Source organism: Cheilinus undulatus, linkage group 16 (genome assembly GCF_018320785.1).
Source record: "Cheilinus undulatus linkage group 16, ASM1832078v1, whole genome shotgun sequence".
Classification (NCBI taxonomy): Eukaryota; Metazoa; Chordata; class Actinopteri; order Labriformes; family Labridae; genus Cheilinus; species Cheilinus undulatus.
This window is the reverse complement of record NC_054880.1, coordinates 29,729,810-30,018,167: the sequence shown is the minus strand read 5'-3', so window position 1 is coordinate 30,018,167 and position 288,358 is coordinate 29,729,810. Positions and strand designations below refer to the sequence as shown.

Genomic DNA, 288,358 nt, shown 5'->3' with positions numbered 1-288,358 from the left:
GAATGATCATCTGAAATGCTGCATATATCAGGAAGGAAATACACACTAAAACAATCAAATTAAAATCAGATTAAACTTTCATTTAGGGGAAGGTTTACAGTTCGGATACTAAAAAAGTTAAAAGTGAAGAACCTGACCTGCCAAAACCAGAATACGAAACCTTTAATAAGCAGAGTAAACAGTCTGCTCGCAGGAGAAAAGCTCATCCTCCATAATAACATTCCAACGCAGCAAATGTAGCTTACATTGCTTGATAGAGCTACGTAGCTAACAGAGCTGGAGCGAATCTCAAAAAGCAGCTACGTAAGCTACGTATCTACATTCTCTGTGTAGCTAGTTTAGCTTTCACTTCATTTGCCAATACTCACATTGCTAATGCTAATGATGCTATGGATAATCGAGCTAATGTTGCTAAAGCTAAGCTCACAAAGCAGTTATATAAGATATGCAGGTACGTTATCTACATTTCTATGTTAGCTTTAGCTAAGATTGCTAACGCTCACATTGCTAAAACTAATTTAGCTACGCTGCTTAATGTAGTAACATAAGCTAGTGTAGCTTTGTTAGCTTTAGCTAAAGCTAAAAGAGCAAAAGTGAGACCATTCCTGTAATTGCTTCTAAAACTGATCTATACATTTTTAATGGCACCTCCTCTCTGGGATATACAGTGTCTCTAATTATCGATCTAGATGCTTGTCTCCCATCACTTGTCTAAATAATGACACCACAAGGTCTGCAGGACTGAGCAATGATGTTGATCATCTCCACACCAGGCTAATCAGTTAAACCAAGGGAAAAATCCCTTTTTCGTAAAGTGTAGGGAGCGTACTCAATGTATGTAAAGATTTTCTGATGATTACTGTAGTGCACAGGTCCATTTAGAGCTGTAACATATCAACTGTCCTCAATTCCCATTTGTTGCTTACAGCTTCATTTCCTGTCCCCCACACTGCTTAGTACTGCTCAGCTCTGCCCAGCTCCACAACTTACATTTTGTTTTGAATTAGGGACTCTGTTCATTGAAACAAACTCTAGATACGGTTTATTAAGAAAACTCTCTGGTCTGTGGTCATCAGTGCACATCCAGGCCTCATAAGAATACAGTAAAACTGGAATGACCAAGGACCAAAAGACTTTTGTCTGCATGCTGGGACACCATGAGCACCACACCGCCTTGCCCAGATAACCTATCACTCCATGTGGCAAAGTCTGTGGTTGATCTCAGCCTTTCAGTTAGCAGATTAACTGACTACACTGCCAAGGTGGGTGGACTGTTCCACAACTTCCATGCTCTCACCATTCACAGATGCAGAATCAATGGCAGCATCCAAGGCATTCCCCCTGGAGCTTTGTTTTGATCCAGGAGACACACAACATCCCAATGGTTCAGCCTCTCCTCGCTCAGCAAGATAGGAGAACCTGTGAGGAGATCCACAGTCTCCGTAAGGATGAAGGAATCCTCACACTGTGCATTTCAGTTGTTGCATTGCTTCTTTGGAGGTTTTTGTACTGCTCCATTGAACAAAGGAAGAAAAAGCATGTTATGGAGTGAATAAGGATCATTTTTGTGCTCCTTTTATCAGGTTATGCTCCCACCAGGCAGTAGAGTCAAATTTCATTGGTATCACTGTTAGTATTGGCTGATGTCACTCACAGATGAATGTCACTGAAATTATATCAATCTTTGGGCCCTTTAAGTCCCCATGACACATTATTACACAGTATTTACAAAACCATTGTTTTTGCTTGTTCAGCTACAGATCATCAATGATGCAGTCAGTCAATGTGAGTGATCTCCTGTTGCAGCCTTCTCAAATCTACTCTTAACCAAAAAAAGTTGAACTCTCATCTGTTACTTGGGTCTGAAAAATGACAAATTGCAGCATCTTCCAGCTTAGACGGACATCGGACGAGGGCCTACATCCTTTTCATTTGCTGCATCTGCATCCCCTTTGTCATTAGAGAACAGAAAGCGGAAACATACCCCGCTCTTATTTATTTTTAGTGCTGGCTTCAAATGGGAATGAGGCCGATTATACATCCAAGATTGACAATTTTATGCTGCCAAATTAAAAGAACCCTCTGAATTAGCGAGATAATTGCATGCAATCTCCCTTTAATGGGGCTGTCAGTGATTACTGGCTGCCTCAACCGGCCCGATCAGTGGCAGGGGAGGGGGGAGCGCTGAAAATGAAATGTCAATCATATTAGAATAAATGAGTAAATTAGTGCGAGTGGCTCATTGTCAGAGCAAATCAGTCCTAACGTGCCACCTTCTTATCCAGGGTGGTGACTGACACCGTGAGGAAGGAGGGATGAAGATGAAGAAAACAGAGAGAGGGAGGAGTAAGAGAGACAGAGAAATTACATTCAAGCGCATGGTGCTGACAGTTTATGAGATGTACAATTATAATCTTCAACTGGTGAAGCACAGCGCTGTGGCAAAGAGCAGTCGACAGTAATTTCTCTTCATCTGCTCCTGTGTTCATTTAGTCAATGTTGTCGGCTGCCAGCTGCAGGCTGGGCTGCTGCACACAAAGCTTTTAGAGGCAGCACCGGAGAGGAGGAAATCCAAGGAAGTTGTTTAAAGGCTTTTAGGTACAGCTCCCAAGTATTTGTTTAAGATTAGCCTCCCCTCTTAAAGAGCTTTCTTTGTTCCCCACAGAGGAGCTTTAAACACGGATCATCCTACAATCACAGTGTAAACATGAATGAGAGAGGGACTTTCCTCCTGACCAGAGCCAAAGGTCTTTAATGTATAGAGCTATAGAATAACATATCATTTACTTCAATGCACAGTCTCAAAGAATTACAAGTGCTGCAAGCTTCCAAGGAAGGAAGTCCACTTTTAACAGCTTTTCTCCCTCATCATGTGAGATTCATCCATGAAACAAAAATGGTAGTTTGTTGTTTGGTAAATACACTTTTTACTGCAGTGATGTAGTTTATGGTTAATAGATTAATTTAGAGCAAATGTGCATGTATAAGGTGAGGCATTTTACCACAGTAAAATGCAAACAAAAGTCTAGTCTGAAACAGGCTTTAAGGGGTGGAGATGGTTCTTGATGAGTAGTGCATTTTTGCTCAAACTGGAAATGTCTAGTGGGGAAACATTTTTACAGGGGTCAGAAGGAGTCTTGGAGTCATCTATTATGGGGGAGTTTGGAAAATAGATTGTACAGCTGATGTTGGGGAAAAATCATGGTCTATCTCAAGTAAGCGGCACAAAATGAGATCCGGAGGCAGTTCAAGATTTCTGATGTAGCATCCTTTGACATAATACTCCCAAAGCATTCTGGGGATTACTTGCAGCATACACTATTATGGGTCGGAGACTATGGAAGAGACTCATCATGGTCCCAAAAAACAGAAGTAGGCAGCAAAGCATGTATGAGATACAGCAACAGAACAGTTGCTTCCGGTTGCAGTTATCATTTTCTAGGCAATGCAAGCAAACTTATTTGTATTGCACATTTCAGCAACAAAGCAATCCAAAGTGCTTCACACAAGACACAAGCTTCAGCAGCAGAGATGGGAGAGATTCTGTATACAACGACTGTTGCCTGATCTCCCTAGAGTTGGCCAAAAGGCATATGGGGAGACTCCATGATCAAATGGAAGAAAGTTTTTTGGTCTGATGAGACTAATATATAGCTTTTTGGCCATCAGACAGGATACTATGTTTGGCGGACACCAAACACTACACAAACACACCATAAACACCACGAACACACCAGAAATGGTTTGAAGACAACAAGTTGGTTGTTCTGGAGTGGCTTAGTCAAAGCCCAGACCTCAATCCAGTAGAGAATTTGTGGCTGAACTTGAAAAGGGCTGAGTATATACTTCCAAATTACAAGTTTATTTCAATATAAAAATGCTCTTTTTTATTCATATGATTTTTTCTGAGGTGCATACTAAAATTTCAAAGAGGAATCATAATGCTCCTTTTTGGCAAAACATCAAACATGGGGCACAAACAAAGACAGGCCAAACCTCACAAAGTTATCTAGGATGGCTGTTGTGTCACCTGTCAGGGTGGAAGACATCAGATGGTGAGGTTACTTTTAGATGACGCTACCTAGGGGCAGGACAGATGTGCAGGATACTGCATGAGTAATGGTGGTACCACTTAGTTTTCCTTATGATTTTAGCAGAATACCTAAAAATATCCCAACTATTAAATTACTAATTAAATTGAACCAGCGATAAGGCTCATGTTCAAAATGAAATCTAATATGTGCCATGAAAGTGTAATAAAACTGTTATAAGGTCATAAAACTGACCAGAAATGAAAAGGAAAACTTGGATATGTCTAACATTTCTTACCAGGTTACTCTTTAATTTTTTTGAATATTTTTGGGATTTTTATGCCTTTATTTACAGAAGAGGACAGAACTGGAAACAGGGATGAGAGAGCTGGGGAGAGACATGCCAAAGGCCGGATTCGAACCCAGGCCGACTGCATACATACAGCTTGCCTTAAACTACTATGCCACCTGTGCCCCACAGATTACTCTGTAATGTTTAACATACTGGTGGTAACATCTGATGTATCACAGTACTATAATCCAACATTATAATGGGTAATTGGTTAAGAGGATAGCATTAGTATGGCTGACTAGATGTATTGGGCGTCTGCCAAAACCAGCCTTTGCTGCGGCCCAGTTTGAAACCTGAAAATCTTCTGTGGCCCCCCCTCATGCAACCATAACATGAGACTAAAAGTATTTACTTTCAGATTTTTATTCCATAAACAGAGAATTACAGTGCCAACATTTGACATTAAAATTACTCAGTATTGTTTGTGGGTTCACAAAGTACAATTAATGAGGCACCTCAGTTTATTTTGTTTTGATCTGGCATTTGCAAAGTCATTTAAATTTCCTTTTCTAATATTCATATCAAACATAATTTGTTGCCAAGCAAACTCTTTTCTAGTCACATTAATGTCTCCCAAGGCAGTAATAAAGTCTTAAAAATGGCAAGCAAGCAGCACAGTTGAGTGTTTAAGTGGAAGTATCACCAGTTAGTCCAACACCAGTTAAATCATGATTAGAACTATATACATGAGACAAAATAAATGATAAAGACGTGATGTGAGTAAAAACTTCTGGCTAGTTTTCTTTCACTTTTGAAATGTATTTTATTCAATTAAGAAATAATCATTTCTGTTATTTAGTTACTGTAAATTACCCTTTCACAGCCCACCTGCAGTACCTCTGAGGCCCAACAAAGTGTGGGGCCCCAGTCAACACTCAAGGAAAGACTGGTCTATAAATAGGAATCATTTCACACCCCTGAATTACGATGATCAAATATGGTTTAACTATCATTTATTCTGCTGAGACTGCAGTTACTTCTAGAAATCCTACACAAATGACAGTGTTCAGCCCCCTTGGATGTTAAACGCTTTTATTTACTCTAAAAATCAATCATGCTTGATATAATTTGGCTTCTTTGACAAAAAATAACTCTTTAATGACAAAGTTAATACTTTGAATGATGCAAGCACAGCACTGAGTCTGTGTGGATAGTTTTCTATCAGGCTTGCACATCTGGACAATGCAATTTTACTCCATTTTTCATTGCAAAACAGCTCATGCTCTGTCAGGTTGTACAGGGATCAGGAGTGAACAGCCCTTTTCAAGTCTAGCCGTAAATTGGATTGAGGTCCTGGCTTTGACTCCAGAACATTCACCTTGTTGTCTTTAAACAAAGCTTTTTCTGTGAACTTCAGGTCATTGTCTTCCTGGAAATTAACCCTTTTTAAATAAATACATAAAATAAAATAAATGTCCTAAGCCGTAGTTCTCTTGCAGTATGGGCAACAGTTGTTGTATGCCGTCTCCCCTAACTCCGCTGCCGAAGTTTGTAACTCCTTCAGAGTAGTCAGTTTCTAGTCTCCTTCTTGCACGGTTGCTCATTTTGTGAGCATGGTCTGACCTAGGTAGATTAACCCCTGTGTCATATTCCTTCCATTACTGGATGATGGATTTAACTGAACTCTGGGGGATGTTCAGTGCCTTGGAAATTATTTTGTATCCATCCCCTGTCTTCCACTTTTCAGTAACATTTTCACTGAGCTGTTTGGAGTGTTCTTTTGTCTTCATGGTGTAATGGTAGCCAGGAATAATGAAAAACCAGTGACTGGAGCTTCCAGACACAGGTGTCTTTATACAACTGAGACACATTCACTGCACTCTGCTGACCCCCATTTCACTAATTGTGAGACAACTAGCACCAATTGTCTGGACCTCTGTTAGATTAGGTCAGTCACTTTAAAGGGGGTGAATAGTTTATGCAGTCAATTTTATCTAACATATTTTGTTTAAGTGACATTACTTTGAAGAAATCTCTTTGGCAGCCAAATTACATTGACCATGATTGATTTATAAAATCAATGAAAGGGTAACACATCCAAGGGGGGTTAATACTTTTTAGAGGCACTATATTTTGACATTTAGCTCTACTATTCACCTGTATAATGTGTGAGAATTATCAACTTATAGTTAGTTATGGTGTGAGGGCCATCAGTGTGGGACTGAAAGCGATGTCAAACAGCATTTCACAAGTTCTAGAGAAGACAGGAAGTATGAGACACTCTGAGAGACTGCTGATTGGTCACTTTCTGGAACCTTGGCTGATCTCCGCTGAATAGCTAAGAAAATTCATACTGGTTCCTCAAATAAAGGAAAGGGGAACCATGACCTTGGCTGATCTTTGCTGATCAGCAGAGAAAAAATGATGGTAAAACTGCATCAAAGAAAGGAAGTGGGGTCATGAAGGAAGTCAGCCAAAGTGCCCATACATGGTTTCTTGCTAACCTGTCACACCAGATGGATGTCAAACACATCCATCTGGAAAACCACTCATTGACAGCGTTTGGGAAAGGGCAGAGCCTTTGGAAAAAAAAAACTTGTAGGGTGAGTGGATGAACGTCCTGTCTGTCACATCTTTACGGGGCTTTAGCAGCATCTACACTAATCTCTTCCGCCATTATAGCACCGGCCTCTTGTTGCAGCTTGCTTACGTCACGACTCCGCTGCGCCCAAAAGTACTGCCCCTCAACGCTGATCGGTCCTGTCACTTTCTAACCAGGCCCAAACAGTTCAGATGGGAGTTTTGCAAGATGGATTCACCAGTGAGAAACACGGTAACGGGCGGATCCATCTACTTTGCAAGGTTAGTTCCTTGCCCTATAAAGGGGAAAACTTTGCTCTACTTAAGACCACTCTCTTCTTGTTCTTGCACTAACTTCATGCTCCTACTTTGTTGCATAAACCATTTTGAAATAAATTTCTCATTTCCAAGCACAACTTGAGCTTGCTCTGATGATATAATCAGGATATGTTTTCTCAGATTTGATGAAGCCCCTCTAAAGAAACAGATGACATTATAAAGCTGCACACGCAGACTGAGCAGCGCTCCACTCAGCATGCAAATGGTGCAAAACTGGAGCAGCTCTCTTTTAAGACTTTTCTTTAAATAAAATTTTTATTGAAAGAACACTTAATTATCTAAGAAGTTTTGTATTTTTTATTTCTGGTGAACAAATTATCTATGACCCCCGACTTCTGTCACCCTTCTTGCAAGTTTCTTTTCTTCCTCTCAGCTCCTTCCCACAGGCACAGGGAGCCGAGTGTAAATCAAGGCGAAATTCCTCCGGTTCGACAATTCATTTGTCCACAGGCTTGTTAGGCAGGAAGAAGGAGGAGAGGGAGCACGTGTCAATAAATCATCTGACGCCTGGCTATATTTATGCCCACAGCAATGAGTTTAACAAGGAGAGCGGTCCTTGAAGCAATATCCTAAGTGGCACTTCATCCCTGTCTCCTTCTTCTAAGCCCCCTTTCTCCCCCTCCCCTCACCCCCCACCCCTCAGGAGGCTTCTGATTGTGGAGTGGCAGAAGATGCTTCAGCTACAGCATGCAGACAGAGAGTAGACGGACTGAGACACCCGCTGCCGTCTCTGGGCTAAAATTATCCCACGAGCCAGAGATTTGGAGAACTTCATTTCCTTGTTCATAATTAAACTCCTCAACCTTAATCTGACCCAGTCTTTCTCCTGCAGGAGCCGAGCCGGGGCTTCCTGCAGCGCTTATTGAGCCCTACTTATTACAGGGATCAGAATCCATCCTCCACTTCAGCTGCCAAGTGTGGGTCACCCTATTCAATTATTTTTGCCATTCATAGCAGAAGGAGATGATAGATTGTGGAGATTCTGCCAGTGGCTGCTTTCACACTCCAGTGAAGAGCGAGCGCAGGGTTCAGGAAAGGTGACTGGGATTTCTTACTCCACTGTGCACAAAACCAGTGCACAATCCTTCTTAATGCATTTTGTAACCACAGATGAAGCTAAAACAAAGCATACCTTATCCTGCATTGTGCTTATCCCCCCACTAGGTGGCAATCCTGAACCAGCACTTGTCCACTCTCCTCTTCTTTCCCACACTCTTCCACCCACTGCTGCTTTAATTACTGGCATAAAAGAGGGAGCTGTTTGTTCTGTTCGCTCTTCTCACACCATCATCACTCCTCTGCCTGAGATAGACACTCTTGTTTTTCTGTCAAAGCAGTTTGCAAATCAAGAATAGCCCAGCTGAATAATTTAAAAAATGGAAGCTTATTTGCGGTAAATCAACACTGAAAATAGCAGATGCCCCTTTTCTCCTGACCTTCTGTGCCAATTATCTCTTCCTTCAGATTGATCTTACTCTGAAGAATGAATGAAAATGAGCAAATCAAACACATCTTTTCTGCTTTTCTCATCAGAATATAACAGCTCTCGATTAGCACCACATAAAGAGATGGTGCTTTTAGTCGTTGTTATTAATTCTGCAGGTTAACCAAAGGTGTCATAGCCGCTGCTGCACCTTGTGACCTGCGTGAGCACCAGACAACATCAGAGACGAAAGGGGAGCAGGCGGGTTATCAGGTCCTCTCAGCAGCTGTGACAGAGAGATAGCCTGGAAATGTGTCTGACACCGTGGCAGCATTGGTAGATTTGTCAGTGTCGGCCCAACTCACGCACCTTCATGCAACTCTATACGTTTACCTGCAGTTAGAAAAAGCAAAGTTATCAGTTAGTGCAACTTAAACTTTTAAAATGCATGTAAACATGCCAGTTCTGCTGAAATCATACTTAACCGAATTTTCAGATTTGGACTTTACACCTAGTTAAGCAGCTGGAGATCGAGCCATCAGAACCAAACTGAAGTAGGTGTTCTACACATGCTCCATACTTTATAAGGTAGGCCTTAGGCTGGAGGCCCACGTGCATAAATGGTAAGCATGGCAGAAGCTGCGTTGTTGTCTGCCTTTAGATATCAGTATGAAATGCATAAAGCTGTAAAATTTGCCTATGTTTTCATCTTGTTTATACAGTGTATGTATGCAGAAAGAATGTCAATAGTAACTAGCCAAAAGAGGGCATATTGTTCCATCTACTGTAGCAAAGGTGGACATGTAGCCATCAATACATTGGTTCTTTCACACATACACAGTAAGAAGCAATAAGTGCCCAATGTAAAATAGTCAAGTAACACGTTTTTAGTGTTGAGGGGTCCAACTTAATAATTCATGTTGCCATTTAGTTAACTTACCATGCTCATAGCTAAAAATCTCAAGTTGGCAGATTTTTTGGAGCAAGCTCCATCATATGTTTGTACTAAATGCATGAATGAGAAAGGTTCTCTGATCCATCATTTGTGGGAATGTCCCAAAATTCAAAAGTTCTTGAAGGATGTTATAAAATGTTTGTCAGAAATGTTTAATATTCTGGTCCCTTTTAAAGCAAAATTATGTGAGCTTGGAATATCCGAAAGACTTCGTACAAACATCAAAACAGATCAAACTTCTGGACTTCGGTCTTCTCCTAGCTAGGAGAGCTATTGCACTATGCTGGAACGGTACAGTAGCTTCATCTTTGAATCTGTGGATACAGGAACTCTCATATTGTATTGGTCTGGAAAGATTAACCTACATTGTCAAGGCCAAACAGGAAGATTTTGCTCAGCTCTGGGACCATATATGAAGATAATAAAAGATGGAGATGTAAACTCTTTATGATACCGCATTGTGAACAAGGATAAAGAAATTATTATTATGTATTATTTATCATTATTAGTATTATTATTATATTTTACTTATTTATTTACTTATCTATTTATTTAATTATATATTTATTTATTTATTTTGTATCTGTTTATTCATTTATTTATTCTTTTTTTGAATGAATTATATTCTGTATAATAATGATGCAGTGTACTGGTGTGTATATGTGTGCATATATGTGCCCCGGCAATGTATGTATGTTTTTGTTTGTTCTCTTTTTCTGATCCTGAGCAGTTACTTTGCTACAACATGCTATTTTGATTGGATGTGAAAATGTAAGAACACGACAATAAAAAGTATTTGGCCAAAAAAAGTTGGCAGTTTTTTTTTTTATTAGCAAGAGTCAGCATTCATGAGATGAGCAGCAGAGTTGAGTATGTGGGCATGAAAAATTTGGCAAATCTCTGCCAATGCCAAACAGCTTATTCTGACTCTTGTTTGGTGTTGTCTTTTGGGTTGGATGATTGAAGTCTGAAGAAACAATACATACTGGCAAATTAACATTTAACTTATCTATCAAACAGGAGATTGGTGGCATGTGGAAGAATCATACACAGCTACACCAGCCTGGTCACACACTGCTGTTGGATGGCATCCCATTCTTCAACCAGCATTTGTCACAGAGTCATCCAATGTGGTTGTGTTGGTCACTGGCACAAACAGGACACCCAAGCTGATCTAACAAGTGTTCAATGGGGTTAAGGTCAGGACTGCTGGTAGGACATTCTATCCTCTCCACTCCCAAATTCTGGAGGAAGTCTCTGAAATGTCACCGAGTTCGGCTCCAGACTGTGAAGGTGCTGGATTATCACTGATTGTGGGGTCTCTTCTTGATATCTCTCTGCATTAAAATTGCCACCAATGATGACAAGCTTTATTTTTTCCAGTGAGCAAGATGCTGCCCCACACCATCACACTGCCTCCACTGAAAGATTTACTCTAGCACTGCAGCAATCAGCACAGCACTTTCTGCACCTTCTCCAACTTTGACCCTATGATCCAACTGCCGTAGGTAGAATCTGGACTCATCGCTGAACATAACAAGCTTCCACATGTTCAGGTTCCAGTGCACGTGTTGCCAACACCAGCACAAACAGGCCTGATAGTGAAGGGCAGTTATGATAGGCCTCCTGGCAGCCCGGTGAGACCAGAGATTGGCTGCATGCAGTCTTTTCCAGATTGTCTGTGCAGCGAGCCTTCAGCCATATGGTCTTGCAAACTTTGACTGTAAACCTGTGGAAGACAGCCTACTGTTCCTCAGTGATGTCAGGGTGAGGAGATTGTCTTTTTGGTGTGTCATCTTCAGTGTTGGGTGGCGTTACTTTTGAAACTGGCTCGTTAGATTATTGCGTTACATACTGAGAAAAGTAATTTGTTACATTACTGCGTTACCTAGTTCTAAAACTAACGCGTTAGAGTACTTTTGTGTTACTAAATATTAAAACCCTTCAGCCACTCGTTCCACTCTGCGGTTGTAAAGACGACAGATAACAACCGCGTTTCTGCATTTGAATGTGCAGACTCTAATGCCAATGTACAGCTTAATTTACAGACCTGTATCTGTGCAGCCTGAAAACACCACCTACAGACAGGAAAACATTTACAGCTCTTTAACAAGTTCACAATCTGACAACAAGCTGAGCAGAGGCAGACAGAATCACTTCAACGCTGTGCATTAATAACCTCTCCTCTCTGTAATCTTGCTGGTTCAACAAGCTAACAAATACGTGCGAACTGGCACAGAATGTTTACCTTCCGCTGGCACGTGCCAGCGTGACTACAGGAAGAGAGAAGGACAAACAGAGCAGATGCTTCAAGGAGCGTCCTTTTTTTTCTTTCTCTCTTTTTGAAGCCAAGGAAGAGAGAGGAAATTTGGGATTTTTCTGTCAGTAACAGATTACTTTTATGAAAATTTAACTAATAACGGGATTACTTGAATTGTAAAACTAATGCGTTACGTTACCCCCAACACTGGTCATCTTCTTGGGGCGCCCACTTCCTGGTCTGTCTCTGACATCCCCCAGTATATGGAACTTGGCCTTCAGTTTGGAGATGGTACTAGGACTGGAAAGTTTAAAGTTGCCCTATCAGGGTCCTGTCCAGATCAGTCATATGTGGCATACCAATACCAGACACCTACTGAGCACTGTAGGAGGGCCCATGCTCACAGGTACCAGAAGCTCAAAACAAGAGTCAAAACCAAAAGCAGAATAAGCTTTTGGCATTGGCAGAGAAGATTGGCAACTTTTTTATGAGCGCAACCAACATACTTAGCACTGCTGCTCATCACACCAATGCATACTCCTTATAAACGTGGCTTAAATGTTACTTAGTTTTTAGGCTAAGTTTATCAAAAGTGCACCCAATAATTCAGAATTTGTTCACTCACCATTACTCAAGTTTGATTTTTTACAGTGTATGCTGGGACAAAGACAGCAGTCCAACTATCCAAATATCTCAAATCAAGCTATAATTGAAGCCCAACATAAATTACACATGTATCAAGTATCTTGGAGGAGTAAGGTAGGCTAGTGCCACTCTCTCTTGAGCATTAAGGCTATCACATGACACTTTGTCTTTTGATTTAAATGAGCAAGTCTAAAGAGAGTCAAAATGATTTTGGAGCTGAACGTGTCTCCTTATGGTGGCTGGTTGTGAGTTCAATAGGCCAGGCTTACCAAAACAACCCCTCTGCCCAGCCCCTAACGTGCTCTAGCTATTTCCAGGTTGAGTAGAGACCAGGCCTGCTGCTCAGCGTGCTAACCTCCGCAGTATACTTCTTATTTAGAAATGAAGACTGTTCATTAAACTCCATAAGATGTATTTACTAAAAATAAACTGATGTTTCAGTTTCATCATGATGAAGACGAAACAAGGTTCATCCAGGTTATCCCTTCTCCGCTGTGCGAAGAGAAAAACAGGGTGATCAGCTCTGCTTCTATTGTTGCTGCATCCTTTATGAAGCTGATTTAGTGTGAGCCCAGAAGTGTGTCTTGTGCTCAGCTACATGATTTGAGCCGGGGTGGAGAATGGGATACAAGCTTGGCTCCATACAAAAGCCCCACGCTCGGGTCGCAGTGCTGAGCCTCTGACCTCTCCCTCTCAATGGGTATTGTGTGGCCCCCTTGGATCTGAGGGTAAAACAATCCATATAGGTTTAACAGGCATGGAGTAGGAAGGATAAAGCTGGGGGACACTAGAAGGAGAGGTTGTCGTCCAACCCAAAGGGCCTTGCCCTCAGTGTGCCGTGGGTCAAGGGTAATCTGCAGGGGAAAAGGTCACTGCAATATAGACAGGAAGCCAATTCATCTGCCGTTATCATCACATGTTCATATTCCTTTGAATTTTTTTCTTTCATAAAGTTTTCTAGCTTTGTTTTCTATGTGGATGCAAGGAACCACTGTGTAATGGTTCAGACAAGAGGATTAGTATGCTCTGACCTGCTTAACAGAGAACACAAACAATACCCTCTCCTTTGTTTTCCATTCATCGCCCATCCTATCTCTGTAAGTGTTTTTCAGCAACATATGAGCACAGAGAAAACAGCTTCATATCAAGTCTCACCTTGTTTACTTCATTCTTTTACGTAATCCACTTTTTTTGGTGACTCTGGTCTAAAAAAAAAAAAGAATCCAGTGCTGAATTCCAGGATTAGACCCTGTGTTAAATTAATTCAGTTTTACCGGGCTATGGAACAGATGGCTGTTTTATTCCAGACTCAGAGTAGTTTTTGTTGCCTGGCAGTCTTCAACCAAACCAAATCAAAGACCATAAACTCTCACTCAGGGGGGCAGTGGAATCTGGTTTTGCACGCGAGCAGATTTTGAAAGCATCAGCCATCATTGAATCACATCATGCTGGCAAGAAAAAATGGTTGGTTTGGATGCAGAGCTGTTGAGGAGATTATTCTATTGGTAAAGCTTTCAAGAAAACCTCCATAGTAAGGCTATGACTATTTCTACGATATGGCAGCTCAACCTGTCTATTATAGGAACAATTACATGATACGTAAGGTCATGACATGTAAGATAAAGGCCCTGCATATGTCCCATTTTATTGTTTTCACTCGCCACAGTTTGCACCAAATGTGCTACTTTGATTGTTTCAATGCTGTTCGTAATTTGTACCTATGTGTTTCCACTTAGACTTGTGCAGTAGCACCCTCTTCTGTCCCTGCAGACATGATTGGTGCAGCCTTTGTATTGTTGTCAGCCTGCACTATACCAGATCCCTGGCAATGTAGTAGAAAGCTCTGCTAAAGCTCTGCTTTGTATTTTGGAGCTTCTTATTATAAGTATGGCTGTGAGGTACCGAATGCGGCTCTGTTGCTGTCAGAATAAACAGCAGGTTGTTGCTAAAAGTGAAGGTTCATGCCGGTTCATCGCAAAAAGAGATACAGCGCACACAACTGTGACGCAAATACATGTAAATATTTATGGCATCATTTAAGAGCTTTGTTTAAGTACTCCACTCACAGCTCCCAGTCATGTGACTATGCAGAGTTCTAGAGGACAAAAAGAGCTTAGGGTGGTATAGCAGCTACCATTGAACACTACGCGGAGATGCAGCACTAGGCATTTTATTCTCCATCTCTTCAAAATGACATGTTCACATTACTTCACAACTGTAGAAAAGCTGAGCTGTAATTCAAAGAGTAACCTTTTCTCATGTTGGACCCTTAGCCAACACCTGGGGTACTACTTCAGTCAATGAACCAGAAAATTTCCCAGTCAGAGGTTTACTTTGGGTATGTTTACATACCGGTATATCCACAGTAGAGGAGAATCCTTCTCCTTTCACCACCTCCATAATTACAGTTTACTTGAACACGGACAGTTTTATGATTTTTTTTTTTTTGGGTGTGTTTAGGTGAGTAAAGCTGTTGTTTGGTAAGTGAAAGGCAAACAAATCCTCATTAAAGAATAGGTGAGTGCTGATTGGCTTACGTTATCTAACAGTCATACTGGGATTGATCACTGTAAGCTGTCAGTCAGTGTTCAGGCACTGTTATGTTACTTTAAAGGACTTGTGAACGAGCCAGCTCTTTGAACCGACATGTTCACGGACAACCCAACACCACTGTGTTAAAGCACGATTGCATCCCTCCTCATTCCCCCATATTGACCTGCACTCAAATGTTTGCAGGACAAACCAGGCCTGTGCATGGTTACCAGATTTTAAGTAAACACTCAGCCTCTGCATCAGACCAGCGTAAACTCTTTTCTGTCATTGATTGTCGAGAGGATAGGTTGCGATTATATCATGTCCATGCTGGATATCTTTGCTTGTGCTTGCACATGAGCAACTGTACCAAAGCCTTCCTCTTTAAACAATGCAAGGGTCAAGAAAGTGTGTCATACTTGAGCATGGCACAGAGCCTTCACACTAGTCAGACAAACTGAGTTTGGGTGGTCCCTAGGCCTTCTTTCCCACTAGTCAAAAGAAATGAAAATATTATTAAAGCCATTACAATGTCATTTTATGTCAGGCTGACATAAAACACAAAGTAGTTTTATTGTTCCATTGTATGACAGGAGATATTCAGTAATGAACAGTCTCTAACTCAAAAGATGAGCTTTCTTATGACACTTTAATATTTAGAGAAGTACATTCAGGGTTTTGTTTATCATAATAGAGCTAATGTTTTAGATGTATGATTTAAGCAACAACTCACACTGTTTTCATTGCTGAAGGGAATGTTGAATGTGTTAAAAGACAACATGGATTAAAATTTCTTTGATAGTTACTGTATTTTACTTTGTTTGTTGTGTAGAGCCATGAAGTTCCTGTTAATATTTAGGGAATAAATTCAACAGTATGAAGTAGCAACTCATTTGTTGTCACTCGGTGTAGTGAACAATGAGTCCTGAGTAATTTGTTTTTGGCAATTTCATTCTGTAAATTGATATAATCCCACTCTGATATGTGTGAGTCATTATTTTATTATGTGATTACCGTGTTCATTACACCCAGCAAACTTGCTCTATAATGGAATAGGAACTCAGCGTGGTTGCTGTGGGACTGGATGTTTTATAGGGCTTTTCCACTCACTCTCTGCTCTCTCTGTATGTGTCTCTCTGCCTCTCTCGCTCATTTAGTCAAGGCGGGAGTTTACAGGAACAGCAGGCAGGCAGGGCCTTGTCACACCGCGGAACAACACAGGAATGTATTGTATGCGTTAGAAAGACAGGACAGCTGGGTCAAAATAGTCCACCAAGTTCCTCTAACAAGGACCGTTGGTGCTGAAACGCATTATATTAACTATCCAGTGAAAAGTCATCCACAATGAACTAAAAGAGTTCATTCTACGCGGCGAAACATTCAACATAACGAGTCGTTTTATGCTGTAAAACAAGAGTCACACACACGCACACACAAGTGAACCGCGGAGGGATCCTTAAGGTTGCCAGTGAGTGCTGCGGCACTGAAAGCACACACAGTAAATTGAGGCTCTGGCTTCGCGGAAAACCCGGACTGGAGTTTGATTTTAATCTGACGCTAAAAACACATTTTAAAAGTGAAAAAAGAGATGAAAAGAGTACTACAGTGTTTTACAATGACTACAGCACGTATTACACCAACGAGTGGCTTTTAAACGGTCCACATTTTGTCAAAATTGTCTGCTTTTAGCCTATTTGTGCAAATGAAATGCCTGTGTATTGGAGGGAGCGGTTTCTGTACTATGACCTCTATCTAGACTTGACAATCTCTGGCTCAACTGTGAGAGCGCCAGACACCAGCTATACAGAGACAGAAACTGGTTGTACTGGTGGTCAGTTAACTAGGACAACCTTGGGGTAAATATCTGGTAGAAGGCACTTGCAGTCCACAAAATTAGACATTTTTACTTGTCTGAATCGATCTTTTAACACAGCCATTAAGCCTCTGCAATAGAGGAGGCATGTTGAATGTGTAAGAAAAGTTAGCAAAGCTTTAACCAGCCCCATTCAGTCTAAACTTTGAATGCTTTTGGTTTGGCACAGGGAAATTCATGATTTTGAGTGTAGTAATTTCCATTTTTCTGAACTATTATTGCCAAATACACCTTGAAAATGTGTTTCAGTTCTCCAAACTAGCTGTGTTGTACATTGAATTGTGTCAGTCTGCTTTTGGAATAGTCATAATTCAAAGCTAACATAAGCCCCCTGTAGTAAATGCAGGAAATTCTGCAGAAAAATAGCATTGTACTTTGAATGTGAGATAAACCTTATACAGTAGACCCATGGTACCCAATACTTTTAAGACAAAAAAGTGTGTCAAAAGTCAGAGGCTGAATAAAAGCTGTCTCAGTATTTTGAACGATGTAGCAATATGTCAGTAGACCATATAAGCAAAGCAAACAGGTGTAACTTTATACTGTATTTTGTACCTTTCCTTTGGAGTTGCGAGGGACTGAAATGCAGCACTGAAATTAGCCTTGTTATTCGGTACAGTAGGTATCAGATGTGTTTGTGCCGGTACTATATTGGTACCAGATTTTGATGCACAACCCTAGTTTTAGCATAGACTTTGACTTTCTATCCTATTTTATACTGGTTGTGGAGTATTCAATCCATACCCTTAAGTCATGTGACCAGCACAAAGGCCTGCTGGGCAAAAAAGAGCTGAGGAAAGTAGCAGCCAGCATTCACAGTATGGAGCTGCAGCATGGGCTTTTAATTTTCCAGGTCTTTATAATGATTCACATTACTATCTTATAACAACAGCAGAAAAACAGAAATATTTAGATAAACTGTAAGTTCTAGGCATTCACCAAGCACTGCACCTAGGGCACCATTTAAGCTGCTAAAAAGTCTGCTAGAACCTAACTTTAGTCATGTTTACATACCAGTACATCTAGCTGGGAATCTGTCTCCTTGTGTTGCCCCCAGGATGAAAATCAAGATCGCCGACAACTTTTTGTGTTTATGATGTGGCCTGGTCAACAGCATCGCCTTTCTAGTGGTGTAGGATATGAAGTTTGTCATCAATGGTATAATATGGTGAGTGCATATAAGTTAACTAGTTAACATTAGCTAGTGTGCAAATCAGGATTGCTGTCTGCTGTCACTTTTAGTCAGAGTTCTGCCAAGTAATGTTATGTAAGTGGCAGTCATATTAAACCATATTCAAATTAATCCTATATTATAACAGGATAAGCAGAAGTCATTTTGGCACCATGGTCTATTGCCAACTAAAGGGACAATGTAGCATCTAACTGTATCAATCCACTATTTGCTCATTTCATCCCGCTGTTTGTTTCCTTTCTTTCTTTGATAGTTTTCTGTTTTAGATGTGTAACCCAAGCTTGTCTCCTCATTAGCTAGAGCGTCCAACTGAACAATAACTGTATTTTATTGAAAAAAAAAAAAAGTTATGACATGTAGGTGATAACCAAGACTGTCAACTTCTCTGCAGCATACAACAAAAAGTAAGTTTTTTACCCACCAAAGGGCGGTTCCAAAGGCATGTAATGTCATGCAACATATACAAATATTTGGCTTTGCCTATTGAATTGAGCTGTTGAATGATTCAATTTTTAACCGCTATAAATCCCTGAATTTTTGTAGTTATTCATAATCAATCTCCCCTTTTAATGGCAATTTGAAATTCCATTATTTGCATTTTGAAAAACTTTTTTGTTTCATTTTGGATTTTATACAATCTTAAACTGAGGATAACTGAGCTCTGATTTGGGCACAGACATGCCTTTACTTTAAAAGAAAATTAGGAACTCCATATAGATCAAAGATTATGACAACTCAACTAGGGACAAAAGGGACTTGTAATGGGTTGAAAAAGAAATTGCTGAACAGTAAAAAGGTAAATCTTGTATTACACAAGATATCGATGACTCTGCCTTGGAATATTTTTAAAGTGAAATAAGTAGGGCTGTCAAAAGATTGATTTTTTAAATCCAGGTTAATCTCAGAATTCCTGTAGCTAAATAATTAATTGCATCCTTTTTTTTAACAGATTTTAAAATTCCACTGTTCCATAGTCAGAACTATTTTTGTCTCATTTATGATTCTTGTACTGTCTTGAACTTAAGTTATTTGACTTCCTGTTTGTTCACAGACATGCTTTTACTGGTAGATCGGAGTATATAATGTGAACTTAACCATGGAAAAGAGATCTTGTACTGGATTGAAAAGGAATTAAGGGAAAAGTAAAAAGGTAAAAGTTTGATAACACAAGGTGCGGATGACTTTTGACTTGTCCACAGGACTGTCTGTGATTTTTTTTAAAGTGAAATGAGAAGGGGTGTAATGGTTTATAATTCTAGATTTCCCTCACTTATAATTATACTTTTTTCTTTTACTAATGTTAGTGCAGCCAACACTTTATTTAAATGTTCAAAATATAAATTTGAATTAATCGATCAATACTTTATTCCGTCTACTGTTCTTAAGAACTATCAGCGATAGTTGGTACATCCTGTGAGATATTAAACACGAGACAAAAAAGAGGAAAACAAAAAAATATGCAAACCAGAAAACTACCTTATATCTCCTGGTTTACAAAAGTAAAATAAATACACATTTGCAAATTAAAAAATCCTGACTTGTGTCAGTGAGGGATTCCAGACTAGCCCATGTAAATACACGATGGGACGTTACAACAGAGTCTGAGCAGAGCACCTAAATACACATTTGCAGTTGCAGTGGGGCTGTGTGTCTAGCTGCTCTGCTGCTCTTGCAGCAGAAGTCAGGAGCGGACTTTTCTTCTTCTTGTGTTTTAATACGCCGGCTGCTTCCTTTTCTTAGCAACCACTCTCATCAGCATTACTGCCACCAAGATTGGCAGATTAATACTGTCACATTTGTTTTCTTTAATTTTTATAATGGTTTGGACGTTTTTGTCGTGTGACTACCTACACCAAACTGTGACCCCCGAACTGTGATGGTTCACAGTGACATTTAGGAGCATAGGTGGACTTATTTTACATCACTGTGGCTGCTGGGAGATGCTGCACTGGCATCACCAAAGTGTGCAGAAAGGTACAATAAATCACGCAGTTAACTGCTATTAAAAGCATTAATGCACTAGTTATGGACCTTAATCACATTATGATTAATGCATCAATGCTGACAGCCCTACTTTTGAATGTATGCAATGTCATTCTGTTTCTGCAGCAGCTTTATTTCATATGAACTGCAGTATTATGGATAAATAGCAGTGTCATCTGCTAACTTGGCCTGCTGTAAAGATGTTTATATGAATGCCAGGCTGTTTAGGGACACAGATGAAAAAAACACTGTTCCCATTTGGCCAAGGAGCATGCTGAAGGTCAGGTCTGTGTGACCACAGACATGTTTAGATCTAATGTATCTAGATGGCGGCCCTCATCCTGTACAATCTCTCCAGTCTGTCTGCCCTGGAATGCCGCCACTGACAGCGACTCTTCCCTGGAACAACAGGGAATTATTTGGAAAGGGTGGCAAAATCAACACACCGTCTGTCGATTATCCCCTTGCTATTTTGGGTCCTTTGGCTCGGCTGTCTGTTCACAGCATCAAAGACCTGTCGGAGACGTCGGCCTAAAGGGAAGCGATGCACAGTTTAATCAAACATTTGAGTGCCTCAGTGTTCGGTGTCATGTGCCACTGTTTCAAAGACTGTACATGATAGGAAAAACAATGGGGAAAAATCACCCCCTTTGGAGTGAGGAATCTATGCACATGTGCCCATTCCTATTTTTTAAAAACAGTGGAATCTGCATTAAAGTGCATTCAGTTGACAAGCAACCAAGAACATTTTTTGGCACCATTAAAAGAGATAGCATCCTTTTATCCATTTCTGCACAACTCCTGTTACCCCTGGGATGATTTATGACACTCTAGCTTGTATTTTTGTTTATATTTTCCATATTGGAGGCTGCAAATGGCCAAGCACTTATCAAGTGTCACAGGCACGGCATGTGACGTGACATTTGATAAAAAAAAAAAAAAAAATCAGGAGGAAATGTTAGTGTCTTTTCTGCGCTGCTGTTTTGATTTGGACTCTATCAGTTAGAGCGTTTGTAATAGGACTGTATGCCTCTGCCTGGCCTAATAATACCCTTTCTCTACTCAGGCCTTTTCTCGACTGTCACGTCTGGTTGACACAAAGTGCTGCCACACGGATGGGGGTTCACCCATCCCTTGAAAGCCCAGCTGTCAGTGGTTACATAATAGCAGAGCCTTGTTGGGCTCGCCGGACGGCTTTGTGCGCTTGTCACTGAATGTGATTGTGGGTAAGATTAAGCGGCGGGTGAGAAGCCACAGCTAAGGGGTTCCTACCTGGTCTCCAGCTGAGACGACAGAACAAACAGAATCAGAGGTTTAGGAGAGAGCTTTAATGTGGCTCAGCAAGAATCACAGCCCTTTTTCACTGCATGTATTGTGTTGATGAAGAGTGTTTCTTGCTTACATGCTTGATGTTTGTTGAAGATCTGCAAGTGAAAAGCTCAGCTGCATGGATGGCTGAGCACCCAGAAGTGATATATTTGAACAAATGACATTATCCAAATGATATTTTCCATGGATTTGAGGCTGCAGTGCAACAAAAATCAAAGGCTCTGCTGAAATTTTGTGGCCCACAGCTACAATCAATAAGTGCTTATGAAATATCATGTAATGTAATGAATTCCCCCAAAAGGAAAGAAGGTGCATTTGAATCCCTACCCCATAGCTATAGAGCTAGGACAAGGACATGCCCGTGGTTCCTGTAAACATGATTTAATAATAAATGCGTTATTGAGCTTGAAACCATAAAAATCATGGATAGTGTGTGGTGGGTGGGGTGTAAGGGAGGGGGTTACCAATTTATTGTAGAGAGACCTGATTTCCCCAGGGCTTGTGTTGTTAATTCAGTGTATTATAGCACTGTTTATCCAAAGAGGGGGCGGGAGCTGCTTGAATAGGGAAGCTGTCCTTTGGAGGAGTCGCTTCCAGAGACATGGTCAGCTCTGGTTGGCCCAAATCCAATGATATCTGCCGGTCTGAATCTCTCTGAGCGCTACCCTGATGGGACTCTGCCCCTCTCCTCCGTCTTCCTCATCCTGTCAGTCCAGACCAGCTTTTTCCTCCCTCCGCTGCTTATAAGAGAGCCAAGCCTTACATTAAATCTGTGTTTCTGCATAACCGGCCTTGTATGTGTTTTTTTCCCTCAGTCTGCTGGGCCCTCTTCTGTCTCTCTTCTCTTTCCTTTGCAGTGGAAATAGCACAAGCCAAGCCTCCCAGTGCCTCACTATCAGTGCATTCTGCACAGCCTGAATTCTTCCAACACAACAGCAAACAAACAGTGTTGCAAAAGGGGGGTGGGGGGTACTGTGTACAGCACGACACTGCCATTTAAAACTGTGGCTATGGAAACCCCTCTGTCTTCCCCCTTAATATGTGTTTACGTTGCTGGGTTTGAGTGACAGATAAAGGCACACTGGGGGAAGAGCCTCTTTTAAAATGCATTGTCTTCAGCTCCTCCTCCCATCTTTTTTATTTTCTCTTAAAATAGGGCCTCTCTGGCAGCTTAAAATGAAACAGAATAAATTACTTTAGCTATATTTTGCCCTTCTTTCCTTATTGTCTTGATTTGTTCAGTTGCAGGACAGAAATGGCTCTCCTCGGTGTCTGAAATTAAACATTGCTGTTGTCCCTGACCATGTTCCTAGAGCCCTTTTTATTGTAACAGCCTCTGTGAGGATTGCGTATGTGGCGCCTGCTGCTATCAAACAAGGGATATCAAAATCTCTTGGAGAGGCATGCGGCCAAGTCCTTCTGTATGAAGGTTCAAAGTGAAGACGGGGAAGATATTGTGTGTTTAGTTAAGTTTCCCTCAAGAGTAACAGTGAGTACACAAGTAAATAAAGAAAATATGTAAGGGATACTTGTGTTTTTTCAATGTAAAAAAAGGATTTACCTTTCTTTTTAACTGTACACATTAGGAAAAACACACCCTCTTTGGATTTGTGCATACATATTTGGGTATCTTAAGTATCTTGAAAGTGAAGTAAGCCAACCCTGTCTTTTGTTTGTGGTACCCCTATGTCTGACAACACAAAATCTGATTGTCTTTTCAAGATCTGCTCTCTTTTTGGCCTCACATTGAGTATCATTTTGATAATACTTGCCTACTGTCCTGTTCATTCATTGGTTTTCATGCAAGTTTGGGCTGTTAGAATAATCTCACTGTTAGAGTTCAATACAGAAGCTTCTCTTTGGTTGGCTGCAAAAACCAACTTGTGTAATAACATCACAGTGTAGGAACATAAAACCATATCTGTACCTTGTTTTTATGTGAAAATTTCCCGTCCTCAATTTGGATAAAACTCATTAGTTTATGCCATTCATTTTACTTTGGACTGCTTTGTCAACCTCGGGCAGTACAATGCAGGACAGTCCTCGAAATTTCCCCTGATAGACCGTACAGTACAAACTGTCCAGAGCAAAACTACTGACGAAGGAAGCTCAGGTATTATAAAATACCAACACCTCGTGTTTCTTCGGTTGGTACATACAAGCTAATGACATTAGCCCTGTTTGCAGAAGGCCTGTATGCAAACTTGTGCCATTTACGTGAGCAACCTTTGGTCTCCATACAGGGTTAAAGTTGTTTTATTCATGTAGTGGGGTATGTGACACTAACCTGGCACACAAGATGGATGTGTTTCACACATCCATCTGGAAAACCACTCATAGACAGTGTTTGGGAAAGGGCAGAGCCTTTAAAAAAAGACCCGGAGAGTGATTGGAGGAACGTTCTGTCTGTCACATCTTTACAAGCCAATCAGAGCAACAAACACGTGACATATCTGCTACCGCGCTACGCCCCTACCGAAGGAGTTAACTCCATACAGAACTGCTTAATGCAAACCATGGTGACTGTAGAGACATATCAGTAAATGACTTTTGTGATTTTTGAAAAGAAAACAACTCACTGCTGTTCTTTGTTCTTCTTTTAACAAAGAAATGTCAACAAATACTGATAAAATTGGCGCTTTAGCAGCATCCACGTTAATGTCTTCTGCCACCATTATTGCACCAGCCTCTTGTTGCTGCTTGCTTACGCCACGACTCCGCCGCGCCCAAAAGCACTGCCTCTTGATGCTGATTGGTCCTGTCACTTTCTAACTGGGCCCAAACGGTTCAGATGGGAGCTTTGCAAGATAGATTCGCCAGTGAGAAACACGGAAACGGGCATGTCCATCTGCTTTGCAGGGTTAATGTGACACTGTTTGAAAAATATTCTACATTTGTCTTTATGTTAGACTGCTGTGTGCTGCATTAAGCTCATCCTTTCTCCAAAGGATGATCTGCCATGGAAGCACACAACTGTATTTGTGATGGCACACTCAATGGGAGAGATGGGTGGAGTAAGAAGGCTCTAATATGCATTTAAAGAGACACAAACCATAAGCAAGGCTGTTTAGAGTTAGTCAATACAGGGTCAAAAACCTCCACTTTTGCTTGATCTATATTATATTTTGACCAAGGCATGAGACAGATGTTTCATGTAGAAAACAGAGGACTGCTTTGTAAGAGGAAAAAGGGGTTTTATATCTAAGGATCAAGATCAAACCTGGTTCCATAAGGATTAGCATTTTTAAAAAGCCAAAAATCTAAAATGTTTTGTAACATTCTTCAGTTCTTGCAAAAGGGAACATGAGCTCAATGCACATCATCATTGTGCATGAAATTAGACCTAAAATACTGTACTTTGATTGACCACATGTGGGGAAAAAGGAGAGAAAACCCCTGGCTGCACTGGGAGTAGCATACACTCCTCAGTCTGGCTTTGGCTGCTGCAAGACAGTTATCCTCCTCATCTGCCCAGATTGGGAGTGTAAAGCAACGTCCAAACTTTTCACAATGTCCTTTAAGTAAAGAATATCAACCCAATGTTGAAAACCATGTTGGGATCGTCAGAAAAAAGTAGCTGACTAAACAAGATACAGCAGTCACTGCGCACATACTTACATCTGTTTGGTAATCTGTTGTCTCACACAGACTCCCACAACTCCTTTGCTGCTCATATCTATTCTGTTGTAGTTTTCTCTGTGTCCAGGTGAGCTAACATCACATTTACAGGTGCATCTAAAAAACAGAATATCATGAAAGTCTTTTCTGCGATTTAATTCATGATTAGATTCTGGGCCTCTCAGACCCTCCTCCAGACTCTGGGACCTTGATTTTCAAATTAAATGTAGAATGTACTTTTATCTGAAAACAGGACTTTTGACCACTGAGCAACCAGTGGTTCTTGATCTACTGACTCTAGCCTCAGTCCACTTCTTGTGAAGCTCCCTTAAGTTCTTGAATCTGCTTTGTTTGACAGTCCTCTGAATGCTGAGCTCATTCCTGCTGCTTGCACACCTTTTCACCACTCCTTTCATTTTTTATTCAATTTTCAGTGAATAAGCTTTGATACAGCCTCTGAGAAGAGCCTGCCCTTTCAGCAATGACCCTCTGTGGCTTACCTTCCTTGTTAAGGATGTCTGTGAATGTCCTCTGGATATTTGTTAGGTCGGCAGTCTTCTAACCTTGCAGAGCAGATGGATCCGCCCATTTCCTTGTTTCTCACTGGCGAATCTATCTTGCAAAGCTCCTGTCTGAACCGTTTGGGCCTGGTTAGAAAGTGACAGGACCAATCAGCCATGAGGGGCATTACTTTGGGGCGCGGTGGAGTCGTGATGTAAGCAAGCAGAAACAAGAGGCCGGTGCAATAATGGTGGAAGACGACAGCGTCGGCTAAAGTGGCTAAAGTGCCAGTTTTATCAGAACTTGATGACATTACTTCGTTAAAAGAAGAGCAAAGAACAGCAGTGAGTTGTTTTCTTTCCAAAAATGACAAAAGTCGGGTACTTACATGTCTATAGTTGCCATGTTTCACGTTAGTCCTTAGTAGCTGCGCACGTGCAGCTCGATAGCAGCTGCGTCACGTGTTTCGTTGCTCTGATTGGCCCATGGAGATGTGACAGAACGCTGATCCAATCACACTCTGAGGTTTTTTTTTCAAAGGCTCTGCCCTTTCCCAAATGTTGTCTATGAGTGGTTTTCCAGATGTGTGAAACAAATCCATCTGGCGTGTGAGGTTAGCAGTCTTTCCCATGATTGTGGTTTTGTGTACTGAACCAGAGTAAGAGAGTGAAGGCTAAAGAAACCTTTGTCAATTTGAGTTTTCCACAATATTCTAATATTTTGAGAAAGTTCATTTTTGAATTTTGTGAGATGTTGGAAACTAAAATCTTGTAATATTTTACTTTCTATGAGATGAATCTAGAATTTATAAAAAGTTCATATTTGAAGAAAATCAGGAAAAATAACCTTTTCATGATATTCAAATTTTTGAGATGTTTGTAGTTTAAAGCAACTCCCACAATATTTGGTAACATTTCCTCAAAAGAGCAAGTAAACTTCAACTAATTTTGAAATGATTCTTCTTCATTGTGTTTTGCTTCACTGGCACATTGCTCCACACTGCCCCCACAATAACTGGTGGTATTGCAACATTGTTATCTGTATCTTTAAGCTTTGAGATTATGGAGAAATACACATCATATTTGTATGCTTTTCAAACGTGCAACCTTAAGACGAATGTAAATAAAATTTCAAAGTGTATAAATGTTAACAAGAAGAAAAAAATTCAGTTTCTGACAAAAACAGTTAACTAAGAACATCTGTTAGGATAAGAAATGTGTATTTTCAGCAGTAGAAAAATAAATATAACAGATGGAAACATGACCTTTGTAACAGTTTAATTCAAGGTCTTCTCAGCTTATACCTCTTCTTTTAAAAATGAATTATTGCTTTGTTTTTCCACCTAACAATTTAAAAGAATCCACTGGAGTATCTGTAAGGACTTGAATCCATGAGGAATATCAACAAGGCCACCATATCAATAAAAATAAACGATCCCAGTCCTTAATTATTTGTCACCCTTAAATCCAATCTCTCATGACGCAGAGTCTCAAGAGGTCTACCACACAATATTTTGCATCTTTACTGTACATGTTTCTACTGATCATCATTTTTTTTCACTTCTCATCTCAGGCAGAGACTGAGAGCTTTTTAATGAATCATTTTCAGTTTGTAATGCTTCTGTAACCTAATGCTAAGTTGTGTTTGGGCCAGTTGTCTGGAGGAGACAAGCCATACTACAGAGACACATGCCAAACAAAACCCTTGGTTGGCACTATGATGTGGGCATCATGCCTTTGCCAGCCTTCACTCTGTAGGGTCTGTGCCAACCTTTATAAATGCCCTATTTGGCAAGAGCTGTGCCCAGCAGTGTCTCTTAAGGTTCTGGTTCAAATACCCTCTTCAAATGTGAACCTGATCCAAATCCTAAACGATCCAAATGATGCGTTCCAAATTGTAAGCTCTCATATCATATTCAGAGGAAACCGTGGATTATGTTTTATCAACTCGACTGGCAACAGATGGAGGAAAACTGGAAAGTCATATGCACAGCCTCGTTTTTCTTTATTGTCACACATTATAGTAGATTTTGTTCGTTAATCTTCAACATCCTCCACCCTCTCCATGCATGGAGAAAAAGGTGGCAGCTGCAGCACATCAGCGTTCATGGTTTGTTTTCTTGGTATTCAGCTTGGAGGTGTGTCATCCAGAATTACAGCAAAAGAGCAATTACTGCTGAATGTCCTCTCTTTCATCAGCATTTCAATGCAGAGATTTGAGATCTGACCCCCAGCCGGTAACACCCCTATCTGCAACCTTTACCCGCAGCCCCTCAGGCCAACAATCAGCTCTAAAGAGCAGCTCCTACCCTCAAAAGCCTTGTAGTCCCCTATCTCCCAGCCTCCCCACAGAGTCAAGATAAAGTTTTGTTTTCACAGTTGACTGGTGGGTGGTGCTGCAGCCCCTTCCACCCCGCCTGTTGTCCTAGCATGGATGCAAAAGGTCATTCCTGAAGTGTGCCGCCACACATGGAGACAATTGCCAAGGGACGTTCATAGGTGCCAATAACTGGAAGCCTTAAAACCCTTCCTGCCCTGGTGTTGTCTCTATGCTAAAAGTTGCTGATTTCACACATATTCAAGAGAATTTCTAGAAAATTGAAAGGCAGATATTTTCCATAGATGATACAGTGCCGATAAAGAAAAATTACCCACTTGGTTGTTTTACCCTTTCATTGATTTAAGAAATCAATCTTGGTCAATTTCATTTGGCCTTTTAGAGAAAAAAACAAATTACAAATAAACCTCTTTGATGTCAAAGTGAAAACAGATTTCTGCAAATTAATGCCAATTTAACAAAAATATGTAATGTAAGATGAGTGCATAAACATTCACCCCTTTAAAGTGACTGACCTAATTCATCAGAGGTCCAGCCAGTTGGAGCCAGTAGTCTCACGATTAGTGAAATGGAGATCATCTGAGTACAGTGAATGTGTCTCAAGTGATTGTAGTATAATGACACATGTACCTGGAAGGTCCAGTCACTGGTAATCAGTATTTCTGGCTACCATTACACCATGAAGACAAAAGAACACTTCTCAGAGAAAAGGTTATTGAGAAGTATAAGTCAGAGTGGATACAGAATAAAAATCCAAGGCACTGAACATACCCTAGAGTTCAGTTAAATCCATAAAGAAATGGAAGGAATGGCAAATGTGTTAAACTGCCTGGATAAGCTTCCTCACAAACTGAGTGACCATGCAAGAAGGAGACTAGTGAGAGAGGCCATCAAGACATCAATGACTACTCTGAAGGAGTTACAAGCTTCAGAAGCTGAGATGGGAGAGACTCTGAATACAAATGTTACCTGGGTTCTTCACCAGCCAAAGCTTTATGGGAGAGTGACAAAGAGAAAGACACTGTTGAAGAAAACTCACATTAAATCTCCACTAGAGTTCACCAAAAGGCATGTGGGAGATTCCATGCTCAAATGGAAGAAAGTTTTTTGGTCAAATTAGACCAAAATGGGTTTTTTTGGCCATCAGACAGATGCTATGTTTGGTAAACACCAAACACTACACATCACCAAAACATACCATCCCAACTGTGAAGCACTGTGGTGGCAGTTTCATGCTGTGAGGATGCTTCTCGCCAGAAGACCTGGAAGGCTTGTAAAGGCAGAGGGTAAAATAAATACGGCAAAATATAGGAATATCTTGGAGAACAATCTTATTCAGTCCACAAGAGATCTACGACTTTGGAGAAGATTTATTTTCCAGGAAGACAATGACCCGAAGCATACAGTGGAAGCTACACAGAAATTGTTTAAAGATAAGGTGAATGTTCTGGAGTGGCCAAGTCAAAGCTCAGATCTCAATTCAATAGAGAATTTGTGACTGGACTTGAAAAGGGCTGGTTATGTTCAATACCCTATGCAACCTGACAGAGCTTGAGCTGTTTTGCAAATAAGAATGGAGTAAAATTGCAGTGTCCAGATGTGCAAGCCTGATTGAGACCTGTCCACACAGACTCTGTGCTGTGATTGCAGCCAAAGGTGACTTTACTAAATACTGACTTAAATGGGGTGAAAAGTTACAGTATACAGTCACTAATTTTAAATCACATCCTTGTCATTTAATTGACATAACTTAGTAGAAATCTGTTTTCACTTTGACATGAATCAGGGGTTTTTTTTTGTCAAAGAAGTCAAATTACATCGACCATGTTTGATTCATAAAGTCAATGAAAGGGTAATACATCCAAGTGGGTGAATACTTTTTCTAGGCACTGTATATGTCTCTAACAGCATGAAGATTTCTCTGTTGGATGACATTTACTTAAATTGCTTTAACAATGCAGCTTTTGGGTATTTTTAGAACTGTGCCATTTTACTTGTAATACACAATGAATGGGCATGGATTTACAATCACATTAGGTCCTGTGCAGTGTGTGCTGGTGGCAGCTGCACACCTTTGCGGTCATGATGTTGCATGTCTTAGTACTTTATACTGGTATGTACTGTAAGTCATCACGGTAGATGAGCAGCAGCTGACTTTCAGATTAAAAAATAGGTGTTAAAAGTCTGGCTTTTACACCAGATTTTATGATACTTTACCTCATTATTTTGAACAGTTTCATAGCCAGAGAAATCCTTCATCTTTATGATTGTGATAGGGCTTACCTGGTCCGCTATGACGTTTATTGTAGCTGAGGAAACGTCAGATGTTAAACCAAAGGTAAGGAAGCTACAAGGTGCCAGTCTGTTACTGTACCTCATTCATGTTTTTTGCTGCTTACCTATGATGGACCACAGTTACCTTTTCCCATTGGCTGTCCATTCTGTTGTCCAGATTCCCCGGTCATCATGACTGTGGAGTTATTTGGCATATTTTCATTAGGGCCACTCCTATAATTCGCCAGTACCTTTAGTGCTATCTCATGTTGTTGTTTTGATTGAAATACCCTTTGTAGCAGAATTGACATACTGTGCTTTTAGGGCCTGTAGCCGGCTTTTGTATCGCTGCTTCTTACCAGCGTTCGTTGTTGCTAAGTTACAAAAAAGGAGTCCCACTTTCCTCAGCAGCTAGAATCTGCAACAGTGTTTTAAATTGGCGCTATTTGTTTCATACTTATATATTTTAAGAAATTTCACAGAGAAGACATGCAAGAAAAATCCTGTCTTGACACAGGCAGCTGCTGCAGGCCTGAAAACTATCCTCGAATAAAGACAAAAGCCGTTTTTACACAGAGATTCCGCAATAAAAGCGAAAAGGAATGCCCGTCTCCATTCCGCAATGAGCAATTCACACAAAAGTGTAACAGAGCCGTGCACGCCCGAGCCTACACACACACCCCGGCGTCCCATAATCAGATGTGTGAAACAAATCCATCTGGCGTGTCAGGTTAGGGAAAATAACATAAACATTCATTTTGATCGATTAGATCGAATAGACATTTTTTCCTCCATGTTTCTGAGTTGGAGGTCCGACTTTAAGCAGTGTCACAGGGCACGTATTTACGTCAGAGGTCGGAAACTTCAGAGTACCGAGCTCACTTGAACACACACTCATAGAACTAGTCAGATGCTGCTGTGAGCAGAGATGTGTCTGCTCTCTCCTCTCCTGTACAGAGTGTGATCAGCACACTCGCTGTTGCGGAATGCCGTGACGTCCTTTCACACTGGTTGCGTAACAGGCGTAACAGACACGGAAAAGAGAGGCAGTGTGAAAGTCGCTAAAGAAAGACAAGTCAGATTTGTTTCTCTTCTGCTGTTGTTGAAAGTTCCACCCCTTCTTGATTTTGATTGGCAGGTGAGGGAAAAGTGATATAGAAGAGCACAGAGCTGTTCCAAAAGTTGGTACTAAGTGCTCAGAACGCTGGACTACATTACATTTTTTTTAAAAATTGAAAATAAGCACTGCCAGTGCTAAAAAAGCCAGCTATGGACACAGGCCCTTAAAAAGTACAGAATGAATGGCTGCACGGGTCTCTAATGGTCTCTGATTTAGCTCTTTTCACATTTGCACTAAGGGTGTACTCACACTAGGCCATCCATACAGTGTCGTATTCTAACCATGCTGAACCTCATTTCACCCCCTCCCCGTCCCCCCTTTGGCCTGCACTCACACTGCTCAATGCATTCAGGCCTGGGCACGGATACATCACGCGCCGACGTCATTACACGAAGAATCCATCGTTGATGACTCAGTATGCATAAGTGTTGTTTTTCCGGCTGTAAAATAGTTAGAGATTTATACGATATCTGATCTGACACCAGAAGGATTTCCCCTGACCTGGAATCAGCTACATTAACTACAAAGAGCCCAGTGAGGAGAGAGAGAGGAAAAAGTGGTTCATGGCAGAGAGTTATCGCTAACAGCATATATAATCTGGAGCCTTCTCATAGTTCCAAGCACTTCTGCTGAATAAAACCTGACTTTTTAACTCGTATGAGCCCCTACAGTCATTCCTCTGTGTGTCCTTATACTATCTGAATCCCCTTGACATTCCTTTATGCGCCACAAACTGTGCCTTTTCTCAGCGTAATCCTGGATGCCTGATGCACCAAACAAGCTCTCGTGTCCAGAACAGGATTAAATGTTCAGTTAAAAGTTTTTTTTTTAGCATGACAAGCAATTTTAACCATCTGATGAGAGCTGGAGGTGAAAACGCCACAGAATTAATTAACGATGCTCCGTTCAAACCTCAGCGATCAAGATCCCACTTTCACTTCTTGGTAACATGAAATAGAATTAGAGGTAAGTTATTTCAGTGGATGATAGTTTGGCATTATAATTTTTTAATAAGAGAGGTTAAATCAGCCGTGTGATTAACCCCAACACACACTTGTCCGCGTATTTGGCACTCTCCTTTACGCACGAAGGATGAAAGGTGTTCCTGTGAGCTGCTGTTTGTGACTAAAACAAGGGAAGAAGCTTTATTTTACAAACCAAAAATCCTCTTACAGTCGTTAAAGCCTGACTTTGCCAGAAACTGGTCAGAAATGTGGACTGGACTGGGATCCTGCTGTCTCTAGCATGCAGCTGCTGCCTGGTGGGCTCTCTGAGGTGGGTCTTCTTGTTGTTACTTCACGCTATGTCACATTCCCGCACTTGTGCTAGGTCCTAGGCCCACCTTGTCCATCCGTGCCGGGGTCGCGAAGCGTGCCGCACCGAAGCACGGAATGATTGCACTCACACTGGCCAAACGTACCAGACTTAAGGCTAAAAACGGGGCCCAGGCATGGTACGGATGGCCTAGTGTGAATACATCCTAAAATTCTGAAAAGTTCATGCATTTGCCTGGCTGGGCTGCATGTGTGAATGCAGAGTGTTAACTTAACTTTGAAATTGCTCCTCTTACCCCCAGTTTGCTTGCAAGAAAAAGGCTTTTTCCTAAGTTGCTTGGTCAAACTCATCTTTCACAACAAGAAATTTTGGTGCAGCTTGCTTTTCAGTCAATGGAGGGTTGATAAAGTAGAAAAATACTAGGGTGCTTGCAGGAAAATGGCAAGGTAAAATCTGCTACACTCAGTGAAATCAGGACATTTTCAGGAGTTTTGTGCAAGTGACAGGCAAACTGTTGGAAAATACCTAAGTGTAACAGGTAAGTATGAACAAATTAAGTAGGTTTGGGAAATTTTAGATTTGCTTTCCCTTACATTTTATGGTAATTTTATGGGTTTACCTGCTGGTTTTGTGTATCATTTCTCCCCAACTTCACCTAGCTGTTTTACTTGTGACTGACAGAGAAAATTCCAGTTCAAATTGTGGGGAAAAATTCAGCCATTTGGTGTCTTGCATGCAGCTCTTCCCAGACATTTTGGTTTTGTGCATCCTTGAAAGCAGACATTATCTTTTGAATGCCATTGCCAAGGTTTGTGTTTCACTTTATCCTCCTTTAAAAAAGATGAACTGCCTTTCTGTTTCAACACTTTCTCCACTGCCTATTTCATTTGAAACTGCTATGCTAATGTTTTCTTTTATTTTTTTTCTATTTTGTTCTCTTGTTGCCCTTTGTAAGTTAAGGCACTCATGCTTGAAACAGCACAAACATCAGCCCCCATAAGAGGGAAGAGTTCAGGCACAACAGAAGGCGCATCTGTAAACAATAGGCTAAAAGAGAGGGACAAGAAAATGATTCAGCTGGTAACAGCTGAAAAACATCCAATTTCAATATATGAGAAGATTGGTCTCTTGAGCATCCCAGGCCCAGGGAGTGCATTACACAGGCTGTTTTTCACTATAATGCCCTGTATCAACATACTGATATTACACACTGAAAATGGTTTCTCCATAAAATGCTCCTCTGGTTTCTACATAGAATCTATTTTCTGTGCTGGATAAGTACAGCTGCTTGCAATTCTTTTTTTCCCCACCTCTGTTCATTCGAGTCCAATTCATCTTCTCAGCCTGCCACAGTTCATATTGATATATGCTCAGGGGCTGTTCTGTAACAGGTAACTTAATCACTCCGTCTTCAACGTGTCAATTTCGTCCATCTTTCTGCCAGCTCACTGTGCTGTTCATCACGTCTGCATTACAGTTCGCTATTTCACCTCAAAACAAACGCAGGTCCTCTGACTGCCACCATTGATTGAAACCCATGGCTTTTGAATCACTAATTCAAAATGCATATTTGGTTCAATTATAGCTTTAAATATTCATTACCCAGTCTATCTTTCTATCTCCAGTGTGCTGCATGAGCAGAATCTAAATACCTAATCTATCATACACGCGTAAAAGAACACAGCACCAAAACTTAATTTTTTTCTCCCTATTTTTGACCTTATTTAAAAATAGTGCAATCTTTGTTGTTTCAATTGAACACCTATAAAGTCATACATCTCTCTTACTCATAGTGTTTTTGAACAATTAGAATATTTGTCTTGAAAAATAACTTGAATTAATGCAGATCAAACACATTATACTTTTAAATAATAGCGTGATTGAAGCCCATTTTTATGTCAGTCCACTAGTTTGTATTTCAATCTTTATCCATATAGTTACATTTTACAATGTCAATATTCCTGATATTTGTAATATAGTGTAACAACAACTACAGGATCTGTTTAAAGATAGACCACAACTGTGTCTTTTTTGACAAACAGCCCTTATCAGGGCCACAGACTTGCTTTCAAATTCAGGGTTTTTTGCAGTATGAGCACACACAATACACATCTTGCACAAACCTGAATTCATTGTAAAATGAATTAGAAAAACTTTTTCTGCAATGCTTACTCACTCGGTGTGTGTACAATTAAACTGCTGAATGGTGGTCTCAGCATAATAGCCATTACTTTCACTATCATGATAAAGTCAGGTGAAGGTCAACCTAGCTACTAGGTAATTGCTTAAAATTCTGTGCTGCAAAAAAAGATGTTTTACTTCTTTTAGCTAAGGAGAAAATTATAAGAAAAGGAGCATCAGATTAACGTAGAAACTGGGGTTATATGCATTCTTCTGTATATTATGGGTGGCTGTGGTTCAGTGGTAGAGTCAAAGGTCGGGGGCTTAATCATCAGCTCCTGCAGTGACACGTCATAGTGTACTTGATCAGTGGTGTGTGAATGTGTATGAATGGGGTTAACTACTGCTGATGGACATTTTACAGAGCAGTCTCCACCATCAGTGTGTGAATGGGAGAGTGTGACCTCTGACGCTGTGATTCGTTTGCAGTTTTGCACATATCTGGCCTCGCACTACATAAATGATGGAATGCTTGCACCCCTCTTAATGCCTTGCCAGCCAAGTGCAACAAATGGAAGAAGCAATTCCAGGCTAAGTTCCTTGGCCCCTGATCTGCCAGCAGAGTTGACGATAGAGGCATAACTGGGGAACAGGCTGACAAATTGTAATATCAGAGCCAGGGAGGCAGAATAATGCTGAGTTGTGTATGTATGTGAAGCTCTTGTTGTGTGCTTCAGTAGCACTGTAACACATTGTGAATTGTTACAGGGATGTGCTGATGCCACATTTTTCCAGGCCAAGTATGAATACAATTGCTTACGTTTGGGTACTCCTCGATATCAAGTACTAATATGAGTACCCAGTAGTACCATAACTTTCCTTAAAATTATTTTGAAAGTTCATTTCATTTTGCCATCATCCCTTAAACTGACAGTTTGTTAGTTTGTAGTCTGCTCTACATTGGTCTTCCTCATTTATGGTGAAATATCACCAAACTACATGGTTCCAACTTTGACCACATTCTCATTCGTAATCAGAGGCTAACATCATACCTAAAAATGATACTGAGTACAGTATTTGCAATGTTTTATGAGTACAAGTACTCAGGCTTAGCATCAGCACTGATGCCCAATACTGGTATCGTTTTCAGTGATGCAATGCAAACACATAATGATAGAGAAACATCATTACAGCCTTGTTGCAGAAAGCAATCAAGTTGAATGCATGCTAAAGAAAAATAAGGCAGACATTTTGAAAGAAATTAGATAGGTGAATTTATAGAGAACTTATTTTAAATATGTATAATAATTTTTTTATTCATCTTTATTTTTAAACTTCTTGTTTCATTATTTTACTCTAAAAAACCGGTGCAAAGGTATGCTAGACTAGGATAGCCTCAGTAAATCCAAACTAATCCTCATTCTATGAAGGACTAACCTGACAGGCCAGATGGATTTGTTTCACACATCCATCTGGGAAAGCTTCAATAGGAAACGTTTGAGAAAAGTCAGAGGGTTTGAAAAAAACTCGGAGGGTGTTTTGGTGAATGTTCTGTCCGTCACATCTCTACGGGCCAATCAGAGCAACAAAACAAGTGACGTAGCCGCTATCGAGCTGCGCGTGCGCAGCTACTGAGGAATAACGCGAAACATGGTGACTATAGACATGTAAGTACTCGACTTTTGTCGTTTTTGAAAACAACTCACTGCTGTTCTTTGTTCTTTTAACAAAGAAATGCTGTCAAGTTCTGATAAAACTGGCGCTTTAGCAGCATCCACTCTAATCTCTTCCTCCATAACTGCACCAGCAGTTATGCTCCTGAAAGTACTGCCCCTCGTCGCTGATTGGTCCTGTCACTTTCTTTTTGCAAGATGGATTCGCCGGTGAAAAACAAGGAAACTGGCATATCCATCTGCTCTGCAAGGTTAATTAAGGACAATATTAGTATGCAAAATGTTAGCATGAGCCAGTAAAACTGCCTGTGTCATGAAAGTACAGATGTTAAAGATTTCAAGATGAAGCAAGCACACAGTAAATTTACCTGAGTAAATTTTACTCAAATTGAGTAAAACTTTACTCTGAAAAATATAACATTTGGTCCCAGTCTATTTGGAGTAAAATTAACTCTGCTTGCAGAGTAATGTTTTTTAGAGTTTTTTTTTACTCTAAACAGTGTTTTTATTTAACTCTAAATGATGATTTTGTACACCACAATGAACATAATAACAACAACTCTACAGCAATTGTACTCACTACAGAGTAATTCAGACCATAGTTTATTCATTATAGAGCTGTTTTTTCTCAATACAGTGTTTCATTTAGTTCTTTCAGAACTGTTTTTTATTCCTTATAGAAATGTTTCTATTCATTAGGGAACATTTTCTGCTCCATATAGAATTGGGTAATGGTTATGTAGAGCAGTATCTTACTCTAAAGAGACTGATCTTCCTCTTTATATAGAGCCACATTTCCCTCTTAATAGATAACTCTGTCTTTCCACCTATAAAGGGCATGACAACAAAATAGGTGTTTTTGCCTATACGTATTAGACTGTGTTCTAATATTACAGAAACAATTGTGATGAAAATATGACCGAACTCAGGAGCAGAGCATGAGACAAGGTGGTAAAGTTAAATAAGTTTATTTGACAACAATAGTGCAAATGATGGTGAGTGTACTGGCTGGTGGTTGGAAATAGCGCCGGCAGAGAGACGGAGACACTGCAAAAAAAAAAAAAAAGAGGACAAATGGAGTTAGACAAGGCAAAAAAAACTCACTGAAAAACCACGAGATTATCAAAGGTTGAAGAGGAGTTCCCTGACAAGAAGCTGAAGTACAAAGGTGTCTGAGGGTTCATCACCAGGTGAGGAGATCTTGATTGCCAAGGATTATCTGCAGCTGGGACACCTAATGAGCTGCAGCTGTGACTGTCCATGAGTGATGCCAGCTGAGTTGAAACTTAAGTGGGTGTGGTTAAAAGTTTGACTCCAGCAGAATTTACTCTGTGTTTTTACTCCAACTCTGGCAGTGGCTGGTAATAAATACACTCAATAAAGAGTAAATTTTACTATTTTTGAGTAAAATACTTTTTCCTCTGGAAAAATTAATCTCCAGATTTTCCTCTGCAGTAAACTAAAACTACTAAGCTGCATCTAGTGCACTGACAAAAAGTAATATCTTCTTTGCTGAAAAAAGAACTTCCAAATATTGCCCAAATTGTTTGTTTTGAAGCACATTATCTACAGGCTCCACCGTTCTGAAAATGTCATCAAACACAGCTCCTGAACTTGGGGTGTTCAGAAAAAAATGGACTTAAGTTGTTCTAAATACCATAAGGGGAGCGTGTTGTTCATATGGTCTCTTATTGTAAACACAGTAACATGACCCTATGTTTAGCAACTGAGTCAGCTAGTTGGTTATTAGCAAGCAAGCTACCTAAGAGAACTTCCCTTTTTAGTAGCTCCTTATACAATGAAATAATATATAAACCTGTACACAAAATGGCTTTTAGGTTTAACAGCAATAAACAAATAACAGTTCAGAAAGATGGAGAAACTTGTAGAGCCATGAACAAGCATGCTCCCACATTTTAAAGTTGCACTGACACCACTTTCAAATACACAACCGTCTTTTCCAGTGCAGTTGCTCCTAAATACTAAATTAATTATCCCTATGTATTTCCATCAATAGTCAATAAAACAAAGATTTCTGCCTGTAAAATCTGAAAAGAACATTTTCTGGAGGAGGCCTGGTTGCAATTTTCCTTGAGCAGTCTTTTTCTCCTCTTTATTTTGGCTCTATCTTGCAGCTGAAATGCTGACAAGTCTCTCTGTGATTTATAGGGATGGGACTGTTTGTCAGTCGAGTAGAAGCTCACACACTGGGCTCTGTGACCCATAGTGGAGCGGTTCCCAGTATGTTCACAGTGATGAGTTCCCTTACTACAGATGATTCTCTGCACGGTGTCTTTTCATCCCCATTGAAAAGAGAGTGAGCACTTCTCTGTCCTTGCAGGGTGGACACCGTAATTTTGAGTGCTCTTAACCTTGCCTGGCTTTGCTGAGATCGGGGGTCCTTCCTTCACACACTGAGAAAATGTAGCGTTTAGAATTCAAGCAGCCGTGACTGTGTGGACTTCATGTGTTCTGAGAATTAAAAAAAAATGCCCCATAGAAAAGTATCAGTCCCTACACACAAAAAAGGGAAGATAAACTGCCCTGGCGTAACCTGAATATGTCCTATCAGCTTTGATTTGAAAGCCTGTCATGGGGCATTGAGGTCCCCCTGGTCTATTTTCACCTGAGGAACAGAAAGGATTTCACTTCTTGGGAGAGAATAATACGAGCAGAGGGGAGCAACTGATTGAATGTCTGCTAAGCAGTTCTGTTGAACTGTGGCTCCTGAAAAGTTTGATCCCATTTGTCCAAATCAGGTAAGAACAATGGATGAAAGATTAATCTGAAATATGCCCACATGAAGCAGCAGGCTTCTCCTCCAGGGATTTTTAATATCTGTTACATCAAGGCTGCAAGTCTGGATTAAATGTACACTAAAATGCTCACTGTAAAGCCCATAAACCATTTTTCTATTTAAACAAAGTGATGGCACGTTTGGGGACAGAGACTTACTGGTGGCAGAAAGTTAGCTAAAGAAGCTTAAGGTAAATTCACACCAGAGCATTATAATCTAGAAAATCACTCGGAGAGTTCAGACCTCCGCCATTAGCCCTATCTCCCAATAGAAAAGAATCCTTTAAAAAAATTCCTGGATCCAGAAAGTGATCCGGATCAGTCCCAAAATCAAATCAGTTCTTCCTTATGCCATTTCTGACATTTCCTTAAAAAATTTCATCAAAATCCGCCTATAACTTTTTGAGTTATGTTGCTAACAAACAAACTAACAAACCATGCTGATCACATAACCTCCTTGGCCGAGGTAACTATCTGGACACCTTCTCCGGTTATGCTATTTTGGCAGCAGACAATAAGTTGTCTTACAGTGACAAGTCCCTTATGATGGTCGCTGTGTCTGATTAGGTGATCTTAGAGCTGTGAATTTGTTCCCTTGCTTGGTCAGCAGACATGATAGACTTCACTGTGGCACCTGACCAATCATCACTAACAGTGCTATGATGTTTGGAGGAACAGGCCTGGGCTAACAGAAGACCATAAACAAACATTCTGTAACATATTGTTGATGAATTATACAGCGCCTGAAACTATTCAGCCCCCCTTTTTTTAATTCCTGTTTCATTGATTTTAAAACTCAATCATGTCTGGTATAATATGTCTTTCTGACAAAAAAAAAATCTGCTAATGTCAAAGTGAAAACAGATTTCTATGACATCATGTCAGTTAGATAAAAATATGTAAGATAAAATAAGGTCCAACAACAGCAACAGTTGTATTCAGAGTCCTGATTTAGGCAGATTTACACACGTGCCATATTCCTTCCATTTCTTCATGATGAATTTAACTGACCTCTGGGGGATGTTTGGTGCCTTGGAATTTTTTCTATCCATCCCCTGACTTATACTTTTCAGTAACACAGGATGATATGATCTCTCTTTTCCTGAAAGGTCCTGAAATCTTAGGACAGGCTGATCCTGCTATAAACTTGTTGAAAACATTTAGTCTGACCTCAGCTTACCCTTTAGCAATGGGCTGAAGTTTCCTAAGACGTACTCACTGTTGGCTTAGTCAATAATATAACTGAACAGACAAAGCTACAGTGGATGGACATCTTTGTATACTTCCACTACCTGGAGCAGCAGTACCAGGCATGTGATCCTTGATCTCTTTGAAACAGCACATGTCCACCTCACCTGACAAATGCAGAAAATGGAATATATCAATTTAAACTCAGTTGTTGTCACTTTGGACTATTACGTGACACACTGGACACTATTTGAATTATTAAAACCTGAAAAGTCCAAGCCAGAACTCAGCTTTGGTGATGTTTACATACCTGTTTATTTGGGGAGGAGAGTCCTTCTCCTTACACAGCTGACAGGAAGAAAGTTTATAAAAGCAAGGAAACTTTTATTTATTCATGATGTGTTTGGGTTCAGATGCTGAACTGCATTTATTAGGCTGGGTTGGAAAATACTATTTCTTCATCATTTCATAATTTTTAAAATGTATGTTGCCATAACCATAAAGTCTGTGTTACGCTTCAAAGGGTGCCTTCGACAAGGTTATTCTGTAAACGCGTGCTCTACTAGTTCCAGGGTGCTCCAAAGCAGCACAAATACACAGACTTTAAAAAGTGTAGTTTAACTTTATGTGTGGACCAATGTAGACACTTCTAAAGTGTTAAACTTAACTCTATATGAGTTTAATTAACAATGCTGATTTTTTTGTGTATTTAAATTTATCATAGAGGTGTGACTTTACCTGAACAGCCTGATCGGAGATCTATTTTCTGGTTATTCTAGCCAATAAGGAAAGATTATATTTTATTGTACAACTCCTCAATAGCTACTCAAAACTTAAAGTAAACTTTGAATTATTTTTTTTTCTTTAACTTGAGTAAATTTAAAGAACAGTTCTTTTATTTGAATAAGATTTAACCAGAATAAATATGATTTTACTTGTGTACAAGAGTTGTGTATTTTCTCCACCTTTGGTCCTAAAACAGATTTGGATGCAATGGATTATCATCTGACAGTTCTCCTGTTTTATCAGTGTGGTTAATCAGCCCTTGATCAGTGCTCTTTGTGAAAACCATTACATTCAAATAATGTTTCTTTTACCTGCTAGCTGTTTGAAGTATAGATCCCTGGCCGTTCTAGTGTTAGAGAGGACATATGCAGAAATCACTTTTCAGGCTTTTATTATAAAATTATGTGACCTTGGCCCCTCCACAATCCCCTGATGTACCAGAAAAATCCATTCCCTTCCCCTCTCTCTTTCTCCACCTTTCAGAAAATGTGTGCTGAAACAAGCTGTTCTCAGATTTTCCCCTCATGATGTCATGGGGGGAGTTAACACCGCCCCCAGGTTGGGTTGGCCCTCCCCACTTGGAAGAAAGTTCTGCCCTCCTGGCAGCTGAGAGGGGGATCAGGAGAGCCACATCCATTAAGCAACATTCATTTCCTGAGAAGGGTGTGGTCAGGGGCGGAGTCAGACAGCTCGTTAACTTTTAAAGCCAGAGACACAGAAACGGCTCATTCTGAGCAGGGCTGAAATAGAGGGCTTTTTAGACATACAAAAAAAACAATACTGGAGTGTTTTTTTTTTCAGCAACAAACTTCAGGCATGTTTTGGGGACCTCTGAGACCAATATAAACGTGTATTAAAGGGGTAAAATATGTCCCCTTTAAAGCCAAATGTTGGTTATTGTGGATGTGGGTCAGCTGCCAATGAATTGCCCTTTTAGGATCATTTAAGTTGTCTCAATCTGACTCTGAATGCATGTAGCTTATACTTTATCTGTTCCTATTCTGACATCCAGCAGCATAACAAGAAACTTTACCATTAAATAAGGGCTTTGGTCTGATTACCCATGTTTTTGTCCACTTTCTTCCACTATTTTTCTTCCACCATTACTCAAGCACAACTGCTGTGGTGTAATGGTGACGTCTACTCCATATGAAACTGTCCTCATTTATCAAGTAGCCCTGTGGGAAACCATGCTGGGGTTTTATTGCACGTGCCTCACCTCTGCTCTGTGTACAGAATGATGACTGTGCGAGTTTGTCAGGTGTAAGTTTAAGCGGCAGGTTCCACACTCTCACGGCGTCTAGGAAGGGAAGGAGCCGGATGCACTGCTCTCCGCAAAGTGGGACTTCCTTCCTCTACACACTCCAGACTACACGTTGAACTGCTGCCTGGCAACTGTCTGAACACGGCCCAACTGTTGTGTTTCTGTTGTTTTAGGGAGCGTGTGTGGCCAGGACAGCGTCACTGTGGGATCACTGCTGATCTTTGGTGCAGGTATGCATTAACTGCAGATGCTTGACCGCCATAAATTTGGCATTATTGTCAGGTGTGAGCTGTGTTTGGCTGCTGCACACGTGGGGGTGTGTATGAGTGAGTCTGTGTGTCCATTCAACCCCACTCTTGTTAGGAAATTCCACGCCACATTATTGGGTTGTCCTGGTGATTGTATGGCTCCTTTCCCAGACTGGATCCCAAGGGATTAAAATAAAAGAAAAACTCCTGAATGATCCGTCATCAGTTAACCCGCTCAACAAGAGTGACACTTTGTTCAAAGCCCAGATTAATAGAAGAAAGTTAATACATTAAATATGCATATTTAAGAATATCAAAGGCATTCATAAATTAACAGAAATAGAATATTTTGGCTTAGTTAAGTTAGTAAAATATTTATGACTCCAGCCTGTCCACTGAAATTTGTTTTGCATTTATAACTAGAATCGATGACATGAATAATGAACTCCCTCTCACTGTTTGCATCTTCAAATGCAGGCTTTCACCACAGCTTTCCCTCTCTTTCCCTTCCTACTAATCAACCCCAGTTATCAATTTAATAATGATTACCAGAGAAAAGAGCGGCTGGATGAAGTCCAAGCTGCTGCCTTGGTGACGGCTGGGGAAGCCGCAGCGTCGGGCCGAAGGTGATGCATCATGGTCATCCTCGCAGGGAGGCGGCGATGGGGCCCAAGTAAACACTCTTAAATCATCATCCTGGGGCAGATGGGGGGTGTCAGATGACCCCGCAACCCCACCATCTCCTCTGCCTCTCCCTCACCATCAACAGGCACAGCATAGAGACAAATGTGACACAGTCCAGACTGCATTTGTGCAACAACCTGGAAATAAGTTCTCAGCTTTTGTTTGAGTGACTCTCAGTGAGGCTGGCTACACACTAGAGGATTTTCAGATCTGAACAGATTTAAAACGTGGGAGAACACAGGCACAAGGGCTATTTCAACTGATTTTTCATCTTACAGTTCTGAATGCACACAATGTGATTCAAGTTTGAAAGACTGAACACCTGCTGTTTGCGGTGGTGAATCCACACACAAGATCAGAATGGCTGTTTCAGACCGGGGTGCATGGTGGTTGTGTAACTGCTGCGTCATGGCTTGATTTTTTTACTTATTTGTGCAAGGTCTTGAGAATAGGTCTGCCTTTTTTTTACCCCAAGCCACATGATCTTTCAACCAGAAGAGAGAAAAAAATTATAAACAGAGAGCCATATTTGCCTTCATTTAGCAGGTACATGCATACACATTGCTAGAATATGTGTATGATGTGTTTCCTGATGAAGACACAACACAGGCTGAACTTAATAAAGCTGTTCTGAACACTTAAAGTGTTGCTGGTGCCCTCTATTTCTACATTCATAGAATATATCACAGGGAAGATAAACACAGTAAGGATTACACTTCCAGTTTGTGGAGAGACTCAATTTCAACTTCAATTTAGCTTTATAATGAATCAAGTCACTTGTAGAGAGATTTACTGAGGTAAAACTTCAGGGCTGTGACAGCAGGGAGACACAGGCAGTATGCAGCAATAACATCCCTGGTATGAAACGTCTGGTACAGAGCGATCAAAAAAGACTTGAGAGGAAAAAAGATAACATGGAGGACGATTGACGTCGCCAGCTGGCTGTCCTGGCTTGTGTTCTGCTTTGCCCCCAAAAATACGATATATTTTTCCCATTTAATAAAAAACAACTGTAACAAGTGAACAAAATATTTTAAAGCATCTCTTTAAGGGTAAAAAGCAAGAAGACTGCAGGACATACTCAGATCTGAAATATAAACACAGGAATACAGTACTTCATCAGCCCTTAGTGTAGCATCATAGCTCATACTTACCACATAATATTTTAAGAGCTCCTTTCCACAGCTGGTGTTTTAAGCGCTGGCAGCACTTATTTTCAGTACAAACCCAATGTAGTGAAGCGCTCAGCACCTTAAGTAGAAAAATAATGCCGTCAGTGTCAGCTGTTTTTGTTGCCGTGCTCGTGGCACTCTTATTTAAAATGGTTTGACTTTTGGGACAGCGTGATGCCTGTCAATAGCTGCGGTTACATGAGAACATTTTTTTTCACAATCCGATTTAATTCTGATCGGAGATTTAATTTTCTCTGTTCACATGAACGCTAAAAGATGTGATCTGATTTAGCGGTGCATGATCAAGCATCATACATTTGAGCTGAATAGAAAATAATCTGACATGCACAGTATCGTCCCGCCATCAAATCTACCGAAATTTGCCAAAGAAGAAGAAAAAATTCCTCGCCTGTATTGTAAACAAACTGCCTTCAATTACTTGTTTTTTCAATTTGTCCCCCCACAAAAATATTGGATTGTTCTACTCTGCCATGTCTGTACCTTATATTACCAGATCAACAATTCTGAGCTCTTACACCCCAAACAGAGATTGATAGGGACGACCAGATTCTGTGTTTTTATGGACGCAAATCGAACAACTATCGGCATAAACCACCCCTTGTGATTGGAATTGAATTTCTTAGCAAATGACTGGAAAATTTCACTCCAAATGAAGTATGTATATGAAGCATTATTATTCAGATCAGGCATTTATTCAAATTATAAGTGGTCCCTGTAAACACATCTACTGCCACTTCTCGATCAGGCCAGTAGAAACCAAGAAGGGACAGGACTTCTGGTGATAGAGAGAAACCAACCTTACTCATCTTTCCGGGGTTAAACTTTTCAGCTTACAAAAGGTGGGTATTTTTTTTTTTTTTTAGGTTAAAGTTGATTTCATGTTTCCTTGTTGATATTTCCTTGAAAAATGTAAATATCACCAAGAAATATGGATACAGGGGAAAGCAGAAGTCAGTTATGTATGGGGGGGGGGTACACAACTTTTTTACTCAAGTAAAAGTAAAGTAAGGCAGAAGTACAGTTACTGTGGTCAAAATTGACTAATGTAAAAGTACTGGTCTATAAATATACTCAAGTAAAAGTAACTTAATTTTATTTTAAGTTTACTTTAATTACTAAGAACTGAGAAGCTACTGAGGAGTTGTGAAAATCAGTCAAATCTTATCTTTCCTTACTGGCAAGAACAACAAGAAAATAGATCTCCAACCCTGTTGTTCAGGTAAAGTCACATCTCACATATATAGTTAAATCTAACACTTTTAAAGTATCTATATTGGTCCACACTGCATCTAGTTAAACTTCGCTTTTGAAGTGTTGAATATTTCCCAGTTTGGAAGAGCTGCAGAAACTCTTGAAAATCTGTGGCAAGGTGGATCTACTCAGGCAAGAACAATGCAGAGAGTCAACCTCATTGCAAGACGATACATACTGATGAAGAATATTCACTATGTCTCATTTAGAAACACTCATAATCACAGACCACAATTCTAACTCAATGGAAAACTTCGCTCATGGTGCAAATGGGTCTCACATCAAAAACAGTCCTCCACAAACATGAGCAAAGGAACCCCAGCGGGGATCACTACACAACAGGAAACATCCAAACACAACTAAGCACTGATTTTAAATGTTCTCAAATAAGTAGAAGTACCCCAAAACACTTCTTAATTACAGTAATTAGAGTAAATGTAATTAGTTACTTCCCATCCCTGATAGCATAGCCTAATAACTTTAAATGCTGGAGAGAAACCCTCTGAAACTGGGGTTGTCAGTGCTGCCAGCACTAAGACACAGCTGTGGACACAGGCACAGCTACAGGCCAGGTGTAGCTTATAAGAATAGAAATATATGCTCATTACTAGAAAAATATCAGCAAAAAAATCACACATTTCTATCTATTGCATGCCATACCACACAGAAATCCTCCAGCTGAGTGTTTTAGAATCTCTGCAGGGATCTACCTAACAATAATTTGCTTGGTATGAAGACATTTTGGGCTTTTTGAGTGGCCTGAACCTTGCTGTTGGGGCCAGGGGTCCTCCCTTGGCACATGTTTGGATAATGAAATTCTATTTAAAGCTGTTTTTTTCACTCTTGGGCCCTTATTTACATAAAAAATGCACATTTTAATTATTGAAGGTAATTTTAAACATATATTTAATGCACACCTATTATGACTATATCCTGAGGCCCTGTGGAGCACGAGACCCCAGGTGATTGCATTCCTTTGCTAAATGGTAAAACCGCCTATGATTGTGGGTATTCTATTGCAGGAAGCTTGATCCGCAACAGAGAGATTTGATTGGGAGCAGAAATAATCATATTCACTCCACACTCTTAAGATCACTTGGACAAATAAATGGTTTTGATAAGCCTTGAATCAGGCCAAAGCCCCCAGATCATTTGATAGGGCACATCATGCCCAATATCAGGCTTTAAATTGTCTAGTGTGTAGAGTCAGTCTTTGATAGAGGTACACACATGGCACATAATAATATGAGACCATGTGGGAGGTGTGAATCTTTTTCTATAAGAGCCAGACTGCATGATGACGGAGAATTTCTTTGACAGGTTTTCATGGTAACACCTTTTCGTCAAGTCATTCTTTGTTATAGTAAAATGACTACATATGAAGTTGCAATAAAGAATATAAGCTACTGGAGAGGTTTTACCTTCAGCTCACAATTTATCAGAATAAAACAGGCCTGTATCACTTTCCACAATAAATGTGCCCTTATTTCTTCTGTGTTAAGGTGGTCCTCATGCTCGCTGTTAGGCTTGTCTGAGCAGGCAGCATGGCATTTTAGAGAACACCATATCCTTGTAAAACAAGAGTCACATAAATAAATGCATGATACTCTTAGCTGCACAGGAGGTCTTTAGCATCATGTTGTTCCTCTCCCACAGAGATTTAACATACCATATGATCTTAGTGCTTTAAAGTCACTTTGCAGCTCCACAGAAGCCATGCAGGCGCCTCAACAACAGATAAATATTTTCAAGGTGAGAGCTGAAAACATTCTGAAGCTACTTCTAAAATAAGACCAGGGAGAAACAGTGCATAGAAAGCAGATTATAGTGGTGTTTTGAAAAATATGAAAGAGTAAGGAGGAGAGAGTGCACCCCTTGATAATAAACATCAAGTTTATGCTAAAAAGAAAAAGAAGCTCCCTACCCCCTCCTCCCTTACAGCCTAGTCTCTGCGCTTTCTGCTTACACACACTCCTCCCTTAGCCTATATAAGCAGACAGCAGCTGAGCTGACCCCCTCCACCCTGCATACTCTCCTTTATTAAACATACAAAAGATGTTTGTGCATCTTTAAAATACACGTGGATATTTGTGTTGGCTTCTAAGTTAAACTTTAAGCAAAAGAAAATCTCTTTTCCACGCACAGAGTGAGCAATGAGAGCAGAAAGCCCCGCATTGTAGAGAGAAAGGGCTGAGCAGAGCAGAGAGCTGGTGCTACCCATCCCCCACATTCACATAGCAAAGTTCTGCTGCTTTTGCAAGCGGTGATGCTGCTTTCACGTGCTCCTGCCGAGGCTCGTTAACGCACGATGTCGCAGCACTCAAGTGCTTTCTGCTCGAGTATAAAACCCTTAAATCTTAATCACACGTTGAATTTAGTGTCTTCAAGTTGTTGCTTATTTCACTGTATATCCCTTAGCAACTCCTGAACACAGAAACTACATACCAAACCATTCCTCAATATAAATAAAGGAAAAATGTGTTTTACATCGATATTTTTCTATGTATTCATCATATTCATAACAACACGTGTTAAACTGTCGTCTTTCAGAAACTTTGAGTTAGTATAACACTTTTCAATACTTTCGTGAACCTTTATTACCCTGTATAGCACATAGGTTTTGCATATCTTGCACAGTTTTACCAATCCCGTTTAAACGCTCGTGCTATTACGGTAAAACAAATACCTCATAATCTTTGGTATTCCATAACAGCCTAATGCTGAAGGATACTATGCCCCCACACTCTCTGTTAAACACTAAAATCGTGCCTCTTACCATATTATTCTCTCATGTGGTAAGTCTATTTGTATTTTTTGAAGAATAAACCAGTTTTGCACCCTAAATTTTCTCACAGTGTTACATTCACGCCTGTAATGTAATGCGTTTTGGTACATTTAAGACTTTCCTTCGTTGTTTATTCTTTAAGTTTTAAGCTAAATGAATGCTTCGTTCTCGACCCAAAGCCCGATTCTGAAAAATCCGACGACTTAAAAAGCAGCACAAAGGCTGCTGCTGCTAGGAGAGCGCGAGGCAGGCAGGCAGAGAGCACGAAGAAAGGGGGTGGGGAGAGAGAGGCGGTAGAGAGACATAGGCTGTCTGTAGCAATGAATTGTATGGAGGGACTTTATGCTTTCTCCAAATCTTTCTCGTTTGTTTGCGTGAGACTTGACTTTTAACAGATAATGTGATGTGGCCTATTCAGTGTCACTTTTCTACAATCAATGTTTCTTGTTTTTTTGTATCTTCACTTCCTGCTCTGTGACTGAGCTAGTCCATCCCCCATCCTTCTTCCTTTTCTGTCCTCTCTCTCTCACTAACACACACACTGCACAGACATGTACAGGTTGTGATTTCATGCTTCCCTCTGCTGTACTTTCTCCTTTCATTTGCTTTTTTTCGACACATGGAGGCAGTCACTTTTACCCATTAGGCCACTCTGACAGAAAGAGCCTATTTTGTTCCAGTCCTTTAACAAGCTAATAAGATAAAGTGCAAACATGAATGTTACAAAGAGGAGCACACAGCTCATGCATGAAGCAATTTTTGTAATCAGAATGGATGAATAGTTTTGGATGACTTCAAGGCAGAGTGGTATGGTAAAGGAAGAGACATTTTAATTGTTTAATACTGCAAGACTTGAAACACCAAATATGTGGTGCTAAGAAGTATGAGACAGAAGCCTTGTATGTGACTTAAATGTACTTAAAATAATGTTAAAATGTATTTGTTGTCGTTAAAGCCAAATCATTGCACATTATAAGCTGTATAATAACACAAGACATTAGTTGACAACTTGAAAAGGTCCATAGAGGGTAACTAATGTAAATACTTTTGATGCAAATAGAATATGAATATCTAGGACAAGAAATTGTTTAAAGTTTTTGATATAAAACACATATTTTTAAATATATAGGTATAGGGTGGACAGTATTGTTCATTTCAATATCATTTATGTTCATTTTGATTTAAAAATAGTTGCCTGGCCTAATGCTGAGTAATAGTTTCAGTAAGAATTACAGACATTTAGATGCTTATTCACCACAAGATATTTCATTCTAAATATTTAATCTACATGAGAAGGTATGATTTAAATTATTATTTTTTTTTACCTAAGGGGCATCTTTATTTACATTATAAGATGTAGAAATGCAAAATTATTGAAATAAGTGGACAATTTAAAAGGTCCAATGAATTGTGTTTAACTTTTTGAATATACAACTAGACCATTAATATCTAGGGCTTGGAAAATATATAACTTTTTAATGTAATAGGGATATTTTTAAATATAAAGGGTTGTGTAAAGACAGTATAGTTTATTAATATAAATTATAACAAATATGATTGTTATATATATATGTATGATTATTGACATTAGTGGAAAACTTTCAAAGGTCCAAAGAGGGTAACTAAATTTAACAAATAATAAATAATAACTAAAAGCTTTTAAAAAGGTACAAACAGAATATGAACATCTGGGGCTAGGAAATAAAGAGTTTTTAATGTAAATTAACATATTTTAAAATTTATAGGTATATGGTGGGACAATAAAGTTTGTTTCTGTAAGTTAATGTCACTTTCAGTTGAAAAAATAAGTGTCAGACCTAGTACTCAGTAAAAAATGCTTTCAGCAAGAACCTTTTTGGTGCTTATTCACGACTTGATAATTGATTTTAATTTTTCTATCTTCAAGAGGTTTGATTTTTTTTTATTCTATTTTACCTAAAGGGGCATTTTAATTTACAAAATAAGATGTATGAAAGGTCCAGAGTGGCTCAATGATAAACTGTTTTAGTGTTGTTGTTTGTTTGTTTTAAGAATACAAACAGACAATGAATATCCAGGGCTGGAAAATACATAAAGGTTTTTAATGTAATTGAGATATTTTAAAATATAAAGGTATAGTAGATGGTAAATACCATTTTGATTCAAAAAAATAATTTCAGGCCTCATGCACTGTTAAAAAAAAAATGCTTTCGGTGAGAACCACTCACAGTAAGATACTTGTTCTTTATAAGATAATTGCTTTGAAAGGGCCCAAATTACCAAGTGGTTCGCTTGTGCCCCAAGCATGTGCGCGGACCAGGTTCAAATCCAGCCCGTGGCTCCTTTCCAACATGTTCCTCCCCTAATCATCCCTGTTTCCAGCTCTTTCAACTGTCCTACTCTGGTTTTCAATCAATGGTTTTCAGCCTTTTTTTTTTTGACAAAGGCACACCTCAAACCAAACCATAATCACAGGGCACACCATATCCATGTCATTAAAAATACAGCCTCTTACAAACCTGTGAAAGTAACTTATGGTTTTTGTATAGTTGAAGTAAAACATAATGTTGTACAAATTCACACAGCACACCAAGGGCCTTGCCACACCATTTGAGAAACACTGCTCTGAAAGCCCAAAAAATAAATCTTAATAGATAAACATTTAAAAATCATAGTTTTATTTATCTTTTTTTCGAAGAAGAATTTCTCATACAATATTTTTCTAAACTGTAACAAATATTTCTTCACTTTTGTATGATTTACCATGTAGACATTAACCTTGTAAATCTGGTTGTTTGTAGAAGTGCATTTGTGTCGATTGGCTTTAAGCCCATGAGATTTTTGACTTAGAAGTTACTTGATTTTTGCATAGGAAAAAAAAAGTATGGAGCTATATTGAGTATCATGTAACGCCATTATGCTAAAAAAAAAAAAAAAAAATGCTTATTCAGATATGATTTTTGGTCCACATTGCCCAGCCCTACTTGTACGTATAAAATTATGTTAAACGTCTCCATTTCTGTTACATATAATGTTTTTAAGATACAAGGGATCAGCAGATGTGATATGCAACTCTTAGGATGAAAAAAGAAAGTAAATGTTGAATTTTTATACAGATAGAGTATGCACATATTTTAACTTTATTAGCGCACACTTAAGTCAGAAAACCCATTGCTGTATTTCCTCATTTGCATAAGCTTTTTTTCTATGCACCAATTAATTAGTCTTAAAATGGCCAGTACTTTACGCTTAAAAACAAAGCTTTTAGTATACGTCGACATTTTTATGTCTAAGCCAGCATTAGAGCGCATTAAAGCTGAAATAATGGCTCCTCATGAGTATAAACAATGTTGTTATTAGACACCCAGAGCAGTCCGGATCCAGTGTTCACTGAGAAATCCGCTCCGGGTTTTCATTTTCTCGCGATAGCTCAGTAAGATGGCTGTGTCTCGCGGAGCCTCGTGCTGGTTTGGTTGATTTCTAGCTCGCGCTCTCGTTCTGTAACAGAAGCCCCCCCTCCAACACACGCACACACTCACTAGTGTCGGTGAAATTCATTTCCCTGGCTCTGTATTTATATATTTCTGCTTTTACAAACTTTCCTCTCCTTGTTTTAACTTTAAACCGAGTCGCGGTGGATTACCGGATACCGGTCCGGGCGGAGGGCAGCGGGGGGAATGAACCGGGACGTCGGGTACGTTGTTCTAAATTTAATTGTATTTATATTCAATGGTTTTTAGTTTGACTGTGAGTGAGTCTCCGTGCTGAGAGAGCGAGGCAGAGAAAGAGTGGAGGAGAGAGAGAGAGAGGGATATCATGGCCGCTCAGGTTGCCAGCGTCGCCTCTCTCAACACCAGCCCGCCATCCGAACTCAAAAAGCCGGATCGGGACCCCCAGGAGGAGTCGGTACCGGGAGAGAAACAGCATGAAAATAAGGAAGCGGGAGCTGACGGCGGATCTCCTGGACAGAAGGAGCTGCAGGACGGGACCGATGCTGGAAATGCTGGGGGAGGAGGGGATCCTGATATGAAGAACGGCAACGGGAATTTGCCCAGGGTAAATAATAATAACCAGAATGATACAGGCGGGCCCGAGGGGAATAACCATCCCGGGATGGGACACCACCACCAGGGTCCCTTTCCTCCTCCTCCTTACGGTTACAACCAGCACTACAGCCGGGCCCCTTTTCATCAACATGGCGGACAACAAAGCCCTGGCATGGCAGCTGCATCGGGGCCGGGCATGATGGACCCTTACCCCCCTAATTCACACGAACACGGCTACCCAAACCATTATAACAACTACTTTCAGAACAGGACTCCTTATCAGGGCCAAGGATATGGGGCCATGAATTCCCCTCGTAACAACAGCCAGCCTCCAACACAGCCAGGCAAGCAACAGCCAGCAGGAGGAACCACAGCTATGGCTGCTTCTTACAATAATCAGAGGTATAACATGGGAAACCAACAACCTACACCTACGCCTACTTTAAATCAGCTTTTGACATCCCCAAGCTCTGCCAGGAGCTACCCGAATTACCCCCAAGGAGACTATAACAATCAGGAAGGGGCCAATAAGGGACCAGGAGATATGGGTAGCAGTCAGTATGGTGGGGTCCATCCGGGTTGGCAACAAAGGATCCACCATCCGCCTCCCATGAGCCCGGGAAACACTGGACAAGCTCCAAACAGAAACCAGGTAAACTTCCCTTGCACTGACATACTTTGACTGACTTAAACTCAGCCAGTAGCTCAGAAAAAGCTCTGTAGAGCTGCATATTGCATTGGACCAGCCATTGTCTATGTAGCAAGAGCTCTAAAATGGCTGCCTCTCTCTTTCTCCCAATACCACCCCCTGCAACAGTCTTAACACAGAGAAAGAAGCTTCATATTCTGTTAGAAACAACTTTCAGAGCTGTGGGTGCAAGCATGAGTCTCATGTAGGTGCAAGGCAGGAGTTACACTAAGTAGAGCAAGAGTTTGTGAGGAGAAAGTGAGTATGTGCTCATTCCTTGTGTGCTTCTTCAGCCTCATTGTAGAATGAAGCAGTGCTATTTCTGCAAGAATCTGCAGCTCCTTTCTGCTGTTGTGCTCCCAGCAGTGCTATCAAAGTTGTGTCAAAGGCTGTCAAGGCAATAAACAAGATGCAAATGACAGCGATAGCCGTTAAATAACATTTGCATAATGATTAAGAAAAGACCCCAATGTCGGTTAAAAAGCTGCATGCACAGTGAAGTGGAGATGCGTCTCACAGTCCAGTGAATGGCAACAATTACATCCACTAAGTGTTTACTCGGATCAAAGTGTGATTGTGACCGCGATTGATTCATCTTGACGGAAGGGTTTTCATTCATTGTGGCTCGGTTCGCCTCTTTTTTTTTTTCTCCTCCCCTCCTCTGCGTTTCTTTTCCTCCATGTGCCGCCTTGTAAACACGGCCCCGCTGGTTGGAGTTGGCAAAGTGCAGATTGCCTTTGCTTTGGGATTTGAATTATGGAGGTAAAATCCTGCTGTCAGAGCCAGGAGACAGTTGGTCTTAGGTTGACATGCGAGCCGAGATCTGATTGGCTCCCCATCCCTCCGCTCTCGGCCATTTATAATTGCATCTAATGGAAAGGCTGCAGAAAAACAGCCCCCTCTGTCCGTTTATTTCCCCCGTAGAGTCGAGAAATCAAATTCCAAGTGTTTTTTCTTTGATTTTAATCGTTTTTTAACACTTTTGCATGAATCTCTGAGCCATTAAAATATCTTTATCTATTATTTTAATTATAATATCTGATTATCCTCTTGCATGGATGAAAATATGAAGAATTAACTTCCTTTTTATAATTAATAAGAATTCCACTATCTAAAAGGCTTTATTTATTGAAACCAGTTTAAGAACACATTATGTTCCCCCGCTGCAGTAATTTGCATGATGACTGTACACATGCAACACCACCTCTGTTTTTATATTTTTTCATCAACCTTAACTTCACCTGTGCTGAGTCACATCCTTATACTCATTTTTAGTTGCTGACCTCTCACATGCACCTGAAGTTTTCCCTTTTTTTTTTTTTTTTTTTTACTCTCCTGGTACACTCTGCACTGCTCACTCAAGTCAGGCTGACTCTAGTACAGCACATAGAGTAGGTGTGGTCATGTAGCCCCGTTGTACAACTGTGCTTTCCACTGTTTCCAGATCAGGACTTGAAGAGACTTGTGTGCCAGAGTGTCTCGTGGCCACGTGAGTGAGTTGGACTGGCTGCTGTTTATGTTTACAAGCAACTAAGGTGTCAGCCTGGTGTCACAGCCGCTTTTTTTCAGCAGGTTTATAATGGCCTAATTTACTTCCTCATGCAGAGAGAGTAACCATGTCAACAGAACTACATCTCTCTTCCTCTCCCTCTCTCACTGTGATAACAGCCACATGTTTAGTGTTTTTACTCCACAGGTCATTATCATAGAAATTAAAAGAAGCATGCCACAAATATGAAAATGCATGTAACCTCCTTTTACTCTGAAGAGCACATCTCGAGGACTTACCTTTTATAGTCTGAAATAAATACTATTTACATGGATATTGATCCCAGAAAAAATATGAATTATCAATCTGCTGAGTGATTGATTTTAAAAAGGGAATCAAAATGGTGACTTCTAAGGATATTTTGCACCAATTAGGGACCAATCTGACCATTTCCAGATGGTTGTTTTGGAAACAGAAAACTTAATATTAGAAAAAGTTGCACAAATATTAACAACATTAACAGTTTTAGTGTGCTCTACTGGATAAACTAGGTGATTTCCCTACTCTAAATACTGATACTATTTAGGGATTTTTCTTTAAATTGGGATGTATAAAAGGAATTTTCTGAGAAGACTCTGCAGGAATTTTGCACAAATATGTCCAAAACAAGATGCTCGGATGGCTGTTTTGTAAAAATAAATTATATTTAATTAAACTATAATTATATTATGGACAATTAAGGATGGCAGCATTTTCAAAACTGATAACGGATTGGAAAATCAGTAGACCATCAACATATTGACTAATGTGGTGATTTCTTCTTTCAAAACTGGGATTTAAAATTTGGTATTTTAAGGGGATTGTGCACCAGTTTTGTACTGATATGACAAAGTTAAAGTGCTCAGTTACCTGCTTTGGATGCAAAACTTTATTTTGGGAAAGAAGCATCATAATAAATAATTTTCAATCAGTTTTAGTGTGTGCTTCCAGAGAAACTAAGTGATCACTTAATTTGAAATACTGACACTAGATAGGAAAACGAATGTATCATAAACATATTGGGTAATGTAATGTTTTTTTTTAAAAATGGAATCAAGAAAGTCTTTTTTCTAAGAGGAATTTTCTGCAATTTTTGAACTTCCATGTTCATGTTAAGTTGCTCAGATGGGCGATTTGGATATACGACTTTATTCAAGAAACAGTAACTTTATTCTGACTAATTTTCAACCAGTTCTAAGGTGCAAGGCTTTGTAAACTAAATAACTAAATTCAGTATACTGACACTAGATGGGAAAGTCAAAAGATCATTGATATAATGGCTGATGTAGTGATGTTACAAAGTGCTTTAACAGACATGGCAAAAGAATGAACTCTGGGATTAATGACATTAACGATTAGCAATGAACCAAACGGAGAATGTCTTGAAATCAAAAAGTCAAAATAAACTGAGGCACAAAGTTTACTTAAATTAACAAAATTGAAAGGAATAGAAATGACACAACAGTCTTGAAAGGCAGTTAAAACAGTAAATGATGAAAATGTCTCGGCAAAGACGATATGATGTGATATAACTGAAAAAAATCATACACATATAAGAAGACAACATAAAACAAGGATAGAAGGATTAGAGGCAGATAAAAAAGAGGACAAGTAAGTGAATTAAAAACAGGGTGTTAAGATGGCAACAGAAGGCAATGGCATGGACAAATAGAGTAAGAGCAGCAGAACGAAAAAAAGAGCGATACAAATAAATAGATTAAGTGAGACATCACATAAAAGCAAGTTTATTTGAGTTTCAAGGAGGAATTAACAGATGTCTGTGAGCCTTACTCTGGCAGATCGTTCCAAAGCTGAGGGGCTCTGACAGCAAATGCACAGTCTCCTTTGGATTTGAATCTTGACTTTAGAACGACCAGGAGGCCCCTGTCTAAGGATCTAAGGCTGTGTGATGGCTCATAAGGTGGTAGCATCTCAGAAAAACAACCCTGGAGCTAGATCCATAAGAGCTTCGAAAGTGATCAGTAAAATCTTAAACTCAATCCTAAAGGTGACAGAGCCAGTGGAGGGATGCAAGGAAAGGGGTGATGTTATGTTGGTTGTTAAAATTAAGCCTACTCTGCCAGATTAACTAAGTGATGACTTAATTTAAATACTGACACTAGATGGGAAAATCAAAGGATCGTCAACATATTGGCTGATGTAGGGGCTTTCCTCTTTTTGTAGTTTGAGGAACAAGAAAATCATGTTTGTTGAGGGAATTTAGCACCAATTTTGGAGCAGTTTGACCATGCTAGTGTTCTCGGATGGATATTTTGGAAACAATACCTTATTTAAGGTAGCATTATTATGATTAATCATTTAGCTTGTTTTATGGTTCTCTGTCAAACAAACCAAGCAGTGTATGGTCTTTGAAAATACTGGTATAATATAATTCACTAGAAAATACAGGGGTTACAGATACCTGATATGTTTACATGAAATAGTTGATTTATTATGTTAGTTCAAATGAAATGAAATTTTTTATATGCATGTCAACATGTGAGCCCAGCTGAAATCATTTTTGGTCAAATTTCTCGAGGTCAGTGTACTCTTGCTATACTCTCACTCTTATACGCCCCTATCAGACTCAAACCGGACAAAGTTTTCAGAGCGTGCTCCACAGTTTCTGCGCCAGGCTTTGATCTGAGAGGTGACAAACATAACTGCATAGCATAGCATAGCAGATGTCTCGTTGTTGTCTTTGGTTGTCTCCATAAGCTGAAAGGATAGTGTGCATCATATTTGTACCAAAAGTAAAGTATGATGTGTTAAAAAACCAGCTGGAGTTGGACAAACTTATGTCATTCTTCTCAGGGACAAGGGCAGCAGTCCTATTAAATGGTCTAACTGAGCTATAACTGTAGCTAGACCGTGTAAACAAACTGACTGGTACATTATAGAAGGTAAATAAAAGTCCAACTAAACTGACCATTCAACCTGTTAAAGGTGCTCTGATTTTAGATTTATTCGCTCCAAATAATCAAACATTGCTCAGAATTTTCTAGCTTAATTAAGGGGACAGTTGTCCTGTGGATGGATGGCTGATTTTTTGTCAGTTAAGTGTTTATCATGTTGGTTTATTCCATTAAGAAAGCAGATGCTCTGTGTTACATGTCTTTGTTTCCATCCAGGTCATTAAGGACAAACTGTTCATTTCTAGAAGCGATTCCACCACTTGTTGCCTGACAGTTTAAGGTGCAAGTCTTCACACATTTTGATTGCCACTTTGGTGCATCACAGCGGGGTAAATTGCTTCACAGCACAACTTGGCACATTCATAGCTCCATGTAGATGTGAGGAAGAAGGATCAGATGGAAAACATCGAACACAAATGTACAGATATGTCTCATCTCGACATGAGCAGCGAGGGTAAACTGTGTGATTTTATACATCAGTCATACCGATCATGTTGTTCTTTATCGCAGAAATGATGAGAAACGTCTAATTTTTGGGATTCCTGCCTCACCCTTTTTGTTTCAATCTGTCTGTTTCTGTGTGCTGCGAAGTGTTGAACCCAAGGGCAGCTTCAACTTTTGGCAAACGGGGTGAATTGACAACATCTCAGTCAGTGTGGATGGGGAGCTTTTCACAGTTTTAGCTCACTATTGGCTTTCAAGACGGGCATATTTTTACAGTCAAGTGTTCAGTCAAGCTGCAAACTTGTATTTTAATCCTTTTAGCATCCCTTCAGTCAAATTTAGGGAGCTATTCCGCAGATCTTTGAATACATGATTTAGTGGTACTTTCTGAATAACCTTTTATTCTTGTTTCTTGATACTGAATGTAGTGTTTACTGCAATTTTGAAAGGAATGTTTCAGTCATTTTCCATTTGATTCCTCTCATCCTGAGACTTAAGTAATGTTTAGATCCAGGCATTTTGTTTTGCTTCAGTGTTTGATTTCTTTACTGCCAGTTCTGACTTTGTCAAAGTTCAGTAGCACCTTTCTTTGTAAAGTTCTTCAGCTTTCACTCATTTTTTCTTGTTGCTTTGAGAGCAAAAAGAGAAGTGAAATGTTTCTTTGTAGTTGGAGTGTCAAATTAAAGGTGTCAACTTTGAATAGGTGTCTTATCTCTGATTGTCTCAGCATACAAAGAAATCTGCTGCCTCTTTCTTTGAATTTATGGCTGTAGAAGCTGCCGTAGATGACAGCTAGATTGTGCTAGTGACAGCATTGTTTTACCTTTGACACACACGAGGCAATGTGAAATGGCACTGTGAACAGTTTGTTTGGGCGCATATCTTAAAACTGGATCCTATTTGTGTGCCTATCAGAAAGTTAGACTTCTATCTCAACACTCCAACATGAATGATTACAAGAAACAACTCCATGCTGCTTTTCATACTGGTGAAGAGCTTTGGAGAAGTCTTATTTTCATTGTGCAGGTGTAAGAAGAGGATCTGGGAAGGGAATTGAGCATTTTTCTTTTTTAAGCACTCTAATAGCTAGAGGAAACTTTATTTTTTGCAGAAGGCAAACACGCTGTGTCAAAGTCTCATTAGCGTTGCCAGTTTGAGGGGAATTAGAATAATTTTACACTTGTGCAGGAGTTTTTTTTGTATCTTTTTCAGTGGTGCAGGTGCAGAGAATGCATTATCTTAATGGATATAATCCCAGACATGGTACCTGGAGGACAGGAGCTCTCACAAGGGGAAAAGGACAGAAAGATGACCTGAATGGTTTCCTTTTATGGAACCTAAAGAGACAAAGCCACCAATAAGTGCTTATTATGTTCAGTCAGAAACAGGAGGTGGAATATAATGATGAAAACATGTCCATTTTATGTCCAGTTTTTGATTTCTCCAAAACATTAAGATTTTAATTAACACTTTATACTACAAGATGTTATTTTCATACTCATAAGTAGTAAATGGACTTGTGCTTTAGAGCTCTTCTTGTCTTCAAACTACTCAAAGTGCTTTTATCACAGGTCACACTTCAGCATTCACACACTGATGCAGGAGTCTGCCATGGAAAGTGTCCATCAGTATTCGCTAATCCTATTCATACTCATTCACACACCACTGCTGTAGCATAAGGATCAATTTAGAGTTCAGTGTCTTTGCCAGTGACACATCAACTTTGACCTTGACCACAGGGGGTGGAGATCACATCCTAATCATGGCTGTACCACTGAAAGTCACTAAGGATGCACCACTGCATTGGTTTGACATCAGTATTGGCTGATGTTGGGTCCAGTTTAAAAACATCGGCCATCAGCCAGATGATGGGGAATAACCTGATATCAGTTACTGATATTTATCTGTTGTTTCCTATCAATTTCATGCTGACATCTGGTAAGCCTAGATGCTAAATCATTTTTTTTTACATAGTAGAAGAATTGACCAGTCAGACAAAATCAGATCTATTTTCGTGGTCAAACATGAGAGGTGATGGTCTGCTAGGAGCTGTACACCAAATGAAGCGATGCATAAACACCTGTTTCAAAATTGGCATTGGCTAGATTCCTGTCTTAAACATTGGTATCGATACTGACCCCTTTTTAATTTTACAACCAATGCATTTCTGATCCCCATAGCCTGTCGTATAGGGAAATACAAAATTCTTTACTCAGACTAAACAAAAAGTAACGCTTTAAAGGTGGATGATACAGGAGCTGCGTCAGACTTGGTGTTGCAAAATGAAGCCGATATGGAAGTGCAAATAAGTGCAGTTCCTCAAGTGTCCACTTGAGGCTGGCTGTAGAAAATGTAGAAGTCACATACACACCCCATATTAAAATGCTGTTTTTTACAGCATTTGTAAGCATGTTCACTTGCGTGAACAGTCATGGGTACACCCTGTTCAAAGGTTGGATTTTCTCATAACTTTTTCCTTTTGATTCTAAGAATTTTACAAGTTAAACATAGCTGGCGGCATGGCTGTTATGATTGGAGGCCAGCGTGTTGTAGCTGTTTGTTTAGAGGCATAAGACCTGGCTCAGCATTGCCTCTTTGTCGTTTAGGTCAGCTTGAAATTAGTTTGAGACAGCCTTTTTCTGTATCTTAACCACAGTGGATGGGCTTCAAAAGACAGCTTTAGTAACCAGTACGGCAGGGTATTGCCACATTCAATCCGATCTGATTAGATACATTATTCATGTAGTAATGCTTTAGTTACTAATCCTATTTTGATTCAACATTTAATTGCTACCAGAGAACAAAAGCTCATATTGAAAACGCACCTAGATATCTCAAATAAAATGATAAGGTGTAAGATTCGAACCTCGAATAAGAGTTTAAAAAGTTTTAGAGGAGGACTCAAGTCCCAAGCTGCATGAGCAACCAAAGCCTGAGACTAGTCAAACAGGGAGCCAACAGGAAACAGAGCAGACCTATGTATGTAAAGATCAGGCTCCTGATTATATGAATCAGTATTTGTTATTAAAAAATGAGAATCAATTTTTTTAACCCAGAGTCCTAGTAACCAAATGGATGACATCACCCAGACTTTTTGCAACACTTTCTACGGTCTGACTGTGCACCAAACAACACTGTTATCCCTCAAATATGCATATCTCACATAAAATAACACTTTACTTGGACAGTAAGGATGGCCATCTAGCCCAGCCTCATTTTGTAGGTTTTAATTTTTGCTTGTTTGACTGTAATTATCTACACTGAGTTGTGTAATCACACCTAAATAACAAAGCTCCCCTTTTGAAATGTTTCACTTGATATTTGGTCATCATAGCAGGTGAGCTGCATGTGTGAGGGCCTGTTGTTGTTAAGTAGCGTACCACCACCATCAACCTTGAGAGCAGGAAAACAAGATAATATGAGCAGCGAGAAGCTGCAACAAAACATACTGAAACAGCTGCATAGATAGCTCCATTTTAACATGAGGCATTGCACCTTGACCAGTGCATTTACTGGAGGGACATGGAATTTCTTGTGTGTGCAGATAGTGACTGTATTTAAATTGTATTAAAGCTCTGCAAATATACTTGGGTGACCAACTTAAACATTGTATGTGTGTGGGAAACACTGCATATAGTTGTTGTTTCTTTGTTTTTTTGGCAGTTGTACCAAAGTTGGATTAACATATTGAGACACAACATATTGCCGTATGGATTGTGTTGCAGTTGAGATTTTTGTTGCTTTTTTGAAACCAGGTGTTTTAGAAAATGATTGATTTTATCAAAAAATAAAGAAAATTTAAAGATCTTTATCTCATTTTTAGGACGGACTCATAGATCAGGGATAAATCCATTAAAAATGGCAAAAAAATACTATCCCACTGTCAAAACTGTAAATACAACTCTTCGTAAGTTTGTGTGATTTGAAAGTATTCATGAGCTTGTTTGCAAATTTTGTAAATCAAATACTAGAAATTGCCAGAAACTTGACACCAAGGACTTGTATTTCTGTTGTTGTGCTGTTGAAAAAAAGCATGAATATGTGGTTTGATTTTTACTTATACTAATAGAATTTAACATCTGTGGTGTTGCAGTGTTTTGACTGAAACCCTTCTCATCTTGATACTTATCGTCTTGTTGGATTCACATAATCTGTCATACAGCTTGTGTGGTTCTCCTGTGATTGAAGTTCAGGTGATGATTTTGTCCCTCTGCATCAAAGCGGCCCATGGCGAGTGTTGTTTTCTGTGTTTAAAGCAGACTTTATTAACTGTTTTGGCTCTCTGTTCATTAAGAGTGGCACCACTGGCCTTTTAATTCTAGGATATGTTTCCAGTAATGTTTTCAATAGAGGAATTTGTTCAGGGGCTGATCACCTGCATTGGCCACCTGCTGACGATGAATTAATGTGATAACTGAGTGTTGATCGAGGGCTAATATTATGGGTTTTCCTAATGCCTCGCACACAAACAAACACTCTGAGGTGGATTGTAGCGCGGTTGTTCTGGATGCGGTAACACCAGGTGTTTCCCTCCACCTCACACATGGGAACGAGCCATCGGGGATGCCCTCTCAGCTCTGCAAGGCTGACTTCCCAAATTGAGTTTGAATGAAACCATAATCGAAGACACTTTGTAAATATTTAGTTTGTTGAGGAAGTCCCACAGTAGAAAACATAATGAAGAACAGCAAAGCAGGGCTGTTAAATTGACTGCTGCTAATAGACGCTCAGCTCCGTGGCTGATGTACGAGGGACGCCCCTCTGCAAATTAGGAAGAAGTGTACAAATAAACAGTTTCACAGCAGCTTCGCTGTGTCACAAACTCTCACATGGAATGAAGATAAAAAACATTTAATATTAAACAGAGAAAATGTTTTGCAGCGCTCAAGTTTGCTTCTCAAAAGTCAGTCTAACTAGAGCAGTTTTCTCTTATTTAGCACGTAAAAGCAAAGTAAAGGGTCTTTCCTTTGTGGGTCTACTGGAGATTTGATTTGTAATGATGATGGACATTTAAGGCATACTTGAAAAGCAAAGAGGTACTCCCTCCGTCTGAAACAGGAGATGCAAACTTACACTTGCAACAAGTACATTTGCAGTTTTCTGTTATCTGAGCAATAAATGATAGGAATATTTTCTCAAATAATGTTAGAAAATTTGAGCAAAGTTGCTTCTGAAATCAAATGAAGTCTGGTTTTATTTGTTGAAAGCTGTTTTTGACAAATGTTTGTTGGAAATGAATCAAGACATTTTCTGTTAAACTGAGGATTTATGATTAAGAGTTCATAATGTGGTTTGATCTGATATTTGTTTTTAAACATAAGTTTATTGTTTATGTAGATGAGATGCTCCCTCTTGTCTGTCTGTTGGCTAAAGAGAAAAGTTTAAACCGTTTTGATTCATCATTAGTGAACGTCTTCATTAGAGGTTTTAATTTCCAGGTGTAAAGATAGAAGAAATATGCCTGTAGTCTTTGTTAACATTTAAAGAGTAGGGCTGTGCTTTTCTCCTGGCCTCAAAGTTTGATTCAATTCTGACCAAAACAAACAAATAGTATACAGCTGTGGTCTGAGAAAACTACAAGCCATGTCAACATGCAGTATTAGATGTTCTATCACAGCAACAGAGCAGAATAGCCCACACTCACATCATGATGCATCTTAGAAAATGTTAATTTTAAAACCCGATAAGAGTTATCATGCTCTCTGCGGTTTCATATTCATTTATCTTCATCAGTGGTTCTAAAGTAGTGTTGAGGCAAGTTTAGCTGTGCCTTAGGAAGTTGTACAACCTTATATTATTGCTACAACTATACAAGAACTAAATAAACTCTAACATGTGTTACAGTTGCTATTATGCATAGATATGAACAGGGCTTAACCTGAACTTTTCTTGCTTACCAGCCACTGTCTAGTAGTTTTCAAAGTCACTAGCCACTCTGAACTTGCACTAACCTCAATTTTCTTGTTGGAAATAACGTGCAGTATAATTGAAGGCCTTTGCACACCGAGCCAGTTTTTTCATCCAAATTTTTTGCATGTTAAAAAAGAAAATCTATCTCATGTTATTGTTATCATCTTAGCAGACTGATGCTGAAACTCTTGTCAGTCATTATTTTTTTGGTGAAGGGCTCGATTTTTTTTCAGATTTTCACATCAAATTCATTACCTCTGCCAAGGAGATAATGGGATCGGGAGGGTTTGTTTGTTAGCTGCATAACTCCAAAAGTTATGGACAGATTTTGATGAAATTTTCAGTAAATGTCAGAAATGGCATAAGGAAGAACTGATTAGATTTTGGGAGTGATCGGGATCACCGTCTGGATCCAGGAATCTTTTAAAGGATTCTTCACTATTGTGAGATAGGGCTAATGGCGGAGGTCTGTGCTCTCCAAGTGTTTTTCTAGTTTATTTAGTGATTAATGATTCAGAGCAGCGCCCACTGTTTCCTTCTTGCTTGCTCACCCCTTTCTCTCTCTCTACCTCTCTCACACCGAAACCTCATTTTAAACAGTGAGGGCAGATAAACATGCAACAGACTCTGAGCAGGGTTTGAGTGTGTGATGACACATTTTTTTCAGAACCCCCCCCCCCGCCAAAAAAAAACATCAGAAAATAGCAGACCTAGTTTTTGAAGACCTTGAGGTCGACTATGGCAGGCTAAAATTTACTTGAACTACATTTGCAATCCTTTGAAATGTGAATAAACACTACCTCCAACTACAATTTTGTCTCATCTACCCTGGAGAAAACACAAATTGACCATAAAATCAAGCAGGCACAGATCTAGCACTTTGCATCTATTTTGGGGAAAACCTGCCTCCAAAATGTGCAAAACAGCTTATTTACAATAAGCATGTTCATGCTAACAGCCAGGCCTAGTTATAAAGCACAGGATGTGTCACTGATAAATTCAGCTGCACTACCTGCCACGGCTCAAGTCTACCTGCATTTGGCTGGTTGGTGGGTGTTAATGACAAGCCCTGGGTATAACTATGGTATGCCTTGAGATTTGGGCTTGATACCAGGTGTGCATTTGGCTAAAAAGTTTTGAATCACTGATCTAGATAAATGACTGTTTAAAGGTGACTAGTGGGGTTTTGTTGTAGAGAAATGTAGTGTTTTTTTAGTGATCAGCCAGAAAGCATTCTTTGTATTCTCTTAGTGTAACACACTTCACTAAAGCTTTTATTCTCTTGCAGTATTGCAAAGCTATTTTTCCTTAATGCTGTAAATTGTCCATTTTTTTCTTTCTCGCCATACTCGTTAATTTACTGTTTCTTTTTATCTTACCTCTGCAAGCTATAGACCATTCAGCTGTTCTGGCACAGTGCTCAAAGTTAAAAGCTCAAATATTGCTTTAATGATGTACTGCTGGGTTAACTTTCAAAAGCATAAAAATTCTGGCTACCTGTTGTTGTTTTTTCACCTCTGGACAATTCAACAAAGAAAGTGGGCCATGTTAGAAGCTGAAGTAGTATGGACTGAAATACATATTTCAAGTGTATGTTTCAATAACAACCAAAAATACAGGCAGAAAGCCCTCACACTTTGGTGCCATGATAAGAGTTTAAAAATGATATAACTGCAGTAAGGAAAGTTTTCTTCAAGGTTGTGTCGTTGTTCAGTCTTACAAAGGCACATCTATTTCAAGGATGCACAAGATTGTTGGCTTGATATCAGAATCAGCAGATATAAACATTTCTGATGATATTTCCAACTTGTATATAGACTGTGGCTACATTCACACTGCCTCTCTTTTCTGTGTCTGTTACGCCTTGGTTTCGCAATGGCGTTCCGTATGAAAGCGACTGTTCCGCTATGGGGGGTAGATCTCGCCCCACCTCTGATCCGGATCGAGAGGCAGTATCAGAGCCGTAACAGACTTTTCTGCAACAAGTGTGAAAGGATGTCACGGCATTCCGCAACAGCGAGCGTGTGCTGCTGTCTTCATAAACAGGAAATTTAAAAACCAGCGCGGTTTAATCGAGTGGCATTTCATCAGAGAAAACAACAGGGGGATAAAACAAATAATAATGTGGATTAACTGGAGAGACTGCTAGGTTAGAGAGCTGAAGAAAAGTTCCATGATGTGTTCAAATGAGCTCGGTATTCTGAAGTTTCCAACCTCCAACATAAATACATGCCCTGTGACACTGCTTGAAGTTGGACCTCCAACTCAGAAACATGGAGGAAAAGTCTATTCGATCTAATCGATCAGAATGAATGTTCATGTTGTTTTCCCTGTATTTCATTTAGAAAATACAAAGTTTTGAACTGAGAAATCCAGAGTTTTGATTTTCATTGTATAAACGGCTTGTAAATATCGGCCTAAATCAATTCTAAATATTATCCATGCGTCCCAAGTTTTTTGGCCAGCAGACCTAAGTCTACTCAGGTCTTTTTCTTTGTTCACCCTCATTCCTTAAACTTTAAAGTCAGTCTGAACTCCATATTTAAATTGGCATTTGCTAGTGTGAGAGAATGCGTAAATCAGCAACACATCAGTGTTGTGCATCCCCATCTATTTCTTGAGACATGGGAATGAAATAAATCCTGTCAAAACTGCAAGAAAATACTTTGACTCTGTTTAAATTTTACTAAAATATGCAGCATTTCAGTGCAGACATGTTGCCAGTGTATTTGAACAATTTGGACAGTCTTCACGATCTTGTTTGCCATTTTTGAGAACAAACAAGAAAAAATGCACCTAAATTGTGAGTCTAGGACTTGTACTTTTGTTGTCAGTATCAAACAGGTGTTTGTATTGTTTTTGATTTTTACTGTTGCTGACTATATTCTTTGCAAACACTTAGAAATAATTCAGGGTGAATCTAGATTGTGCAACAGGATGATTTGCTTTCATTTAGTTCATCACAGAGAGTGAATTACTGATATGATTCTTTAAATGTCGACTCTACACTCTGTGAATTGTTCTGTAAGCATGGACACAAGTTTCTAAGAAAACATCCGAACGACTTCCAGCTTCTGTTGGGTTTGTGTTTCTTTGTGGGGGTTGGTGCCGTGGAGAAGAGGAAGCCCGAGCATTCAAAAAGGAAGTTGACTCTCAGCTCTTTAGTGTGCACTGCTGAGTAATGATTCTCCACAGGCCACATGGACAGCATGCTGCCTCCCGGCTACTCTGTCTGTGTGTGTGAGAGAGAGAGAGGGGATGGTTTGTGTGTATGAGGGAGAAACGGTGTCAGTGATACCCAGGGGAGGGGGGGGGTGGGTGTTTTGTGAATGATCTTCGTCTGCCCCTGACAGCTGTGTGTATTTGTGTATAAAGTGCAGCAGTTACTTGGTGGTCGTTGGGAGTGTGTATTTGTGTGTGAGTGTGTATTTTAGTGTGCGTATCACTGCCTCAGGAGCCTCTCTGACCTGCTCTTACTCCTTGTGTCACCAGCCACCCGTCGTTATGTAGTAACATCATCCCGCTCACAGCCACAGACAGGGTTACTGTTTACAACTCAGTCTTTTTCTAGAGGAAAGTTTTATTTATTTACTCACAAATATTACCTGGAGAAACCCTCTGATTATCCTCATGTAGACAAAATGAGAGAAAATGAAGCTGGCCACAAGGCATGATTATGAAACAGTGTTGGTGTGGGCTGACATTTATGTAGAAATAAACTCTGGACATTATGTAGTTGATATGAAATTGCCTATTTTCTTTAAATGCTTTTTTGAAGGCTGTTTCAAACCTTGTAATTCAACCAGATAAAAGATTTTAGCCTCAGACGTCTTCAAGTTAAGAAAGAAAGAAGGAAAGGTTTGGCAGCTCACCTTGCCAAGGTTAGTTAGTTAGGGCGCACTCACACTAGGCCATCTGTATCGTGCCATATTCTAACCGTGCTAAAGCCCATTTCACCCCCTCCCCTGTCCCCACGTGTGCCCACACTCGCACTGCTCAACGCATCCAGACCTGAGCATGGATATGCCACGCGCCGGCGTCATCATATGAAGCCTCCACTGTTGATGAACTTCTACATGTTGATGACTCAGTATACATAAGTGTTGTTTTTTGGCTGTAAAATAGCAACAGATTTATACGTTATCTGATCTGACACCAGAGTTATTTCACCTGACCTGGAATCAGTAGGCTACCTTAACTATACTGAGCCCAGTGAAGAGAGAGAGATAAAGTGGTTCATAGCGGAGAGTTATCGCTCACAGCATATAATCTGGAGCCTGATTGGAGCTCCAAGCACTTCTGCTGAATAAAACCCTGACTTTTGAACTTGAATGAGCCCCTACAGCTGTAATTCTGTGTGTCCTTATGCTATCTGAATCCCCCTGGAATTCTTTTACTGCCATGAACTGTGCCATTTGTCTGCTTTTGGATGCCTTTCAGTGCTGCACCAAACAAGCTTCATGTCACAGGACAGCCTGTGTCCAGAGCAGGATTTAATGTTAAGTTAGAAGTTTTGTTTTTTTTCTTTTGTACCGTGACTAGAGCAATTTTAATCCTCCGATGAGAGCTGGAAGTGAAAATGCCACAGGAATAATAAACGATGCTCCATTCAAACATCAGTGATCAAGACCACAATTTCACTTCTTGATAACATGAAATAGAATAAAAGGTAAATTAATTCAGTAAATGATAGTTTGGCATTATAATTTTATAATTAGAGAGGTTAAATCAGCCGTGTGATTAACCCCGGCACACACTTGTCTGCTGTTTGGCACTTTCCTTTACGCACGGAGGATGAAAGGTGTTTGTTATCCTGTGAGCTGCTGTTTGTGACTAAAACAAGGGAAGAAGCTTTATTTCACAAACTAAAAAAACCTCTCACAGTTTAAAGCCTGACTTTGCTAGAAACTGGTCAGAAATGCGGACTGGACTGGGATCCATTAGAATGACATCGTAGTGGAGCTTTGTGAAGTCAAATTTTTCAGCTCTTATAAAATCTGTTCAAGTTGTTGAAATACAGTGAGACGGAATACATATTTCTCTTTCTCTCTAGAAAAATCCTGCTGTCTCTAGTGTGCAGCTGCTGCCTGGTGTGCCCTCGTTGCTCTGAGGCAGGTCCTTTTGTTGTTACTTCACGCTACGTCACATTCCCGCGCTTGTGCCCCTTAATTTGCATCCGTGCCGTGCCTAGGCCCACCTCGTCCTTCCGTGCCAGGGCCGCGAAGCATGCAGCGCTGAAGCATGGAACGATTGCACTCACACTGGCCAAACGTACCAGACTTTAGGCTCAAACGGGCCTAGGCACGGTACAGATGGCCTAGTGTGAGTGCGCCCTTAGATGTTTGCAGCTTGGAAACATGCTGAAGGAATCAGTCTTTAAAACAACCTAAAAAAGTTTGTGTACATGCAAAGTCAAGTCATGTATTTATTACTGGATAAGGCCATTAGACTGGGGTTTGGTCCTCATCTTAGTGTAGAAGAATTTGGAGCGAAACCTGAAGTTGACAAGCCACCTTAGTGGATCTCACTGTAACATTTTTAATAAAGAAAGAAGTGAGCATTTTTCTTGTTCAACATTACTTTCTATGCTGCTCTAGTTTAGATACCAATATAAATGACATCAAGAGAATCCTGTGGAGATCTCAGCTGATCTAACAGTCGTGACAAAGTTTAATTTTAAGATAAAAAGAACAGGAAGTGCACAGTCAACAAGCTTTCACTTCATAAAGAGCCCCCTTGTATTAGAGTGGACAGAGTCACAGACTGCATCAAAGTTAAATCAAGATGATATGATTTTTCCTGGCTTCTCTAAATGAGTCATGGAGGAATTTTATTATTCATCATTTTTAAAATAAACTCATGTAATGCTGCTCTGCTAACTAGCTGTCATAGTCAAATAAGAGCTGCACGCATTCATTAAAGACTAGCTGCATTAGCAAATAATAACTAGCATCATGGACATTTATTAAAAATGTTTTTGCCAGTGCTACTCGTCTGTGATGATTAAATGTAGCTGTTAAATAATAACCTAACTATCCAGGAGAATAACATTTCATTTAACTGCCTTTTAATCACAAACATGTTGAAGACAGCTACGTCTTCTTCTGTCAAATATGTAAAGTGAATTAAAGATAATCTGATTAAGGTACCTTATCCAACTATCCACACTGCTGTCACAGTCAGCAGGAAGCAGCAGAGGCTGAGCTAACAAGGCGGTTTTGGTAGTTACCACAAAATGGAAGCACCCATGAATAGAGCAAAGGAGTGATCCAAACAAGAATCAGAGGGGAATCAATTTTTTGTTAGAAGTATACCCGGCCTTGCTGCAGTAAGAAGGGATATAACCCTGTTATAGCAGGCTCTTACAAGACCTTAGTCTTGTTTGGCAGATTAGTAGTACATTGATGGGTGAAAACATGGACAAATTTTACAGCTCTGTACATTGTTGGTTGTCTACGCTTTTCTTTTGGTACGAAAAATGCTCTATTCGCACAGGACCAGTATTACTTTGAGACCTCTGGTAATTTGTAATAGTGCGCTGGACGTTTATCTCAGGTGATCCAGACTCCAGGACGTCCAATAACAGACCATGTCTGTTATACAGAGTGAAAATACTAGTACTAGCCCCGTGCGAATTGTACTTTAGATGCATGCCCTGTCTGCTTAAAGGAATATATCCTAAAGGCACAACAGCATGTTTTTTAGGGATGCACACTATAATTATTGGCAAGATATCGGCATAAAAAGTTAATTTTTCGGTATCGGCAGAGATGAAATATCTCCTGAAATTTACATCTTTAAATTTGTGGAGTTTTAGGCAAGACCTACAGATGTTCATCGGCTGAAGTCTTTTTCTTTGTGTTTTTAAGGACTGAATCTTTAAGTCTAGACAACATTTATGTATGGGTATCTATCAGAATTAGATAAAAAGAATTTAATATAGGCATCTGAGATACTGGCAAAAATCCAGTATCTTTTCCCCTTTTTCTGATGTTATTTTGTCTGATAGAAGCCCAAGTCCATGTGAAAACTGTGAAGCATGCTTAGAATATAAAGGCCATTTTTTTGTCCAATTAAGGCATTTCTATGAAAGAGATCAAGATTCTTTGTCATTGTAGAAATAGACAAGATTAAGCTGCACTTCCAGAAAGATATAAAAGTGTAGAAATGTTTTATTAAACTGTTCAGATTGCCATATGTGTGATAGCTCAACTATCAAGTAATTATTTTCTGTTCACTCTGAAATCAGTCTATTTTCACTTCTTAAAATAAGAATTATTAACCCAAGTAACTGCTCACACATCGTTGCACATTTTAAAAATGAGCAGGTTTAAAAAAAGTTCCTCTGTGGACAAATGTCAAAGTTTGGCTCATGCATCAGGGCACGCTGCAATGTAAAGGTAATTCATTTCTTTTGACATTTGCCTTCTAAAATGCTCCAGATTAGCATAGTAATATCCTCCTGTGAGTCTGTGTGAGACTACAGACTTCATTTACATGACGTATGGGCTGTGTGTTTTTATGGAATAAAGAGGTTAACCTTTAAATTGGTGCAGTTGTTGATGCTAGGAGCCTGTAGAGAATGATGCTTCCACCCAGCTCGCAGCTTTCACCTTTGCTCTCTGCAGGGAAAAAGCCAGTGGCTCATAAATAAAGAGGAAATGGGGAACACAATTGTACGAGGAACTGTTGTTTTTTCTTTTTGTATCTTTTGTGGAACTCAATCATGACGTCTGTTTTCGTAGATTGTGCCTTCTGGTCATACTTGTACTTTTTGTTTTGCCTAATGTTGCATGCACTGTTTCTGCCTTTTGTGAGAAAACCAACACTGTGGAGAGCAGTTAGGGTTAGCGGGAGCAGGAGAAAAGCCTGTGCAGATTCCAGATTGATGAATAAATAAGAAAATACTGAATCTGGTTTAAGCCTCATGTCTCAGATCTTTATACCCTTCTGAAAATCATATACATGCCTAGTAGGCTTTTAGAGAAAGTATCTGAGGAAGATAAATTATGGATGTCCAGAGAGAGACAACTTTTCTTCTTTGTGTGTTTTGATATTCCAGCCACTTCCTCTTCTTCGTTGATGGTTTCATAACCATTAGCAAACATTTGCCAGCATTACTGCCACCGAAGCTGGAGGATAAAAAACGTGTCACATTTGTTTTCCTTTATGTTTTTAATAGATTGGACATTTTGGTGACTACATGCACCGAACCGTCACAAATACAAAAACCGCTACACCCCTAGTAAGAAAATACTTAATGATACACAGCTGTCTTGTATATATATACCAGGTATGTAAGTGGTGCTGTAACACTGCCACAGAAATACACCAAAAACAGAGAAGAAGATTGTGGAGCACGTGCATCCAAAACTTTCTCCTGGCTTCCCTTCTATTTGCACTCCACGGTGAATCTAAGAACATGTGGCGTATGTTGTTCTCCATGACCATTTGTTGCTCACAGTGGCTGTAGAGGAGCAGAAGATTTTGCTGTCAGATCCACAATAAGCTCTATAGCTTCTGCTGCAAGAATACAACCTGTAATGTGACATTGTTGTTGTTGGCGGAGTTAGCTGCATGCAGGTTAAGGAGGCTATGTTGTGATCGTTTCAGAAAAGATGAGCTTGGTTGTACATCAGAGATACAAGGGGTGGCCTATACAGATTTGCCCACTAAGGACCTGCTTTCAAAACGTAGGGTTCTTTGAATTTCTGTTTATATTTGGTTAAAAGTATGGTATTTGGGGACTTTTATTTTGAAGGGTGAAAGCAGAAGTGCTGTGGAGATGATGGCAATGGCCGAATGGCATTTGGGCCGTCTCGTCCATACTTCCCTGCCCGGTGTCTGTGTTTTTATATTTATAGGGTTTAGGTGCCACGAGCAGGTGTGTGCCTCTATATTTAATTTTTTTTTTTTTTTTTTTTTTACAGTTAAAGTTAATACGCAAATATTTAAGTTCTGAAATTACGGTAAATGCCCATCCCTATTTGCTAAATCATCATTAACAAGCCTCCCTGCATGAGGCTCACCTGTTTCCTTGACAGAATCACTAGTAAACTTCTAATCCAGTCAATAAGTATTGGCAACTTTATGGTGTGTAGTTTGTCTGCAGCTGCTAGAGATGCACTGATTGTCAAATTAGGGCCAATACTGATACTTGTGTTTGTTTCATCACTTTCTGTGATGTAAGACTCCTAGTATGTCAACATTTTTCTCACATTTGACCATGAAAACAGATCTGAGTTTGTCCAACTGATCATTCTTGTGCCCTGTAATGAATCTATTTTTGATTTAGCAGCTAGATAAACCAGATTCTAGCTTAAAATTGATAGGACACACCAGATGAATACTGGAAACTGATTTCCGTTCCTGCCAGATCATTTGACCATTGGCTGATACCGATGTTAAACTGATGCATCGGTGCACTTAGGGCCCTATGAAATCCGGTTTATTTTTTTGCCAAATTCCGTTTTTTTCCATTTTAATTTTTTGTAATTAGTAAGTAAATAAAAATAACCTTAAATTTATTGAAAAAGGGCCACAGGTGGCCATGGAGCTGTTATTTGGATAACCCTGATAAAAATAATTATAACCAGTGAAACAGTCAGATATTTCCAACATTTTAACGCACATCCACATGTATAATCACATCCTTACTGATGTTTATAATGTAAATGTTCTCTCAAACAGAAAGTGATATTAACTTAATAAGGAAGTAACATTAAAGTTTAATGGTTAAAAGTAAACCTGTTATCTAAACTTTTCTTTACTCTCACAGTCTGTAACAGTCCATGCAGTGTGACGCTGCGTTGTTCTACTCCTAACTGTGATGGTTCTCTCCTCCTCTCTCTCCGTACATTGCTGTCTGCCTCATATCAGACGGGTATGTCTGATTCGGACATGAGTTGGCTTGTTTAGCAACAAAAGGGAACAACAGTATCTACCGAAGGAATTATTAAACTAATTGATACTCAAATGTAACATCATGTAGACTACGGGACTTCATAAAATCAAGTTTGAAGCCCTCGAGGGGTGAGCAGGTCTTACAGTTGTAGCTTCAGCTCTGTGCCTCACGCACAAACACACCTCTCTCTCCTTGACTCTGATGTGGTGAGGTAAAATAACTCGCACAAGCACAGATGAGTTTTCTTGTAGGTGCAACATCATGTCGCCCTGTACTGCCCCATGTTGAACTACGCGATGTTGGCCAGTGTTTCGTTCAGTTGCTTTGACATGCTGTTATTGTTTAGGAGGGGGCGGGGTGAGTGTTTGTGAAGTGAGACACAAGTTGTGACCTGCTTTTGTGACTCCCTGGAACATATTCCCCTAATATACGTTCCTCTTTCTAAAAAACACAGCATTTCAGTCAAATTCATTCAATTTCCATGTTTTCTGTGTTAAATAGTAGATTCCGTGTTTATTTGCCAATTCCGTGATTCTGTCCACGATTCCGTTAACGCGGAAATCATATGGCCCTATGCACCCTTAATAGCCACAACTTAAAAGGTGTAGTAGAAAAAATATGACCTTTTCAAGTCCACATGTTTGAAACAATTCTTAAGTGATTGAATATTCAGAACTTGTTTGATCAGCTGTAGTTGAAACAGCTTTAAATGATTGTTCTCCACACCATGAACCCATCAAAGAGAGTTGAGTGTCATCAAAACGCTCTAATGTATAGTCCAAATGATCTTTCCAGCCCTTTAAAAAATGTACACGTCACATCTCTCATTTTAACTGGCCTAAATAATTACTGTACATTATTTCAAAGAGCCAGGCCTGTGTTTACACAGGTTTAAATGCCACCTCTCTGTGTACAGCAGTGTACCAGGCGGCCCGTCAGCAGCAGCCTGTTTGATACGGAGCCATTGTTTTGTTTTGATTTGATCGGCTCATGGTTTAAAAAAAGAGCAGGCCGTGGTCAGCAGGGACAAAGTTACACAGACAAAAGCCACATCAAAAAGGCTGTTTAGCGTCATTGTTTCTGGCTCATGGGGCAGGTGACAGTGATTTATGCACCACAGACGTATTTGAACAGTGCTCGGTGCCTGGCTGATGCAAAGTTTGGACCAGTTTTGTGATGCCTGAAAGTGTGGCAGTAGAGAAAGCAGTAACTGTTGTTGGCATGTTCCTCTCTGTCCTCTCCTGATGATTTGCATGGACAGGCTCCAGTTCACCTGTTTAGTCTGTTAGAGCGCACAAATTAACAATCCCAACGGTCTCTCCAGTCCGGTTCAATCCGTCGCTCATTTGTTCCTCAGTGAAGCCTGAAACATCTTGGAATAAGAGCCAATTCCTCCCCACTGTAGTTAGGATTTAAGTGGACAGCCCTTCCACAAAGCACCATCCCAATACTCTGATTAAACCACAAGCCCATGATTCAGATTATGACCAAGCATGTTTTCCTCTGGCTGTGTGTGCACAGCAGCGTGTCTGACGCAAGTGTCGGAGTTGTGACTCGAACCATGAGGCACGCAGTGACCCAGCCAGGTCCTTAAGTGGCTTCGCCTCACTCAGTAGCCAGGGTATTTTTGGCATAGTAGTGAGTGACACACTTATCGTAATGGGTCGTCCAGGGTGCCAATGGTCAGCCTGAATAAGCATCCTTCCCGGCAGCTCGGCCCGAGCCTCGGCAACGTGATGTAACCCATCACTGTCTTAGCTCCAACGCTGACTGAGGAGTCGGTGCTCGCTCACACATCAAGTGGCTTATCTCTGAGCAGGAGTGCAAGGCACACACCGCTCCTTTTACCTGAGCAGCCAGGTGAAGTGCTCATGTAATCTGAGCTACACGGCCTTCCTCACACTGTACTCCAAGTGTGGCCTTAAATAATCCACGCTGCTCAGTTTTATAAAAAGATGTCAGCTGACTGTGACTGTAAACACTCAGCGGCAGTGAGGTGATGCTTTTCAACAATGATCATTGAAGCACTGCTGCGTTTTGATTATTAATCTCAGAAAAGTTAAAGAAATGAAGTGTTCAACATGAAGGACAAGTCAGACAGTGGAAACTGTCATTCATAATGCTGACAGAGTTTAATTTTTACATCTTTAAAACTCATCCTCACCTTCTTGTCACCATGTAACTAGGGCTGCCTGGTTATGGCAAAACACATCATGATCTAGACTGATATTAAGATCAGGATTACAAAGTGTTCTCACAACATCTTCATTGCATGCGTTTATCAAACTTCAACACACTTTACACTGAAAATCAAACAAAAATGAATGTAAATGAGTGAAAAACACAAATGTGTAACATAACGACATACAGCAACAATGAATGATCAGAAAAGATTTCCCTTCATGACCAAAATATCACAGCAAACATCCTCTTTAAAGTTTAAATCCACACTAGTAACTAGTGATTTGCAGAAGGTCAGTGAGGGATGATACTGGTGGTAGACTGATGCTTTGGTGCATTTACTTTGAAAAGCAAATGAGTCACCAGATTCCATATCTGTTATCAGGAGGATCCATCTTACAAAGTTTCAAGCTGCAACTCTAAAAATGAAGGGACCAATCAGTGTTGCCATGCTTTTGATGTACTGCAAGCTTCTTAACAATGGCTGCCTCTGAAGAGATCAGTGGAATGCAGCTATAGTGTCAGTTTTATCAAAACTTTTTTTTTTGTAAAAGAAGAGCAAAGAAGATCGCTGAAAGCTTGTCTTGGTGGAAAAGATATTTTCACTCTTCTCCTGACTGGCTTTGGCCATAGTTTAATTTACCAACTGCTTCCACTGATACTTAATAATAGCAACTGCCTGTCAGGCTTGTGTAAGGTTGTTTAGTTCCAGAGGTGGCACATGCCTACTCAGTCAAATGTTTTGTTGCTCTGACTGGCTCATTATGAGTGTGACAGATGAAACCTTCATCCAATCACCCTCTGAGATTTTTCAAAAAATGATCTGCCCTTCTCAAACACCATCTTTGGACTGTTGCTCAGTAAGATGCAAAATATATCCCATGGATATGTGAAACGATGTTTGCATCCCTAAGGTTTTTTTTTTGTTGATTTACTAACTTGTATGGCAATTTTATGTATCTACTGCAGCCTTAATGGCATTACATTATGTTAGCGTTCACAAAATGCCTAAAAGAGAGGAAAATTGAGGTATGCAAGTTCAAGGAAATTTAGGTTTGAGATGAAAATACAAGGATTGTTTGGCAGTGGCATACAGTTATTATGAGGTGAGTTGCTGGACATGCATTGAAGCTTTTAAACTTTAGAAATAAAAGCTTTTGAGGCCTGCGTGCAATCAGAAGAGCGCAAACATTACATGGTGCAAAAAAATTAATCATTTTTTCCTTGTACAGATCTTAGAGAAATTGACTTTAAAGAGTGTGCTGCAACCCTGCAGAGGACTACTGCTGCATTTAGTAAGTTAATTCCTTTCAGCAGACATACCACTCATCAAATTTTCTGAAGGTAGGATTAGTCATGTAAAAGCACTCCAAAAGCAGAATTACCACAAACAAATGGACCTAGTGGTTAAAACAGTCGAAGAAAACTGAATTAAACATTTTCACCAGAAAGATTATATTGCCCTGAAGCTATTTGGCTCAAGACTTCTGTTGACAGGAGAATTAAATAACATTTTTAAAATGACTAAATATTTAAAGCAATGATGACACAAAGATTTAAGTTACCTTAGAATATTTAAAAAAAAGTGTCATGGTTTTTGTAATAATCATCCTTTGGGAATATAGGGGAAATTACGCTATTGTGCTAATTTTTACATATTGATTAATTTAGCCAATAGTATATATTGATTTATGTGCCTTATCCTGACTGCTAAAAGAACAAATAGTGTGAATTTAATTATATGGTTACTGCCAAGTACAACTGTTTGGTCTTCTAAAATGCTCAAACCACTGAAAAAGGCTGAACACCTGCAACAGAAGGTATAAAATTAGTCCAGCTTTCTCCTGGACTATGTTGAAACAAGGAAAAATCTTGACAAACATCCTGTTCATGCTCTCATTTTAGTACCTATAAAGTGTGTGGGTTTCATATCCAGCTGTAGTCGTCACCTTGATAGTATTATAATTGGTTATTTTTTATTATTATTTTAGTGCCAGACTCTTTATTTTTACCATAATGAGAGAAGATAAAACCTTCCAGTCTGTGTTGTGTCTTCAGGTGCAGTACACAATATTTTGGGTTTACTATGACTCCACCATCAAACGATGAACATCTGCTTCGTGCTCGACCACTTCTCGCCACAATGTGCACCGTGCCCGCTGGCCATGCTGCCTCGTCTCACTGCTGGGAATCAGCCTCTGTCACCTGGAAATATAAGTTTGTCCTGACAGGTTGACAGCCGGCAGTCAGGGTGAATGTTCACTCTCATGTAGCTCCAACCTCAACATCACGCTGACAGGCTGGGCAGCAGGCAGCCCTCCATTTTTTTATCAGGCAATAACCGGACAGCCTCAGTGAGATGCTCTGATCTTCCAAACGGGAGATTTTTTTTTTTTTTCCACAGAGCACAGTTGGCCTGTCAGTAATATTTGGGAACCAGTTAACAACCAGCAGCTATGCTGTTATTCATCAGTTAACATCCCTCCATGAGCTAATAAAATGTACTAAATGTGTTAGTTAAGTTTGATCTTATGAGGGAGTGATTTGTCTGATTCAATTTGAACATACAGACCGTAGGTACTGTATTTCTTTCAAATTTCAACAGTTTGGTCCTTTCAGTAATTGACCTTTTGTGTAGCCCTGCCACCCATACCTGGTATTACTAGTTTAGATAGGCACCAGGTGCCTTCCTTTTAGAAACAATTGAAAATACCACGCAATTTGACCAACTTCTATTCCTATTTAATTGTTTAGATTCTATTATAAACTTACCTCACTGACCGAGATGCAGCAGGAGTTATGAGGATAACTCAACATCTCTTAACACTTGTTAAACTATTACAGATGTCTGATGCTAGAGGTGTCTGTTTAAAGGCAGTTTGTCTGGTGTGTCTGGAGATAGCGTGTTATAAATTGATGCTAAAAAAAATAAAGATTGGCTGATTGAAGCCCTGATCAGAAAACAAGAAACTAGAAGCCTTCTGTCCAATACAGTTCATGATCTGATAAAATTTAGACTAAATCTTGAGTTTAATTGAGAGTACGTAAATCTGCTGTTAGTGGTTAGAACAATAACAAAACATAGGATGTTGTGAAGTAGTACAGGATTATTGGTGTCTCATCAATTCTCCAACTAAGTGTAAAAAAAGAAAAAAGATCCACCCCTTCTCTTCATCCTCTTCATCAGCAGCATGTTTGAGACACTCTAGTGACATAACCCACATCTTGAGATCTTTCACCCAATATCTCCTTATCAAATGGGGTAATTCCCATTTGTTGATATTGAAATTTTTTAACAAAGATCTTCTTAATCGAGCACAGACAAGCATCGGCAGCAAGTGCCCGCAGAAAACTATGATAACAAAAGAGCAAGGAGCTTCAGTTTATCATGAGACGTCTCACCCCAATCATTGCATTCACAATTTGCCAGTTGAAATCACACTCATGATCGCATGCAATGGTTATCATACACAGATTTTAGAAAAGGATGGTTGCATGATATAGGATTTTTGCTGAGATCCGATGTTGTAAAACTCATATTACCTGCTACAGATACTGTTTGAATTAAACACACCTTTTTATTGTAAGAACATCATGTGCAAAAAGAGGTGGAGTCAAGCAGAGATGAGAGAGAAGCAGAGATGTAGATGGTTTGGTAGCTGTTTAATGTTAGAGGCTCAAATCAAAATGTTAAGGGCTCACGATTGGCCTCTTTGAGGTTGTAGTGCCCTAGGCAGACAGTTAAACCTGACATACATTTTTGCTGATTTATTTAATTTATTATGCCAATATGTCAGTAATTATTGGATTTTTTATTTAGCTAATATATACTGATACTGATATCATGCCAAAATATTGTGTAGCTCTTAAAAAGGGTCACCAAATAAACTTGGGGAGCAGTGAATATTAAGGTTCAACTGATTATCAGCCTGGCCATTTTTTGGGTGCGATATCAAGCATTTGACAGATTATCTGCATTGGCGTTTTTTTTTTTACTGATTACTGATAAAGTTAATTAAAGATGTGCTTTTTTGGCTCAAGTCTTATCTAATGTCATGTTTACTAACACTGTCTCATTGGCTAGATGCCTAACAAGTACTAGCCAATCAACACTGTGTCCTGGGTGCCACTGACACAGTGAGCAAATGGCATCACTTCCTGTTTTCCTTCTGCTACTGCGTTGCTTTGTGCCATTTCTCATGTCGACAGAGCTGGTGCAGTTTTACCTCTGTTAGTTAAAGAACATTTGGTTGGCCATAATAAATGCATATTTGTTCCAAATATTTGTTACTGGTCTCTTGAACTACTTAATCATTGTCCTTGCCCTAAAAAATCAGTATCGCTAAACCCCTTAGTGAATAAACTTTGGAGGCCTACCCCAGTGTCTCCTACATGCAGGAACCACTGACAGAATCCCCCTGTCTAATAAACTTTGAAATATCATCTGCTATCAAATTAAACTAATCTTTATCTTTTGTCTGGCACATCTACCTTTGGCAACTCAAAACTGCAAGGCACAGTTTAATCTCCACTCTTTTCTGTCTCTAAATATTGCGTGTAAAGAGATTCCCTTTTTAAGTTCTTTTTGGTTTCAGTTTTGCTTGTTGTTCACATCGACCTCAGATAGCCTTGAAAAAACTGATATTTTGCTGCACATCTGGAGAGATATGAGAGCTGATTTTGTCATCAGAGTGTGTGCGCTCCCCTCCTCCTCCCCAAACATCTTTTGAATTCTTTGGAACAGCTGGGTGAACATCTGGGTGAGTAGGGTGCTGTTTCCTCTGCTGGGTGAGGAAGATAGCACCGGCAGGTGCAGGCTGCCGCTCCCTCTACCCAACCCAAGTCCTCATGCTTTTATCCAGAGTCAGTCGGCGGTCAGCTCTGAGTTTGAACTTCTCAGGTTGATTCAGAGGGAAGGCAGACTAATTGTTTAATTAGGAGAACATGTCCTTTTTGGTGTTTTTTTCTTCTTAGCTTCTTATTTACTCTAGCTCTCAGGTACAGATCTGGCTGCACTTTAGCTTCTCCCAAAAGCTTATTTGAAAAAGTAATCTGGATTGTTTTAATGCCGCACGCTTGCAGTCATAGTGCCTCGCTGCTGGTGGTCAAAGGGGAAGTTTTTTTTTATCATTAAACATATGACCTTTTGGTTTAATTTATTTATTAAACAAATTTTGGAGTCTAAATGTCCCATCAAGCCCCTAAAAACTTTGAATTGTGGATTGATTTCTTCAGCCGACAGCCTTGATGGGGCTTTGAAGCTTTCAATGTAATCCCTGTTGGCAAATGCGCCTGATCAAAGTATGCCCTCTCAAAGTAATTTTTATAGCAATCAACAAGCTTAGATTGTTATAAAAATGGACTAATTGTATAACAGAAAGGGTCAACTGAAATCAGAAATGGAAGCTGTGCTGCTATTTAAAATGCAGTCTGGTTTTAGGGGGTGATAGTTTTGGCAGTAATAGCTGGTAACAGCTCCTAAATCACACTGCCCACCTCCTCTGGTCACTTTCTGTCTTTAAATGAGGAGTCTTTTCCATCAAACCAGTACTCCATAAGGGTTATTTGCTAACAGCAGGGGTTTCCATACATAGACAATACTTGCGTCGGCCACCCAGGTATATTTAGAGCCACCTAGGTATATTTGCCAACCATTTTTTCCTATTTTGAATCCATATACCAGTGCATCTCAATGAATTAGAATACTGTGAAAAATATCACTTTCTTCTGGTACTTCATTTTGAAAAGCTAAACTTCTATGTTTTTTAAGATTCATTACACACAAAAATGAAATTTTTCAAAAAAATTTTCTTTTAGTATTGATGATTACAGCTTACAGCTCATGAAAATAATTTAAAAACATCTCAGAATATCAGAATATTATCCAGAAGACAATCACTGACACACTTAACAAGGAGGGTAAGCCACAGATTGTCATTGCTTGAATGGGCAGGCTGTTCTCAGAGTGCTGTATCAAAGCATGTTCATGGGAAGTTTACTTGAAGACACTCACACGAATTGATCAAGGCAGCAGTTGACAAGCAGCTCCAATGTTCTGAAGGAGAAAATGAATATAATCTGAAAGCTTTCAGATGAATTTGTAAAGTGTAATGTGCTGACTTTCTACCTTTAAGTATCTTGCTTGATGCATGTTTTCTACATGCAAACACTCTCAGACTACAGGTGATGCTGCTGCCATCACAGATACACCAGCATGACTCTCAAGGCAGACACTGAATAACATCATCAATTTGTGTGAAATCACCCATCTTTTATCAGAGAACTGAGCCCATTGCATGCACAGTCTGGATGTTTCTGGCTTGCAAACACATTCAGACTACAGGTGATGCTGTTGCTGTCACAGATACACTCCTGTGGCAGATGCTGAATTAGGTAACGTGGATTGTCAGTAAGAGTATTCCTGTTAATAGCAGCACCTCATCTCAGTGTTCATCTATGAGGCCCTTATAAGCTTCACTAACAGCACAGATGTGCTACTGATTGTTTATTTTGAGGCTGTAAGTGTTGTGCAGGCTGCTCAACACAATGAGCTTTTTTTCAGTCAGAGATTACACTCACTGGGCTGATCATGTAGGCTACTAACTTTGAATGTGATGAGTAACAACTGATGATTAAGTAAGCAGTTAAAGCAGCAAGTTTATTTGTTCAGTTAATCCTATTAAGAAACCTATCACTCCACCCGCTCTCTCTACTTTTTCTCTTCTTCCCATGGGTATGTCTGAGTCACTGTCAGAGGTGGTGACAGAGGAAGAAGTTTAATGATTTGATTGAAAACTTTGTTTTTGTACATAATAATAAATAGCAGTTATGTGGGATAATTTCCGTTATTTGTGTTAAAGAAACCCCAGGGTCCATTGCAGACAGAAAATACATTGCAGAATGAGTTTTTTTCCTACATTGTTCAGCCTTATTTTGAAGCATGCTCTCTGCCACAGGGATAACAGGGGGGCCATTTCAGCATTATAAGGTTTAAAGTCTTTCACGACAAAGGTCAGGCTTTGGCCAAAAGAGAACCAGAGCTGATCTCATTTATATGTTTATGTTTGTGATTTATACCAGTTGTTAAATTACAGTGTACATATTAATTATGTATGTGGTTGTGGTGTATGTTACTGAATGTTAGATTGGTGAACAACTATGTGTTTACTCAAAGACCCAACTTGGAAATTAACAATAGCTTTAACCTCTCTGTGCATGCTCTGGTACCAAAATCTACTGAGCTACTAACTGAAACACTGTTAAACTGCTTTGTCTCTAAAATGAAAGCATTTAATTCCAATTTTGTCCTGAAAACTTTTTAAAAAAGAGCCAGAAGTAGAACACAAATCAGCCTTTTGTGATGGTCAGTTTCAGAACACTTGGAGGTTGTAGTCATCTTTTTTTAAGTAGTTTCTTGTTGAAATTTCTCTGATTTGTGGTTTAAGAACACATTTATATGCCTAAACTAGGGAGAAAAATACATACAAATCTTTATATTTATTAATCAAAACACCATAGTCGTTCCTTTTTTTGTCTTGACATTGGACATCATCTTGGTTTAAAGATTCCCCCTCTTTTCACCAGATGCGGAGGTTTAATATCCATTCTCTAGCTGTTTTTATCTCACAGGACCATCTCCCTCACTTGAACGTCAGTCTGTTTTATTGTCTGTGGAGAAAGTTGACGAGGAACCCTGTTGATCCATGTGGAGCAGACTACTTAACCCTTCTCCTCTGCAGTGGAAGTGCTCAGTGCTTAAACAGCGAGAGGCGGCTCATACTGGGCAGCTTTCTCTAGGACGTGAAAGTGCATAGATTCACCTCGTAAAGTTGACATTGGAGGTAGTGGGTAGGTTATCCTGCATCTCTTTGGCATGGGATGTTTGAGACTCCATCACCATATGAGGGCGGCCTTAGCCAGCGTGTGAGCCGCGCTGCGTTGCGTGTCGAAGGGCTTTAACGCAGAACAATAGTGTGTGTGCCGAGCCGAGGCCATGTGGCCGTGTGGCGGATTAAATTAGCAGCAGTTGTTTATCGTCTGTCCCCTCGGTCCATCTGCTCCGCTCGGCCCTGTAGACTCCAGCTCTGCTCTCAGGCACTGCTCCAGATCCCCCCCTACCAATCCCACCCTCCCTTACCCCTTACAAATCCCTATCCCCATCCCTACGTCACACACAAACACACACTCTTGAATAGCTACAATATCCACCAGCAGCCAGTCATGACACAATATACTCAGAGCAACCTCTTCTGCCAAGAGTGCTCTGGCTTTCCTCTATGCAGATTAGCCATGTGCTAATTGTAGTTATTTATTTATTTTTTATGGAAGAGAGGCAAAAGGGAGGGGAAGAGTTTCCTTCAGAAATTGATTCAATGACTGAGCAACAAAAAAAGAGAGACAGTGCTGTGTTGATTGTGCATTATTGGGTCTTTGTTGTCGAGTGTAGTAAACTTGTTCATATTTAGGCTTTGTCCTGATAGGAGAAGGCACACCAGGAGCACATTAGCCTAAGTAAACCCAGGATGTTGGCATGCTGGCCTTAAACTGACTTTTTGGTCGATCATCTACATCCTCGGTTTGAATAAGTTTTATAAATCTAGCTAATGTGTATGGATGAGTAGAAATTAGAAAATACCCATGACCAGTTATCCTTAACAATCTCTGCCATCAGTGTGTAAAGGGGGAGGAAAGGGATGTGAAAGCTAGGCAGATGGGTAGAAAAGCATACAAGCTGAAGTCTATTTAACATCTTTATGTGTTCTTTTATTAGAGGAATACTGATTTAAAATGAAGATATAAAGCAAACTCTCCTCAGATATGTTTAACTTATTTGCATCTCTGTTGACCATAATATCCATATTTATCTAATCCAGGTAGAGAGAGGGACACAGAGCCACAAACACAGCGGTTTTCAGATTGTTTAACAGCAGTTGCACTCTAAATAACTTCAACAGACATCTTTAGGTTGACACAAAGGTGCAGGAAAACACAGCATCTACTCCCACTGGCTGTTCTATTAATCAGTCAGCAAATATGCTGTATTAAGTCCCTTTATCATCTTGCTAAAATACACACATTATCACTAGGGTCTGTTAGAGACAGATAGAGAGCAGAAGAGAGAGACAGCAATGTTTCTTGGCACGTTAAAGTCTGGAGTAATTATATTTGAGTTTTTTTTTTGTAGTTATCGTGCTGTGATCAAAGGAATTATAGCCCATGATTATAGTTAGGTGCACGCTGCTCAGCTCAAAGTCAATTGTTGTATCAGTACATAGTTATGAAGTAACTAATAAATAATAATTAATTCCTCACAAAGCTTGTTATGTACATTTTGGGTTCAGGAAGGTTCAGTGAGGACCCTGTCATGGATTAAAGATAACTTGCATGTTTTTTTTTTTTTTTTTCCCTATTTTAATAACATGCAGGATTTTTGTTGTTTACTTTACCCCAGCGACCAATCAATTGGTCGTTGTGTGGGTGTAATTTCAGTAGACCAATTTGGTTGATAACAGACTAGAGCAAGGAAATTAATCAAAAATTAGATCAGATTGCAGTATGGCCTGCTGCAGTTTTGAGATCACAGAAAGTGCAATGTTTCTTAAACCTGAAATTTGTCAAAATAACATTTCAGTACGTTTTTTTAACAGAGATGTTATGCTCCATGCATTATGCAAACACTGAAGGTTCCTTTATTGCTGAATAATTTCCAAACATCCTTTGTTTTTTTCTTAATCAAAACAAGAATGACGTAAAAATGATAATCCCCTTCAATTTAGCAATTGATATCAAATTTGTGTATGAAGCAAGTTAATCACAGTTTGATAATTTTTTAACTGTTCATCCCAAGTTAGTGCTGGTTATAGTATACATAAGGTGCAGAACCTAAATATTCAAATTTTAAAGTCCCTTTAAAGTGAGAATAAGTCTTTATTTTAGGTTTATTGTATGACAGGCCTTTTTTATAAACCACCAGGCCAAATTTTTAGTCCTACTACACACCATGTTTTAAAACAGTTTACATTTTGAAAATTGCCGGCTTAGAGGATTTGATAAACGGAAAAAATCAAAGCAGTACATCAGAGTTAATATATCAACTTGAAGTCTCTATGAGTACTCTATTTTTAAATATTTTTAAGATAATTTTTGTTTCTAAGAAAAGATGAAGTATCTCAAAACCCTGAACCACCACACTGAAGTGTCCCAGTGTTTTCCAAACCTTCTCCATCTTTAAACCTCTGTGCTTCTTTTATTTATAAGTTTTAATTTTGATCTTGACACACACCCTTCTTCATAACCCTATAGAACCCAGCGTAGCGCTGGCGCTACGATTAGCATATTCATTTTTGATTGGCGGTAGATTTGAAACCGGATAAGATAGCTCGATAATTCTTTTTGCATATAAAATCTGAGGAGTTACATTAACATTTCACACATTCACCATGTTTCAGAGCACTTTGTCGTTGCAGTGATGGGTTTGTGAAAAAACACAGAGCGCACACAACAAAAATCTTTATAAACAAGACCATGGGTGTTTGCAGCACTTCCTACATTGAAATAAACATCATCACGTTGTGGGCATGACCTGTCACAGGATTCTTACATGTGTCTACCTGATAGCCCCCCCCAAAACGCCAAAACCTGGTCGCACCAAACAGTTTTACAGCTGGTGCAAAGCTTTCGAACTAAGTACAGCGTCAGATGAAGAGTCCAGCTGCTCATCTGGCTCGGTTTTTTTTACAGGTTACAAAATTGACTGTATCTCAAAAAGCAAGTTATGTACGGACTCCAAATAAATTTCTTGTGGTGCCAAGGGATATTGTGCAACTTTTTTACATTTACAAATTTGAGGGATACAGCTATGCATTTCTGTATTTTGAAATACATGTGTAAAAACAAAAATCAATTTTCATTTTTTTAGGTTTATTGCACTTTTAAGCAATTTGTTGTAGTAGTTAAGACATAAGTCAATACATATTATTAAAACTTGGGATATAAGTGTTATGTTGATGTAAAGCAAATAAAAATACTCTCAAAAATTGCACTATGGTATGTAAAAATGAAAGAATATGCCCTGGCGGACTTGCACAGTGGTAGGTTTTAAAGTTACTTCATAAACAAACATATATAGTGGGTGTCATTTGCTTAGTTCCAAATAATCTGATGCTTATTTAAACATACTCTTCTTCTCTTTATAATTTCATCGGCTAATTAGTTACAAACTCATCTCACCTTGTAGGAGAGTAGATTCAGAAGCTGGAGGTCTTTATTGAAAGAGCTCCGGCCTTGGCTCCACCGTCATAAAGAGCCTCTCGTTCTCTAGCTAAGAGAAAGAGGAATGGAGCCTTCCGTGGCAGATCCTGACCTCTAAACACAGACTCACACTCACAGAGGCCTCAGCCAAAGCTCTCTGGGATCTCGTTGGATGTGTAATGATGTGTCAGATGTGAACAACTTAAGCAATGTAAGGGGAAAATGCTTGTAAACAGATCAATGAAGGCTGGAGCAGCCCAGCAGACTGTTTGAGTGTGCAGAGAACAGACGCGTTAACGTGATCGAATGAGGTAGAGGAGTAAAAAAAATGAAGACATCTGGAGAAGGTTTCACAGCCTGGATTCCCCACATTTAGACTTGGCAGCAGAATACATACTTTTAAAGCCATTATGACATGTTTTGAATGCTCTTACATAATATTGAGCATGTTTTGGCAGGATTTGCACCAGTTTATTATGCACATATTGGCATTTTGTATACTGGATTTATTCCACGGTAATTTAGTGGGGATTTCAGTAAAATGAGTGATGAAGCATAAACAAACAGGAGCAGCAGTTTACACACCTGAATGGATAAATCCTAATTAAAGAAATATTTACCAATGACTGATGAGGGACATTCTTACACTGATACCATGATGCTATTGCCAAGACAATGAAATTGCCTGCAGCTAATGATTAAACCAGTTTTTGATTCATCTGGTTGCCTTGTTTTTCTTTTTAATGTTTTTTTTTCTTAAACCCATATCATTGCATTTAAATAAACTTCAGCCAAACTGATTTATATAAACTTGGAGTCCAGAAGCTGAAACATTTGCTAAGTATTGATATTAAAGGAAAAGTGTCAAATCTATTAAACCACATCTTTAAATTATATGATTTTAAAAAGTTGTCTTAGTTCTCCTTTTACCTCCTGGGCATTTTAAATATTTGAATTATTACAAATCACTCAAATCAGAATTGATACAAAATAGAAGATGGCTATGAATAAAAGATTTTAAGCCCTGAAAGTAGTGATTTCTGTTAAGCACATATTGGTCTAACACCTGTAATCACACTTCTTCTGCAGAGTTAGGGGGCTGAGAGCTGTCACTGGTATTTATAGCTCACTTGCTGACTAAACCGTACACCTACTTCAGTGATACAACTGAAAACAATATGAAAGTGACTGCAAGAAGTTGGTTCTTAATGGAAACTCTAATATCAAGAGGCTGTCAGATAAAGCACAAGACTGTGGTTGTTATAAGTTTTGACATTTGCATATATTTTTGATAGTGTGTTTATTTAAATGCTACAGTCTGTTAATTTTGTAATGATAAATAGTATTGGAAAAAAAACAAAACTTAGTGACAAAAAAATCCCTGAACTCTGATGTGTTAGACACACTCTGAATCCATTTTCCCATTTAAAACGTGCTCTGCATCCCATACCACTATTAAAACTTTGTCACCATTCATTGTGAATTGCAAGCAGCTAACCATCCAAGGCAGGATGGTTCCATCTTTGAAAGATTCGGGCTAATGCACTTGTTCCCAGTCAGAGGATGACTAGACAAATTCAGGAGGAGGTGGCGGTAGCAGACGTGGTTTAGTTGAAGTGACTGCAAGCTGATAAACAATGGTTGCCTGTCAAGAGCTTAGCAGCTATGAGGACAGTTTTATCATACCATGACAATATTTCTTGAAAGAAGAGCAAAGAAATATGCTGAAAGCTTTTCTTGGTGGAAAAGATATTTTTGCTCTTCTCATGATCAGCTTCAGCAGGTCTAATTTACCAACTAGCTCCATTTATAATTATCAGTTGTCTGTCAAGCTTACATTTTGTAGTTTTTTTTTCCTGCTGAGTTTATGCCTGCTAGTTCATATATTTTGTTGCACTGATTACTCTGTAATGAATGTGACCGACAGAACGTTAATCCAATCATCCACCCAAGTTTTATGTTTCTGTTTTTTAGGTTCTGCCCTTCCCTAACACCATCGATTGGTTGTTGCCCTGACAAATGTGAAATATACCTCAGGCATGGATATGTGAAATCGTCTATCTTGCTTGTGAGGGTAGACGGCCACTTCTGATTAAAAAGTGATTGCAGACTAGGCTGATGGCGGCACATTTTAACCGCTTTTCTCCCTTGTTAGGTTATGATAATGCATTTAAAGAAAACAAAATGATGCCTAGAGGTAAAAAAAACTCTTTAAGAGTAATGGGTTGATTGAGAAGACCTAAATTAAAGACAGAAAGTGAGCAGTGTAGGTGGGCAGTGCTGCTAGCAGGCTGTGAGTCAGTACTTGACTACTATCATTGTAGGCTGAGAGCTTAAATACCATTCTGTTAGCTTGCAGGATTGTAAACTCCACATGCAAATAACTGATAGAACTAAAAGAGCTGAACAGTTGCACAGAAACTGTATATTGTGGACTTTTCATATAGACAGTGGAAATAATCATGTAGGAAGGAAGTTTAAGCTCCTTCATAAAAATCTGCCTGTGTATTGTTAAATAGCTTGTGCAACTTATATTCTCAGATTTACGGTAGAAAATGTTTTGATACCATGTGTCTTAAACACAATCCTTGTTATTTAGATAAGTATCTATAAGCTTTTAAAAAGAATATAGTTTCATAAGAAAGATCAAAGAGAATAAAGGGAACTTCAGCTCTTTGACTATATTGGAAACTTTTGATACACAAATGTTCCTAATGTTTAGCTTGCATTTTTTGATGTGGTATGGAAACAGGCAGTGATTCTGCTTGATTTGACTAGTACCATGTTGAAATTAAAACTTCTGGTGTTGTGACAACCCTATATAGGACTCTTGATAGAGTTAGACTTCACCAAATGAAAGCAAAGGTACTTAAGTAGTCATAATGAACAGGCAAATCTTATGACATTGACAAATTCTGAGTCAGGTGCAGCCGTTCAATGGCATGATTTAGACAAAGATTACTCACTGCTGTAACATTTCTAATGAGTGGTTGTTAAATGAGACACAACAGATAAAGAGAAGGATCTTTGTTTTGTTTTGCATCGACACTGACTCTTCACGTGGCTCAGGGAGCTCAATACCCTGAATGTGGCCCTCCCTCACTGCTGAGCCCAGAACCGAGCTGTCAGACTTCTTAATGGAAAAGCGGGTGTAGATATATTCTCACCGCCAGCGATATATCGACCCAAAATGGTAAGGAAAAAAAGGCTGATTGTTTTATGGCCTCGGTCATCGCTGGGAGATTTTGTCTAAATGAGAAATAGATTTTATCTTTTAGTGTAGCTGCTCTGTAGTTTGTTAGCATGCTAGTCATTTTTCATGTGGATAGGAGAACGTTAGCTGGTGATTCAGGCCTTGGTGGCACACTTTACCGATGACACAGGAGGCTCCGTCTAACTGCTTAAGCAGCTCATTAGAAAAGAGATATGGCATATTTCTGTGCAGTGGAGAAAGGAGCTGCAGCTTTGTTTGAGACAATGTGGAGAAATATTTAAAAGTTTGTTCTATAATTGGGCGAATGCACCTGCCTGGAAAAATTGCATTTTTAACCTGTCATCTTTAGGCTAAACAGCGTGGAGGGAGGACTCCCATCACAGGCTGGAGTAGGGCTGGGTGATATATCGAGTTTTTACAGTCTGGTTCATGCTTCTGCGTCAGGTTGTGGTCTTCGCCGTTGGGACGGCTTCATACTTGGGCTCTGGTGTGTCTTATTTGCTCCGCAGCACTCCACCAGAACGATACTCAGCAGTGTGAGCCAGTTCCCAATTCTGTCACCACATTTCCTTCTTGTTTGTGGCAGGAAACCATGGCCACCAAAGCTGATAAATTATGTTGGAGATGAAGCAGATAAATACTGAGCAGCAGTTGATTCTTCTGCAGTTATTACAAAGAAGAAAAGAGAAGAGACACAGGAGTAGTTTGAATATTAGAGACATGGATGAGGAAATGTATGGCTGGTATTTTTGGATGCTAGCAGGTAGATTTCAGTAGTTGTACTGCCATGTTCAGCCATGTACCTCACACCAGAGGATGCACAGTATGCCTGTAGACAACTCAGAGATTTACCGTGGTCCAGTGCTACACAGTGGACCAGTCACAGAGCTTGCAGTTTACGTTGTTTCACAGGTATACATTTTGAGTATATACATGATGGCTACAGATTTAGGCCTCTGTAGGGTTGAGGGGTTGTAGATCCATGGCGTCCATGCAGAGGCATAAATCAAATAAAAAGTTATTTGAACTTTTTAAATTAAAAGCAAAAAAAAGTCATAAAGTCTTATTTTTACTTGTGAGAGGTCTTAAATTTAGGAAGGCACTTTGACTTAGAAGTGTCTTTATCTAATTTTTATTTTTACGTAGAGCTGGGGGATATGGCCTAAAACAGATATCCTGATATGTATTTTTGCTATATCCTGATACATGATATATATCGCGATATATCTCAGCAGCTGTATAATGTTTGATTCAGCCCTAAATGACACCAGTTTGATGATTAAAATAGACTGTTGTATTGGATTTTTAATAAAATTGTGTGCAGAAAGGTTAAAAATCAATATCAAGTCAAATTTAGCAGTTTTATTTTGAAAAGGACTTCATTCAGTCTTCTACTAATAAATCAAAAATACATAAATCATGAAATACGCTGTCTTTTACAGTGTATGGTAAATCCTGAAATGTTTTCTGTGTTATGTTTACTACTGCTGATTATAAAATAATTATTTTCCTCGTTAAGGGTGAAGCAAACCTTCACAAAACTCACCAATCCTGCATGCAGCTGATGGCCAAAACCCTGCAGTCTAGTCCACCATTCAGGCCAAAACACTGCAGTCTAGTCCACCATTCAGGCTCCCAGCTGTGATTACATTAGTCTGTTCTCTGCTGATGAATGCTGGAGCGGTTTCTGACAAGTTCATGACATGAGAGCGTCTTTAGACCTTATTTAATAAACTCTCCTGAGTGATCATGGGGGGGGGCTTGTTTGGAGGCAGGAACTTTTTAACTCCTAGTTGTCTGTGTTTTGAGTTGTTAGACTGACATAAGGCTCTGTAGTTGTGGAGAAGTGCATCACATTTGTCCACTGCTTCTCTCTGACATTTACGACTCTGGCGGGGAGTTTTCAGCAAAATGTTTGTGTGCAGGCAAATCACGTATTCTGGGTGGAGTGTCTTTATGAGTTTTTTAAATCCTGGCTTTTCAACAACACTTGGCTCATGTCTTTAGCGAATACCACGTGAGTTCAGCCTCTTCCTTTTTAAAGTTGAATGACTGCTGGATGACAGACCCAGCGCTGTTTCTCGTTGTCCGTCTCTGTACGCAACTCTGTGCTTACTCGCCACGTTGCTCTGTTTACCTTCCTCTCCCTTGCTTCTCTCTCCGCTGATAAAGAAATGCGCATGTGTGGAGGAGTTTTCTGGATGGGCAGGGGAGAGAGAGCTTTCTGCTGTGAGAGATGCGTTCAGGGACAATGGGAGAAGTGAAAGCCCAGCAAGAAATTCACGCTGACGGCTCAAAACTTCCATATAATTCATACTCGATGTTTGCAAAAAGTCATTTTATACATCGTGCGTGGCAAAACCCTAACCCTAACCCTATTTACCTATATTTATTTGGTTTTAATTTTTCTTTTTTGATTGTATGCTGATGAAAAGGAAGCATTAAATGTGCAAGAAATCATCAGACTTGGGTGTTTATGACAAAAAATACCTATGACCTGCATCAGTTGCCACTTCATCAACAGTGCTTTAAACCAGCTCTGTCCAGTGTACCCAGAAATCCCACATGCCTTTCATTACCTCCACCAAGGAGGTTATGTGATCGGCAGGGTTTGTTTGTTTGTTAGTTAGTTTGTTTGTTAGCAACATAACTCAAAACTTATGGACAGATTTTGATGAAATTTTTAGGAAATGTCAGAAATGGCATAAGAAAGAACTGATTAGATTTTGGGAGCGATCGGGATCATCGTCTGGATCCAAGAATTTTTTAAGGATTCTTTACTATTGAGGGATAGGGCTAGTGGTGGAGGTCTGCACTCTCCAAGTGCTTTTCTAGTTTTTGACTGTTTGCCACACAATTAGTTTAAATTGGTATTAAATCTTATCAGCTCAGGTCTTTAAAAGGGTCTTAGTCTTGTTAAAAGTATGTAGGTACCCTGAATACTAGTTCCCCATAAGCTCCATCCTGTTTCAAAATTGGGCCAGCATGTCATGCTCAGCAGTTTAGGTAGTTCTCTTTGCCTTTGTGTGAAAAATTTGAAAGATCATAAAGTTTCTGTGCCTTTTCATTCTGCCAGTCATTAAGATAATGGACATTTGATCAAAGCATGATATTGGTATAGAAAACAACCATAACTTCAATATAAAAGTGTTCCCGGTACTTTTGCACATAGTGTCCTAACATGCTTTTTCATCCCAGAACATCACATGCTTGCTGTCCACAGCATCTGTGAAAAATCCTCTTCCTGGTGAATTTCAGAATCTCCTTATGAATAGTAAAACAGCTAGCACTCTCAGTGTGAATGCGGACTAACAAGAGCGTGGTTTTCCTTGAGGGAAAATAGGAACATGAAGATAGGGGTAAAACATTGTGCTGCATTGCTGTGCATCGCCCTATATCGCTCACATGCTGTTACACTGTGTCCTAAATGCACGCGAGTGTCAGATGACGAATCATATCATGCAGCATTGCATGCTCACTGTCCCCGCTGGATCTGTTAAATTTTCATTTTCCTGCCCAACAAATTTCTTTTTTCCTTGTTTAAAAAAGACATCTAGTACTTTTATTTTGAAGATGGCAAAACAGATATGAATCAATATATTCATGCTGACTCCATAGACTTGCTTGTGTCGCGTGTAGTTAGGACACGGTGGTAGACAGTTTGTAGTTTGTCTGCATTTCTGTCAAAGATGAAAACCTGACTTATATTGGGAGCCTAGGACTTCTATTTTTGTTGCTGTGGAATCAAACAGGTTTCAGCATTTTTAGGCTTTTTTACTTGAATTCTATCAACGTTTATCAGTCTGGGATTTTTTTTTATGCCTTTGCTGTTAACAAATGCTCATCATTTACAGATCAATATCACCGGTAACATATCAAGTTTTAATTTATGGGCTGCATCGCGCATCCCTAGTGTTTGTGTTTAAGAAGGTGTTTTAGTGTGACGCGGTGTCCTTCCTTTCAGAATGGGGTTAAAAGTGCATTAGAGGTCATAGGAGATGGTCTACCGGGGCCTGTTACCTCTTCCCCCCACGGTGTGGTCGGTAATGACCCTTGGGAGTGTAGTAACACCCCCCCCTACTCCTCCTTCCCTCCACACAGACAACACAACACACGCTCCTGAACCTGGAGGAGCACAGGGGAGTGTGGCCTGGGGGAGGCTGGAGGGAAAACCCGGACTGGAATATGTTATCTTACATAATGTTGGTTGACTGCCTCGACAGCCTGTTGATCCCCCACCCCCCTCCACATCTCCTCCAACACCTACAGGATCCTTCACACACGCATATATTCACACACACACACCAGACTCCTGCAGAGTCCCCCCCCCCACTCACCCACCCGATCTTGTCTTTCTCATCGCAGCGCTGTCATTCATAGAGTGCCAAAGCCTGCTGCTTTATTAAAGCCCAGGAAGAGCAAGGCCTGGCCTGGGTTCAAACAGCAGTGCAGCTGGGACCTGTTACATTTTCGGCAGACTGCCCTCTCCGTCTCACTTGCTATAAATAGCCTCGGTGGTTGTCTCCCTTAACCAAGTAAAATATTTTTTTTTTTTTTTTTTTTTTTTTTTTTTTTTTTAGTGGGGGAGGAAAAACACACACAGATTAATAACCGTGGGAAGCAATGAAAGCTTTGTGTCTGCTGCCCGAGGTCAGCAGGCCAGGAGGTGTTGCTACTTCAAAGCCCTCATTGTGGCTCATACTTTCAGACGTCGCTGCGGTGGGTTTGATGGGGACACAAAGGCGCTGCCAGTGGTGGGATGTGTACATGGCACAGGACTGTGCCAACCAGCCAGATACCAACACCGCCCTGGTTTAGATTTTTCTTTTATGCATGGACTTGACCAGTTTGTGACATCTCAATGACTCTTTTTAAAGTTTGGATAAGTAATTTTACAGAAGAGCAACCAACACTTCCAGAGTAACCAAGCATAGATGTAACTCGGGCCAGCACAAGAGACATCAATTGTAAAAATCAGGGCTGCTGCTCTCAGGTCTGAGTTTGTTCAAAAGGTCAAATCCTTTGCCCTGTTTTGCATCTCTGCTCTGAATCAGCTCTAGGGTGTGCAAAATCAGCATTAAACTGATATGACATAACTGTTTTCAACTTTTACTGACATCTGTTAAACTCTGCATTACTTGCTGGTTGCTTAAATCAGCGTTTACTGATGCCTTGGTCAAAAAACTCAGGCAGACTCCTGCACACTAACTTACTGCACAAAAACACTGGCGCTAAAAGAATGACCTATTCTGGGGGTAAATTTGACTGTTACCCCTATAGCTTTTAATAAAATGTTCATAAAGATCTGTATTATTTTAAAAGCGTAGGTATTTTTATACTACTGACCATTACAATAATGGAGATGTCATCATTTAAAATTTATGTTATTGAAATGTTTTGAAAGATAGCAAGGTATCAAATCTTTCACAATGTTAGCTATGTTTCCCACAAAATGATGCTGCACCTCAGTGATGGAGCTGGCCTGGGGATGGGACAGCGGCCCCTGGTCAGTACAAAACACATGAAGGCCCTCTTGGAGTTTGCAGAAAACTCAAAATGTAAGCAAAGTGGGCTTTCATGTGTTTTGCACTGAGGAAAGGCTTCCGTCTAGCCACTCTGCCATCAGCCTATATCGATGGAGGACTGCAGTGATGGTGCTCCTTCTGGACCATTGCCCTGTCCCCTTCTTCTTGCTCCGTTTGGCCAGGCGACCAGCTCTTGAAAATGTCCTGGTTAAAAAAAAATTCTGCAGCCTTTTCCAAATCTGTGCCTTACAACAATCCACTCTCTGAGCTTTGAGCTTTCCTTTGACTTCATGGCTTGGTTTTTGCTCTCATAAGCATTGTCAACTGTGAGGCCTTCTGTAGAGAGGTGTGTAACTTTCCAAATCATGTCATATTATTTTAATTTGCCACAGGTGAACTCCAGTCAAGGTGTATAAACATCTCAGCAAAGACTGAGAGAAATGGGAGGAACCTGAGCTAAATTTAAGTGTTGTTGCAAAGTGTCTAAATACTTAAGTCAATGTAATATTGCAGTTTTTAAAATTTTTAACACATTTTCAAGAAATTATGAAATTCAGTTTTCACTTTATGATAAGGTAGTGTTGATTAATTTGAAAAATAAAGGATGTCTGTAGAAAGTTTCTGTTCTTTTTGGTACCGTAAGCAATCAAATGATGCAGTCAGTTTTATTAATTATCGATTGTTGATGTATGAAAGCTTTAAGAATAGTCATATTTTTAACCCAACGCTGCTGAAAGAAGGATACAGATCAAATGTTGTATTTGGTTTGTTGGTTGAGAGAGTAGCAGAAATTTGCTTGCAGCATTTAATCAACTAGAAGTTGCCCATTTTCAGGTGTCTAGGACTTCTACTTCTGCTGCCATGGTATTTTAGCAGGTATCAATATTATTTGAGTTTTACTAGTGCCATATCAAAGTAAAAGTTCTGGTATCACTGCAGCTTTGCTATGGAAATCAATCTTACACTGATTGCTGAAGGAAGTGTTTAGAATTTGCAGCCAAAGTTGGAATAAAAAGCAGAAAAGAAAACGCCAATCCTGTCATCATCGTGTTCATTATTTCTTACAGTGTAGCGTGTTTTCTTGGGGTGGATTCCAGCCATCTCTTCTGTACACACACCATCAGACACTTTATGACCTTGGCTCCAGCTGTTGACAGGCAGGGTTACCTCATTTCAAGCCCCCCCTTCTCCTCTTTCTCTGTTCGCTGGCTGGCTCTCTGTCCAGAAAGGCCGTCTGGTAGAGTAACACTGCCTGCCCTGGCCATGTGGATCTCCCAGAGTCTAGGCCAAGGCAAGGTCAGTCCCCTCCAATACCGTCACCCCTGCCTCCGTCCTGACGTGGCTCCAGCTGAGGGGTGGGCCCGGCTCCAGCCCCCGCAGACACTTCCACTTCCTTGAGCTTATTTTCATAGAAACCCTCCCCGACGTCTCCGCCGTAACAGTATCCACCCACTGGCACAATGATCTCCTGGGCAGGGAAACGCTCCTGGCGGATGTAGTGGGCTCATTCATTCATTCATGGCCAATTTTTTCCTTTTCTAGTAGGAAAGTAAATCCACTACTGTTTTTCCCTCCCCCTCCTGCTTTTTTGTTCTATATTTGCTTGATTATACTGTGACTGGTTTATGAGATGATGCTTGCACAACACGCTGAACACTGGAGCCATTATTTGTGTTCATTGCTGAGTAATGCTTTTTCAAGAAACGCCACTAAAAAGCTTCCAAAATAACTGCGGCTATATTTGAACCAGGATCTTTTCCTGTCACGTCACCGGATTCTGAACAATGTCCCATCACTCGCATCATTACAGAGCTTGTTATAGTGTGTTTGGGTGTGTGACTGCTCAGTCTAATAAAGGCACGCCATAACCATAAAGTTTAAAATCATAAATGTGTGACAGACAATTATCTCTCCATTCAGAGCATCAGAATATCTGTGCACAGTTTCAGTTCATTAAAAATACTCTCTCTGTGTCCTCCAGCCTCCAAGCCCCATGGACCAGGTAGGGAAGATGCGAGGCCAGCCATACGGAGCACCCAACCCGTACTCCCAGCAGCAGCAGCAAGGGCCTCCCACAGGGCCTGGACCCCAACAAGGAGGCTCTTACCCAGGACAGGGCTATGGACCTCCAGCCCCTCAGAGGTATCCCATGGCGATGCAGGGCCGAACACCTGGAAGCATGGGCAGCATGCAGTACGGGCAGCAGGTCAGTAACTGTGGCGTCAGCAGATATTTTTGTCTAAACCTCTTTTTGAAGTTACGGGTTGACTCGACATAAAATCTGATGAAAAAAGTGTGTTTTTATTATTTATTTTTTAATCTACAAAGTTGGCTGCGTCTTATACAAGTGTGACCAACATACAAGTAAAAAATGTTGAGGCATGAGTACACTCAACTGACTAGAGATGTACTGATGAAAATTAGAGCTCACACCAATGCAGCTGTTATTTGCACCACACAAATATTTTACAATGCTCCATATCCATTCTGGATTCTGTACAACCTAAACATTTTTTTATTTTTTAACTATACTCTAGTTAGCAGGTTGTTAACTTCATTATAATTTCAAAGGAGTGTAAAATTCAATATTCAGTGGTGGAAGTCATCCACCCGCTCCCTCCTGTTGTTACTATATGAAAAAGGAGTAACATTATACAATGTTGTTAGAAAAACTATACATTATGATGATGCAGAACACAGAAGCTCATGCAGACAAGAAGAAAAAAAGAGTCCTGCTTTAATGTTTTTTTTCTGGTAATTTGCAGCAATCTCTTGCAGCAGACTAGTGTTCAAAAGGTAGAATTGCCTAAATTTGTCTTATCACTGAAGACATTTCCTTTTGGCAAAATGTTTTTTAATGAAATTAAATAACAAACTGGTTTCAGCTTAACTTGATATTTCGGGCCTTGTGTTTTTATGTAAAGGACTGATTTAAAGCACAGAAAGATTTTTTTTATGCACTATTTTAAAAAGAATCAATACAGGACTGCACATTTGTAACCCTCTCTTCACAAATGGGGCAAGTTCAAAGTGCAGCCTGTGACGGGGTTATGTCTGGGTCCGTAGATAAGTCGGCCAGGTTTCAAAGATTGCGTCATGTTCAAAAAGTCAACGTCAAACCTATCTGAACAGTCATCAACAAGAGTGTTGAAATCCCCAAACATTAAGTCACTGTCTGCTGGATGTGAACTCCCGATAACCAGCAACTCTTGTGCTTTGTGAAGGCAGCTTATAAAGACAGTTAAAGGAATTACGCTGCCCTTGTTAGTAAGGATTACTGTCAAATATTGACAGGGTGACATTGTTTTAACTGTAAACTACAGCCTGTGGTGCTAAAGGTGAGCAGGGAAAAAAGGCATGCATCAGAACGAAGATACATCCATGTTAGTTTTAAATAAGGTCCAAAAAAGATGAAGCCAAAGAGAGATCAGAAAAGTTGGACTTGTCTCAGGGAGGACATTAAATAGGGACATATTTAGTGCCTCTGTACTTGGTCACAGTGACGGGCATGGTTTGAAGTCTGGACCACAAGTTAATAAGTTTTTTACTTTCCTGTTAGTCGAGGCAGTCGAGCGTTTATTTAAGCTGTGACTTAATGTTTCAGGAATGGTGGAAGTGCCAGCATAACGGAGATAAACGGACCGTCAGAAGCTGACTCGTTGATGCACACACTTTGTAAGACTTCAAAGCCAGTTGATGTTGGATTGTACCTCGAAATAAACCAAGACATAATTCTACATGAAACCACCACTGATTTCAGATTTTTTATTACTGGTTAGATATACAACATATGTTTCAGAGATGGACATGTTACCATTTTCCTTTCCTCATTGTCTTTAAGCTACACTAAGTGGTCATTAGGGGCAGTTTTAAAGACAAATGTGTGGTATGAAGATCTAATTTTCAGTAAGAGGGAAAATAAACTCTCTAAGAGTGTCCAGATTATTTTTTTTGCTGACAAGGATCATTTGCGAGTAAAGCCAGTCTATACAGATACAATCACGTTTTGGTACATCCTTTAATCTAACGTCCAGTTGTAAACCTTTTCCTTTAAGGCCTTGATAGCAGAGACTGGAGAACGCTTTAAATGTCAAACTGCTTCTGAATAGTTAATTTAAGTCTTGATTAAGGTCAGAAATATTTATTTGATCATTTAATGTTGAGGGAAAAATCTACAACCAAAAAAATCTGACCTTTGTTTGAGAGTTTTGGTTTGAACCATGCAGGTTTTTATTTTGTCCTCCTTACTTTTTAAGATTTTGTTGATTGCTTTTAAGGTTATAAATAGCTTGGCACCCTCCAATGGAATTGATCTCTTACATTATCACACTCTAGTTTGGTGACTAAGGACAACCATACAGCTGCTCTATAAAGACTAAAACAATGGAGAGGTCAGGCCTTGGCAGCGGCACCCATACAAGATCTGCTCAGTCTCATGACGTTTTCAAGTCACGACTTAAGTCCTATCTCATTTCCATTACCTCAATTCAAACTGACCTTGACTCTTTCTATTTATTCTATCTATTTTACAATTTATATTGTCCAGCCAATCTTATTGTCATGCTGTTTATGGTTTTTGTCTCTGTCCTTTGCGTCTGTGTGTCCCTGCGTTTGTGGGTTCTCTTAGCTTTTATTTGGATTTTATTTGGATTATATTTAAATTTCAGTGTCTCACTTGGTTGTCTAGTACTTCAGTCATCGTGAGTTGTTTTAAATGTGCTTTATGAACAAATTTGACCTGAAGTTACTTTATAAGTCATGGACATGAGAGTCACAAGGCATAAAGATCACAATCCTTATAAGTACTCCAAATTTGTTAAATTCCCCGGTTAGTAGGGCTGCAACAACAAATCAGTTGAATTTATAAAAATCAATTAACAAAAGGCATTTAGGAAAATTTAAATGATATAAGGAGAAATGTTCACCGGTTGACCATTTTCCAGGGTATGATGTCAGTGTGTAAAAGTTTTGTTTCCAAAATAAAATCTCTGACCGAATCAAAGTTTAGCTTTCAGGCACATGCAGCATAATTAATTATTAAAAAAATCATTAGATGTGTTCACGAAGTAACGTGTCTTTTCATAGATTTATGAAAATGTCAGCCAGTGGGGAAATAGTAGCCAGCTAGGGGTGCCTGAAGGCTTAGTACCCCTAAGAGTAATTCTGAGGTCTTCCAGAGGAAATTTGAAGTAGCTTGTACAAAACCTCCAAAGCAATCTGGTGAACATTTAAGCAACAAAATTTAAAAAAAAGAGCTGTAAACTAATTGTTCACATTGTTGCAATATTTGATAATTTATATTTAACTTGTTAAGAGGCAGTCTTATTGGAGTGTTTAGATTTCTTTATTTAATTTAGGAATGCATATTATTACCAGTATTGAAAGATATTAGCTAAAAATGATTAATTATCAATATCAGCAGATATAAACATTTCTGTTGAGGCTGTAAATATTAGGGGTGGGAATCACTAGTGGCCCCACGATACAATATTATCACGATACTCGGGTCACGATTCGATATTATTGCAATTTCAAACATTTTGCAATATAGTGAGTATTCCGATACCATATATTGCGATATATTGCGATCTAGAAATTTTTAGCTGATTAAGCATTAGTCTTGCCCCCATGTTTGTCATATTTCCACAGTATTTTATTTTCATGTAGTACTTCTTGTTAACCTTATGTGTCATTTCCATCTCATTTGGCCCTGCTTGCATTCCTAATGTCCTTCCCCTGGTGCTGCCATGTTTGTTGTACTAACTTTCTCCTGCTCTATGACTGTCACCTCTGCCCAACTCACTGGACAAACATTTTTCCACATATTTTTCCATTATCATAGAGTTCAGTTCATATAAGAATAATTTGAAATAAAATCGATACTTGGTGAACGAGACAATACGATATATCACCAGACAAAATATTGCGATACTATACTGTATCGATTTTTTCTCCCACCCCTAGTAAATATCAAATTGCACCAGGTTGTTTCAGTGCTGTTCATTGCTCTATTAAAGGTTACTGTTTACTAATAAAATAGTCTTTTGTACACAGCATTAGAGGTGCTGGAAAACATCGAGTCAAGTCAGAATCACATATATTAAGTTCTGTCCTCGATCCAGCACAGACAGTGAAAACAGGATCTATCATCTGTTTCACATCAAAGACTGGTGTTACGGTTTAGCGAGTGACCATGTTAACTGGTGACTATTATCAAATGTGTCTGGGATTATAACTGATTTAGAAAACGAGCCCTTTGTTTGGTTTTTCATTAAATTGATATCTTCTAAACATAGGATTAGACATAACAGAAAATGTTCAGTGTTTTAACAAAGTTGTGACTATGACATCCACAGACACTTTCAGCTGAAAAGGCACGAGTAAACATGGTCACTTATTAAAATATAACACCTGCTCTCCCCCAGCATTATTTATAGTGAAGGCTTTGGATTTATGATTTTTTTTTTCCACCAGCAAGTGTTGGATAAATACCTCACCTGATTGAGCCCACAGTTTATTCATTTTAAAATATATTTTGCAATGTAAGTGCATATTACTGTTTTCTTCATTGTTGTAATTTGTTGAAAAACACTGACAAATATGCTAAAAAGCATTATCTTTAGCACATTTTGTTATGCTTTTTAATGTCAAATGATAACTTACAGCTCCTAAATGTACACTAGACTGGAGTTTTTGGTGAAATGATCACCTCTTTATAAGAAATAGGAAAGTAGGAATCTTAATCGGTAGATACTGAAAAATTCACATCTCTAGTGTTTATGTAATCCAAAGAAATCACTCCTAGCTTCTTCTTATTGAATGTTTGTGTTTGAAAAAGATCCCATCTATCATGTGTGGCTGAATCTGATGTTGTTGCAGTAGACACAAAAAATGTAAAACAAATAGTCCGTCAGAACAGGTCACTTAGGAGAAATCTGGTAGTCCTTACAACATAAAAATCTCTGCATATACTGGTATCAGTATTGGCTAAAATAAGTTTGGAAATATTGACACAGTGTTGAAATGAAATTGTAAGTGCGAGAAAAGCAAGCTGTGACTCGTCGGTTTAACTATTTTGTTAATTTAGTTGAAGGAAAAAGTAGGTAGCCATCTGTAAGGGTTAAGTTAGTAGTCTGCTGTTTTGCTGACAGCTGGTGCTTGTGGAAAGCCCTGAGGTGACCTAAACTATGAGTTTTGTTGTAGTATTAAAGTCTCTTTTTGCTTCATTAAAACAGGAAGCAGGAGAAAAAAGTATTTTAGTCATGTCTAAGCACTTTCTAATTATGGTGAATTAAAAAAAGCTAACATCCAGGTTCATGTAGTAACCGTTTAATAAGTAGGAATAAGACCCCTCTTGAACTCTCTCAGCCAGACGGCTTGTTTTAACAGAGAAATGCATGCAGGGAATCCCTCAGAGTCAAGTCCTTTCTTCCACATCCGTTGTCTGTGGTCTCGTGCCCATTGTGTGCTGATTATCTCATACTGGCCTGCCTGGTGTTTGACCGTGGGCTCGATAAGTGCCCTGCAGAGAGAAAACAGCTTCTCTTCTTTTGACAGAACTCCACTCCACAATACCGCCACTTGACGTTGTTTTAGACGCCTTTACTATCTCCTCTTTCCTTTGAAAAACTGGAGTAGCTGAGAACCTCCCAGAACAACACGTGGCTTCTTTTTTCATTTCCTTTCTTTTTTTTTTTTTTTTATTACTGTGTTTCCTCACAAGGTCAGGGTTTTCTCCTTCTCTGCTCCTTGAGGGTAATGAAACGCAAACGCTGTATTGAAAGGCTTTCTGCGCGCGGGATCGGCTTGAATATGAAAAGATTCATATTGAAGTTCAAGGAGATGAAGTCAGAACTCAATTTTTATTTTCACGGCTGTAATTTAAAGCGATGCGCCGCTGAATTCTTGCACTTAGATGCTTTTCTCATGTGCTTTGACTGATCAGTTTATAGCAAGGAACACACTCCTCTCTCTGACACTCACACTGAACAGTTGTCTTCCCTGTTTAATCTGCGAATACGATGCTGATTACTCCGCTGAGAGTGAACAGAAAAAAAAGAATCAAAGAGGTGACTTATTTGGTTATTTTAATATATTTTTATACTTTTAGAAAGGATCCTGTCAGAGCACAGCCTGTGTTCAGGTAGTGATTGATATTCCACTGAGTAAACCCATAGTAAAACCTGAGTTCAGCTGCAGAAAACTGACTGTTCATGCTGCAAAATGTTTTATTTATACTCTATCTGGATGGTCTTTCTAGGACAGGACGATACCGCAGAAAATATTAGCAACTTCTTTACTGACCATTATAGATATTTATCAGAACATTTGATCTGATGATGAGCAGGTTTACATGGACCTGAGTGTCTTTATTGGACTTATCCTGGTTTTGATCATATTCATGATTTGTGTTTGTGTGCATATAGAGAAACCAGGTTATTTACATCCATGTTTATGTGATAAATACTTGCATCCTGCTTTCTGAAAACTGTAACTTGCATGCGCAGGTGCCTGTAAAGTTTATTTTTAACAACTTAAATTACGTTATTTTTAAAACCTGAGAAAAATTAGCCCATGGGGGTGTATTGCAGGCTCTGCACTATTGAATACCAACATCACAGTCCAGATACAGTGTGTCCATTTTATTTCCAGCAGCAGGAGAAGAGAGCAAGCAAATATTAAACATGCCCTCATCTCTGCTCAAATTAAACATGATGTATGAAAAGGGATTTATATCCATGTGGATACCGAATCCTTAATACATTGTGTGGATGTGATCAGTTCGATATCCGATAGCTGAGACTGCATATGTAGGTGGTCTGGGACGCCTTCATCCTAATTTGATCGGTTGCAATAAGACCTTGCATGCATTAAAGACTGTTCCATTTTCTAACGTGATCTGTGGTGTTTTTCTAATAAAGAAAGAGCATGGCTTTGCTTACGTCTGTCCGGCCTCACCCAAGATATGGACCTTATAGTCTCAGCTCAATAATGAGAGCCTGTCTTCATCAAACAGCTCTTCATTTGACACCATTTGGGTTGCTATGTCTTTGAAACATTGACAAAGATGGAAAAAAACCCCACCATTTTTGGCTTATCAGTGAAGGACAGATCACGACTACATTGTAACTTGAAATGAGTTGTCATTTAAATCGAACCAGCACACCAAAAGTTTTATTTGCTAAATGGTAAGGTTAAGCAGATAATCAAAATTTAGATTAAGGTTGCATTCAAACCAGAGCTGTTTGCCGTTCACTCTAAACTAGATCTGGTCTGTTTCCCTGGATGGTCTGCATGTTTGGAGTGGTTTGAGAGCTCATACTGGTTCTGACCAAAAAAGTGAACTCTGGTCTACTTAAAAACAGGGCTTTTGGTATGCTTCCAGATTAACCCTGGTGCAGTTTGTATGATGTGTGAAAGAAAAGCAGACCAACTTGTGAACCAAAGGCAGAAAGTGGCAGAAAGTAGAATCTATGGATATACAGTGTATATATAAATGTGACTTAATACATTCAAATACGTGTTAATATCTCACTTGAGCGTCTCATGCAACGAATAACATGCTGGACAGCTCACTGCCTTACTTGCTGCTCATAATGACACCAAAGCAAAAGCAGGAATCACATAACAGCATAACTCTGGTGTTTCATTTATGTGGTAAAAAAAAAATTGAAAACACAGAAAGAGATCGATTTCATGTTTCGCCTTCTTCTACGTCTGTTTTTCTTCACCGCTCACTATTTGGGGTGACAAATGTGTAACTGCTGGACTTTCTCCAGATGTTTTACTTCATTTGACTAAGTGCAATGCGAAAGCAAACCAAACCACATAAAAGTGCAATAATGCTGCAACTTCAGCCCTGAACTGAACCTAGTCCCGTGGACTATCAGGTGTGGAAAACCACCTAAATTGTAATATTTCCTACAGCAGTTTAACCTGAAATGTGTGTCAAAATATTGGATTCATACATTTTTTGCAGCAGAGATTTTAAGCTCTACACCTGATGCAAAAATCGACCTTTTTTTTTTAAACAATAGTTTGCAAAAAATCTGCTTTTCCTTATTTTTGTGTGTTTTTCATGTTAAAGACAGAAAAGGCATGAAATGAACATTCCCTTAAATACAGCAACTCACATTGCATCTGAAATATGAGTAAAAAAAAAAAAAATCACAAATAGATATTTTTTCAAACTAGTTCAGCCCTATTTATAAAAGTGATTGCTTTAATGGCTGCAAGTAAAACAAATCACTCAATTTGCTGATGTGACAGATACATGAAAGTATGGTATTCTTATAAATTCCTGCATCATCTAATTTCATCTTAACATATAATCTTGTTTAACAGGAACAAATGGTTTATGTTTGATCCATCTTGTATTGGTTGTACTATGGAAAGATTTATGCTTGTGTTTGTCGAAAAATCCTCAAGATAGGTTATCAGATCTGTCCATATAAGGTAAAAATGTTAGCAATTTTTGTCACTTTTTTGCTGCGTTAGGGCTGAACTGTCCAGCCCTAGCTCCTCCCCCTCTGAACCTGAACTCTCATTGATCTGGACCGATTTCTCTCTTCTTCTCTAGATGTCAACGTATGGACAACAGGGGCCAGGCAGCTACGGCCAGCAGAGTCAGGGCTACTACGGTCAGCACGGCCCTCCCCCTCACACTGGCCAACAGCAGCCTCCATACCAAGGCCAACCCCAGGGTAGCTCTGGGACTCCTTACCCCCAGCAGGGCCACCCCACACAACCTCCAGGCCAACATGGGCAGTCAGGACCCCCCTACCAACAATCCCAAGGCCCCCACGGTACCACTCCAGGTCAGCCTCCATACAGCCAGCCCTCACAGTCTCAGCCAGGACAGCCGTACGGCCCTCCCCAGCAGCAGCAACCTCAACAGCAGCAGGGACCAGGTCCTCAGAGTCAGCAAGGTCCACAGGGCCAGCCTGGCTACCCACAACCCCCAGGACCAGGGCAGCAGCCGCCACCGCAACAGCAGCCGCAGCAGCAGCAGCAGCAGCAACAAACACCACAGCAGCAGCAGCAACAAGGGCCCCCACAGCAACAACAACAACAACAACAACAGCAACCAGGGGGGCCACCTCCTCAGGCCCAGCAACCTCCAGGTCATGGGCAGCAGGGTCAGCCATCACCCTATTCCCAGACACCTCCGCTGCAACAACAACAACAACAACAACAACAGCAGCAGCAGCAACAACAACAACAACAGCAACAACAACAACAACAGTCACCATATCAGAGGTTCCCACCTCCTCCACAGGTAATATCACCACACACAAGTCTGTTAGCTCACATATGCCACATTTTCACTACATGTTGACTTACTTAGAAGCTTTTTGATTGATATCAACCCAGACAAGGTCCAAAAGATGCAGTTAACTCACTGAAAACTGCACATTGTTTCAGGGAGGATCCACAAGGAGCATTGTGCACAAACGAGCGGTGTCAGCCTTTAAGGTGTAGACATGTTAGATTGTGTTGCAGATAATGTGCAACTATTTCACCTGGAGTTTTCATATCTGCTTTGGTAAAGGAAATTAAGAAAGAGAACTTGAACCCCAAATGCAGTGGAAATGCAATGAGTCATTCTATGATGTAGGGCTAAACAATATTCGAAAAAAGTGTTATTGCAGTGAGTTTTCTTTCTGAATGATATACAGGTGCATCTCGAAAAACTAGAATATCAAGGAAAGGTTTTTTCACCTGTGATTCAGTTCAATAAGTGGAACTTATTGGAAATGTGGAGATGCATGTCTGGAGAGTTCAACAATATATGCCTGTAGACATTTTCAGAGGCTGGCAGTCAACCAGTGCTACCCAGCGGACCAATCACAGGGCTGGCTGTCTGCACATTGGCTTCATGGATAGACCTCTGTGCAGGATTCAAGGCAATGCAGAGCAATCATAGATTTGATGCAGAAGTATAAATTAGGCTCAAATATTCACATTTCAGTTGCCTTAGCATATTCATCCAGATCAGTGCTGATATGTTATCTGTGTCTTTGTATTATGTTTACATGTGTCAAATCTGTTGCATTATCTCTTTCTTGTTTCCGTAATCAGGAACTCTCCCAGGATTCATTTAGCTCCCAGTCCAGCGCTCCTCCTTCCAACCAGCCCATGGCCTCCAACAAGAGCAGTCAGGAAGACAGCATGCAGGGCCGGCCCTCAAGTCTGCCGGTGAGCCTACTGTCTCTTGCACATGTTGTAATACATATTTTACATCCCATGGACAAAGCTAAAGAAGTGGAGTTTACAAACCTGAAAATTTCAAGTAGTTTTCAAATTAAGCTTTGTTATTGGTGAGCACCTTGCTCAGCAGAAATGACTGAAAGTAGTAATCCTCTGCAGCAAGTAGTTTTCTTAATGGATGTAATTGGGAGACTGGAGTTTATTTAAATTTGTAGACCCATTTCCTGACTTATATTTGGAAAAAAAAAAGAAGCACTCCAAGAGAAATAGTCCTACTTGAAGTGTCATTACAGCTACTTAATCTGGCTTTTGTTTGCACTGGCACATTATTTCATTAGAATAGATTTTCCAACAGATCTCAGCCGTGTTGGTCTCCATCTGAAGCTAGATTGTTGTAATTATGTATACTATTGTTTTTTACTATTTTGGAATATATATGTGTGAACCACTCATGTTTAGACTTCAAACTGTGATGCTTTGAAACAACTTGTTATGATGGTGACTCATTTTCATGCAAGTCAATATTCAAAAGAGACAGATCACCAAATACTAGCTGAAAAATGTGCAAGTCTTTGCGGAAAGTCACGTTTTGATCCTAGATTTAGGATTGTTTCTGTACTTAAATCAATAATCTCTGAAAAATAACTGGAACTTACCCTATTTGGTCTTGAAAAAGTGTCATAGTTTGTGCAGATCAACCTGTAAGCAGAATACATAGAACTGTGGGACAAATTTAGCATCTTTTAACCAACTGTGCAAATGAATTTATACCAGAAATCAGTACCTTTTCTGAGCTATGTGATGGACATTTTATGCTCTTTCAGATCTGTATCTGCTCTGTTTTGTGTGCTGCACTAAAGCAAGGTCAATATTCAGTACTTTGGACTGCTGACTCCAGTGGATTCCCAGCTTTGTTTACAGCTTTATGTTGACAAGCCTGTAAAATTACTGACTGACTGCTCGACTAGACAGAAGTCTGCTTTTATAAAAACAATCCATCTTATCCTAACCTGAACCTCAGTTGGCAATTGCAACATTTTTGACTGCACAGTAGGATACCAATTACAACATTTACATTGGGGGCTGAACTGCTTTTTTATTAGAGCTCAACTGATGCTTTCTAAATGTACAGTGCACTGATATGTCCATGCAGACTTTTTAAAAGAGGGGAAAGCTGCACTCTAAAAGAACTTGTAAAGCATATTTAACATAATTATTACATTATTAGTATAATAGCATAAATATTACATGCAGTTTGAAAGAGTCAGTCTATCATGTTGGTTCAACTAAAACTGACATTTAATTTTAATGTAAGCGTGTTAGATCAGCCGAAATCATAACAGTCAAATTTTTTAAAGTCAGACCATCACACCCTGATTGTGCTGCTATTGGTCTTTCTTCATGCATATTTAGACTTCAGTCTTACCAAACTGGCCAAGGCTGTATGTAAATGTGCCCACAGTTTCCCTGCCAGGCTTTGACCTAAAGGTGGACGAGCAGAAATATTTAGAAGAGTAGAAGTTGCTTCAACATCTGCCTTTGAATATCACCACAAGCTACAGGGATGACCTGCATTTCATTTCTATCAAATGGAAAGTGTATAGAGTATGTAGGAAATATACAGAGCTATAAAGTTTGTCCGTGTTGTGACTGTGCGACACACATGTTTCAAAAGGCAACATCCCATGGTGACTAGCTAGAAAGGGGCATATTGCTACCCCCTTTACAGAATTGGTCTAACTTCCACCAACAGATCAATTCTTCCTCAGTGCTTGTATACTGCACAAGGACAGTAGTCCAATTAAATTGCCTGATCAAGCTATACCTATAGCTTGAATTAACTGTGCAAGTTAACCTTGTGAGCATTTTATCAGTGCCTCATTAAAACACCTTAACAATCATTACAGGTATCCTTACTAGATTACCGTATCACCTGATGGCTAATTTTAGCCTCTACCTTTTGTTCTATTTTTCACATTGAGTAAAAATCCTCTCCATCTTAATGTCTGAAAATGCTCCCCTTTCATGTTGATCATGATGTTGCTATTTTAGATGGAGCCATTACAAAGTTACATGTTCCTTTAAAAGCTCAGTTAAATAGTATATTCTGCCTTTTCTTCGAGGTTTTGTGGATAAAATCAGCTTCTTAAAAGGTTTCCTTTCTAAAACATTAATGGAAAACTTTAGCGGCGTAAGATATGACAGTGATGAACTTCGTTCATTTTTGTGGCTTATTTTTTTCTGTGATGAATTTATCAAAATGGAAATGCTATTCAGACTGCACACATTACAAAAATCCTTGACAACCAGATGGAACAGATAGCACTGGTGCATATCTACCCATAACACCTGTAGGAGTCGAGTCAGCTGCTTTGACACTGTCGGGGTTACACTTGCATCCAGTGGGGTCTATTCTGCACAAAGTGTCACGTGCTTCACAAGGGTGCAGAGGAGAGAAAAGGAGGGAGAAGAAGAGCATTCATCTCTACCTGAGGGTGATTACCAGATACTACAGCCAATCACAGAGCATAGATGGGGAATCCCCAACAAGTGGACGGGAAATAAATAAAAATAGACCTGGCCTGGCCTGCTCGGCCAATGGTGGAGCCCGCAGAGAGATGTATAAATAAATAAGAGAAATAAATAAAAGAGCAGGGAAACACATCCTGAGGGCATCCCCTACTGGCATAGACAGCGCTGCCTCTCATCCCTCCCTCCCTCTCAGCGTCTCCCACTCCAACCAATCACTCACACTATTTGAAGTTATTTGCTTGCACTCCCTCAATCCCACACCCTCCCCTCCTCGCCGCCGACTTCGCTCTCTCACTTTCATTCTCTCTCATTAATGATCTCATTTCTCACTCTCCTTCCCTGAGGCCCAGAATGAGGTTAGCTCCACAGTCTGACCTATAAACAGTGCCATGGAAACTGCATCGTTTTACAGAGAGCCACCTCTTTAACTGAAGGATGGGGGGATGAGAAGAGGGAGGGAAGGGGGTTCTCTCACCTTTATCTTAGCCAGAGGGCTACCAGGAGCCAGATTTGCTTCACTTTCAACAATCCTCTTCCTGGCAGAACTCTCTTTTTTTGCCCTCTCAGATATTTTAACACGTCTGTAAAACCTGCACAGCTTGAGCTCACTGAACTCTCTCTTGGCTTCAGCTCATTTTTGTGAGTATGTTAAAGAGGTAATTCAAAAAATGGCAGCTGTAACTCAAATTTATACTCCACTTAGGTCTGTTGCATTTAACACAGAGCCTGACCGATACACTAGGAAACGGTTTCAGCTGGTCAGAAGGGAAGGAGATTGAAACTCAGTCCTAAAAGGACACGTTCTTTATTTTTCAAAACACAAAAACCAATCAAATTTGAGCTCACTGATACTGCTATAGTCTTATTTGGCGTAATATTACAGGCCACACCAGGTCATTTGGATAAAACCACTGATGCAAAAATCCAGTGTTTTTGTTCAATAGAGCTTTTGGTTCAGCTGAGCCCATTTTCACCCTGTCACGCTTTTTTTTTCTACTTCTGAAGATGGCACAGAGGGGGTATCACCTCATCCTTGCATTACGTCCCTGTGATGTTCAGTAAAGAAAGAATGGGTTTAGAAATCACAGCTTTTAAAGGCACTGTGAATTCAGCAAATACATTGTGTCATATTGATCAGATAGCTTACTAGCTTCTGTCTTGCCAGTTTCCACACTATTTTAAAGTTTGGATTACTGTTTTTTTGACTAACAAGACTTATTATGAATTTTGCCACAGCTGCTATTAGTTTGTAGAATAACTGACCTGCAGCCGCAACAAGGTGATTGTTGAAAGCCATTTTTTCCCCAGACTTTTCCCCTCGTACTCACTGGATTACTTCTTTCTGCAATCTCTACTTGCTTCTACCATTTTTCTGCCACCACAATGCATAGGCGACTGCTGTGCAATAATTGGGCTGTCTAATCCAAATTGGCCTCATCCTTTTAGACTCAATATAGGGAAAACTTGTTGCTCAAAAACATTTTGTTTTTCATATGCAAATATAAAAGTGTGACATTGTATTTAGTGCTGAAACTTGGATGTTTTATTAGCAATGCAAAATATTTAAATTGCCACGATATATCCAATCATTTACCTTATCTTTAGGCTAATTTTATATTTAGAAAACAAGAGATACATAAAATATGCTCTACTATAGTTAATAAGAGTCATATTTTTAGTATTTTACCCCTTTTTATTCATTGATAGATTTGAAAAAACATCAGATGCAGTTACTCCTGCAAACATTTCAAAAAGAAGGCGTCAGCACTCATAACTGCTTTGCACCGGATCATCTAAGGGAGAGTATCGGTATTCTGATGTTAAATAGACTCACTTGTTTAATGTAAAGCAGAGAGGTACGTTTTCCATATTATAATCCACCTGACAGAGTGTTAAATGCAGAATTCAGCTCTTCAGCTTTAATTTGATGGAAAAAGGTGTTTATTTTGTAAGAACCTGCAGAGATTTGCACAGGCGCCTTTGTCTTAATCTGGCTCGGAACGCGTTTGAATCCCGATCCAACAGCGGCTGAGAGGTAAGCACTATTTAGCTACTTTAGTAGCTTTCACACAGAGCCAGCCAGACATCACCTCATCCAGAGCACAGATGGGTCTGTTTGAGCCAGGTGCTAAAAGCCCAGCGTCTGTTAGGCCGCTGTTGAGGTGGGAATAGAGGAGTACAGGAGGCTCAGCGCCTGCTGGAAGGCGCAGGTAGGAAAGCAACAGTGAGCCTGAGAAAGAGGGCTGTGGATAGACGAGGAGGAGGAGGAGGGAGGGGAAACAAATGCAGGCAGCCTGAGTCGAACTAGCTGAGCAGGTTGAGCTGGTTCTTCACTCCAGGACATACATGCACGGTTTAACTGTAGAGTATTTACCACACTGACAGTTTCCTGATGTTGTCTTCATGAAAATATCTGTACGCTCATATAGAATAGTCATATGCCTGATGAGAATCTTAAACAACCTGCAGCACAGTAAGCAGCATAATCTGGTAAATAATCACCTTTATGACCTCCAAATATTTCCCGTGACTTAATAACATTCGTATCACTCCTTTTAGGAAAGAATGGAGCAAAGAAAGGGGGTGAAAGATGCTTGTTTGTACTTTCTCAATCAAATTTGTCACATTATTTACTCTGTCTATAATCAGCATCTTTAGTGTCTGATTTCAAAGGCTCTTCATGAGGAGTATTGCCTAGCCTCTAAGAGAAAACATTTGTGTCTCTCAAAGAATCAGCTTTGAAAAGATGAACCTGTGGATATCAGGTGGGTGTCATAAAGGTGCTTCAGTTTGAACTTGTAGCTTAAATTCACATTTTACATTCGCAAGTTACATTTTTAGAGCCAGGAAAGGCTTGAAGATTGGGTCAAGGTAAAGGCAAGGTGAAACTTTAACACAATGCCACTGCACAGAAAGTTTTTTTAATAGACCAGAGTAGACACAATTGTGTTTTTTTCCATGTTAGATTTTTTCAACTTGAGCAAGAAATTCACAATAATGCTGCCGCAAAATCCTGCCAGTGTTTTGTTTCTCTTCGAATCCTGCTGTAGCATTATAAATACTCTTCATGAGCTCAGTTCAGACAGAAGGCATTTAAAAGATGCTTGCATTTCTTATTTTGGTGACAGACCTTACACACATGCTTTCAACTGTTATCTCTGTATCTCTTAAACTTCTTTATCACAGTTACTCGCTAGAAGAGCTGGGGTAAAGCTATTCTTTTGCAAGTCACTAATAAGTATGTGGTCTTACGTCCAAGTTGAGGACAAAGTCCTTAATTTTCAGTCCTAAACAAGTTATTAAGATGCCTCCCCAAATAAGTGAATGTTACTCATGTTTTTATTCAATGTTCCTCCTCAGTTAACTTCAGTGTTGTAGTTTCCAGCCTCTTTTATTTAACCGACAAACTTGTAGGTCACTTAAGCTGGCTGTTTAACTACCATTTTTTAAAGCACTGGTTCTCAGCTGGTCTGTTCTCAGGATCCAGCACCTACTTATATAAGTTGTGACCCAAATCTCCCAAAATTTTCAACAACTCAAATTTATTTTGGAAAAAATGCTGCAGGATGGGCCTTAATGGAACAAAACATAATTGAACATCAGGACAGGACAAAACAAACATGAGCGCATCATCACTGAGCAGTGTTAATTTTGGCAGCTATTTTTAATTTCATTCTTATTTTTAGTCTTTAACTGAAATGCATTTTAGTTTTAGTTGCATTTTAGTCATTTCTGTCCTTTTTAATTTTAGTCTAGTTTTCGTTCATAAAAAGTCCTCACATTTTAGTTTTTACTTTTAGTCCAAGTGTTTATTTTCTTGTCTAAATCTGGAACCAAATCATGGTAGTGTGTTCTATGCACCCTGCCAAACCTGGGGTCCCTGCTTTCTACAGCTGAGAGGCAGAATAGCTACAGCTACATTGTTTTTTGACAGATTTCCCCACAGTGGAAAAATATCACAGATTTTGAATGTCAGATGAAAACTACATAACATTTTAGTCTAGTTTTAGTCATCTTGACAAAAATTAAACTTAGTTTTTGTCAGTTTTAGTTATCTCAGATATATTTTTGTTAGTCTAGTTTTTGTCATGGAAAATGAGTCTGTCAACGAACATTTTTAGTTATAGATTTAGTCGACGAAATTAACACTGTCACTGAGGCTCGGAGAGGACGTGAATGCATACATTTTATTTTGCTATATCCCATGACAGAATAAATTTTGGAATTTTTTTCTAGGGATCATGAGAAATTAGCACACTGTCACTGATAATGAGATAAATCAGACAAGATCTCAGGACCAAAGTTTACTTGGTATCATGTTTAGTAGATCATTTCTTTGTTGTAATGATGCTTCTTGGTAATAAATCTTATACAGTTCGAAAGCCTGTAGGGAACGTGCATTTGTTGGATGAGCAGCAGAGCTGAGTATGTGGGTTGTGCCAATGAAAATCCTGCCAGATCTTCTCTGCCAATGCCAAACTGCTTATTTTGCTGTTGCTCCTGACTCTTGTTTTGATAGTCTTGTTAAGGCTTGTCATCATTGGAGGCAATCTGAATGCAGAGATATTGCGATGAGATTCTGCAAGGGGTGGCAACCTCATATCTCTACTGTGTGGGACCAAACTCTTTATCAGAGACTACCTCCAGAATTTGAGATTGGAGAGGATGTAATGTCCTCCCAGCAGTCCTAAACTCAATCCCAATGAACACTTGTGGGATCAGCTTGAGCTTGCTATTCGTGCCAGAGTGACCAACACAACCACGTTGGCTGTCTTGAAACAAATGCTGGTTGAAGAATGGCATGCCATCCCACAGCATCGTGTGACCAGGCTGGTGACCAGCATGAGGAGGAGGTGCCAGGCTGTTGTGGCTGTGTATAGTCCTTCCACACACTACTGTTGCAAAAAAAAAAAAAACTACCAAACACAAATTTCCTTACTTTTTGTGCTAGGTTTAGATGTACGTCCAGTTAAAGCTTCCGTACACAGTAGACTTCAACAAAAATGCACAAATTCCTGACCAATCAAAAACAGCTTCACAATCCCCCTTTTAGGTCCCAACCTACAAGATGAAAACCACTGATGCTAAGTCTAACTTGTGAGCTAGATATGTTACTGTAATATCTTGTATGTAATTAATACCTCTTGCACACTGGTGCACACTAAATCCATGCAGAGATAAATTCCGTCATTACTGCAGGTGCAGTCAGTGCTGTCATCAACCATGCATGCCACCTAACATAAATGAAAATGTTTCACTGTTTATCAGGCCAGTGGCAATACTTTTTGCTATCTTTCCCCCTTTTTCAGTTGTTAATAGGTTGCATTTAAAGGTAACGATAGTCTACTATTGATTGAATAGACTTTGTAGAGTGCTTGTTTAGTACAAATGATTTCTCTATTAAAAGGTGTTTTCCTGTTGTTTCCACAGCAGCACTGTGCTGAAGCTCCACCCTCTTTTGCTTTATATTACATGACCTTATCAGTCAATTTATGGTGTGTTTTAGCATTGTGAGATGACGATCGTGCATGGCGCAGCAGGAACTTCACATACAGGCACAGCCAGGCATGTATGCACGGTGCTGTGCTCCCCTGCTGGCCCCGTTGATCCTGTTTTTGCCTCTTTTGCACCTCTGTTACTACACCTGGCACAGAAGAGGGAGGATCACATCAGCCTCCTCCATGCCTCTGTACCCTTCATAGCAAAGGCAAAATATCACAGAGATGTATATATCACTGCCAAATGGGCCAAAGACAACAAGTGACCAGGGTTAGGGCTAGGGTTAGGGTATGTTTGTAGAACATAATGGATATTGTTACACAGGAAGACAGCTTTTTTTTTCCTCTGAGGGTTGTCCAAAAAGGACTGTGTCTTATATGCCGATGTAACTTATATTCCAAAGTTTATGGAAAATAACCAGCCTAAGTTTTAATGACCAAACAAGGCCTTTATATCCACTGCTCTTTTAGTTTTTTTTTGTAGTGTACTCCCAAAGTTGTTTTGTAACATCTTTCAGTGAAGTTCTGATTCAGATCAAAAATTGACAATGACAGAACAACCCAACTCTTTATTTAAGGTCTACAGTTATTCCTAGATTAAATGAAAGGTCCATGCATGAGCTCATACAAAAGCCCACCTACTCCATTGTGTCTCCAGCAGACCCTCTGCAGGCTTTGCTGTCACTGAAAGTGTCTGGAAGTGGCACTTCCTCTCCATGTCAACTCATGAGAATAACCACCAGACCACCACCACTTTCCCTCCCGCCCTCTTTACCACCTTCTCTTTCTCTTTCTTAAAATCTCTTCGACTGCTCCTACGTCTTTTGTACGCCCCTTTCTCCACTGTGGGACTAATCCCACTCAGGACCGCCCACCGGTTGTGATGCTCCTCTTTTCTGATGTGTCTGAATGTGCTCCCGACTTGAGAGGAAGGTCACATGTTGGTCACACACTCGTGCTTGAGTTTGTTTTTTTTAGTCCTCATGTTTCCCCCCTCGCCTTTCTCCAAATAAGGGGTTTCATCTGGAGGGCTTTTATCTTGAAGGAAGGGACTTTATCTCTGCATATTTGCCTTTTTCAGTGGTGTGATGAAGTGGATTCAGTATCCTTTAGAAATCATGCTATAAATTCACTCATTAGTGGTAGATAGGGGGCCTCTAACTTGAGTATTTTCTGCTGTTTTGGGCATGAATTCTTCTTGTTTTTGTCTTTGGTCCTAGTTGTACCACCTTTGAGGGGAACTAACCCCCAGAGTTTTAGCTGTGGTACATCTACCCTGGAATTTCAAGAATTTCTTCATGAACATCATCAAATTAGCAGCATGGACAGGGTTAGGAGTGGGGATAAAACACACCTATTCACTTTTTTGTGCCGTCACCATCAGCAGCAACATCAAACAATCTGTGCGACACACTGATGAGCAAGTTTAGCTTGGTTTTTCTAGTAATAACTCAAGAAGCAGCAGTGACACTTTTGAGACAGAAATGTGGTTTGAAGTAGAGAACTTCTCTCATCTTGAATCGGCTATGGTTGTGATGTAATGTAAAAATCACATTCATCTTCTCCCTAGTGGATCTGATAACCATAACCATCCAAGGTAGAATTACCCCAACCTACCTTAAAAACATGATTTGTTCACAATCTTGGGGAAAGACACTACATTACCCACAATCCTAACAGCCATCTCAGACTGGGGGCATAGCTACTGTCTAACATCTGCGTGACAGCTTGATTTTAATTTCACTGTGCATGTTAATAAGTCACACAGCTGTCACACAGCTGGTACACGCTTGATACCCGTTTAGAGTCTAGAGAGTAGAGGGATCGCCATAGTTGTGCTGCTGAAGTTTCTTGGTCAAAGTAGATTAAAAAATGTCAAAAAGAGAGCCATATATACAGTTACTTGTTAAAGTGAAGTACATCAGGGAAGTTGAATTTAGTTGCTTCTGGTATGTGCTTTCCAAAATAAAAGTCCAGTTTCACATTTCTGTGGAGAAACGCACTTCGTTTGTATAAATTGCTTTTTATTTTGATTTATCACTGCTTGGTTACGCAATGATTGAACTCACTTGTAGGGAGATTTAGTGTGATTTTTTCCTTTTCTTTTAAAACAAAGGGGTCATTCCTAATTCACATTGGCAATTAAAATAAGTTAACCCTCTGATACTGACATTGTTGTGTCCACCAATAGAAGACACAGGCTACTGAAAGTTAATTAACTTTTGCCATTCTAATGACGCTATCCACATCTATGTAGCCCTGACGGGCGCTTCTCTAGCAAGCCTGGAACTTGGGAAACTTTTGAGGGTCTTTAAAGGTTAAATCCATGCCAGTAACTCTGATACTGAACTTCTTTTATCCATTTTTCATTCACTCATTGTGCATGTCTTACAGCTCATAATGGAGAGAAAGAGAGGTGGTTAGGCTGTGGTGTGGCCCTCTGTGTCACTACAGACAGGAATTGCTTTGAGTAATAGCTTAAAATCAGCCAATTCAAAATGATTGTTTTTATAAAAATGTGAAAATTTTGAAGTCATTGTTGTTAATTATGTTGCATAAAATCTTTGAGTTTTAATTTCCACTTCTGAGTTCAGTTTTTTCTTTTGTTTCTATGGTACCATAATGTTTTTTTAAATTCAAGTGACATTACTGCAGCTCATATATTCTTAAGCCCAGGTTTTCCTGAAGAAATTAAAAAAAAAAAAAGTTTATATCTTGACTGTGAACCAAAGGGTTGGTGTTTACAAGCTTTTTAATACAATAAGTCCAGGTGAGACAAAATGGTTGGAAAATTAAGAGGGTTTATATCTTGTTATTGTTGAATTGACAATATTTGTCACAGATGAATGTAACTGTGTTTTTCATGCTGTAAGCATACATGGCATGAAGATAAGTGTCCATAACTCGACACAGAAACGAACCATAGCATAATGGGAGCAGCTGATGTTAAACAGTCTTAAAACTTTTAACTCTTTCAGTATTCCCCTCGATACTGCAGATAAAAGTGGTACACTCCCTGCTTCAGTGTTCTGACTGAAACATCCGTCCAAATAGTTGACCATCCAACCATGATCCCACTAGGCTGCCGCTGACTAGTCAACTATCAAAATAGTTTCCAGTTGCATCCCTGTCTACTGTTTAACAGTTAACAGAGAAGTACTTTGCCTGTGATGTGTCAATTATACCCTTATTTACCATTTATCTGACCTTTTTTCCCCTTTCTCTTTTTATAATATTTAAAGCTAAGGATGTTTCCTTTATAGTCTTTATTCAGGTATAACTTAGATACATGGACATGGCTGTAACAGCAGGGACATGCAGCTAACTTACAACACAGACTGGCCTGGCATGAAAGCCATGATGCCACAGGTCACAGCTGGCACTCATCACAGCTCTAACGCAGCAAACCTGCACCCAGTGTTATAATGCCATATCTAATAGTTGGAGCCTCCTATTACTTTCGCTGTCGGCTGCTACCACTGAAATTAACTGCTTTATTTTTTTAACTACAAAGAATTTGAATGGAGAAATAAACTTCAGCTTTAGAAATAAACTAAAGCTGCTGAAAAAGTGGGCGATCATGGTTGAGCCCTTTAATGATCAAAGCTGGCACCACATATGTGCCCTGACTTAGATCAGCAAATAGAAAAATTTAAATGCAGTGGCCTGCTTTCAGCCTGTAGAGGGCAGCTGCTTTGCATATTTCTAATACAATAAGAATAATCTAAATGCTTTATCATCAAATGTCAAGATTTGTCCAAATTGAACAACAACATGCCCTTAAACACAGGTTAAAAGCTAAAAAAGTCATGTCTTCTGGTTTAGTTACTCTTTGAAAAAAATATAATGTAGTAAGTTTAGTATCTGACATAGTTTGATAACACAACTTAAGCATAATTAGTGCTAGGTAAAGGGCCTCTAACTGGAGTATTTTGCATTGATTTAAGGCATGAATTCCTCCTGTTTTCTAGGTTTGGTGTGTCTTTTTGTCCTAGTTTCCCCACCTTTAAATCCACCACCACATTGCTGCTGATTAGACCCCACCCTTTGCATGAATTCAGTCTTCTCCAGCTCAGGGACCACCCACATTACAACAACAGACCCCCTCCCTCCCTTTAATGACCTTTAATGTTATGTACCAAGCCTCCTGATCTGGAACTGAGGGATCCTCCAGCTCCTGGTGGCGAACGAGTCCCCCCCTCCTGCAGTCCCTGTTCCCTGCTCAGCCCAGCCCCGCTCTGCTCTCCTCCTGCAGCTAAGCTTGTTTTTGCGACATAGCTCTGGAGCAATCAGCCTGACAAGGCCGGCCCACTTTTTTTCCCCCCTCTTCTCTCTTCTCGTCTACCCAACCCAACCCCCTCCTCTCCTTTTTCAATATTCCACTCTGTTTTTTGCTGCATTTCTCTCCTTCTCTGTTTTTTATATATATTTTAGTCGTTCCTCTTTCTGTCTAAATTCTCTTTCACTCTCCTGCGCCCTCCTCCTCCTCCTCCTCCTCCTCCTGTTCCCGTCCTCGCTCTCTCTCCTCTCTCAGTAAATCAGCTTTCATAACGCTGTGCAGCACAGCCTTGTTTTGCGAGGCTCTGACGCTGACAGTATTCAGAGTCCGGGGCCGGTTTCCTGTTGCTATTCTGGGGCCCTTGCTTCCTGTGTGGACTTGTCTTATTCAGATTCCTGGGCGCCTCTCACTCGCTCTCACCCTCCCCTCCCTTCTCCCTCCTCTCAGCTCGTCTGTTTCTCTCCCCCGCTCCTTTTCTTTTCCCTCTATGTGATTTTTAATTAATGTACTTGAGAAAATTCAATCTGCTGACAGAGTGCGTTGTTTTGCGTTTGCTTCAGTGGATTGTTTCTCAGCTCAGCTCAAACCTGGAGCCCTGTTTTTTTTTTTTTATTCTTTTTTTTTTTTTTTTTTTTTTTTTTTGCTCTTGTGAGCTCACACTCACTCAGAGCACTCTCCCTCTCCCTTTTTTGCTCTCTCCGCTCGCTCACACACTCTCACACTCTCCCATGCCCCTCCCCTCTGCCTCCATTTCTGCTGGGCTGAGCTAGTTTTGCAGCACAAAGACTGTGGCTGACTGCAGCACTGTCTGTGCTCTCCCGCTCTCGCTGGAACAAGCTGCTGAGCCTGGATGGATGAAACCGGCCTCACAATGAAATTAACTCTCACTCTATGAAATAAACTCTGTATTATTTCTCCCTCCTCTCCCCAGTTAATTCTCTGCTGCTTGCTTTGGTAGCGCACTCTGTTCACCAGATTTAGTCGACAAAAACTCAAAAACATTTTAGTCCCTGTTTAGTCAATAGAAAGTGCTTACATTTCAGTCATTACTTCACATTTTCTCCATTTAAACAAAGTTTAGTGGCCAGATCATATATGTTATTGTATTTTAATTATATTTACGAGCTATCAATTCTTTTGATTGTTTTGAACCAAACAGATGAAAACACTGACGTGCCATCAGTGAGGGTGTTACACTTTTGTGTTAGTACAATACAATACAATACAATACAATAACTTTATTTATCCTCAAAGGGAAATTCATAGTGGAGTCCTTTCACAACAGGGATTGGGCATAAGATACTCCTCAGTAGTTCTGGGTAATAAATCGAGTTTTAACTGCAATCACAGTTTTGGAGTCCCAAGATCATGGAACAAGATTATCATAATTAAACTAGGCCACATGTCATGTTATGTTTGTTTTGTCTGTAGGATTTGTGATGAAAGTTTCAGTCTTTGCTGTGATGTTTTTGTTTTTAAGTTTTTACATTTTATATTCAGATTTATTATGCATCATAACTTTGCATATTTATATGTTTTCATTCATCTGTTGCTTGTTTTCAAAGTGTTAAGAATGTATTTAATTTAATTTAATGTATTACATTGCAAGTAATTCCGATGTTTTACAATCAATGAGTAATCAAGTTTAATGATCATGACCTCAAAATCAATGAAAACATTCATGATGAAGATTTTTGCCTTAATCTAGCAGCTTTACTCCTTATTGATACTTCATTAATAATATCAATACTTTTTTATTTTTCAATGAAAATATACATATTTAACACAGTTTGTATGCCTCTTTGATATTGCAGAAAAAAACAATATTTCTTTTCAAAACATCTGTTTATGCAAGCTTCTTACCAAACTTGAATTTTTGTTAGCTTCATGTGACATTTGAACACCCCATGAATGGAGATGGGCCGACCTAGTCCCGATCCAATTCGTATACATGAGTACCAAAACCCGATATGAATCCTCATATTTTTTCTAATCCTAATTTATAATCTTATTGTTTTTGGTAGAATGTGTAGGATTACTCAAAACTCTTGTAACTTGAAACAGGATTTCTCATACAAAGATTTAAATGCATAAAACTTAATATTATTCCGAATTAATTTATTTAACAACAACAGCAACAAATGCAACTTTTTTACGTTAAATATTTGAATGTGCAGTGAACTGTGAAAATAGCAGCAACAATTGTAAACAACCAACTGCAGCACATGGCTACTACAGCAGACTTCATTTTTAAAATCATTCACCTAAAGAGGCTATATTTAGGGAGTATTGCAGCAGGAAGCAACAAGTGAAATTTTCAAACTAGAAATTGACTTAAAATGCAAGCAGCAACTGAAAACACTATTTCCTGATGAGGGTGTTCGCAATAAAAACACTCAAGGAAAACAACAATTACGGACTTTTATTGTGAAAGATTTGTCAGAAATACCACATTTAACATTGATTCGACTGAGCTTAAGCAGCAGTTTCCCTGTTTAAAGTCAGCCTTGCTGCGCTGATCTTGTTTAACACCACAGCCTGCGTTTTTGAAACATCATGGACTTGAAACAAGTGAATCATGAGTTAAAACACTTTTAAACAGCTTTTAGAGCCATTGTAATAAGAGTTGCTGCAGCTCATATTAAATCCACAGTCAGGCTGACAGAGGCTCTTTCATGCTGCTGTTAATGAGGATATCAAACAGGGAGGAGAGAACACACCTTTTACCTCTTTACTGTGCTTCACATTAAATATACGGGATGTTGTCTGACTGTTCTTTAGTGTCTGGATGAACTATGATGATGAGTGGACTCAGAATCAGGCTCTCTGCTAAGCTAATGGCGGGATAACGTGATGCGTTGGAATTGGGATTGTTGATGTTGTTGTCATTTCTTGGCGAAAATAGCTTGCTGATTTAACACTGATTTGATGGTTTGATTGCTGCTTTTTGCTAAATGAAGCTTCATGTGAATGTTCATGAGCGTTTACCACCTTCTGGTTGAAGTAGTAGCAGCAGCAGCCAATATTTTGTGTTTGAATACAATTTAAAGCTAGGAATATGTTTGATTAGCTGGCTCACCAGTGAAAGTTGGATCCCTGGTAGTTGCATTAAGAATTACAAGTTGGTTATACTGTTTTTACCTCCGCCAAGGAGGTTATGTGATTGGAAGGGTTCGTTAGTTTGTTTGTTAGCAACATAACTCAAAAAGTTATAGATGGATTTTGATGAAATTTTCAGGAAATGTTAGAAATGGCATAAGGAAGAACTGATTAGATTTTGGGAATGATCCAGATCACTGTCTGGATCCAGGATTTTTTTAAAGGATTCTGTACTATTGGTTGATGGGGCTAATGGCGGAGGTCTGCGCTCGCTGAGTGCTTTTCTAGTTTAATATTGCTTACCAGTTTAGGCCCACAATCTTGTTCAAATGCTCCTTCTAAACCCTTGGTTCTTAACCAGTGTGTCAAAAGTAGGTTGTATATCCATTGTCAGTGTCATGCGAATGCGTGCATGGAAATAATTATATGGCAAAAAGTCTATCATGTGCTTGTATTTTGAAGGATATGCTTCCATCTTTTTGTTCTGTCACATCTTTTGTTACATCTCAAGTTCAACGTGCCTTGTTTTTATGACACCAGACCAGTTGAGAACCACTGGTCCAAACTGTTACTCAGCTGTCTGCCACTGGCAGCCCCTGTAGCTGTTCCCACTGCCATGCTGCTACAGGGCTCAATAATGTGATGTAAACAACAGTAAACAAATACCGACTAGCTCTGTTAGCATCTTGTGGGAACGGCGTGGTTAAGCACTGTTTTGATTGAGGAAATGGGAATAAGTTGTTCAGAGGCTGTGTCAGGAATTTGGACATTGAATTGAACATTTACAAAATGTAATCAAAACTTGAATTTGACTTGAATAGTTGGCTAAATGCGGTTGTAATTTGTGGATGTGAAATCGTTCGCCTAGGAACACCTCCGTTAAGTTAGTTTTGTTAACTAGAAGACAAAGGCGCCACATGCTTGTTGGCTGAAAAGTCAGGGTTTTTTTGTAAATGTTCAGCATCTAAGCTCCAATATTTTTGTCTCATCTCCTAAAGAAAAACTAAATATACATTTCTTATAATTTAACGTGTCAGAGATTTGTCTTTAGTTTGTTGTTTGTCATTGATTAACACTTTTTGTCATCACTGAAGAAATGAACCCTGTTCTACACTCTTTATTTGTATTTGACAGTAGGAGGGGAGGGGCACCACTGCTCTGGAGAGAAGGCAGACTGGCTATAGGGGTCTGGACCCCCCCCCCCCCCCATCTCACCCCGAGGCCTTCCAGCCCCCTCGTCCTCTGTATCCCAGCACCCCTCACCTCGGGCTGGGCAGCTGCCTGCCTCACTTGGGCATCTGTGCGCTGCCCTGGGACTCCCTGCTACTATTGTGATCTCTACAAAAGGCCCCCCACGCACACACCATCTCCCCATTATTCACAGCAATCAGACCCCCCCCCCAATCGCCTCCCTTCATCTAGCTGCACAGACTGCAGCAGTGTTTGTGTGTGCCTCACACACCCCCTTTTTGTGTTCCCCCCACAGAGAAGCTCAATTAGGCAAATGTGGAGCATTTAAAAAAGAACTCCCTACTCATTGATTAAGATTCATAGTTGGCCTTTATTTTCTTTGTAGGACAGCACGCCTGCGTCACACAGGAATGCGAAAGCAGAGCAGTATTGATCAGCATCAGATAAATTGTATTTTTATGCTTTAGGAGAATGAGGCTGGTTTTCTACTGCTTCACTGTTTCATCTTGTACTTTTTTTTTTTTGGCCATGTTATTATCCTCCCCACGTGGCTGCGGGTGATAAAGCAGCAGTGTAATAGTGATCTCTGGGGAGCTGGAGGTAGTAGACATTGTGTCTGTGGCACTGATACTCTAGACAAGATACCCAACCCCAGGAGGGTGCTCCCAGGCTCGGAGCATTGTGTCACCCAACATGATGATGCTTGTTATTGCCTGGAATGAAACAACAGAACTTAGACACTTCAGTTTCATCAGTTGCTCAGCTTTTGATCGATAGAAGCAACGGCTCGGATCAGTGTTGAGTTTGTCGACTAAAACGAGGACTAAAAGTGTTAGTCGTCTACTTTTTCCATGACAACAACAAGACTTAGACCTGCAAAAAGTAGATCTTTGCTGATACAAAATCTAAGTGCTAGTGCTGAACTGCATTTTCATCAATGCATTGTAAATCAATTAAAGTACTGATATTGCATTAATACAAGTGTTTTACAGTAATATCAATTTCACAATTTGGCTGTTCAAGTTTGGTCAGAGAAAATAAAAACCTTGACTAAAAATAGAGACTAAAATGTTTTTCAGTTTTGTCGTCTAAATCTATCAAGGTTGAAAATGACTAAATATGACAAAAAACTGAGACACATTTTAATTGACAGGAGGGATGAGCAACTTTCATCACTTAAAGGGCCACATGAATTTTCATCTCACTGGCAGTTGGCCAGATTTCAACAAACTGCAGGATACTCTCAATGTAACTCTTACAATCACCTGTAGTTTTACATAGCAAACAAATACATAGCTTTAATCACGCTTCTTAAACAAACATTCGTATTTTTAACTCTAATGCAAATGGTAGCACCTGATTAAACCAGCTAAACACAAAACTTATGCCAATTTAAATTGTTTTTAAATGCATTTTACAGAATACCGGTTATGTTGGTAAAATTCTCCTCATATCTGCTCTTTTCTGCATCCAATAATTTATTAAAAGGATCTTAATATTTTTAATTTCTTGCAGAGCGCCCTTATATACCTAGCATTTATGTACAAGTCATAAATTGTTTCCTGATCTCTGGAAAGTTTGAGTATAAAAAACCTTCAGTGCACTCAATCAGCTCTCGCAGACAGTAGGCCAATCTTTAAATAATAAAAAATAGCAATTAACACTGGCTTGGAGTAAAGCTGGGCAGTAAGGACCAACACATACCCTTTAGTTTTATCAGTGATACGTGTTTATACATTTTTGTAAAGAAATAAGAACAAAGCTTATTCAAGGCCAAATCTCACACAGGCACTTTTACAGCTGCATAAGGTTGATAAGTACATGAAAAATGACATAAAAATGACCTCCTTTTATGTGTTACAAGTTATAGTAAGGACTGCTAAATGGATAAAATTCTTTATTGTGATTAATCAAAGATCTCTGCTTAATCTTGTTTAATCTCCCCTTTTTATCACATTCAAACAAATCCTCTGTTGCATTCCAACTGTTTGTGTCATTTTGGATTTTCTACTGTCTTAAACTAAGGAGAACGGGCTTCCTGTTAGGATAGAGACCTGCTTTCATTGGTAGATCAATGATTTTGACCTCAACCTTGGAAAAAGGAACTTGTTATGGATTAAGAAGGACAGTACAAAGGCAAAAGATTCATAACACAAGGGGCAAAGGACTTTGACTTGTCCACTGAGCCTCGATTAATCAGGAAATGAGCGCACTAATTGTGGGTCTTAGTTTATTGCCATTAATGTGAGTAATCTCGACAGTCCTAATTATAATATTAAAAAAATAAAATGTTCCTTGAACGAAACAAGATAAAAAAGATTACTCCTCATTTAAACTGGACATGTCAAATAGCTTATCTTGTGGTTTTCAGCATACCTTAAAAACCAGATATGTTTCCCATCCCTAGTTCAGATCCATATCTTTGTACAGATTGGGTCAGGGTGGTTTGGTGCACCTATAGGAGACTCTGGCTGTGTATAGACAGTTTCTATCAGCCTGTGCTGCATGTGAAACCCTGTAATGGCTGCTGCTGCTGCTGTATGAGGCAGGGGCCTGTGTTGCTTCTCCTCTCTCCAGTTCTTCCCTCATAGTGGGATGGGAGTGCCCCCTTATGGTTGAGCTCAGCCCTGCAAACCTGGAGCTGGGGCTGTATCTGGCTCTCTCCTGGCCTTCGGTGGACTTCCCAGAAGCTTCTTGTAGCTTCAGGATGCAGTTGGGACCTTATGAGGCTGTTTGAGGGGTAGGGAATGCCTACATGTCCGTATTCTTGTCCAACACCTGAACACGCTACAGTTCCACCATGCTGCAGCGTGGAGTCAGTACAGGTGGTTTTAGAGACTTGACAGACAAGATTTGAGTTTGTCTGAGCAGCTGAAGTCTTTCTGTCGTAGATAGAAGCTCTTTGATTGTCGTCTGCAGATAATGTGCGACAGAGAAATCACATTCACAGGCAGAGCTGATAGAAAAAAGAATAGAGACCTCTTTTAGAAAACGTGCAGAGAAATTTTCACTTGATCTTGAGCTTAAAAGGGAAGAGATGACTTTTCCCATGACCCTGTTTCAGATATCAAAAGCCCACTTTGCCCTGAATGAATGAGTGGTAAAAGCGCAGCGCTGAAGTGTTTTCACTGATGAGATCGACGGCATATAAACACAAACATGAGGGACTCGGAGAAGACAGCGAGCAAGTACAAGGTTTGCTTGTTTTGTGTTTGTCCACTCTCCCCGTGTCTCCCAGGCCTCCTCAGACCTGCAGGCTGTAATTAAAGCAGTGATGGAGCAGGAACAGAGGGGGGTGGGGAGGAGGAACCCGCTTCTGTTCGTCTGCGTTTCCTGTAACAATGACAGGCTGCTTCTTTTGTAGTAGCTGACTGCACCATGACCCTGCCAGGCTCCCAGGGAGGCCGCAGAGAGAGAGAGAGGCAGACAGACAGAGGGATGGCAGCTTCAGGGGGGGAGGAAGGGAGACTGTGTCGGCTCTAATGTGTCACCCACGTGGATCAGTAACCATGGCAGCCCTTCAGATGCAACCATTTTTCTTCCTCCTCCCCCTTTTTTACTCCTCAGCAGAGCTGGGCAATAGATCAAGTTTTTAAGATATATCGATGTATTTTCAAAAGAGATAAAGGGTGAAACAATGTTGTCCATCTGGTCACTGGTGGGTGCAATCCGAGAAAAAGATTATTTCAGAGAAAAATAAAAAACGCCAGGCCCAATGCTCAGTTAAAAGACTGTTTACAGTAAGAACAACTAAAACTAATTTCCCATTGACCATAAAATAATTGATTTGAAATGTTCTATATATATATATATATATATATATATATATTTGTTTCTTTATTACGAAGCATTTACATCATTAGTAAAAATCTAATTAAAACTGTTTGATGCCACAGCATCAAAAATAGAGGTCTGAAACACCCAAAAATGGTTAATTTATTGTTTTTGATGTGCAAAAATTACAGAGAAACCCGAACTAGTGGGAAATAATTTTCATATATTCAGATAATTTGTTAAAAATATTAAGTCTTTTACTTGCATCTGGGTGGCTAAGTATGCGGATCTGTGTCTGAAAGCTAATTTCTAACCATTGTTATATAACAGAAGAACAGTCCTTTGACACAACTGATGTTAAGACACTAACTTTACTCCTCTCAACATTAGTGAAAGTTTATATGTGATTATCAACTTAAAAGTCCATTTAACCTCATATTTTAGCTCATTTAAGTTGAAATTAGTGCTAAATCTCTTAGCCTGTTACGGAAATTCCATTATGTGTTAGCATCAAGCTAACAAGCTCAAAAGAACAACCTCATCCATTTCTTGTGATTTCCTTTGAATAATTGCCCATGAGGATAATTTTCCTTGGATTCCAAGTAGTTATGCAATTTAGAAAGTGCTCTCTCAGCTCTTAGTGTCAGATATATCATTTAAGAATTAGCATGCAGCATACTAATTCTGTTAGCTTGTTGATGGCAAGCTAATATTGTGTTTCCATCATGTGTTAGTGTCAAGCTAACAAAGGCAGATAAAAATCCTGGTCTATTTGTTTGAATTTTCTTTAACTGCCTGTGACTTTTGAAGGGTAATTTTCCTTGAATTGCTCATCCCTGTTGCCAACATAATTGAGCATTTTATTAAGTTCTCTTTCCCTCTATTTTGGTTTGTAATGGCCAATGATTAATCATTTTCTGTTTTTAATACCATTATGAAAACAGCAGAGAATTCAGTTTATTTGAAACACAAGGTGTTTAAGAGAGTGGAAATTTGTGACAACCTCATTGTAGTGAAAGACTGGTAATGTTTGATACATCTGTTTGATACTTTTTTTGCACTACTGTTAAGTAATAAAGGGACTTAATTCACTCCTCCTAACTTAAAGGAGCATTTTTATGTAAATGTCAAGTTAAAAACTTGAAACTTTGTTCTTGTAAGTCAAATAGATCATTTAGGTAAAAATTGGCAGGAGGCAATGCTAACTCTGTTAGCCTGTAAATAGCAATTTCCATTATGTGTTAGCATCAAGCTAAGAAAGGAGTAACTTTTGAGGTGTAATTTCCCTTGGATTGCAACTCCCATTTGGCAACATAATTGCCTATCTATTAAGTTCTCTCTCTCCCTTTCTTTAAGTTAAAAATACGGCTGAAGGTCGTACAGTCCAATGATTAATGCTGATTGATTTGGAAGAAAATTGTGAATTGGAATTATTTTGGCTAACACTGCAGTATGATTTGAGATATAAAGAGTGACATTTTTTACATTATTATTGTCTTTTTAACTGAAAAACATGAAATGGTTATTGAATGAGCATGATGATAATAGTGTCACTTTTACTAATTTCTGCTTAAACAAAGATTAGGCTATCTATTCTTGCACCTGTGTTAAATGTGCCTCAGGACATCTCTGGTGCCAAAAAAATAAAATGGCACTGGAAATGGATCTTTGACACACATTGCATCTTAAAAAGACTCTGCACCTCCTGCAATTTGAAAATTGCAGGCCATATTTTATTTCCAATAAATTTTCAATTGATTGTTCAGTCCTACTGCTGATCATTAAAATGTGGGAGATTTGATTTTGAGGCACATGGGTGTTTAAAGGTAAAGAAAATTGCGACAGCCTTAATTTATGGAAAGTTTGCCAATGTTTTTGTACAAATTAGACAGTTTGTAGGAGTTTGTCTACAGTTTTCAGGATTGAAAACATAAAAGTTGGAGGCCTAGTGCTTCTCTATTCTTGCTGTGGTGACAAACAGGTTTCAGTATCATTTGATTTTTACTAAAATAATATCAAAGCTTTTATTTCTGGTGTTGTGATGACCATTTGTTTTTATTTACAGAAAAAGATTTAAAAAATCAAGATATGGTTTTTGGTCCATATCACCTAGCTTTAACCTTGACCCAGGAAGGCTCAGGAGAGGCCGATGAGAGAGAGAGAGAGGGAGACAGACAGAAGCAGCTTTAAAGAGCGAGGCTTTGCCGCCGTTAATGTGTCACCCACGTGGATCTCCGGTAACCATGGCAGCCCTTGAGATGCAACCATTTTTCTTCCTCCTCCCCTTTTTTGTACTCCTCGGCTATCACCTCAGCACAGAGGGATGTGTGAGCATGTGTCTGGAGTGAGTGAGCTTTTCTTCTTCTTTCTTTCCCTCCCTCCTGTATATTGTGTTCAGCATCTGGAGGCCTGAGAACGAGGAAGCCTGCCAACTCGGCGGCGGTTTGTGAAACCCGGAGGTATGAGGATGACAGAAGACTGGGTCAGGGAGAGTGTGTGACTGAGGGATGAACTCTGCACCCCGCCTCCCCTCCCTCCTTACCACCACTACAGGCAGATCTAGTTACACTACCAGCCGAGGTCACACGATCCAGATACGTTTCATTATCTGGAGCTGCTTCTTCGTCTTCTTCTTTCTGCTTCCTACAAGAAAAGGAGAAGAAGAAGAAGAAATCGGCTGGCTTGGCAGACTAATGGCTCTGGTCGGGGTTGATTGATTCAGTGAAGTAATCTGCAAATGGAATACATTAGAGAGAGCGGGGCAGATGACTCAGAGACAGCACTCACAGGAGAGAGTGGAGAATATGGGAATAATAGGAATAGTAAAGACTTTATGTATTTTTCTACTTTCAGGAGTGATAATTGCATTTTTTAAAGGATTTCCAACTGAATTATTTAAACTAGCCCATTTAAAATCTATATTTTTGCCTTCAAAAATCACACGCACTGTTCTGCAGCTTTCTCTCAGCTCTGAAGTTCCATGTTAGGCAGTGCTGTGAACACAAAATGGCTGCCATAGAGAGGAGCTTGGAGCTCCACAGAAAGAGCTGCAGCTCTCTGCTTCTGTGCACAACACAGCTCACATATCAGCCCCTTTTTCCTGAATGTAGAGAAATATTGTTATTGTGTATTTTCATGTTATCAGCTCTTTGAATAGTCATGCTTTTAATGCTGCTCTTAAACAACCCCCTCCACACAAACACTAATAGATACTCTCCAACTCTCCCTGTACTCCTGCTCATGCCTGATCCCCTTCATCATTCAGCCTCTAATGATGAGCGTGTTGAATAGCAGAGCCACAGCAGCATCCGTATCAACCCCCCTCCGCTTCCCTCCTCCTCCCTCCCCTCCTCCCTCCTCCCTCCTCTTCCTCCTCTCGCTGTCCGGCTTGTGCAGTCAGCAGAACAGGCTGGTGCTGTGCAGTATTGAGTCGGGAAAAATCAATGACTGCAGAGTGGGAGTAGGTTGGAGCTTGTGTGTTTAAATGCATGATGTTTCTGCTTACCCAGGCTGAGGGATCAGAGCTGTCAGTTAGCAGATATTTACAGAGAGTTCGCCCATCTATGCTGCATATGTGCTGCTGGGATAGCAGGCATATATGTGAAGATATGATTCTATATAACCTTTATTAAAATACATACGTGTGCAGCAAATGGTGCACAGGAAATCCATAGTTGGACTGTGTTTTTGTATGTTAGTGAGCAGTAATGGGCTGTATTGGGTCCACATGCGACCCTGCTCTTCACTCAATGCGACCCAAAGTCATTTTCAAATAAAGTGAAATTGTAAACATAAAGGAAAAATGATCAAATCTGCCATGAAAAAATGGGAAAAAATTCTGAAAAATATCTTTGATTACCTGTAAGTTCTTTATAGAATAAGAGATATAATTGACTGTAATTATAGCTGTGAAGATATTTATTTGCATAACTTAATGTATTTGTATAAAAAAGTGCACATGCAGTAAAATATTTGAAAATAACAAAAAAAAGTACTATGTTCAATGCAATGCAATTCAAATTGGCTTAGGTTCTGTGTTAAGCTAACCTTGCAAAGCAGATGGATTCGCCCATTTCTGTTTTTCTCATCGGTAAAATCATCTTAGTTGCTCATTTTAAACCCTACCTGCTGAATTTTAAAGACAGTGGTGAGCCGTCTGGATTTGTGCTGTTCTATGAAGCAGCTTCCATTAGCTGACAGCTGATATTACTGATGTAAGGGCAAAAGTTTGAGGACACTAAAACCACAGAACAGGTACAGAGGACTTTACCTACCTTGTGGTTGTTATAACTGGTATTACTAGTGTGATTTAAGTATTTTTCAAATTTTTGTTTGTGCAGTGATTATTTCATTTTGAATGTTTTTTGTCTTTGTTCTTTGATGCTGTGAATGTGATTTGTGTGGGGACCCCTTTCAAAACAAGATGGGTTTATCCTATTGACTTACTAATTAGAGAATAAGTGTCATTGCCATGGCCATTGAGATCTCATGCCACGAAATCTTGTAAGACTAAACATCACAAGATTATGGATTAAACAAGGCCAAACTATTTTTGGAAAAAAAAAATCTAATAATGGACATTTTGATTCATGTTACAAATTGAATATATATTTTTATTTACTTGTTTTATGTATGTTTTTCTTAATCAAAATGAGCGACATAAAATTGATAATGCCCTTGAACAAAGCAAATGACATCACATTTGCAATACAAGCAAACACAGTTAACTTATTCTATCTAAAACTGATGAAGCCAAGCGTTACTTCACGAAAGTCATACCCCAGCTGTGATCAGCTAGTAGCTAGCCTCACCTCCCCCACCCCAGCCGCCTCCTTTATAGCTTAAAGCTTGTTACACCCCCATATTCAGATTCATGCTACTATGGATTCATTGCTTTGGAAATAGTTTCATTGTTTTCAATACACATGGTCTTATTTGTGGAATTATTTATTGCTTGAATTTCTCAAAAATACAAAAGATTAACCCAAGAATAATCACTTATTAAATTGCAGTTGCAATATTCGGGGGGAAAAAAAATCGCTTCGATTATTTTTGCAGGTCGTTCAGCCCTATTTCTAAGACCTATAAAGTAACTCATGAGTAACTAAAGAGCTCATGAGCTGTACAGAGGGGAAAAGTCTCAGTAACAGGTTTCTTTAATGGCTTATTCTGGATATCTTTTGGCTTCAACAAGAGCCCCTAATGTTGCTTAGCCCATAGAAAAAGGTCTCAATGTGCAGTTTGACAGCAAATCATTTCTGATTATGTTGAAAATTTTCTAACTTTGGCCTTTTTAACCAATTTGCAGGCATTTTTATCGGCAGAGATTTTTTTTCATTGTTTCTATTGATTTTCAGACATTTTACATCTTACAGGCAAGACCCCAAATATAAAGGACATTAAAGGATAGTGATTATAGAAAATAGGGAAAAAAGACACAAAAGAAATGGTTTTATAAATAAAGAAATAAAAGAGCAGTCCAATGACTTGTCCAGTTATGTACTGAAAAGATAAAGCACTGGAGCTAAAGCCGAAGGACAGCGGACATTTTCTGATACTTGATGGTCACTTCAGATAAAGCAAAGATGTTCATAAAAGATCTGTTAAAATCCAAACCTCTTTCTCTGTGTGTAGTGGCATGAGTATACATTTCTGCTCAAAAATATGTAATTTAATGTCAGTCTTTTAACTTAAAAGTTGAGTTTAGTGCCAAAATTTGCTGAAGGATTTTTTGTGCTGTTTTTTTTCTTGGAAAGTCTTGAAAGTTTCACAGTAGATTCCTAAATTTAAGTTTGGAAAATGTTCTAATTTTGACTTCCGTGAGGCTTCATTTTGCATGGCAGACTGGTCAGAATAGCTCTCTTATCAAGTCTAGACTTTCTAGTAAGACACTTTCTAGTGACTTTTGCTGTGATTTTTTTGTGGTTTTGCTTGGTTATTTGACAGTTTGCAGCATTAGTTTAAGCTTTCATTGCATTTTATTACCTTCAAAAACTGTGAATTCAATGTAAATCAAAAGCTGTTTTTAAAAAGTTATAAATCTGATTCTAAAAGTGTGACTTAACTTACCCAATCATGGCTTATATTACACCTAAAGATGATCTAGTTTCCTAGATTTTTTAAGGTTCTGTTTCTGTCTGGATAGAGGCCACCCTGTCAATACTTCTTCTGTCTGGTAGCCAAAGTTTGCCTCTGTGTTGTGCAGTCACCCACAGAGACCCCCGCTACCATGTGACACCCTGGGGTAATTCTAGGAATTGACCCCTGACCTTTTTGCCCTGTGGTCTGTGCATTGATGTCTGCAGAAGTTTTGTGTGGCTGCTGCTGAGGTTGTCACCCTGGCGTCTGTCCCAGGCCCTTTAGTCCGAGCGCTCCCGTCAGATGACCGGTCTTGTGATGTCTGAGTGGAGGTGGGGCGGCATTGGCCGGGAAGAAGGGGGGGATGTAGGTCAGCTGATGATGCTGGCTTCTGGAAAAGGGATTGGCCATGGTTATTTAAACAAGGAATGTCATGCTGTTTGATCTCTGCTCCTGAGCATTAGGATCTCAGTGCTCTGTGACGCTGCTCTGCCTTGTTCTGACCCGCTTTTACATCTCTGAACATTAATTGGGAATCAGCCAATGAAACACTTAATTATCCTCTCATATTAAGGCCTCCTGCTGTGTCTCACATGCTTTTGTAGATTTTATATTTCCTGTGCGGGTCAGAAAGGCTTGTGTTTGTTCAGCCAAGAAGAGATGGAGGGAGGGCAGAGGGAAATGCGGGTGGGGGAGGATTGTAGGGGTGAGTTCTGAATCAGCGTTCTCCTCCTGTCACTCCCTCTGGGGTTCCTCCATCAGGTCACGTCCCAAAAATAGCAACGGGCGCTGTTTCAAGTGCAAAACCGCCAGCTTCGGGGCTGCAGCCAGCCTGCGAGTGTGAGATTTCTATGGGAATAGTTGGCCACCTTCCAATGAGTGCTTTTTTCCCTCCCTCCCTCCCTCCCTCTCTCTCATTTTTTTCCCTCCCTGGATGTGACTGGCAGATGAGCTTGCATTTCTGAGCGAGCACATGGGCTGCACGTGAGTGGCCAGTGTGTAAACATTCACCTTCTCACAAACATAATCATCGCCGGCTGCCTCCCTACCTTCCCGCCTGCCTGCCTGTCTTTGTGTCACAGCCAGCGAAGCCCGCTAACAACACCACATGGCATCAGAGCCGGTGCCCGGCACCAATTATTTCTACCGCTTTCCCAGATGACTCGCTTCAAATATTTTTTCCTCCACTTTCTTTTTGCGAGCCGAACAAACAGAGCCCTCCTCGCCAAGATGGATCATTATCAGCGTTATAGGAGTGATTTTTAAAGAGTCGTAAAAATAGTTCACTGTACCTAAATGTGTGTTTGTGACATGATAGACTTGGCAGGCATATGTGAGAGAATAACACACACCTCAGTGATGGCAAAAGATTACTGTAAGGCATCAGTGTCCATTTGGATCTCCGCTCCCACTTGGCTTTGACGTGCCTCTAAAACAAAAGTCATTCTTTAGGGAACAAGGGCATGATGTGAAAAAAGATCAGGATTCAGGTACTTCTCAAGCTCTTTCATATCTTAAAGTCTGAGCTTTATTTACATCCCTGCTTACGCAAAACAACTGCATTAAAGATTTTTGATCAGGTTTTCTTACTTCACTGTAACACGATCTTCATCAGAGCTGAAGAGGGTTGCTTTGCTTCTTTTTCTGTCTTGAAAAGTCCTCTTTTTTTTGAAGTTATAGAGCTTTGAAATTTTTCTTCTGCAATCCTGATGTTTTTGTTATATTTTTTAATGGTTATAACAACTTTAGTGCAATTTGAGGTTGATAAAGCGTAGACATAGGAGCAAAATCTCAGCAAAGACTGAAGGATAAAAACAGTAGAACAACATAGTTGGCAAAGGTCTGTCACCTCCAAAGATCTGTCCCTAGACTCCTTACATATTTGACCCACTTTTTCCAGTTTTTTCAAGTTCAACAAAAACAAGATGTGCAGATCAGGAAAATCAGGGCCCATACCAAAATTAATAATTTTAGCATTGAGATGCACAAAATGCCATTATTTTCTTGTTTGTTTTTTTTACCACAAAGACAAAATCAGAGTGTGTCCAAAATGCTACTTCTGCTTGATAAAAACCGTTCTCTATAATTCAGCAGATAGGTCAACTTGATGCCATAATAAAATTGGTAATACCCTACATATAAAAATTTGCTACTGGCCATTACAGTAACAGAGACTGCAATGACACCATATTCAAATACACGTACTTTAATATGAAGATGGCCCCCCTTTTGCAGCCATAACACCACTCTTCTTGGAAGGTTTTCTACAAGGTTTTGGATTTTTTTTGTGAAAATTTGTGCCCACTCATTCTGTCGAGCATTTATGAGGTCATGTTGCATGAGAAAGGCTGGCTCGCAATCTCTGTTCCAGTTCATCCCAAAGATGCTTAGTGGGGTTGAGGTCAGGGCTCTGTGTGGGACAGTCAAGTTCTTCCACACCAAACTCCTCACACCATGTCTTTATAATACTTTATATACTGGGGCACAGTCATGCTGGAATAGAGAAAGTCCTTCCCCAAATTTGGAAGTATAGCATTGTCCAAAATATCTTGGTATGCTAAAGAATTAAGATTTCCATTCACTGGGGATAAGGGGCCTGCCCAAACCCTGAATAACAGTCCCATACCATGATCCCTCCTCCGCCAAACTTCCACCTCTCCACAGTCCCATGTCAGTGTGCTTTCCACCACTCCATCTGATGCTTGGTATTAGACTTGGTGATGTGAGGCTTGAATTAGAGGTGTTTTCCACTAAGGATTTTCATAGTCGAATCTGATTCGTCAGATTTTGCCTTTAGTTGAGTAATAGTCGAACAGCGTTTCCGCTAGACTTTTTTGTCCCCGGTCAAAATGACTGGCAGTGCTCAAGAATTCTGGCCATTTAGAACAAATACCGGACATTTGCTTTAACATTATTTTGAATCGTTGAATCGCTGACTATTCCGGGTCACCCCTAGCTTGAATACAGCTGCTCGGCCATGGAAACCCATTCTATGAAGCTCTGGGCACGGTTTGTGTGCTTACATTATTGCCAGTGGAAGTTCAGAACTCTTCGGCTATGGAATCTGCAGAGGGTTGGAGACTTTTACACACCATGCACCTTAGCAGTCATGACCCTGCTCTGTGATTTTACGTTTAGTCTTCCACTTCATGGCTGAGTTCCTGTTATTCCTAAATGCTTCCATTTAGTAGTAGTATCACTTACAGTTGACTGTGGAATATCACTGTAACACACTTGAAGTCACTGAGCTCTTCAGAATGACCCATTTAATATCGCAAGTATTGTATAATCAAGACAATAAATTATAGTTTAAAAGTATAAGCTACACTCTATCCATGCCTGTACAATGCAGTTTTCAGGAAGTAACCAGCACCTAGTAATGGCTTTTTTACAAGCTGAAATCAAAATGTCAGACAGGTATTTATCAGCACACCTTGCTCTACATTTCCTAAAAATAATTTGGTGAACTCCTGCAGCAGGTCAGTATAAAGCGGGCTTCTTAATACTTCATGAAGCTCTACCCAGAAGGTTTTTATTTCAGGGCACTCCTAGAAAATCTGCCAATGATTATCATCCTGAAGTCCACTCAATCTCCACCATTTAAAATCTCATGATACAAAGCTTTCTGAAACGAAACGAATGAAACACATATACCAAATTCACCCCACACTTCAGAGTTGGTTTCTTGGTTAAGTCACACTTCATTTCTTGTTTTCAGTAGTCAAGTATTGCAGACAGACTCCCGCACACTGTCTAAACCACACAAACTTGTAGCAAACCTACCAAAATATTTGTACGATCAAGATAGTATGCTGCAGTATGCCTGAAATTTTTGATGGGCAAGATAGTTGTAGTTGTTATAAATCCTCAGAAGGTGTTATCGTTTATCAAAATACTGATCCATTATATCGTTTCAGATATCAAAAATTATTAAATGATGAAATTTTGATAACTGATAACTTTTTGTTCTATTCAGAGTCATTCAAGTGTTAAGACTGTGTCAAAAGATGAGACTAATTTTCCTCCTCTGTAAACCCGTCACTCACCCATGTTCCTTGTCTTGATCCAGGATCTTTCGGGCTCCATTGATGACCTACCCACTGGTACAGAGGGCGCTCTGAGCCCCGGCGTCAGCACCTCAGGGGTGTCCAGCAGTCAGGGAGAGCAGAGCAATCCTGCCCAGTCACCCTTCTCTCCGCACACGTCGCCCCACCTCCCGGGCATACGTGGACCCTCTCCATCACCTGTGGGTTCCCCTGCCAGCGTCACCCCATCACGTACCGGCCCCTTATCCCCTGCTGCTGTGCCAGGTAAACACAGAACACTGATCACATTAAACTCCTGAGGACAAGTTTGTAATTCTTTCCTCTTCTGTTGGTACTGTGAATATGTTGAATGTATCACATAGCGCTGATACAAAGGCAAATACTGTCATTGTAGCGCCGTATGGTAGACATGCCAATCCTCTACCACTTATGTGTTGTTCTCTTTACATAATTCTTTATCAAGTTTAGGAGTTCATGCATGAAAATGTCTGTAGTGAGAAATAAACGTTTAGTTATGTTGTTGATCTGAAATTAGAGGCAGTGTTGCATGTCTCATGATTTCCCAACATTATTAGTACATAGTACAACTAAACAACAGAGACACATACATGTTTTTGAAAATATAACTACTTTATTAGTGTTTTATTTTTTTGATGTTTATGCTGCTGCCTTTTTAATCAAGAATATGAAGTCCCAAAAGTCACATTTTTCATGCTTAAATTTAGTATTTCATGTTCAGAATTATAGCTTTAATGTAATCTAAGGGCTTTTTATAAAAATCTTGCTTTCTAAATGGAACAAATTCAACATGAAGGAAATGAAATTTTATCTGTTTTTATGCATTTTTTACATTAAATACCTGTATTAAAGAGGACAGTGGATAGCGTCAGAAACGAGGACAAGAGAGTGGGAGAGAGACATACTGGAAAGGAGCCACAGGCATGGGCTGAGCTTTAACCACTAGGTCATCCCTAAATTAAGATTTAGGGATGACAATTTATTTTACAGAATTTCCAAGACTGTACCAAAACTTTTTTTTACAGTGTACAACAATCGATAATTAGGGCTGTAGAACAATTCAAATTTTAATTGCAATATATCTCAGAATTTCTGTACTGAATTAGGTTTTGTTGCTTTTTGGCTAATTTGGCTATCATCTTAAACAAATTATAACTAATACCCTGTTTGGACACAGACCTGCTTTTATTCTGGAAGAATATAAGGATCTTGTGCTGTGATTTGAATTAAGGAAAAATGAACTTATTGTGGGTTGAAAAGGAAATAAGGGAACAGTAATAAAGATAGATGTTCAATAAAACAAGGTGTGGATGACTTTTGTCCTGTCCACTGAGCTTTCAGCAAGCTATTTTTTTTTTTATAAGATTTATCTATTCATTTATTTATTTATTTTTCCTATATTAGAGAGAGATGGGACATTGAGATTTTTAAAAGAAATATCTAAAATACCCCTAAAAAAACAAATATTCTTAAGCTTTGTATTAACCATTCATAAGTGTTTTAGTGGGATTTTGGATAGAATGTACATGTCTAATTTTTACAACCTCAAAGCAGACAGAGCCTGAACGCTGAAAATCTGGAGAGAGATCAGACAAAATTAATTATTAGAAAGCGTGTTTATTAAAACATTTGCTACCATCAGATGAATGGTGTTGTGATGATGTAGTCACTTCCTGGTTTCTATTTACATTTGAAAATCTAAACAGAAAGCTTGTTGTGATAAAATGTAATGCTCAACTCAGAAATGTTTTTTAGACCAGAAGTTAAACTCACTTGAAATTAAAACTTCATAGATTGACATTATTATACTGTCAAAGTACAACATGAAAACACTGGACGTCCCACCCAGACTGTGACATTACAGAAACATGTCGGCCATGTGAATATGGTCTATTAAAAACACATTTACTGGATAAAAATGCCAAATAGTGATAAATAATCTCAGTAGTTGTTTTTACGGAGCGAATCTGATACTGTTTCAAACATCCACATAACAAAGAAATTTAGGGTTTTAATTCAACACTCACTCTCTTACAAATATAAGAGATCACATTTGTTATTCATGAAGTGGCTTGGCAGATGGGAACATTTTTCTCTCTACGTGATTCTCGTAAACAGTCCAAACACATGAGAAACAGAAACTATGGTGGCTATTTTGGAGAGCAGTGTGACAATAAGCCAAGATGCTTATGTAGTCATTTTTTATTTCATCGTGACTCTTTGTTGTGAATGTTTGATTCTCATGGTCAGAGATTTAAAACAAAAGAAATTCTAAGATTTCACATCACTTTGAAGGTAATTTCAGGTCACTTTCAAGTGTCTGACTCTTGGTTTTGGTCCTACAGGTAATCAAATGCCTCCCCGGCCGCCCAGCGTCCAGTCGGACAGCATGATGCACTCTTCTATGAACCAGTCAGCGATGGGCCAGGACAGGGGTGAGTCATGAGCCGTGCTTTGTGTCAGGGTCGAATTGTTTATGAGGAGCATTGAAAGAATAAATTACTTCGTCCTCAGCTCGGTGTCCAACAGCGTGAGAAGTGTGCCACGTCCGTGTGTTTGCATTTGTATGCATTCCTGGCTCATGTAAACACTGCCTCAGGCTGTGTCTTAATAAGAGTGTGCTAGCAGTCAGGTCAGATGAGGAAACCAGCAGACAGAAACACTGTACTGCTGTATGCTGTGAGAAGGTAAAGAGCTGTTAATGAGCTATGCATCTGTCTGCTAAAGCACATGCTTAAGTCTGTTACAGAGATGTTTTCAGGATTCTCTTACAACTTCAAAAAGTATGGTACATAATGAAACTTAATTTAGGTGATGTCCAGATGTCTTCATTAAACCTATGTCTTAATTACCATTATTAACTAATGCTACCACTTGGCAGTCATACGCCTCTGCAAGGTATATAGTTGGCAGAAAGTACTGTAGTGGGTCATGAAGAAGGGCTTGGGTGGTTTCAGATGTGGTGGGATTTGCAATAATTTCAAAAGCAAGGGATGAACACGAGGCAGATTAACCATGACACAGGACCTTCAAAATCTAATCAATTCATCCTTGAGTCAGAGTAAACATTTGTGCAAAGTTTGAAGGAATTTCCTCTAAGGCATCTTTAAGTATTGTATCACTGAGCAAGGGGTGACCAATATAGGGTCAAAGTGAAAATTTGTTCAAGGAAAACTCTTACAGCATTTTAAGGTATTGTGTTCAAAAGAAAGTGATAAACATGTGGCCCAGTGGCCTCCATGTTGTTCAGTAATCATCAAAATCTAATCAGTTCATCCTTGAGTCAGAGTGGAAATTCATACAAAATTGAAAGGAAATTATTAAGTGCTTTCACATGATATCACTTTCACAAGCAAGGGATGAACATAAGGTCCCTTTGGCCTGCAAAATCTAATCCAGTGGTCCTTGTGTCAGAGTGGACATTAGTGCAAAGTTTGAAGAAATCATACTTTTGGTGTTGTGCTCACAAACATGGTGTATGAGGCCCAATGACTTTGACTTTGACATATAGCCTCCAAAATCTAATTGTGCACCCTTGAGTAAGAATGGACATTTGTGCAAAGTGACAAGAAGACCTTGAACCTTAATCTCTAGGATCTAATCTGTTTGTTCTCAAATTAGAGTGGACGACGTAGCCCATTTTTTAGTTTTGAATAAATGCAGAAATGTATATCTAATATTCTCTTTTCCATTCTTGTCTAGTGTACATGCGTAACCCTCAGATGCCTCCTTATGGGTCCCCTGGACAACCTGGCTCCGCCTTATCTCCACGCCAGTCTTCAGGAGGTCAGATACACAGTGGGATGGGCCCGTATCCCCAGAACAACTCCATGGGAAACTACGGGCCTCAGGGCGGCCAGTACGCTCCACAAGGTGAGACCTCAGGACAGAGGAGGGGGTGGAGTATCTAAAAAGCCTCCTGCTCCGGCTAGAAAGCAGAATCTAGTTTCAGTGGTGCACTCTGCCTCGTCACTATCATGCAATGTTTTCTATTTTTTTCAAATGCTAAAATTATTATGAATGAGTTTACAGTTGTCCTCCTGCACAGTTTTGTAGATAACCCAGATTTGAAAAAGGCTTTGAAGTTTCCTCTCACTTCATATATTTATGAAATTATATCACTTCACTTTGAAGTCTCAGATGGTTTCTGTGGGCTTTGAAGAAGTTCTGCAATGAGTCATAGCAGCGAGCGGCGAGGGCCAGATAAAGCCCCGCTTCATCCGGCTGCCTGTCAGAACACGCTGCACTGAGGTAAATTTAGAGCCGGACTGCTGAATCCTGTCAGAGAAAGAGGAGTAGAAAGCCTTTTACACATTTCTCTGTTTCAGACCAAAACACATTTGACAAATAAAAGAGGATGTGCGACAAATGATTGTGGCTACCAGGCTAAATCAGTGATGCCCAGTCGGTGGTAACAGCACTGCTTGTGGTACAAAGAAGCTTTGCTGAAAAGCCAACAGATGAACTCAGAGTGGTCCAATAAAACCAAAAATATCAGCCTCTAATTTAGATTTTTATTAGAAAGAAATGATTTCATAATATTGAAATTACACTGTTATGATGGTAAAATGATCTGTTAATCATCTGTTTTTTATTGGCATAAAGGTCTGTGTGACACAGGCTTTTGATACCAAATTTTAATCTAAAAGTGGTTTGTGCCTATGAAACTATGGCATCAATAGTAGAATTGATAAGGAGAATATATAAGGTATGATAACAATTAAAGATCTTCATCCTTACCCATTAGGCTACTAATCCTGCATTTAATGAAAATAGTTATATACTGTTACATAAACTAAAGCTGTGGAGTTCTGGTTTCATTGAAAAAGAAAAAAAAAAAATTGTGGCCAGCACAGGCTGGAAGCATGAGCCTCGGTGGATTGGTTGCAATCTGTGCATCAGTACTTCACAATTATCAGTGTCACCACAGGCTTAGCATTAGCTAGCAGTTTTGCTAGCTAATGCTATGCTTTGACAGCTGCACAAACTGCACACTCTCTCAGGGAGACTTCTGCCAATAGTCCTTGTCTTATATACTGGTGTGACTGATATTCTAGATATTGTGGTAATTAAATCTGCCTGTTTTAAAGCAACCTAATTTGACTCGTGTAAAACTTGATAGAGCATAAAATAGTAGCATTGATATCAGAGATGGGGACTCAAGTCTGCGACTTGAACTCAAGTCGCACTTCAGTCGCATACATCAGTGACTTGCGACTCGACTCAGACTCGTGATTTGGGACTCGTGCACAATCTTCAGTTTTTAATTTTTCCATCATGATCTCCCGTCCCCCTGTCACTCTTTTTCCCTTTCCTCCCCTTCTCTTTGATGGTTCATGTGCCTTTTACGCAGCACCAACCTCTCTTCCTCATCCTCGTTCATGCTGCATATGACACACAAACGCGACGCTCACGCACACACCTACTTTGAAACACATGCTAACATGTTGGTTGTGCAGATTGCAGACTGCAGACTTCAGTTGAGGGCAAGAGTTTCAGAATACATAAACTCTTTTCTCCTGCATTAAAGATCCTCTCCACGGACGCTCAGCGTCAGCATTGTGTGTGTGCACGCGCTCCCATTGTGTGTCTCTCTGTGTCACCCACGTGAGCCATAGGTGTGCGCAATGTTAAAATATTATTTTGTTTATAACTCCCATAATATCATATGTTTGTGGGGAACAAATTAATGTTAGAATCTCTGCTTTGTCGCTTATTGATATTGAACGGACATAAAAGACGATAGGAACATTAAAACTTTAAATACGGTTCATGGAGGCAGTGAGAAACAGAGACAGACAGATAAGAGGCTGTAACAGATAAATCATAACTAAGGAGTCCAGGAGATTGCAGCTGAATAAAGTCAAATTTAGCTTGATTTTACCCTTATGAAAAAATTTACACCATAAATAATGACATAAGTTTATTGAGGAGAATGGAGGGAGAAGTACTCAGTATACTCTGTTGAAGATCTGTCTGAGGGAGAATTAGAAATGCTGATTGAGGTTTTTTTTGGTTTTTTTTTGTTTTTTTTTTCAGAATAAACAGTTCATTAACAGTTAGGGCTTTTGTGTTAGTATAAAAGTACTACCATTAAAGAAAGATATCTGATGAATAACTAGAACATTTAATCTCCAGTGTCTCAGTGTCTGTCTCTATCAGTGAAGTCTGACTCATGTGTCTGTAGTGTTTCATATGTACACAGAGAGGAGCTTTATTAAGAGGAGAGCTTAAACTGATCATGTTGATGAGGGAAAAAGAGAGAGAGCATGTGTTTCATCTTATAGCAAAGGTACATATGATATATAGAAAATAAATTCCCAACAACAGAACTGTGGCTAGTGAAACACTGAGTGGCTAGTAACCATTAGTCACAGTGGCTGCCTGGTGTGAAAAAAGTTAATGTCAAGCCCTGTTCATATGTAAGTGTACACATGCGCCGGCCACAGACAATACCCCACCCTGCAGATGGTGATAACACAGTCCAGGATTTAGATTCTGTAGATAGAACGATGCAGTGGTCTAAGCAGACTGGACGTCAGAGGCAGATCATAGAACGCTCATTACAACCATCAGAAACTGGTGACTTGACTTGGACTCGTGACCAAAGACTTGAGACTTGACTTGGAGTCGGGACCAAAGACTTGAGACTTTACTTGGATTTATGACCAAAGACTTGAGACTTCACTTTGACTTGCAAAAAATGGCTTATGTGCATCTCTGATTGATATCAACAAAATGCAGCTGGATTATCTCTTCTTCTTAAATAAGTTAAAATGAGTTGATTTAAAGGCTTCAAGGTTGAAAAAATCTGCCAAGAAGCAGCTGACCACCTTTATTGTATCTGTTATTATAGGCTCTTTGATGCCATCCACGTGAGATGTGCTACTTGAAAATGTGGCACAAAGAGCTTATGTTCAACAAGCTTTGGATGTCCTGATCTTAAATATGAATCTAATTCCAGCTTCGACTCTTCCAGGTTACCCCCGGCAGCCAGGCTACACAGGGATGCCCAATGCCAACTACCCCAGCGGTCCTGGAATGGGTGGCTCCATGAACCCCATGCCCGGTCAGGGCAGTGGGGCGCCGTACGGAAGTATCCCACCAGGCAGGATAGGCCCAGGTCAGATGGGTGCTCGGCCCTATGGTCCTGGGATGGGCTCAAACATGGGTGGAATGCCCCCTCAGGTTGGGTCTGGGATGTGCCCTCCTCCTGGCATGAACAGGAAGGACGGTGGCCCCTCCATGCACCATGGACCGACAAACTCAATACACAACAGGTGGGTTATACCGCTTCTGACTACATTAGTGACTATTAGTTCTACTAAGCTTTATTTATGGACTTTTTTACATTATTTGAAGAGGACAGGACAGTGGATAATGTAAGAAATCAGAGAGAGGGAAAATGTCACGCAGGAAAGGAGCAGCAGGTCTGACTTGAACCTGGGTCGTCGACATGGAAGACTAGGTTCTGTACATAAGGCTTGACTTAACCACACGGCCATCTGCGCCTCATAATGATTCTTCAGAGGATATTTTTGGACCTACCACTTTGTTTTGTTTATGCCAAAGAGCTCCAGGGAGACACTGAGGCTCTGTTTACATTTTGCATTAAAGATGCGTTTTGGGCATTTGGATACTGTGGCTGCACTTTAGTGTTTTTCAAAACAGGTTGCTTTGTGACATTCATGATGTTAAAAGTACTATGTTTTTTATTTAGAAACAAAGGTCTGCTGATATATGGTATAGAACAAAACTGCAAAGGCATTGAGAAGACAAAGATCATTTTTACACTCTGGAACTTTATCAGTAGAGACCAGCGGGTTTAATGCTACTCCAGAGGAGGACAGAGTTTGTTTGTTGTGTGACTTTGGGGAAACTCTGAATGAGATTCATTTTCTGTTTTACCGTCCAGTTTATGGTGACCTAAGGGATGCACTTTTTAAGAAAATGTCTTGTTTTGGTGGAACAATTATAACCAACTTGAGTTTTGCTTCAGAAAAGTAACCTTTTCATAGCAGATTTTTTTTTTTTGGCAAAGTCTGAAAAGGCAAAATATGCTGTTTAATACTGAGCTGGAAAAGGAACATGCAACTTTGTAATTGCTTGTAATGAACTGATTTGCTGGAACCCCTGAACAGCATCTCTGGTGTTTTATAAACCCATGAAGGTTTGGCACTTTTTTTTGCAGGACATGTGAATAAAGCACAGCAAAGTGACTCAGTACTTCGGTCCATATGAAGATGAAACGGTTACCAGTAATCATGATAACCATGATAAAATTCCTCCATGGTTATCATAACGCTCATATTATTATTATAATTCAGACTTTTAGTGATAGCTGTGATTTAATATCACTGTAAATAATGTCCAGGCAGCATGCATTTTTTTCCTCAGTGGAAGAAAACATGTCCACAGGTCGACCAGAGATGTAAAGAAAAATGTCAGGAGAGGAAGCATTGCAGTGTCTCTCCTCTGTTCTCTTGCCTGAATGATATATTGTTTAAGGCATGTGGTTTAAAAAAAAAAAAAAAGGATCAAAAAATTTTGACAACCTCATCAACAAGGCTCCTTTTGTTATTGCACATTTGATAAAGTTTTTATGTTTATGTTTAATGTTTATACAAACCAAACGTGCATACTCTGTGCTGTTAATTTGATTTATAGTGTTATTTAACCTCCTAAAACCTGAGCTTTTGGTTGGTTTGCATTTTTTGTTTTTCCACTTATTTTGATTAAGTAGGACCTGATAAATTGAAACATCAGCCTTGTCAATTTGCCAATTTCATGTTTGTTTGTTTGTTTTTCCAAAATCCACACAAATTCCCTAAAATTACCAAAGAAATTGCTTAAAATTAAAATTTCATAGCAAATTCTTTAAAAATTATATAGTACCCAAAATTCCATGAAAATGTCAGAAACATCCTTCAGTTTTGAAGCAGATTCCCCCTTTCATTTCCCAACAAATTCTCATAAATTCACAAATTATTTTCAAAAGAATCCTTTTTTCCAAAATCCTTTGAAAATGTCAGAAACATACAAAAGATAATCACCCAAAATTCTTAACATTTTCAAAAGACAACCACCCCCTAAAATTCTCAATCACATTCCCCCAAATTTACTAATACATTTCCGAAATAAATTTCCAAACACATTTCTCCAAAAATCGAATTAATTTTCCCCAATTTCCCACAAAAATTCCCCGAAAAATTCGGCTAACTTCTGCTGGTGCTGGTTTTACCAATGATAACTCTGAGGAAAGTTAAACATAAAGACACTAAAATAAGGGAGTGAAGTGACTAAATCTTGGCAAATGTTGGCAGCAGCTTAGCTAGCAGCCTCTTTGTATGTGCTGCTGCTGTTGAACAGTTTTAGAAACACTGATTTTTAACATAAAACTTTTCCACTGACATTACACACCATGCTATTACTGCACATTTTTTTTGCCATCATCACATGAAAAATGCCCTGAAATTGGTTCTTGATGGCTGCCCTGGACCAGTAATAGCTTGTGGCGGTAATAATACATCAGTGATAGCAGCACAGAGCAACTTGTTGTTTGGAGTAATGGTTGGAGCTGCAAAAAACTGTTGATACCCAGTGAACCATATTGATTTCTTCAGAGGCCAATAAATAATGGTATTAGATCTGCACAAAGACTCATTCATTTAGGGCTAAATTGGAGGCTTTTCTGATACAGGTGTAGGTAGTGAATCAGCTTTCAAGTGTTTCGATGAGACAAAACGGAGCAGCTAACTGTTGAATATAGACTTTCGAGCTTGAAGAATTTATCTCTTCTTGTAGCTGGATGTGTGCATGTCCTTGCTTCTGTATGCCGGTTGTGTGACCATGAAAAATGATTGGTTCTTCCCACGTGCAAGCCGGTGGTTTGTGTGTTTTGGAGCCTCGGTGCGCTGCTGCAGAGTAGATGGCAGAAGACCAAACACTCATCTGTGAGAGAAAAAGGAAAAAGTGGAGAGAAATAAGGAGCAGGAGATGCTCTCTGACATCAGTGAATCACATCTCTCCCCAGTGAGGATGCCAGCTCAGCCTACAGAGAGGCACTCGTGGGCTCGGCCGTGCTAGAGTCATATGACGTGAATTAGTATCCTACAGAATGAGCTGAACCAGGACAAGATAGAGGGTTTTGTTACAGAATCATAAAGACTGGCTGTGGAATTAAAATAATATTTCTAGGAGCTTCTTTGTCGTAATGTTTAAGTTTTATTGCTAACATGTCCTCTGTTCCCTCAGGCCACCTGGCTACCCTAACATGTCGCAGGGCATGATGGGAGCAGGCTCTCCATACGGCCCTGGCATGAACAGCATGCACAGTATGATGAACCAGGGAGGGCCGGGACCGTACCCAATGGGAGCAAATATGGCTAACAACACACCTGGTGAGTTCAGCAACACTGAAACCCTCATAATGCAGAAGTTTGCCTTACAATCCAGCAAACTTTAACGTTTTAACACGGTTGAATTGGCTAATCTTGTTTTTTTTTTGTTTTTTTTTCCCTCACTACTCAGGTATGGCTCCCAGTTCAGATTTTGGCATGGACAAAATGACCCCTGCCCAGAAGATGAACAACAAAGTGGACGGGACTCCCAAGCCAGAATCCAAAAAGGTATAAGCTCAAACATTTATGTACATGCAATAAAATGAATTTTCATCGTCATTATCCTCACACAGTCATTCTTATTGACTCATCAGAAAATAATCAGTGAAATAGGGATGCATGATATTAGCACAATATCAGTATTTGCACACTAGACCTAATTATCCATATTGTCAATCAGTGCAAGCACAATTAATGGGCCTACCTCAACTGGAGTTAATTATTTTTTCAAGCCTCTGTTCTTGAATTTTAAAATTGCTCTAAGGACCAGAATTATAGATCTTAACTACAGCTGGTTACATTTGTACTCTTGAAGAATTTTTTTGTGCCATTTTGAGCCCTTTCTTAAGAAACCAACCTGCATACTTGTGCTTTTTTGTATATGCAAACACTTTTCTTATAATGGAGAGAAACTGACACAGAGAGGCTGTGTTGTGACTGCCTACAGACAGGAAATGCTTTGAATAATGACTTAAATTCCAAAAAGCACAAGGACTTTTTTGTAAAAATGTGAATATTTTGAAAACATTTTGCCACAGAATGATCAATTTTTAAAATTCTTTGTTCTTAAAGAGATGGGAACACAGGTCTGTGCCAACAAACCCAAGTCATGAATTTTAGTTGTGTGAAATACATAAAAATCTTTGGGTTTTAATTCCCGTTTAGTTTTTTCTTTAGTCTTTATAGTTCCATAACTTTTTAAAAATTTAAGTGACATTACTGCAGCACGCAGTGGTAAAGCCTAGATTGTCCTAAAGAAAAAGGATGTTTAGAGCTTGACTGTTCACCACAGGGTTGATGTTTTACAAGCTTTTTAAGATAAAAAGCCCAGGCGTGACACAATGATTAAAATAATAGCATAGATTACCTTTTTATCACCTGAAAAGTTCAGTTTACATCTTCTTCACTGGTGCAACCAATATATTAGTACAAAATGCTGAGATGTGCGCTGACATGACGGCCTATGAAGCTACAGTACCAGCATTATAAGTTGTGTGCCACTTGACATGATTGAAAATTCACTCTCATTCATAATGTCTTACATACAGTTGCTTCACTCAGGGTTCTTGCAGATCCTTAAAATGTCTTATGTCTAACGTGCAAAACCTTTAATCCTCAAACACTTTGTATGAAAGCCATTTTGTCCCGAATGAAAGTTTAAAAGTTTACGTAGCTTCACAGTATGAGAATGATATTCATTTTTTGTTTGTTTTTTGGATCTTAAAAAGTCTTAAATTTGATGTCAAACTGTGCTGCAACTCTGTTCACTACTCTGGTATAGATAGCCAAGCAGACTAGTTTGACAGTGCAGCTTTTGAACAGCTTTTCTCCATTATTAGATTGTAATCTTTACTTTTAAGAAAACAGTGGTTAAGTGAATGTTAAGTGTTAAGTAAATTAACATTTTGGAGTGCTGTATGATTGAAAAGACTGTTGGTCTAAAGACAGGAAGTTACCAGTAGAGGTGGACTATGCAACTCACAGGCTTAGGGGTCGTACTTCACATCTATCACTGTTATCTGAGAGCTTAACTATGCACTGCTAGGATTACAAACTCCTTGTGGTAAAAACACATTCTGCCAAAAATGCATGTTGTGGCTCTCTGTAATAGAATCACCACAGAGAAAAACAGTTTAAACCACTTTTTGCTCTGCAAGATGCCACAAACCAGAATGCCTCTTATGTACCAATGCACCATGTATTTTATATAGTTATCTAGTAATCAAGTCCTGTAAGTGTGCAAACATATTGTGATGAAAAGAAAAACTTAACATCTGTGTGAAGCACATTATGGAGCTGTCACAGTTCTAAGAGTGTGATTTACATCACTGTTCAGGACTAAAATAATTTTGACATTCTTACTGCTTGTTTTAGATTTTCTCCATCTCATAATATCCCCTGATCTTCTGTCCTGTAGAAGTCAAGTTCTTCCACCATCACCAACGAGAAGATCACTCGTCTGTACGAGCTCGGCCCAGAGCCAGAGAGGAAGATGTGGGTGGATCGATTCCTGGCCTTCGCTGAGGAAAAGGCCATGGGCATGAACAACCTGCCCGCGGTGGGTCGCAAACCTCTCGATCTCTTCAGGCTCTACGTGTCTGTCAAAGAGATCGGTGGCCTCACACAGGTATGCATCCTTGATTTATTTGTGATTAAATAAGATAGCTGTGTCATTCCTATCAGGCTGTTTGCTGTGTGCAGCTTTGTAAGCCTCCTCCTCCCTCTGTCGCCCACCAGGTGAACAAGAACAAGAAGTGGAGGGAGCTGGCCACTAACCTGAACGTGGGCACGTCGAGCAGTGCGGCCAGTTCGCTCAAGAAGCAGTACATCCAGTGTTTGTACGCCTTCGAGTGCAAGATCGAGCGTGGCGAGGACCCACCCCCAGACTTCTTCAATACAGACACCAAAAAGACCCAGCCCAAGATCCAGCCTCCCAGCCCAGGTGAGCTCTGGCTTCCTTCTTTAACTCCTCTGCTCACTTCCCAGTTTCCCTTCTGAGTTTGACCTGCTATGTGGAGATTTTAACCGCTTAAAAACTGTTGCAAATCTAGACCCGTGATCTCTGTCCTGCAAAGGCAAACCACACCATTAGTGAGAGGTCTGTTCAGTTATTTTTAACGCCTGTTTGTTTTTTGTTTTCATGTCAGATTCTGACCAAGCAATTTGCTGCTCAAGGATCAGAAGTGCCTGTTTTTACATTTCAGTTTTCAGTGAGTGTAGACAAATCAATAGAAGATCTATATTTTTTAAGATTAGTTTTCAGGCCTGTTTGGCACAGCTGAAGAGAGACAGGAAATGGCATGAGACAAAATGCTTTCAGGTTGGGGGTAAATTCTGCAATCATAGTGCCCTAGGGATGGGCATTTTAAGCAAAGTTACAATTTAGAAGTAAATGGCAGACCTGTAAACTTTACCCATGGGAAGATGAGTTGGATTGGTTTCTCCTCAATTGTTGCTGTTGTCAGAGCTTGGATCATCATAGTCCCACCCCTTCTTTATTTTGATTGGCCAGCAAGGGAGAAGTGACATTGGCAAGTACAGTGTTATACCAAAAGTTGAACTGATTTCAACTGAGGGTGCCACGATTAAAAAGGCTGAATGCCAAAGGCTTTTTTTTACAGTTGGAGCACTGAGCGCTGAAAGTGCAGTAGCACACTGGCTTTGTATTGAAACTGAATGAACTGAGCCAGCAGGAAAAATAGCAACTGTGGACATGAGCCCTTAAAGGACACTGAAAATTGGGTTAGTGCTACTGCAAACCAGTTGGCCTTGGTTGGAAAACTGATCCTTAATTTTTCTATTTCTAGTAGTTAAGTTTGTAGTATGTCCAACTCTGTTGGAAACATTGCTGTGTGCAGTTCTTGTAGGTCACAGAAAACAGTGAAACACCTGGTTCATGACGTAACTTTAATAAGGCCTCATTATCAAGCTCTATATTCCTACAGCCCAGTGTTAATTTATTTACTAAAACTATGGCTAAAAATGTTGCTCAACTAACTATTTTCCATGAGCAAGACTAGCTAAGGATAAGTGATTAAAAACTGACAAAAATTAAGCTTAGTTTTTCATTAAGGAGACTAAAAGAGGACTAAAATGTTAGTCTGTTGGACATTTAAATGGCCGTCCCCACAGAGGAAAGTTTAGAAGTATCTGCATAAGTATTTCATTGTGTTGGTGTTTTATCAACACAGAACCGAAAGCACTACTTTTTGAAATCAAGTCCTATGGTAAACAAATCTGTATAGGCCACCTGTTTAAGGGTCTGACAGCCAAATTTTCTGCTCCTCTACTACAGCCGCGATCAACAAATGGTCATGGAGAACAGCATACACCACATGTTCTTAGATCCACCGTGGAGTGCAACCAGAAGGGCAGCCAGGAGAAAGTTTTGGGTTAGAGAATAGTTTTGACAAATCCATAATTTTCTTCTCTGTTTCTGGTGCATTTCCATGGCAGCATTACAGCGCCACCTACATGCCTGACATATCAACTATGATGTTTTCAGTCATTTTGAATGGTTTTGTGCTGATGCAGACATTTCTTGATACGATGCCATGTTTATGGAAAACTTCTGTAAACAAAACAGAAATATATTGTTTTTATCTCTGTGTGGACATGGCCTGTAATCCATGGCATTTCTATACTGTGCATATAAGGTGGGACAGTATTTTCATGAATTTATTTTAAATCAGTGAAAGTATTTTTTCCCAAAAGTAATTTTTCCTCAAAATTGCAAAAGTAATAATTTGCAATTATTTTTCAAGTCCCTTGTTCATTTTTCAACCTGCTCACATTTTTATTATAACCAAAACAATCTTAGATTAAACTAAGGCTGAAAAATCTTGATAAAACATCTTATTGTGATTATTTTGACTCATCAAGATCAGCTATAATATCACCAGAAATGTTCATATCTACCGATACTAATATATAATTTTTTGAGCTCTAATCTGCAGATATGCAGATAATATTGTGCATCCCTATTTAAAATGTTTAAAAAGCCTTTTTTTTTTTCCTCTTGTGAGAGGTCTTAGATTTGACCAACATGTGTGAATACACTTTCAAAGCCACATTTTATAGTTGGCCGTGTGGTTTGTCTTGATTTTTGTCTTTTTTGTGTACTTGTTCACGTGACAATTCATGTTTTGGCTGGGTATGACACTGAAAGAGAAGTTTGAGCTGTGGAAAGTCAAGCTTCAAGCTGCATGTAACAAGGACTGGATAGGAGGGGCAACGAACAATTGTTAGGAAACTTGCAAGATACGCAAAATCACATTTAAACCTAAGGCAAAGTGAATTGAACTCATTGAGAATCTGAGAAATGCCAATGCTACACAAAAAGGTATTAATTTACTTTGATTGGGTCCCAAAATTTCTGAGAGGGTGATGCAAGCCTGTATAACAAAACTACTTACAGATACATGATTACAAGAATGCATCTTTTAAAGAGGTGTATTGAGACAATTTAATTTCACTGGCTTTATGATCAAGATCTTAATGAAATGAACATACTGCTTCTGTCTATGAGAGCAGCCAAAGTTTTCTACATAAGTCAACACTACATAAAAGCTCCTTGTAGCTGCTTTAAATCAGTCTAATATTGAATCAGTGAAAGCATATTTATTTTTTTCCCCTTCTCCTTTGGGTGCAATGTTGTTTCCTTGAAATTCATCACATCTCCTTTTCTATCTGTCTCACATCATTTGCCCTGTAAAGAGCTGAATTTTATTGTGTCCTATTAATAGCAGCGTTAAAAGCCGATCTTAAAACTGTTTATCTCCTGCGTGAGGCTGCCATCCTCTATAAATCAGAACTATTTTGGCGTATATTGAAGGAGCTGTAAATGACAATGTTGTAGCTGTAAGTCACAGAAGTGCACTGGATCATCCTCTGGACATTTCCACAAACACATCCCTCCAGAGAACACTTTGGCATTTGCACAGGACGTGACGAAAGACTCCCCCTCGGTTGGTTTATCTGTGAACGACAGCATGCCAAATCTTTGAATGAACTCTGAATGTTGGGTAAAAGTCAGTGTGTGAACTGGCAGGCAGTCAGAGGTTCACGGGGGGGGGGGGGGGGCTTATAAGGACGATGCGCCGCCTGGAAGCTGTTTGTTTTGGAGGCACTCTGGTTTTAGCTGCCAGGAGCAGCCGCACCAGGAGCCCGACCACGTGTTGCTCCATTCTGGCCAAGACCCAGGCTGTCAGACACGGGGCAGTGAGTCAGCATCGGGGTGTTGTTACAGGAGACATCAGGGTGCTTGTCAGCTGGCATTAGCTCTCTAGTTAGTACGAAGGAATAGCTGAGGAAGAGGGGGGGGAGCTGTGGCGGTGTGGGGTGGGAGGTGATTTGGCGATAGCGATGCCCCGTCAGTGATGTGTCCTCGCTGCCTGGTGCCTGGCCCAGGGCTGCAGAGGCAGAAACACTCCCTGGAGATTAGTGCTGAGCCAGAAATGATGAATGGGGAGGGGGGGGCTTCGATGTGTGCGTAAAAGTCTGACTCTATTTCTATTTTTTTTTTTTTCCCATCCTCACGAGATATCCCCCCGCCCCTCCCCTTTCCTCCCTTCATCTTCTGTGGAGGGAAATCCCTGCCCAGAGGGAGGAGGAAGGGGGGAGGGGGAGTCGGTTAATGTGAGAGAGAAAGAGAGCGAGAGAGGCGAGAGGGTGATGTGAGAAAATGTGAATAACTGTGACCTGCCAGTGACCCTGCTGTTTTGTGTGTGTGCCAGTTTAATGAATGGGAACCTGTGAGTCATCAGACTGGCGTGCTAATAGTAAGAAGTCCTGAGCTGAAGTTAAGGATGAGCGCTGCCTATTGCACACATACACACTCACAACACAAACAATCACTCATGCTTGTGCACACTCACACGTTTTGCAGGCTCTTGTCTCTGCAGGTCAGGCTGTAATCTGTCACAGTCAGAGTTTACATCCGCAGCCCACAGCTGAAGCTCTTCTCTACTTGTTGATCTTACATGGTTTATTTAAACAGACTAGATACATACCCTGACTTTATTAGATATGTCTGTTTCACTGCTCATTGATGCAGATATTTAGTCAGCCAATCGCATGGCAACAACATGTGCATTTATGCATGTAGACATGGTGAAGATGGTCTGCTGAAGCTCAAACAGAGCATCAGAATGGGGAGGAAAGGTGATTTATGTGACTTTGAATTTAGGCTAAATCACACTATGGCCAACTGCAGTTTTTAAATCCCAGAAGGTGCAGTATTTATTTAACCTGAAATTTGCCCAAGTACTAGTTTAAAAGAAATTTTTGCAGCAGAGATGTTATACTCTACACATCATGCAAAAATTTAAAGGACAATTTACTTATTTTGTATTTTTTTGATCAAAGAGAGAATGACAAAGATCTTCCCCTTCAATACAACTATTTATATTAAATTTGAAATACTAGTCAAAATAATCACAAAAAAAGATGCTGTTTGGATGAGGAGAACAGTTTATGTAGTTTTGGGAGAAGCATGTTGTCTGATTGTTGTGTGACACAGGATTCTAACTGCTCAACAGTCCTGGGTCTTCTTTGCTGGATTTTTCATTCTATGGTGTGCCAAAGGTTTTCTATTGTTAAAAGGTCTGGGCTGCAGGCAGGTCAGTTCAGCACCCAGACTCTTCTACTGCTAAGTCATGCTGTTGTGATGGTTGTGATATGTGGTTTAGCATTGTCTTGTTGAAATATGACGATGTCTGGATGGGAGCATATGTTGCTCTAAAGCCTCTATATATTTTTCAGCATTGATAGTGCCTTTCCAGATGTGTAAGCTGCCCATGCCATAGGCACTAATGCAACCCCATACCATCAGTAATGCAGGCTTTTGAACTGTGTGCTGCTAACAAGCTGGATGGTCTCTCTCTTCTTAAGTCCATGGGACTTGGAATCCATGGATTCCAAAAAGATTTTCAAATATTGAATTATCTGACCACAGAACAGTTTTCCATTTTGCCTCAATCCATTTTCAGTGAGCTTAGCCCAGAGAAGACGGTGTTGTTTCTTCATCATGGTCACATGTGGCTTCTTCATTGCATGATGAAGCTTTAACTTGCATTTGTGGATGGTAGGGTCAACTGTGTTGACAGACGATGGTTTCTGGAAGTGTTCCTGAGCCCATGCAGTGATTTCTAGTACAGAAATGAAGCCTGTTTTTAATGCAATGCTGCATGAGGGCCTGAAGATCACAAGCATCCAAAATTGACCTTTAGCCTTGTCCCTGCACACAGAGTTTCTCTAGATTCTCTGAATCTTCTAATGATATTAATTACTATAGATCGTGGGATATTCAAAGTCTTTGCAAGTTTACATTGAGAAACATTTTTTCTGAAACTGTTCCACAGTTTTTAGACGCAGTTTTCTGCAAATTTTTGTTTTAAACAACTGCCTGTTTTTACTTCTGAGAGACTAACAACAAACTATATTGTAACAAGATCATGGTTATTCAATTCTTGGTCCGGGGGTGAGCTGGACTTTACTGAGTTTCTGGAAGATATTTTGCCTCTCCTCACAAAGGCTTCATGGACTAAAGAAGGAGGAGATGCAAAATGTCGTCAATAACGTTAATCAAGCCCAGTTTTCCCCCCTTTGGTCCAAGATTTGTATACTATAACATTTGACAAAGAGGTTATTTTGTGTGGATATGAATATGCTGTGACTTGAAATTTTGTCTTGATATGAGGTCTGCCTTGGAAATAAAACTGGTTTGAATTATTGAAGCATTGAGTGGTAAGACCGCATACTTATTTTTTATTGTTTCTGCAATCTGCAGTTTAATTTGTGATTTTTTTTTAATGATGTTCATATTAATGTTTACATGACACTTTTTGCCTGAGCTTTTTGTTTGTTGTTTTGTTGTTGTAACTAAAGTACTGCAATGTCTTTCTTGCAATAAGTATGAGTGGTTAGAAATTTTGGTTGCAGTTTCTCATTAAGAAAGTGGTGTTGGGTCTTGAAGCTTGTAGTTGAGAACCAGTAATTTAAATCAAATCACTGCTTCGTAAATTTATGTCAGTTCTTGCCTCTAAGCAGATCAGCATTGTGCATAAACTTAAACTGAAATTGTTCCTTTGACCATCTTTGGATTAAAAAAATCTCTCAACTCTGGCTGCTACATGATGTTGGCTGCTGCAGGGGGAAAGTTCTTCTCTTCCTTCAGTCAAAGCAGCAGTGATAAGGACCTCCAAACTTTGTATTAAGCCTTGTCTTTAAAAAAAATAATCCAAAGTTAGAAACCATATTGAAATAACAGGGATAAAAGCTAGTAAGCTACTAAAAAAGGTGACATTTGGTAATATTAGATGTGTTCAAGGTTAGCTCAGTAAAATGACTGAAGCTAATGTAGACAAAACATCTTCATGGTATGTTTAAATGTAATGTCAAGTAAAAGAAAGCGTAGTTCCTGGTGAGAAACTTGAAAAAAATCCAGTCATTAGGATGAGAAATTCAGCTTTTTAAAATACGTGTTATGGTTGGAATTATAATCTGTCTTAGTCTAAATATAAACTCATCTCAGTTCTATTAAAGTGTACTGACATCTTGTCTTTCCACTAAACAATAGACAAGACCCAATAGGGGTATTGATAAGTTCTTGGATCATTAAGGAGTATCAATAAGGAGATCTCTGTTGATAAAATCAAGGATCCCTATCCCTAATTGCACCACACATCATGCCATTTCTTCCTAAATGTATCCTAACTATTACACTTTTTCTCAAGTGTAAATTGTTTCCAGAGAGAATCAGGCATTTTTTGATCGTGGCTCACTGTGGCTCCTAAGTAGGGTATGCTCTAGTACCACAGGTTTAGATCTTTGTTTTCTTGGTGACTTCAAGACAACCGGCAGTAGGTGAAGAGGAGGGTGATGGGGCGGGGGTTGTTGGCATGCTGTGATGAGCTGGAGGATTCAACATTTTTTTTGCTGGCTGTGCACTCAAAAAGCGAGTCAGCTTGACACAAACCGAGTTTCTCTGCTCAGCACTCAGGAATTTCTTAATGGGATTTAGGATTGCCGAGAGCAGCGTGTGTTCCTGAACGGCCCCCAGCAGTGCTCAGCCTCACCATAAGACTCTCCTGCCTCGCTATCAGACATCAACTTTCATTCCTGGAGAGAAGAGTAAAGCAGAGGATGTGCCCTGAATCAGCAAGAATCTTTAAAGTTTACAAACCTGAGGTCTCTATCGTTGTTTCCCAGCACTCATTGAGAATGTGTATCTTTGTTTTGCAGCTGGTTCTGGATCCCTGCAAGGACCCCAGACTCCTCAGTCTACCAGTAGTTCCATGGCAGAGGGGGGAGACCTGAAGCCCCCTACCCCAGCCTCCACCCCGCACACGCAAATGCCTCCAATGCCCGGTGTCAGGTACGAGTTTGAAGCTATGAGTTCTGTGTTGTTAACAACATCAGGAGTCATCACAATGAAATGAAAGTGATCCTCATGGCAATGCATATCCGTGATAACGGAAATGGACATAAATACAACAAATATTGCTTTTGTTATGTAATAGCAGGTCATGTTATTGCTGCATTCATATGGATTCAGGCAGATGGTAGACAGGAAACAGGATATCATTTATTGGCAGAGAGCAGGTCAGTGAATAAAGGAGAGCATGGTAGTGCATACCAGCATCCATTGTGGTGGATGAAATTGCTTTGCAGAGTTATAAAATATAGCTACATCCAATAAATATGACAGAATTTAGGACAGATTTCATGTTTCCCACATACAGAAGGAGAAAATGCAGCAATGTGGACAAAAATTTGCTCATAATTTTGATGCTGTGGCCTACAGTGGTTTCAAAGTAAACACCAAGTGCAGCCCTCCTTTCATTCTGCATGGTGTAGGTAAATAAATAACTTAATGCTTTGAGGAGAAAAACTGAAGTTTGCAATCAAATCTAAAGCTTTTTTCAAAGCTAAGGGGCTTCCTAGAAAGATTGCATGAAACAAAAGGCACAAATATCTCATTGTGTATATTTTATTCCAGTCCTTATTAACAAAACAAAACAATAATTGCAACATATGGTCATGCATGTTTTGTTTTCAGTCCTGCCATTTAGTCCGACTATGTTTTCTTTTGCTGTTCAGAAGGTGTTGTCCATCCGCCATCTGCCTGAATGCAGCACAGCATATATAAACAAACAACCAGCTGGTAAATAAGTGTGAAAGAGGAGTATAATAATAAAGAATTAAAAATAGATTCATTTATGTTTTTTAAGGGTTGTATTTGACTGTAAACAAACAGATAGCAAATATATAGTTAGTTGCTGGAAGACCTTAAAAAAGATCTTAACAAAAGCTTTAAAACATGAGCTCAGATCCATTTCTAAGTTTTACCCCTACTCTTTCCTTCAAGTTCCCCCTGGCCCCTTGAGACAAAGAAAAATCTTCCCTTACGAAATGGGACAACCCTTCATTATCCTGATTCTCCATCCATAGTGATCGATAGCATAAATGTAAATGGACGTGGATACATTACCAGACATTTATATTTAAGTCATTTAAAAATGCTTGTTTAAATTCAAAAGGACCATAATGCATTGGAACAACATTCAATCGTATTGATTTTTTCAGGGTGTCTGCAGGGTCTTTAAAAAATATTAAAAGTTGATAAATCAATTTAGCAAAAACTAAGGCTTTTAAAATGTCTGAAATGCATGACTATAAGGTCTTAGCTTTCCTACTTTTAGGTTTTAACTGCATTGACAACACATAAGTAGGTATTTCTAGATTGTGTGGAGAATCTGTTTGAAGGGCTATGCAACCCTTGCACTTCACTCTACCCCTCCATTCTAATAAGAGTCAGGACACCCTACTCCTAGGTCTAAACGTGCAAAATATGGGGGTGGGGCTAAGTGGTAGGGACAAGGGGTGTATTGATAAGAGTAGTCCAAAGTCACCACCAACTCTCCAGAGTAACTGTAGCCCCATTTGGGTGAAAACAAAACTCAAGACTGAATGCAGTAGATTAGAAAACAGTGGTTGGGTATTGAAATCTGGTACCAGTAAAACCATACCAAATTACATCACAGATTTCAGTTTTCATTTCAGTACCCTGGCCAATTCGATGCAACCCCCTGCCACTCAATTTGAAGTATGTTATTTGTTTTATATGAACTTGTTTTATTTCAGTGGATCATGGACCTCTCTCGATCATTTCCTGTCCAGAGAAATGTCTCTGCTCTGTTCGTGTCTTCCTACTTTTGGTTTCTGACGCAACATCTTATGAACTTTGTTCAAACCTTTTACATGAAGAAGTTCTTCATCCACCAAAGTAGCACACTTTTTTCTTGCAAAAGTATCGATAAAGGCACCATCTAAACAGTATCAATTTAGCACTGGTATTGGAAAAAAAAAATACAAACAGTACCCAGCCCAAGTACCAGTGCAGTTACACTCAGTGGCTTTTCATTTTATAGATAGATACTTTATTAATCCTTTAATGTCTTTCTTGTATCAGCAAGCATTCAGACAGCCCAACATCACAGAAAACACACATAAGTGAGCACAAGCATGAGCTCCCTAAACAGGTTTTAACCATGTAATACTAAGAATTTTACCTTAGTAGAATTAAAAAGGCTATTGGATATATACATATCTATATATGCCACATAATAAAAATCCAAGAGTGCAAAAACATGCAGACAATAAGTGCAACATAGTGTGCAGAAAGTGCTGTTTAGTTTACTTATCGAGGGACAGTCTGCAAAGACGATCATTCAAAATAAAAATGAAAATGTAGATGCACCATTGAGTCGCTGATTTTCATCTGTAGTTTCACATAAAAGTAACACAACTTACAGAAAACTCACATGTAGCAAGGACAAACACCTGACAAGAACACAGCTGACCAGACGAAGTATATAAGATACATGTTTGATCATTATCTGAAGGTAAAATTAAGATATAGTTAAAAAAGCAAAGTTAAAACTATCAAAAACAAGCCTTAGAAGCACTAGAAGCATATATTAAAATAAATAGGCTCATAAAAGACAAATAAATTTATTGAACACTGAAGAGTCTGATGGCTGCTGGCAGGCGAAGACTTCTGGCAGCATTCAGTCCTGCACTTTGCAAGGGATCACCCCTGTGACTGAAAGAGCTCTGTTGAAACACCTCAAGGGCGTTAAGTGTGTGTGATAAACTATATTTTATGTTTTGCTTCAAAAACATTTAAAAAATGCAAAACTACTTGTTTTTTACCCATAAACGGCAACAAAATTTAAATGAAGAGCTCTGTAGTCGTCAAATGTGGGACTGGTGTTGTAATCCTACTGACTTAAAGCCAGCAATCACTCTGTCAGCAGGACTTGTAGTCCGCCTGCTTGTCATTCATTTACTAATGTATTAACTGTGTTTTAAAGTTAAAATCCAACTCATCTAACATGGTTAGAATAGACATATAAGGTATTTGATGTCAGTTAATGACATTTTCAGTCACAAGATGGGCTTGATCATCCACATAACTTCATTTATTTTGCAATGTTACGATGTTGATCCCTGTACAGAAAATGTATTTTTGTATTTAACTCACTGGCCACTAGATTTGGGCCCCTAATAACCATTAAACTGTTGGGTTTCCATCTTTCCTATTTACCGCCATTATTTCTGATGGTGCGTTATCAGCCAGAAAGGGGCAGAGCCAGCCTTGTTTAGGTCAGAGGTTCCCTCTTGGATTGCTCTTAGAAATTGGGAGTGGGCTCATGTCTGACTCCTGTGTATTGCTGATACATAATGGAAAGTATGAAACATAATATCAAGCATCCATCAAGCACTCTTTTTAACTAAGAAGTCTCTGCCCTCCTACAGGAGTAGCGTTAACCTGCAGGACCCCTTTGCTGATGGCGGTGACCCTGCATTTTCTAGAAGGAACGCCATGACTCCCAACTCACAAGGCTACCAGCCTGGGATGGGCGGCCCAGAGATGATGGGTCGAATGGGTCCCTATGAGTCCAATAAGGACCCTTTCGGTGGTATGAGGAAAGGTGAGTGTTAGAAAAAATGTTATTTCAGATGTAGTGGTTGTTTGGTTAGAGTGAAGACTGATCACTGTGTTTCTTTTAAAGCTGGAGAGCAGTTCATGCAGCCGGGCCCCAACAGTGGGATGGGAGAGCAGTATAACAGGGGCCCACCGGGGCCAATGGGCAACATGCAGATGGGCCAGAGGCAACAGTACCCTTACGGATATGAACGAAGGTAAAATGCAGCTTTATTTCAGATTATTCGGCAGTGTTTTCATCTAGATTACATTAAACTTATATTTAAGGGAAGAAAGTCAAGCTGGATGATGAAAGTATGATCACAAATGTTTTCTATACTGTTCACAATCAATCAGTCTTTATTTGTATAGTGCCAATTCATAACCAAAGTTATCTCAAGACATTATACAGAGAGTGGCAGTCTTTGATATATTATTATGAAGATTCAACACCAGTCACCATTAGCTCAACTTTCCCTTTAATGGTAGGCTGAGCTTCTATAAAGCTTGTGTTTTAGGGAAGGATTCCTTCAATGTTCGTTATTCAGAAAGGGTTCTATTTGAAGCAAAATGCTAAGAAGTTTCCTTTTTTTCAAACTGAACCGACCCTGTCATTTTAACTGGTAAAACATTGAAAAGACCAGTTTCTTCTTTTTTTTTTTTTTTTTTTGCCTTTATTTGATAGGACAGTGGATAGAGTCGGAAACAGGGGAGAGAGCGGGGAGAGACATGCAGGAAGTAGTGCCACGGGCCGGATTTGAACCCGGGTCGCCTGCGTATATGGCATGCGCCTTAACTACTCGACTACCGGCGCGCCAGACCAGTTTCATTTTGAAAATTAGTGTTTCTTGGTCAGACTTTGATTCAACCTGCTTTCTCTTATCTGCCAATGTGTAAAATATTGTATCTGATTAAGACATAGTGAAAAATAAGATCAGGATCTTTACAAGGTGATGATGTGTCTAAATGTCTAAAGGAGGCAAAATATTTGTCCAGCAGATAAACTGACAAGCTGTTGTCATCCTTTTTCGATAATGGGTATAATATTTCCAAAGTTATCGATATTTTTTACCTGATCTTAATCCCAACTCCTGTTTTGTATTCTTTCATCACTGAACTCAGACAAAGTTTTTACCATGATTGTGATCAGACCTGTATTATTCCAAATGGTCTTCACATGTCCTGTTAAATCAACTCCTTCATAAGTGTTGGTGTTTTTTGATTACAGACAGGAGCCTGGCATGGGTCCTGACGGCAGTATGGGCCCAGGAGCCCCTCAGCCCAACATGATGCCTTCTGGAGCCGACACAGGGATGTACTCACCCAGCCGCCCTCCTCCACAGCAACGGTCAGTATCATTCAGAGCTCATATTATCAGCGTCTTTATTAAGATCAGTGTGATCTTTTAAAAAGATCTACTGAAATATCAGCAATGAAAGTTTCATTCTCAGACCTGTACATTTCTTGTTGAACAGTATTTGAAATGCAATGATAAACATTTGTTATTGTTTTCAGGCATGACTCCTATACCAATCAGTTCCCTGGCCAAGGAGCTCCCCCTGGTGGCCCGTACCCAAATCAACAGCCAGGAATGTATCCACAGCAGCAGCCGGTGAGAACATTTTGTTCAACTTTGGCTGCTCTCCTCATACAACTTGATTCCTCTCTTTTTAACATTTCCCTGATTAAAGACATATTTCAGTTAATTATTTATGACGATAAACCCCCTCTGCTGTGATGATATCTTGTTGACAATGGTCATTTAGAGATACTTGATAAATAGTTGTGTCGCCTGTCTTTTGCTGACAGAACTACAAGCGTCCTGTCGATGGAGGGTACGGTCCTCCAGCCAAGCGCCATGAGGGAGAAATGTACAACGTCCCCTACAGTGGTCAACAGCAGCCAGGACCCCAGGCATCTGGGCCTCAGGGTCAACAGGACATGTATAATCAGTATAACACGTATCCTGGAGGGGACCGTAGACCACCCGGCCCTCAGAACCAGTTCCCCTTCCCCTTCAGCCGGGAACGAGGACCAACATCTGCAGGCCCCAACTCACAGTCCCCAATGCCTCCTCAAATGATGGCCAGCTCCCTGCCTTCAGGTCCTGATGGCCCCCAGGGCCCGATGTGGCAGGGCCGCAACGAGATGGGCTACCCAAACTACCCCAACCGACAGGGACCTCCTGTACCAGGCCAGGGCCCGGGGTATCACGGCATGAACCGTTCTGAAGACATGATGTCATCAGACCAGCGGATGAACCATGAGGGGCAGTGGCCCGGCCACGTCAACCAGCGACAGCCGCCGTTTGGACCGGGAGGTTCAGGACCCCCCATGACCAGACCCCTGCCATCCACCTACCAGACTTCCCAGAACCACATTCCTCAGGTGTCGAGCCCAGCACCCATGCCCCGGCCCATGGAGAGCAGGACATCACCCAGCAAGTCCCCTTACATGCACCCAGGCATTAAAGTGCAGAAAGCCGGGCCCCCAGTACCCGCATCTCACATCGGCCAGGCCCCCGTGCAGCAACCCATGATCAGGCGAGATGTGGCCTTCCCTCCTGGCTCTGTAGAAGCCAGCCAACCCCACCTGAAGCCCCGCAGACGGCTCACCATGAAAGACATCGGTATGAAGTTCTTTTTAATAATTTTAGTGCAAGTTCACACTTAAAAATGAGAGCGTGATGTTCAGTCCACGAAGATTAAAACTTATTAGATCACATACATAACATAGTCTATTAAGTTCAGTCTAAAAATGAAACAGTCCACCTTCTTTTTCATTGGGGCTGCATTGACCTAGCCCATTTTCAGTAAAAAGTCCTGTCATCATCATTCATAAACCAAAAACTGTTCAAATGTCTTGATTTTATGAATACTATAAGAAAAGGCTGAAAAGTGGTGTGCTTCATTGAAATTCTATTAATGTACATCAATTAATTAAAAATTTAATAACTTACACTCTGTGATTCCGGTTTCAGGAATTCTGCTTTAGGAAATGATCTTGTTCATATTAAAAATCTGTGTTTAACAAACATAAATGTGTAAAAACAAACTGTGAAAAAATCAAGTTTACCTATCAGAAGCTGCACTGAAGCTTGTTTAAGGAAGCTTATCACCCCATATGTGATGTTTTGGGCCTTAGCTCTTCATTAGACAACTTTTCTATTTTTCCTGTGACTTATTCTGGTTCAGCACCCAGTTCTTAGGAATTTTATTTTTTAAAAACAAACTGTGTTCAGAGAAAAGCCAAAGAGGGAGGTAGACAACACAGAAAGATTAAACAAGGAAAAAAATTACTGTTAACCTGATGTTCTAAATTATAAACATAGTATGCACAAAAAAATGCCTTTTTTTAATGGACAGAAAGTTTAGCAGGGCCTTCAATAACTGAATAACTTCCCCAGAAAACAATTTCAGAATAAAAGTATTGTGTGAAAAAACAGAACTGGTTTTACTGGGAAAAGGCAGGTTGCACACCAGATGCAGTAAATCTACTACAGCACTTAGTCAAGTTAAGGCAAATGTATGTATACAGCATATTTCAGGTGACAAGTGTAAACTCATTGTGCTAAAAAAAGAAGTAAAACTTGATGAAAAGCTCTTCATACTAAAAACACAGAAAGTGGCCTAACAAGTCAGGGCTTTTAGATGGCCTGATACGCACAGAGGATTTAGAGAATAGAAGATTTGCCTATTTTTTCTGCAAGCTGCATGCATCTCTCAGCCAAAATAGACATAAGTTGGTAAGACGGAGCAGATAACTATGTCCACATCTCTTGAATATGTTCACAATGCATTTTTTGATGACCCTGATGAAGGCCACAAACTAAAGTGCACCAATCTAATAAAGGTGTTCTCTAAACTTTAACTCTTAGTGAAGCGTTCTGTTTCAAAGCCAAAGCCTGGTTAAGCATTGTGAGGAAAGTCACCTCATATGAATGTTCTCATTTTGAGTCAGTCAGAGCTGACTCACAGCAGCTGCACACAACAAAAACCCTACCTAGCCTGGAACGGTGGAAATGAGACCTATATTTGATGATCTGAGGGACTTGTCTGTTGTATTCAGTCAGCATGTCAGCCATATTGGAGGGAGCTAGTCCTGTCATAGATTTAATGACAATAAGTAGGATTTTAAAAACAATTCTTTGTTTGAAAAAAACAGAAGAAACGTGTTCAAACTGTTCACATCTTGGCTGGAAAAAGCAGGATGACTGCCCAGCAATTCTGATTTTTTCCATTTAAATTTACTGGTTGTGCAGTTGGAAATCAAATTTTTGATCGTTCAACACATTAAAGCTGCTTCTTTTGAGGAGATGACATTGGTATTTATCTGTCGGGTTCATAAAAATGCTGTTAGCACAGCTGATGAACCTTACCTTCAGTTCTGTTTTTATGTTCTTCCAGGTACTCCTGAGGCTTGGAGAGTCATGATGTCACTAAAGTCGGGTTTACTAGCTGAAAGCACCTGGGCCTTGGACACTGTTAACATTTTACTGTATGATGATAACAGCATCTCTACTTTTAACCTGTGCCAGGTAAGATCCACAAACCAGCATCTGTTTTCTTAAAACCTAGAAATATAGAAATAGAAATTCTATTGTGATGTAAAAATCTAAAGGATGTTTTGGTGACTTTCTTCTCTGGTTTCCTCAGCTGCCTGGATTCCTGGAGTTGGTGGTGGAGTACTTCAGACGCTGCCTCATTGAGATCTTTGGCATCTTGAAGGAGTACGAAGTAGGAGACCATGGCCAACGTACCCTCATAGATCCCAACGCCGCTGAGGACTCTGATGATGACATGCCTCTGCCTGAGGGCATGGACATGGATCTGGACGAAGACGATGAGGAAGATGAGGAGGTAGAGGAATCGAAGTCTAATCCTGACAGCCTGTCACTGGTCCAGGTCAAGGAGGAGGATGAGAGCTCACAGAAACACAAGACCGCAGAGGATGAGGAAGAGGAGAAGGACAGGGAGTCTTCTATCAAGGAACCCAATACCTCTACCTCAGGGGCCACCCAGGACCTCCACTCTGAAAAGCCCAAACAGGCAAGCAAGTTTGATAAACTCCCCATTAAGGTTGTGAGGAAGAAGAATCCTTTCCTGGCAAACCACTCGTCCAAGCTTGGGCAGCGGCAGAGCTTCGACAGCGGCCTGATACACTGGAGCATTGGTGGTGGTGACACTACTGAACACATCCAGACCCACTTTGAGAGCCGGATGGAGGTTCTGAAGCAGCGGAAACACACGCTGACGCCACCTGAGAGCCGCAAGAAGGTGCAGGTGACTGAGACTGTCACAGAGAACTCTGAGAAATCCATTAATGGGGAGGAGAAACCTCAGCAGCAGCCAGCGCAGTCCTCTGAACCTCCAGCAGAGAAGACCCCACCTCCCCTTCCCATCGGTGCTCCGGTCACTGCCACCATCGACGATGTGCTATCTGCTCGGCCAGGGTCGGTAACAGAGGAGGTCGTCCGTGGAGGCGCTGAAGAGCAGAAGGAGAATGGCAAGTACTTATTCAGCATCAACCCTGACCTCCAGAGCCGACGCAACATCAAAATTCTGGAGGATGAGCCTCACAGCAAAGACGAAACGCCACTCAGCACTCTGTCGGACTGGCAGGACTCGCTTGCCCGGCGCTGCATCTGTGTTTCCAACATCGTTCGCAGCCTCTCCTTCGTTCCTGGGAATGACTTGGAGATGTCGAAACACCCAGGTCTTCTGCTGCTCCTGGGCCGCCTGGTACTGCTCCACCACAGGCATCCTGAACGCAAGCAGGCGCCCGTCACCTACGAGAAGGAGGAGGAGGAGGATGAAGGCGTAAGCTGTGAGAGAGACGAGTGGTGGTGGGACTGCCTGGAGGTCCTACGGGAGAACTGCCTGGTGACTCTGGCCAACATCTCCGGCCAGCTGGACCTTTCCATCTACTCGGAGAGTATATGCCTGCCGCTGCTTGACGGCCTGCTCCACTGGGCAGTCTGCCCCTCAGCGGAGGCCCTGGACCCCTTCCCTACACTGGGGCCCCACGGCTCACTGTCCCCTCAGAGACTGGTCCTTGAGACCCTCAGCAAGCTCAGCATCCAGGACAACAACGTCGACCTCATTCTGGCAACGCCGCCGTTCAGCCGCTTGGAGAAGCTTTACGGCTCATTAGTGCGTCTGGTTGGTGAACGAAAGGTGGCCGTTTGCCGGGAAATGGCTGTTGTCCTGTTGGCTAACTTGGCGCAGGGTGATAGCTTAGCAGCGCGGGCTATTGCTGTGCAGAAAGGCAGCGTGGGTAACCTATTAGGCTTCCTGGAGGACAGCCTAGCTGCCACTCAGTACCAGCAGAGCCAGAGCTCCTTGCTACAGATGCAGGGCGGGCCTCAGTTTGAGCCCACAAGTGTGGACATGATGCGGCGAGCAGCCCGTGCGCTGCACGCCCTGGCTAAGGTGGAGGAAAACCACTCAGAGTTCACTTTGTACGAGTCGAGGCTACTGGACATCTCAGTGTCCCCACTTATGAACTCAATGGTGTCCCAAGTGATCTGTGACGTACTGTTTCTGATTGGCCAGTCATGACAGCCGTGGGGAGGTTTCAGCCCCGCCTCTTCCTGTTCCCAGTCACAGCCCCGCCCTCCTTTTTTTGTATGTGTGTGAGTCTGTTGCGTGTGAGTGAAAAGAGCAAAACTGACTGTCCTTTCTTTCTTTATTTAATTTTTTTTTTTTTTTTTTTTTTTTTTTTTTAATTTATGCAAAATCACCTCGGATTCCACTGTCTTTCTACCCCTGCTTCTCACTAAAGGAAGGAATACCATGAAGTAGCTGTGGATTTAAAGCATCTGACAGAGAGATACTGACAAAGAAGAGCAGATTGGGACCCAGGCATAGGACAGAGTGCGCTGCCCTGCAGAAATGACTTGTTTTTTAATGAAAAGGAAAAAAAATCTCCAGAAAAAAAGAAGAAACTGTAACCAAAGTTGCTGTCTCGTTTACAGTGAGTTTGGGGGATACATGTGCTCGCTTTCTCCCTCGGGGGTTTGACGGGGGAAGAGGGCACGGACTAAACAATATTATGGTTCATGTTTGGAGGCTACATAGACTCACAGACTGTGGTGTGGTATAATTGCTGTAACTTTGGATGCTATATACTCAGCCCCACAGGAACCACATTATTGGCTGTGAACAGACATCTGTCATGGGAGGCCTGTGCAGTAGATTGTAGGACTTTTTTCTGTACTGTACACCTTAAAAACTGTAAACATACTGTAATAATACTGTTTCACACTGAGATACGCTGGCTTGGCAGCAAACTGTAGTTTTTAAAGACAGTTTTAGTTAATGTCAAGAGAGAAAAAGGCTTTCCCCCCAAAGTATGGTGAACCTACAACACCCCGACCTCTTCTCTTTGTCCCTTGATTGTATGACTTGACCCTTATATTAAAAAGTCACCTCTTTAGGACTGGTCCTCAACTCTAGATGCAGTCCAAGCTGCAGTGTATATATAATGTTGTACATTACACTTCTCTCTTTCTCTCAACTTCTGTTGCTCTTCACCGTTTTTAATCTTTGACAATTACAAGTTTCCCCGCATCGAGTACGCCACCCTCTCCGTTACTTAGGCGCCTCACCGGGGGGCGTTTAGCTGCTGTCCAACGCCACCCCCCTCCCAACAAACACAACTTCAAGTTTCAGTTTGTCTCCGGTCTGGGTGTAGACAGTATAACAAGAATCATGTCTGCGGTTCCATCTGAGCTTCTTCATAAATGACAAACTAGATCTTGATGAAGAAACCGTTTTAATTTTGTTTATTTTGTTTATTTTTTCCAGTGATGCGGATTCTGCATATTTGTATTTCAGATGATGTAGCTAAAACTTGATGTAAATTCCTCTTTTTTCCTTTTTTGGCTTAATGAATATCATTTATTCAGTATGAAATCTTTATACTATATGTTCCACGTGTTAAGAATAAATGTACATTAAATCTTCGTAAGACGTTTGCTGTGGATTTATTATTCCTCTCCTGTACGGTTGAGGCAGCAGTTATAAAGTGCTGGGTTTTTCATGTGATATGTCTAATGTAGCATACAGCATGTTCTGCTGATGGTTTTGATATTTGCACATGGATTCAGGGGCACAACACACAGCCAGCTCTGTGGAGAACACAGCTTATCAAATGCACAGCCATGTTTTCTATTCCTGCATTGATTGACATCTCACCTTGTTGCTGCATGGCTGTTCTTGTTGCTGATATTTACATATATTTTACATGAGAGGATAAGGTGAGCAGGCTGCTTGATACATACAAATAACATGGGAATCATATTTCACACAGCTCTGAATTTTATTTATGGTATAGAGGTCATTAAAGTAGTCCTTTTTGAGCCAAGGAATTTTAAGACACAAAATTACCTTTTAAATACCCACCGTCTTACATTGTTTTTTTGTTTCAGTTGATGTCCTAAAAGGTGAGACAAAAAGCATCCATAAAAATGAAATCCTGCCAGCAGGATACAAAAGTTGCACTACCTAGACTTGCAAAGACTTCTGTTGCATCTTGGAAGTGGTTTTACTTTCTCTCTTATCTTTATTTATTCAGGAAGTCTCACTGAGATCAAGATGTCTTTTTTTTAGTGACATAAAAAGAAATCCAAAGTAGTCAACTTTTCCTCTTCAAAACATTGCCTTAAAACTGTTTGAATACGTTAAGGCGCTTGGATCTCCTGAAATAAACTCAAGTCCATTTACGGTGCTGTGAAGAAGTATTTGCCCCCTTCCTGATTTCTTTTTGTCCTTGTTTTTTGCACATTTGTCCCACATACCATAATTTCTGGACTATAAGTCGCACTTTTGTCATAGTTTGGCTGGTCCTGCGACTTATAGTCCAGTGCGACTTACATATGTTTTCTTCCTCTTCATGACGCATTTTTTGACTGATGCGACTTATACTCTAGAGTGACTTATAGTCTGGAAAATACGGTAAATGTATCAGATAAAAAAAAAATTTAATATTGGACAAAGATAAGCCAAGTAAATTCAAAATGCATTTTTTCAATGATTATTTCATTAATAAAGGAAAAAAAATCATCCAAACCTACCTGGCTCCATGTGAAAAAGTAATTGACCCCTAAATCAAATTGCTTGTGCCATCCCTGGTAGTAACAGCTGCAAACAAGCATTTGATAACTGGCTATGAGTCTTTCATGTTGCTGTGGAGGAATTTTGATCCACTCTTCTTTGCAGAATGATGTTAATTCAGACACCTCAGAGGGTTTTTGAGCACATATGGCCTGGTTAAGGACATGCAATAGACTGTAGGTTGGTTTTAATTACGGACTTTTATTAAGCCACTCCGAAACCTTCATTTCTTTTTTTTTTTAAGCCATTCAGAGATGGACTTGTTGGTGCCTTCTGGATTAATGTCCTACTGCATAACTTTGGTGTGCTCAAGGATATAAACTGATGGCCAGACATTCTCCTGTAAGATTTTCTGCTTGAAAGCAAAATTCGTGTTTCCATCAATTACAGCAAGTTGTCCAGGTCCTGAAGAAGCAAAGCAGCCCTAGACCATCACACCCACCACCATGTTTGACTGTTGGCATGATGTTCTTTCATAAAATGCTGCATTAATTATTACTCCAGATGCAAAGGGAACACACCTTCCAAAAATTTCAACTCTTGTGTCATCAGTCCACAGAATATTTCCTCAAAAGTCTTTGGGATCATCAAGATTTTTTCTTTTGTTAAATGTGAAACGAGTCTTTGTGTTCTTTTTGCTCAGCAGTGGTTTTGGCCTTGGAACTTTCCTCATGGATGCCATTTTTGCCCAGTCTCTTTCTCATTGTTTAATCATGAACACTGACCTCAACCGGGTCAAGTGAGGCTTGCAGGTCCTTAGATGTTGTTCTGGGTTCTTTTGTGACCTGCTGGATGAGTTGTTGATGCACTCTTGGAGTGATTTTTGTAGGCCAGACACTCCTGGGAAGGTTCACCACTATTCCAAGTTTTCCCTATTTGTGGATAATGGCCCTCACCTTGGTTTGCTGAGTCCCAAAGCCGTAGAAAGAGCTTTGTATCCTTTTTCCAGACTGATATGTGTCAATGATTTTGTCTCTCTCCTGTTCTTAGATTTCTTGAGATCATGACATGATGTGTTACTTTCTGAGAGTGTTTGCCTGCTTCACTATGTCAGACAGGTTCTATTTAAGGGATTTCTTGATTCAGCAGGTCTGTCAGTAATCAGGCCTGGGTTTGGCTTGTGAAACTAAACACAGCTTTCCAAAAAAATGTGGTTAATTACAGTAAATTTGTGATTTAACAAGTGAATTCTTTGACATAAAAAGGGAAGAAATCTCCCTGTACTTCTATGTCTCCCCCTGGTGATAGCCAAAGCCAGACCAGGTCCAGAGGCAGTATATTTTCAGGTCATGCATCTGTCCAGGACATTCCTGTGAGCGGGATATCTGGACAACACTTTTGTGGATGGTTTTCCAGTTTGCTCTGGCTCTATGATAACCTTAAAGCATTTTGGAGGTAAAAGGTTAAAGGCATGTGACCTTACATCTTGTGAGCACAACATTTCACAAATGTGTGAGACTCTTGTCAAATTAGGCAAAAACTTACATTTGTACTTAGAAAATTAATGATAGACTGTGGAAAATATTGGACAGAAATTGAGCAATGTCAAACATCTGATTCATAAAGGGGGCTTTTGAGTTAAATCTGAAGCTGCCATATGGAAAACGGTGTCTCAAACTAACTTTAGAACAACCTAGAAAGGCTGAAAGGTGGAGCAGGGGCAGATCTTAAACATCTTGTCAAACCCTACATCACTGGTTTGCAGATATATCAGCCATGCTCTGAATTATGCAAAACCTGTATTTTAACATGAGGTGTGGATGCGACTTCCAGTGCTTCTGCTGCCAGCTTCAACTGGACACTCAAGGAAGTGCAGTTTTTGCACTTCTGTATTGTCTTCATTTTTCAAATGTAGAGATTGCTTCCTGGAATGAATCAGTTGGATTTTGGAGGTCAAAGGTCAATATTTTATGCATCAATTTGAACCGCACTTTCTAATTTTTCAAGAGTGCAACCCACATACTCAGCTCTGTAAAATGTATATAAATGTGGCACCATTTAAAAGGGAAATAAACAGGCTTTCCAACGGTATAAAGTTTTATAGCCAAGAAGCACATTTACAACAAAGATAATCTACTCAACACAAATTTCCTTACTTTCGGTGCTAGGTTTATATATTGAGCTGCTCTTGAGTCCTGACAGTAGGAAACATTCAGGAAAAAAAAGTTTAAAAAGCTCACAGAGACACAGCAGCAGGCACAGGTTAAAAGCCTCTGTCTAAAGCGTGGAAGAGCAGAATCACTCACCACTCATGTATGTACTCACTGTGACAAGAAAGCCTTGGCTCTGAAAGACAGCTGACAAACTGCTATTTGTTTGCTGCTTTTACTTGTTTTATATGGCCTGTGGTTCATATTCAACAGAGCACACTTGAATGCTAATAGCTGCTGTGATGACAGGTAAAGTGTTAACCTTATTTTTCTTGTCAGCAAAGTGTATTAGAAAACTAACAGTTAATAAATTAAATGTTCATTATGTTAACTTCCTTCCTCTGTTTAACCTGTGAGCTATTAGGCTGGTTTTATATTAACCATGTTATTTAGGTATGTCAGAAAGCTAGCCAAAGTTGCTTATCAACTTTAATGTTCTTCATGTAATTTTTGTTGGTAAGCATGCTAACAGAAACTACTTGAAATGTTAACAAATACTATTAAGCATGCCAACAGAGACTACTGAAAATGTTAACAAAAATTATTAAGCATGCTAACAGAGACTACTGAAAATGTTAACAAATACTATTAAGCATGCTAACAGAAACTACTGAAAATGTTAAAAAAAATACTATTAGGAAGCTAAACAGTTACTTTTTTTACTTGCTAACAGTTACTATTGAACATGCTAACAGTTACTGTTTAGCATGATAACAGTTATGAGCATGCTAACAGTTACTACTGATATACCAACAGTTACTATTGTGCATACTAACAGTTAGTATTTAGCATGCTAACAGTTACCATTTAGCCCACTAACAGACAATTCTGAGCATGCTAACAGTTATGAGAATGGTAGCACTTACTACTGAGCATGCCAACAGTTACTATTGAGCACCCCAACAGTTATTTTTGAGCATGCTAATAGTCACTATTCGGCATTGCAAAAAGTTATGAGCATGCTAACAATTTCTATTGAGGATGCTAACAATTAAAATTGAGCATGCTAACTGTTATGAGCTTGCTGACAGTTGCTATTGAGTAGCTAACACTTATTATTGCGTTCCAAAGGCTAAACTTGCTGTCTCAAAATGGTTTTGTAAGAACTTCAACTGGTGAAAAATACTACCAGACTCCAAGAAATTAAGTGTCTAGCATAATTATTGATATGTTTCTCTAGTTGTTGAGACATTTCACTCAAAAACAAACCATGTAGTGAAGAAATGGATCAATACAAATCATATTATTTGTTTACTGATAGACGGATCATATCGATAAATTTCATTATGAAAGTAAAGGATTTCAACACACCAAAGGTAGGAAGAATGCATTAAGGTGTCTATTTTTACCTCTGCCAAGGAGGTTATGTGATTGGCAGGATTTGTTAGTTTGTTTGTTTGGTAGCAACATAACCCAAAAAAGTCACGGACAGATTTTGATGAAATTTTCAGGAAATGTCAGGAATGGCATAAGGAAGAACTGATTAGATTTTGGAGGTGACCCGGATAGCCGCCTGGATCCAGGATTTTTTTTAAAGGATTCTGTACTATTGAGAGATAGGGCTAATGGCGGAGGTCTGCGCTTTCCAAGTGCTTTTCTAGTTAACTCTAATATCATTTTGCACCAAGCATTGCTTTAAGTATTGGATTTTCTTGGTTACCTTCTATACCGGCCTTTCCCATACCAGTGCGCTGCGGCCCAGTTAGAGACCTGAAACTCTACTGGGGATCACCAAAACCTTTATCCAGCAATAATGTGAGACTCAAAGTATTTATCCCCTTAATTCAATTTCATAAACAGAGAATTTCAAAGCAAATGCCTTGTTTTCAGAGACATTAACACCACAAGAAAGTGTTGGCGTGGTCATCAAATACAATTAATAAGCCACTTGTCTTCAATTTGTTTAAACATGCATCTGCAAATCACCTTTATTTTCATTGATAATATTCATCTCCTATGATATATGTTATGACTCCATAGACCCTTTAACAGTAAAGTAAAAAGAGCATAGTTGAATGTTTAATGGAACATCATCAGTTAATTCAGCACCAGTGAAACCATCAGACAAAACAAGGTTTCAAAAGGTAAGTTAAATCTTCTGGCTGTGTTTTGTTACTTGATTTAAATATTCAAAATTATATTGAAGGTTTTTATATGCGGTAAAAGGCCTCTCGCCCACCTGTAGCACCCCTAGGGTCCACCAGTGGGCCCTGGCCCACACTTAGGGAAGCATTGTTCTATACAATCTCTTGAGAATATTCTGTATTCGTGGTGCGGCGGTAAATACCAGAAGAAGAGGAATACAGCATGCCCTATCATGTGTTACTGTATTTGGAAAATTTCATTAAAGGAAACTCATAAGATTACATCACAACAATGGTCTGCAACTGACAATGATTACTGAATTCACTTGACACTGCTGTCTAGCCATCCAGATCAATACTAAGGAGATTCTAGACTTAAGGAGCTATTAGCACAGTCTCCTTCATGTTTTAATGACAGAATTTTGTGCCTTGAATTCCATTCAAAGCAGCACCTGAAGCTCACTGAGGCCCATAGGCTTAGAGAAGGTATGACAAACAATCATAGCAGCTAGTTAACACAAATTTTCCACGTGTAGCAATGACAGCAACATAACACCCAAGAAATCTTCTAGATGCCCCTCATCCCTGTTTTGAATAATACAAGATAAAATATAGGTAGTAGATGCTGCTAATCACAACATGGGAATTTTATTCTTGCTGTTAAAAAAAAAAAGTTATAGTTTTGCCAAAATTATGTATAGTTTTCCAGCTCTGCCCCTGGTAGTGCATAATACTAATTTTTAATATTGAGATATGTGAACTATGATACATGACCTAAGCTTTATCTGCAGCTGCTTACATGTTTTTCATGTGTTCAGAATAAATATTTTTTAACACTCAATTTGTACTAATTATTCAGAGGGTGGGTTAACGTTAACTTCAGTTTTATCAGACTTCACGTGAATGGTGTTAGAGTGGATAAAATGTAGACATGCTGAGTGGGGAAGCATTGTTTTATTGCATGTGATGATTTTTCTTATTTATTGTGATATATTCAGACCTTTGCAATATGTTTATTCTGAATGCTTATATTGCTAATGAAAAAATGTTCTATTTATTTTGCCGTCCTATCTTAAAAGCTACTGTAACACCCATATTTCCCCCATGTTATTGAGAAAGTAATTCAGATTATTTTTGTTTTTCGATGTTAGGGTGGTTTTGTTTTGTTTTTGTTTTTTTACTGAAAACATGAACCAACCTTTGACAGTGTTATTTGTAACATACACTTAGAATAAATATTGAGGAAGTATGGAATGAGTCTTAGGAAATACAGTTTGAATTTAATCAGTCTCCTCAGGTGACAGTTCTTCTCTGAAGTCATGGCGCCCTCATGTGGTCAGATTGGCACAGTACATATGTTCCCTTTATCAGAGAAATATCAGTTAAACTAGGGTAGAGGTCATACAGGTAGGTGAGACAATAGGCCAATCTTTTCTGACCAATGGGGAGGATAAGATTAAACACTGTAACTGATCTTAAGTCATATAAAATAAATTAAATAGTATTATCTGGTCATTTTCATCTCAGATTTTATCTAGGTCAATAAAGATGCTACAGTGTTTACTGAAAATGTAAAAAAAATGTCTCATAGCGAATCAAAAAAGAAGTATAATTAGTTTTCAGGCAGCCTTAACTTCCAAATCCCTGCTTTCTCCTCCTGAGTCTGACGGTTTACCAGAACAATCTTGGGGCCGATGAAAAGTCCTTCTCTGTAGCCTCCCTGAACTTCTTATATCAGATTCAGATCAGGCAAAAGTTGAGGGAGCCTGCATCTGTCATGAAGGCCAGTTTCCTTAGCCTATGCTGAAGGCCTCATCTCCTCCCTCTCATTCTCCGGGAACATTTTTGACGATAATCCGTTGGCCTAAGTGTGATAACTGTTAGCAAAGTGATCGTGAGATACGTAAGATTGTTACAGCAAGTGGACGAAGGGTTCAAAGTACCTGGACTGTTTGTGATCCTTTGGCAGCTTCGCCACCAGCACCATAAATATGACCCCAGGTGAATCGGTTTAAAAGTGTCTAAAGTGCAGCAAGAATCCCAGGGTAGTGAGGACATGCCCTGAAAGAGCCCAGCCACAAGTATACTGGGCTCAGAACGGCAAACAAAATGTTAGTCAGACCAAAGGAGAAACAGCTTAGCCCCAATGCCGTTGTTGAGAATGGGATTTTTTTGGATTGTAAATCATTGATAATTTAGGGTTCAAATTCACTGGATTACTATGGTAGTTCTGCTCACAGACCAAACGAAGCCACATAGAAGCCAAAGTTGCAGAGCACTTCCAGATGTTGTCCTGAAAACAATGTGTCATCAAATCCAGGCCATGTCGCTAAAAAAGAAAGATTTATACGCAGGATTTAAAGGCTTTTCACAATGAAACTGGCCAAGAACCAAAATTCTGACTTGCCATCCATTATATCAGTGAAGACTAACATTCTTATAGTGGCATTGATTGATATGAGAGGGAAATCAACTGATTGGCCAGCAAATCCCAATATTTCCCACAGTGCCCTGTCAGAGCTATTACATATTTTAGTGCAGTGTGGCCTGGATTTACCTAAAGTTCCAAAGACTCTTGGCAACCTTAAAAACCTGTGATATCAAAGACACTGTAGATGGGAGCTACTTTTACTTTGGTGTGTCAAATGCTATTACCTTATTGCTATCACAAGAATCTAAACCTTCAGTAGACACTATTAAGTCTCTATATCCAAAACCACTCACTCATTCCCTACTCCCTATCCACTATATAGTGAGCAGCATATAGTGGACTATATAGTGGAGTCAACTGCAAAACACAAAAATGATTTCGGCCATTACTCCGGACGTGGGTAATGACATAATCCCTGTCCCACAATTAAAATGTTTAGCAACAACAGCTTGTAGTTTTCCATGACAACGGCTAAGGATCGAAATTAACGGTAGAATTTCAGTGAAAACTGATACAGAAGGTAACGTATTTTCACAAAAAAATATAAAAATTACTAATAGATAAAGTTTTGTGTCTCTAGTGGTAAAATAATATACATTTTTGTGTGTGTTATCACTTATTTTTGCATAAAAATGATGGTCTCATGTCTTGTAATCCTCATTGGGGGGTTACTCTGTTTTGAATTCTTAACATTTTATTACAGATTAAATACTTTGGTTAAAGCCAACAAACAAAAAGAAGCTTTTAAAAGTTTTTATGTGTTCCTGAGTTCCTCTCGTTTGTCCATCATGTTTAATGCATGATAGTAAATATTGCTGGGTTAGTGACCATCGGCTGAGCACTATATAGTGAATAACAATGCTCACTCAGAAGTCGGACACCACTACGAAATGGCGTATTCACTATATAGTGCATTATATAGTGAATAGGAAGTGATTTCGGACACAGCCTTTGTGTCAACATTGATGCTAAAATGGCTAGCTGTTTTTAGTGCACTTCTGCCTCTCTCTCAGTATTTCCTTGTGAGCGATGGCCTGTGTGTCTCCAGTGGTGAGGCATGCTTTAGTCTCCAAAAATGAGAAATTCTGACATATTTAAAATTCCACCTCCCATCTAAACAACATAGCCAAAAGTGGCATTTGCCATTTAATCAATAGCTACCAGTCCTTATTTTCAGACACTCCCTCCTGCACTAATGTCCTCACATGACTTTGATGTCAGTGACCATGTTCTAATTAAACAGCATGTATATTGGTCAGTCCCGAAAACATGCACTCTTTCAGCTGGAGGCTTTATACCTGCCACAAAACAGTTTGGTTGCCTGTAGTTCCAGTGCTTGGAGCTTTCAGTTTCTGCTTGTGCTGAAGACAGACAATTCCTCAGTTTTGCACTGATTTCAAAAAAGTTGCCTAAGATGAAAAGCAGTGCAGACCGTGTTGATTTTTGGCAAAATTCATCACAAAACTCGACTTGTTGAAGAGTCATCACCAGGTCCCTTTAACCCCTCATGCCTCGGAAATTTCTGCGTTTGTTACCCCAATAATTTTTTGCAGTACACAGTGATGCCGTTTGGTCTTCAGAACACATCGCCACCATCCAGCAGCTCATGCATATAGTCCAGTCTGAAGTCAAAATTTGTGAAGTCAATTTTGATGACATCGTTACATATTTAAACATGCAGCAGGAGCATGTGCAAACTCTGTGTCATTTTTCGATTGCTGCAGGAGGCATCCTTCACTTTGAACCTGGCCAAATGTAACTTCACTTTGGCCACTTTGACTTACTTGGTGATGAGGTAGGCCAGTACCACTCCACCATTTCCATGGAATGGCTGGCTATTACCAAGGCTTCTGCAAAATGTTGTTTTGCCTCTCTCTAGTCTGGTCAGTGCTTCAAAAACATTTGCGTGGTCCCCTATCAGAAATCCTTTGAGTCTGCCAAAGCACTTCTCTCCAGCACCTGCAGCACCCCTTTAAACAGGAGATGAAATTAGCTTCATTCCAAGGAGGAGGGAGAGGGAAACAGCGAAGCAGTTCAATTAATTGCTTCAGTGATTAAATTATTTTTTTTCTTTCATTGATCTACACTCAGTACCCCATGATGACCTGAAATATTGCTTTGAAAAAAAAAAAGAAATATTTCTCAGGTTCCTCCCATCTGTCTTGATTGTTACTGAGATGTTGCTATACCTTGATTGGAGTCCACCTGTGGTAAATTTAACTGATTGGACATGATGCCTAAAGGCACACAGCTCTAATGAGGCCAAAGAAACTGCCTGGAGAGCTCAGAGACAGGATTATTGCAAGGCACAGACCTGGGAAAGGCTGCAAAAGATTTCATTAGTAAGGGGTGACCAAGAACCTGATGGTCACTGACTGAGCTCCAGAGATCCTGTTTGGAGATGAGACAAAGTCCCAGAAGGACAACCATCTCTACAGCCCTCCATCGATCTGGACTTTGTGGCAGAGTTACTAGATAGAAACCTCTCCTCAGTGTAAAACTCACAAAAGCCTGCTTAGAGTTTGCAGGAAAATACCTAAAGGACTCTCAGACTGTGAGAAACAAGATTTTCTGGTCTGGTGAAACCAAAGTTGAACAGTTTGGCCTAAAGTTCTAAACATTGTTTCTGGAAGAAACAAGGCACAGTTCATCACCTGCTTAATGCCATCTCAACAGTGAAGCATGGTGGTGGCAGCATCATGCCGTGTTTTTTTTTCAGCAGCAGGGACTGGGAGACTGGTCAGGGTTGAGGGAAAGCTAAGCGGAGCAAAGAACAGAGATATACTTAATAAAAACCTGCCATTTCATTATATGACACTTATGTTGCATTGTTAATTTTAGCTGTGAGACGCTACATGTTATAACTCACTACTTTTTGGTAAGTAACTGGTATTAAGTAATGGATTACTTTTTTGAGTAACTAACCCAACCCTAACCACCAGTCATTCTGGTTACAGCTCCTGTGAATGCTGTACAGAGCCTACAGTTCACACAGATAACAGGCTTGTATTTCCTGATTTGGTCACACCACTGAGAAGAGATTTGCAGTGTAAACATGTGATTGATGAAGAACATCATCATGGTGTTTCATCCCCTCAAGACCTTGGCACAGTATTGGTGTTGAGCTCAGTTCTTGATTGCATGCATTTGGTTTGCTTAAGAAACATTAGGAAACTTGTGAGTCTGTGGATCAAAGGACCTTTAGGGTGTTAAATTTCTGCAGCCACCATCCCTGTTATCTCCAGCCACTTAAAATCAGAGGACATCTCCCATGGCTTTTTTCTCAAAAGCCACAGTCATGCCCCAAAACTGAAGCTGTATGGAGCTAAGGGAAAAACCAATAATGTAAAGGAAAGGAAAAACCAGCCTCAACAGTCGCACGTCTGTGGTCCAACTCTCCCAGACTGTCCTACTTGTATACAAGACAAGCAGTTTATGAGGGAATTGTAATTTCTTGCTCTCAAGGCAACAGTGTTTTTGATGTTGAGGGCAGGGTTGCTTTTGAGAGGAATATTTTGGAGTGTGCATCATGGTTAATGTACACTTTGCAAGTTTTATGAGAGACAAGGATGCTCAACACTGACCAGCTTCATGGTGTGCCTGTGACTGACTTAACAAAACCAATACTGCTTCCTGTACACAATGAGAATGGGGCTTTTCCTCAGTTATATGACTGTGGATTTACCTCAAATGGACTTTGTAGTATGGCCCTCTTCAGCATGGTGGAGTTCAGAGATTAAGTTTCAAGAGATGGATGGACTCTAGAGAATATTATCCCATTGAGACGGTTTACTGGTGAGGACCAGACAGAGTGTTTTGGTCATTAGGCCTCAATTGTAATATCGCCAAGGCAGTTAAGCAGGGACTACGGCGAGATTCTGAATGAAGGATACAGTGAGTGTGCACTTGGACATGCAGGGAAGTAATAGATTTTTTGGGGGGGAAGGGGATAGGTCTACCTGTCAGGGGAGGGGAAGTTTGGATGGAAATACAGACCTGGGTGTCTTAGAGTTACCCCATAGGGATAACCAATAGAATTGCGAACGATAATTAGAAAAGGAGAACAAACTAAAACAAAATGGGAACAATCCTGTTTTGAAAAGCACTGACAGAAAAGAGGAACTAAACCATGGCTACCTAGAAGCTTAGAAACTGAAATTCTTCTGGAGTCTGAGGAAAAACTCTTAAAGAAATAAAAACACAAAGGCCACCAGTCAGGTGTTATTACAGATCAAAAAGACTGGACAAGGAAATCCAGCGTCAACTCTCTCCAATCTTTAAGCAACTAGTAAATTCAGGTAAACGCAGTTTCAAGAAGTGCTTTTGCAGACTGATATTCAAGGAAAACCACAAGAAAATACAGAGAGATGCTCTCAGTACCTCTGATGTTGAGATAATGAGTCAGCACAGAGCACTTGAGCTCAAGAGTATAAGAGAGCTTCCCACACCTGGTCCTAATCAAGGCCAATCAGCAACACACCTGGCTCTTTTTAGTTATTTGACAGAAATGTGAGGATGCTTGACGCAACCGTGCACAGGCAGAGCCTACATCTGATCTGCAAACAGACAATAGCTGTCTTTCCATTACAATTTTTCACAAAATAAAAGAAATATATCTTAAATTTCGACTAAATACAATTGCACTTTGAATACGTTTCCATTGAAGGGGATGTTGGGCATGAGCCTCAATATTCTCGTAAAATTTCATCTCACGAGACTCTGCTGAAAAGAAGCTGGATGTTTGAAACCTGTTTCATGTTGGTATGGTTATGATTACATTTATAGCGGTTGCCTTCACATTTTTGAACAAAAGACTACGGCAACGGATTATAGTTCAGAGGCAAAGTTCACATGTATGGCAAAAGCCACAAATAAGGGTAAGTATGATGTTAAGTCCACACAGGTACACACGTACCGCACCATGTTGTCTCCGAGTGAGCAGGTAACGTGACACCGTTTGTTACGTCCTGTGACATATAAACGTAGAAAATGTGTTTCTTTTGCACTTTTGCGATATATTTCTATATTGAAACATCTCAAAAACCTCATGAGAGCAAAAATGAGAGCAATTTTGTTGCCCTGATTGGCCCGTAAAGATCTGACAGACAGAACGTTCATCCAATCACACTCTGAGTTTTTTTCAAAGCCTCTGCCTTTTCCTAAACACTTAGTATTGTTTTCCAGATGGTTGTGTGAAACTGTTGTTCCTTTGAAACTGATCCCTGTAGTTGGTGGACCTTTTGAACAGGACTGTGTCCTCTGCTGAAAACAAAATCCAAACAAAACAATACATTCCCAATGTAATGTGTGCTGCCACACGCTATTCAGAGGCCATCCAACAGAGCTTATTAAAATTTGTGGTATTGTCAAAGCCTTAGTGAAGTGTTTTTCCACATTTGGTCTTCCGAAGCGCATTGAGAGGGAATGGGGATCCGACTTTATACCCAAAATCTTCTCACAGGTGATGTTGGGGTTATGTGACGCACCACACCATGGGCGTTCCACCCTGAAACCATTTGGTGAAACCATATGGTAAATCATTTTACCAAACTTTAAAAAGCCTGCTTTGTAAATTCTGCTGTGAGTCAAACCGTGAGTAGGATGAGGGTTTGCCTTTTGTTGTGAGGGAGACTTCGCAAGAGTTCTTGGGGTTCAATCCAGCTGATTCTGGATTTTGGCCGCACTGTGTGCGACTCTTTGCATTTATGGGAGAAAAGTGGCTCTCTGAGTCCAAACCGAGTGAAAATGTGTTAGACTTTGCTAAAACATTTAAAGAATGTTACACAAAGCATGTGATGTGGCCTGTGAATAACTCTGCGCTGCTCATTTAAAAATGAAGGCTAATTATGAAAAAAAAAATCATTTGCCCAGTCATTTTAGTCAGGTGATCATGTGCTGGTTCTGCAGACTGTTACCAGCTCTAGTCTTCAGACAAAGTTTACCAGGCTCTATGTTGTTAAAGTAAACTTTTGACTGTCCACACAGACAAAGTGTTTAGGAGTATCTGATAAAATATTTTATCTGCTTTTCTATGGCAAGCCATTTTAACATTTAAAAGTTAAGTTTGATTATCCAGAATTAAAATTTTAGATATCAACAATGTCTTTCTGACTAGTCGTAATTACATTTTGAATAGTCGGAATTTTAATTAAAGATATCTTTAATTCAATTTTGACTAGGCAAAATTGAATTACAGATATCTGCAATGACATTGTAGGTACCAGATGTGCTCGGGTTGCCAGATTGGCTCAGGGTCCTGTGCCTGTCGATGATGTCACACTACGCCAACTCCACTCGGACAAACTACATTGTGCCCAATTTAATAAGAGTCAGATGTGCTCGGTTTAAAGCCCCTCACGGTTGTCTTTATTTCCGTTTGTTCATTCAGTTCAGAACCTTTGTTTCCATATAGTACAGAGAATTACAACTTACTGTACTGTAATTTTGAGATGGCTTTGATTGTATATGTTAACTTTTTTAAATGAAAAAGAAAAAAAAAGATGTACTCAGGATCTCTATTTATCCCCATACCAATAAAGCCCTTTTGAACGAGAAGATGTATTGATTTTTTTTTCCATTTTATTTTATTTATGGTGTGCATCTAGCACAATTATTCGTTAGACCAATTATCAATTATACTTCAATACGTCAAAAAACACATTGTCTTATTGATAACAATAGGAACACATATTGGCAATATTAACTTATTTTTCCCATGTGAGTAAATTAATTTGAGTATATAGATAATTTTATTTATTTATGGTGTGCAGTCTGGGATTATTTATTTATTGGACCAAATATCAGTTCCAATATTTATTTTTAAAAATGCATCTTCCTAGGGAGCAGGTGGCCTAGTGGTTAAAGGCACTCTCCATGTTCACGGGCGGCCCGGGTTCAAATCCGGCCTGAGGCCCTTTACCACGTGTCTGTCCCCCACTCTTGACCCTGTTTCTGACTCCATCCACTGTCCTTCTCTATCTAATAAAAGCACAAAAATGCCCAAATATATATATATATATATATATATATATATTTTTATATATAAAAACATCTTCCTATTGATACAAATATTAATCAAAGGCAGTGACCTCCCACCATAAAGTCAAAACATTTAACATTATACCCCACACTACAGAACCTCTTTACAAGTTAACTTTACCAGCTATGGTTGCAAATTTCGCATTTTCCTTTAAAAATGTTGAAAGCATTAACAAATCAATTAATCACTGATAAAAAAAAGTGCACATCATTTTCTCAGTTCCAATTTTATTTACATAAAACACACACACACACACACACACACACACAAACACTGGAGCAAAAGAGCTGGTACAAATGTCACAGAGGATCCCAGTGTCTGCTCCTCTTGACAGGCAGGGTCAGGGATGAGATTCTGGAGCTGTAGGAAAGGGAGCGACAATATACATAGGTGTTACATCTTTGTTACATTTGTAACTGACATCTCCATGCCCTGTTCAAGATTTGTAAAAATTATTTAAAAAAAAAAAAAGTATAATCAAGAAATAAAAAGTAAAACACACTAATGAACACACTTTTAATTTATCGTAAGGCTCTTCTAATAAATAACATGACTCAATTACTTTTTTTTTAGACCTCATCCTCCTGTGTATATTTCAGTGAGCTAATTTAGTCTAGTCTAAGTTTTGTGTGTAAAACTTATGTTTACCTATTGCATTTGGCTGCAGAAGTGACTGCAGTATCCTGGATGAGGGTCTTCAGAGTAAATAGCCTGCAGTGGTCCCCTTTTCCCTGTCCCAACATATCCTGTAAAAAAAAATAATAAAAATCATACTGACCAATGACTACTACACTCTGCATGTGGTCTATGACTAGTTACGACATCAGACATCAATACTGCGTGTAATGACATATAATCAAGACCATCCAGTGCAAGATGTATACCAGGTGTGCTGCTTTTATACAGCCTTCCACATTACAGCAGGTCCCAATGCTGTACATAGCAGATCAGATCTAATGGGCAGTTACAATCAGCATAGCCTGATTTTCCTTCAGAATAACAAATAACTCAAAAAGTCAAAAACTCACCCATTTTTTGACATCCTCCCGTATGGTTTTCCAATGGTAGGATGCTAAGACTTTTTCCACTGTACGTCGTCTTCCAGGATGACCCCCACTTCCAAGGTTGTCATGGCAACTTCTCAATATATCGTAAACTTGGGACTGAAACACTACCAAGCGGAACGACTACATCATAACCCGCATAACCTGCATGCACAAGCCCAGCCAACAACAACAATAATGACAAACTAGAAAAGCTATCGGAGAGCGCAGAACTCCACCATTAGCCCTATCTCCCTATAGTGCAGAATCCTTAAAAAATTCCTGGATCTGTCCCCATGTGCCCCCCACTATGACATTCGCCAATTACTCCCTCCCTGTAGGGGTGGAAACACGGTGAGGTAAAGCACTGGCTTCACTACAGGTGGACTGTCATGGTGGAAGCATTGCCTGCTGGTGCCAACAGATGCGCTGACAGTCTCACCCATGGTCTCACTGGACGACTGGAAGTCATGGCAGAGGGTGAATATTCCTCTATTCCTCCCAGCATTGTGAGTATTCTCGCTACAATTCGCTGTCTTTCTCTCTGTTACGCTCCAACTCATCTCCTCGACCGGGCATGTCTTTCAAACTCCAAAACTTTTAATAGAAACACACCCATAATGCTGCTGGGATTGAAGTTATTCATGTTCACTATCTCCCTGTGTAAAGTGGTAACAGCGCAGACCTCCGCCATTAGCCCTATCTCCCAATAGCACAAAATCCTTAAAAAAAATTCCTGAATCAAGACAGTGATCTGGATCACTCCCAAAATCTAATCAGTTCTTCCTTATGCCATTTCTGCCATTTCCTGAAAATTTCATCAAAATCCATCCACAACTTTTTGAATTATGTTTCTAACAAACCAACAAACCCACCCAATCACATAACCTCCTTGGCGGAGGTAATCACAGGATTGTGTTTGTGTGTTCTGCTTCTCCGCTACTGCCATGAGGAACAAATGGTCAAGGAGAAGAGCATACGCCACATGTTATTAGATCCATTGCACAGTGCAACAACAAGGGCAGCCAGGAAAAAGTTTTAGGTAAGAGAAATGTTTGTGTTGTGCTTCCTCCACAGTCTTTTTCTCTGTCTCTGGTGCATTTCCGTGGCAGCGTTACAGCACCACTTACATGCCTGGTATATAAACTACAGAGTTTTTGGTGGTTTTGAAATGTTTCGTGCTTAGGCGGACATTTCTCGAAACAATCCTGTGTTTGTGATAAAAAGTTTTCAAACTACAACAATATAAATACAGTGCTTAACAAATTTATTAGACCACCACCCAAAGTCAGGTTTATGCCACAGCTGCCCTAAATTAAAAGCATTGGTAATTACCAAAATCATTTTTTATGTTTCTGCAATGGTTAATACAAATTTGGGATTTAGTAGATCCAAAGATTGATGGCACAAAAGTTTCATCGAAAGCAAGTCTGTGGGAACAGCTAGAAACTATTTAGAACTCAATAACAAAAGAGACTGTGGAAAAGCACATAAAAACAATGCCAGCAAGAATGCGAGCTGTTATCAAGGCCAAAGGAGGCCATACAAAATATGAAAGTTTTTGGTTATTATGTGTGAAAAAGGACTAATTAGTTGTTTCAGTTTGTTATTTGCCAAATAAATAACAATAACATTTTTAGTTTTAAACAAGTTTTTGAAAGATTTCTAAAATATTTATATTTTCTCGTTTTTATGACAGGTGGCCTAATAAATGTGTTAAACACTGTATGTAGAAGTGGAAATCCATGAATAATATTTCTCAAAATGGAATATATTTTAACAATCTTATTTATGTTACCCCCGAGACCCCTTATTCTATTTATGGCTCTGCATCACAAGATCTTACTTCCTTTTAACCCTCTGAGCCCTAAGCCCTTTTTTGACAAATTTCTCTCACCTGGACTTATTTTCTTAAGAACCTTGTAAAACATCAACCCTGTGTTGCACAGTCAAGCTCTAAAAATCCTTTTTTTCAGGACACCTGGGCCTGGAATATATCCTCTGCAATTATGTCACTTGAACTTTTAAAAAGTTATAGGACTATAAATACAAAAGAAAAAACAAATCGGAAATTGAAACTCTGATTTTTATTGTTAACACATAGTAAACATTAGTGACTAGCCTTTTCTTTGCATAGACTTGTTCTCCCATCTCTTGGGGACAAACCAGTGAAAAAAATCATTGTGTGACTAACAGTTTTCAAAATATCTACATATGTACAAAAGAAAGTCCATGCGCTTTTTTGCAGTTAGATTCATTTGAGCCATTCTTCAGAGCGGTTCCCATTTGCCATGACTCAGGGGTCTACATTACATGTTTTGCATTTCCAGGGAGTGAATTGAGCGAGGTCTGCCTGCAGAACAAACAGAACTTATTTTGATCTAAGCACCTCTCCGTGTACTTTAGGGCCTGCACCTGTACTTTAAGGCCCTTTCTCCTCTTGGTCATCTGCATTACTGTAAAATAAATCAATAAAAATGCATTAGAGCCTGCATTTTAGATGAGCAAATTGATTTGGTATTTTTATGATTTTGATCGACACACCTGTCCATGGCCCCTCCCTTTCATGAGGAGCTAGAGCAATGATGCAATGATGTTAGTATTCCAGTGTATGGGTTTTGTGTCCCTGATGTTCCAAAAAGTCACAGAACTAAAGAAAGAATAGGATTTAGGCAAAAATTGTGAAAAATTGTCAGTCATTGACTCTTTGAAGAGCTGCAGTTACCTTACAATTTGTCAGAAAGCTTGAAAATATGGTTTGAATGAAAGTTAAGAGGGTTCCCTTTAAAATGATACCAAACACAACTGAAAAATGTCCCAGCCATGAGCCTTAACCGGGAGCAACAGTGTCGAAATAGATTATTTTAACAGGGGGTGGTTCAACATGTGAGCTGATATGACTCAGCTAACACCCAGGAAAGTCAATCTACAGAAATAATAATATCAGAAATAATATCTACAGACATGGACCTTTTGAAAACATTTTACAGTTTTGCCATCCTGGGTGGTATCGAGTGGGACAGCGAGTGTTTTCAAATGCCTCACGTTTTTTTTAACTCTTAAAATATCTCATTTGTTAAATCTGAGTCAAGCTGCCTTTTAAACCCACTGATTTACCGGATGTTGTACGAGTACATAGCTATGGACATTCAACAACATGAAGACATCTGACAATCAAAGATAAGATATAATACAAAATGTAAGATAAGCATTAAAAAAAATCAAAATTGGTCCTTAAATTTGTTGCGTTTTAGCGTTAAAAAAACAAAGATAAAACAACATTTTGATGAGGCCACATTTATTTTGAAGGATAACCGGAAATTCATATTATGTGTGAAGTTTACTAACGGCTAATTTGCTGGGACGGATGAAGCTGTTTTTGGCAACGCAGCGGAAAAAAAATATATCAGTCACGAATGTGCCCGGGCTCTTGGAAGGACATGAATATTTATTAAAATTCCTAAATTAATGCTACAATAAATCTCCGCACAAGGACCATTTTGGAAATTTGGGAAGAGGCTGGCTAATATGAGCAAACCGAGTAAGCTAACACGCTAGCAGTGGTATCGGTCCTGTTTGGGTCTACTGATATTTAACAGCTGGATGATGTGGCTCGTCTCAGTGGCACAACAAGCTAACCAGCTAACGTCCACCAACGGGTCACCTGAAGTTCTGGTGATGGACTCTACGAGGAATAATTGAAGAGGCATGGAAAGTAACTGGGCTGTAATTTCGGCAGCGGGGTTCTTGGGTTATTTACAGCTGAATACCCTTAGTGAAGGATTAGCTCGTTTTCTACAAGACATGACGACATTTGCACCGTGCAGCTGCCCCTCTCTCGGGCATCGGTGATGCTGTGGATCGCTGGACAAATGCCCCAGGGACCCAAGCTGCATTACAAACCATGAAAAACTGCGAGTATCAGCAAATTGACCCGCAGGCACTTCCAACTCCGACCCCGACCCCTCCACCTCATCTTCATGGAGACGACAGAAATAAGAGAGAGGAGCCGAAGAGACCGAGGAGAAAGTGGGAAGTTTTCCCCGGAAAGAATCGCTTCTACTGCGATGGACGGATCATAGTGGCCCGACAGAGTGGGGTCCTGCCCCTCACTCTGGGCCTTATCCTCGTTACATGTGGATTATTCTTTGTATTTGAGTGAGTTCATGTTTCATAATAGGTTATGTCACTTGCGAGTTCAGTGGTTGTAATGTTGGCAATGCTGTGATATAGGGTTGCACTAGATAGGAATTTTGCAGGTATCCGAGATATGCCAGTATTTCCCTTCTCACCATAGCTTATACCAATATTTCATTGTCTTATACCGAATACTGTAAAGAAAACAAAGTATCAGCAGCATTAGTTGTGACGACCAGTTTTTGGAGACTGACAAAACAAGACACAACTTATGATTCTAAAATGGATAATGAATGTATAATTTTACAAATGTAGACATTCATAATGAGTGATTTATTTGGGAAGCATGTGCAGACAGTGAACTCTGTAGAGCAGCCTGATGCCTGCTGGCATCATCAAAGGTGCCTTGATATGCTTTCAATACAGCCAAGAATAACCATGACTATACAGTTCATATGTGAATATATTGAAATCACCTAAGAGTCAGTGTTAATTTTGGCAGCTATTTTTGATTTTAGTTTTAGTTTTTAAATTATATGCATTTTAGTTTTAGTCTCATTTTAGTCATTTCTACCCTTTTTGATTTTAGTCTAGTTTTAGTCCACAAAATGTCCTCTTATTTTAGTCTTTACTTTCAGTCCAAGCATTTATATTCTTGCCTAAATCTGGTACCAAATCATGGTCGTCTGTAACCTTTCAAAGCAGATGGATACGCCCGTTTCCTTGTTTTTCACTGGCGAATCCATCTTGCAAAGCTCCCATCTGAACCATTTGGGCCCGGTTAGAAAAGCAGCAGAGTCTGACGTAAACAAACAGCAGCAAGAGCTGGTGTAGTTGTGGAGGAAGAGATTAGTGTGGATTCTGCTAAAGCGCCAGTTTCATCAGAACTTGACAGCATTTCTTCACTAAAAGAAGAACAAAGAACAGCAGTGAGTTGTTTTCTTTTCAAAAACTACAAAAGTTGAGTACTTGCATGTCTATAGTTGCCGTGTTTTGCGTTATTCCTCAGTAGCTGCATACGCGCAGCTTGATAGCAGCTACATCACGTATTTTGTTGCTCTGATTGGCCCGTAGAGATGTGACAGACAGAACGTTCATCCAGTTTTTTCAAATCCTCTGCCTTTTCTCAAACGTTTCCTATTGAAGCTTTCCCAGATGAATGTGTGAAACAAATCCATTTGGCGTGTCAGGTTAGGTAGTGTGTTCTCTGCACCCTGCCAAACCTGGGGTCCCTGCTTTCTACAGCTGAGAGGCAGAATAGCTACAGATGCACTGTTTTTTGACAGATTTACACACAGTGGAAAAATATTGCAGATTTTAAATGTCTGGCGAAAACTACATTATATTTTAGTCTAGTTTTAGTCATTTTGACAAAAACTAAACTTAGTTTTTTGTCAGTTTTAGTTATCACAGATCTACTTTTGTTAGTTTTAGTCTAGTTTTTTTCATGGAGAAAAGGCTGTCAAAGAATAGTTTTAGTCATAGTTTTAGTTGACGAAATTAACACTGAATGAATAGGCTTACATCAATATGCACTGCACAAAAATCATGCAGTTCTTTTATCAGTCCATTGTGGTGTGAGAGATGAGGTAAAGTCTCTTTTTAAGATCTGCACAATAGGGATGCACAACAGCATTATAAATGTACCCACAGATATTAGCTTAAGTAGTGAAGTATTGGAAGATAACATTTCTGAAGATGGTTACAACCAATATTTTGACTGTAAAAATCTGCCTATGTCAGCTGTAAATGCTGGCTTTATGAACAAATAAGTTAGTGGAGTTTTGGGCTGGGCCAACAGACCTATGCCAGCTGAAGTCTTTTTCTTCTTGTCATTCCTTACTCTCTAAAGTATGTTTTGATGACTGAAGTTTGTTAGTATTGGCAAAATGTATTTAAATTGTTGTAAGAGAGTGCTATAAAGTGTAACCTTATAATTTCTGTAACTACAGGGCCTCCTAGCAGTTATAGGGATGTAAAATGTTGAAAATGAAATTTTAACGGTTGCTTTGACAGGAAAAAAGGTTGAGAAACGCTGCTGTAACCATCAAAATGAAAATCTGTCAAATTTTTCAGAGCTTTTACTGTCAAATTAAAGTAATTCTCCATGTTAAACAAGTTTGCTGGTAGGTCCCCTGTGGTTAAAATAACACAAAGATACACGTACAAATATTTGTCTGCATTTTTGCAAAAACCAAACTAGCTGTAGTGAAGACCTAAAGCTTGACCCTTTGAATACATGAAAGCTTAAGGGATTCAAGATAAAAAAGACCAAACAGTTGGCTGATTCAGCATTTTATTTTAGTGGCCTTTAATAAATTTAGTAAATAAAAAGTTCAGGTTCTAATACTAAAACCAGAATTGGAAGAAGTACATGGCTATTGTACTTGAGTAAAAGTACAGTTACTCTGGTGAAAATTTAGGTATAAGTACTAATCTAAAAATCTACTCAAGTTAAAGTAAAAAGTATTTACTTTAATTGTCTACTTTAAGTACTGAGTAGCTACTTTGGAGTTGTATAAATATGATCTTTCCTTACTGACAATTATAACAAGAGAATAGATCTTCAACCAGGTTGTCACAACTCTGTCATAAAGTCAGAGACACAAAAAAATGACATGTCAATCAGCCTTAAGTCATATAGAGTCAGATTTAACAGTTTAAAGGTTTCAAACTCATAGCAAGACAATGGATACTAATAAAGAAAACACTATGTGTCCTTAAGGAACACTTAAATTCACAGGTTGCAACTCTAACTCAGTGGATAACATCACTGGTGGTGCAAAGGTGTCACATCAAAAATAATAACAACCTAGCTGAAACATGACCAAAAGAATCTCAGCAGGGATCAAGGAACAACAGGCAACATCCAAACACGATGAAACACGCATCTGCCCAGATTTGAAATCACAGTGGGCAATGATTAGATCATTCAATCCAAAAAGAAAAAATGCGTTGACCCCTTGTCTGTTGGTTCTGCTCAAAACTCCACACACTTAGTTCTTCACCAAAGTATTGCAATACTTAGCTGCATTCTGCTAATATGTAAGGCTGATACACTGTATATCCACAGAAGTTTTCACATGTGCTGATACCAATTACACACTTTCTAAGCTGTAATGTGCCAATACAGATAATACACATATAATATTGTGAATCCCCTCTACAAATAACCCAAGATGAATTGCTCTTCTGTTTCTCTTTATCCTGTTACACCAGGTTTTTAACCCAGATCTTATTCCCCAGCTGAGAGTAAAGAACAGGAGAGGCTGAAGAGGGAGAGCTATGTGTAGTTGTGTAATTATATGTCTATTGATGTTTTTTGTGCCCCTTAGAAATGAGATGCCACATCTCAAGGGCAACCTTTAATAAATTCAAATTAAATCGAAGGGTAAATTAAGTCCTGGTGACACAAATTTCATTGGGTCAAAAGGCATTTTGATAATGATCTTCAAAGGTTTAAATATGAATACTTATACGCTTTCACAGCAGTTCAGTGGCATGAGGCTTAACTGCTTATAAATTGACAGTTTCTGGATGGGTCTTATGTTTAGTATATTACGTTGTACTATTACTGTAGAGTAAGCACACATTATTTCAACAGAATGTCATTTGTTTTTCACAAGCAGTTTCTGCGGTTGTACTTGATTTAAATCAAAAGAGTCAAATTTGATTTATGTAGTCCAGCAAGCTTTTATGAAAGAAAAGAGAAGATAAGTTAGTGCTGGTGCCTGGTTGCTCCAGACACCAGGAAACACATAAAATATAAAAAGCAGCAAACAGAAATTGACAAAGGAAGTATCGATTTTGAGGGTTAAATTCTAGGAAGCATTAGCCAAAATACATATATGATAAGTTCAGTCACAAAGTAAGCTTATTACAACACAATTGTTATGATTGACAACAGTAGTGAAAGTTCAACTATAGACCTAGCCTCCTTTTTTTTTTTTCAAGCTCCAGGTAGTGACAATGGTTACACCTACCTAACCTACACCATATAAGATAAATGAATAATAGAAGTGGGTGTCAGATCTGAACTGGTCCTACTTCTGTTTTTATTTTTACTTTACAGTTTCTGAGTACATGAATGGTTGTGCACTAAATCAAGTTATTTAATTGCTAAAACATTTAGTTAAAAGCACAATTTTGAATAGTACTCCTGCAAGGTTGTACATTAAGTCTTTTGTCAGAGCCAACTGTTCCATCATTTAGGTAATCAATTTTAAGTATTTATTTGATCTGAAATTAAAGTTAAAAGTAAGAAAAAGTGCTTGAATATGGAAACGTCATTCTCTCTCAGTACACTAAGAAGTGTGCTCCATCTCTAGAGAGTCGGATGGTAATTAAAGAGAATGAATGTTAATTTAAGTAGATTCCCAAGTGGATGTAAAAAATAGGCTTAGTGGTAGGAGAAGGGGCTTTCTTTTCCAGCCTTTGAAATGATGAGCTTCTCCTTATAATTCTTCTTCTTTCTGTCTGACATTACAGCTGTCCCTTCCTGGTAAAACATCTGACCAGCTGCATACCTTTCATTGGAGGAGGCTTGTTTGTATTTGTGCTCATCACCCTGCTCCAGACCAGCTTCACTGATCCCGGCATCCTTCCCAGAGCAACACCAGATGAGGCTGCAGAGATTGAAAAACAGATTGGTACGTGTGAATTTAGGAACAGGAAGGGTTAGGATTATGTGATTGTCTCAAGTGCTTTTGACTTTGATATCCAATATCATGAGATTAGAGAGATTCCAGTTATTTTTTTTTTCTCCCCACTACCAATAGCTGACATTGTGTCATAATCTTAAAAACACAGCTCGATGTAGTTTGACAGAAGATGACAACTAAAACGGACATTTTTAAATTGCTTTATAGTAACAACCTGCAGCTTTAAATACTTTAGATAACATTGCTTTCATAAATCTGTCTTATGTCCATAAGTTAGCACTGTAGAGACAATTAATTTCATGTGAAGAATGAAGGGTTTTCATTACTGTGGCTGTTATGAGAGATGTCTGTTACTACCTTTACTAAGGTAGTAACAGAGACATTACAGAGGCAAGAACGGGATCAGCGGAGCCAGCGAGGCAGAGGAGCACCCTGTGTGCATGTCTGACTGTGTCTGTATGAGGAACTCCCACTGTGTCATTCTCTCACACTCCTGCAATTCCATAACATAAAGTGCTAAACAGATTGGAAAACCATACCACGCCATTGGAGAATAAATGGGAATGTCTTAAAGCCCAACTACAGTAGAGCTTTTTTACGGCAGTTTTCCTGAAAATTGGCGATTTAGAGATTGTGATGTCATTTGATGAGTCACAAAGCTGTTTAAACACACCCAGGCAGTTTCTAAACTTTACTTTCACTTAGTTTAGTACTTTTCTGATAATAATCTGACGATTAGCAGAAAAATGGAGAGACATATTCACCAAACACTGTTTCCCATGATGGAGACAGGGCACTGGCAATCTGAAAATAATTGTTGTAAAAACTCTGGCAGAACCTCAGTTTTGTTTCAGATAGGAGACTCATCAAAAACAATAACGGTGGTGCCAGACGCTCATGTAATCCATGATATTCACCCACTCTGTGTTCTTAATGCCCCCTAAAACTTGAGCAGGAGAGAGGAAAGAAAAAGTAAGCTACTAATAAAGGTAGGTCTGCTGTGAAAGAAGAAGTCAACCACCCTTAGTTAAAGTAGAGTAAAGTAAAGTAATACTTTATTAGTTGTTATTATTATTGTTTATTAGTTATTATTTATTAGTTATTACTTATATTAGTTTAGGACAGTACAAAAATCTAAAAATGAAAAAACAGTTTTAAATGCAAAATAGTAGAATTTCAAAATGCAACATAAAGGGAAGATTAATTGTAAAATAACAGCAAAACTTCTGAGATTAATGATGGTTAAAAATTTAAATTGTTGAACAGCCTTTTTAATAATTTTTCTTTCAATTCTTGCAGTTATCAAATAAAAACACCTTAAGTGATATGGAAAAAACTGACATTTCACTAGATTTGGCCAATACCCCTCTTTGTGCTAACTGGCATCATTGCTATTGTGTTATTATATTTTACCATGGATAAGTTCTTAGTTTTTGTTACCAAACAGTGGTGGCCTGTGCTACCATAAAAATGTGACTATGAACAGTACTGATGTGTCTGATTGATGCATTAACTGTGTTATCTGCCTACAACAGATGATCTATTTAGGCTGTACTCTAAATGACTTTCATTGGTGTCAGAAGGCCCCCTCATGAAAAAATGTGTATTGTTTCAACCAGTGGTATTTCCCATCTTAGTTTATGAAAATGAATTTAAGATACCAGTGGCATTAAACTCTGTGTAGCCTTTCTGTTTTTTTAGAAAAATACAAAGATCCCTAAACTAAACTGTTGAGGCCCAACAGACTTCTGAACAAGTAAGCCCCTTTTCGTTGGCACTAACTGATGTTAAACTTCAAGGACATACTATTTGTGTCTTTGTTATAAGTGAATTTAAATGGTTTATTTTGCCTCAGATCTGATATTTAAGCATTGTTCTATGAGCTTCCGCCTTTTAAGTCTAAAACTGGAACATATGGCAGCGTTTAAAGGTGCAGTTACTGCACTGCCAGTTTAGTTTAATGAAGATAAAACCTTTGACGTGTTAAAGGTCCCAGTAGAATCAGTTTGAAGACTCATCTGCCTTAACTTGGAATAATGAATGTCCATTGGCATCCATTTGAGCAATTTGTTTTATGGAAAGCATGTGTCTGCTTGACTTCTAAAGCTTGGACAGTGAGATTTGTTATCCCATCCTGCCACTGTGTTTTTTCTACGGAGCAGTCCATCAGCTCTGTTTACTGCCAGTTCAAGTCTTGCCAGAAGTATCTCTCCTTTTCATCTGACATGCTTCAATGTACTGACCTTAGTGTCTAAAGTTGGCTTCATGTGTACACGTACTCCTACATATGACCAAAGTTTAGGCTGTGGTGATGTAAGATGTTCTTTTTTATCAAACTGTACTGCTGTTGTTGAAGCTATTTTTGTAACAAAGGTTCTGACAAAAGCATTGAAACATACCTATTGCCTCTCTTCTATAGGAATTTCCTTGACATTGTGTTTCATGGTGTATTTTTCTGAAAAGGGGACCTAGGTCAAACTTAATCACAATAGATTTAAATAACTATTTGAAAAAGCCTTGAATATTGACCTCTGTACATCTACAACTTTGGATATCAGTCTAGTCGAGACCATTCACATGTTGTTTATCTAATTTCTTGACTTTTGCTCATAGCTACAGAATTGTGCTCAAAGCAATGAAACACTATGGCAAGTTGAATTCTAGAATGACAGCTGAATTCTCAGAGGTCTTCTCTTATAAACACACAAATACCTGTTGCATAGCAGTAGAAAATGCTAAATCATTACTTTAACTATAAAAATTCAGTACCCCTTTAATAGGACCTTAGAGATGCTAGTTAAGCAACCGCTGCCTTTACAATATCAATGGCTTGAAATGCTCTAATCTGTCAGAAGAGTGGCTTATGGAAACAGTGTTTTTAATGAGCAACAATAAAAGTGTCTTTAATATAAAAAAATACTATTATTATGAAATGAATCGAGTAGAAGGGGAATTAATTGTCAACTTTGTGTATTAAGCTGCCAAATGCACCTCTGCTAGCATAAGCTTAAGTTCGGAAGAGCTCCAAAGTATCACCATGATTACCTACATCAGGCCATTTCATGTATAAATAACAGGAAAAGTTATTAGCTCACAGCAAGAAGGTTTCTGGTTTGATTCCCCCTCAGACAGGGCCTTTCTTTCTAAAGTTTGCATGCTTTCTCCATGCATGTTTGGGTTCTCTCTATGTACTTAGCATCAACAGAGCACAGGCATGCTCGTTATGGTGGTCAGTCCAGGGTGTACACCATCTATTGCCCGTAGGCTGCTGGGATCAGCCCCCCCATTGTGTTTAGTCCCTGAACGGAATAAGTTATATAAATATTGGATAGGGATACCACAATTTTCAATATGATGTTGAAGTGTTCGGATTGGGGATGCACCGATCCACTTTTTTTCAGTTCCGATCCAGTTCCGATAAATATGTGCCAATACTGATTCTGATCTCTCTCTCTCTCACTCTCTCTCTCTTTATATATTTATATATAGATATATCTAGCTATATATATATCTATCTATAGATATATATATATATATATATATTTTTTTTTAACAATTATTATTGTTGTTGGTATAATGTGTGAGGTGAAATATTATGTGGTAGTTCTCATGATCAATACCAGTCATTACCACATTTGATGAATTAATTAGTGAACCTGAGTGTTTTTTTCTGTGTAGTGTCTCTTTTCTATCTCATTCTTCTTGTCTCCTATCTCTGTAGACATCACTGGTAACAGCAGCTATCGCCCTCCACCGCGCACAAAGGAGGTCCTCATCAACCAGCAGGTGGTTAAGTTAAAGTACTGCTTCACCTGCAAGATGTTCCGACCCCCGCGCACCTCCCACTGCAGCCTGTGTGACAACTGTGTGGGTGAGCTGTGACACACACTGACACCCTGACATTTACCAGTGATGAATTATGAATAGAGAGCTCATAGGGCCACAGTGAGCATTATTTCATCACTCTGGTTCAGACTGGCTTCACTCGCTTGAGTCTGAAACAGTTTGAAATTCTACTTGAATTAAATTGAATACATTTTACAGTTTTATCTGATTGTACTTTTGTATGTTTTTCTTTTAGAAAGATTCGACCATCACTGCCCTTGGGTGGGAAACTGTGTGGGAAAACGCAACTATCGTTTCTTCTACACCTTCATAGTGTCCCTGTCCTTCCTCACAGCCTTCATCTTTGGCTGTGTGACCACACACCTTGCACTAAGTAAGTTATTTGTGCTCTGGTTAACCTTAGGCTGTGTAAGAATGGAGAAGAATATATATTTTTCCTACAATATTTATATGCTGATTAAAAAGAAGCAAAGGAAATTTTGCAATTGACAGGTATTGATGTATGTTTTTCATATACAGACACAGTTGTCTACCATAATTACCATTGGGCTGCTACAAGTGGTATTATTTACATGTTAATCAACCTTTCCTTTGTGCTCAAATAAATGCTTATCTGCAAAGTGGCAGATAAACAATCTTCCAACGCAGCTTAGGAATATAAAACCTTGAAACTTAGCCAACAATCATCATGAATTAGTGCTGCACAATTGATCTAATCGCAGTCGCAATCGTGATGTCAGGCTGTGCAATAACAATCACATAAAAGGCTGCAATTATTTTTGTATTGAGTAGTACTTGAAAGGTGGAAAAAATGCCTGCAAAACAGCCTTTAAGTTTACAGTAGTGCCACTGTTGCACTTTGTAGATGTACCATTATTTTCAAAAGAGGAAAAACATTATTTTGTGGAAGTTTTTTTGAAAGCAGTACTTCAAAGCCTTCAGATTTTTTTATTTTTTATGTCACTTAATTTTTTGAGTTGAGAAATACACAAAAACTATCATTACTCCCATTAACAATGTTTTTCTGAATGGCCTAGATCAGCTCTGTGACTGTAACTTTAAAAATTAAAGCTTGTGTCTTGCACTACCTGTAATCCTTTACATGCCTGTACATGTGCTGCAGTCATAGCCACTAAAAGGAAACATTCAGCAGCTCAAACAGTCCTCAGTACTAGCTGCAAACATTTGTTTTAAATTCTTCAGGGGACAATTCACAATGGCAATTATTGATAATCAGTTACACAAGAAAAAGTGAAAACGGTTGCACACGTTTTAGTGTGTTTCTAATTTTGATCTTCCACACAGAAGTGGCACAAGACATACAGTGAAACTCCAGTGTTTAAGTTGTTTTTCATGTGGTTAAGCTAATGTCATTACTCACCAGAAGTTCCTTGCTTTCTTTCAAAATAAAAAGTTTTTATCCACTATAAGAAGTAAATAACCCTTTCACTTCGACTGTGGAAATTACAAAATAAGCACACAATTAAAAAAGTCCCTTGAGGAAATGTCTGAGCTTTATTGTCAACTGCATTAACTCAAGATCACTGGATGTAAGCAAGTCGTTTTGTACATGCACCTCTACATATTTCTAAATGTATAACAGCATTTTAAATTAAGTGTTCCACAGAATGAGCATTGAAGCTGTTTCTAACCTCAGAGTCATTGTTTCAGACCACACTGATGGTGTGAAATAGTGCAGCAGTCATACTAAAGTCTAAAAGTCAAGGTCATAAAATTAATGTACTTGAAATTATTTTATTCAGAAATCTAGACACTGAAAAGAATTGCTTCACATTATCAATATGAAATTCAGAATTGTTTTGAAAAGCTGAATAGTAAAATTCTAAAAAATTGACTTATCATGTTTTTCGATCACAGTTATTATTTTGCATTAAGTGCAATAAAAATGTAATTGTTTGACAGGTAGCCCTTCAAATGTACAGTCACTTAGCCAATACCAGCACAGGTACTGATGATAAAGAGAAGCTACTTTATGTAACTGAAAGTCTGTATTGACCCAAATTAAATGTAAAGGAAGCCAGCTAGCAGAGGTGCCACTCAGCATGTTATACACAAACTCCATGTGCACTTAAATTCAAGCATCAGAATCATTGTTTATTACACATGTACACATTTTAGTCTCAATACTAAGAAAAATATGCCAATATTCACACATTTCTTGGTTTACAAACTTGAAGATCTGTCTGAAAATAAATGCTTGAACACCAGGCTTAAAGAACACCTTAAAATTGCTGAAAAGAAAAATATGCAGCAATGTTTTTTTCTGGACTGGTTTGTGTTTTATTTTCTTTATCCCATTTAGCCGCCCCCCAGAGAATTAAAATTTTAATCCATCTAGTAGCTGGTCGACCTACGAGTTCGAATTTAAAGGAAATGAAATTGCAGCTGCTAATGTGGGAATCCCTTTACAATCATGCTTTTTTTTATTTAATGACTACTCTGTGCATTTCATTCATTATTTTTCCTCTCTTTCAGGGGCTCAAGGAGGGAAAGGCCTGGTGTTTGCTCTGCAGGAGAGTCCTGGCAGATATCCTTTAATCACAAATGTGTGGCATGTTTTTAAAGCAGGTGAACACTACCAGCAGGTACTTTTTTTATTTTTCTTTTTTTATAAACTTTTGATTTCCTTGACCCAACCTTTCACTGCTGTGGAGCTGGTGATCTGTTTCTTCTCAGTCTGGTCCATCTTGGGCCTCTCAGGCTTCCATACATATCTTGTTGCTTCCAATCTCACCACCAATGAAGACGTGAGTATTGATTTGATGAGTAGTTTTGGAAGGGAATCTTCGTTGTTTTGGACTAAAACACAAAAAACAGTTTGGAATGTTGCAAAAGAAAAGTATTTTTTCATAGATTTAACATCATTACATGCTGTTAAAAGATCAAGAATGCACATAAAATAAAAAAAGAGAAGTGTTACAAATTAATAAGTTTTATATCTTGTCAATTTCCAGATAAAAGGCTCCTGGTCAGGAAAGGGTGGGGAAGATGTCACAAACCCATACAGCCATAGAAACATCTTTGTCAACTGCTGCACAGTGCTCTGTGGACCCATGCCGCCCAGGTCAGTCTTAAATCTTAACATGGTAGAAAGTCTGAAGGAATGCACACAGTTTTCTTTGTCTCTGCATAGGCGATGTCAGTGAATAAGCACTTCTATCTGCACAGTTCTAATGAATACAGTATCTCAGCAACACCTTGAGGCAATATCTTCCAAACACTATGGATTGAGAAGGAATTCATCAGAAACACTTAAAGACATACTAAAAACAGCAATAATTACATACTTCTGTACAACTTTCTAGCAAGATAAGAGTATGAAGGGATAATAGACTGTATGCATGTGACTTCACAGCCTTTCCAGTCGTTGAGTGGCAGAAAGGATGAACCCGTGACAGATATCAGTAGGGAGTAAACAGTAAAAAATTTCGGCTCAGAATTGCTGTCATTTTTATAAATATATCTTGATGATGTTGTTCACTGTAGTCAGTACAGATCCTCAGCTGATGGAATTTATTTATAGAAATATTGGTACGTTAATAAGGCCACCTGACGAGGTTGGGCAATTCCAGTAGCTACTACAAGCATTGGTGGTGTATATGAGCTGAATCTAATCCATTCTCCTGTTCTGATTCAAGGCCTCAAATTTTATATGGCAAAACAATATCTAAGGTGACAAGGACTGTAGTGACAACAGTTTATGTTTTAGGCTTACTTTTTATGTTTTTCAAAGTAAGTCAAATTGTTGTTAGTCCAACTAAAAATGGACTTTCAAAAATGCTTGTAAACATGTCAGTCCAACACAAATTGAACTAAATTGAGTTTCTGTAGTCTTACTACCACATCTAGCTAATGCATTGTGAGGTAAATTAATTCAACATTAAAAATAGGATATTAGGATATAGGATATAGGTATTTTTCCAAATTAATACAGTTTCTCAATTGCAAAAGTTGTTGTCTTTTTAATATTTCCAATAAGATAAAAGGTTGCAATGTTCTGAAAAATATCCCAGATTTTGTGGAAATGGTGTAGTAATTACAGCGAAAGGGATTCAAGAGATGTAGGGACAAAGTAGTACTTAGTCTTTTGCATTCAAATAACTTAATAACCTTTTTGTTTCTGTCTGCTATAGCTTGATCGACAGACGAGGTTTCCTGCCCTCGGATGAATCAGCACAGACTGCGAGTGTGGACATTGAGCCGCCCACTCAGGCCACTAAAAGCGAGATAAATGTGGTAGGAGGATCTTCCCAGCTGGCTTTTGGCATGCAGGAACCCCCCTTTTCTATGCCTGCCCCCCTCAGTTCCCATCAAACCTGTTCGTATGCCTGAATGAAGCCTTGTTGCCTGCTGTAGTCCTAAATTAACCTTTGTCTACTGCGTGTAGTAACCTTACAGTCAGAGGTTCACATATAATTTTTAAATTGTTTATATGGTGAGCATATCTATTTTAAATACCTTTTGAGCTAAAAGAATTATTTTGTGTACATTATAACATTTTTTTAACTAGGGCAGGAAAGAACGTAAAACTGAAGCTAAAGTAAAACTATTCCTCCTCAAGTGCACAAACACACAACTCTCAAATAACACTTTATTTTTGACAAATGGGGTCCATTTTATATGAAATGATTCTTTAAGTTGACAGCTTTATACATTTTCAAATGTCAGTGTTTATGTACAGGTTTAAGAAATCTTATTTATGGGTTACTGAGACAAATGCAGAGTTGTTAGTATGTGTGTTTGTATTCTGTACATTGCCAGGCTAGACAGTTTCCTCTGTTATATTGTAAGTCTTTGCATTAAGAAAAGCTAAATGACTGTTCAGAGTGGTGTCATTTGGCATATTTGGCCAGATGAGTATTCTTTAATATTAACATCTTTACTCTGACATTATGTGCTGCCAGTCTGGTGAGCTTTGATACCTCCTTCAAGAAGTTCATGAACTATTAAACACCTCAGGCTTATTAAACTCAGAAAGAGAACAAATCAGGTAAGCTGAAAATTTCCTACTGAAAAATATAACAGAAAAGTATTTGGGCTTTGTGGTAGAATATAGTGTGATGAGGACAGTTTTTAATCAAAAGTATTAAGTTAAAACTTTAAAGCCCCTGCTAGAAACATTTAGATAGTTTGGGTGGTATTTGCAGAAAAAGTTAGATGATTTTTCTGGTATCTTCCGGTACAAGCAGAAAGCTGAGTTTTTTGTTTGACAAAAAATCTTCCCCATCTTTGTTTTAAATGTTTGTTGTTAAACTCTGAACATTTTTGGGGATAAAAAGATTTATAAAAGACTCTTCAGCAGAGGGCTGTTATAAATCTGTCCGACAACTATCAGCGTGACAGGCTGGGAGTAAAATCTTTTTTGATCGTATATTTTCTGTTTTAGGTCATATAGAGCAGTGTTTCTCAACAGGTGGGTCAAGACTTGAGATGTAATGATATTAAATTTCATATTGTGATTATAGTTACCAAAATTATCACAAGTACGAGAATTGTCACAGTATAGCTTAAAAATATTCAGAAAGTACAGAGAGCAGAGGAGAGAGACAGTGATGTCTCCTGGTCCCTAAAAAGTTTTCTTTACATCCCGTCACAGGATGGGTACTGAAAACAAATACTGATATTGTACCGGTACCAACACATCTGATACTTACTGAACCGAATCATAACTCAGATTTAGGTACTTTATTTAGGTACCACTCACAAATTGTCTGAGTGTAAGATGCTAAACCGTCTCAGCATTCCCTGCTAAGAGAAAATGTCTGTTGTTAATCTTTAAATTTCATGCAGAATCTAGGCTTCAATTTGGTCCAAATAACATGAACACCATACTTCAAACAGACTATAACAGCATGCTACACTTTGACACTTAGCGTTTCTGCTGTTCAACTTTTGGGTCAGAGCCCAGCACAGAGTTTGTGGAGTTGTTTTTCTCACTTAAAATGGTCGATTGAGGCATCGTTTTGGCACCAGCACAGGCTTAAAAGTATTGACTGGTATTGGAAAAACCCAAACAATACCCAACCCTAATCCCGTGTGGACTGTTTCAACTCACCTCAGTAAGCAAACCTATGCTGCATGCTTATGGACAGTATTTGCTGTGATATTAACATGAGGCCATTGCTAATGGTTTTAATGGTTATTAAAATTTGGACAGAATTACTAACCATGGGGGAAGTTTACCGTGGTTATCACTAAAACCTGGAACCAATTCATCCCCAAGTCAAGCCCAAGAAATGGGCCGTGTAGCTGCTTTCTGTGCGATGTTGACATGTGCCTTTGGAAGAAAATTGCCAAAAAAGCTTGGGAGTCTACAAAGCTCTAAGCGAACATACATCAAATATTTTATTGTACTCTATTTTGCAATGGTAAAGCACGTTTTGGAGGTTTCCTAAGATCTTGTTTCATCATTGTATTTATCCTGGGATACAGCAGCTGGTTTGCACAATAACTTGTTAATTTCCTGAGATTTTGAAAACAACAAAAATTGTGTCATCACAGGAGATGGCGTTAAATTAACTGTATACCTCCTGTCTCTATGTTCAGTTACGTTTTGTTCCATTTAAAGTCCAAACGGCTTGACCAGTTGAGAACCACTTATAATGAGGAAAGAGACATCAGTATTAGTTTAAGTTTGTTTCATTAACAATTGAAACCCCTCACAAGAGTTTACAGTTTTGACTTCCAGGCTCATGAAAATAAATCAGACTAAATTCACTGAATTGGAAAAACAAAAACAAAACAAAAACTTTCATCATTACTTAACTTTATTGACAAAAAAAGGGAAACAAACCTTCCTCTCCCATTCCCTCAGAACAACTTTTTGCTGTTTTCTTTTGTTACCCCAAATACGTCCACGTATTTAATTCCTCTGCAGTATGTCAACTCAGGATGATTTTAAGACAGAGGAGAGCAGAATTTAACCTGTGAAGTTGCTTTCTCCAGCTCTTCCTGCTTGTAAAGTGGTTTTCTGGCTTTCTTGTAGAATAAAAGATTTACAGGGACGCATGGAGAGTTATGCAGCAACATTTGTTTACAGGAGGTAACTGTGGTTAAAGAGATGCAGTCTGAGCCAGTCTAATGAGAGTAGCATTGGAGTAGCAACTGTTTGGCATTTTGGAAAACAAACAGCTCATTTGAGTTTACACCAAAACAAACAGACTGCTTTAAAAAGGATTTTAACTGTATGTAGGGACTGAACTGAGAATATTGAAAGCTGTAAATGAGCTATGATTTTGTTTAGTGACTGTGGAAAAAACAGTGGTTTTTTTTTTTATTTTGTTGTTTCACTGAGAAAGCAGCGAGGAATCTTTTTTCCAGTTCCTGTTTTTATTATGTTTGTTTCCTTCCTCCAGTCTCCCAGTGTCAGTCATTTTGTGTTCATATAAAAAGCTGAAATGTTAATTTACTTGTTGCACATCAGGTCAGTTATAGTGTTTCTCTCTCTACCTCAGTTGTAAGTTTATTTTTTATGTTTTTTGGTTTATTATCTGTCCTTTCTATATCTATTTTGTCGACCCTGTTTACACATTGTATCAACAACTGTGCTAATGGGATATGGTAATGGGATACCTAGTGGTAATCCTTAATATTGTACACAAATGTCAATGACTACTGACAACAATTTGATATCCAGTTACTCAGACTGAGTTTGGAGGATGTCTGGGTTCCTTTTTTTCCCAGTTGGCTTGGTAGCGTAGATGCTCACTCATTAAAGACCACCCTCTCAACTGCCATAATCTGTGGTAGTCAACCAGTAAACAAAAAGGGTGACTTATTGATGTCTGTCCAACCTCTCTGGTCCCATGTTGCTTCTTGGACATCATCAGTCATAGCTGTTTGCATTTGTGTTTTTTGTTAATGCATTGTTTTGGATATGCATATGCGTGAGACCTCCTAGCCAATGCAGGTTACGGGGGTGAGCTTGCCAAACATTGCAGAGAGTAAGCGTTGAACGCAACAATTAAACTGCACAAAACAATAAGTCACAGCTACAGAAGGGCATTATGTAGTCAAGCTTTGCATCTTGAGTAGTCTCACATTTTGATTCAATTATCAGGCCAGTGATTTGATTCGATATCACGATGCACCACGACTCATCAGGATGGGTTGCATCCTCAATTTTTTTTAAATTACTGTATGTAATGGTCCAGATCAAGGATTTCAAGGGTTAATGGCTTTCCGGAAGTGCACAACCACACAGGTTTGGGTCGTCCACATTTATTACAAACTACACATCGACCTTACAGAGCCCGATTGACGGCCACTATTTTATCATACTTCAACAAAACAGTAGTCACATGAATCCTTACAACAGACAGCACTTTGTAGACTACAGAATTGACACGCCAGCAGAGTCCTAACAAAGGAGTTGATTGGTTTTGTAGTGTCACGTGACTGTTGCTACTAGTAAAACAGGAAAACTGCACTATTCAGAATACACCGCCCCTGAAATGCATTGAAAGCAGCCTTGTTTTAAAGGGAAATGGCCCATTATTTGAGTATTTATGGTATGACCAGCCATGAAAATACACAGGCAGCATCTGTCTGCACCGATTATGAACTGCCACTGCATCGATGCAGAATCCTTTATGTGTGTATCACGGTGCATCATGGAGAATATTATTTTTAACACCACTATTATGCATCAGTCTCGTGTTGTATCCAGTGCTTCTACTGCAATGATAAACCAGTCTGTCATTGTGGCTCCATCGTGAAGCCACTGTAACTAGACAAGTCCTGTTCTCTGGCTTTGAAAGCTGTTGGAAATAATGTAAAAACTTGACTAAATAATATAAATATAACATAGGAGTTGTCATTTTTGAAGAGTTTGGACACTTCAGTGTAAAAATTAAAAACATAACTTTTAAAAGGTATTGCTACCTTTAGCTCTAGGCCAGTTCGCCCCATTCATTTAAATTCCATTCAGCTTCACTGCTTGCAGGGATACCCAGCCACTAGTTAAGAGGCTGGATGTATATTTTTTAACAGTTTTCCTCTCTTGTTTTGTCATAAACCTTCTAGATTAATTGATAAAATACTATTAAGGAGATAAACTTTTTGAGGTGATGGTTAGATTGAAGCGACTCCTCAATTCCAGAAAACAAGTGACCAGCGGGCAAGTAGCAACATTAAGCCTGAAAGCCACGTACATGATTTATAGGCTATTATTTGCATATGAGGTGGACAACTAAGTGGAGACATTAATGTAAAGTACGAATGGATTAACTAAAGTGCAGCCAACTTGGGGTACAATAATCCAGCATTGATGCAGAATGTAAACAGGGTCTGGAATTCAAGAACTTGAATAAAACATGCATGTTCATCCATGCTAGTCATCATCTGTGAGTGTGAATTCATTTATCTTGATATGTTTTTCATCCTCCTTATTTATTTGTTTGAGTGTTTTCTGATTAAAAAAAGCTCCTAACAGCTGTGAGAGTCTCCCTGTGTGTCAGTTCACCCAGTCCTAACCTACTGTCCTGTATGTGGTCCGTTTGTGCCTGTCCTTCCACCACCGCCAGGAGGAGAAATGTCTGGACTTTGCTGTGATGTGCACTGGCTGATAAGACTCTATTAGAGCAGGAAAAGTGATGCTTGAGCTTGGTAAGCCTGTTCAGAGAGAAGGAAAGAGCACAGAGTCTTTGTCCACCGCTGTGTCTGCATGTCCTCTTGGCTGGCTGCTGCATGGCTTCATCCATAGGTTGCAGACTGCATAATTCAACACAGTACAGGATGTGCTGTATGTAAAATTAAACGCAATGTACAGATGTACATGTACTGTGTGTATAATGAACACAGTGTTGCAGTTACAACCCAAACAGTGCCACTATATTGATTTAAGTTTAAAACGTTAATTTTGGTGCCTCAGATTTGCCAGGTTTTACTTCATAACTGTATTTGCAACTTGCTCAGAGGAGAGGAATTAACATAGATTAAAAGGAAGCTGCTGTTTTGGCAGACACTGTACCATTTTCAAGCCCCTAGTTTTGCATTTTGGTTGCTTATATCAGAGTTTTCAGGGTGAAAGAGTCAGGTATTTGGACTGAAAGACAGGCAAATATGTAAATAATAATAATAATAATAATAATAACTTTTTTTGTATAGCACCTTTTAAAAACAGAGGTTTACAAAGTGCTTTGACAATAAACAGAATTACAATTAAGACAAAGCATCAACACACAAGGAAAGAACACAACAGGAAGGACAAAACCCCAACAACAGAAAAACCCATGAAAACAACCCCAACATCATAATCATCCTGGCTGACACATTGCAAAGCCCCAGAACATGTAAAAAAAAAAAAAAAAAGATATCATATTACCTAGGTATGTAAAAGTATTAAGAATATAATAAAACAATTAAAATGTGTAGAGATTAATTAGTCATAAAACACAAATTGGAAAGCTAGGAACAGTAAAAAGTCATTCATAAATCAATAAAAATCAAAGGAATGATGATAATGAGGTAAAATGTTAAGCATTTGATCTGATTACAGCTGGTAGTAATTTGCCAAACACAGGAGACACTTTACATAAAGAATATCAGGTTCATTGTCTTTTACTCTAAATGGCAACCATACTTAACAATAAAATAATGCCTATCAAGCAACAGTGTTACTAGGAATTCATATTTTAAGGGAAATTCTTGCTGACCTTAACAAATCAGGGTGTGGATAGAGTTACTACAGCCCAGTTTGTTGCAAACATAAAAGTGACAGATATTTTAGCAGGGAGCTTGTCCTTGAGGTTGACGATTCAGGCTTTTTAACCCTCTAATCATTAATTTAAGATAATGAACAGTGTGCAATAAATAAGGACTTTTTGCTAACTGGTAATTACTTTGAATGCTTAAAAGAGCTGAGCAGTGTGAGGCAGACAGGCTTGAGTGATCTAAAAATATAGCATTTATATGTATTATGACTTTTTACAAAGTCAAAAGTAGTCTGTTTAAACTTTATTTTAAAAAATGAATGTTGGAGATTAACTTTAAAAGTTAAGCTTTAATATTAAATGTTTAATTTGAATCACAAAAAAAGTCCCAAGGGTTTTTTCACTTAAAGTCATCCATTATTCACACTCTGAATATTACAGCTTCCAAACAAAATCACAAGAAAAGCAGTGTTAAAAGCTGTGGCAATAAATACTTACATTAATATTAATGGTCTTGAAAAACGTGTGAAGTGTTTGGTTCCCCTCAGCCATGGAGAACATCAAGCTACTTAAGACCAAAATAAACCTGAAAGGTTGGTTAAAGATGAGGATTCATCTGCAGTCAGGCACAAAAAAAAACCAAAAATTCTTTCAAAAATGGTTAAAACTGCATTTTTCACATATTTATAGCTAGTGTCATCATTTTTCTCAACATTACTGTTTAAATGGTTTCTGAAAGTCAGAAATAGATGCAAGAAACAAACTGTTATGCAGTTCCTTAAAGTGCAGGCATAACAAAAGCCCTTTGTATTGTACTCTACTGCATCTGCTATGAAACTGATTCCAACTCAGAGCTGTAATCAAGAAAAAATGAGTGAAAGAATCGATTAATTTTAGTAATAATAGGGGAAAAAAGGGCAATATAGTTCTCTGATAGCTTGGCCCTTTGATGATTGCTTGAGTAATAAAACAGAAAAGGGAATATGTACATTTAGAAAAATGTTTTTCATTCAAAATAGAGGGAATGAAATGTTTATAAAATGTTCTGAATACATAATTTATAAGATGCGAATATTGGGGCTTTCAGTTTTACTATGTTGTGTAGGAAAGCAGATGGATACTACAAACCACTGCTCCCACAAAGATTTCTAATACAGACCCCAGTGCTCCGTTTAAATGTCTCCATTTAGTTTAGAAATCTCAGTGGGCAATTTAAAAGTAATCTGCACCTTAGTGTCAAACATTTACTATTTACCATTGCCTTTAGCTATTTTCATTTACTTTTCTGTCTGTGGCTAGTTCTTCCTGTGTTTGTACAAATGCTATTACTTTTTTTATTACAGACTTTCTATTATAAAACAGTGTTTAACACTGGATTTCTCAGGCAGAGCACTCAAAAACGGTCTCCTACCTCTTAGTCATGGGTTCAACACTAATTTCAATAATAAATCTAAAAGTCCAGATCAGAATTTTTCTCTCAAGGCACCTTATAAATTTGAAAAAACAAACAAAAAAACCCCTCAACTTACCCCCTCAAAATGTATTAATATAAAATGAACATTCTACATCACCTGATGCTGCCTAGAGCTTTAATAGAATGAACAAAATATATCTCCACAGCAATCTCTTAAAACCAGTGAAACACACTGATTTGGTTGTGCTGACCTTAAAAACAAAATTTGATGTTTCTTGCCCCTCAAACACCTTCCTAACTGAGAAAACCCTACATGATTCTTTCGGAGCACACAGACATAAGCCCGGTCTTTTGTCCGACCATGGTTTTGATGTGATTTTGGGACATGTAAAAAAGAGCTTAATAACAACTTTGATTACACTGGGATAGCTAATGGTTGGTATATTCATGGTAATTTTTGTTTGAATTTAAAGTAAGGCACAGTTGATGCTGAAAAGAACTCCAGGTCGCCATGGTACACCAGTTGAGAAAGGCTCTTAACTTGATTTCCAAATCAAGACACTGAAAAGAATTGCTACATATTTCTAATATGGACTTATAATGTTTAAAAATGCAAAGTAATTAGTTAGTAGTAGTTTTTTAAAAAGTGAATATCTGTGGTTAACTATAGAAATTCAGGGGTTACAGTAACTAGATAAAGTATTAGCCTCCTAGGATGTTTTGGATGATTTATCAATTAATTATCTATACTAAAGTGGCAGCAGGACCTTGTCCATGAATTTATCTTCAGCTGAGTTGACTACTGTAACAATATCTTTACTGGTCTGCCTAAAAAGTAAATCAGACAGCTGCAGCTGCTCGAGTCCTCACTAAGACCAAGAGAGCGGACCATATCGCCCCTGCCCTGAGGTCTTTACACTGGCTCCCTGTCTCTCAAAGAATAGACTTTAAAATACTTCTATTAGCTTATAAAGCTCTGAATGGTTTAGGCCCAAAATACATCAGAGACCTTCTAGTCCAGTATGAACCATCCAGACCACTCAGGTTGTCTGGTGCAGGTCTGCCAAAAGTCTGAGCTCTTTTAAATCAAGGTTGAAGACACACCACAAGTAATGTCAATTAAATAAAAATATGCCAAATGCCTAAATATTCACCCCAGTCAAGTCAGTATTTAGTAAATGCACCTTGAGCTGCAATCACATCACTCAGTCTGTGTGAACAGATCTCAGTCCCACTTGCACATCTGGACACTGCAATTTTACTCCATTCTTACTTGCAAAACTGCTCTAGCTCTATCAGGTCTCACAGGGATCAGGCATTAACAGCCCTTTTCAAGTCCACCCACAAATTCTCTCTTGGATTGAAATCTAAGAGCCACTCCAGTTTATTGATTTTATTGTCTTTGAACCATTTCTGTGTAGCCTTTGCTGCATGCTTCAGGTCAAAGTCTTTCTAGAAACTAAATCTCCTCCCAAGCCGTAGTTCTCTTGCAGACTTAATAAGATTGTCCTCCAGAATTTTCCTACATTGTGCCGCATTCATTTTACTCTCTACCTTTACAAGCCTTCCAGGGCCGGCTGCAGAGAAGCATCCCCACAGCATGATGCTGCCACCACTGTGCTTCACAATGGGGATGGTGTGTTTGTGGTGATGCTCAGTGTTTGATGTCTGCCAAAAACAGAATTTGGCTGATGGACAAAAAGTCCCATTTTGGCTCATCGGACCAAGTAGTTTTCTTCCACTTGACCATGGAGTCTCCTACATGCCTTTTGGCAAACCCTAGTTTAGATTTAATGAGTTTTCTTCAACAGTGGCTTTCTCTTTCTCAGTTTGGAAAATTTTTGTATCCATCACCTGACTTATACTTTTCAATAACATTTTCTCTGTGTTGTGTGGAGTGTTCTTTTGTCTTCATGGTGCAATTGTAGCCAAGAATACTGATTGACCAGTGACTGGACTTTCCAGATACAGGTGTCTTTATACTACAATCACTTGAGACACATTTACTGCACTCAGGTGATCCCCTTTTCACTATTTGCTAGACTACTAGCACCAAATGGGTGGACCTCTGTCACCTTAGATCAATCACTTTAAAAAGGTTAAAAATGTATGCAGTCATTTATTTTACATTTCATATATTTTTCTCTTTGACATAACTTTGTCAAAATCGGTTTTCACTTTGATATATGAAGGGTTTTTTTTGTTTTGTTTTTATGTTTTTGTTTTTGTTTTTGTTTTTTTGTCAAAAAAGCCAATCTTAACTGATTTATAACAAAACATAAAAACATCCAAGGGGGTCAATATTTTTTACAGGCACTATAAGTTTGTTTTTTAAAAAAGGCTTGACAGTCCTATTTAAATTAATACTGAAACAAGATAAATCATTTTAAATACAATACACATACCTTTAGGGTGTTTTCTATGTGATTTGTCTATATTTCCACACTCTGTTATTCATAAATGTGTCTAAACGTCATATCTGTGTTTTTCCTCACATTTATTACTGAATATTTTTCTCATTTCACTTATTTATTCCCTTTTGGCATTTTTAGACCTACACAGTAAGACTTGTTTTCACATAAGTTTTTAGTTGAAAGTGTGATAGATTTTATATAAAGGCAAGCTGTAACAACAAATAGAGTTGAGTTGCATTCTGGGAAAGCGACCAAGCGACCGTAATCGTTGATCAGTCTTTGATGCACTTTTTGTCTCTTGTAGCACAGTTGATCTTTAAACCCCACAAAATGCTTAGATGTTTGATGATTTTATCACCTATGAACAATGTTTATTTGTGCGCTGTGCTTCCACATGCAGACGAGTGGCTAGAAACGTTGCACACTCTTGCTGCACGTCACTTCCCTGCTTACACCCCTTGCTCACCCTTGATTCATCAGAGCTTTACCTGCATTCGCTGCAGGGTAAACACCCTGCTATTTGCTCTTCTACTCTCACTTTCTTGTCACATCAATTCTTGTCTTTTTCCCCCCTCCCCTCTTCTCTCTTATATGTCTTCAGTGCACACAGGGAACTAAAGGTCTGCTGGAGTCGGCCACGCGCTCTCCACTCATCTCCACCTCATGTCCTCAGGGGAAACCTCAGACAGCTCATACCTGCCCTGACACTGGCCCTGCACTGAACTCCGATCCCTCACCTGAGATCTCCACGAGCTGCGGGGCCCGTCATACCGCCAGCTCTCGCAGAGATCACTCTCCGCCACATCATACCAAGACTCGCTCAAAGAAAAGCAAACGAGAAGCTTTGCATATTCCCAACCCAGCCTTCGATGTCCCCGTCTCCCCTACCTCTCTGGACACTGACCCCAGCTCCAAACCCAGGGGCCACAAAGGTGCCAGCTTTGCCCCTTTGCACTGACTTTGTTTGAAGCTTGCATGCTGTAAAACAGTCATGAAGTTGTATGAATTTATTTTTAATATTATTTATTGGTTTCTGAAACTGCTGAGTCCGTCATTGTGAACGAGGATGACAATCACAAAGATTTCTAACTGTGATGAGTTTGTTGTTGAAGTAGACTGGATGACTTTTATTTAGAGAATTCAGCTGGAGACACTGATAGAGCCATATGTCTTTCTGATGATTCTCATGTAAATTAGGAAGTCTACCAGCATGCCAGGTACATCAAATATTTTAAAACATTGGATTTGATGTACAAAATACCAACTATGGGCTACATTTGGATAAAAGAGCTCAGAATTTGTCTCTGTCAGTCAAGGTGAAGTCCATCCAAAACCTACAGAACTCACATGTGGTATTTCTATTTCTGGAGCTGTTTATAGCATGAACACGAGCCAGTTTCCTCCTTAAGCTGAACAGCAGAGGGACAGTTTGCTCTGATGATGTCAGTTACACAGATAGGCGGTGAATAATGGAAAAAGTTAAAGCATTCATGGAGCTCCTCCATGAACATGGGATGTTTCCATTCATACCTTAAAGCCTGCATTAATACTGAAGATCTTTGTCCAAAGCAAGTGGAAACTGCAGGTAGAGGTGCTGGCAAAATCAATTCATGACAGACTTAAAAACATTCTTTATTTCATTACAAGTACATTTTTAACAGCAAACAGTTTGAGCACAGAAAAGACACAGATGGAATTTAGTCCATGCACCGTCTCCAACTTCAGGTGCATCTGCAAAATATTGAATACCATCAAAAAGTTTATTTTTTTCCTGTAATTTGATTCAAGAAGTGAAACTTCCAAATATTCTACAGCCATCACTAAAAGAAATATTTCTATAATTTTTGTTTTAATCTTGATGATTATGGTTTACAGCTCACAAAATTCAACAATCCACTATTTCTAAATATTGCAATATCACACAACACCAGTCTGAATAAAAAAGATTTATAACAAGGAAATGTTCCTTCTGAAAGATTCTTCTCATTTATGCATTCAGTAATTGGCTAGAGCTCCTTTTGCACAAATTTCTGCATCTATGTGATGTGGCATTGAGGCAATCAGTCTTAGTCTCTGCTGGGGTGTTATGAAGCCCAGGTTGCTCTGATAGCAGCCTTAAACTTGTCTGTATTGTTGAGTCTGGTGTCTCCCATCCTCCTCTATACTCCAGATTCTCTATGGGGTTCAGGTCAGTCCAGTTGGCTGGCCAATCAAACATAGTAATACCACAGTCAGCAAATCAGCTTCTTGTGGCTTTGGCTTCACTGTGGTCAGGTGCCAAGTCCTGCTGGAAAAGGAAATCGGTATGTCCGTAAAGTTTCTCAGCAGATGGAAGCATGAAGTGCTCTAAAATCTCCTGGCTGACTCTGGACTTGATGAAACACAGTGGACCAACAGCAGCAGATGACATGGCATCCTAAACCATCATTGTGGAAACCATAACAGTGGATTCCATGCACCTTGGATTTTGTGCCTCTCTAGTCTTCCTCGAGACTTTGGTACCTTAATTTTCTAAAGAAATTAAAGATTTACTTTTATCTGAAAACAGGACATTAGACCACTGAGCAACAGTCCAGTTCTTTTTCTACCCAGCCAACGTGAGAAGCTTATAATGTCTGTGGTTCAGGATTGGTTCAACACTAAGGACACAACACTTGCAGCCCATTTCCTGAACCCGTCTGTGTGTCCATTGACTCCAGCTTTAATCCACTCCTTGTGAAGCTCCTCTGAGTTATTGAATCTGCTTTATTTGGCAATCCTCTGAAGGTTGTGCCAACAGCTTTTGCTTGTTCACCTTTTCTTACCATACTTTTCCAGTCAACTTTCCATTAATATGCTACACAGCACCCTGAGAACAGCCTGTCTTTTCAGCAATGGTCTCCTGTGGTTTACCCTCCTTATGGAGGGTGACAATGTTTGTGTTCTGAACCAGAGTCAGGTCAGCAGTCTTCCCCATGATTGCAGTTGTGTGTACTAGTGTGAGAGAATGAAGGTTCAGGAAATCTTTGTGAATTGGACTTATCTATAATATCCTAATATTTTGAGATACTGGATCTTAGATTTTCATGAGCTATAAACTGTAATTTTCAAGATTTAAAAAATGTGAAGCTAAAAATGTTTTTTTTTTTTTTATATCATACAAGGCAACTGTTTGAGAAATCCCACATTTGGCTTCTGTTTTGGATGGATTTTCCCTTTAACTTGGCACACAGAGAAAAGAAAGATAAATGTGTATCAGTTGTTTCAGTGTTCAGATTTCTGTTCTTTATAGATGGCAGGGAATGCATCTGCATGATAATGACTAAAGATATAATTTATGTTATTATTTTTTTACATCCACTCTGATGTCACTAATACACCTGAGAGGTCCTTTAAGTTGGAACGATGTAATTTGGATTCCTGAACATGTTGTAAACCCAAGATGAGGAAGTATTGCTCATTACCTGTGCTTCTCCACTTCATGATGTGTTAGCATTATCGGCCCACGATGATTTAAATCCATCTTACATATCCAGCCCTCTCTCCACCATTAATACCCACGCTCATCTGTTTTTTTTTTTTTTTTTTTTTTTTGTATTCTTCGACATATCAACTAACATTAATGTAGAGGTGATTGTTGGTTTGTTCTCAGGTGGAAAGCCGTGGCTTTAAGGTTTCTCAGATGCAATTTTTACACGACATGCATCATATTCAAACCACATTTTAACCCAATGGCAATAGCTGCACAAAAATGCAATGACCCAAATAATCCTGCACATATGCACACCCTTACAGTTCATCAGTCTTTCACCTCATGATTGTTGCTATTTGTGAAGCAAAATCACTGTATGTGCATCATTTTGTACCAAATGTCATCCCAAACACCCTGTGAATGCTGGTTGGAAAGAATGCAGGTGATGCATTCATAACAAGGAGAATAATGTACTGTATTTGTATGAATTGTAAGGTTATTATTTAAGCCAATTCTCCCTTCAAAGTAAAGGAAAAGGCAAATAAAATACGGTGAACTCCAAAGGCTTGATTTGCACTGTGTTGTAGTTCTGCATTTGACCACTAGATGGCAGCAGTGACATGTAAACATACAACTACAGTCAGGTATTCCTATCACTCTCAAGCAGTGCACTTAATGCTGAAAATATTGCGTTAAAGGCACTTTTTCCAGTTCATTCTTCTTTCAGCCTTAAATTGCTTTCATTGTCTTTGACTTCCTTCTTTGTAATAACATATTTTGGTTTAGGGTATTCTGAACAGTCTCTTTCCCAGGATTGTATGACTGAAAATAACATGAGAACAGTGGTTTATTCAGACACCATATTGTGAAATGAAATGAAACAGTGGTTTAAAGCAAAGCTGTATTCAGGGAGCAGACAGGTGTTTCTAAATGTGGAGCAGTGGTAGATTTAAGGCTTGAGATGTCACACGTGACTTTTGGTTTCTGGTCTGAATTCCACAGCTGACTGTGAAACAGGATGAAGGATGTGAATTTTATCTTTATCAGCAGTTTTCATTTTCAAATATCACCAGAATAAAGCTCTCTGGCACTTCTATGGTCAATTTTTTAAAGTGATTTAAAAAGCAAATGTAAATACACATCTTTAATATTTGTACAAATGAAGAGTTTAGCAGTAAGACAAGCTCATCTCAGTGATGAAAGCCCCCAAATGACTCTTCATTTAGCACTATTTGGACCTTCATCAAACCAGCCAAATTAATCTTTTTTTTTTAATCTTTGGTTTCTGGTTTTGACGCTGGAGGATGGCAAACAGAAATGCATTCACAAGCCAACTTTGGGTCAAAGTAATTACCAACTTATTAACCAAGCTGGTAACATTTCTGCTGTCAAAATGGGCATTTGAACGCAGCTGTTAATGGGAAGGGAGTACCACAGGGTTATAGATAGTATACTCATTTTTTCTTTTTTCCTTTTCTTTTTTTTTGCCACCATGGCGCAGTGTTGCCAAACTTTAGCCACCCCCCCCCACACACAAAAAGGATTGATTTACGTCAGCTTAAATGTTTTAATTGTTTAAATCCAACCAAAGTAGCCCTAAACACAAATTTTCATACTCAAAGATCTTAGTATTGAATATTTATAACATACTATGTATGTACAAATATAAATTTAAATATTTTAGAGTACACAGAAATAAAAATATTTCCTATGAAAACACTAAAATTAAATTTGTCTCCTCTGAAGTTTCCTCTTTTTTCCCCCAAATAACTGCAGCTTTCTTTGCTTAAATCTCCCATAATAGTTTCCCGGTGATATGATATGTAAAACAGAACTTTAACAATCCCTAAGAGCAGCTTATTTTATTGTTGAAATAAATTTAGTAAAAAGAGTACTTAATGAAATATAACAAATAACAATGTTCAGCATAAAAAAGCAATAATGCTCTCAGGGATTGTCAAAGCTTTGTTTTAATGTTAAATACATTTTAACAGTCATATCTCGTCTAAGACCGCCAAAATTTTAAAAAACTGTCATATTTTAAAATCTGTTCTCTTTCCTCCACAGTCAATCTTTTGTTGTCAGTCTGTTGTTGTTTCAGTATGACCACCGAAACCCTCCTCCTCCCCAGCTACCTCTATTACATCTCACTGTTGTCCAGCTTCCCCTCCTTAATGTGTGTATTCCTTCATCACTACTTCCAAGTCATCTCATCAGTGTCTGGGTCAAGCTCCTCAGGAATCAGCTCCCCAGACGTCTTACACGTCTTATTCTACTCCTTCCATCACCACCACCAGTGTCTAGACTCCATGGGAGGGGGGTGTATCCTATCCTGTTGTCGACTCCCTTCAAGTTCATGATAGACATCACGATGGAGTCTATTTGCTGAAGATATAAATGAGGGCCCGTGAGATCGCAGTGACTGATTCGAGTAATATCTACCACTCAACTGGGCTGGTATACGTAAGTTATGCCGGTACATCCTGCTGTAAATAGGGGCAGATTTAGAGAAAACACATTTGCATCTGAGGAGGCATAAATTAAACACAACTAATCTGACAAAAGTTCTTCAGAGCTGGATTGTCTAGGGTCAAAACCTCCTCTGGTGATTGGTCCATGTTACATTTTGGAAGTTGTTGCAGGCGTTCTTTTAAGACCACAGGGAAGTGTGTTGATATTGTTCTGTATGCGTAAGTCTTGTTATTTATATATATTTTAATGAAAAATTTGCCCTTGCTTGAGTCTGATAGTTATACCTTGATATGCATGGACTGTGGTGATATCTGATCCAGAGAAAAAATAAACCCTTGAACCTATTCGAAGAAAAATAACAAACCAAATCAGGGTTAAGTACAGAACACAGAAAAACATCACTCAGAATGGATTTTGATCAAGAATGAAGTTTTGGCAGATACTTTATGAGTTCAGCAGACTGCTGAAAAAAAAAAAAACAGCTGACCTCATTGATTTATTCCATGAAGTGATTCACTTAAATGTAAATGTCTGGTTCAGAGAAGAAGCCAAAAAAGCTTTCTGGCTTCATGTTTTATGATTATGTGCTGCCCATTGCATTTGCACGTTCTGTTTTTCTCCCACTACCTTTGTCCCCATACCCGTTGTCAGATCATGTACTGGACATCAGGATAACATCATAATCAACTCAAAATGTTCCTTTTCAGGCTCTGGCAAGAGTTACACAAATATCAAACCTTAGTGGAGTAAAAGTTTGTAATGGAAATAGTATAAACTGATCTTATCGTAACATGGTGTACCTATATTACATCCATGGAGTCCTCAATAAAAATGGTTATTATTCACATAGACTGTCGACTTTAGGAAAAATATGAAATGACTGTGACTTCTTTGCACATAGTTGTGGTATAACACATCAACTTACTCATAATGAAAACAAGACTCCTCTATTACGTCTGGTGATTCAGTACAGAAGTGATGAGGTTCACTTTGGGTAGCAGTACGAGTTTAATGAATGGTTATAACACAAAACTTTGAAGATGGAGAAATAATAATAATAATAATAATAATAATAATAATAATAAATAATATCTTGGATTTATATAGTTCCTTTCAAGGAACCCAAGGATGCTTTACAAGAATACATAGGGCATGGACAGACTATGTGAGGGATAGGATGAGTTTAAGAGGTAGTTTAGTGAAGACTGTAGGCTGTGGTGAATAGGTGGTGCCTAAGACATTTTCTTTAAATGTCAAAAGAGCTCTAAAGGTGTCTGCAGGCAGAGTGTTCCAGAGGGTGGGGGCTGCGGAGCTGAAGGCTCTGTCTCCATAGGTTCAGAGTTTGGTTTTGGTGTGTATGGATGGAGAAGATCAGAGAGGTATTGAGGAGCCAGGGCATGGAGAGATTTGTATGTGAGGAGGAGGACTGGTGGGTGATGGTTGGAGTGATGTGCTACCAGGGTCTGGTGTGGGTGAGAATTCTAGCAGCAGAGTTTTTGATAATCTGGAGCCTGTCCAGGGTTTTGCTGGGTACCCCAGACAACACTTTATTACAGTAGTCCAAGCGGGAGGTTATGAAGGTGTGAATGAGACTTTCTGCCACAGTGTCTGGAAGTGATGGTCGGAATCTGGAGACGTTCCTGAGGTGATGGAAAGCACATTTGGTTACGGGTTATGTGGGACAGGAAGGAGAGGGTGGAGTCCATGATGACTCAGGTTTTGGACCTCGGAGGATTGACAGATGGAGGTCCGGTCCACATCGACCATAAGATCTCCAACCTTCCGCAGCAGTGCTTTGAGGGCCACAACCATGAGCTCTGTTTTATAGCTGTTAAGTTTGAGCTGGTTAGATGTTATCCAAGCTTTGATGTCATGGAGGCATTTTACCAGGGAGTGGGGAGGGAGCTGAGTGGATGGTATGGTGCTGAGGTAGAGTTGAGTGTCTTCTGCATAGGTGTGGAAGCTGAGACCGTGTTTGTGGATAATCTTTCTGAGGGGAAGCATGTGGATGGTGAAGAGGAGAGGTCAGACAGAGGAAATAACCCAGGGTCTCTTTAGATGGGGCCTATATTGGTCTCCTACAGGTTGATTCCACATAGTCAACATAGTCATTCAAATGTGGGGCCAACATGGAACCTGTGGTCAACCCCACATGGGACCCTTACTGCAGCCCACATGTAGCCCATATATGTCCCACATGGACATGCTGGCTATTGACCCCCACTCCTCTTTTGCTGCAATTCAACTAATGCTGGCTGCACATAAGATGATATTCAAATCTAAGACGACCCAAAATCACAGAATTTCTAATCGAACGTGACTTCATGAGGAAAACATAATACGGAGGATCATTGAAATCCTCGGGTGCCTGCCCTGATGTGTTACAGTTGCAGCAAAAATCCTAAAACATGGAAAAGAATCTGAATGATATACTGTCTGAAATGAAGGTACAACTGTGTTTTTGTTCGTAATGTTTAGATTTATTAAATGGTTAATTAAGGTGATTTTCCCCTGACCTGCTTACAGTTTTATAAAATCTGAATTGTGCGTGATGTGAACACACATGTCAAGGTAATCTTGCCTGTCTTTGAGATGACAATGATCTGAGAGCACACAGGTTTGAACACACCCTGTAATTACTCCTGGTTCAGTATATTGTTCACAGTGTGTGTCATATGTCACAAAGTTTCTCTAAAGATCATGTCATGCTCATGTTTGTTGGTGCATGCTTCCAGCACAAATGAGGAATGGTACAAACTCAATCACCCGTCTTTGCTGCAGGCTTTATGTTGAAAAAAGTTTAATTTCATGGTGAACACATTCTGTCCCCATCATTGTCATATGAACTGTTTCCATCATCAGTGTCAGAGCAGCAGGTTGCTCATAGGCCACATTGTTGCTCACTGAATCAACTGTTGAATCTCTTTCAACAATATTCCCAAGTTTCTTTCATTCATTATGATATTGTTTCTTTAAAATGGCTTGAATGGTCTTCTTGGCTATCATAAAAGTCATCTAATCAATGCTTGCTCATATCTTTATGACCTTTTCAGACTAGGACTAAATTTTTTTGTGTGTTCATGAAGAAACACATCACAAACATATTCTACCAATGTGGACATTTAACTGCCAAACACAAGGTGAACATGGTTCTCTATTTATAATTTTTCTTTCTATTTTGGCTCAGAGACATGCACGGCTTGTAGAAAAAATAGGCTAACCTTTTATTCTTTAGACGGCAGGCTGAAAGCTGACTTATAAACATACAAGCTGAAATGAAAATCAAGCTGTGACACTGCAGAGACTTAGCCACTGTGCACCCAGTCCAGAAAAGCCTTATTGTTACACCCTTAAGGTAACCTTGCAAAGCACATAGATATGCTCATTTCTGTGTTTCTCACTGGTGAATCCATCTTGCAAAGCTCCCATCTGAACCGTCTGGGCCCGGTTAGAAAGTGACAGGACCAATCAGTGTAGAAGTGCAGTACTTTCAGGTGCGGCGGAGTCGTGCTGTAAGCAAGCAGCAACAAGAGACCGGTGCAATTATGGCAGAAGACATTAGCGTGGATGCTGCTAAAGTGCCAGTTTTATCTGAACTTCACATTTCTTTGTTAAAAGACGAACAAAGCACAGCATTGAGTTTTTTGCAAAAATGACAAAAGTTGTGTACTGACATGTCTACAGTTGCCATGGTTCACGTCCTGCAGTCCTATATGGAGTTTACTCCTTCAGTAGGGGTGCACCCTGGTAGCAGCTATGCCACGTGTTTTTCTGCTCTGATTGGCCCGTAAAGATGTTCATCCAATCACCCTCCCAGTTTTTTCAAAGGCTCTGCCCTTTCCCAGTTGCTGTCTATGAGTGGTTTTCCAGATCATCTGGTGTACCAGTTTACCCTTAAGGCCTTTGCACACTGAATCTGTTGTTTTTTTATCTGAATTTTTAGCATGTTAATAAAGAAAATGAGGCTCATGTTGCTCTAATCATGATTGCACACTGACACCATTTTCGTAAGCCATTATTTTTTTTGTTTGGAACAGGTTCAATTTTTTTTGCCAAATTTTTCATGAGTCAAAGTCATTTAAATGGGTGACTGATGATTCAAACGAGCGCCTGCTGCTTCCTTCTTACACACTCACCCCTGCCTGACCCCTCCACACCCTCTCCCTCTCACACTGAAATCTCACTTTACACCAAGCAGCAACCACTGGTTCTGAAAAATGAAAAAAAATTGCAATACAGCGAGTGTCCACTTGAGGCTGGTTGCAGGAACACCGGAAGTCCTGTCTGAACACATGTTAAACGGCCAGTTTTTACACTAGAAATAAACTGGTTTACAGCCTGTTTCAAAAAACCAAATGTGTCTCATTTGCTAATGTCTTCATGTGCTCTCACTGTAGGGGGGTGAATTTTTTTGTACCACAATCATTTAGATTATATTTAGGAAAAACCTCTCTGTGGACTGATTGGCACGTCTCATTTGATTGACCGATAGCTTGACAGGCAGAAGCTATGTTTCTGTCAACCAGAATGCTAGCTAGCATACAGGAAGTCAAGCTTAGTGGGTGGGCTGTTAGATTGATCAAAGTTTGGTTGAGACCGCGATTTCAATATGGAAGCCGCTGCGGATTGGCTTCAACAGCTGTTCGAGTCCACCTACTGTAAGCAAACGACTGACGTCACACAGGATTTGTCCAGTTCTTTCTACAGTCTATGTTTTAAGCATTGTAATTTTTGGGGAGCGCAGATGGTTGAGTGGTTTAAGGCGCCACCCATGTACACTGGCGACCCAAGTTCAAATCCAGCCTGTGGCCCCTCACCACATGTCTCTCCCTACTCTCTTCCCTGTTTCCAAGTCTATCCACTGTCCTTCCTCTCACAAATACAGGCATGAAAAGGCCCAAAAATAAATCTTCAAAAACAAAACAAAACACTGTGATTTGATCATGATTTATGTGAACACCATTTAGGCGTTCCCAATTCCACTAATTGTGAGACTACTAGCACTAATTGGCTGGACCTCTGTTCAACTAGGTCAGTCACTTTAAAGTGGGTGAATAATTATGCAGTCATTTTTTTAATTAACTTTTTTAAAAATGTGATATTACTTTGTTGAAATCTGTTTTCACTTCGATATTGGAGGTTTTTTTGTAATAAAGCCAAATTATATTGACCATGATTCATTTATAAAACCAATAAAAGGGTAAAACATCAAAGGGGTTGAATAGTTTTTATAGTACTGTATGTTGAGTAAAACCAGAGATAAACTTGGTTTTGACAACACATTGCCTGTTTCTGTTTGGAGCCTCTGATGTGCACATCTGAGAAGAGTAAAAGAGCTGGTGTCAAAAAAGAAACACAAAAAGCAACACCACATGGTGTAGAAGTAGAGGGGTGTGATAGAGCCAGCACAGCAGGGACAAAGATGGCAGGAAGTCTTGAAGATGACCTGATAGACCAAGTCTTCTTCCATTTCTGTAGAATATTTCATTGAAAATGCACGAGAAAAACTTTGAAATGCCTGTTAGAAGAGCTGTGTCATAACACATGTAAACATCATTCTTTAAAATGTCAAAGTTTTAAGGAACTGTTGCATCAAACATGTGAAACATTGCACATCAGTAGTAAAATCTCCTGACATGATTTCTTCCAGCTGTCTAACTGCTAGTTTACCTGTTTGTCAGTCTGCATACAAGGGAAAGTGGGGCTACCCTCTCTCCATACGCACTGAGGAATATCAGGACAAATTAGACCGCTGCAGGCCAAAAGAGTCTGCCATGTTTAATGAGTTCCTCGGAAGAACAAATAAATGTTTATGGAGCACTGCGGCGTAACATCGCTGATCTCCCTTCTCCTGGTCTGCTGATCGGCTGTGTCATGAAAACACAGAGCTGTTGCCATGGGAATCCCCCTGTCTCTTTAATGACTGGAATCTTTGTCTTTCTTTAAGCTTCAGATTTAAACTTTTCATCACTCTTCACTTTGCATTCACTTGTTGGCACTGATAGGATCTCAGCAGACGGTGTGACCAGCTCTTATTTAGAGGACAGGACTGCCATTACAGCCAGAGTCAAAGTCAAGATGAAGGGCAGAGACGGGAACATCTCCTGAACATTATCCTGACATCTTTATGAGCTTCAGATAGCATCAGACTGACTCAGCTTAAACTGACTTCTATACAAACTCCAAGCCCAAAAAAGTTGGGACACCATGTGAAATGTGACTAAAACAGAATAGATGTTTGAACTGATAAACTTTGTTTTTTGAAATACACACATTCCAAATCATCTTTTAACACTGTAAGCATCTGGAGACTGAAGACACTAATTGCTGAAGGACTGAAAGTGGTATTGATTCCCGTTCTTAAGTTGCTCAACAGTCCAGCGTTTCTGTTGTTGTATTTTGTGCTTCATAATGCACCATACACATTCATTGGAAGACAGGTATGGACTGCATGTAGGCCAGTCTAGGCCCTGCCCTCTTTTACTGTGCATGGCTTCACAGTAAAAGAGGGCAGGGCCTAGACTGGCGCAAAAGTAGGCTTGGTGCATTCCTCAGTATGTATAAGAACCTGTTTGTACTTCTCAGCATTACTGTTGCCTTCACCGATGTGCAAGTGACCCACATCATGGGCACTAATACACCCACACATTAATACAGATGCTAGCTTTTGAACCTTGCATTGATAACATTCTGGATGGCCTTTTCCTTTTAAGCCCAGGGGACTCTACAGCCATTATGCCAAAATACAGATTGAAATGTGGCTTCATCAGTCTTTCTTTGATAAGCCCAGGCCCAGATAACTCAGCAGCACCTCTGGATGTTGTTGATATATGACTATGCCATGACGTACTGTGGTAACTGACAATGTTTTCCTTAGCCCATTTTGCAATACCCATCACAGATTGATGCCAGTATTTAATGCAGTACAACCTGAGGGGTCAAAGGTCACAGGTGTGGGTTCTTTGCAAATGTCCGCAGCAGCGGAGAACTCCCTAGTGGGAGGCAAGAAGTGATCCCTGCATAGAGAAACACAACCAAAAGGCCATGTTGTGTTCTGCAGACCTGCAGGACTGAATAAATTGTGATGTTGATCACCTCCATGCCAGGTGAATCTATTAAACTGTGGGGAAAAAAGCACTTTTTTGTAAAGTGTAGGATAGTACTCAGTGCATGTATACATTTTCTGATGATCATACAGCGTACGGGTCCATTTAGAGCTGTAAAGTACTAACTCTCTCTTGTTCCCATCCATTCCTGTTGGCCGCCCCCACATCCTGACCTCCAACAGATATCCATGCGTCATCAGAAGTACACAACTGTGAATAACCTATTTAGTGTCATTTTTTTGGCCTTGCCCCTTACATACAGTTTTCTTCAGATTCTCTAAATCTTTTTATGCTTTTGATGATGATATTGATGGACTGAAGATGGTGAAATGTCTATATCCCTTACAATTATACACTGAGAAACATTCATAAAGTGTTGAACTGTTTGTCCGTGCAGTTTCAGTACGATGGTGATGTTCAGGTGTCTCTACAAGACAAAGCCCATCTTTTTAAGCAATAAATCTGACTCCCATCTGATCAGAGAACAGATAGATAAACAAGTAGAAGCCTGACCCTCTCACAATTGTTGCCAACAATGCGTAAACAATGTTACTTAAAGTTAAGTTTATTTTAAATCAACATAAATACCTTTTAACTGACATGGGAGTCAGTCTTGTCATTACTGCCAGGATGTGGGATCCCCAGATCCTGCAGTCACTTGTTGATGTGTGTCCTTAGGCAAGACACCAACATAAATGTGCTTTGTACTAAAATACATACACTGATACTTCTCAGGTAGGGAATTGGAAATAATGGCCTGCCTCCAAATTCTAAGCCTCCCTTGCACAAAGGCCTGATTCCTCCAGCAATTTTGTAAATAAAGATAAGGCCTCCGATATTATTTCAAGATTTGTGGTACAGCGTTCTGAAGTGTTGTGACACAGATAGTTGCATCTCAGTTTCATGCATATGTGTGAGCTCAGCTCACAAACTCTGGGCTCCTCTTGACATTCCTGACTGAGTTTTGCCCTTTTCAATCTTTAGATCCCACCACAGGTAAGTGTTTGCTATGTGATGTTTATGTCTAGAATGTTATTCAGTGGTATGCTGTCTGACAGCAGGCAGATGTTAGTAGTGATGATGGATTCCCTTTAGGCAATGCATTGACTGATGGAACTCTTAAATTGCTTGTTGAGGAACTTGTTGCACAGCTAAAGAATGCTACAGAGTTCATCCTGCACACTTTGTTCTAAATTTAGATTCCAGGTTGAGGGGTTACCAACCTTTCTTTTTTGGCTTGTAGATTCATGCCTCCTCCCATCTGCTGTGACAGAATTACTGCGTCAGGCTTTTCGTTGTACAATTAGAGTAAACTGTGGGCAGTTTTTATGGTGTGGGCTGGCATCGCCTCACCCTCCTAACCACCACCAACTGTTCAGCTTCTATCGCCGTGTGGGGTCTGCCAGCGTGAAACTCTGCTGAATGAAGGGGCCAGAGGGGGGCTGAGCATGCAGGTGAAAGGTAGGCCTGCTTTCCACCAAAATTAAATGTTTTACTTGTGCACCAAATAAAATGGTTTAGTTTTACAGGCGAGGTGTGAGAGAGTGCATGTGCTGTTTCCCAGAATTACAAAAACTGTCAGCAGAAGCTTGTTTTTTTTTTTTTTTTTTTTTTTTTTTTTTTATGGAAGCTGTTTAGATCTAGAAATAAAATGAATGGTGCAAAGAAATCAGTTCATTGATGCAGACCCAGATTCCAAAAAAGTTGGGACATTGTGTAAAATGTGAATAGAGCAGAATACAATGATTTATGAATTATTTGCAACCTATATTCATCTGAACACAGCACAAAGACCATATATTTAATGTTCAAACTGGTAAGCTTTATTATTTCAAGAAAATATCCACCCAAACTGAACTTGATTCTTGCAACTAGTTTCAACAAAGTTGGGACAGGAGCATTATCGCCACTGTATTAAACCACCTTTCTCTTAACAACACTCCCATAAGCGTCTGTGGACACTAACTGTTGTATAAAGTTATTTATTGATGGGATAGCCCTTTGAGATGAAACATTAGAAGAAACATCAAAGCACAGACATTAAAGAATATTATACAACAAATACAATGCAGATGTTGAAAAGAAAAAACAATGTGACACAGACATACACAAAATAATACAAAAAGCTCTCCCAACCTAACCACTCCCCTGTTGAAATATTGCATGTGAAAGTCCTTCCAATTCTTACTTAATGTACATCTTAGGTTGCACAAACGTGCAGGGTTTCCACTGTAGTGTTTTGTAATCATGGTCCTATCACTTGTTACTGGTTAACCTACTTACCTATAGACTGTTCCAGTATTTCACAACTTTCCCAGTCTTTTCTTGCCCCAAGTCCCAACTTTTTTGGAACATGCATTAAATTAAAACTGTGTGTATGAATATTTAAAAAACTATAAAGTTTATCAGTTTAATCATAAAACATGTTGTCTTTGTGCTTTATTTGTTTGATTTTTGGCTGCAAAAGATTGGCAAATCACTGTATTCTGTTTTTACTCACATTTTACACAATGTACCAACTTTTTTGGGACTAGGGTTTGTTCTCTCTCTCTTTATACGTATGTTATTCAAACACACTGCTGGAACTGATTTGGTTTGATTTAGCAATGATGGCAGGCCATCACCTGATGTAAAGGATGCCTTTTACAGGAGATTTCATGAGAAAATCATGTTAAGTCTCCTGAAACAGATGTGATCTGTGCTCACATTGTTACACACTGACATAGATCGTGAGACAGGATTTTCAGACAGCACTAGTGTTGGGTGTTGTAGGTTTCCTTCAGTCTCGTCTTGCGCCAAGTCTAAAACTGTTGCCTAAGCTAGCTTATATGACACTTTGAACTCTAATATATCTGCAAACAACTCTTTGCTTAGTGGAGGTAAAGTTGAGTAACAGTGTCCAGAGCAGAGCATTAAGTTAAACTCCTGTGTGTTGTAATGAAGCTTTTGTGTTCTTTTTTCTTGATGTGAGGTTGTGGCACGTGTAGTTTTAAACATGTTAGGCAGTTTCTACACTTGACAGTTAACGTGACTTCCGACACAACATTCAAATGTGAGATTGAAGAGTGCTGCTCTACGTCAGAAAGAACATGAAATAATAGCTTGAGATTAAATATACTCTTACGAGACTGAAGCCATATATTAACAAGGATAAGTTCACAGATTTATTAAATGAAGGTTTAACATTAATTTATTTTGAAAATTAGTAGCTTAAAGACCATCCATCACAGAGATACACTATATGGACAAAAATATTTGGCAGCCTGACCATTACACCAACAGCAACTGTAATGACATTTTATTCAAGTGCATGTACTTTAATATTGAGTTGCCCTCCCTTTTCAGTGATTACAGCCTCCAATCTTCTTGGAAAGATTTCCACAAGACTTTGGAGTGTTTCTTTGGGAATTTGTGCCTATTAATTCTGTAGAGTACTATGAGGTTAGGCACTGATGTTTGATGAGGAGGACTTCATCTCAAAGGTTCTCTGTAGGTTGAGGTCAGGGCTCTGTGCAGGCCTGTCAAGTTCTTCCACACCAAACTCACCCAATCACATCTTTACAGTCCTTGCTTTGAGCACTGTGGCACAATCATGTTGGAATTGAAAAGGGCCTTCTCCAAACTGTTGCCCAATCAGTGGTTAGTAGTGTCATGATATCACATTTTAGTATCGGCTGGGTAGGCGTGACCTGTGGTGTAAATGCGCTTTTCTGGTTGTCTGACTGCTCAAATGACAAACTCAAGTCCATTTTATAGCATAACATATGTTTAGTTGATGGGCTGAGGAGAATGTTATTGTTAGGGAAGACCTGTTAAGATTAGGGTGGGCTGTTCACAGTTTTAAGCAGGCAACTTGGTAACCCTGAGGTTCAAAGAACTGGACTTGTGTTTCACAAATGAACAGAGTTTATTCAATCAGAGTGATTAATATCTAATAAGATGAGGGTTGGAGGTCCTCCTCCAGGAAGTTTTGAAAATTCAACAGTAAATTTCCCGCATTTTGGCGAATATTTCTGAAACAATTTGTGGCTTATAGTTTGTAGTTTATAGGGAGTGAAAATTAATGCAGGCACTTTTACACAACAAATTTTTATTTAGTTGACATTACTTTGTAGAAATCTGTTTTCACTTGAACATAAGATTGTTTTTTTAAGTCAAGAACTATTGACCATGACTGATTTATAAAGTCAATAAAAGGGTAAAATATCTAAGGGGTTGAACTTTTAATAGGCACTTGTATGTCCTTATCAATCAGCCTACAACATTTGTGGTGATGCGTCTTGCACAGCAGGTAACCTGTGGTCACTTTTTTTTCATTTGTATGAACATTTGGATAGAGGAACTTTTAATCCTATTGGTATAGCCATTGTTGCTGTTACTGTTGCTACCATATATTATTAAATTATTTTTCAAATATATCTTTAAAACTGTAGGCTTCTGTTAATGCTGTTAATATTTACATGGGCAAGCATTATTGCAAGCATTTAACAATGATGAAATTTAAAAAAAAATCTAAAAACAAAGATTTTAATAAGGTAAGTCTTTGTCAGAGTAGTCTCTATACAGGCTTATTATATGTAAGAATAAGAATTTTTAAGACTTTATACTTGAATTTCAAAAGTCCAATTTTAGACTTTTTAAGACTTTTCAAGGATACAAGGGAACCCTGAAGACAAATAATCTGGATTTCCATAAGGAGCTGCAATTCCCATCACCTCAAGAGAGGCTGGCTAAATATGCTTTTTGTTTACTATCAGAATAAAGCAGAAAAATCAGTTGACAGTGCTGTCTTTAATGCACATGAGTATGCATTGCGTCTACAGGACCAGTCTGGATTAGGCATCCCAGACAACCTCTGTATGCGGTCTAAGGTATTGGTTACCACTTGGTATTCAAATGCCCAACATGGACAAAAGTCCAAACAGGGGCGTCAGATAAAAAATGAAACTGATATACTCTCTACTGTTCCTTTTATTTTGAAAAGCTGCTGTACTGCAAAGTTCAGACTCAATGAGCAGAAGGTTAAAAAAAGAACAATCTTAAAAATTGTCCATCATATTTTACAAGACCAAACCAACATTAACAATAAAGCCCTTTAAAAAATGAACCACATTTCAACCATTTTTAACTGATGTAATAAAAAGGGAGCGCTGCTCTATTCTATAATTCTCTCTGGGTGGCTGTCTCAATTTCAACATTTAATCCATTTTTAGACTCCATTCAGACAAATGACGAACAGTTTGGAAATGCCATCCCGATAGAAGGGATGTTTTTGAGTGTAGGATGAAGAAAGAAGACATGCTGCTGAGGTTGTTCTCTTTTTTCACAAATGGACCTGAGCTTTGGTCTGGCCTGCCGTGCAAGCTCGACCAAGAACCAGAAAATAAGAGGCCCAAAATAGAGCAAAGGACTGCAATTCTGTCAATGAGCCGTGTTGTGTGAGTAAAAATAAATCAGAGGGAAAATATAATCAAAGGGTGCTCCTTATCCGAATTTGACTTGATTCAAGCCAAAATAAAGCCACTGCGAGAGGAAAGCGTTGGATTTCCCACAGCGTTCACAGCAGAGCAGCTCGAGACACATGTCGACATACTGACGGAGAAGAGGGATGTTTATCACAAAAGGAAGAAGTCTTAGCCATAAATCTAATCATTGAAACTTGTTTATTTCTTTTGAAACATTTCAGCAAAAATGCCTCCATCTCCTCCATGGGTCCAAAGACAAACACTCTGAAAGAGGAGGATAAGAGTACAGTAAGCGGTGTGGTCTAGGCGGTTTATGTGCAGATATGTTAGCCTTTAATTAATGTCTCTTACACTGAATGCTGTGAGTCAAGTTTTAATTTCTAGTTAAAGGTTTTGTAGTTTCACCATAACCTGAGCCTCTCCCTAACCTTAGCCAAAATTGTTTTAGTTGCCTAACCATAACCATAGCCTCGCCCAAGCTAGGAATATGTTTTGTTAGTCGCCCAGTCTTAACCCAAACTTTACAGAGTTAGAATTTTGAGTAACTTTTGATTGTAGTGTGAAAAAACAGACCATCTTTGTGGGCCCCAAAATACTTCTAAGTCAGCATCTTCTAAGTGTGACAAAATACACACAAAATATAAACAGAAAATAACCGAGTTTGTCCTGCTGCATGCAGGGCTGATGGAGGAGACAAGAGTGTTATGTGAAAAGTTAAAGACAGATGTAATAATTTTCAGTTTCACAGCTTGAACATGATTATCCTACTGTGAACAAATATTTCTTAGTGTTGATAGCCTTTTTAAGCATTTCCATTGCCCATTTACAGTGCTTGTAAAAAGAATTCACCCCTTGGATGTTTTACCCTTTAATTGTTTTTATAAATAAATCATGGTCAACATAATTTGGCTTTTTTGACCAAAAATAAACAACAGAAAACCTCTTTAATGCCAAAGTGAAAACAGATTCCTACAAAATAATGTCAATCAAATAAAAATATGTTGTATAAAATAAGTGACTGCATAAATATTCAACCCCTTGAAAGTGGAAGACCTAATTCCACAGAGGTCCAGCCAAATGGTGATAGCAGCCTGGCAATCAGTGAAATGGGGATCACCTGAGTGCAGTGACTGTGTCTCAGGTGATTGTAGAATAAAGAGATTTGTGTCTGGAAGGTCCAGTCACTGGTTTATCAGTTTTCCTGGCTACCATTACACCATAGAGGCAAAAGGAAACTCCAAGAAACTCAGAGAAACAGTTATTGAAAAGTTTAAGTCAGGATACGAAAGATTTTTCCAAGGCACTGAACATCCCCCAGAGTTCAGTTAAATCCATCATTAAGAAATAGAAGGAATATGGCACATGTGTAAATCTGCCTAGATCAGGGCTCTGAATACAAAAGCTGTTGCCTGGGTTCTTCACCACTAAAAGCTTTATGAGAGAGTGACAAAGAGAAAGTCACTGTTGAAGAAAACTCATATCAAATCTCTACAGGAGCTCATCAGAAGACACGTGGAAGACTTTATGGTCAAGTGGGTGAAAGTTTTTTGGTCTGAAGAGACTAAAATGGTGTTTTTTTGGCCATCAGACAAGACGTTATGTTTGGTAGACACCACAAACTGCTCACCATGACAAACACACCATCTGCACTGTAGAGCACGGTGGCGGCAGCATCATGCTGTGGGGATGCTTCTCGGCGGCCAGCCTCAGAGGACCTGTAAAGGTAGAGGGTAAAATTAATGCAGCAAAATATCCTGAAGATAATCTTATTCAGTCTGCGAGAGAACTAAATCGGTTTTCACTTTGACGTTAGAGAATTTTTTTTGGTACATTTTTCTGCACATTGTTTTGCATGTCCAAATGTGCCCGATGGTGGCTGGATGCACCTGGACACTCTAAGCTACAGCAATTCACATGACTGTTCTATCTCTAGCAGTCGGTAGAGTTTTTGACCTAAGAGAAGCTGTTTTGCACATCTCAGAAGCTTTGAGCTGAGACAAAGACAATTGTATGATCCACAATCCTTTTTTATTAATAGAGATAACAGAAGAGAAGATGTTTCCCCTTCCTCCTCAGTTGTTCTGGTTGGTGGCTGTCAAAGTCTGGATACATCAACCAGACTAAAAAAAGACTGATTTTTTACATTTTAATAGTGTGTACAAGACAATAATTTACAGACAAGAGTGCACAGAGAAGAAACTTCTACAGCTTGACACTCAACAGGTCTGAAATAAAGAGGAAACAGTTATGAGGTATGAGATCAACTTAGTAAAGTCAGTACTTTAGGACTGTTCTGAATCACAGGATACCAGTGGCTCACATATGTCTGCAGCCTGCAGCACTCACCATTCTTGGTTCTTATTTTAAGTACATCATTACAAACCCACTTCAGAACCCTGAACTATTCCTTTAATCAAACATTGATTTGATGGTAGCCTATTAGGTTTGATGGCAGAGCAGAGCAGGAAGACAAAAATAAACCTTCTATAAAGCCGACAAAATTGCGACCAGTTATCATACAAAGTTGTCGGATGCTGATGCTTTGGTGTCTTAACTATGTTTCCTGAGGTATTGGACTTCTTACAAACTCTAATGCAGTACATGAACAGCTGCTCTGGCTGTCTAACATCTGGGGAGTGGTGTAATATTGTTAAAGCACTGCTACAGTCTGCTCGGTTTAAGGGTGATGGATGGGTCAGTCAGCTCATGAGCTTCACCTGAAAGATCAGACTATAAATCCAGAAAAATGTGTAATAGATTTTTCTTATTTTTAAAATATTGCTCTTAAACATCCAGCATAGTTGATATTGATGATTTAAGGGCAGGCAGACTCTATAAGGTTAGGTTGGGGAAAAAAAAACACATTGCTTTTTTTTATCACCAGATCACTGAGTAGTATTGTTATGACCACACTGCTGTTGCTCACAGTGAAGGAGAGATGATTTTTTGCACATTGATGGTTTAGAAAAAAAACACAACACAGCTTCATGTAAGTCAGAAGTCTTTTAAGGACTAAATCTTAAGTTTCAGTTTCTTTTCCAGCCATGAATCACAGTGAAAGCCTAAGAGACGGGGTGAGGGAGCATAGAGCTAGAAGTGCCTACTCAGTGATAAATCAGCTTTAGCAGATTGTTGCTACAATCTTCTTCATGATCTAAGACCGTCCTACATGACAGGTCAGGTCAGGTATGGGAGCACATGGCTCTCCACCATATCAACCTCAACCCAGCTGGCTTGTAAATACCAGTGATACCCCCTCTGTGTAGCATCCATCAGCATGCCCAGACGAGTAATAGGTGCATCCCACGCTATAGCCAGTCATGGACAAGGCAGAAAAGCTGAGCAAGCACCCTGGACATTGCCGGTGTCAAGTCCTCGTAAAGGGAAATTGATAAGGTGCAGAAGTCTTTTTCCAACTTAAACCAACTGCCTCATGTTGAGCCGTAGTTGCTGAGAAAGGGTCGACCACACCTGAGCACCACCAGCAATGTTGGGCCTAACTGTGACAAGAAACAGTGAAATAATTGTGTAAACACCACACACACACTTAAGGATTATTTGGACAAATAATCATTCGCAATGAGGCTTTCACTTGGGACTGCCACCTTAGTCATCTGGAGGGCAATTCTGGCCAGCAAACAGTCTTAAAACCCCACATTATTAGGCCTACCTACATGAGACAGGGCTTATCAAGAGGTCAACTGTATACTCTGCAAACGTGTGTAAGCTACAGGCAGTCTGTCACGTTTCCTGGTTAACATAGTTAAGTTTTGTTTTATGTTCTCCTCAGGTTTCCCAGTCTTGTCATTTCCTGTTTTATTTTGTACACGAAGGTTCCTAACCCGGAAGTATTTTATTGTCGGCCGTGATAAAGGCCGTTCGAGTTTTTAACTGAAAAGGAAAGGAGCTTCATTACTTCCTTTATTATCTCCTTAGCCTAGGAAACACTGGACCATCCTTTACCAAACAAGAGATGAGAATTCTTTGCGTAAACTTCATTTAAAGTGGCGCACCTGTTGACCGCTCATCAAAACAAGCGATCAGTTTGACTGTAACTTTATTAGCCCCGATTTAAACAGTTAAATTCATTGTGAACCTTATAATTCATGTGATAAATGGAGGAATATTACAGACATGAAAACTTTATCGTTCCACTTATGATAACATTTTCATTTCTTCTCATTTCCATTTTTTTCTAACCAGTAACCGTTCAGTCAGTATTTCAAACTACATTTGTTTCACTATTATGAAATATTAAAGTAAATGTGATAAAAGTTTGTGAATCAAAACCAATTTAAGTGATAAAGTTGGCATGTTGCTATATTATGATTACTTTATTTACCATCATAATTACACAAGTAAGACGCTGTTTATAGAGATTTTCACATGAGCTGAAAAAAAGTAAGAACCAGAGTAGACTAATAAAATTAACAAAAATGGCACAGAATTAAAGAAAAAAATGGATATATAGGGAATAAAACAAAACAATTTTATATCTTTCTGAAATAAAAGGACTTGAATATTATTCATGTAGTCGTATTGAAAATGCAGACAGTTCAGATTAAGAGAAAGTTTCTGTTGTTCTTGATGTTCACAGTCACAGTTCCTCGTCCTGAAGAGAATTTAGGATATACAAACTTTAATGAACTCATATTTATCACCTCGAGGTTTTCATGTTTCATTCGCAGCTCATAACAACACAGAGAACGCACCAAGTGGTAGGTGCGAATTTTGTAGTCCATCAATATAAAATTGTAGTTTTGTCTGTGTTATGTCTGTAACATCTGCTTAGGGAACGTGCGGGCGGATTCCGTAATCACTGCTGTTCTCCTTTCCTACCCTCTTACTCCCACCTTTCCTTGACCCTGTGACATATTTCACTGGGGTTAAGGAAAAGTGGATAGACAGGGGGAGGTTCATTTTTTTGGACCTTTTGAATGGACCCCTCGTGTCTTTCTACCAGATCACTCCTTCCTGCCCATCCCTACCTGTTCCCTGTGTCTGCAATCACCTCATGTGTTTCACCTGTCTGAGTGTCTCCACCTGGTGATCCTCATCTGAGCTGTATTCCCTCACCTTGTGTATATATACCACTCACTCTCTTCCTTCTGTGTGAGATCATCTTGTATTACTCCCAGTTTACATTACTTTGGAGCCTTATTTCTCTGATACATTCACTGTGTTTTGACCCAGTTTCAGTCCTTAGATTTCCGAGTTTATATGCCTGCCGTTTTTTGTACCTTTGCCTGAGCTGATTGACGTCCTGTGTACTGAACTTTGCATTCATTAAACAGATTGAGACTTTTTCCCTGTGTCCTGAGTCTGCTTGTGGGTCCTTTTTCCTGGCATTTCGTTACACAGCCATTCTATTTCAGTTGCTTTTAAGCATTAAATGGCCATTAATATGCATATACTTGTCAGGCCCGCCACTCCTTATATGCAGGCCATGTGCAGCGCAAAGGGTCTCAACACCTGTGGGGGGCCTTGCTCTGTTTTTTTTTTTCTTTTCCTGCAAAACAGGTCAGTGTTTGTATAATACACATTACCAAGGTCATACTGAGTTAGCCAAACATAAACTGTTCCTTGGCGTCACACATCAGTAAGTCAACAGGAAGCCTATGACCCTTAGCTTAAGATGGTAATTAAATGGCACAATTAGAGTAATAAATGCAAAATAGTGGATATAAAGGATGCAGTTAACTGCAGTTAACCACAGAAATTCTGAGATTAATCTCAATTAAAAATGATCCTTGATAGCCTTAATTTTTTGTTAAATTCTGTTGTGATTTTTCTTCCTCTTTGTATTGCTCTTCACTGTAATGACACTAAAGTTTCTTTTTCATTTTTCAATGCTTGCTTCTTGCCTCTAATGTGCCCTTGCTGAGTTAACAACCATCACCTGGGGGAACTCTGTATGCTTTTGTGAACTCAGCGTGGTGCCATGGCCCCTATCTCCTACCAACAAGGTTAACAAAAGTGTTCAAAATCTGTGCAGAGCACTAATGAGGGAAGACCACCCCTGAAAGACCCAAGTATGTAAAACTACACAAGGGTGTATTGTTGCACAGGAGTAACTATTTAATCAGGACAATTAAGACAGCCATTTGACCCAGATTGAACACATTTATCACACTTTAATCGCGTTAAAACTCACACATGTGGTGCGGCTGATGATTTAAAGGCATCGGAGCAAGTTTCCTGCGGGTCATCTGTATGGAGGGTCAATGCATACATTCATCATTTTTAATGGAAACTGTTTCCAAAAGGTCATGTTTGTAACACCTAGAACACAGACTTGTAGTAGAGGCGATCTAGTAGGTGTGGCGGCAGTGACTTCATCCAATAACCTTTCAAAATACCTGGATTATCACTCTAAGACATCAAAGACCTATACTTTGTCAATCCTGTGATGTACACAGTGCTGTGCTAACATCAAACGAATGGATTCTGATGAATTTATGTGGCTGTAAAAGAAGGTTTTGGGCCGAGAGTAAACGGCCTCACATCTGTGCTTAATCTTCAGTGTGGCGTGTAATGAGGATCACAGGGCCTTTGTTCTCTCCCAGATGAGAGAGGGAGCCAGGTAGGGGGGCCAGGGCTCAGGTAAGCCTGTGCATACGTGCCTCCCAGCTAATGGAAAACATTAGTGAGGGCTGTGGAGAAGAAGCCTCTGCTGAACTGAGGGTCTCACAGGCGCCCTTTAAAGCATGTGGCCGGATCATCAGGATTCGACTGTGACCAAAGGTTCTGACTCTCCCACAAATAAAAACAGAGAGTGCAGCTGGCATGTTAGCTTATAGTCACTGCCTTTTAACCAGTTTAGGGCTGGAACCGTAGCTTGCTACAAGGTCGGGGTCAGTTGGTTAGAGTCAGGTCTCATACATTTCTCAGAGACATGAACCAAAAAAAGATCTGAAGAGCCCTTTAAGCCTTCAGACACAAACATATTAAACATATACCTGTAGATATGTCTGCATTCATAGGTCCAATATAGGTTAACATAATACCAGCATCATACTGTAGACTTGTTGCCTGATGTCTGCAGGCATATTGTATGAACTGTAGAGTGAGGTAAATAGCTGCAGATGGAGATTTAGCTAATCAAATATACATCATAAGTAAAAATATCAACTTGTCACTCTGATTGGCCCATAGTGAATGTGACAGACTAAATGTTTGTCCTATCACCTTCCAAGAATTTTTGAAAAGTCCTGCCCTTCTGAAATGCTCTCTATGGGAGGTTTCCCTGATGAATTAATCCATGCAATGTATATAAAGTATGAAACAGTCTATCTGGTGTGTCAGATTACTCAACCACAGGCACACCATGCATTCAAGAATCATGCTTGATGGCGTAACATCAATGTTTTATGTGTCATCCAGCCTACCCAGTCAGCAGGTTTTATCTGACCACAGTGTGTTTTTGGAAGACGGCCTATTTCCAAAAAATTCCCATCACTATGGGGGTTGGATAGCTCAGTGGGTTACACCACTGACTTGGGAACGGTATGGGTGATCGATGGTTCCAATTCCTGTCAGTACAGAGTCAATGTCCAGTTTGGGCCCTTGGACAAGGTCCTTAACTCCTGGAACACCTGTCTGCCTGTCAGATGTTTGTGGCTTTGGATAAAAGTGTCTGTTAATCAACATTGTAACTATTATTTGCAGAAAAGTATATTACCGTTTCCCATAGAAAGCATTTTCGTGACAACATGAGAGAGAACCGCTATTAAAGAAGTACTTTTAGTCTTTTAACTGGCCCAAGAGCTACAGAAAGATGTATGGGCTTTAATTTACATAAGAGATGGGTAAATGAGTTCCTATAGCAGGTAATTACCAAAAACATATTGTTAATGCATAGATTAGATATATTCAATTGCAGCCAACTTGATATCCAAATGCCCAAAAACTGATAATAATGCAACCCTTTGTTAGCAAAGATGTCATTCAAACACATACAGTTGCAAGAAAAAGTATGTGAACCCTTGGGGATTTCTTGGATTTCTGCATAAATTGGTCATAAAATGTGTTCTGATCTTCATCTAAGTCACAACAATAGACAAACACAGTCTGCTTAAACTAATACTGCACAAAAACCGATATGTTTTCATGTTTTTATTGAACAAAACATGTAAACATTCACAGTGCAGGGTAGAAAAAGTATGTGAACCCCTAGGCTAATGCCTTCTCCAAGAGCTAACTGGAGCCAGGAGTCAGCCAACCTGGAGTCCAATCAATGTGATGAGATTGGATGTGTTGGTTAAAGCTGGTAAAAGATGATCTGAACTGATCTAATTTTACAAGGCACCAAGAAGACCAGACCAAAGTATGTCGTTTTTGGATAAGTAGGTGTTGTGGTAGCATTAGTGTGTAGTTTTTGTGGTTGTATGTTGTGGTATGAAACTGTTTGTTGTATCAGTTTCAGTGTAATTGCAACTTGGCCAAAAATATCAAACGCTTGATTCAAGCTGTAGATAATCTTTTATAAGGTCTTTACTGGTTCCTTTCTACCTTCGAGCAATGCTGAAATCGATTTATTTTGACAGCTTGCTTTACTTGGAGCTGATAGATGAAGCCAGCTCTTCCAGTGATACACCTAGAGAGGATGAAAGAAACTCCCAACTTTATCAGACTTCCTACAGATAGTGGGACATAAATCTGTCCTATGTGGGACAACAGATGCCATTAACTCCAAATACAGGCCATCTGGGACAGCAAATTTGAGTATTAAAATGTGCTGTCATGTTGTTATCAGATAAAGAAGCTGAGATTTAATGGTGCATTAGATGACAGTAAAACTCACAGTGTGGGTTCTCTAAAATAACAGCTGTTCTATAGAAATAATTACAGGACTCCACCCACCTCTGTAAAAGTTGTGCCCCCTGTATAGGGCAGATATCTGATAGGACGCTCACAAAGCTAGTGGCTTGGGAGTCGTAATAAACCAAAGTAAACAGGTGGATTCAATATCAAATCCCAGGAGGTGTTTTATGAATGGGGTGGAAATCCTGACACAAGTTACACCACATCCCCCAGGAGACGGGCCAAAATGTGAGCTTCTGCTGCTTCAAAGAGCCAGGCAGGTGTGCTCAGATCAGCCTCCAGCATCTTCTCGTCAACAACGAGGTGACACTCGAGCTACAAGAGGTCTGAGCAGACTTATTGGTTGTTTGATGCTATGGAGAAAACGGCTTAACCCCTAACGGAGTGTTCATTAGTTCATTTTACTGCCATTACACCTCATAAACATGTTTTGATCTCTGCTGATCATGTGGTGTGAATTCCAGGTAAAAGAAAACTCAGAGAGTGTTAGTTGTTGTTTGAATGATCTGTTTTTTTTTTTTTTCACTGGCCAGTAGAAGCCAACTCTTGTTTGTTGGGGTTGGTTATGATCTGCCCTCAATAAGCTGGAGAAGTGGATAATCCATCCCGTCATCTGCTGAGCTTTTTGCTAAGACCAGTAAACCATTGTCACAGTGATCAAACTGGAAATATCTGCAGAAAAATTTCATTCTGTTTTTCAGTATTAAATGTTCAATTAAACCTCCAAACTGATGAGCCTTTATCGTATGCCCAGTGTAAAGCATTTTGAAATGTAGTGCATCTGTCTTTCCAGTCTTCTACCTGACGCTCGTATGCTCACATTGTTTGGATAGCACATGGACTTGCACTGCCATTTTGGTCCGGCACAAAGCGGGTTATTATCTTTACCATGCAGAAAACATTTGTCCCTTGAACTACCTAAGACCTAAATTCTAAGGCCAGAGAGAGTTTTTTATTATTTATGCAACATGACTGCCCTGCAACCCCTGCTTTGGTTAAACATGTCCGATGTGCACATCCTCCAAAAATAATGTGGATGAAAAATGCAGCATGCACATGACTGATAGAGGCAAGCAGACATGACAGTCAGTTGTTGATGTCCTATTGTCACTGCACAGAGACAAGCATGTCTATCAGATTAGCTGTGATACTCTTGTGGAATCAGAAGGGGGACAGGGAGGAAATCACCCCTTCTGGTTCCACTAATGTTAAAAAAAAAAAAGAAAAAAAGAACAAACACCTGGGTTAAGCTCCAGCTCCATATTTTCAACAAAATAAAGTTTTTCCTTTTATGAAATCAATGGCACTTCTACAAAGTGCAACGGTGGCGCTGCTGCAGGGGTTTTTGTAAACCTATCAAGTACTCCTCAATACAGAAATAACTGCAGCCTTTTATGTGATAAAGAAATTAAACAGCCTGACATCACAATTATGATTGCACTGGCCATTTCAATTGGGAATGCCATTGTCAATGCAGTTGTGATTAGATTAATTTTGCAGCACCACTCTCAGTGGACAAAAATTTGAATATATAGTATATATAGTAGTTTAAGTAGTGAAATAGTAGTGAAAATACAAGAGCATGCCCTCTATGGTATCCTTTCAGTTGTTATTTGACAAAGTGCCTTCTACAGTGCCCTTAAAATGGTCATAATTTGACATATTTGACAAAATGCCCTCTGTGGTGCCCTTTAAGAGGTCAAAATTTGACAAGGTTATCAAAGTAACTTTTAAAATTACCAAAAGTCACATGTTTGATTGTCTCTTAGTGCACATTTTGGTTATGCCACCACAGCTTCTCCCTACAGCCAAAGTCATGTATGATAGGTTCATCACTTCTCCATAATGTCTCATTTCACTTTAAAACTCACTGATAGCTCTAGTAATGTCAACTTCCTTTTATTGTAGTTGAGTTCATGGCAAAATCATCAATCTTTCTATAAAGCAGGTTTGTTTTCAAACAGGAAGTTATTTACCCTTATTCCAAGATAGCAGAAAAAATAAAAATGACAAAAATGCAGTTTTAAATGCAAAATAGTGGAATTTTTAAAAAATGCTGAGATTAATTGCAATTAAAAGTTTGAGTGTTTGACAAAGTGCCATATTTACAAAGATATATTTCTTCTCTCCATCTAGAATCACTGTTACACCATGGAAACCTGTGATGTAGGTAAAGTGACACTTGACTGTTTGACACAGACAGGAAAGTTATTCTAGTTCCTTCTCACTGCAGTATTATTACAGGTCACTCTGCCAAGCACATTTTCCTCTAAACACCTTAAGAAAACAAGAAACACCTTCAGCTTAAAGGATCAGCTTTTGCAAACTTTAATGGAAATCAGAGACTCCCATTGTCAATAACAGAGACAGAGTGTACTTAGGCCGCGATAAATGTCTTTGTGTGAAATGTCGCAAGTGTCATGGCAGCACGCCAAACCACAAAGGTGTAGCAAAGGCATGAGTTTGCTTGTGTACATGATGAATGACGTTAATGGCTCATGTAATCATAAGACTGAAATAAAACAAGCACTTGGTTATAACATTGGTGTCAGACTTGTGAATTAAGCTTTTTTCCCTTTTTCTAACACACAAAGAATGTCTTACTCATTTGAAAATAATGGAAGAACAGACTATGTAATGCATGGCTGTGGTATGATTTCTGACATGTTAACTAGCCTATAAAAACCCATGGTTAAACAAGGTAATGGAGCATGACACCATTTGGTTTTCTCATCAAGTTTCCTCCCCTCTCAGTGGTACAAATACCCATGCTGAAAAGGTGCTCACTGTCTTTTTTTTCTCTATGGGTGCCTTTCATGCTATTTTACCAAGGGGGGGGGGCTGCACCGGAATCAAATCTTAAGTAGATGTCATGATTTAAAAGCAGTTTTTGCTCCTATATAAAGGAAAACACTGACTGTTTGCATATTTTAACCCATCTTGCTACTTTCTACTGTCTAGAGGGCAGATCAGACGATCACAGTTTTCCATTCATATCCCTCTGGAATATAAAGATATGCTTAAAGAAACTCGAAACACACTATACATCATGTTTAATTTTAACTGACCATCTCCACAATGGAAGTAGCATCTGAAGAAACTATGGTCATGATGATGCTGAGTCATAATATCCTGGAATAATGAATAAGAATCATGTCAGGGACAAGCTAAAGATCAGCACTGATGCTCATGATCTTTGTGCCCTTTGACAGCACTGCATTAAAACCAGGCATAATTCTGTGCTGAAAATCACTGCATGAGCTCAGGAACACTTCCAGAAATTATTGTCTGTCAACACAGCTCGCCATGCCATTTACAAATGCAAGTTAAACAAAGAATGCCATATGCAAGCTCAATCCCAGGACACTACTCTGGGCCAAAGTTCATTTAAAACAGACTGAGGCAAAATGGAAAACTGTTCTGTGGTCAGATGAATCAAAATTTGAAATTCTTTCAGAAACCATGGACACAGTCCTACAGACTAATTAGTAGAGAGAACATCCGGCTCGTTATCAACGCCCAATTCAAAAGCCTGCATCTCTGATGGTATGGGGTTGCATTAGTGCTTATGATGTGGACAGCCTACACATGCACTTTCAATGTTGAAAAGTATACAGAGGTTTAAGAGCATATGCTCCCATCCAGACAACGCCTCTTTCAGGGAAGGCCTTGCATATCTCAGCAAGACAATGCTAGACCACATACAATATGTGCAAGAGTCTGGGTGTTGAACACAATTGAAAACATTTGGGGCATTGTAGAACAACAAATTTAAGAGTTATGGAAAAAATCTTGGGCACTAAGATGGGTATAGTTAGCCTTTATACATGGTGGCTGCAAAGTCTCAGCCTTATGCATTTTCAAAAAAAAAAAAAAAATGGTTGCAAATAGCTACAACACAGACACAAACAAGAACAAAATCAATGCATTTTCAAAATGCTTTGCATTAACAAACAAACAAACAAACAAACAAACAAACAAACAAACAAACAAACAGACAGACAAACAGACAGATGCACTATATAAACCCTGTGATACTTGAACAATTCTGATGTGAGAAGACCACAAAGTGTTATTTATGATATTTTTAGTGAACTTTAGAGAGTCTTTAAAGTGTCTGAAACATTTTCACAATGGACAATTGTTGTGGACAAACCCTAAGACAGAGTTGAGAGAGTAACATGCCAACATGTTCAGGCAAAACAAGCCTTTATCATTTAGTTTCTCTTTCAGGCTTCTGCTGAAGTGAGAGCCAGTAAAGCTTCAGTATTTTACAGACGGTCTGCTGTTCACCTATCAGGCATTTCTCCAGGGAGAATCAAAATGACTGCCTCTACAATATAGATCTGATATAGAGCGCCAGAAGAAAAAGGAAATCCTTTCTAGAAGTGTATTAACCCTGACCAGAGGCTTCAATTAAACTTTTAAAAATTAACCTCCAATCCCAGAGGTATAAAGCAGTGGTTCTCCACTGGTCTAGTGTCAGAACCGGCCACAGTCTCCTAAATGGCAAGTTGTGACCCAGAGTTCTTGCATTTTGTAATCATGACTGTTTTAATGAAAGATTGTGCAGTTTGGATTAGAGATGGAACAAAAGATGAATGAAACAAAGGGACTGAGAAATATCCTTCAAAATAAAAGCACATCGTGGATTTTTTCCCTTATATTTTTTTCCAGACACACCCATTACCCATTGTTGGGTCACGACCCACCAATTGAGAACCAGTGGTAGCATTTATGAGATAATGAGTGGCTGTGATTGCTGAAGGGTTCAGAGATTGTTTTGGATCCATTTTGCAGCAACTACAGACTGTTTTAGGACTGTTGGTAACCAGCATTCAATAGATCTTTAACCAATCAGCTATTTGAACCCAACACCAGCGATGTGGTGTTTAGGGTACGTCTAACATATGTGTTTATTCTGTTGTGTTTACAGACCTTGGACTGTAAGTACTCAGCGACTCCACACCGTACAGTCTCCACAGTACAGTTTCCAGGAACAGCATTGAAAGTAAATGTTTTGTTTACTTGTGTGATTGTATTAGAGAGGTTTCCCATAGTTTCCACTCTGACATAAACACACAGGCTGTTATGTAACAGAGGTAGTGGCTGTAAATAGCAGCAGGCCAGATGGATGGGAGAGTCAGTCACAGATGAGTGCAACAGGAATGACTGTGATGTAAGATGGAGGCTGTGACTGCCGAGTGAGAAGTCAGTTTGTCTTCAGCGCTTCATTATATCACTCTCACAGCAGAACGGACACAATGAAGCCTTTGACAGAATGGAGAGACAGGCACCTGTCACGGATTGTTGTGCTCCATTATATTTTCTTCAGGTGTTTTTAAACGATAAAATCTCTACTATTATAATAAAGGATTAATCAAAAGTGTCAAAGCTCTAAACAAACCCATTCCATCTCATAAGACAGCTGCTTAGAAGATGAATGAACCTGTCAATAACTGTAAGAAAAATTCTGCACTACAACTAAATTTCATAAATATGTTGGCAGCTTTTAAATATTCATACATTGCCTGCATATTTTTACAACTTAGACAGTGGGAAGGAGTTTGCTTACGCATTTTGATTAATGGAAACAAAAATTTGCCAATACTGGTTGCCCAAGACTTCTATTTTTGTCACTGTCTTGTCACAAGCTAACACGCTATCAAACTATTCCAAATATGTTGACAATGTTTCACAATGAAAACAATGCCTACATTTTCTGCATGTAGTAGTATTTCATTTTTTGAGAGCTGACATTTACAAACATTGCCAAAATTGTTTGCCAAAGACTTTGATTGTTGTCAAAGTATCACAGTGTAACATGCAGTCTAAGTTTCATGACAATGCCAACAAACACCTGCCATGTAGAAAAATAAAAAAAACAACTCTTTTCTGTCAAAGTGACAGATTTCTACAAAGACACCTGTGTCAAAAAAGGCCCAGCCACTGGTTAATCAGTATTCCTCGTTACCATTACACCATGACGACAAAAGGACACTCCCAGCAACTCAGAGTGACAGAGGGAAAAATGAATGCGGCCAAGCATAAAAAAATCCAAGATGACAATCTTATTCAGTCTGCAAAAGAAATACAGCTTTCAACAGTGATCTGAGGGTTTAGTTTTTCCTTTAAAACAGCTCCTTATTGCATATGATTTCTATTTTTTGCTGCTCTGGAATGAATATGATATTGTTTGATTTTGATGAGTCACTTCCAGATTTCTAATCTGGTACTGTATCAACCACATTCTCAAGATTCTCAGTGGTGAGCTGCTGTGCTTACACAGGTAGTCTGAAAGCTCTGACTTGTTAACTTGCAAGCCAAATAAAGAGCAAGCTGTGACGCAGCTGTAACATGGCTGGCACACACTCAGTCTGAAAAAGCAGATAGTATCATTGCCTCCTCTTTATAGATAACGTGCATGTGGTGAAGCTGTGGGAAGCCAAAGAGCCATGCCAATTGACAAGGTAGAGTATCAGATTTTCTCTCTTTATAAGTCATTAAGTCAAACATTGCAGAAACTGGCTAACTGGCTTCTTTTGAGCTGAAGCTGGTGTGTGAACTAGAGCCATAAAGCTGTATGCACTTTTGAGACAGTTGTAACCTGTCAAAGTAACAGCAAAAAACAGGTGACTGGGGCTCTGTGGAAAGGTTATAGATATTATTCTCTAGGTTGAAAGGAATTTTATTGTTAAAGTGACTTTGAAGCCACTATTTTAGAGTGGAATAGTTGCATGTTGTTGCTGTCATCGCTGTAATCAGTTCGTCAAGATAATAAGATATATTGCATTCAGCTCATTTAACAAAAGGCTGGCTCAGAAGTCATCCTTTCATCCATCATCAGCTTTGGTGTATGTTAGTCTAGCATGTGTGTTGTCTCTGTTATCTATGTTGTGGAGACAATCTTTCCTTCCTGGTAGAGAAGTCTCAGAAGTTACAAAAGAAGAGCCAGCAGAGTCTGTATGGACTTACATAAGAGTGACGTGTGAACCTCCATTGGCATGCAGACGCTATTGTTACTGTTGTCAGGCCCAAAACATACAAGAGAGCAAATACTGGTAACATGACACACATGACTCTCAAAGGCATGTTCAGGATCTTTGTGTAGTTTCAGTCTTTTACAACACATTTTCTCAAGGGATATTTTTACTTTTCTTGCTGTAAGTCATTACATACAGCCACACCTTTAAGGTACATTTCCTTAATCAGTGAATCACACTTATTTCTATAACACCCTTCATACAAGTAAACCATGAATCACAACAAACAACCACACCTTCTCCACAAACAAAACAGCTGCTTGTGATCCTTATACTGTTGTTAAGTAATGTGAGATCAGTAATGATACATAATTAGCACTCTATACTTGCCCATTAGTTGCCTGAATGCATCATAACTACATAAACCTGTGAAGTGAATTTCTGAGTTTGTTGATTGAATAGTGTTCCTGTGCTATGCAACAGCTCAAAGTACCCAGAACTCACAGTTTAGGGTGCTGGTTTAGCTCAGTTTATGGAGTAGGCGACAATTTGCAAAGGCTAAAGTCTTCGTCTAACCGTGCATAGGACCAATTTCCTGTTCTGTGCTGTTTGGTGCATGCCTTGTCTTACTTTCTCTCCCCATTTGGATTGGTTGATATTTATTATTTAATACCATCAACCTGCCCAAAACGTTCCAGTGGTCTACAGCATTACCATCAGTTTAAAAAGAAAACACATTATACAAGCAATTGCCGGCATATACACACAAGGACAGCAAGCACAGTGTGCTACTGCAGGTGTTTCATTCAAGAATTGGGTCTTAAATGTTTATTGCAGGAGTGCTGAAAGTGATTTAAAGTTGCAGCATTGTTTTCACACTTCACAGGTAAGCTGAGGAACATCAGGGCAGAGGTTCAAATGAAGTTCCTGTAAGTGATGGGAATTCCGGCTCCTTTCAGCAATCCGGATCATTCGGCTCAGTTAAGCAGGAAGAGTGACTCCCAAATGGCTCTTCATTCAGTTCCACTTTGGCTGTAAATAAATCAGACAAATGCGTGTATTTTTCAAAAATTGAAGGACAAAATCCTTTTGTTCTCAGATTGCTTTGTCAAAATATTTTCCAAATAATTCAATCTCTAAATGGAGCATAGGGACAAAAAAATAAACCATAAAACTCAAAGAATGACTAGATTTTACATGTTTTGTATAAAAATGTTTCACAGCCTGGCGCCAGTCCTTATTTATGAGGAATTGCTAAAATTCATACGGCTACATTTTCCCCTCTCTCTCTCTCTGTCTGTGAGTGGAGACTGAATGGTGCATGGAGTGCCGAGCAACATCATCCCCCTTTCCCCTCCTGTTTTCTGTTATCACATCTGATTGGCTAAAAGTTGTACACACAAACACATGCATCTACACACACACACACTGAGTCAACCACAGTGCTAATGTTAATGAGGAAGTATCTTGATGGTGTTGGCTGTGGCAAACAGGTGAGGAGGAAATTTCCCCCCTTTATTCTGTGTTCTCTTGTATGGGAAGGGAAGGAGCGGGGAGGTGTGGACCACTCTCATTGGTGTGCTGGCTCCCATGGTTCACACTAAAGGAATCCTTTTCTCTTTTAAGATATCCAGATCATTTGGCTCAGCTCAGTAGAACTGGCTGTTTGGCTCCCAAATGGCTCTTCATTTGGTGAAATGTGCATCAAGTAACGACAAAGAGTCAAGGAAAGGAAACGGGCACTCAAACGGGAGCTAGCTACTGTAGCTCTCATTAAAAAGCTGTCAGAAATTAAAGCAATACTGTGGCTATTTTTTAATACCCCAGGATTTCAGTATAATCATATTGCTGCCTATTCTTACCCCCCCATACTTATGATCAGGCCTTAGGCTGTGCTTTTATATCTTAAAATGATTTTTTTTCTCTCAACGTTAGGCTAAGATTAAAATAAGTGTAATGAGATCATTTTGACTTGAAATAAGACTTATATACTTGTTGAGATTTGAGTTTTTGCAGTGCATGGATGCTCTGAGTTATACTGTGGGATAAACCTGGAGATTTGTTAGTAGAAAAACTCTTTAAAAAATGACTTAAACAATAAAAATGCCATCAGACTGACACCCAGAAGCACTCTGCACCCTTTAATAGGAATCTGAAAAGGATCATAAAGGTTTCAGGGTAATTTATAGAATATGTCTGCAAATACCAGGCCAGTAATTTAAGAAGCGTGTCTACCTGTGAGACAGGATCCTCTCTTACAAAAGAAACGCAACAGCTGGGTGGTGTATGTGTAAAAACGTACATGTAACATGCAAATGACAAACTTGTTTAGCATGCTGATCTCTGCTTACATGCCTCTCCCTCAAACTTGCATAACAAACACAACGACTTCTGATGTTAAGTGAACTATGATGCTGCACGGTGACACAGCAGGTTCAATGAGTCAGTCTCATTACATGACATTCAAACTGATCAGGAATGTTCTGAAATAAAGAGATTTATTTGTCAGCCACAGCACAAAGCAATAAATGAGTCTCTATTATAAAATTAAGGCCTTGTTCCCATTGTAGGATTAAAGAAATTTGAATTCAATTACACTATTATACTATAATTAATAATTATAATTTACTAATTATACCCATACAAATATGACCTCACAGGCACACAGAACTGGTTAATTAAGTTATTTCCAACCTGCAGAATGGACAGGTAGGTTCACAGAACACAGACCAAAAATAGACACATTTTTAATGACAATGAAGGGCAAAATTAGTGACATTTTCCTGGTAAAAGCATACACCTAAAGAAAAATATTTTCTGAATTATCATCGGTTATCCAGAATTAGTGTGTACTGCTCTCTGTGATTTCTCATTTTTAACATTCAGGACAGTTTGTGTGCAGGTCGATGGCTCTCTATCTAAACTGACTTTCAGACCAAAGATTCAACAAGAAGGATCTAGACCATTACTGGAGACAGCTGCAGCAGTGTAAACTGAGCTGCTGCTCTGTTAAAATACTGTAGCTGTTTCAGTTTCATAAAAAAATCTGCCTTTTTTTTAAAATCGTTTTTCTTTCTGTTTAATGAAATGCTTTTTGTGTTTTTTATTTAAGGTTTGTGACTAGTGAATGCAATACAAAAAGTTGTAAATCAAAATTTTAAGGCAACAAACTTCAGCAAAATTTTGAGTTTGGCAATGAAACATAACCTTTAAAGTTTTGCTTTTGAGTCGGCTCAACTTTCAGTTCTAATTTTTGTTAACTCAACTGTAAGTTGCAGAAACTTAAAATTTGTAATAACTCCAAATATTTACTTCTTTTAACTAACAAGTTCCAGTAACTTATGATTTTATACGATAAAAACATAAAATACTTAAATCTATTAAAACCAAATCAGTTGAAACTGCTCAAAATTTTTGTTGAAATTGATAACATCAAAGATTTTAAGTAGTGGAAATACATTTTTTGAGTCATAATTACTTGTCCTTTAATTTTGGGTCAACAACTTTTTTTAGTTTAACTGCACTGTAGAAACTTTCTACACTTAAAAAAAAATCAGTTTTAATCTAACTCAGACAACATAAGTACTTTTCATAAAACCTCATCTTCATCTACTGCAGTTCTGCCTTAGTTCTATCACATATTTTAAGCTTGTACTTATGCCATTTAAAAGGGACATATTTTGTCCTTTAAAGACAAGTTTATATCGGTCTCAGAGGTCCCCAAAACATGCCTGTGAAGTTTTTTGCTGCAAAAACACTCCAGTATTTGATTTTTTTGCATGTCTAAAAACTCCTCTGTTTCAGCCCTGCTCAGAATGAGCCATTTCTGTGTCTGTGGCTTTAAATGGTAAGTAGCGGTCTGACTCCGCCCCTGACCACACCCCTCTAAAAAAACAGATGTGGCACTCGTGATGTTACAGTGTTACAGACACATTTATCCAAATGTCAGTAACACTGTATATTTGTATTTCATATTTATATAGATTTCACTCCGTAGCAAGCTTCTATAACATGAAAGACTTCAGCGCCTAAAATAACCACCAAGCACCGATCAAGAGGGCCACTGCCAGCCTGGTGCTGGCTGTTTCGTGCCATGACGCGCAAGGATATATGCGCCAGTATATGCGGGTGTTCTTCGTTTGCCAAATTAGCCCTGCATCATTAACATGAGCTCTTTAATCATTTTTAGTTTCAGTTGATGTGCGTATTTCATGATACGCAGAGAGCATTTCAAGAATCACATGATATGTACGTCCCTTGTTAAAGCCTTATATCAGCTGAATGTCCTCTTCCCTCCTGGTAAACACTTTAAATTTCGCGCTAGATCAGTTATTGTGATATCCAGTGGAAATAAGAAATTACTTGGGTTTCGTCCAATCAGAGACAAGTACCAGGGTCCTACCCTTACTGGTTTCTTGAAATATATTTTGTGCTCTGTGAAATAATTTTGGGTTTTGTGAAATGTATTTGTGTTTTGTGAAATTTATTTGGAACTTATTATTATTCCTGTTGGCCTTCAGGGCCAGCGTAGGTTACTTCAACAAACACTAAAATACACTTTTTAAAGTGTAGGTTGCTGTATCCATTTACTTGTTAAATTAAAAATAGATCAAAACTTACCCCTGTGGGGTCAAGCTCAGGTAAATACAGAGGTAACAGTGCCAGATTGAGACCTTCAGACTGATAAATTCCCACTCAGAAAGTTGACTTTCCTGCTTTTCACAGCAAAGAAAGGAGGGTTAACAGAACTGACGCTCCTTATATCTAATTGGAACCTAAAAAATGCTCGTTTTAATATCTCAGTAAAATCTTTTGAAGCAAACACTTACTATTGTAATTGGACTGCTATCACTACGAATACTGGAGGTTGAACTCACTGAACACAAATATGTAAAGCTTTGATAATCAGCACACCAACATTTGGCCATATAAACCAATTATCAGTGTTCATTTTAAAATTAGGAAGTAATTTATGTTATGTTGAATCAGGTTTTACCTGAGTGAGTGTAACTCCACTCCCATTTCACACCCAATAACAATGACTTATTTATCTAATGCTGGTTTCATAACACTATTACCAAACACCACTTACATAATGTGCCTAACTATTGTCACTGAATTTCTTAAAATCCTCAATCTTTCCTTGACGCACAGAGGTATTTTCAGTGCTTAACACGCACCAAACTGCTCTAAACAAAGGAGCTAATGTAGAAAATAGCTATCAACTCATGGCTCACAGTAAGCTAACATTTTATGTAAAATGACCTCTTTGCAATTGTATTTCACATGTGAAGGCATTTGTGTAAATGTATATTGGTATAATTGCTATATTTCTTATTTTATGCTGTTTAAACTTTTTTCCATCTATTAATCCATCGATCTATTGGCCAATCAAATGCCCTGTATTTGGGATCAATAATGTCTTCTTTATTGTATCTTATTAGATACTGGACTTCATGGTCAGACTCTCCCTTTTAGTCTTGTCTTTTTGTGCATGAGTTTTTAATCTGTCTTGTCTTCTTCATGGAAAAAAAAATTGCTGACTAACATTTTTAGTCATATTTTTAGTCAACAAAATTAACACTGCTATTAAAGGACTAAGGATATTGGGATGGCCCTTGGGGTTTGCCTTGGAGGGCCTATGCTGCTATTTAGACACTCCACTACTAGCTTGTTAAACAGCAATCATCTTCTCAAGACAGTCTGGCTGCAGATCAAACATCTCTGATTCTTATCTCTTTCCATGGAAAACAACAGTGTTCTTCATCATGGAGAATGCACTGCTGACACCAAATTGCTGTTAAAATCTTCAGCTCCTCGTCATCATCTGAGTTATCCCATCTCTTACAACTATCAACGTGACAGGCATATTTACGGTGGACTTTACACCTAGTAGGAGGTAGGTGTAAGATTTAGGTTATAACTTAATCCTACATTGAAACTACCTAGCTGGTGCAACACCTTAAACTTTACGAAAGTGTAAACTCTGTCGTAAGAACTAAGCTACTTTTGAAATAGACAAAGTTGGTGCAACCCATAGATAAGGGCTAACCCTGGGCTAAATTATGTATAGAGTAGCTATTTTAGCTTTAGCAATGTGAGCTTTAGCTCACATACCTAAAGCTACCATAGCTCACTAGCTGTGTAATGAACAGTACTACATAAGTTCATTTAGCTAACTGCTTGGGCAATGTGAGCTATAGCAAACTAAGCAAAAACTACTAGAGCTACACAAGCTACATATATAATAAATGGTATTAAATATGGTAATGTAGCTAAGTTAGCTTTAGCAATGTGAGCTTTAGGGAATGAAGCTAAAGCTACCATAGCTACGCTAACTATATAATAAATAGAACTATATAAGCTAATGTTGCTAAGTTAATTTAAGCAATGTGAGCTTTAGCAAATGTAGCTAAAGCCAACATAGCTGCATGGCTTACATAGCTGCTTTGTGAGATAGCTTTAGAAAGGTACGTTATCTACCTAGCTTATTCAGCTAACAGAGCTATGTTAGCCACATTTGCCATGTGAGTGTTTTCATGGAGGACGAGTTTTTAAAAAAGGTTAATTTAATATTCTGTAATTAGGTTTTGCAGGACAGGTTTTTAACTTCAATCTTCTGTTACTTTAACCCTAACTCCAACCCTAAACATCAGTTCAATCTGATTTTATTCCTAAAGTTTTAGCATGTATTTCTTTTTTGACAAGGACAGCATCTCTGATTAACTGCGAGATCAACGAGAGAGGCCAATAGAGATGTAAAGTCTGCAGCCCAACACCCCTCCATATTCTTGAAATTTTCTTTGTGAATGGATGCCAGTAAATGCCCCTGCTTCCTCCCCTCAAAAACCATCCCTTCTATTAGCTCACATTTCTCTCTGTGAAACTGGAAGTCTAAACAAACGTAGCCTGCTTGAAAACCGACTTTGGTTAGTCAGAAACACTCACACAGCAGCTCATATGTGCAGATGAAACACTATAGGACCCAAAAGAAATCAGTCCCTCCTTCATTCATGGCGCTGTTCGAACTAGTAATTACCATTTTTCCTACAGTCCTTGAACCCTCCATGTGACGCACTGGAAGTGGGCGTGAGTGCGGAGGCTGATTGTAGTCCTCTGTATGTCGTTCATAAATCTCTCTGCAGCCAATAGGAAGGCAGCTCTTAATCCCGGCTCGGTAAAAAGCAAGCCGGTGAGTCTACAGGCAGTTTTAATCTGAAGACAGTCTGAGCAGACAGACTTAGAGGAGGACCACAAGTTTCTGTTTGGAGTTTTAAGAGTTTCTGCTAAACTTTCACATCTCTTTGGAGGTTTTTGAAACTTTTCCCTGACGAGGAGACACAGAGAAGCGTTGTGTGTGATTTTTATTTCATCCCACCATCTTCATCTTCTTCTTCTTCATCATCTCTTGGAGGGAGGATTGCTGCTGCTGCTCTTCTTACAACCGTCATTGGACATCCCGTTGAGTCGGTCGTCATGTCCTCCGGTGATGCCTCGGAGCAGAGTCGGCGGCTCAGCGTGCTGTCTTGGGATCAGGTGCAGAGATTGGACGCCATCCTGGGGGAGAGTGTCCCGATCCACGGTCGAGGAAACTTCCCCACACTGTCCGTGCAGCCCCGGCAGATCGTCCAGGTGAGACCGGGGTCTATTGAGCTCTTTTTTCGTCTCTAAAGTCTAGCCTACATATTTATGATATGCATTACAATATGAAGCCTGATTGGAAGTACTGATTTTATCTCTATTATTACTGAAGAAATATGTCACTTAGTTTGCGTATTATAGCAAATGTCACAGTAGAGTGGCCTGTTTATCTGTATAGTAAGGCTATTGACTTCTTTAGCTAGACTTCATTTAAGTGCATGGTGCTCTATGTAAAAGTTACTTATGCAGACTTGTCCACAAACGGAGGACTAAAAGTAGATTACTTATGAATGCACTTAGTCTAACTAAAGGAGACTCAAAGCAAGAGTGGCACAAATATGCTTTGGATAAAAACACTCTTATAGCCTACCACGCTTAATATGCAAATGTAGCCGCTTAACATGTTATTTAAAAGCATGTTAAGCATTCATTTGGTAACATTACTCCAAGTAGACTTTTGAGTGGTGTGCAGAAGTACAGGACTGTATTTAAACCATGCATCTAGTCAATGCATTAGCAGTTATGTACTAAAAACAACATAAAAGTAAACTTTTCATGATGTAAAATGCACTTTTTTTCTTTTTTCGATGCTATTACAACCTGAATGGCATCCTATTTTCATGAGTGCACATGACAGCGTTGATAGAGCAGGAAAAACACACTTTTAGCTAGAGTAAAGTCATCAAAACGTACAAAACTTTTATCAGCACTGTCAGTAGGGGAGACAAGGGGCAGATGTAACACTCTTCACATTTCCCCTCATAGCTCATGGATTATCGAAAATAATTTTTGCCATATTTTGATATGACAAACACACGCATAAACACATGATAGATAATTCTTTGGCAGGCTACTTAGGTATACATTCATAGCCACCCATGTGTATTTTCTAACCTTTTTTGTTTCTTTTTCTTTCTTAGTATTTATTTTGTTAATATTTGTCCCTTTCTGTGCACACTGACATCCACTATTACATCCCTCCTACAACAATTGTACTCCCACATGGCAAAAAACCCCCAAACAAATCAGCTTTATATGCTTTCATTTCAGCGTTTCCAACCAGCTTATTGCTCCCTATATTTTCCTGTTCCTCTGCTCTCAAACATTATGGTTGTGATATCAGCAATAAGCCTTAACACATGCTCATGTTTATGGACTATTGAGTGGGAGTGATTTACATGAACATCTTTATACAACAACGTACTGTCAAAACAGCTAAAATACAGCAATTTTCAATGTAAGAATGGGGCAGGGCAGGATGACCATACCTGCTGCCCAAGTAGTTAACACTAGCAGAATTTACTTTGATTTTTTTCTGTCAAGAAGCAGCATAAACAAAGTCATGTCTGAGTCAAATCCTCAAACCAGTCAACTTTTATTGAAAGCCAGCACCACAATATCAAAATGTTAAAGAAATACAACATAAAAGTCCCCTTAATTCTGGTCAAACAAATAAAGTAATAATTCCTGATTGGGCTCAACACTTCTCATGAATAGTCTTTTTCTTCAATAAGCATATTAGTAAATGTGGTTCTTCCAGTCTTTTTAACTGAGTTTTAGGTCTGCCATCTATTTTTTCAAATCAACATCTTCATAAGCTTTTTAAATAGAAATCTGTGTTTTTTCCGCTTGGAGTACACCTGTTTTATCTAACAAAAGCTGAGGCTCCCAAGACCATGATGAAACAAGGTGATACATTGCCATCAAAAATCAGCAATTTTATTTGTTTCAGTAAATTCTTGCTAAAAGACCTTTGTACAAGATATAGTAATTCATGTTTTATTACAATTTAAATTCATGTGTACAAATCTTATTTTGATTAGCCCAGAGCAGACATTGCCTCGCTCCTCCTGAGATCTTTGGCTCAGGTCATGATCCAATGATGTAAATAAAATGTATTTTATTACCTGTATTGTACTTGTAAATATATTGATTTATTGTTAAAAAAAAAAAACAAACCCAAACTGATATATTGCTCAGCCCTAGGCCCAAGCAGTTGCATAAGTTACTATAAAATAGTGTCCAGTTAAGTCAAAAATGATCATAAAAGATATTATTACATCCTTTAATTATCAGCTAATATTATTCTTAATCATTGTGTAAAAGGATTTTGCTTAACTGGACACTATTTCCAGAAAGATCTTTAAAATAAATCTGATCTTAGTCTCTAAAAGGGTGCACGTTTCTATTTGTTGTCATATTAGCATTTTTAATGCAAGCTTATTTGGGTAGGCATGAGATTTGATTTGCTCTGTTATCTGATATGCAAATGCTTCACACATGAAAGCTCACCTGGCTTTCACATCTCCATGTGCGGGCTCTCATGTGTGTTGCAGTGAGGAGGATCTTCCACCTAGCCAGGTTGGTAGAGGGCTGCAGTGATTGTGGTCCTTCTGGAACTTTGTCCCATCTCCACACAGGATCTCTGGCGCTTAGTCACAGTGACCATCAGTCACATTTCTTGCTAAGGTCCTTCTCCTCCGATTGGTCAGTTTGGCTGGGTGACAAGAGTGTCCTAGTTGTGCCACACTTCTTACATTTGAGAATTATGGAGGTCACTGTGATCCTGGGAACCTTCACTGCTGCGCTTTTTTTTTTGTAGCCTTCCCCAGATCTGGGCCTAGCATCAGTCCTGTCTTCGAGCTCTGCAGACAATTCCTTTGACCTCATGGTTTGGTTTTTGCTCTGATATGCATTGTCAGCTGTGAGACCTTCTATAGAGAGGTATTTCCAAATCATGTCCAATAAGTGTAATTGACTACAGGTGGACTCCAATCAAGGTGTAGAAACATCTCAGCAAAGAAAGAAATGGGAGGAACCTGGGCTAAATTTCAAGTTTTTTTTTTTTTTTTTTTTTTTTTACAAAAGAAAATGGTCTGAATGCATTTCAGTGCTTTATTTCAGTTTTTATTCTCTTTATATTTGCAAAAATTTCTAACATTCTGTTTTCACTTTTTCATTATGGGATACTACATGTAGGTAAATGAGAATAAAAAAAAAAATTGAACTCTAGCATCAGGCTGCAACAAGACAGAAAGTGAAGGAGGTCTGAATACTTTCTGGATGCACTGTAGGTTCCTTACTATACTAATGCATGATACTAATACCATGCCAATAATTCTGCATATATGTTTTATGTTTACATTAAAACAAAGGAAATTTAGTTGCTATTACTCTTAACATTTTGGATGATCTAACAGTATGACTGCTATTTTCCACTTACTCCTTCATTCTTCTGCTTCTTACTGAGCTGTAGAGATAATGACTGAACCTCAGTATGTGTATTAGGAATGAAGCATATAGGAATCAAATTGCTTTGGTTGCAATTTCCCGCTAATCCAGGCTCATATTTCGCTTGAGTAATTCATTTTTCTGTGGTGACCCTGTATGGAAGAAAGACCCCCACACATACACATCATTTTAAGGGCCTCTATAATCCAGGAGGCCCCCTACCCACTAATGCCTTTCCTTCATTACACAGAAACAGAGAGCCCAAACATTTTCTTTCCATCAGATTACTTCATTAGAAACCTTAAAGAGCAGCTTTGGGGAAATTATATCATAGCTTATGCAACATCAGACGACAGGCATCAAAGTTTTCTCTCCCCTCAGTACATGTTGATGTTAACATGTTAGCATGTTGAGTTAGGCCTTACCTAAAGCACAAAGTCAACAGGTTCAGGTGTTTTTGTATACAGTCTGGAGGGCTTGAGAAAGCAAGATTTGTTATTGGTGAAGATTACTAGTCCAGAAGCATGCTAAAGTCTTGTGTAGATGTAAGAACCTACTTTAAAGATGAGCAAATGCTATTTTTGGTTAAAAAAAAAACAATATTTTTACAGTGGTTGCATGCCGCTTTCTCTTGCACTGTGTGATGAACCAGGCATATAGCTGTACTTTTGGCACCAGCATTCCCTTTATTCTCATAACAACAGAAATATGTTAGGCCTCTATATTGATCTAAGGAGTAGGAGTCGACAGATATTTGATTTTCATGACTGTATACTGATAATTAGTAATTCATGTGACCAATAGCCAGTATTTGGAGCAGATGTATATTTATTATGATAAACAAAATCAAAGGCAAATTTCATGACCAAATAATGAAGAAAAATGAACAGTTACCTCTTTCAAGAAACTACACAGAGCAGCACAGGGTGCATCTCAAGTCTATCCTGATCTGTGTGCTGTCCTTGGTCCAACCAGAGGTAGTCCCAAAGCTCTTAAAACACTCAAGGATCTGAGGACCAATTCAATTCACGATTCAATTCGATCCAAGTCAGTGTAGATTCTTGTACAGAGCCTGTTTTTTCTATATCATCAAATCGATTCTCAGAAAACAAAAGGGACTTTATCAAAAATATCACATTTTGCATTAAAAACTAACCCCAAACTAGTAGCATTTACTCAATATTTTACCCCATGTGGCACATCTTGCATATTGTAACTGCATCAAGTTTGCCCTGTCTTTATGGTTTTTAAATCAAAAATGCAACCTGATGTTCTCTTTTAAGTTAGAGGTGCCTTCAGTAGAGCAGAGCTGCCCGCCTCCATCATGTTTGTTTAAAGGCAGAGATAAGTCATTTATTGCAACTATACAGCTTGTATTGATAACGCACCCAGAAATTCAAAACAAAATGATTGGGCATAAGTTTCAAACCTCAGATCTGAGTCTAAAGGCATTTAGAGGCAAATTCAGATCAAGTTACGAGCTTCATGAGGGACGTTAGTCTGAGACTGGTTATGGAAGGAGCCTTCAGGAAATGGAGCTGGCCTTTTTAAGAAGATATAAAGATTTATTACAGAAATATCGATCTCTGGATTATATAAAACGGTATCATAATTAAAAAGTGAGATCTGATCTGAATTGGAGAATTAATTTTTTAAACCCAGACCCATAAATGACCAAATAACAAAGCAGTGTGCTGTAGAGATGATCTGTAGTTGTCCGAACTGTTATTGTTGTTACTTCTACTCTGTTTTGTTCACTCCTGTCTCTCCATGCATCTTGGGTGGGAGGGACTAAGACACAAGGAAAAGACTCAAGGTAGAGACACATGGACAGAGCTTGAAGGATGCACCCACAGCAGCAGGAAGAAAACAGGAAATTATGTCATACATTCAGTATGTCAGTGGCACCCAGGCCTCTGTGTTGATTGCCTTGTAATTTTGTGACGTCTAGCCAATCAGATATTGCTGTGTATGGGACGTTAAGTAAGCCAGAGAGGAAAACATGCCTAGTTGTGGAACCAAAGTAACACACTTCATTAATATTACCACTGATCGATAAAATAGGTGTTGAGATTTAGTGAAGCCAAATTAAACCTCTATGAAGTGTTTTCCTCTCAGTGGAGGATCTGAGTTTCCTTCCAGAACCAGAGCTGCTGAAAAAGTGAGACAGCTCTATTTAGCACCTCTGCAAACAAGTTAAAGCACATTAATTGAATACCGTTTATCCTGAACTTGGCCCTAGACTTATAGCATGAAATCCGATTTGAAAATTCTGCGATGCACCACCTCTCAGTGATACCAGTGTTTTGACAAAGTAAAAGCAGACACCATGTTCTGCTTCATGGAATATGTCACGCAGATTTGAAGTCTCAGCTAGATGATTTTAATACCATATGGACATGAATGGAAACCAGTGGCTAACTGTAGGGAAGGAAAAACACACTCAAAGCTCGAGAAACCACCCTGATATGTTTTGGAAAATGGTTGACAGTAATGTGGGGTATCCTTGATAAATAGGCTCAAACATGCAAAACCACTAGTCATCTTCTTTTAATGTCATTTATTTCGCCTGTGTAGCAGACGGAGCCATCTACCTGAGAAGATTTCAGACTTTAGGTGAGGTGACCAGGGGATCATACTCCCACAGAGGCAGAGGAGCCCCTCTCAATGCTTGGTTTGTCTGAGGGCCACATTTAAATAACATCTGTTTGTGGTCGGGTTGTGAGCGAGCCACGGGAGCAGTGAAGGAAAACTTTTACTGTTACTGACACCCTTGTACTCTCCCTTTCATTTACTGTTGACAGACATCAGCCCACAGTCTGAATATTTGCTCCATACATGCTCCCCCAGCAGAATGAGGGCCATACAGGAGCTCCATGATGATCAATGCAGATATCTCATTTAGTGTGTTTATGTGTGAGGGTGAAGCGATGTAGTCCTCTGCGGTTTTTTGGCCTCAAAGAGGGTTGTATCTTATTCCAGCTTTGCTGGCTATCATATTTTCTCTAAGTTGTTGTGTCTACAGTAGATGTTTCAGATAGGTCCCGTCCCATTTTTCCTGCTCCGAGGTCTGCTTTCACTATTGTGCCTTTAAGACTGGGCGTCGCAGAGAGTGGCCTGGACCTGAAGCAGAATGTGAGGAGTGGATTAGTGCCTGTAATAACACTGGGCTCATGGGTCAGGCTTGACAGCGTATCACTGTGGTAAGTGAAGACCGGTCGCCTGACTCGGCTGTGGCCCTCGCCAGGCTGTAAACCAACTCCTCACTGGGCTATTGTTGAGCAGGAGCAACATGAAGACGCCACATGTTCCCAGCGCTCCCCAGAGGACACAACCTCAGAACATTTAATTTAGAGCAGTCACTAATGATTTTTATCTGGTGGTTTGTTTTTACTTTTCTGCATTTTTGAAGACTATTTTTGTCTTTGCAGATTCAAACAGTGCTAGCAGCACAGATTTATCTCTGTGGCTTGATTTTAATGTAATACAGAGGTGTTGTGGTGCCTGCAGAAGTGGATACACTTTAATGTAAGACTGATAAATTAAAGGATTAACAACCTGTGCTACAGACTGCTCTTGCATACAGGTACCTCTCAAAAATTAGAAAATCATGAAGAAGTTCAATATTCATGTAAAAGGAGGCCCAACTAAGTACTGAGTGCATAGAAATGAACATACTTTCCAGAAGCCTGACATTTATGTTTAAAATATCCTTTTTTATTGATCTTATGTAATATTCTAATTTTCTGAGACACTGAATGTTGGGTTTTCATTATCTGTAAGCCATAATCATCAAAATTTCAAGAAATAAAGGCTTGAAATATTTCACTCTATGTGTAATGAGTCTAATATAGGGGTTTCACTTAAACTTTTTCATGATATTCTACTTTTTTGAGATCTACCTGTATATAGGCCCTTTTTATTTGCACATTAACCACCAATGTCTGCTGCTTGACTTGAGAAAATGTTGAATTATGATGGGAAATAATGCAGTATGCTACTTAAATGGTGTGCATTTGAGGAGTATGTATACTCTTGGAGACTAAAGATAAGTGGGTAAACAAAACTCAACGTCACTTCTTGTGTTTTTCAGTTAGTTGTTGTTGCCTCATTCATTTAACCCTCTGCCTTTACAAGCCAAACTGGCAGGCCCTCTCTTGAATTAGGTCAGTCACTTTAATGCGGCCCTTGCTTAACTGACATTACTTTGTAGAAATATGTTTGGGTAAAACATCCAAGCGGGTGAATGCTTTTATTGTAGGTATTATATGGCTTAAATCTGTTTATATTAGGGTGATTTTTTGTCGTGACCTTGGTATAAAACATCCTGGCTCCAGCTGTGAGAGCTGGCTATTTATGGTAAAAACTGCATTGACTGTAAAAATACCCAGTAAAAGCCTAAGTCTTTGCCAATGCTTTGCATAATTTCCTGATAAAAATATCTCACTATAAGCCACTTTTATTTGACATTTACAGATAAACATCTTATTTCCACATATGTAGCTAAAAATTGCACCTGAATTGCTTGTAATATGTAAAAATAACTGCTGATGCTTTAAGCAAATTTTACCTAAATGGCTTTAAATGAGATCTAAATTGGTTAGTTTATCAATCCAAGAAACTTACTCAACATTTTCTTGCTGCATTAGATGAATACACTTGGTTAAGATTTGAGTTTCTGCAGTGCAAGTAAGGAATATGACACAATAAGTAACTTATTTCTGAGAAACTTTGATAGAAAACTTGATCCCCAGACACAATCACATCTCCCGGATGTTTAGTCGATGATAGTTCTTCACATAGCTTTGGCCCTCAGCAGTTTTATCTTACATTGCTTGCTCAAAAATCCAAAACAAATCTCTTCTCTGAGTTTTGCTCTGGATAAATACACTATAAAGATTCCATGAAATCCTAAAATCATATGAGCAGATCCTTCATACTGGGCTAATGGCATCACGTTTCATCCTGTCTCCCTCTGGTTTGAATATGCAGGTGAATTGACCACCCGTGCATAGGAAACTCAAGACAGATTTGCAAAACAGAGGAAAAACCATCATCATCCCCCACTGGCTGCCAAGCTACTGTACGACTGACTGGCTGGGTTAGTTTTGGAATGAATTTGAAGGTCAGGGACTCATAACTCCTCTTTTGCCGTCGCCAGCTCCTTGGCAGAGCGATCCTCTGACTCACTGCCCGAAGCTCTCACAGGCGTCCAGGGCACGATGGGCTGGTAAACGGCTGGGTCATTTCAAACTGCCGTAATAAAAACACATTCAGGCCACAGCTTAAATGAAATAGTCGAGGAAACGATGGAGACTGGAGAGGGAAAGTGGAGAGACTTAAGTGTCGCCAAGGCGTTGTCAACACCAGACAGTCTGGTGTGTTTGCGGCTCTTTTTTTACAAGTCTTTTCTGCTGAACGTTGGCGGAAGTGTCTCCCTTCGCCTGACTCACCAGGTGCTGGTGCGTCATGTGGGAAATGTATGAGCCTGTTTTATGAGCGCTAAAGGACGGGGGGAGGGGGCAGCAAGGCTGGGCTCCCTCATGTGCTGCTTTTGGGACCCCCATACGGGCAGATTATGGCGTGCTGTTAATTCAAACCAACTGTTTAAGTGTGAGGTCAGAGCAAATACTGCTGTGGGTTTCCCTTCATGGATAGTTAAAAAAAATCCTTTTCTCTGCAGTGTTGTTCTTTCCATCCAGACCTTCATGAAGCCTTTGCTGACTTTATTCTGGACTGGAGTTTAGTAGTGCCTTTGAATTGTAGAACTCTGTGTTTAAATAGGAAAGGTTGTCCAAACTATGGCCTGTGGTCCATTTTTATTGAAGTGCAGCTAGTTCTAAGAATGTGACCAATCATGGCCTACGTTAGGATATTACCTGTGCTTGACTGAAATGCACTTCCTAGTTTTACAGTTAGACACCAAGCTGTGCTGCTGTTTTAACTCTGTAAACAAACATTTTGACAAGAAAAATTGTTTGCTCATGACTAAATTGAGACAACTATATACAAATACATTGACATCCTTAATACTAATGCTATGTAAGTGCCTAATGCTGTGATGAACTAAGACAATGACTATGCAAATGGCAGCATGAATGCCATCTAAACTTAGTACAAAAATTTGTGTTTGGTGGATTATGTCTATTTTGGAACAATGCCTCTTGGCAATAAATCTTATACCAGTGGAAAGCCTGTTTATTTCCCTTTTAAATGGTGCCACATTTGCAAGGAACATGCATTCATGGGATGAGCAGCAGAGCCTATGTGGGCAGAGCCCATGAAAAATCTACCAATGCCAAATAGCCTATTCTACTGTTGCTTCTGACTCTTGTTTTGAGCTTCTGGTACCCCCGGGTGCTGACAAACAGGTGCCTCAATGTTATCATTGGAGACAATCTCAATGCAGAGATGTTGAGATTCTGTAACCAGTGGCAATCCTATATCTCCACAGTCTGGGACAGACTATCCTCCAAGATAACAATACTAGCCCTAACAGAGCTGGGTTTATCAGAGACTACATGCAGGCTTTGAGAGTTGAGAGGATGGAATGGCCTGCCAGCAATCCTGACCTCAACCCCACTGAAAACTTCATCAACACTAGAAAAACACTCAGAGAGTACAGACCTCCACCATTAGCCCTATCTCCCAATAGTGAAGAATCCTTGAAAAAATTCCTGGATCCGTTCCCATGTGCCCCCCACCACAGAATTTACTGATTACTCTCTCCCCGGTGGGGTAGAAACACAGTAAGGCAAAGCATCGGCTTCGCTATGGGTGGACTGTCATGGCGGAAGCATTGCCTGCCGATGCCAACAGATGCACTGACAGTCTCACCCATGGTTTCACTGGAAGTCATGGCAGAGGGTGAATATTCCTCTATTCCTCCTAGCGTTGTGAGTATTCTTGCTCCAATTCTCTGTCTTTCTCTCTGTTACGCTCCGACTCGTCTCCTTGACTGAGCGTGGGTCTTTCAAACTCTATAAACTCCAAAACTTTTAATAGAAACACACCCAAAAATGCTGCTGGGATTGAAGTTACTCATGTCCGCCATCTCCTGGTGTAAAGTGGTAACAGTGCAGACCTCCGCCTTTAGCCCTATCTCCCAATAGTACAGAATCCTTTAAAAAATTCCTGGATCCAGATGGTGATCTGGATCACTCCCAAAATCTAATCAGTTCTTCCTTCTGCCATTTCTGGCATTTCCTGAAAATTTCATCAAAATCCGTCCACAACTTTTTGAGTTATGTTGCTAACAAACGAACAAACTAACAAACGAACAAACCCACCTGATCACATAACCTTCTTGGTGGAGGTAATAACCACATTGGCTGAATTGTGACAAATGCTGGTTGAAGAATGGGGATGCCATCCCACCGCAGTGTGTGACCAGGTTGTTGTGGCTGTGTATGGTTCTTCCACACACTACTGAGGCTCCTGTCTGTTAAATGAATAAATTGTTAAATTGCAAATATGCCTTGTTTCTGCAGACTTCAATCATTCAATCCACCAAACAAGAGTCAACAGTAGAAAAGCTGTTTAGCATTGGCAGAGAAGATAGGGCAAATTTTTCATGGACGCAACCCACATACTCAGCTCTGCTGCTCATCCCACAAATGCATGTTCCTTACAAATATGGCACCACATAAACAGGCTTTCCAACTGTGTAAGATTTACGTAGTTATTTATTGCCAAGAAGAATTGTTACAACAAGGAAATAAGCTACCAAACACAAATATCCACAACATTTTGTGCTACGTTTCTTGCTCTGCTATCCTGTTTGTTTCCTGTCCAGATTTATAGGCATCAACACTCTTATAAAATTTGTCAGCTTCCCGCCGTTTCCCCTAGTTTTGTGTCTGAACATGCAGATGAGCCATCAGCATTTCCTGGCTATCACTGGAGGACCCAGGAGGATCCAGTGGATGACCAGGGCCCCCCTGAAACCTGATTAGCCTAAAAAATCCTTGACAATGACTTCCTGTGTGTCTTGTAATAATGGAAAGTAGTGATCTAGGCTGTTCTTCTTTTTTCTTTTGTTTTTTTAAACCTTTTGGACTGGTTTTACTGACTTTAATACTTTAAGGGCGAGGTGTAACAAAGTGGTCCTGTCATACTCATATTTTTGGATGAGCCCCTCAGTGAAACAGTTTTCTTTACTACCTTTATCTTTGTATTCACCTGTACCTGTAACTTTTTAAAAAGCTAGTTCCCATAAGACCATAAGAAAATAGTGCTGCCAAAACTGGCCTAAACTTAAATTGTCTTGTACTATAGTTGCTGGTAACATAATTGTGTGTCAGGCACGAAGGCCACGGAGGTATTGCTCTGTCTTTAGACTAAAATTCGTGCTGGTTTTATTTTATCTCTGATATTAGGGCATGTGCCTCAAAGCCATTCATCAGGTTATTGAGTACCTTGTTGTTGGTACTTTTGTAAAACTCAATAAGAGTGTAAGTAATGTCTGGCAATGTGTTCCCTCGTTGGGTGGATCGAGTGTAGAGCTGCAGCAAAGACTCGATTAATTGAAAAAATTACTTATGTGGCCATTTTTTGGATCTGGATCCACTGAAATGAATTGGTATGTAAAGCATGCTATGTATCGTAAAACCAAAATGAGATGACAACTTTGCTAATATCCTAATTTTATCTCAAACTAAATACCACAGGAGAGGACCTTGGTATAATCTAGCAAGTAAGCATACCATAATTGCAATGAGGAGAGTTTATCCTTCAATATGTACATTTTTGTTTCAACAGGGATCTGATAAATATCCAGATATCCAAATAGTTGTTCTGTTAGGTTTACTTCAGTGGAGAATGCAGTAAAGGGTCTGAATCTGGAGGTCAAGCAATGAAGCAGTGAAGGCTGGAGGATGGTGCAGAATGGCCATGTTTAACCCTAAGTCCCCAAAGTTCATTTCCACACTGTTGTTCAAGATCTCACGTTTATTCAGCAAAGTTCTTCTAGATTTTTGGGGAAAGCTAGGGTAGGTCTTGCACACTAGCTTAACACACTAGATCCTTCTTTATCAGTACAAACATTCTGATGCTAAGCATTTAATCACTTCTCATTTCCTTTCCTGTGCTAAAAAAGCTACTATCAGATGATTTTTCTTTAACATCAGGACATTTTCTTACAGTCATAATTTGCTCTTTTATAGCAGAGTTAGTCACAAAAACTGGAGCCTGATAAAATTACAGTGCAATAGGAATAGCCAAAAGAAGGAAGGGGAACTACCTCAAAACTACCCTTCTTATTATAGTTCCTGTTATCTTTGTTATTACTTGGCTTCACTCAGTGCCTCAGCGGCTCACATGAGAGACACAAAAAGTAAAAATAAGAAAGCAGTGCTAGATGAAAATCAATAATATCTGCATGAAGTTCATTAAAGTGACTAAGTGCAATTCAATACATACATTTCATTGTAAACATAAGGATACCATGCCTTAAAGCTTTAAAGCAGTGTTCTTCAATGTTGGGGTCCTGACCCCTGGGAGGGTCATCAGGGGGTACTTGGGAGGGTCATGGGAACTTGGAAGGAAAATGACCCAAAAATATAAAGGCATCTTTTCTTTTATTATTCTTTTTTTAATCGCCCTATCTTGTTTTTAACTCCACTGATGTGATGTCATCTTCATCTTAATGTTCTTGTATGAATGTGTTCAATTTTCTTTTGCTCTCATATCTTATGATATCATTTGTCATATAACCATAAGAATCACACTATTTTTCTTTGCTTCTCTTATGTTATACAGTATTTTTTTTTAATATTCACTACTTTAACTGTCATTCAAGATCTGCTTGTTGTGTCATTTTCCTTTTTTTCATTTGTGTTATTTTTTAAAGCCTTTGTTTTCATATTCTGCTTTTTCCCTCTTGTTTGAATTTACTTGACCTCTGTTTGGTCTGTGTGATGATGTTACTTTCCCTGAGTTTATGCCTTTGATGTCTGTTTAAAGGTGCTATATACACTACATTCAGAAAGCATTCAGACCCCTTCACTTTTTCACTTTTTTTTTTTTTTTTTTTTTTTTTTTTACGTAGCAGCCTAATGCACTTTGCCAACTCAAAGTTAGCAAACTGCAGCCCTACTATGAGGGTCTCTCCTTGTCATGGCAAAGTTTGAGAAGTTTTGCTTTGAAAGTTTTTTAATATAAGATTGTCTGTCTGTATAGATGTCTGACTACTCTCATTGATATTATCTTTGAGAAAACTCCTCTTTGTAGCAGCTGCGTTTGTAATTTCTTCAGAATTGGCCTTGTTTTGCTGTTTTGTCTTTAAGTGATACGACAGACAGGAAGTGTAAACAACTGAGCTGCCAGCAGTCTTCCCAAACATTCAGCAGAAATCAGCACAGTGATATTTCAATAGAATGAAAAATCTTTTGCCTTTCCTATGAGTATTCAGTTTCTTCCATATGATTTAAAATTCATTGTCCAACTCGTTCCTTTCCACCAGACAAGCCTTTTCTTGTCGTTTTCCTCAGCTCATTTCTGTTCTGATCTTTTTTAAACTTGACACGTAACGCGGTCTGTCAGTGAAATAAGACATCAGACTAATTAGAGGTTTGATAATTCTGATTCAGGAATTTATCACTGACTTTCCCATGGCATGCAAGTATTAGGATTATAGCATTCCAAAAATGATTAAATCCCGCTGCTACACACTTCTTTCTTATATCAACACTTCAGAAGACAAAGAATCAAGAAACGTTTGACTCACAACCTTACCTCTACCTTTACCACATCTTTTAGAAAAGTGGCTCCTTAGCCTCAAAGCCCACCGCCACATCCTTAATGAGACATCACTTTAATTTATTTAAAGCAAATTATTGCCGTTAGATAGGATTGAACATGGTCAAACAGAGAGGCAGGACAAAAGCCCAGGAAGGACATGCATGCATACATCTTATTTTATTACATTTGTTGTGCTAATGTACATTTTTGTTGTTTTGTGGAGATATTGATTAGGACTGGGTTTTTCCCCAGCCTTGCCATACAATATGTACCATGATACATGTTGATATGGGTTCATAAACATGACGTAATAAACATGTTACACTGAATTCCCTATAGCAGCTCCTCATTTATTGTAGAGGATACCAGAGGAGGTATAGTTTTAAGGTTGTTACACTTTTAACACAGTTAAATTCAGATCCTTAGAGATCCATTTAAATTAAAATAGTCTATTTATAATCACAGATTAGCCTGGTGAGTCTAGCTGTTGTTGCTGACAGCTCATAAGCCTGGTGTCATTTTGATGAAGTTTGATGTTACTGAAGTTCTTTACCTTCTTGCAGCTTGCAGGAGTGGAGTCTAACCCCAGACTTTCTATGGTTTGAAGAAACCTGAAAAAAATCCACTATCTTTGCTTTTAGCCTGCTGGCTGTTTATAAACGGGAAGGTGCGCGTGAAATCGGCGGTAAAATCTGCTGTTTTATCCATACCCATGAAATTGCATAGTCATATTTTCTACCTGTTGCTGCCAGGTACATAGGACACCTAACCTGATGAAGGGTCCTATGGTAGATTGACCCTCTTCAGTCTGTTTTTTACTGTTATTTCTAACTAAACCTCTTTAATTTGATCAAGATGCCTCCACCAGTACACCACCCAAACCACACCACTCAGATAAACACACCTGCGTCTTCATTACACAGGGCTGATTGTGGCAATCCACCCTGTGTAGAGATCAGCAGTTAAGTTGCATGGAAAGATTACGCATCAACAGCTGAATCTGTGGTTTGGATGTCTCCATGCACATGTGTTGCATTAATTTGTGTACACGTTGCATTATTCAAGGTCTGTTAAGCACAGCATCTGATTGTTGTCTTAACCAGTGGGCATTTTCCTCAAAAAGAAAAAAGAAAAATGAAAAAGGCCTCCACAAGAATATTTAGTTGGATGTAAGATGTGTTTAATGCACCAGGACAAAACTTCATTTTACTCAAACCTGTAAATAATAACATCATAGGATTGAAGAAAAAGTGGTGACATATTTTCAAAGGCTCTGTCTCGTTCTCTTTAAATGATCCTGACTTTAACTCACATTGTAAAGTAACATTTGCTTTTGTCTCATTATGTATCCTGTTGGACTTCTTTCATCAAGCTGGAATTTTTCAGTCATGCTATATCATGTTGTAATGACAGCACCTCAGGTTCTTTTATTTTTGATTAGTTTGAGGGGAGCTACTCCCGTTTGCATGCACAAACTTGCATTTTGTGTTATCTTGTTGCAGATAACCATCACTCACTCTTTCCCCTCGTTTGTATCTTTCAGGTGGTCAGGGCTCGGCTGGAGGAGCGTGGTGTGGTGGTACGTGACGTCAAGCTGAATGGCTCTGCGGCCAGCCATGTTCTCCACCAGGACAACGGCCTTGGCTACAAGGACCTGGATTTGATCTTCGGCCTCAGCCTCACTGACGACAAAACCTTCCGCCTGGTGAAGGACGTGGTGCTGGACTGCCTGGTGGACTTCTTACCTGACGGGGTGTGCAGGGAGCGAATTACAGCCCTTGCCCTCAAGGAGGCGTATGTGCAGAAACTGGTGAAAGTTTGCAACGACACGGACCGCTGGAGTCTCATCTCACTGTCCAACAACACGGGCAAGAACGTGGAACTAAAGTTTGTGGACTCTTTGAGGAGGCAGTTTGAGTTCAGTGTCGATTCCTTCCAGATCACCTTGGACTCCTTGCTGCTTTTCGACCGCTGCTCGGAGACGGCTATGTCCGAGACTTTCCACCCTACAGTGCAGGGGGAGAGCATGTATGGAGACTTTGAGGAAGCTCTGGGCCACCTCTGCTCCAGGACTATCGCCACCCGCAGCCCAGAGGAGATCCGGGGCGGCGGTCTGCTTAAGTACTGTCACCTGCTGGTACGAGGCTTCAGGCCATCGTCTGAAGCTCAGATAAAACAGATGCAGCGCTACATGTGCTCGCGTTTCTTCATCGACTTCCCCGACATAGGCGAGCAGCAGAGGAAACTGGAGGGGTATCTGCAGAACCACTTTGCGGGTATGGAGCACAAACGCTACGATTACCTGATAACGCTGAGGAGAGTGGTGGACGAGAGCACCGTGTGCCTGATGGGCCACGAGCGCAGACAGACACTGGCACTTATTTCTGCTCTGGCACTGCGTGTAATGGCTGAACAGAACGCTATCCCTGCGCTGTCCAACATCACCTGCTACTACCAGCCCGCTCCTTATGTCAGAGACGTCAACTTCAGCAATTACTATGTGGCACAGGTTCAGTCACCGATGGCTGCATGCAGTAACACTTACCAAACATGGCTGCCTTGCAGCTGAGCAGACTTTACAGACACATGTGGAGCTTTCTATTTTGACCTTACATTGACGTACACTGAGCTCTCATTTGAAAGCTTGGAATATTTGTAGCAATGTGGCTTTTTTGGTTTAAAGCCAAACGTGGACAAAAAGGAACTAATGATCCTTTTAATGCCAAATTTTACATCAAAACCATTCCACTAAGTTATATTGATTAAAACTGCTGTAAAAAAAACAAAACAAAACAAAACAAAACAAAAAAAAACTCATTCGAGCCATTATATCTTTTATTTTGTTGTCATTTCATAACCAATGTGGACATGTATGAAAAAACATGAAGGGTTGATATGTGACAGAGGAACTTTGTTCTGTTTCTTGTCTGATGGAGGCTTGTTTCGGGTCTTATGAGAAATGTAAATAACTTTGTAAAAAACAGAACGCTGTGTTTTTGTTCCGTCTGTGGTTACAGCTGACCTGCCTAGGAGAGAGGAGGGGGAAAAGGACCAAAGAAGTACTTTCTTGTGTAGCACGACAACAAAGACTGTATTTGGTTCCAAGTGCCTGAAAATGACCAACGTCTTTATAGTAGTTACTGTGTAAGAGTTGTTTTTGAAACTTTTTCATCCAGGATACTGTACATTTCTATATCCAGGGTCAGGGTATACAGTACATGTTTTTAAAACCATTAAAAAATGTCAAAAATGGGAATATATGCTACATTGGTCTTTCTTTGCTCTTTTTTTAAGGAGTATGATCAGAGGTGGTTGGTAAGATGGGCTCTACCTCACTTTCTTGTACTATAAAGATGACAAGATTGTTTTCCATAGGTAAAAAATGGGAAACTAACTGCCTGTTAACCGACCTTAAAATTGGCAGTTACTACTTAGTACTAAAACCTTGCAAAGCCAATGGATGGAGGCCAGACTCCATGTCTGTCACCAGGTGGATCCATCTGACAAGCTTTCAAGCTAATGCAGTTTTCCCCATCAGACAATGACCGGACCAATCCATGCCATTTGAGAAGAACAAGGCAGGAGCTACAGGTGTACTGCACGGTAAACAATGGCAACCTTTGGATGGAGCTATAGCTGCAGTTTTATAAAAACTTGACAACATTTCTGTATAGGTAGTTTGCAGCTGGGGGCAGGAAGCACACAACACCCGTTGTTGGGAGTTGACGAAATGTAATACATTATAGCTCTATATGGACCTGCACCAATCAGATCTTATCAGAACATGTCTTCATATATTATGTAGAATAGAATAGAATAAAATGTCTTTATGGGCTGCATGGTGGTGTGGGGGTTAGTGCTCTAACCTCAGAGTGTGTCTGTCTCTACTTGTCAGTACTGTTTTTACTGGAGATCAGTCCAAATTGTTACCCCCTCTCGCCCAACGACAGCTTGGATAGGCTTCAGCCCCCCCGACCCCTATGAGATAAGCAGTGTAGAAGATGGATGGAGAACAGCTTTATTGTGGTTTTACATCATACAATGAAATTAGCTGTGCTTCTCTTTAAAAACACAAGGGGGAACAAAGAAAAGAGCATACAGACAACTCAGTTACAAAATGTAAAACATTAACTCAGATAAAAGATTAGACGTGGCATAAAGTTTAAAAAGAGTCTAGTGCAATCAGTGCAGTCTGCAGTGTTACACAAGTTCAAAGCAAGGGTATGGATAAAAGGGTCAGGATTAGGCTTTGTCTGTTGAGGCTACCAAAATTAGATTTGCAATTATTGATTAAAACCATGATAAATCATTTTTTAAGTAGTTTATACAAAGGTCTTTTGATAAGAAACCTTTTTTAGGGTTTGATTTTTGATGGTAGTGTGACTCTTTTTCTTCTCAGTGGGGGTGGAGGTGGGGGGTTGATGCATTATGGAAAATAAAATAAAAGACTCCTTATAAAATGAGGAGCAAAACATACGTCCAACCCCAATCTAGTTGTTATATTGAAGCTAGTGAACCTGCAAGATCCACATTCTCTGGGACCAGTACTGTGCTGACACACTGTCTTTAGATGTGAATGTGCAATGTTACTTTGAAAAGTCTTTTTTAGGTTTTCTAGATAGAATGAGCACATTTCTAACTGGCCAAATAGTGACACTGTAATTTTATCGCCAGCCCACATGTATGAGCTCATGGTACAGCTGTACTTGTCATCAGTGCACCTTTCAACTCCACAAAAAGAGCCTCAGCAAATGAAAAATCGTGTCTTCAAAGATCAGCCAAAAGGTTATGATAAATGTTAACATATAACATCAATAGAAAGTAAAATCACAGAGGTCGCATTGGTGTAATCGTACATATTTGCTTCACTAGTTGCTTGTAACTGTCTGTGGTTTTTTCACATCTGGAAACTAAGAATGGACACTTGCAGTGTGTGCTAAAGTCATGAGAGAAATCCTGGGTAAAAGATGTCATTTTGAAATATATCCAGAATTTTTACAAACAACCATAGACGACTGGATCACTGAGTACAGAGAAATAACTGATCAAAAGCTTCAAAGTAACCCAGAATTTAATGTTAATCTGTTTTACATCCATCACTGATCAAACTGGGCAGATGTGCCTAAAGGCTCCATTTAGTGTTCTGAAAAACAGGTCTATACAAATGTCAGTAAAACTGATCTTTGGCCACATATCAATGTCAGTGACTCACTGTGTCTTTATTAGACAGTATTAATCTCCACATTACCTGTTTTCATCCAGTCCCTATAGAACAGACAGCTGTGTTTCAGCTGAGCAGGTATGTTTTGTGCTAAAAGTGACATCATTGCATTTCCTCTATTGGTTATAAAAGCAACAGCCATTGATAACCACACTGGTTTACATACAGGTCAAATTAGTGTTGCAAGCATGGAGCAATGTTTTGGTAATGCAGTTGGTTGAAAGTAGGACTGGGATTATTGAAAATTGGGACATATTGGTCAATGATAGATCTTTTTTGGGGCTTGGGACACAGAATTTTAAAAAGGGGATGTGGTCCAACAGCAAGCTGGCTAATAAGGACATCTGCCGCAATGAACCGTCAGTTATTCCAGACGAAGGCCTGAAAAAAATCATTACTCATTGATGAGTGGCATCATGAGGCAGTGAAACAGGGCATTTGTTCCAGGTAAGTACATGTGTTTATACAAGAGTCCATGAATTAATGTTAGCTCTTTATCGTTAGCCACAGTTGGCTTGTCATGTCAGTTTTCCCCTATAGAGAGAGACTGGAGTCAGCAGCATTTTGGCCTCAGGAGCAAACCTGCTGCAGCCAGTCTTTAGCTGCTGTTGGCGCATCTCTTGACACATCCCAGCCAAAAATGTTTAAACATTCTGGCTTTACAGCTGCAGGAAACAAATCGCATATAAGATTGGGAAGCCCTGTTCTCTAAGTAACCAGTCAAATGTTCATTTAGATAGGGGACATCAATGAAAGGCATACGGTTCTCAAGAAAAGCAACATCTCTCTCTCTCTCTCTCTCTCTCTTTTATAACAAACAAGCACTATGACATTCAATTCCAGCATACAATGTCTATAAAAAGTGTTCAGCTCTTTTGGATGTTTTAATCAACATGGTAAATATAATTTTGCCTTTTGACAAAAAATACAACAAAGCCTCTTTAATGTCAAAGTGAGAACTGATTTGTACAAGGTAATGTCAATTAAATAAAAGTATGTTATGTAAAATAAGTGATTGTATATATTCATCCCTTCAAGTCAGCATTTAGTAGATGCACCTTTAAACCATTTCTGTGCAGCTCTTGCTGTATGCTTTGGGTCATTGCCCTGCTGGAAAATAAAGCTCTCTAGTTCTCTTGCAGGCTGAATGACACACCAGGATTTCCTTTATTTTGGTACATTCATTTTACCCTCTACCTTTCTAAGCCTTCCAGGGAGGGCTGCCTAGAAGCATACCAACAGCATGATGCTACCACCACCATGCTTCACAGTGGCAATGATGTGTTTGTGATCATGCACAGTGTTTGGTGTCCGCCAAACATAGCACCATGTCTGATGGTCAAAATGCACCATTTTAGTCTCATTAGACCAAAGAACTTTCTTCTACTTGACCATGAGCTCTATCTCACTAGTCTCCTTCTTGCACCGTCACTCAGTTTGTGAGTAAGGTCTGATCTAGGCAGATTTACACACATGCCATAGTCCTTCCATTTCTTAATGATGGATTTAACTGAACTCTGGGGGATGTTCTGATTGATCTCTTTCAATAACCCTTCTCTGAGTTGCTTGGGGTGTTCTTTTGTCTTCATGGTGTAATGGTAGCCAGGAATGCTGATGAAACAGTGACTGGACCTTCCAGACACATGTGTCTTTATACTACAATCACTTGAGACACATTCAATGTACTCTGTTGATTCCCATTTCACTAATTGTGAGACTACTTGCACCAATTGGCTGGACCTCTGTTGAATTAGGTCAGCCACCTTAAAGGGAGTAAATATTTATGCAATCTGTTATTTGACATTAAGTATTTTTGCTGATTTGGAAGTCAGCTAAAGGAGAAAACATCCAAGTTGCTAAATCCTTTTTATAAGGCACCACTGAGTATGACAACAAACTGTTTTTATCTGCTCTAGTTAACTCGACGCAGTCGAGGGACGTGCGTCATGAAGGCATATCTTCAGTGTTTGTATCTCACTGGCTGAGTTTCTGTCTCTCCAAAGATCTGCGTGTGTCTGTCTTTCACTATCCGTCTTCATCACACAAACTCCCCACTGTGCTGTCTGCGTTTCATCAGTCAGACACAAACACTCACTTGTTTAAACTTTCTGAACCCCTCCTAAAAAGATCCCCCCAGAGCCCTGAACCTATACATTAGCCATTTCCTTCCACTTGTGTGTCCGACAAGGGCTTTCCTGGCCTTTATTTAGAAAGAGGAGATTGCTGTTGCTTGTTTTGGATGGGTTGATCTGTGAGGGGGCAGCTGAGGACCAGGTGGTGAAACGGGACTGCTGGCTTTTCACTAAATGTAATGACGCATTCCAGCTCTAGCTTCCTGTATGATCAAAACAGTTCGGTATGTCTTCCACACTAAGACCCTATGACATGTCATCTTAATTACTTTTGCATGGGGGAAGACGTCTCAGGGTTTAGTGGAGCATAAAACAGCCTGTAGCTCCAGACACCTGCTTACTATTGCTCCTGATGAAGACAGAAAATCCTCTGAATGCAGGAACACTTGAGTGAAACGCTCACTGATTTCTCTATAAGAGTTCATTTGGAAGGAAAGCATCTGTCAGAGTGATTACGGGAGCGAGATAGAGATCCAGCAAGGGAAATTTTCCTCCATGGGTTAGCTGTCAGACTCATCTCTAAAACTGCTACAAAAACACTTGAGAAAGCAGAGGACACCTCTGGAGAGTTTCTCTGAGATAAACAGACATTAATGTCACAACTGTGATGACGTTTGTTAAGGTTTTTACAAACCAGTGACTTTTGTGCCTGGTTGCTAGACCTCTAGTGTCAACAAGAGAGCTTGAGTCTCTTTAGATGAGCAATATCTATCAAAAAACTAGAGCAAGTTGTCAAAATGTTGAAGGTTGAGCTGTTCAAAGTCAACTAGTGTTACAAACTCAGTGATCCAGCTTTGTAGTAAGTGCTGGTTCTTTTGGCTCCAGTTTGGATTTCTTTAATCTGCCAAACCTCTGCACCAGTGAGGCTGGAGGTATTATGTTTCCAGGGTTGTCTTCTTATCTGTCCAGGACATTCTTGTGAATTTCTGAAGCACACTTTGGGTGATATTTATCAAGCCTTGCAGAAATATTGGATAGGATAGGATTCAGTCATGTGGTGCAGAGACTTGGAAGGCAATGAGAGCTGAGGACAGTGGCAACTAACACTGAACACTACATGGTGCTGTGCAGGGATGAAAAATTGATTAAAATTTGAATAGATTAATAGATAAATGGTCCACTGCCATAAAAGCAAAGTTTGTGTACAAGTATCATTTCAATTATTTTGCAGCAAGGGCATTCTGGGCATAGAAATTGCTAAAAAAAAAAAAACATAACCATAAATCATTTAAATAATCTGTTAATATTAACTCTGATTTCCATCAATTATAAAGGGAATTTAAAGGTAAACAATTTCCTTACCTTTGTTCCACCAAATGTTTCAAAATAAGAGTATACGTTAAAATGACTGCAATGCAATATCTTGAGAGGGGTCTGGCTGCAGACCTCTAATGTCAGCACTCTTCTCCACAGCAACCCCCCCTCCAGGCCTGAAGTGCAACTTTTACTGTTATACCACGGTTGATGGCGGTAATGAGGCACCTCTTCTCCATCAGGCACCCCTCCAGGAGGCAACACGTCTCCTTGGTGCATTACAGCTTACCCTACCTAAACCTTACCCTCTCCCTTATCCTAAAAGAGTATTTCATAATCAGCATTATCTGTAACCAGGCAAACACAAAGTGTTGGTTCACTACTGCCATCAATTGTTGTTTAGCCTTATGAGTTTAAGAAGGGGCCTTACAGTGGACTGCATTCAGACTGTCTTGATGACACCTGGCATTTCATTCTCCTCCTCAAAATGTTTGTTTACACCTAACAAACAAAAATGGAGATATTTACTCTCTGAGACTGAAGTTGTATTATACAACAGGAAGACAGGTTACAAAAGGCTAAATAACCTTTGAACCATAAAACCTGAATTGTTCCCCCTCTTACATCCTGCCATTGTGCCGTTCTAATGATGCTATCCATGACTTTGTAGCTCTTGCAGAGGCTTTTCTTTACCACTTGGAACTTGGGTGACTTTCTTGGGTCTTTAAAGATTAAATCCACACCAGTAAATCTTGAATGCCTTTTAATTGATTTTTTAGCCCATTTAAACAGTTTTTGCTTCTAGCAGCTGGCGCTCTCCGCCATTTAGTATCCCACAACGCTTTGTGACAGGCTGTGACAACCAATGGTAGGCTGTTCTGTCGTCTTGTCATGCTGTATCAAAACCAAAAAAAGGAGGACAGCCTGAATAGCTCAAAATAGAGAGAAAGAGAGCCTGTGATGTGGCCCTCTGTGTCACTGCAGACAGGAACCGCTTTGAATAGAGAGAAGCACAGGGACTTTTTTGTCAAAAAAAAAAAAAAAAAGAACATTTTGAATATTTTGTCACACAATGATTATTTTTTCCCTTTTCTGGTCCTCAAGAGATGGCATAACGAGTCTGTGCAAAAAAAAAAAAAAAAAATCTTCGTCATTATTGTTTGCTGTGTGTCACAAATAAAAAAAACTTTGTGTTTTAATTTCTGTTTAGCATATTTTTTATTTAGAGTCCCCTAACTTTCTAAAAATTAAAGAGACATTGCAGCCGCACATCTATCCTTAAAGCCAAGGTTGTCCTGTAATGGAGGGTGTTTAGACCTTGACTTTGCACCACGGGTTAATGTTGTACAGGTTTTTTAAAGACAATAAGTCCAGGTGAGACATAATGGTTAAAAAATTGGCTCAGAAAGTTAATTTAAACTGTACATTTTTGACATTTTGGACCCACATACAGCCCCCTGGATATTATTAAACCCCTACAATCAGATGAATCAGAGCCAAAACTTTACTTCTTTGTTGTTTACATACTAATATATATGCTGTGGTGGAGGATTCTGTCTCTAAAGCCGCCACCAGAATGAAAGACTATAAAAGTACAGCTTTTTAAATTTCTTTGTGTGTGTGAAAACCTGTAAAATATTTTACATGTAAGCTGCCATAATTGTGCAATACAGCAAGCAAAATCAACCTGATCCAGATGAGAATAATTTGAGTATGAGTGCAAGAAATCTGTGCAGGCTACCAAAGATATCAGATGTGTTAAAATGTGCTCTTGTATTTTTTCAACAATAATGACTCCGTAGATGGGACTTGTTTGTCTCCCATGGCACAACCATGGCAGCCTACATGTAAATCTGTTTTTTAAATTGTCATAATAAAAAATTCTACTGTTTCTTTGTATCACATACATATAAAAGATAGTAATGTAAATCTAAAAAAACTCAACATGTCTGAATGTGAAGGGTTTCTTTTAAGGGCCATCTTTGCTCCGCCTCTTTGTTGTTTTCCAGGTTGATTCTAAGTCCGATGGAGACAGCGTTTTCGATACAGCAGCCACGGTGGATTGAAATGAAAAGCCCTCATCAGTAACCAGAAGGCTGACGTCACTAAGACTCTGTAATATATTTCTACAGTCTTTGTTCAAAAACCATGACCACTGTAAACATTGGCATTGTCAGCATGCTAAAGTTAGAATTCAGGCCTTTGCTTCATTGCAGCTGTGAATGACTTTATCACGGAAAAATCCTGGTGTTTTAGGGGCCTGTGGTTTTACAATAAAAAGCCAAACCATGTCAAACCTTGATGTAGTGGTAATGCTTAGAAATGAGTTTTTTCTACACCAAAATAGGTCATTCTAGAGAATTTCAGGCTTTCATCTACAAGGTAGAAACAGTTTTGTTGTCCTGTAGAAATACCACAGATAAATCTGACACTGTTAAGCACTTTGCTTCATTCAGTTCCCCTCCAGCTCTCAGCAGCTTGGCCTTCTCACCCACAACGACGTGGGTGGGCCTCTTCTGGGTTCGACTCCCACTGCAGACATTGGAGCCCAGAAAGGTCCTGTTATCATTTTTTTCCTCCTTTCTGTGTCAGTCTGCTGTGAAGGAGTAATCTGTCTGACGATCGCAGCCTGCACGCTGCCTGATCAGATTATGGGGATGTCTTCTTTAGTGGAGACTGATACCACCTGGGGGATGATGGGAAGGGTCAGGACGAGTGTGGAGCCAAGAGTGGTCTCCAGTGTAACAAACTTTTCATCGTTGTCAAGTCTCAGCTCCCTATCTGGGTACATTTGCTGCCTGGGGAGGTTGTTGAGATGCTTCATGGGCAGCTGAGTCTTCTCAAACAAAGATGAAGGCAGTGAACTTTAAGACTTTTTGAAAAGTATTTATCTTGGGAGGTAGAGTTTAGGGGTAATTAGAGAGGAAGTAAACATATCAAAAGATATATTTTATATCAAAGAAAGTGGTGAGAACTCGGCTTCCAAGTTTCAGCTGCCGCAATCCAAATTAAGTTCCATAAAAGCACCACATGTGCAAAAATCTGCAATTGAGATATAATAAAAACAAATAAAATTCCTTTATTCAAGAATGATTGTATTGGATTGATACTAATTTGAGTCTTTACAGCTGAAGAAAGAAGGAAGTGGTGCTAAAGTTTTTCCAATAAAGCACTTTTACAGGACTGGGTGGCATTGCTCCATCCATCATCATGTTGTTTCCCAGGATCTCACAGGATTTCTATTTGTAGGATCTGTGGATATTCAGGGCCGCTTCACCATGGTGATGACTATTTGTTGTCTTGAAATGCAAAGAAGCTGCCTACAGCATACCAAGCTTACGGCTGGCAATTAAAATAAGCGGCTACCTTGGCTTTTGTTACTTTTTTGTGTGCCATAAAAAGAGATCAAATCACTTTTAACAGGAGTTTCTATTAATAAAAATGAAAATCCATGACATTTATATGGAAATATAAAATTCTCATACCTACAACAATCTGTTTAGCAGATGTACTCACCTGGTGATGGCTCATGCAGGCTGGATTCTTCTAGAAAAAAAACATGACATGATATGTATGATTCATTCTTTAGATTGTAATTCTCAGAACTCTGGACATAGTGGTAAATGTGTTTCTTATCGTGGCAACAATTCCGGATATAACCTTGATGACAAAACCCAGGCAAAGTTTTATTTAAAAATAAAAGCAGATAAGCATGCCAGTAAAAAAAAAATACAACCTGAGATATAATTGCACATGAAATACATCGAAATATTTGACTGCAGAGTTAACACATAGAGTCAAATTAAATATTATCCATCAGAGAGAAAGCGTGAAGAGAAAAGGGAAAGAATATTTGAGAGAGGTGTGGAGGACTACTGATCTGGAGTGTTGGCATCAAATTTGTTTGCATAGTAGTCTAGGAAGGGGTGTCAAGTATTTTGAAACCTTTTCACTGAGCCTTGAACCGTGTATCTGACTTTTGTAGTTTGAGAAATGACATAACCTCGCAAATCCAGCGTGAGTGAGATGGAGGAGTTGGTGATTTCTAGCTCAGTAGAATAAAGTCTGATTTATGCTTCTACGTCGCATCGACGGCGTACGCGACACCATCGTTGACCATTCAAAGTTCTGCGTTGCGGTAACGCGTCGCTCTGCAATCCACCGCCATGCCGCTAGGGGGGTGTGGCTGTGTGTGTGTGGTTTCAGAGGGGTCACATTTGAATCCTTGTTTATCTTCTGGTCACAGTAAACAATGGTGAGCGAGGTGGAGCGGGTGTGTTTGGAGTTGGAGCTCATCGATATTGATGAACAAATTCTTTTCTTGCAAATGTTGAAGCGCAGGCGACAGGGAAGACGTTTGCGGAGGTGGTCTGTATAACCACTAAATGAGTCGAGGCAACTGCCGGAAATGACGTTTTGAACGGACCAGTTACAGCCCGTGTGGTCCGCGTCGCCGTGTAGTTGGGATTTTTTGGAGGTGCGCGTCAGGGTACGGCTTAGGGGATCACGTTAACGCAGAGGGCTACGCGTAGCTACGCCTTTGACGCGATGCAGAAGCATAAATCAGTCTTAAGCCTGCAGGCTAATTTAAGATTAGTTAAAAATGCTATTCAAGACTGAACATGACTCAACCAGCCTAATTAACATTCACACCTACTGGACTTCATATAAACAAACCAAATGTTAAAATTGTTGTCTATCTAGCTGTGTTTAAAATTCATATTCAGTGAGAATAAATGAGTTCTTTTAAGAGGAGATGATCAAACTCAGTGTCATTTAATTTGCAGGGGAAACTCCAACACTCCAATGACCTGATCTGGATTAAATTTGTCAATGGTGCTTTCACGGATGTGCGAGTTACCCATATCATGGGCACTAATACACCCATACACATTGAACTTTATCCTGATATGAATTTGGATGGTCCAAGCTCTTTCAGGTTGCATGAGGATTGGGGGTGAAGAGCCCTTTTAAAGTCCAGCCACAAATTCTCTATTGGATTGTGGCCTGGGATTTGACATGGCCAACCCAGAACATTCACTTTGTTGTCTTTAAACCATTTCTGTGTAGCTTTCTTTTCTTTATTTATTCATTTTGCTACATTCATTTTACCCTCAACCTTTACATCCTTCCAGGGAGGGCTGCCAAGAAGCATCCCCACAGCATGATGCTGCCACCACCATGCTTCACAATAGGAATGTGCTGTGGTGATGTGCAGTGTTTTGTGTTTGTCTGACGGCCAAAAAGAACAATTTTGGTCTCATGAGAACTTTTTTCCACTTGACCATGAAGTCTCCTACATGCCCTTTGGGGAACTCTCAAGTCTTAGCCGTGCTGCTGAAGCTTGTAACTCATTCAGAGTAGCCACAGGTGTCTTTGTGGCCTCTCTCACTAGGCTCCTTCTTGCGCAGTCACTCAGTTTGTGAGGAGGGCCTTATCTATGTAGATTTACACATGCACCTTCCATTTCTTGATGATGGATTTAACTGAATTCTGGGGGATGTTCAGTACCTTGGAATTTTTTTTGTATCTATCCCCTGGAGTGTTCCTTTGTCCTGATGGTGTAATGGTAGCCATGAACACAGATTAACCGGTGACTGGACCTTCCAGACACCTCTGATTTGACCTCTGTTGAATAAGGTCAGTCACTTTAATGGGGGTGAATATTTAAGAAGTCTTATTTCACATGACATATTTGTATTCAATCGGCATTACTTTGTCGAATTTCACTTTGACATTAGAGATTTTTTTTGTCAAAGAAAAAAAAGCCAAATTGCCCATGACTGATAAAAAAAAAAAAAAAATCAGTAGAAGAATAAAACATCCAAAGGGGTGAATACTTATATATATATATATATATATATATATATATATATATATATATATATGTATATATATATATGTATATATATGTTTATATATATTGCTGACAGGTTGAAAAGAAAAAGAAAATTTAGGTTTTCTGTTTCTTTTTGTCCAAATGATACACAACGTCCCAGCTTTTTTGGAATAGGGATTCTTACTTGGGTGGGTCAATAATCCTTATTAATAGGTCTAGAAAAGCCAGGTATAGCTCTAAAACACCTGTACAGACATTGTGTTAAGGCTAATCATTCATAGAATATTTATTCATGAAAATATTCATTGTGCTTTTCACAATAGAAGTTACCCATAAAAGCATATTTAGGTCACTTCTGTCTTGTAATTCCAGAGCATAATGGGACAAATCTCTGCAACTGGTGGATTAACTTTAATTCAAGTTTCTGTTGTCTCATCGGAAAATAAAATGTCATTCTCATAACTCTGTAAAAGCACAGAAAAACCAGTTTACGTCTACTCTAATTTCAAATTTGAGGTCAATTGTACAGAAATAAAAACAGACATGAAACCTCAGTGAATCCCTCATAAAAGCCAGCTTAGTGATGAATCAATCAGCAAAGTATAGCAAGTTGTAATTTTCCTGGACCAACACATGCTGTATAATTCTTTCAGGAGCTGAATTTATTTTTCCAAAACAAGCAGAACAGAACTGTCCTTCTGTTCATCCACTGCTCTCACCGCTTTATTTGAACAAATTAGTGAGTAACCTGTAATTTACAGACGACATCACAGACGCTGCAGAGAAGCCTCGGCCGCTGTTTTCATGACAAATAAAGGCTGGAGCACAGACCAGTTCTGTTGAGTCACTCCCAGACTGAAAATAATGAACTGTATTTTTAAGAGAGTCCCAGACCACTGAGGGTGTAGACTATAAACAAGAAGAGACACCGTGTGAGCTCACGACACAACTTTGGGAAAGGTTTGCTGAATGGAAATGTCATGTCTCCAAATGGCAGAGAGAATTTTTTTAAACAGGTTATTTGAGCTCACTGGATCCAACAGCTGCTGGAGCCGATGGTAGAGCTTCTTTAAACTGACAGTATCATACCAACATCTGCTCTGGCCGAACACCAGCCTGCTTTCATTGGGTTCAGAGGAAAGATGGGCGGGGGTGGCTGTCTTTCCCTCTCCCAGCAGCTTCCTGACAGCCACAGTAAACACCGGCCCCCTCAAAGGTCACACTGTTTGTCACCCTTGGGCCCCCGTGAGGAGCTGTCCTCTCATAAATATTAATGGTCACTGTAACGAAAGGGGCCGCTGACTGTTAACAAGGGGTGTAGAGGAGGAGAGGGAGGGTTTTTTTCTTTTAACACTGCGAGAGACTTCTCCACTGTGGGGCCACTGGAAAATAGGCACCCCGTTTATACAGTGAATTAACATGGATTTATAGTGTTTGTGGGCATTTGGTTACTGGAAATGATCTAATATCTGATGGCTCAGATTGCTTGCAGAGGTGGTCTTGGTTGGATCTTTGATATTTCACCAGTGAACAAAAAGCATGGCTGGATTTGTTGTATGTGCATCCAGCCTTGCTTAAAATGATGCCATTTGAGACTCTTTCAAGAGTGTTGTATTATTTGGCACACTGCAGTAATAAGTCAGGCTCTTTCAGCAACCAAATGGATCCCAAATATTAGCGCAACACAGAAGATATTCCAAAATCTTTATTGCCTCCATGGTCAGTATAGTTTTTATGATGAAGCTAAAAAAAAAAAGCTCAAAAGTGTTGCTTTGAAACCTGGCGTTGTAAATGCAACACTAAATACAAATGCTCAAATGTAGAAGTGAATAACAGCATGACACCCTTGTTAAGGCTCTTGGGTTGAAATAAAACTTTAATGTTGACGTCTAACTCTAATATTGTCTGAGATACAGTGACTACAGTCATAGAAGTATTGGCAACCCCCTTGGATGTTGTACTCTTTTATTGATTTTATAAATCAATCATTGTCAATATAGTTTGGCTTAAAACTAAACTATTTAATGTCAAAAGCTTAAAACAGATTTTTACAAAGTAATGTGAAAAAGAACATATGTAAAGTAAATATTCAACCTCTTTAAAGTGACTGACCTAATTCAACAGAGATCCAGGCTATTGGTTCAAATGAGCAGATTTCATCAGACCTGTAAGGTGCTATGAGGAGACTGTATACTTTGAAAAATAGCATGATATTTTCATTAAGAATTAAGGAAATTTGGAGTTAAATATCAGCACAAATATTACTTGTATTTCATGACATGGCTAAATTTTGCAGGTGAAATGAAGTCAAAGTAGCACCAGATGAAGAGCCATTTGGGAGTCAAATAAGCAAACTCTTCTTGATGAGCTGAGCCAAATGATCCGATCACTAAAAAGAGATGAAATTCCCATCACTAATGTCAGATACATTTTAAAAGCCATATCTGAACTAACAGCCAGATTTAAGCTTCAAAATAAGTCCTCACAGACTTCAAACAGAGACTCACAGTCTACACAAGCTCAGACCTTGTGTGGGATTTCAGCGTATCGTACGCCCACGCTCAGATTGGTAAGTGTGTGTGGAAATGAACATCCACGCAAAATCTCATTAGTGCATCTATGAAAAGAGAAGCTATTGGCGGGCACAGATCTCGCACTAAAGTCAGTCATTAATCATACTGGTCAATATTGTAACATATAAAACATATTGAATTGTGTCATATATCAAATCATATTGCCTTGTATAATGTGCTACTAGTGAATGTATTGTACTGTATGGAATTGTGTCTAACTGTATTGTGTATTACTGAATCACGTGATACAATATGGTATTAATTGTTTCAGAATATATCCTATCAATTCAGCTCCATATAATTGCAGAAATAATAACTCTCACTGTGACTCTAAAGTTAAATTAGTCCTAACAACCAGCTTCACTGCTGCCTTTATCAACTCTTCGTCTCAGAATGCAAATCCCCCCTTATGGTTGATCACCCTCCAGGCCCTCTGACCCGTCAGTGCAGCAATATGGTACAGGGCTTTGTGCATCAGTCGAGCTCAGACAGCTTATATAACAGAGTTATATAATAATATTAGCCCCACAGTGAGGTATACCATGCTTCCCCATGAGGTTTACTACTCATACAGCTCAGCACATCTGGCTGCTGCTGATTTAAACCGAAGCCAAATGATATGCAGCGAGCCGCCAGGATGGGCAGAAATACGCTTAGATTTTGTCCAAGACAACCATGAGCCTGCAGATTGAGGATATAAATTTGGAAAATTTTTTAAGGATGTTTGCTTGATTTGGAATTACTTATATTTGGGAAAAATGTCCAAGCCTTTCATTCCTTGGCATTCCTGAGTTTGAAATATTCTCTCCCTGAAAACCCAAAAGAAATCATCCTGGTAAGTATGTGTTAGGATTTCATATTACACCTTTTACTTCTGTCATGGAACTGGAAAGCTTTAAGATGTGTGAGCCTTTTCTCATACAACATCTTGCCTTTAACATATTATCATAAGCAAACTGCATTCACCTCCTGCACTGGGGCTCATTTTCCTCTCAATTGGACTTCCCAAAGCTACACACTGTATATCAAGACTCTTTGGCAGTATTGATGTTTCCTTATGAAATATGGCTCAGCAGGCAATGGCATCAGGACTTCACGCTGAGAGAGAAGCAGGAAGGCTTGATGGATGATCCACAAGGCAGTCGCTTCAGTTTGACTCTCTGAGAGCGAGAGGGAATGACATCTGATCTGCCCAGGTGGGGAAGAACAGGCCTGCTTCTGTTTCTATCCAAAGCTCTGCAGGGTCTGAAGCTGCCTGAGGGGAGAGGAAGGTAAATCACAGCTTCTGTTCACATGTCAGATAAAGTTAAGATCGACTACATGGCTGCAGAGGATTGTCAAAGCTGAAGGGTTTATCAGTAGTTCACTGACACAGTCACAAGGTTTCCTTCTCTTTGTCAAACTCAGCAATAAAATCTAGTAAATTAGAAAATACATGACACTATAAACTC

General features: G+C 39.4%; 3 protein-coding genes and 1 long non-coding RNA gene across 4 annotated transcripts; all 4 read left to right on the top strand.

The window, feature by feature from the left end:
- Window positions 1–10,663: 10,663 nt before the first annotated feature.
- Window positions 10,664–18,088, top strand: LOC121524439. The gene is made up of 3 exons (XR_005993112.1): window positions 10,664–10,913; window positions 11,004–11,387; window positions 17,988–18,088. It is a non-coding gene; the product is annotated as an uncharacterized LOC121524439 (long non-coding RNA).
- Window positions 18,089–51,979: 33,891 nt separating this feature from the next.
- On the top strand, window positions 51,980–170,946 carry arid1ab (AT rich interactive domain 1Ab (SWI-like)). The gene is made up of 20 exons (XM_041808332.1): window positions 51,980–53,225; window positions 98,114–98,338; window positions 106,712–107,410; window positions 108,214–108,330; window positions 138,863–139,103; window positions 141,203–141,292; window positions 142,560–142,730; window positions 145,837–146,137; window positions 149,112–149,257; window positions 149,388–149,485; window positions 151,395–151,604; window positions 151,715–151,919; window positions 159,221–159,353; window positions 162,800–162,975; window positions 163,057–163,186; window positions 164,197–164,316; window positions 164,484–164,580; window positions 164,778–165,597; window positions 167,375–167,505; window positions 167,624–170,946. Exons 1-20 carry the CDS (start codon window positions 52,344–52,346, stop codon window positions 169,526–169,528), a joined length of 6,897 nt encoding a protein of 2,298 aa, XP_041664266.1. The 5' UTR covers window positions 51,980–52,343; the 3' UTR covers window positions 169,529–170,946.
- Window positions 170,947–190,210: 19,264 nt separating this feature from the next.
- On the top strand, window positions 190,211–217,564 carry LOC121524047 (palmitoyltransferase ZDHHC18-B-like). Its single transcript, XM_041809222.1, has 9 exons — window positions 190,211–190,989; window positions 195,457–195,617; window positions 199,351–199,500; window positions 199,711–199,848; window positions 201,972–202,023; window positions 202,141–202,243; window positions 202,451–202,560; window positions 203,630–203,732; window positions 214,578–217,564. Exons 1-9 carry the CDS (start codon window positions 190,736–190,738, stop codon window positions 214,932–214,934), a joined length of 1,428 nt encoding a protein of 475 aa, XP_041665156.1. The 5' UTR covers window positions 190,211–190,735; the 3' UTR covers window positions 214,935–217,564.
- A 37,942-nt stretch (window positions 217,565–255,506) lies between these two features.
- tent5bb (terminal nucleotidyltransferase 5Bb) lies at window positions 255,507–273,082 on the top strand. Its single transcript, XM_041809438.1, has 2 exons — window positions 255,507–255,908; window positions 271,432–273,082. Exons 1-2 carry the CDS (start codon window positions 255,753–255,755, stop codon window positions 272,455–272,457), a joined length of 1,182 nt encoding a protein of 393 aa, XP_041665372.1. The 5' UTR covers window positions 255,507–255,752; the 3' UTR covers window positions 272,458–273,082.
- The last annotated feature ends 15,276 nt before the right edge of the window (window positions 273,083–288,358 follow it).

Excerpts from the sequence above, each read along its gene's own strand:
- arid1ab (XM_041808332.1), top strand. The coding sequence starts at position 52,344 with ATGGCCGCTCAGGTTGCCAGCGTCGCCTCTCTCAACACCAGCCCGCCA. Across the intron at positions 149,258-149,387 it reads TATGGCTAACAACACACCTG|GTATGGCTCCCAGTTCAGAT; the intron begins GTGAGTTCAGCA and ends CTCACTACTCAG. Across the intron at positions 149,486-151,394 it reads CCAAGCCAGAATCCAAAAAG|AAGTCAAGTTCTTCCACCAT; the intron begins GTATAAGCTCAA and ends TCTGTCCTGTAG.
- LOC121524047 (XM_041809222.1), top strand. The coding sequence starts at position 190,736 with ATGAAAAACTGCGAGTATCAGCAAATTGACCCGCAGGCACTTCCAACT. Across the intron at positions 199,501-199,710 it reads CCTGTGTGACAACTGTGTGG|AAAGATTCGACCATCACTGC; the intron begins GTGAGCTGTGAC and ends TTTTTCTTTTAG. Across the intron at positions 202,561-203,629 it reads TGTGGACCCATGCCGCCCAG|CTTGATCGACAGACGAGGTT; the intron begins GTCAGTCTTAAA and ends TGTCTGCTATAG.
- tent5bb (XM_041809438.1), top strand. The coding sequence starts at position 255,753 with ATGTCCTCCGGTGATGCCTCGGAGCAGAGTCGGCGGCTCAGCGTGCTG. Across the intron at positions 255,909-271,431 it reads AGCCCCGGCAGATCGTCCAG|GTGGTCAGGGCTCGGCTGGA; the intron begins GTGAGACCGGGG and ends TGTATCTTTCAG.